Source organism: Phyllobates terribilis, unplaced genomic scaffold, assembly GCF_046119375.1.
Source record: "Phyllobates terribilis strain yellow unplaced genomic scaffold, ASM4611937v1 Scaffold_2__4_contigs__length_985480577, whole genome shotgun sequence".
Classification (NCBI taxonomy): Eukaryota; Metazoa; Chordata; class Amphibia; order Anura; family Dendrobatidae; genus Phyllobates; species Phyllobates terribilis.
Window position 1 is genome coordinate 850,417,222 of NW_027362762.1, and position 288,358 is coordinate 850,705,579.

General features: G+C 46.4%; 1 protein-coding gene across 2 annotated transcripts; it reads left to right on the forward strand.

Moving 5' to 3' along the window:
* Window positions 1-12,284: 12,284 nt before the first annotated feature.
* NEK8 (NIMA related kinase 8) lies at window positions 12,285-227,309 on the forward strand. Of its 2 annotated transcripts, XR_012299436.1 has the most exons (16): window positions 12,285-12,462; window positions 14,456-14,661; window positions 16,901-17,133; window positions 53,092-53,223; window positions 110,909-111,114; window positions 123,375-123,454; window positions 127,030-127,217; window positions 198,543-198,690; window positions 199,049-199,125; window positions 209,553-209,670; window positions 213,415-213,565; window positions 214,546-214,709; window positions 214,963-215,121; window positions 218,683-218,750; window positions 220,419-220,577; window positions 226,799-227,309. XR_012299436.1 is itself a non-coding variant. In XM_073667882.1 (15 exons), exons 1-15 carry the CDS (start codon window positions 12,398-12,400, stop codon window positions 226,822-226,824), a joined length of 2,112 nt encoding a protein of 703 aa, XP_073523983.1. In that variant the 5' UTR covers window positions 12,287-12,397; the 3' UTR covers window positions 226,825-227,309. The 2 variants fall into 2 exon arrangements, 1 of the variants encoding a protein (XP_073523983.1); XM_073667882.1 differs by lacking the exon at window positions 218,683-218,750 and having other exon boundaries at window positions 12,287-12,462.
* The last annotated feature ends 61,049 nt before the right edge of the window (window positions 227,310-288,358 follow it).

A 288,358-nucleotide genomic window follows, 5' to 3' on the forward strand; every position in this document is an offset into this window, starting at 1 on the left:
TCTTCCAAGAGTCCGAACTTTTTATTTTTCCATTGATATAGACATAAGAAGGCTTGTTTTTTGCTGGACAACTTGTACTTTTGAATGATACCATACATTTTATCATTACGATGTACTGGAAAACAGGAAAAAAAATTATGAAATCTAAAAATGGCAAAATTGTGATAAGAATTACGCAATTGTTTTTTTGCTTTTATGGCATTTATTATTTAAGTAGTAATTCTTAAGTCGGAAATTCTTAAAAAAAAAAATTGCATGTGTCACCATTTTCCCAGGCCCATAACGTTTTCACCTTTCCATTGATGGGGCTATGCGAGGGCTTCTTTTTTGTGTGGCAATCTGACATTATTATTGATACTATTTTTGGTTTCATATGACATTTCGATTGCTTCGTATTGCATTTTTTGCAATGTTGCAGCAGCCGAAAAACTGCAATTCTGGAGTTTCATTTTTTTTTTCACTTTATAATGTTTACTGATCAAATTAATACATTTTATTTTTTGATAGATCTGACTTTTATTGACGTGGTAATCCCACATATGTACAGGTGCATCTCGCTAAATTAGAATACCAAAAAGTTAATTTATTTCAGTTCTTCAATACAAAAAGTGAAACTCATATATTATATAGAGTCATTACAAACAGAGTGATCTGTTTCAAGTGTTTATTTCTGTTAATGTTGATGATTATGGCTTACAGCCAATGAAAACACAAGCCATTATCTCAGTAAATTAGAATAATTAACAAAAAACACCTGCAAAGGCTTCCTAAGCAATTAAAAAGGTCCCTTAGTCTGTTTCAGTAGGCTCCACAATCATGGGGAAGATTGCTGACTTGACAGATGTCCAGAAGGCAGTCATTGACACACTCCACAAGGTCCCAGAGTTCCAATTTTCATTTGGAAATCAAGGTCCCAGAGTCTGGAGGAAGAGTGGAGAGGCCACAATCCAAGCTGCTTGAGGTCTAGTGTGAAGTTTCCACAATCAGTGATGGTTTGGGGAGCCATGTCATCTGCTGGTGTAGGTCCACTCTGTTTTATCAAGACCAAAGTCAGCCCAGCCGTCTACCAGGAAACTTTAGAGCACTTCATGGTTCCCTCTGCCGACAAGCTTTGTGGAGATGGAAATTATATTCTCCAGCAGGACTTGGCCCCTGTCCACACTGCCAAAAGTACCAATACCTGGTTTACAAACCACAGTATCACTGTGCTTGATTGGCCAGCAAACTCGCCTGTCCTTAACCCCATCGAGAATCTATTATAGAGAATCTATGGGGTATTGTCAAGAGGAAGATGAGAGACACCAGACCCAACAATGCAGACGAGCTGAAGGCTGCTATCAAAGCAACCTGGGCTTCCATAACACCTCAGCAGTGCCACAGGCTGATCGCCTACATGCCACGCCGCATTGATGCAGTAATTGATGCAAAAGGAGCCCCGACCAAGTATTGAGTGCATTTACTGAACATACATTTCAGTAGGCCAACATTTCGTATTTTAAAAACATTTTAAAGCTGTGGTTATAAAGTATTCTAATTTACTGAGATAATGACTTTTGTGTTTTCATTGGCTGTAAGCCATAATCATCAACATTAACAGAAATAAACACTTGAAATAGATCACTCTGTAATGATTTTATATAATATATGAGTTTCACTTTTTGCATTGAAGAACTGAAATATTAACTTTTTGAGGATATTCTAATTTAGTGAGATGCACCTGTATATACTTTTTTATATGTCTCTAGTTTTCATGGAGGAAAAGAAGGATGATTCCAACTTTTATATTTTTCCCCAAAAATTTTTTCTGTTTTACTTTATTTTTTAGTCCCCTTAGGGGGCTTGAACCAGCGATTGTCCAACAGCATGTACTATATATAGCAATAGTTCAATATTGCTGTGTATATCAATAATTATGAGAAGACAGGGCTTTCCAGAGCCCATTTTTTAGGTTCCAGAGCCATGAACTCAGGTTGGCGGAACGTCCCAGAGGTCAATAAGTTATTCCTTATCCTATGAATAGAGGGTAACATTATATTTTTGGAATAACCCTTTAAAAGTCACAACACTAATGTGAATGGAAAAGTAGTGGCACACTAGATAATAGTTGCTGAATTTGTTGAATTTAATTATATCTTGATATCTGCAATCCAAGTCTTATTCCAGAGAAATCCATGTTTTTTTTCTTATAAGTAAATGAGCTGTTAAGTTCTATGGGCCGGACATAGATCTCCCTGAGAATCTGCCTTCAGAGCTTATTTTAAATGAAAGGAGGTGTTACCAGTGTGAGACATGTAATGACTGATAGTCTGCTCTCCTGAGCTACATGTCTCACACTGGTAATGCCCACCTTCATTTAACCCCATTCATGCTGCAGCCATTTTTAGTTTTTTCCTCCCCTTCTTCCAAGAGCCATAACTTTTTTAATCTTCCATCCACATAACCTTATGAGGGCTTGTGTTTTGTGGAACAAGTTGTAGTTTTAAATGACACCATTCATTTTATCATGTGATGCACTAGAAAGTGGGCAAAAAATTCCAGGTGCATTGAAATTGAAAAAAAAGTGCAATTTCACAATTGTTTTTTTTTTTTTTTAATTTACCATGTTCACTATAAGGTGAAACTGACCTGGCAATATGATTCTCCTGGTCAGTACGATTACACAGAAACCAAACATGCATAGTTTTTTTTATTTAAGTGTTGAAAAGAAATTCGGTAATTTGTAAAATAAATAAATAAATAAATAAATAAATAAATAAAAAGTGCTTGTGTTGCCATTTTCCGAGACCCATAAGACTATGTGCCCACGATGCAGAAATGCTCAGGATTTTTTCCTGAGCGTTTCTGCATCTCCCTGGCAGAAAAAACGCATGCGGATTGTACATGCGGATTGTACATGCGGATTGTACATGCGGATTGTACATGTGGATTGTACATGCGTTTTCCTGCCAGGGACATGCGGATGTGAAGCGTTCTTCACATGCATTTCCGCATGCGGGTTGACAAGCGCTTTCCAAGCAATTTTAGCATCACTTGGAAAGTGCTTGACAACTTGGTCACACTATATAAATCCATGTAACCGGCATGGATTTATATAGTGTGACCTAAAGAATGGTAAAAAATAAATATATACTTACCTTCTAATGGCGCCCGGTGTCTTGCTTCGCTCGGTCCCGGCTGCCGGCAGCGGTAGAGTGAAGGACCTGCCGACGTCAGCGTCGCATGACCCGTCACATGACTATGACGTCAGCGCAGGTCCTTCATTCCATCGCGAAGTGCCGGGAAGCAGGGAGGAGCGCAGCGCGGGCCGCCAGAAGGTAAGTATACATTTATTTTTTATTTTATTCTTTTTTTACAGCTTTTTTAATGGTACCTGGGTGTGGATGAGAGTCTCCTCTCCTCCACACCCGGGTACCATTCGCACATTAGAACGTGCCAATTACACAAGTACAGATGCAGTCTTGCGGAATTGGCGCGTTCTAATGCAAGTCAATGGCGGCGAAAACGCAGCACTTCCGCAAAATAATTGGTAGTGCTGCGTTTTTTTCCGAAATGATAATCCGCAGCGGAAATTTCCGCAGCATGTGCACAGCACATGAGGATTATCATTGGGGGACATGGCAGGCATTCTGCCATGCGATTTTTAAGCGTTTCTGCAGCGGTTTTGCCTATGCGGAAACGCTTAAAAAACGCATCATGGGCACACAGCCTAACACTTTCAAATTTCGGGATAGGGGGCTGTATGAGGGCTTAGTTTGTTCACCCTGAGCTGACGTTTTTTATTGATATCAATATGGGGTAGATATGATGTTTCGATTGCCTCTTATTGCAATCGTGTCGTGGCCAAAAAAAACGTAACTGTTGGGTTTTGATTTTTTTATCGTTACACTGTTTACTGATCGGACTAATTTATTTTATATTTTGATAGATCAGACATTTACAAACACAGTGATGCCAAACGTATATTTTTTTTATTGTTTTATTTTTAATGGGGCAAAAGGAGGGGTGACTTGAACATGTGTTTTTTTATTTTTTCATATTTTTAATTTTTTTTAAACTTTTTACTGTATTTAATAGTCCCTTTAAGTGACTTGAAGCTGCGATCATCCGATCGCTTGTGCTATATAAAGCAGTGCCTCAGCCCAGCTATGTATAGTGAAAATCATGATCCCCTATGAATGCCAGCCACATGACAAGCACGGGCATCTTCAGCAGACCCTCGGCTGACATGGCAACCCATCGGCACTCTGTGATCATGTTATGGGCGAGCCCGCATTAAAGGCAGGGGCACGACATATGACGTAAATGTACTTGATGTTGTGAAGGGGTTAAAATAAGCTCTGGAGGCAGATTCTCAGGGAGATCTATGTCCGGCCCATAGATCTTACCAGCTCATTTAAATATTAAGAAAAACATGGATTTCTCTGGAATAAGACATCAGATCGCAGATATCAAGGTATCATTTTATTTAGCTTCTTATGACCTGCATGCCCATATAGACGACTTAAGAGGGTCAATCCTACTGACAGATACTCCTTAAAGGGGTTGTTTGGTACTTTACCAGTGCTTGTCAATGGATCTACATCTCTCTATCCATTCAAGGTCACATTTAGACGTGCATGAAAAAAATGGACTGATCTCATTGAGGGTGTTGGATCAGATTTGGTTGGTGTGTCTTTTTTAACATTCTGTGACTCTGATCGGTCTGCAAAAAAACATGGATGTTTGAAAAGCCTTAGACTATAATAGTTAAATGTTCTATCAGTGAAAAGCATGGATACATCACATGTCTGCCTCATGGATGTCTGAATGAAGCCCAATGTGAATTCCAAAGTGCTGCAGCGCCATCTAATTCCCACAAGACAATGTGCAGAGCTGTGCCAGGTCTGGAGCAGTGGTCAGTGGTGACCCCAACAATCTGATAATAATGACCTATCCTAAAAATAGGTCATAAATATTTAAGTCCTGGAAAACATCTTTATGCTATGTTAGGTTCATGTCTAATGTACTGTAATATACTGTATTACCATGACGCCTCTCACCCAGCCAAACCAGAACACTTTGCACTGACGAAGGGCAGTACCCCGAAATACTGTGTCTGTAAATTGAGTTTCTGGTCTTGGCTTTTTATCCTAAGTCATGTGATAAGGCTCGTTAAAGAGTCACTATTGACTTTTAGGATTGCTACTTCCTGTAGGTGGCACTAGAGTTCTAGTCCTCTTCCTCTCCGAAGAGACAATTTGCGTATTACCATGACACAAAGTTTATTTTACATTTGGAGAACCACTAGGTGGCAGCAGAGTAATTTCCATGTGCACTTTTGCCTCTTGATTAGCGGTTAATGTTAGATAAATGCTGCTGTCAATCTTTGAGGATAAGCTGATCAGGAGGCATTATAGACGGCTATGTGAGGAATGTTTACAGGTTTCATAGGTGCTGGAGCTATGGCCACTGCTAGATAGAAAGAAACACACCTGAAGCATGACTCATTGATGATAAGGTGGTGCCAGGATTTATGTGGACAAAGTACCTTTGTTGTCAGTGCCTGGAAATTAACCCATTCACATGCTTGTCAATTCACGGTCAACAAAATCCCATATAATAATTTCATTATGTATCTACGTACTGTGACTTTTTTTGTGTAGGATACGTCATTAACCCTTTCCCAACATATATCGTAGAGTTACATCATATGCCGGGTCTCTGACTTTGATATGGGCTCAAAAGCCGAGCCCCCATCTTTCCCGGCAGATGATGGCTGTGTTATTCCGCCATCATTTGCTTCCAACAGCCGTGAATGGAGCAGAGCTCCTCCGGTGTCTGTTAATTGTCCGGTCTCTGACAGCGGCATTTAATGTGTGCCGGCAGGGGGAGCGCGTCATTCTATGCACCCATTGGCGCGCCCGTGACACTTTCGCAAGGTGCCAATGGGTTTCTATGACGGCCGGGGGTCTGCTGAAGACCCCTGTGCCTGTCATTATGGTACTCATGTGAAAGCCGGTGTAGCTGATGTTCAAAGGAGACCGCAACTTTCGCTGTACATAGCAATACTATGGTATTGCTACATATAGTACAAGCAATCAGACGATTGTAGGTTCAAGTCCCCTAAGGGGACTAATAAGCACTGTAGAGCAGAAAGTGAAAAATATGTTTTTATCAATATGAAAAAGAAAAAAAAACATGAAAGTTCAAATCACCCCCCTTTTCACCCATTTACTTAAACTGACAGGGTTAGTAATGGGGGTGTCTTATAGATGCCTCTCCATTCCTAACCCCTGGGCTTCATGTCAGCTGCCAATACAAGGCTGACATCAACCCCAATACTATTACCCCATTTGCCAATGCACCAGGGCAAGTGGGTAGAGCCGAGGCTAAGAGCCAGAATTGGCACATCTTATGGATGTGCCATTTCTGGGGCGGCTGTGGGCTGACGTTATTAGTCTGGGAGGGGGTCAATATCCATGGCCCCTTGCTAGGCTATTAATATCAGCCTGCAGCTGTCTGCCTAGCCTTTGCTGGTTATTAAAGATAGTGGGGACTCCACTTCATTTTTTTGAGGGGTCAAGCCTTATTAATAACCAGTAAAGGCTAAGTATACAGCTGTGAGCTGATAATCGCCTGCGAAGCTCCATGTTCATTACCCCCTTTCTAGACTATAAACATCAGCCCCCAGCTGTCGGCTTTCCCCCAGCTGGTTAAGAAAAATATGGGGGACCCCACACCATTTTTTTCTATATATCTATTCTATTCTGACAGGTCACACTGTGAATTTACTGTACTGTACTCGGCTGATGAACTGTTGGGTTTCCTGTGAGATGGGTACGTAAAAATTGCTTGTATTGTGTGAGGCCATGCCCCGTGTAGTGATGTGTCTGTCCAGCGGGTGTGGCCGACTAGAGGACAAAGCCTCACTCCTTAAAAGTGTATGGAAGTGAGACTGCGCCCACTGGCCGGGAGTATGTATAACTCATACATACCCGCCGGTTCCAGTGCAGAAACCGGCGTATCAACGCAGCGCACTGTGCGTTGGGGGGATTCATAGGTCTTATCGATTTGCACCAGACAACCCCTTCAAGTTTCACCCACTTTGGCAAAGGTGACCTGGACTAGCGTAAAAACTCTCAAAGTTGCAATATTTGTGTCAAAATTTTGCGACATTTCAAATGTTTTTAAGCCAGAAAACTGGTAAAAACACCTTGTTGGATTGGGCCCACCTTGATGAACTTGCAAATGATGAATTAAGCCCAGTATGTATGAAGAGGCCTCAGACTTTCCAATATGGGCGGTGTTTTTATAATAACAGACTTGGATTCTGCCAAGCCAAATATTTTGTGTTATAAGTCGTTCAAGTGCAATACCGCATATACAAAGCTGCATGGAGTATTGTGATCTTGGCAAGGTTAACTAAGGATAATGATTCATAGGATGTGGAATTTACCTTCTGTGATACTAATATAAATACCATTATCCCCCGCTAAATATTCTCATTGGCCATTGTCTTCTGGAGGTTCATCAGATATCATGTGGGGTCAGGTCAAAGTGGTGATTATTACTGGACTGCTGCTTTGATGATATACTGGAATGAAGGGTGACTACATAGTTTCTGCCCACCAGCCAGGATGAGTGTCTCCTGATTGAAGTGTTAGGGTCCCCAGCAGGCGAATTGGCTTGTATAGGATCAGGCGTCCACCAGCGTCTATTCCATGTACAAAGGGCCACTTTCTGTATTGTATATAGGACTCAGTGCTTCCCTCCCCCACCGGGGCACACATATATTGTAAATGCCTGAAAGCATCCTCCTGGCAAGAGCTAATTACTAAAAACTAGTCAAGGCAATTAATAAGTAGCCACATGTCACAGTCACAGTGTGCAGCTTTCACGGGTAATAAAATTGCTATAAGAATGAATAAAGATTCAGCATTGTGCTCTGTGCCGTGCTCGGCTTACCCCCTGTGTGGCCATTCACATCACTATGTTATCATGTCTGGAGCCTACAGTCCAGCTTAACCCCAAATCCTTTTAGCACTAAATTGCCAAACTCCTCTGATGAAAGTACTCGTCTAATATGCCACATCTATCACAGAGGCTCATGCTGGCGGATACATTTAGTGCATCATTGTACACTTTTCTCTACATTTACACCAGTTCTTTCTTGTGGTTATTTTTGACCATTTTGTTGCCCCAAATTTGGGTGCAGTTCGGTGCATCCTAAACCAATGTTCAGCTATATAAATGCAGCACATGCCGAATAATACAGAAGTGGCTGAGAAAAGGAGACAGAAATAGAAAGATGACAGAGAAAAGGTGCGAGCAAAGAGAAATGAAAGGTACCCATGAGAAATGGAAGATGTGAAAAGGTTCCAGGGACAAGGGTAAGGCCATGTGCACACATTCAGTATTTGGTGAGTTTTTTACCTCAGTATTTGTAAGATAAAACCAGGAGTGGAACAATCACAGGAAAAGTAGAATAGAAACACGTCACCACTTCTGTATTTATCACCGGCTCCTGGTTTTGGCTTACAAATACTGAGGTAAAAACCTCACCAAATACTGAATGTGTGAATGTGGCCTAAAAGGCCTTGGTTACATATTTTGGCTTCCATTGCACACTTTTTGTAAAAAAAAATTCAGCTTGTAAAAAATGCCATTAATTGCGTACATTTTGTTTGCCTTTTTTCTTTACATATTTTTTGGTGCGTTTTTCAAGGAGTTCCCGTGAAAAAACACTTTTAACCTGCAGATATGGGATTAAACTGTAGGTTAATAGCGTTCTGAATTTGCCCGGCGCCTGCACTTAGACCTCGCTGCCGGGAGGAAATTAGCTTTATTCCTGCCAGTAGCATCCCGTGTTTCAGTCACGGGAGCGGCGCCGCCGGTTCAGTCACAGCTCTGTGTATAGAGACCAGCAACTGTAACTGCGCCCCGTCACTGACTGGCTGCAGGCCCTAATGCTGAGCTGCTGTCAGTCAGTGAGGGAGGCACGGTTACAGCTGCTGCTCTCTGTACACAGAGCGGTGGCTGAACCTGCGCCATCGCTGCCCCCGTGGCTGAAACATGGATGCTACAGCAGGAATAAAACTAATTTGATCCCGGCAGCGAGGTCTAAGTGCAGGCACCGGGCAGATTCAGAACGCTATTAACCAGAACATAACCCCATATCTGCAGGTTAATAGCGTTGTTTTTTTGTTTTTTTTACATGAACAGCTCCCTTTAAGTGATGATATATCCTAGCCACATGCCACCACTTTATAAGCTGGAATATTGAAATACAAAATGCAATGCATACAGTGGGCCGAGATTACTAACAAAAATGCACCTGTATTCTCTCTAAAATTGAATCAAAGTCTGGAGCATACGCCATGTTGCACATTTATTAAAAGGGATGTCCAGACTTACTACACTGATGACCTTAGAAGTCATTAATATGTACCCGGGAATGGAGCTGTGCTGTTTGGCTGCACTACTGGTTTCCCTGCTCATATACATATGGCCGCTGTCAAAGCTGAAAACAGCTGACTGATGGGTGTCAGACCCCCACAAGAATAGGACATCAATATAGTAAGCCTCTACAACTTTTTAAAGAGGTTTTATCGGCTGGTGCTAATTTTTGACAGGCATTGAATCATGCCATATCCTAACTGTATGTAATATACACACTGTAAGGCCACGGCCCCACTATCAGTATTTGGTCAGTATCCGGTCAGTATTTTTTCTCAGGAGTGGAAGCCAAAACCAGGTGAGGAACAATCAGAGAAAAGGTATAATAGAAAGAGGTCACCAATTCTGCATTTATCACCCACTCCTGGTTTTGGCTCCCACTCCTGAGAAAAAATACTGACCAAATACTGATAGGGGGGCCGTGACCTTAGGATCCTGCTTTGATTGCTGGGTTGAGCGGTGATCACAGTAACATGGCGCGGGGCGATGGCAGTGGGCAAGGTACTCGTCCCTTGCTCCCCATCACGTTACATGAAGGTGGGGGTCCTGGCTGGGTGTATGGACTTGTGCTGTGAGGGCGCTATGCCCTTGCAGGCCACATGTTACTGATGACACTGGATTAACAGGACCAGATGTTTCACAGTTCAATGAGGGAGACCACCAGTCAAAAACAAAAATTTTACCGAACGGCAACTTGGTAGGGATTATGTACAGTAGGTAGCGGGCACACATCTTGATGAATGTTTCCTTTATAATACGGAGCATTTCCCAAACAGTTTCAGTTCCTTTCTCTTTACTCACATTTGCTCTCTCCAACGTTTCTCTCTACTTAACACAACTCAGCTCAGTACTAAAGTCCTGTATGAAAGATTGTTATTCTCAACAGGTATGTCAAACTCAAACACACAAAGGGCCAAAATGAAAAACTAAGACAAAGTTGTGGGCCAACTAGTATACAGTATAATGGGCCCCACAGAGTCCTGCATACATAATAATGGTCCCACATAGTCTTCCATACAGTACAATGGGCCCCACACAGTGCTCCATACAGTATAATGGGCCCCACACAGTCCTCCATACATTTTAATGGGCCCCACGTTGTCCTCCATACAGAATAATGGGCCCCACATAGTCCTCCATACAGAATAATGGGCCCCACATAGTCCTCCATACAGAATAATGGGCCCCACATAGTCCTCCATACAGAATAATGGGCCCCACATAGTCCTCCATACAGAATAATGGGCCCCACATAGTCCTCCATACAGAATAATGCGCCCCACATAGTCCTGCATACAGTATAATGGCCCCACATAGTCCTCCATACAGAATAATGCGCCCCACATAGTCCTCCATACAGAATAATAGACCCCATGTAGTCCTCCATACAGAATAATGGACCCCACACAGTCCTCCATACAGAATAATGGACCCCACACAGTCCTCCATACAGAATAATGGACCCCACACAGTCCTCCATACTGAATAATGGACCCCACATAGTCCTCCATACAGAATAATGGACCCCACACAGTCCTCCATACAGAATAATGGACCCCACATAGTCCTCCATACAGAATAATGGACCCCACATAGTCCTCCATACAGAATAATGGACCCCACATAGTCCTCCATACAGAATAATGGACCCCACATAGTCCTCCATACAGAATAATGGGCCCCACATAGGGGTAGTGGTTCTGGTGTCACGGGCCAAATATAACCATCCTGCTGGCCAGATTTGGCCCATGGGCCAGAGTTTGACATGTATGCTTTATGCCTGTGACGCTCTGTAACTCCCGCCGAGGGCACTCTCTTTGTTTTACGCACTATGTCCCGTCTTGGCCCATTACCTCTGTGAGTTATAAACTCCAGGCCGTACTGCTGGGCGTCCTGACCCAGGACCCGTCTCTGATCACTCTATTCCTTCAGTCACTTTTCTTCTGCTTCTCCGCTTAGGATCTCGCTATCCAGGTCGGATTGCTGGATCCAGCTTCAGCCTCACTGCGTTTCTACCATGCTGCAGGATAGGGATTTCTCAGTTTGGATGAGCAGTGCGACCAAGCTGCTGGTCTGAACTTTCAATCTTCTGCAGCTCCTGAAATTGCATCTTGAGAGAACCCCTTTAAGATGTGCCAGGTTGTTCAAACATTAGTGACACTTTGATAAACTATAAACTTGGTGCAAATAAGTCTTGCAGCCATCAGGAAAAAAAGGCTTAAAATAGTCCTCTCACAATAATTTCCCCCATGCCTTATAGGTATAGGCGAGATTAGTAAATCGGTCCCAATGTCTTTAGAGTCAGCGGTGTTTTTTTTTTTATAAATGCAGCATGATCTGGGGGGTACGATGCTTTTGTCTTTCCAGCAGGAGTTGAATTTTCTCTATAATATGTGAAACAAAAACCATGGAAAACAAGTATAAAAAATAATACTAAAAAAAATCACCAGAAACACTTGTTTAAAAATTAAAGAAAAAATAAATCTGCAGTAAAACGCTGTGGAACTAATGGCACTAATAAAATAAAATCTGCTGGCCCCTAAAATGTTGCAAAAGCAAAAACACTGGGTTCATCCTCATCAATATTTCACACTGGATTTCACAGGGACATGAAACCAGCGATAGCAGGAAAAAAAGGGGATTTCAGAGGGGTATGGAGGGTGCAAAGGGGCACCACAGCATTCGCAAAATGAAAATAGGACTATTAGGGAGTCACCTAGCATTTATATCACCCACAATCACATTTTACAAGTTGTACCCCCCTCTGGACTTTTTCTCGCACATCGCTGCCCCCCTCACTCCAGCGCTGGACGGCTAGATGCACTGCGCAGGCGCACGAGCTCACTGTCCTCAGCATTCTAGCCACATCAACTGGATAGTCGCGGTGTTGTTATTCGATTTGTCCCACGCAAGCTTCCGTACGGTTTCCCGGAAGTGTAACCATGGAGACTGTGGGAAGTTTATGCCGGGGGGTTACAAGATGGAGAAATACCAGAAAATCAGGGTGGTCGGCAGAGGAGCCTTCGGGTGAGATTGCTGAGATGCTGAAGCGATTTTGGTCTAGTCTATCCTTGTACTTGGATTGGACTCCTCCCTGCTCGTGTATCACGTGCTCCAGGACCCGTTATCTCCCGTGCTGCTCTGATCTTATACCGCTCATCTAACCTATTTCCGATGCATAACAATCTATGCACTTACAGGTCCACCCTATTCAGGACTCTTGTGACACATAAGAAATATACTCCTAATTAAAGGGGGTTTCCATTCCTGGGGATAATTCTTTGTTTTTATGTAAATGCATGTATTTACAGCTAAAAATCATTTTTGTAATTGGGTTTAATTAAAAATGTTGCATTGTTTGCCTCCTATAGCCTGTAGTAGTGTCTGTTGCTGGCTGCAGAATGAGTTAATGGGACATCAGTCAGTGAGCTCATTCTGATTGAGAGTTTGTGTGTGTTGTATCTTTTTTTTCTGCGCTCCTTCCAGTTGATTTATGACCACAGCAAACAAAGAGCTTGTAAAAGCGAAACGGTGCAACATTTTTTGTTGCAAAATTATTTTTAACTCTAAACACCTGTATTTAAAGAGAACTTGTCATCGCGATGTAACCTGTAAGGGTATGGCCATAAAGGCCCTGTTCTACTCATTTAACAGATACCTGTTGGGAAGAAATACGCCGTCTGGTTCTTGTTTTATTTACCTTAGAAGTTTTGGCACAATATCATCCTCATGCATCGGGAGCAGGACTGTGGGCAGGGTCTTTTGCTCTGCCATGGGCCCTGTGCATTTATATGAACCTCTTTTTTTAAATTTCGCACTAGCGCCGCCCTTGCCGCAGGCGACACTTGCATACATTCATGTCCCAGCGTTCTCCAGCAAAATGGCGGTGGAGGTGGCACATGCTCGGATTAACCTCCGACGGCCTTTAGCAAACTGGCACCAGTGGCTGGGCATGCGCAGATTGGGATCTTGGTTCAATGAAAATCCGAAATCCCAACCTGCACATACACTGCCAGCAGCGCCATTTTGCTGGGTCTGTAAGGTTAATCTGAACATGTGCTGACACATTCTCCTTAAGGACCACCCATAGTGTAGTGACGGCCTGCGGTTTGTATCCCAAATATGCTGCATTAACTGGTCAGGTCCTAAGATATCAGAGACAGCCAGGGATCTTGCGGGTCATCACTGCTTCTGTCTTCTCTCTTTCAGTCTTCATATCGCTCAGTGAAACTACAAACTAGATCCCCTATATAAACTCTCAGACCTTGAAAATAAATAAAGTCACCCCAAGAAAATATAGGCTTCAGACTAGATGCCACAATTACTTGTGAACCCAAGATCAGATGGTTATAATAGAAAGGTACCCCAAACCAGACCCCTGATCTGATCAGACATCTGATATGGGTATAGACCCTGAGACTATCCAAAAGAAATGCAGACCCCTTCCTTTCCTCTCTTAAAGAAACCGCAGGCCAGACATCAGAAATATAGACTCTGAGGTACCCTAAAGAAATTCAGGATACAAGTTCAACAGACCCAGGACCAGCCCCCCTCCATTTAAAATTACTTTTGGCCACGTTCCCATTGATGCACATCCCAGACAAAATCCCCTTTTAAATAAGCTCCCAATCATTGTATCCTCAGACCAGAAGCATTATACTAACTCCAGACCAGACCCCCCCCAGCTTTACAGATCCTATACTAGACTCCAAGTTATACAGACCCCAGACCAAACGTACAAATACTCCCTTTGCTTTTGCACTTCTCCTTATTCTCAGGCACCACATACCAGCATCAGGACATTACCTGCAGAAGCCCCCCGGAATGAAGAGAGTAGAAGCCGTAAGTGGGGATTATGATTGTAAGAAAGTGAATCACCTGAGATATTTTCCCCTTCCTCCAGGAGTCTCGGAAATCTCTCCTTTTTCTAGAAATTCAGATAGAGTTGATCAGTATGAATTACTGGCGCGTGTCTGTATGATTGAGAATCAGTATGTGACGTATTCTGGTCTTTCCACAGGATCGTGCACTTGTGCCTGAGAAAAGCCGACCAAAAATTAGTGATCATCAAGCAGATCCCTGTGGAGCAGATGACTAAAGATGAGCGCCTGGCCGCACAAAACGAATGTCAAGTACTAAAACTCTTAAATCACCCAAACATCATTGAATACTATGAGAACTTCCTGGAAGACAAGGCCCTTATGATTGCTATGGAGTACGCTCCAGGTCAGTACCATGATTGGCTGCAGTGGCCGCGGGACAGAATGATGGAAAATCACTGTAGGATTTCCTAAATCCTTCATTTATACATGAAATCCTTGTTATAACATACAGCAATGTCTCCGTTCATAAGTAATGAGCCCTCACCCTATGTACATACATATAGTACAGACCAAAAGTTTGGACACACCTTCTCTTTTAAAGATTTTTCTGCATTTTCATGACTTTGAAAATTGTACATTTACACTGAAGGCATCAAAACTATGAATTAACACATGTGGAATTATATACTTAACAAAACAGTGTGAAACAACTGAAAATATGTCTTATATTCTAGGTTTATCAAAATAGCCACCTTTTGCTTTGATGACTGGTTTGCACACTTTTGGTCTGTACTGTACGTATGCCTATGTATGAAAGATTACATCTACTTTGATAAAAATAATCCTCTAAAATGTAAAATATATAGTGCAGCTTCTGCCCTAGACAACCCCTTTAATTCTATATCTATGCAGGTGATTTTCACCTAAAATAAAATTATATTAAAGTTACCACTTCAAAGCACCTTGGTTAATAGGTGGAGATTCATTATAGACCTTACTGGTTTGTTATAAGGAAACAGAGGTTACCCGGGTTCTGAGCAAACCCCAAATCCTCACTGCTGCATGAAGCAACAATATCAGTGCAATAAATGGCAAAACAAGGTTAAGGGGGTGAGTCCAAATTCTGCATCTTTGCCCTCATGGCTTTCACCTCAGGCTTCATTCAGATATCTGTGGGGGTTTTTTAAGGAGGGATGAGAGGTGGGGTTTGCTTACCAAAAAAAAAACCATACCACTTTTTTATCAGTGTGCAGGAACCAACTTTCTTTCATTTTTGCTCCAGATGTCAGTTTTTAGCATCATTATGGCATCCATTTTCCTTGTAAGCAAAAATCAATTTCAAAGCTTTTCCTAGCCATTAGACACCAAGAAATGGACCTCACTCAGGTGTCACACAGATTCGGTCAGTAGCTATCTCGCCTGACTCTCCCATACACAGGAGCGCTCGCTCTGCCGACCACCTCTGTGTTCTCTAAGACAAAGCCACTTACAGACGGCTCTAACGGCAAAAGGATCGACAATCCAAAATCGAATATAGATGATGTCAGGGGAAATTCTGTGGCGGGGGACGCATGCACATTAGTCTGTCAATATCAGCGGGTCCTGCCCATGTTAATGTAATGTATATAGGGGACTTTAGTCTAATTTAACCCTTTAAACTTTTTATGGGCCAGACCTTTTCTGGAAGCAGAGAGTGTCATAACGCTTTCTGTTTTGCGTAGTTATTGCTTTGTAATCTGATAAAAGGACCGAAACCAGTTGCTTATGTAAATCCAGGTCAGAAACCAGAATGACTCAGATTATTGACAGAGGGAAGGACATTGTTTTGGAAGACAAATGCCGCAATAATTGCAGGAATGTGGCTTCATCTGGTCTCATAATGACAGCTCAGTATAAATGATCTTCTTTTTCTTATATACATTGTAACCAATGAAAGCCTATTCTTTTCTATACATTGCATCATAATGACCTTTTCACTCATCTATCCATTAATATAATGCATATAATACTACATACGTAGTAGACTTTCTGTATTTTATAGTGCAGTATTTCGCATGTTTATTATTGTTAACACATAGTTATGATTATTGCTTTTTTCCTAATCATGGAGTTGGCACCAGAGACGAGCTAGACGCTCAGCCATTGTCAGATGCCATAGGAAGCGCTCGATTCATCTAATAACGTTTTAATGTCTATTAGGATCTCAGTGGTGGCTCAGGAACGATGTCAAAAGTCCCCTGTAAGATAATTGCTGCCATAGATGTGCCAGTAAAGATGTGTTCTCATCCATTTTATGCATGTTGTGATACCTCTCTTATGTGTTTAGCTTCCTTTACATGTTAGATTATCAGCATATGTTACAATAAATTATGTTACGTGATCTCCTGGGCAGTAATGACCAGGAGTATGTGATATCGAAGGTGTAAGAAGTACCGCTATCTATGTCGGCGATATGTTCCTAATGGTGACACCTTGTGTAATTAAAGAACAGTAAAGACGGAAAAACAGAAAATGATTGACACTATTATATTATGTATCTTGTGCAGTTTGTAGGACAGTGCAGTCATCATTTCTTCGTTCTCCTGGATTTCACTGTATACGTCATAATATTTAGTATTTCTGATTTTTCTTCGTCCCTGTAGGCGGCACATTAGCTGAATACATCCAGAAACGCTGTAATTCTCTGCTGGATGAAGATACTATTCTCCACTTCTTTGTCCAAATTCTCCTAGCCTTGCATCACGTGCATAATAAACTCATCCTCCACCGAGACCTAAAAACACAGAACATCCTACTAGACAAACATCAGATGATTGTAAAGATTGGCGACTTTGGAATCTCAAAAATTCTCAGCAGTAAGAGTAAAGCCTACACGGTGAGTAGTCAGTGACAAAAGATTTATCTAAGAACCTAAAAAAAGAAGGCAATATACATTTTTAGTATACTAGAAGTGATGAAACATTCCTGCCTATGTGAAGATGCCCTGGTTCGCTGAAAGTTTAGCAAGATGTGCGCTGGATCTTAACGAAGTATATGAATCAACAGATTCTAAAAGTATCCACATCTTTTCTACACTAACCATGTCTGACACTTCGAGGGTTTGTCCCATCTTCATTTTTCAGGAAAGCTTTGTTCTCCTGGCTTCCCTCTTGATGGTGGACATTGCACTCCTTTTAATTGACAGTTCGGACCCGCAGCATGGTTATGCCGCTAGCCTGAAAGGGGCTGTCCAGTACTTTTAACTAAAAAGATGCCCATGTGCTTTAATGATAAATAGAAGCTTCTTTCTAATTATATCCTGGTGCTGTTTCTGCCTGTGAGCGGCGCTATCACTGGCCGCTCGCAGGAAGCACGTGACCCCCGGCTGCTGCCGGCTCTGACATCCGCTGACATCACGACACGGCTGTGGGCTGGGTTACGACGCGCGTCACACCCGGCATCCACCGTGCGCTCTCCCTGTCCTTATTCACTGGGAAAGCACGCAGTGGATGCTGGGTGTCTCACAGGGGAATAATCCCGCCCACAACCCAGCAGCCACCGTGGGGACCCAAGCATTGAGTCATGCCTCACTTGACGTGATTTCAGTGGGGGGTCGAGTGCTGCCTGTGAGCGGCCACCGCTCACATGCAGAAACAGCACCAGGAGGTAATTAAAAAGAAGCTTTTATTTATCATTAAAACACATTGGCATATTTTTAAAAGTACTGGACAACCCTTTGAACTATGCTGTCTACCATGCTGCTCGTAGAGGCAGCTTTGTCTGTGTGATTCGGCCAGCATCAGGACAGCTCTTGCAAGCTGTTTAGCAAAGAGTTTGTAAGCACTGCGCTCCTTGCATAAAAAGCTGGCCACCACTGATAGACTGCAGCAGTGGCCGGTAACACTGGCGATTGGCAATGAGCAGTCAGCTTTAAAATTAAAAATCCCTCCATTCTTTAGACTTTGAATAAGAGGTAAAATGCAAACATGCTTGTTTTTAACAATCATTTTGCAATTGTATCAGTTTAAGAAGATGAGACAACCCCCTTAAGGTACCCCTACACCTTGGTAACTGTCGACCCAAGGAGCGATCGCTCTCGACTCCCTGACTCATGAGTACTTGCCTTGGCTGAGTATTCTTGTGATCTGTACTGGAAAAGCAAAAAAGATCAGGCATGTAAAGGCAAACTGACCGATGCTTGTCTTCCTCAGTTAGATCCTTAGAGAGAGAGCAGTGAGACCACCATACACATCAGCTTGGAGGCCGGGCCCACCAAAATTGTCAGGTTCAGCCTACCTTAAAAGGGTTGTTCAGGCTTGGCATGAAAGTCTGCTGTCTCTCTATGTTACTGCAAATATTTGAATCCTTACAGCGTGCGCCATCAAGCATTTTCTGGCGCCGGGAGCGAGACCGTACATGTCTAGTTGGAATGTGGTCAAGAGTATGCATATCGCATACTTGCCGTCACTTGACCATCCGCTCTTGACACCAGAGAATCCTGACAGCGCGTGCTGTGCACATTGTGAGTATTTACAAGTCTGCATTCATGTACAGTGACTCCAGACTTTCTTACCAAGCCTTAACATCCCCTTTAATCCAATGTCTATATGGGCCATTACTCTCCCTGTGGTTGTCAAGGGCTTCTGCAAAAAGATTGTGGGACTCTCTGAAAATCAGTGTCGGATCAAATGATTTCTTCTCAGTGCAGCATTGCTGCTCTAATCATCTAATGCGGTAAGACCGAAAATTCCCAGCACTGCAATAAGATTATCAGGACTTATATTTTGGACTATTGTGACTATTTATCCATAAAGAAGACCTCCTTGCACAAATGTCAATAACATTTGCAAACATCTGTTTTAAGCATCACTTTCTTTCTAAGCATTGCCATTTTTAAGTTTGGATTTGGTCACAAGCCATGTAGGATTTGAAGCATCCAAACTTTTAGGATCACTGCTTCCAATAGGTGGCGCTAGAGTTCTGGTTCTCTTCCTCTCTGAAGAGACAATTTGCATATTTAATTTCCCATAGGAGCATACATGGCTTATAAGTCTCCTCACACTGACATACCAGGCTTGCCTTGTCACTCTCCACAAGGAGAAACATTACCCCTTAGACTCCAGCATCAAAAGAAAAGAGAACTTTGTTGTTTTTTTTCATTGTTTGTTTCTCCGTTTATTTTTTATTTTTTGTCCAAAAGATGTCTGGATGCAGGATGGACACGCTGGGTACCTGGCCAGCAGTTTCATGTAGGGTTTTGGTGAGCTCTCTTATTCTTTTCAGTGACTTTATACACTATTAAAAAAAAGTCATGAATTTGTCACTGCATTTTACAAGTTGTTTTTTTTTTGTTACATTTTTACCTTTTCTTTTTTGCTACTTTTCATGTTGTATAGATAGACTTATGGAGAACACCAGAAAAAAAACATAACTACAGCGGGCTGTGTTTTGAAAAAAAAGAAACAAACAGCTGACCTTAAAAACAACCAAAATGCTAAAAAACAAACACAAAAAAAATTGTACAGATTCAGTTATAAGGGTATTTCCATCTCCAAGATCCTATTCCAATATGTAGTGGGTGTAATAATATTAGCAAATACCTCCAATTAGAAATGTAGTATAGTTCTTCTGATTCACTGTGTCGCTTACCCCATGTGCTGTGCATTGCAGTAGCTTAGGCATCCATGATTAGACTATTCAAAGTGACAGCTGTTAGTGGTCATAACCATGGATACCTAAGCTACTGCAATGCACCGCACATGGGGTAAGTGACACGGCAAATCAGAAGAACTATACATTTCTGATTGGAGGTATTTGCTAATATTATTATTATTACACCTACTACTTATTGGAATAGGATCTTGGACATGGGAATACCCCTTTAAACTGTCCAATTTTAAACAGAGTTAACACGTTTCTCACATTGGTTCATGCTGGATGATGAATTTGTTGCGTCTTTGGACTGTTTAGTCTAGAGGGTCGGCAACATTTTTTGTACAGTGAGCAGATTTAAAGAAAAAAAAATAAGATGTACTCAGCGTGCCATGCTATTAAATGATATAACAAAACCGTTAGGGCACTTTACGAGATTTGGTTGGCTGACTTCTCATGCATTGCTTCTACATTTTATGTGGACACCTGAAAGTGGTGGCACCTTTGTGTAACTTAAAGGGGTTTTCTCACTAACAAAATACATTTTAATTAATAGATTTTGGAATAATAATAATTTCTACAATTGGATGTGTTAAAATAATGTTCCTGTGCTGAGATAACCTTATAAATGTGCCCCTGCTGTGTACGGTGTAATGGCTGTGTCTGACTGTACAGGAACATGGTCTGATCATACCACATCTCCTGGCAGGGGAGGACGCAAAAGAATATACAGATATTACAGCACAACCTACAAAAGACAAAAATATATCTCATACCCTACCATCATTATATATAAATGTAAAGCAAAGTTGCATAATAAATATAGGGTACTTAGTGAACTATTTTTGATCAAAAAAAGTATACAAGCCGTCCCACCAGCGGCAAGGTGACCCTAAATTGGGACGGTACCTATACTGCCTATATTAAAAACCTTACTGTATATCAAAGTTGAAGAAATGCATATAAAAGGGTAGACAAATAGGACCGGGTCCCAACTCCAGACCACCCAGGCCCGTGGTAAGCTACATATATACTAATCAGCTCAACAAAGGGGAAGCCACACCCTTAAATTGCACAGAATGCAAACAAGACAAAAAACCAAGCAATGTGAACTGAGGTCTAAGATGGTAGACATGCAAGAAATAGGAGCATGTTCACACTAGCAAAAAGAAGCAAAACCTACAAAAGACAAAAATATATCTCATACCCTACCATCATTATATATAAATGTAAAGCAAAGTTGCATAATAAATATAGGGTACTTAGTGAACTATTTTTGATCAAAAAAAGTATACAAGCCGTCCCACCAGCGGCAAGGTGACCCTAAATTGGGACGGTACCTATACTGCCTATATTAAAAACCTTACTGTATATCAAAGTTGAAGTAATGCATATAAAAGGGTAGACAAATAGGACCGGGTCCCAACTCCAGACCACCCAGGCCCGTGGTAAGCTACATATATACTAATCAGCTCAACAAAGGGGATGCCACACCCTTAAATTGCACAGAATGCAAACAAGACAAATAACCAAGCAATGTGAAATGAGGTCTAAGATGGTAGACATGCAAGAAATAGGAGCATGTTCACACTAGCAAAAAGAAGCAAAACCTACAAAAGACAAAAATATATCTCATACCCTACCATCATTATATGTAAATGTAAAGCAAAGTTGCATAATAAATATAGGGTACTTAGTGAACTATTTTTGATCAAAAAAAGTATACAAGCCGTCCCACCAGCGGCAAGGTGACCCTAAATTGGGACGGTACCTATACTGCCTATATTAAAAACCTTACTGTATATCAAAGTTGAAGTAATGCATATAAAAGGGTAGACAAATAGGACCGGGTCCCAACTCCAGACCACCCAGGCCCGTGGTAAGCTACATATATACTAATCAGCTCAACAAAGGGGAAGCCACACCCTTAAATTGCACAGAATGCAAACAAGACAAAAAACCAAGCAATGTGAACTGAGGTCTAAGATGGTAGACATGCAAGAAATAGGAGCATGTTCACACTAGCAAAAAGAAGCAAAACCTACAAAAGACAAAAATATATCTCATACCCTACCATCATTATATATAAATGTAAAGCAAAGTTGCATAATAAATATAGGGTACTTAGTGAACTATTTTTGATCAAAAAAAGTATACAAGCCGTCCCACCAGTGGCAAGGTGACCCTAAATTGGGACGGTACCTATACTGCCTATATTAAAAACCTTACTGTATATCAAAGTTGAAGTAATGCATATAAAAGGGTAGACAAATAGGACCGGGTCCCAACTCCAGACCACCCAGGCCCGTGGTAAGCTACATATATACTAATCAGCTCAACAAAGGGGAAGCCACACCCTTAAATTGCACAGAATGCAAACAAGACAAAAAACCAAGCAATGTGAACTGAGGTCTAAGATGGTAGACATGCAAGAAATAGGAGCATGTTCACACTAGCAAAAAGAAGCAAAACCTACAAAAGGCAAAAATATATCTCATACCCTACCATCATTATATATAAATGTAAAGCAAAGTTGCATAATAAATATAGGGTACTTAGTGAACTATTTTTGATCAAAAAAAGTATACAAGCCGTCCCACCAGCGGCAAGGTGACCCTAAATTGGGACGGTACCTATACTGCCTATATTAAAAACCTTACTGTATATCAAAGTTGAAGTAATGCATATAAAAGGGTAGACAAATAGGACCGGGTCCCAACTCCAGACCACCCAGGCCCGTGGTAAGCTACATATATACTAATCAGCTCAACAAAGGGGATGCCACACCCTTAAATTGCACAGAATGCAAACAAGACAAAAAACCAAGCAATGTGAACTGAGGTCTAAGATGGTAGACATGCAAGAAATAGGAGCATGTTCACACTAGCAAAAAGAAGCAAAACCTACAAAAGACAAAAATATATCTCATACCCTACCATCATTATATATAAATGTAAAGCAAAGTTTCTTAATAAATATAGGGTACTTAGTGAACTATTTTTGATCAAAAAAAGTATACAAGCCGTCCCACCAGCGGCAAGGTGACCCTAAATTGGGACGGTGCCTATATTAAAAACCTTACTGTATATCAAAGTTGAAGTAATGCATATAAAAGGGTAGACAAATAGGACCGGGTCCCAACTCCAGACCACCCAGGCCCGTGGTAAGCTACATATATACTAATCAGCTCAACAAAGGGGAAGCCACACCCTTAAATTGCACAGAATGCAAACAAGACAAAAAAACAAGCAATGTGAACTGAGGTCTAAGATGGTAGACATGCAAGAAATAGGAGCATGTTCACACTAGCAAAAAGATGCAAAACCTACAAAAGACAAAAAATATCTCATACCCTACCATCATTATATATAAATGTAAAGCAAAGTTGCATAATAAATATAGGGTACTTAGTGAACTATTTTTGATCAAAAAAAGTATACAAGCCGTCCCACCAGCGGCAAGGTGACCCTAAATGGGGACGGTGCCTATATTAAAAACCTTACTGTATATCAAAGTTGAAGTAATGCATATAAAAGGGTAGACAAATAGGACCGGGTCCCAACTACAGACCACCCAGGCCCGTGGTAAGCTACATATATACTAATCAGCTCAACAAAGGGGAAGCCACACCCTTAAATTGCACAGAATGCAAACAAGACAAAAAAACAAGCAATGTGAACTGAGGTCTAAGATGGTAGACATGCAAGAAATAGGAGCATGTTCACACTAGCAAAAAGATGCAAAACCTACAAAAGACAAAAAATATCTCATACCCTACCATCATTATATATAAATGTAAAGCAAAGTTGCATAATAAATATAGGGTACTTAGTGAACTATTTTTGATCAAAAAAAGTATACAAGCCGTCCCACCAGCGGCAAGGTGACCCTAAATTGGGACGGTACCTATACTGCCTATATTAAAAACCTTACTGTATATCAAAGTTGAAGTAATGCATATAAAAGGGTAGACAAATAGGACCGGGTCCCAACTCCAGACCACCCAGGCCCGTGGTAAGCTACATATATACTAATCAGCTCAACAAAGGGGAAGCCACACCCTTAAATTGCACAGAATGCAAACAAGACAAAAAACCAAGCAATGTGAACTGAGGTCTAAGATGGTAGACATGCAAGAAATAGGAGCATGTTCACACTAGCAAAAAGAAGCAAAACCTACAAAAGACAAAAATATATCTCATACCCTACCATCATTATATATAAATGTAAAGCAAAGTTGCATAATAAATATAGGGTACTTAGTGAACTATTTTTGATCAAAAAAAGTATACAAGCCGTCCCACCAGTGGCAAGGTGACCCTAAATTGGGACGGTACCTATACTGCCTATATTAAAAACCTTACTGTATATCAAAGTTGAAGTAATGCATATAAAAGGGTAGACAAATAGGACCGGGTCCCAACTCCAGACCACCCAGGCCCGTGGTAAGCTACATATATACTAATCAGCTCAACAAAGGGGAAGCCACACCCTTAAATTGCACAGAATGCAAACAAGACAAAAAACCAAGCAATGTGAACTGAGGTCTAAGATGGTAGACATGCAAGAAATAGGAGCATGTTCACACTAGCAAAAAGAAGCAAAACCTACAAAAGGCAAAAATATATCTCATACCCTACCATCATTATATATAAATGTAAAGCAAAGTTGCATAATAAATATAGGGTACTTAGTGAACTATTTTTGATCAAAAAAAGTATACAAGCCGTCCCACCAGCGGCAAGGTGACCCTAAATTGGGACGGTACCTATACTGCCTATATTAAAAACCTTACTGTATATCAAAGTTGAAGTAATGCATATAAAAGGGTAGACAAATAGGACCGGGTCCCAGCTCCAGACCACCCAGGCCCGTGGTAAGCTACATATATACTAATCAGCTCAACAAAGGGGATGCCACACCCTTAAATTGCACAGAATGCAAACAAGACAAAAAACCAAGCAATGTGAACTGAGGTCTAAGATGGTAGACATGCAAGAAATAGGAGCATGTTCACACTAGCAAAAAGAAGCAAAACCTACAAAAGACAAAAATATATCTCATACCCTACCATCATTATATATAAATGTAAAGCAAAGTTGCATAATAAATATAGGGTACTTAGTGAACTATTTTTGATCAAAAAAAGTATACAAGCCGTCCCACCAGCGGCAAGGTGACCCTAAATTGGGACGGTGCCTATATTAAAAACCTTACTGTATATCAAAGTTGAAGTAATGCATATTAAAGGGTAGACAAATAGGACCGGGTCCCAACTCCAGACCACCCAGGCCCGTGGTAAGCTACATATATACTAATCAGCTCAACAAAGGGGAAGCCACACCCTTAAATTGCACAGAATGCAAACAAGACAAAAAACCAAGCAATGTGAACTGAGGTCTAAGATGGTAGACATGCAAGAAATAGGAGCATGTTCACACTAGCAAAAAGATGCAAAACCTACAAAAGACAAAAAATATCTCATACCCTACCATCATTATATATAAATGTAAAGCAAAGTTGCAAAATAAATATAGGGTACTTAGTGAACTATTTTTGATCAAAAAAAGTATACAAGCCGTCCCACCAGCGGCAAGGTGACCCTAAATTGGGACGGTACCTATACTGCCTATATTAAAAACCTTACTGTATATCAAAGTTGAAGTAATGCATATAAAAGGGTAGACAAATAGGACTGGGTCCCAACTCCAGACCACCCAGGCCCGTGGTAAGCTACATATATACTAATCAGCTCAACAAAGGGGAAGCCACACCCTTAAATTGCACAGAATGCAAACAAGACAAAAAAACAAGCAATGTGAACTGAGGTCTAAGATGGTAGACATGCAAGAAATAGGAGCAGGTTCACACTAGCAAAAAGATGCAAAACCTACAAAAGACAAAAAATATCTCATACCCTACCATCATTATATATAAATGTAAAGCAAAGTTGCATAATAAATATAGGGTACTTAGTGAACTATTTTTGATCAAAAAAAGTATACAAGCCGTCCCACCAGCGGCAAGGTGACCCTAAATTGGGACGGTACCTATACTGCCTATATTAAAAACCTTACTGTATATCAAAGTTGAAGTAATGCATCCATGATTAGACTATTCAAAGTGACAGCTGTTAGTGGTCATAACCATGGATACCTAAGCTACTGCAATGCACCGCACATGGGGTAAGTGACACGGCAAATCAGAAGAACTATACATTTCTGATTGGAGGTATTTGCTAATATTATTATTATTACACCTACTACTTATTGGAATAGGATCTTGGACATGGGAATACCCCTTTAAACTGTCCAATTTTAAACTGAGTTAACACGTTTCTCACATTGGTTCATGCTGGATGATGAATTTGTTGCGTCTTTGGACTGTTTAGTCTAGAGGGTCGGCAACATTTTTTGTACAGTGAGCAGATTTAAAGAAAAAAAAATAAGATGTACTCAGCGTGCCATGCTATTAAATGATATAACAAAACCGTTAGGGCACTTTACGAGATTTGGTTGGCTGACTTCTCATGCATTGCTTCTACATTTTATGTGGACACCTGAAAGTGGTGGCACCTTTGTGTAACTTAAAGGGGTTTTCTCACTAACAAAATACATTTTAATTAATAGATTTTGGAATAATAATAATTTCTACAATTGGATGTGTTAAAATAATGTTCCTGTGCTGAGATAACCTTATAAATGTGCCCCTGCTGTGTACGGTGTAATGGCTGTGTCTGACTGTACAGGAACATGGTCTGATCATACCACATCTCCTGGCAGGGGAGGACGCAAAAGAATATACAGATATTACAGCACAACCTACAAAAGGCAAAAATATATCTCATACCCTACCATCATTATATATAAATGTAAAGCAAAGTTGCATAATAAATATAGGGTACTTAGTGAACTATTTTTGATCAAAAAAAGTATACAAGCCGTCCCACCAGCGGCAAGGTGACCCTAAATTGGGACGGTACCTATACTGCCTATATTAAAAACCTTACTGTATATCAAAGTTGAAGTAATGCATATAAAAGGGTAGACAAATAGGACCGGGTCCCAACTCCAGACCACCCAGGCCCGTGGTAAGCTACATATATACTAATCAGCTCAACAAAGGGGAAGCCACACCCTTAAATTGCACAGAATGCAAACAAGACAAATAACCAAGCAATGTGAAATGAGGTCTAAGATGGTAGACATGCAAGAAATAGGAGCATGTTCACACTAGCAAAAAGAAGCAAAACCTACAAAAGACAAAAATATATCTCATACCCTACCATCATTATATGTAAATGTAAAGCAAAGTTGCATAATAAATATAGGGTACTTAGTGAACTATTTTTGATCAAAAAAAGTATACAAGCCGTCCCACCAGCGGCAAGGTGACCCTAAATTGGGACGGTACCTATACTGCCTATATTAAAAACCTTACTGTATATCAAAGTTGAAGTAATGCATATAAAAGGGTAGACAAATAGGACCGGGTCCCAACTCCAGACCACCCAGGCCCGTGGTAAGCTACATATATACTAATCAGCTCAACAAAGGGGAAGCCACACCCTTAAATTGCACAGAATGCAAACAAGACAAAAAACCAAGCAATGTGAACTGAGGTCTAAGATGGTAGACATGCAAGAAATAGGAGCATGTTCACACTAGCAAAAAGAAGCAAAACCTACAAAAGACAAAAATATATCTCATACCCTACCATCATTATATATAAATGTAAAGCAAAGTTGCATAATAAATATAGGGTACTTAGTGAACTATTTTTGATCAAAAAAAGTATACAAGCCGTCCCACCAGTGGCAAGGTGACCCTAAATTGGGACGGTACCTATACTGCCTATATTAAAAACCTTACTGTATATCAAAGTTGAAGTAATGCATATAAAAGGGTAGACAAATAGGACCGGGTCCCAACTCCAGACCACCCAGGCCCGTGGTAAGCTACATATATACTAATCAGCTCAACAAAGGGGAAGCCACACCCTTAAATTGCACAGAATGCAAACAAGACAAAAAACCAAGCAATGTGAACTGAGGTCTAAGATGGTAGACATGCAAGAAATAGGAGCATGTTCACACTAGCAAAAAGAAGCAAAACCTACAAAAGGCAAAAATATATCTCATACCCTACCATCATTATATATAAATGTAAAGCAAAGTTGCATAATAAATATAGGGTACTTAGTGAACTATTTTTGATCAAAAAAAGTATACAAGCCGTCCCACCAGCGGCAAGGTGACCCTAAATTGGGACGGTACCTATACTGCCTATATTAAAAACCTTACTGTATATCAAAGTTGAAGTAATGCATATAAAAGGGTAGACAAATAGGACCGGGTCCCAACTCCAGACCACCCAGGCCCGTGGTAAGCTACATATATACTAATCAGCTCAACAAAGGGGATGCCACACCCTTAAATTGCACAGAATGCAAACAAGACAAAAAACCAAGCAATGTGAACTGAGGTCTAAGATGGTAGACATGCAAGAAATAGGAGCATGTTCACACTAGCAAAAAGAAGCAAAACCTACAAAAGACAAAAATATATCTCATACCCTACCATCATTATATATAAATGTAAAGCAAAGTTTCTTAATAAATATAGGGTACTTAGTGAACTATTTTTGATCAAAAAAAGTATACAAGCCGTCCAACCAGTGGCAAGGTGACCCTAAATTGGGACGGTGCCTATATTAAAAACCTTACTGTATATCAAAGTTGAAGTAATGCATATAAAAGGGTAGACAAATAGGACCGGGTCCCAACTCCAGACCACCCAGGCCCGTGGTAAGCTACATATATACTAATCAGCTCAACAAAGGGGAAGCCACACCCTTAAATTGCACAGAATGCAAACAAGACAAAAAAACAAGCAATGTGAACTGAGGTCTAAGATGGTAGACATGCAAGAAATAGGAGCATGTTCACACTAGCAAAAAGATGCAAAACCTACAAAAGACAAAAAATATCTCATACCCTACCATCATTATATATAAATGTAAAGCAAAGTTGCATAATAAATATAGGGTACTTAGTGAACTATTTTTGATCAAAAAAAGTATACAAGCCGTCCCACCAGCGGCAAGGTGACCCTAAATTGGGACGGTACCTATACTGCCTATATTAAAAACCTTACTGTATATCAAAGTTGAAGTAATGCATATAAAAGGGTAGACAAATAAGACCGGGTCCCAACTCCAGACCACCCAGGCCCGTGGTAAGCTACATATATACTAATCAGCTCAACAAAGGGGAAGCCACACCCTTAAATTGCACAGAATGCAAACAAGACAAAAAACCAAGCAATGTGAACTGAGGTCTAAGATGGTAGACATGCAAGAAATAGGAGCATGTTCACACTAGCAAAAAGAAGCAAAACCTACAAAAGACAAAAATATATCTCATACCCTACCATCATTATATATAAATGTAAAGCAAAGTTGCATAATAAATATAGGGTACTTAGTGAACTATTTTTGATCAAAAAAAGTATACAAGCCGTCCCACCAGTGGCAAGGTGACCCTAAATTGGGACGGTACCTATACTGCCTATATTAAAAACCTTACTGTATATCAAAGTTGAAGTAATGCATATAAAAGGGTAGACAAATAGGACCGGGTCCCAACTCCAGACCACCCAGGCCCGTGGTAAGCTACATATATACTAATCAGCTCAACAAAGGGGAAGCCACACCCTTAAATTGCACAGAATGCAAACAAGACAAAAAACCAAGCAATGTGAACTGAGGTCTAAGATGGTAGACATGCAAGAAATAGGAGCATGTTCACACTAGCAAAAAGAAGCAAAACCTACAAAAGGCAAAAATATATCTCATACCCTACCATCATTATATATAAATGTAAAGCAAAGTTGCATAATAAATATAGGGTACTTAGTGAACTATTTTTGATCAAAAAAAGTATACAAGCCGTCCCACCAGCGGCAAGGTGACCCTAAATTGGGACGGTACCTATACTGCCTATATTAAAAACCTTACTGTATATCAAAGTTGAAGTAATGCATATAAAAGGGTAGACAAATAGGACCGGGTCCCAACTCCAGACCACCCAGGCCCGTGGTAAGCTACATATATACTAATCAGCTCAACAAAGGGGATGCCACACCCTTAAATTGCACAGAATGCAAACAAGACAAAAAACCAAGCAATGTGAACTGAGGTCTAAGATGGTAGACATGCAAGAAATAGGAGCATGTTCACACTAGCAAAAAGAAGCAAAACCTACAAAAGACAAAAATATATCTCACACCCTACCATCATTATATATAAATGTAAAGCAAAGTTGCATAATAAATATAGGGTACTTAGTGAACTATTTTTGATCAAAAAAAGTATACAAGCCGTCCCACCAGCGGCAAGGTGACCCTAAATTGGGACGGTGCCTATATTAAAAACCTTACTGTATATCAAAGTTGAAGTAATGCATATAAAAGGGTAGACAAATAGGACCGGTCCCAACTCCAGACCACCCAGGCCCGTGGTAAGCTACATATATACTAATCAGCTCAACAAAGGGGAAGCCACACCCTTAAATTGCACAGAATGCAAACAAGACAAAAAACCAAGCAATGTGAACTGAGGTCTAAGATGGTAGACATGCAAGAAATAGGAGCATGTTCACACTAGCAAAAAGATGCAAAACCTACAAAAGACAAAAAATATCTCATACCCTACCATCATTATATATAAATGTAAAGCAAAGTTGCATAATAAATATAGGGTACTTAGTGAACTATTTTTGATCAAAAAAAGTATACAAGCCGTCCCACCAGCGGCAAGGTGACCCTAAATTGGGACTGTACCTATACTGCCTATATTAAAAACCTTACTGTATATCAAAGTTGAAGTAATGCATATAAAAGGGTAGACAAATAGGACCGGGTCCCAACTCCAGACCACCCAGGCCCGTGGTAAGCTACATATGTACTAATCAGCTCAACAAAGGGGATGCCACACCCTTAAATTGCACAGAATGCAAACAAGACAAAAAACCAAGCAATGTGAACTGAGGTCTAAGATGGTAGACATGCAAGAAATAGGAGCATGTTCACACTAGCAAAAAGAAGCAAAACCTACAAAAGACAAAAATATATCTCATACCCTACCATCATTATATATAAATGTAAAGCAAAGTTGCATAATAAATATAGGGTACTTAGTGAACTATTTTTGATCAAAAAAAGTATACAAGCCGTCCCACCAGCGGCAAGGTGACCCTAAATTGGGACGGTACCTATACTGCCTATATTAAAAACCTTACTGTATATCAAAGTTGAAGTAATGCATATAAAAGGGTAGACAAATAGGACCGGGTCCCAACTCCAGACCACCCAGGCCCGTGGTAAGCTACATATGTACTAATCAGCTCAACAAAGGGGAAGCCACACCCTTAAATTGCACAGAATGCAAACAAGACAAAAAACCAAGCAATGTGAACTGAGGTCTAAGATGGTAGACATGCAAGAAATAGGAGCATGTTCACACTAGCAAAAAGATGCAAAACCTACAAAAGACAAAAAATATCTCATACCCTACCATCATTATATATAAATGTAAAGCAAAGTTGCATAATAAATATAGGGTACTTAGTGAACTATTTTTGATCAAAAAAAGTATACAAGCCGTCCCACCAGCGGCAAGGTGACCCTAAATTGGGACGGTACCTATACTGCCTATATTAAAAACCTTACTGTATATCAAAGTTGAAGTAATGCATATAAAAGGGTAGACAAATAGGACCGGGTCCCAACTCCAGACCACCCAGGCCCGTGGTAAGCTACATATATACTAATCAGCTCAACAAAGGGGAAGCCACACCCTTAAATTGCACAGAATGCAAACAAGACAAAAAACCAAGCAATGTGAACTGAGGTCTAAGATGGTAGACATGCAAGAAATAGGAGCATGTTCACACTAGCAAAAAGATGCAAAACCTACAAAAGACAAAAAATATCTCATACCCTACCATCATTATATATAAATGTAAAGCAAAGTTGCATAATAAATATAGGGTACTTAGTGAACTATTTTTGATCAAAAAAAGTATACAAGCCGTCCCACCAGCGGCAAGGTGACCCTAAATTGGGACGGTACCTATACTGCCTATATTAAAAACCTTACTGTATATCAAAGTTGAAGTAATGCATATAAAAGGGTAGACAAATAGGACCGGGTCCCAACTCCAGACCACCCAGGCCCGTGGTAAGCTACATATGTACTAATCAGCTCAACAAAGGGGATGCCACACCCTTAAATTGCACAGAATGCAAACAAGACAAAAAACCAAGCAATGTGAACTGAGGTCTAAGATGGTAGACATGCAAGAAATAGGAGCATGTTCACACTAGCAAAAAGAAGCAAAACCTACAAAAGACAAAATATATATCTCATACCCTACCATCATTATATATAAATGTAAAGCAAAGTTGCATAATAAATATAGGGTACTTAGTGAACTATTTTTGATCAAAAAAAGTATACAAGCCGTCCCACCAGCGGCAAGGTGACCCTAAATTGGGACGGTGCCTATATTAAAAACCTTACTGTATATCAAAGTTGAAGTAATGCATATTAAAGGGTAGACAAATAGGACCGGGTCCCAACTCCAGACCACCCAGGCCCGTGGTAAGCTACATATATACTAATCAGCTCAACAAAGGGGAAGCCACACCCTTAAATTGCACAGAATGCAAACAAGACAAAAAACCAAGCAATGTGAACTGAGGTCTAAGATGGTAGACATGCAAGAAATAGGAGCATGTTCACACTAGCAAAAAGATGCAAAACCTACAAAAGACAAAAAATATCTCATACCCTACCATCATTATATATAAATGTAAAGCAAAGTTGCAAAATAAATATAGGGTACTTAGTGAACTATTTTTGATCAAAAAAAGTATACAAGCCGTCCCACCAGCGGCAAGGTGACCCTAAATTGGGACGGTACCTATACTGCCTATATTAAAAACCTTACTGTATATCAAAGTTGAAGTAATGCATATAAAAGGGTAGACAAATAGGACCGGGTCCCAACTCCAGACCACCCAGGCCCGTGGTAAGCTACATATATACTAATCAGCTCAACAAAGGGGAAGCCACACCCTTAAATTGCACAGAATGCAAACAAGACAAAAAAACAAGCAATGTGAACTGAGGTCTAAGATGGTAGACATGCAAGAAATAGGAGCAGGTTCACACTAGCAAAAAGATGCAAAACCTACAAAAGACAAAAAATATCTCATACCCTACCATCATTATATATAAATGTAAAGCAAAGTTGCATAATAAATATAGGGTACTTAGTGAACTATTTTTGATCAAAAAAAGTATACAAGCCGTCCCACCAGCGGCAAGGTGACCCTAAATTGGGACGGTACCTATACTGCCTATATTAAAAACCTTACTGTATATCAAAGTTGAAGTAATGCATCCATGATTAGACTATTCAAAGTGACAGCTGTTAGTGGTCATAACCATGGATACCTAAGCTACTGCAATGCACCGCACATGGGGTAAGTGACACGGCAAATCAGAAGAACTATACATTTCTGATTGGAGGTATTTGCTAATATTATTATTATTACACCTACTACTTATTGGAATAGGATCTTGGACATGGGAATACCCCTTTAAACTGTCCAATTTTAAACTGAGTTAACACGTTTCTCACATTGGTTCATGCTGGATGATGAATTTGTTGCGTCTTTGGACTGTTTAGTCTAGAGGGTCGGCAACATTTTTTGTACAGTGAGCAGATTTAAAGAAAAAAAAATAAGATGTACTCAGCGTGCCATGCTATTAAATGATATAACAAAACCGTTAGGGCACTTTACGAGATTTGGTTGGCTGACTTCTCATGCATTGCTTCTACATTTTATGTGGACACCTGAAAGTGGTGGCACCTTTGTGTAACTTAAAGGGGTTTTCTCACTAACAAAATACATTTTAATTAATAGATTTTGGAATAATAATAATTTCTACAATTGGATGTGTTAAAATAATGTTCCTGTGCTGAGATAACCTTATAAATGTGCCCCTGCTGTGTACGGTGTAATGGCTGTGTCTGACTGTACAGGAACATGGTCTGATCATACCACATCTCCTGGCAGGGGAGGACGCAAAAGAATATACAGATATTACAGCACAACCTACAAAAGGCAAAAATATATCTCATACCCTACCATCATTATATATAAATGTAAAGCAAAGTTGCATAATAAATATAGGGTACTTAGTGAACTATTTTTGATCAAAAAAAGTATACAAGCCGTCCCACCAGCGGCAAGGTGACCCTAAATTGGGACGGTACCTATACTGCCTATATTAAAAACCTTACTGTATATCAAAGTTGAAGTAATGCATATAAAAGGGTAGACAAATAGGACCGGGTCCCAACTCCAGACCACCCAGGCCCGTGGTAAGCTACATATATACTAATCAGCTCAACAAAGGGGAAGCCACACCCTTAAATTGCACAGAATGCAAACAAGACAAATAACCAAGCAATGTGAAATGAGGTCTAAGATGGTAGACATGCAAGAAATAGGAGCATGTTCACACTAGCAAAAAGAAGCAAAACCTACAAAAGACAAAAATATATCTCATACCCTACCATCATTATATGTAAATGTAAAGCAAAGTTGCATAATAAATATAGGGTACTTAGTGAACTATTTTTGATCAAAAAAAGTATACAAGCCGTCCCACCAGCGGCAAGGTGACCCTAAATTGGGACGGTACCTATACTGCCTATATTAAAAACCTTACTGTATATCAAAGTTGAAGTAATGCATATAAAAGGGTAGACAAATAGGACCGGGTCCCAACTCCAGACCACCCAGGCCCGTGGTAAGCTACATATATACTAATCAGCTCAACAAAGGGGAAGCCACACCCTTAAATTGCACAGAATGCAAACAAGACAAAAAACCAAGCAATGTGAACTGAGGTCTAAGATGGTAGACATGCAAGAAATAGGAGCATGTTCACACTAGCAAAAAGAAGCAAAACCTACAAAAGACAAAAATATATCTCATACCCTACCATCATTATATATAAATGTAAAGCAAAGTTGCATAATAAATATAGGGTACTTAGTGAACTATTTTTGATCAAAAAAAGTATACAAGCCGTCCCACCAGTGGCAAGGTGACCCTAAATTGGGACGGTACCTATACTGCCTATATTAAAAACCTTACTGTATATCAAAGTTGAAGTAATGCATATAAAAGGGTAGACAAATAGGACCGGGTCCCAACTCCAGACCACCCAGGCCCGTGGTAAGCTACATATATACTAATCAGCTCAACAAAGGGGAAGCCACACCCTTAAATTGCACAGAATGCAAACAAGACAAAAAACCAAGCAATGTGAACTGAGGTCTAAGATGGTAGACATGCAAGAAATAGGAGCATGTTCACACTAGCAAAAAGAAGCAAAACCTACAAAAGGCAAAAATATATCTCATACCCTACCATCATTATATATAAATGTAAAGCAAAGTTGCATAATAAATATAGGGTACTTAGTGAACTATTTTTGATCAAAAAAAGTATACAAGCCGTCCCACCAGCGGCAAGGTGACCCTAAATTGGGACGGTACCTATACTGCCTATATTAAAAACCTTACTGTATATCAAAGTTGAAGTAATGCATATAAAAGGGTAGACAAATAGGACCGGGTCCCAACTCCAGACCACCCAGGCCCGTGGTAAGCTACATATATACTAATCAGCTCAACAAAGGGGATGCCACACCCTTAAATTGCACAGAATGCAAACAAGACAAAAAACCAAGCAATGTGAACTGAGGTCTAAGATGGTAGACATGCAAGAAATAGGAGCATGTTCACACTAGCAAAAAGAAGCAAAACCTACAAAAGACAAAAATATATCTCATACCCTACCATCATTATATATAAATGTAAAGCAAAGTTTCTTAATAAATATAGGGTACTTAGTGAACTATTTTTGATCAAAAAAAGTATACAAGCCGTCCAACCAGTGGCAAGGTGACCCTAAATTGGGACGGTGCCTATATTAAAAACCTTACTGTATATCAAAGTTGAAGTAATGCATATAAAAGGGTAGACAAATAGGACCGGGTCCCAACTCCAGACCACCCAGGCCCGTGGTAAGCTACATATATACTAATCAGCTCAACAAAGGGGAAGCCACACCCTTAAATTGCACAGAATGCAAACAAGACAAAAAAACAAGCAATGTGAACTGAGGTCTAAGATGGTAGACATGCAAGAAATAGGAGCATGTTCACACTAGCAAAAAGATGCAAAACCTACAAAAGACAAAAAATATCTCATACCCTACCATCATTATATATAAATGTAAAGCAAAGTTGCATAATAAATATAGGGTACTTAGTGAACTATTTTTGATCAAAAAAAGTATACAAGCCGTCCCACCAGCGGCAAGGTGACCCTAAATTGGGACGGTACCTATACTGCCTATATTAAAAACCTTACTGTATATCAAAGTTGAAGTAATGCATATAAAAGGGTAGACAAATAAGACCGGGTCCCAACTCCAGACCACCCAGGCCCGTGGTAAGCTACATATATACTAATCAGCTCAACAAAGGGGAAGCCACACCCTTAAATTGCACAGAATGCAAACAAGACAAAAAACCAAGCAATGTGAACTGAGGTCTAAGATGGTAGACATGCAAGAAATAGGAGCATGTTCACACTAGCAAAAAGAAGCAAAACCTACAAAAGACAAAAATATATCTCATACCCTACCATCATTATATATAAATGTAAAGCAAAGTTGCATAATAAATATAGGGTACTTAGTGAACTATTTTTGATCAAAAAAAGTATACAAGCCGTCCCACCAGTGGCAAGGTGACCCTAAATTGGGACGGTACCTATACTGCCTATATTAAAAACCTTACTGTATATCAAAGTTGAAGTAATGCATATAAAAGGGTAGACAAATAGGACCGGGTCCCAACTCCAGACCACCCAGGCCCGTGGTAAGCTACATATATACTAATCAGCTCAACAAAGGGGAAGCCACACCCTTAAATTGCACAGAATGCAAACAAGACAAAAAACCAAGCAATGTGAACTGAGGTCTAAGATGGTAGACATGCAAGAAATAGGAGCATGTTCACACTAGCAAAAAGAAGCAAAACCTACAAAAGGCAAAAATATATCTCATACCCTACCATCATTATATATAAATGTAAAGCAAAGTTGCATAATAAATATAGGGTACTTAGTGAACTATTTTTGATCAAAAAAAGTATACAAGCCGTCCCACCAGCGGCAAGGTGACCCTAAATTGGGACGGTACCTATACTGCCTATATTAAAAACCTTACTGTATATCAAAGTTGAAGTAATGCATATAAAAGGGTAGACAAATAGGACCGGGTCCCAACTCCAGACCACCCAGGCCCGTGGTAAGCTACATATATACTAATCAGCTCAACAAAGGGGATGCCACACCCTTAAATTGCACAGAATGCAAACAAGACAAAAAACCAAGCAATGTGAACTGAGGTCTAAGATGGTAGACATGCAAGAAATAGGAGCATGTTCACACTAGCAAAAAGAAGCAAAACCTACAAAAGACAAAAATATATCTCACACCCTACCATCATTATATATAAATGTAAAGCAAAGTTGCATAATAAATATAGGGTACTTAGTGAACTATTTTTGATCAAAAAAAGTATACAAGCCGTCCCACCAGCGGCAAGGTGACCCTAAATTGGGACGGTGCCTATATTAAAAACCTTACTGTATATCAAAGTTGAAGTAATGCATATAAAAGGGTAGACAAATAGGACCGGTCCCAACTCCAGACCACCCAGGCCCGTGGTAAGCTACATATATACTAATCAGCTCAACAAAGGGGAAGCCACACCCTTAAATTGCACAGAATGCAAACAAGACAAAAAACCAAGCAATGTGAACTGAGGTCTAAGATGGTAGACATGCAAGAAATAGGAGCATGTTCACACTAGCAAAAAGATGCAAAACCTACAAAAGACAAAAAATATCTCATACCCTACCATCATTATATATAAATGTAAAGCAAAGTTGCATAATAAATATAGGGTACTTAGTGAACTATTTTTGATCAAAAAAAGTATACAAGCCGTCCCACCAGCGGCAAGGTGACCCTAAATTGGGACTGTACCTATACTGCCTATATTAAAAACCTTACTGTATATCAAAGTTGAAGTAATGCATATAAAAGGGTAGACAAATAGGACCGGGTCCCAACTCCAGACCACCCAGGCCCGTGGTAAGCTACATATGTACTAATCAGCTCAACAAAGGGGATGCCACACCCTTAAATTGCACAGAATGCAAACAAGACAAAAAACCAAGCAATGTGAACTGAGGTCTAAGATGGTAGACATGCAAGAAATAGGAGCATGTTCACACTAGCAAAAAGAAGCAAAACCTACAAAAGACAAAAATATATCTCATACCCTACCATCATTATATATAAATGTAAAGCAAAGTTGCATAATAAATATAGGGTACTTAGTGAACTATTTTTGATCAAAAAAAGTATACAAGCCGTCCCACCAGCGGCAAGGTGACCCTAAATTGGGACGGTACCTATACTGCCTATATTAAAAACCTTACTGTATATCAAAGTTGAAGTAATGCATATAAAAGGGTAGACAAATAGGACCGGGTCCCAACTCCAGACCACCCAGGCCCGTGGTAAGCTACATATGTACTAATCAGCTCAACAAAGGGGAAGCCACACCCTTAAATTGCACAGAATGCAAACAAGACAAAAAACCAAGCAATGTGAACTGAGGTCTAAGATGGTAGACATGCAAGAAATAGGAGCATGTTCACACTAGCAAAAAGATGCAAAACCTACAAAAGACAAAAAATATCTCATACCCTACCATCATTATATATAAATGTAAAGCAAAGTTGCATAATAAATATAGGGTACTTAGTGAACTATTTTTGATCAAAAAAAGTATACAAGCCGTCCCACCAGCGGCAAGGTGACCCTAAATTGGGACGGTACCTATACTGCCTATATTAAAAACCTTACTGTATATCAAAGTTGAAGTAATGCATATAAAAGGGTAGACAAATAGGACCGGGTCCCAACTCCAGACCACCCAGGCCCGTGGTAAGCTACATATATACTAATCAGCTCAACAAAGGGGAAGCCACACCCTTAAATTGCACAGAATGCAAACAAGACAAAAAACCAAGCAATGTGAACTGAGGTCTAAGATGGTAGACATGCAAGAAATAGGAGCATGTTCACACTAGCAAAAAGATGCAAAACCTACAAAAGACAAAAAATATCTCATACCCTACCATCATTATATATAAATGTAAAGCAAAGTTGCATAATAAATATAGGGTACTTAGTGAACTATTTTTGATCAAAAAAAGTATACAAGCCGTCCCACCAGCGGCAAGGTGACCCTAAATTGGGACGGTACCTATACTGCCTATATTAAAAACCTTACTGTATATCAAAGTTGAAGTAATGCATATAAAAGGGTAGACAAATAGGACCGGGTCCCAACTCCAGACCACCCAGGCCCGTGGTAAGCTACATATGTACTAATCAGCTCAACAAAGGGGATGCCACACCCTTAAATTGCACAGAATGCAAACAAGACAAAAAACCAAGCAATGTGAACTGAGGTCTAAGATGGTAGACATGCAAGAAATAGGAGCATGTTCACACTAGCAAAAAGAAGCAAAACCTACAAAAGACAAAATATATATCTCATACCCTACCATCATTATATATAAATGTAAAGCAAAGTTGCATAATAAATATAGGGTACTTAGTGAACTATTTTTGATCAAAAAAAGTATACAAGCCGTCCCACCAGCGGCAAGGTGACCCTAAATTGGGACGGTACCTATACTGCCTATATTAAAAACCTTACTGTATATCAAAGTTGAAGTAATGCATATAAAAGGGTAGACAAATAGGACCGAGTCCCAACTCCAGACCACCCAGGCCCGTGGTAAGCTACATATGTACTAATCAGCTCAACAAAGGGGAAGCCACACCCTTAAATTGCACAGAATGCAAACAAGACAAAAAACCAAGCAATGTGAACTGAGGTCTAAGATGGTAGACATGCAAGAAATAGGAGCATGTTCACACTAGCAAAAAGATGCAAAACCTACAAAAGACAAAAAATATCTCATACCCTACCATCATTATATATAAATGTAAAGCAAAGTTGCATAATAAATATAGGGTACTTTGTGAACTATTTTTGATCAAAAAAAGTATACAAGCGGTCCCACCAGCGGCAAGGTGACCCTAAATTGGGACGGTACCTATACTGCCTATATTAAAAACCTTACTGTATATCAAAGTTGAAGTAATGCATCCATGATTAGACTATTCAAAGTGACAGCTGTTAGTGGTCATAACCATAGATACCTAAGCTACTGCAATGCACCGCACATGGGGTAAGTGACACGGCAAATCAGAAGAACTATACATTTCTGATTGGAGGTATTTGCTAATATTATTATTATTACACCTACTACTTATTGGAATAGGATCTTGGACATGGGAATACCCCTTTAAACTGTCCAATTTTAAACAGAGTTAACACGTTTCTCACATTGGTTCATGCTGGATGATGAATTTGTTGCGTCTTTGGACTGTTTAGTCTAGAGGGTCGGCAACATTTTTTGTACAGTGAGCAGATTTAAAGAAAAAAAAATAAGATGTACTCAGCGTGCCATGCTATTAAATGATATAACAAAACCGTTAGGGCACTTTACGAGATTTGGTTGGCTGACTTCTCATGCATTGCTTCTACATTTTATGTGGACACCTGAAAGTGGTGGCACCTTTGTGTAACTTAAAGGGGTTTTCTCACTAACAAAATACATTTTAATTAATAGATTTTGGAATAATAATAATTTCTACAATTGGATGTGTTAAAATAATGTTCCTGTGCTGAGATAACCTTATAAATGTGCCCCTGCTGTGTACGGTGTAATGGCTGTGTCTGACTGTACAGGAACATGGTCTGATCATACCACATCTCCTGGCAGGGGAGGACGCAAAAGAATATACAGATATTACAGCACAGTATATAGTGACTTTTATTCTTGCAATTATAATATCAGCATACATCCTGATGATTATTATTATTGTGCTCATACTCACATCAATTTACTAACTAGTTATACATTATTGAGTCAATGCAATATTATATTTGATGCTATTTATTATTTATGCAACTCATATCATTGGTTCTTTTCTTATTTCTAGATGTTCATATCACATTAAATCTACTACTTGTGCTCCTTTTACTGCTTCCAAGCTTATTTATTTGTCCCAGCTTATTGTCATCTGGGATATATAGGTTTGGATTTTGACCATCCGTTTTTGGTTTGTTAATCTGGTTATAGTGAACTATTTAAACTGATCTGAAGTTTATTTCTATGTAATTGCAATCATTGTTCCATCTGATCCCTTCCTACCACAGTCATAATTAATTACGTCTATTGTAATGTATGATTTTAATTGTGGCCTTTGTTTAATTAAGCAGTCATCTTTGATTCATATCCTTCAAACCTTTTGCCTTTTCTGAATACTTTTTTTGGTGTTCAATATAATTTAGAACCTGATTGTAGATTTAGTGCCAGCTATGGGGCCAGACAGATTGTCCCTTAAAGGGAATTTGTCGCCCTTTTTTTTCTAGTCATCTGAGAGCAGCATGATGTAGGGATAGAGACCATGATTTCAGCGATGTATCACTTGCTGGGTTGCTTGCTGCAGTTTTGATAAAAATCCCTGGTTCCTCTGCTGCAGAGTTAGCAGCTCTCTGAATGCTGAGCTCTGTATTACCCCGCCCACATCACTGATTGGCAGATTTCTGCCAATCAGTGGTGGGGGGGTGGGGTTATATAAAGCTCATCTATATGAAGGACTACGTGGCAGTAGGTAGTAATAATCTCTTGCTGATAAAATGAAGATTTTGTCAAAACTACAAGTAGCCCAGTAAGTGACACATCACTGGAATCAGGGTCTCTGCTCATACATTATGCTACTCTCAGATTAGGTAGCAAAAACCTAGTGAAAAAAAAACCTCCTTTTAATGAATGGGCTCTGGCTACTTTACTAGCCCAGTCTTGGCCACACTTGATTTTGGAATTTTCAAATTAGACCTATTTTAGCAATATACATTTCGCAAATCTGGTATTATATCCATGTGGTTATTTTACTGATAAAGATTGCCACTGTAGTACACAGTCTGACTGTTGCTGCTGCCGAAAGCCCACCTACCTGCTCCTAGCCAATCTCTGCAATTATTCATGTGACCACTGCAGCCAGTCACAGTATGCAGCGTTCACATAGGATTGGACTTCAAGAGGCCAGTTAGCACAGAGACTGGCAGGGGACCAGTAAGGGAGCCACAGAAGTGCTAGTGTAGTTGAGTATAGTGTTTCTGTTTAATTTTACAAGCTTTGCTGCTTTCCAGATGGAAATCACAGCAAATGTTGCACAATTCATTGCGTATTTGCAGTAGAATTTTAAATATTTGCCAACATGCTTTTATTGGATAAAAAACAGAAAAAAGAATATACTTAATATGTGAAATCTGCTGTCCGTTCACATGTTCAGCACTTTCATATGTCATACACATGATGACTTTTCATACACATGAGGCGATGACATGTCCGTACTCATGTCACCACCATGATCACCTGTTGGCGAGTAAGACATCATATAGACAATGTAAATAGGATATAGTTGGGACTGACTTTTATAAAATCTCACATTACACGTATAGAATGAATGTAAGTTGGGGGCCGCATGCCCAGATGGGGAAGTAAAATCATTGCTTAAAATTCACGTCTGTTGTCAATTTAGGCTCGCACTCTAAATATAGAGTTGTATTTTTCCACTAAAGTTCGCTAAATCCTGTTTTTATACTATATTAAGCTGGTCACACACGGCGCAATACTGGGGCATGAACGGCAATCGGCTACATCACAGTCCAGATTCTCTGCACATTAAAAGGAACGTGTAGTCAGAGAAAGACCCTTTATTTTGCTCAAGTTTTTATGTTAAAGTAAACCTGCCAGCAAAAAAACAAAACGCAATTTACCTGTAGCCATAGTGGTAATCTGCAGCTAAATATTGTTTTAAACATCTTCTGCTGTCTAATTATTATAAGTGCAGCTGCAGGGTGAAAATGAAGTTATATTCTCCCTGCAGCCACTCGCTTCCTGTCATCGGGGTGGCACTGGGGCAGTGAGCACTTGCTCCTTGCTCACATCCTGCTCTCTGCAGCCTGTGTGTGGAGCTGGCTGTCATTCAAGGAGCAGAGTGAGTGATTGCAGCACATTCACTGTATAGAGAGCGCTGACTGATCACTGCCTCCTGCACCTCCTCGATAACAGGAAGTGAGCGGCTGCAGAGAGAATATAACTTCGTTTTCACCCTGCAGCTGCTCTTCCAATTTCATTGCTGAACTTGCTTAAAACGGTATTTAGCTCTAGATTTCCAGAGTGGCTGCAGGTAAATACTTTTTTTGTGCTGATAGGTTCCTTTTAAACATATTTTTGTTTGTAACTATTTTAAAAGATCCTAAAACTTGCAATTCACACTCAACTAACTTCCCCTTCCCCAGGGGAATAGAGCTGGAGTAACAGAGGCTTCAGATCTACCATAGCCCTTCAGCTTAATTTACATATCAGTTCAAACACTGATTTCTCGGTAATGGAGGAATGGACTAGCCATGTAAAGGTATTGCTGGAAAAAGCGTCACGCACACATAAATAGTTTGGGGGGTGAAATCCTTCAGACAGTTTCCCTTTAATGAATCTGGTGCATTTTATCAGTGGCATGCGTCGGGGATTGGAGTAACATCTCTGGTGTAAGTGACGCGCCCCCTGGGCCAGTGTTGTTTGGGGGATACCCGGAGCCGGATCAGATGGGGGTTGTAGTCTCCGAGTGGCGGTGACCCGGTCCGTGCCCAGGGTGTCAAGCTCAGTGTGTGGCAGTCCTACAGATGTTACTGGATGTTCTTTAGTGTCGACTACGCCACCCGTTGATTTGCGGTCACTACGGCCGCCGCTGCAGCAGGGTCCGCTGAGGCTGGTGGTGTGTGTGCAGCTCAGGTAGTATAACCCCCAACGGGAGGGGTATAGCCTCGGGGGGTCAGTTGTAGAGGGTGGTGGTTGTGGGGGTGCAGTGAGAGTGGTAATAAGACTCCGAGTCGGGCTGTGCAGTTCAGGGTTTTACTTACTGCTTTTGTGTTGGTCACTCCGGCCTTGAGTGACCACCCGAGCCGTGCTGCGTCCACCAGGTCCTGGACTCGGCCAACCCCCAGGTGATTCTGGAGCGTGGTCCTGAGCTCCCTTTCTGACTTGTCCTTCTCTCTGGCCTTCCCCACCAGGGATCCACCTAAGTCCGGCTCCCTCGGGCCTCTTGTTGGTAAAACCCTTGTCTCTGGGTTCCCTGACCCTATTCTTGGTTTGCCTTCCGGGTGGATTTAGTGGGTGGTCGTGGCAGATCCTGCCCACGACCTCCGGTCTCTGGCTAAGGATTAGGGCCCTCCACCAGCTTGGGATCCGGTACCCTTGTGCCAACTCTTCACCCTCTGCTCTAATTTTGGGTTCTTGGAGTTCCCTCTTCTCCCCCTCTGGGTCCTTCTTTCTCCTCTCTCTCTCTCTTGGCCTTGGAGCTGGCTGAGCTGCTCTGCTTCTCTGACTCAACTCTGACAGACTGACCCTGATCTAAGATGGTTCCCACCTTATATACTCCCTCTATGTGTGAGCTCAGGTGACCAGCACCCAATGAGCTCCTAGCATTACCCAGACTGCTCCCCCTATCTGCCCCTACACTACTGGGATGTTCCACCCCCCTCCCACTCCAGCCAGGGACAGACACTGTCGTACCTGCACATTTCTCTAGTGGGAGTACCATTGGTCTGTCCCTCGGAAATGGGATGTGTGTAGTGCATACAGCCTACTGAGCTCAGTTCCACACTCCATCCTTACCCGGGAGTGGAATACCACACCTCTGACTTGAGGCGTAATACCCCTGTAGCAGCCGAATCCTCAGGGTGCTACATTCCCCCCTGGTAAATCACAGCACGTCCTCGGGCTGTAAGATACAAAAACATCCAAAACATACAATTTTTTTTTTTTTTTCATAAACATAAACATATAAAACATCACATAAAACTTTTCATAAAAACTCTTCATAAATAACGTCCTTGTAAACACTCTTGCTCCTCCGGCCACGGTGCAACTTGTGACCGGGAAAAGCGCGACAGTCTCTTTAAGAAAAACAACAGTTTACTATAAAACCGGTAGGGGGCGCCTTAGGAAGCGCAACTATATCAAAGGGAATATGGCCGCTCTCAGTCCTCGGCCAGGTAATGGGAATAGGGACACACGGGTTAACAGTTCACTCTTGTCCCAACGGGGACTTATTTAAAGCAGCAACAGTTCACTGTACCCCGATGGGTAACTATTTACAGTCTCTTTACCGTACTTTAACGACGGCGTCCTCCTGCTCCTTCTTTGGATTTAGACCCGTCCGGGTCCTCCTGCTCCTCCTCACACCGCAGCTCCTCCTCCGTCAGGCGATGTACATGGAGGGCGTAGGGTCCTTTGGCACACTTGTGCCGGGTGAAGGTGACCTCGTCCCCTACGTACAGGTCACGACCTCTGTGTCCCTCCGGCAGATGGCTTTCTACGTCTCTGCGTGTGACAAAGACGTCGCCGGGGGTATGATGGTCTTTTATGAAGCCCCACCCATGCTGCTGGTTGAATTTAATCACAGTCCCGGTGGTACGGGGACCATGAGCTGCACGGGGTTTCCTCCTGGTCCGGCTCTTCTGCTCCGCGCTCCTTATCTGTGCTTGCTGTTCCCGAACCCGCCTCTCTTTCCGCTCCTTCTCGAAGACCTCGAGCTGCTGGCGGCAGCACTCTGCACGCTCCGCTGCGGCCGCCCGAGTCTCCTGAGTGAACCCCATGAGGTCTCCTCCGGTGGGGTCCCACTCAAACTGTGCCTCCTCTAGCGGGGGCTGGGTCCTCCTGACGGGCTTCGGAACCGGAATCAGGGGTTCATCTAGGGGTCTTTCTTTCCGGAGTCGGGGATGGTGAAACTCCGGTGGCCATATGAAGGGCTGCCCATCCGGGCACGTATGCTGGGCGAACAGGTCCTCACCCAGGTGCGGTACTTTAGGTGTTATGGGCGCTGTGGTGGTAGCGGCGCCCGGGTTGACCAGGCCTTGCGACCAGGCTTGGGGCATGCTAAAGGAAAAGGGCACCGTAAGAACGGCGGTGCCCGTGGTTACTCGGCCCTGCGACCAGGCTGGTGGCTCCGCGGAGGTAGGGGGCGCTGTTGGAATGGCGGCGCCCGGGGGTACTAGGCCTTGCGACCAGGCTGATGGTATTTCCTGCTTTGCCGCGCTCAGGGTCGAAGCGCGTGACGTCACAGGGGTCGCGGCCGCGGGTTCCGGTTGAGGCCTAGTCTGCGGCGGTGACGATGCAGCGACGGGCACGGCAGGGGGAATTTCGGGCTCTGCGACGGGGAGCTGGGGCAGGTACACGGTTTCCCGGCTCGGGGTAGTGACGTCCCCTTTACCTGCCTCCGTCCGTTCAGCTCCCTTCTCGGCGCCGTCTCCGGCCTTGAGTCCTCCTGCACCATCCTCAGAGGCGGTCTGTCTCCTCGTCTCGGGTGGCGTGCTCCGCTGACGGGTTTCGGTCCGCTGGGCCATCTCTCGGCTCCACTCCGCCAACGTCTCTCACTGCACCCGGGCCATCCTCCGTGCGAGGCCCTCCAGCGCAGTCTGTGCACACTCCCGGTCTCGGGGGAGCTGTGCCAGGACCTCCACTAGGCCTAGTGGGGTTGTTGCTTGCAGCAGGCTCCTGACCACTGGGTCGGTGCTGCCTGACTCTCCCTCCATCTCCGGGTAGGCTTTCTCTGGACTCCTCTCCAGACTTCTTGTCTCCGGGTGCGCTCTCTCCAGACTGCTCCAGGCGACACCCATCTTTGCTCTCTTGTTCTGTCTCCGCCCACATTGAGGGTGGTCCCGGGGCAACTTTGTGATTGTCAGTTCCAGGGGCAGTTCTCTCACGCTGATGGACACTTCCAGCATCACAGTCTCTGTTGGTGGGCGCGGTTTCCGCTTTTGGCGCCATTCTTCGACCTGGCCCACGATGGGAGGTGGCCTCTTGCCACCCTCTGGCACGCCCATAATGGCGTCCGCTCTTCCAAGGCGGGAAATCTTTGGAAATGGCGGGAATCGTCTCCCAGTGGCGGGAAACTCCATGGATGGCGGGAAAAAGCTGCAAATGGCGGACAACCGGCGGGAAACGACCTGTGATGGGGTCCGTTGGCGGGGACCCTCCGGAACCGGCGGGAGACTTCTTTTTGAGGTAACGGTGAACTTTTCTTCAGGCACGCAGTACCCGGTTGTTGCGGGCACGTAATCCTGCCGACTACGCCAAAGTTGACGCGCCCCCTGGGCCAGTGTTGTTTGGGGGATACCCGGAGCCGGATCAGATGGGGGTTGTAGTCTCCGAGTGGCGGTGACCCGGTCCATGCCCAGGGTGTCAAGCTCAGTGTGTGGCAGTCCTACAGATGTTACTGGATGTTCTTTAGTGTCGACTACGGCACCCGTTGATTTGCGGTCACTACGGCCGCCGCTGCAGCAGGGTCCGCTGAGGCTGGTGGTGTGTGTGCAGCTCAGGTAGTATAACCCCCAACGGGAGGGGTATAGCCTCGGGGGTCAGTTGTAGAGGGTGGTGGTTGTGGTGGTGCAGTGAGAGTGGTAATAAGACTCCGAGTCGGGCTGTGCAGTTCAGGGTTTTACTTACTGCTTTTGTGTTGGTCACTCCGGCCTTGAGTGACCACCCGAGCCGTGCTGCGTCCACCAGGTCCTGGACTCGGCCAACCCCCAGGTGATTCTGGAGCGTGGTCCTGAGCTCCCTTTCTGACTTGTCCTTCTCTCTGGCCTTCCCCACCAGGGATCCACCTAAGTCCGGCTCCCTCGGGCCTCTTGTTGGTAAAACCCTTGTCTCTGGGTTCCCTGACCCTATTCTTGGTTTGCCTTCCGGGTGGATTTAGTGGGTGGTCGTGGCAGATCCTGCCCACGACCTCCGGTCTCTGGCTAAGGATTAGGGCCCTCCACCAGCTTGGGATCCGGTACCCTTGTGCCAACTCTTCACCCTCTGGTCTAATTTTGGGTTCTTGGAGTTCCCTCTTCTCCCCCTCTGGGTCCTTCTTTCTCCTCTCTCTCTCTCTTGGCCTTGGAGCTGGCTGAGCTGCTCTGCTTCTCTGACTCAACTCTGACAGACTGACCCTGATCTAAGATGGTTCCCACCTTATATACTCCCTCTATGTGTGAGCTCAGGTGACCAGCACCCAATGAGCTCCTAGCATTACCCAGACTGCTCCCCCTATCTGCCCCACACTACTGGGATGTTCCACCCCCCTCCCACTCCAGCCAGGGACAGACACTGTCGTACCTGCACATTTCTCTAGTGGGAGTACCATTGGTCTGTCCCTCGGAAATGGGATGTGTGTAGTGCATGCAGCCTACTGAGCTCAGTTCCACACTCCATCCTTACCCGGGAGTGGAATACCACACCTCTGGCTTGAGGCGTAATACCCCTGTAGCAGCCGAATCCTCAGGGTGCTACATAAGAAATGCATTCAATTTCAATAGAATTTACAGGAAGGTGTAACCTCGCCACAGCTTCAGCCCCCAAAATGCCAAAAGTTGCAAAATTGATGAATCAGGACCCATGACTATTATAAGTAATTGGGGTCTGACAGGCGACTTTGATATCAGAGCTGTATCTTGGGGTCTTCAGTTTAAAAAAAATGTTTTCCATATGTGTATTGAAAAAAAATCTCTGCAGTTCTAGGGATTCGGTCCAAAATTTGTAAGATGTTGAGGATCTTAGAGTGTGGTTTGTCCTGTTGGCAGTGGAGGTGCATAGGTTTCCCGGCTCGGCCCAGATTATAGCGTGGCCGATGTACTGGACGTATGTGGTGTTTGCTGTATACTGTATACTCTCTTTCACCAGTAACCTGAGCTGTGCCTCCTCTTTCACATCAGTTGCCTCTTATACCACTGGGCTTGTTATTTCTTAGCATTCCACATATTTTTAGTATGATTTCTCTGTACAATTCTTACATTTCCATTCTTTAAATTTCTCATGGTTTCACCCAATACTGAAGAAACCTAATACTGCTGGGATGTATGACTGTCATATGCTAACTGAGAAGGTCATTACTATTTCATTCTAGAAGTAAACACGGTGACATGTAAGTGTAGTGACTATGTCTCCTAACACCCTGGCAAGGAAATTTGTATCTGGATGTGCCCCATTGCAGTCAGCCGAGACGCAGGGATCCACATACGGGTGCTGAATCAGACACGTGGAATCATATTGAGGACCCATCACCACAATAGAAAGCTGTGGGCCAAATGTATATTACCTATTCTATTGACTTTGGTGCACCCCAGTTGAAAAAAAATACTTTGGTCTATGTAAAAGATTACCAAAAATATGTAATATGCCCCATATTTATGATTATACTCTCTTAGGCCCCCTTCACACGTCCTGGTGAATCCAATACTGGAAACACATGTACTGGTGAGATCTGTGGTCCATGTCCATGTGCCATCCATGTGTACTTATGTGATATCCGTGTGATATCCGTCTGTCCGTGTGCTGTCAATGTGACATGTATGGAATGAAATGCAGTATAGGAATTCATTATGTTATGTATTAAAGATGTTCAAAGATAGAAATAGATAGCGATGAGGAACATGATAGATAGAAATATGTCAGTGTAATATATAATCAGAGCTTTGCTTGCTTATTTTTCTGTACTTGTATTTATTGATTAAATAAATTTAAAAAATAAACTGTGGTCCCCCTTAATTTTCCTAACCAGCTGAGGGAAAGCACACAGCTGGGGGTTGGTATTAATATTCTGGGAAGGGGCCAATAACCGTAAAGATTCTCAGCCTATCAATAACAGCTCACAGCTGTTTGCTTAGTCTTCACTGGTTAGTAAAAAGGGAGACCCCCCCCAAAAAAAATGATGTAGGGTTTCCCTATATATACTTACCAGCAAAGGCTAAACAGACAGCTGCAGGCAGATATTAATAGGCTGGGAAGGGGCCATGGATATTGGCCCTCTTCCAGACTAAGAACACCAGCCCTCAGCCGCACCAGAAATGGTGCATTCATTAGATGCACCAATTCTGGCGCTTAGCCTCTGCTCTTCCCACTTGCTCTGGGGTGTTGGTAAGCGGGGTAATGGTTTTGGGATTGCTAAGCTCAATGTTTTCCGGCTGGCGTTGAGAGGGGTCACATTGCTGATGTCTCCGCTCACCAAACCATTTGGATGTAGCAGAATTGGGGATCATCGTGGAACATCAACATTATGGATAATCAATGGACAGGTGAGGATTACTTTGATTTTTTGATTTTTCTTTTTTTTGATTAATAAATGGGTAAGAGGGTTATTGTGGGGGAGTGCATTTTCAATTAAAGGACTTTTCTCTGTGTGTGTCTTTATTAATTTTGACTACGGGGTTCGTAATGGGGATAGACACCTCTCCATCACTAACCTTTGGGCTTGATGTCAGCGGACATAAAACAGCTGACATCAACCCCAAAACAATTACTCCACTTGCCATTGCACCAGGGCAAATGGGAAGAGCCGAAGCTAAGCGCCAGAATTGGCCCAACTAATGGATGCGCCATTTCTGGGACGGTTGAGGGCTGATGTTCTTAGTCTGGGAGGGGTGCAATATCCATGGCCCCTTCCCAGCCTTTTAATATCATCACACAGTTGTCTGTTTAGCCTTTGCTGGCTAGTAAATATGGGGGGGGGGGCGCTATGTCATTTTTTTGGGGGAGTCCACCTTTTTACTAACCAGTAAAGGTTAAGCAAACAGCTGTTTTCTTTTTTAAATGTATTTATTTAATAAACACAATACACAGCTGGTGCTGACGACAAGTCTTATCAGCATTGCGTGGACGCGCTGATTGCAAGGAGACCAGGCGACAATGATGAGATTTGTAGTTAGCTCTACACCCAAGCGGCGTGTGCTAACTACATGTCTCATCAGCGTCACTCTCTGATCGCAGGGAGACAAAGGCCACAATAATGAGAGTTGGATTCAGCACCCGGCGCCCGGGAACAACGCTAACTGTAAAGCTTTTCCCAGACGCCGGTACGTGTCACAGTGATGACACATGGATGTTATCAGTGTGTCTTCTGTGTGTCATCAGTGTGCATTGTGCACGTGTGCGGCATGCATTTCCTATGTGCTGCCGGAAAAAAGGACATGTCTGCGGGTTTTTCACATGCACACGCAGTCCGCGTGAAAAACCTGACATGTGCGCACCACCATTGAATACAATCGGTGTGTGTGTGTCCGGTTTTGCGGTCCTTAAAAAATGTACCGCATACGGACCTAAAAAACGGACATGTGAGGGGGGTCTTATACAGTTACATTAATCTCCCCTGAATATAAAAAAAATGTGAAACATATTGTGCCAGAAATACAAAAAGATACACTGTGCCCTTGCATATAAAAATGTTACTACAGACGTGCGGCCCCCACACAGTTTGTATATTGTCGGTAGCGCGTCCCCTGTTAAATGGGAAGATCTGCTGTGGACAATTATTCTTTTCTAGGCCACCTAAAAGATCAGGCAGTGAACGAGCGCTGGCTCTTATGCAGGCATTACATTTATCTGTTCATGTCTGCAAGTAATCAGGAGCAAGCGTTCTTACAAACTCATGCTCTGCCAAGTATCAGCCGGTGTAAAAGGACCTAGCGTGTAAAAAGCAAGTCTGGATATTTTTCTGCCCAGTACTCAGTTTCAGTCAAGCTTTTTGTACTTTGCTCATGACGTCAGGACACATCTAGAGGCTGCCACTATTTCCCACTGATAAATACACATTCATATTTGTCTCATGCCGTCGTAATGACCTTTCGGTTGTAGTTTTAGCTTGTTTCACAGTTGAAGCTGAATTTGCAGTTTCAGATAGAGCTAGATAAGTAAATAGCCTCTTCAGAGAGGATAAGGCTGGCACTTATTGGAAGTCACAATCCCAAAAGTCAATATTGACCTTTAAAGAACCTTGCTACATCACTTCCGATAAGAAGCCAGACCAAAAACTTCATTTGCAGACATGTATGTTTCAGGGTATTTGCCCCTCATCAGTGCAAAGCTGGAGAACTGATTTGACTGGGTGAGTGGCCTATGAGAAGGAGGAGATGGGTAAAGTTTATCTTTATGGAGAGTGCCAAGTTGGCGTAAAGAAACTTAGAATCCATTGAGTGCTCCTCTTGGAATTTAAATATGTGAGGCTATTTTAAGAGTCATTATTGACTTTTAAGTTGCAGTCGAACAACAGAGACTGGATCAGCGGCGAAGACACAGCGCTGGACCCTGAGAGGGTAAATAAAGTTCAGTTTGTTTGTTTTTCCCAAGTAACTTGGCATATGGCCAAAAGTTTCTTAAAACGGGACAACCCCCTTAAAAGATGCTGCAAAGGATTCTGGTTATTGTACACATCAACTGAAAGTTTGGAAACTGTACAGATAGAAGTGAATCAAAAAGTTGACAGAAAAACACTTTTCAAATTGTGGATTTCAGGGATTTTTTTTTTTTTGCATTGTTGGACAGCCCCTTTAAAATTTAAAAATCCCACTACGAAAAGTCTTAATATCCTCAGAAAAAGGCCGGTTTCACATATCCAACATTCATGGTCCGAGAACAGGTTGGGATGTCCGGACTGGTCGCTGATCTCTTGACCCGAACTCAGAATCCTCTTAGGCTTATACGAGCTGATGAGTTTTGATCAGGAGACTTGTAGTTTATCAGGACATGGCGGTCCGCACTTAGACCGTGGACATCAGACATGTGAATCCAGCGTAATTGTGCCTGTGCGTTGTAGTTTCACAATCCAGTCCTAGTCAGTTCTTATTACTTCTCCACCTCTGTAATTACTTTATTTCTGTTCTGCAATTATGTAACCATCTATTATTGAAGACTGCACATAGGATCCATTAATTCGTGTCCTGTGGTCATGGCGAAGATTCATGTCTACCTGGTATTTGTACAGGGAACTAATCCTTTTTCTCTTGTGTATTTCCCAGGTTGTGGGAACCCCCTGTTACATCTCCCCAGAACTGTGTGAGGGAAAACCCTATAACCAGAAAAGTGACATTTGGGCTCTTGGCTGTGTCCTCTATGAACTTGCTAGCCTTAAGAGGGCATTTGAAGCTGCGGTAAGAATTATTTTAACCCTTGCATTTATCCCTCAGGTCTTTAGGTCCAGATCACAGCTTGAGCGAGTGACCATGTTATTAGTAAATGACTATTTAAGCAAGTTCTTATAACTTAAGCTAGGTAGATCTCAGTATTGATATCCTCCAGAATAAGATTAAGAGATTTTAGCAATTATCTGTGACCTTTAATATTAGATTTGTGGGGTTCAGCTCTCGACACCCCTGCCGGTCAGCTGTTTCAAGGTGCCGTTGTGTTCTCCCTCAGTGGTTTCCAGACAAAGCTCCATCCTTTTACTTTAGTAGCAGCTTTGCCTTGGTAGTAAAATGTTCTACAGCTTTATGTCATTCAAGTCTATAGAGCTGATGTGTAATACCAGACACAGGCTCTACTCAAAGTGTGGCGCTGTACCTCATAAACAGTTACCATCTTCATCAACTGGTCAGCGTGGGTTTCCCACCAATTTTATAGTTGTGGCCTATCTTGACACTGTAATATAGTTCACTGGATCAGTAGTGTGAAAAGAAAAAGCCATATTAGCCCCAGTCTTTCTAGGAATAGGTCAGGGTCTTTCTGGTCAGATGCCTCCAATCAGTAAGTTATGGCGTTCCCCATGGGATATGCTATTACTTTTTATACATGGAAAGTTGGGTTTATATTTGCTTGTTCAATCTTCTTTTAGGAGGCTCAGACACAAATTCTGTTAAAATTATTGACACCCAAACAAAAACCAAATGGACCCAATAAAAGTCAACAGGGTCTGGCATATTTTTTTAAAAAAAATTGGACTCCAAACACCAGTGTGAACCTAAACTGACTCTTGAAGATACCAGCACCATAGTGTCTGAAAGCTCAAGTCTTTTTTCAGGAACTATCTGCTAATATAAGTATTATTAGGGTAGTTTCCTAATACTAAAGGGTTTGTCCACTTCTTGGACAACACCTTCTGAATTCCTTTGTTTCCCCTCAGTAAAATAATAACACCTATACTCACTTCCGGTGCTGGTGCTGTTCCAGTGGTGTCGTTACTGGCTCTCCTGGGGCTCACGTGACATTATATCATAATACTCACTTCCGGTGCTGGTGGTGTTCCAGTGGTGTCGTTACTGGCTCTCCTGGGGCTCACGTGACATTATATCGTAATACTCACTTCCGGTGCTGGTGGTGTTCCACTGGTGTCGTTACTGGCTCTCCTGGGGCTCAGGTGACATTATATCGTAATACTCACTTCCGGTGCTGGTGGTGTTCCAGTGGTGTCGTTACTGGCTCTCCTGGGGCTCACGTGACATTATATCGTAATACTCACTTCCGGTGCTGGTGGTGTTCCAGTGGTGTCGTTACTGGCTCTCCTGGGGCTCACGTGACATTATATCGTAATACTCACTTCCGGTGCTGGTGGTGTTCCAGTGGTGTTGTTACTGGCTCTCCTGGGGCTCACGTGACATTATATCATGTGATCCCTGTGGCTAATCAGCAGCCGTTTCATTCTCCCCTCCTTTGAACAAATCAAGACATCCGGAGTAAGAGAGAGAAATGCCGCAGCTCTCACTTCCTCTGGAAGTCATTTACGTCTGTAGGAGAGGAGAGGGAAGCCAGCCTGCACTGATTGGCTGCAGGGATCATGTGACACAATGTCACTCAAGCCCCAGGGTAGCAACTGCAAACACAATTGGAACTTCACAGACACCGCAGGTGTTATTATTTTACTGGGGGAAAACAAAGGAATTCAGAAGGGGTTGTCAGAGTAGTGGATATCCCCTTTGAAGGCAGTCTGTCAGCACAAAATAACTGTTCAAATCAAGCCCAACACCTTGTGAGGAACAAAGCGCAAATATAAATCATTTCATTAATGTCCATATACTTTGCTGCATTTGCTAGAAATTGTTATTTTTATTCCAGTATGCTAATGAGGTGCTGGGTGTACCTTGGGCGTGGCCTAGCAGTTCAGTCATCTACTTGTTTTTTTACCTGTCTTCACCCTTTTCTGGCTTCTGTAAAGCAATAACTTTCAGTCAAGGAAGAGGAGGCAAAGACAGATGCAAAATAAGTAGCTCTGAAGGTGCACTGAACTGGTCGACCACACCAAGGGTGCACCAAGCACCTCATTAGCATCTTTGAAGAAAAATTATTTCTGGCAAACACCACGACCTATTTGGTTGCTAAGTGTCTAATATTTTTACTAGATCTATGTCTCTCACAAGGTGCTGTGCTTGGTTTAAACAGTCATTTTGTGATGTTACACTAAATGCACTGGAGATTTACAATAGTCCCGCTCTCTTTTTGTTATGATTTTGGAAAATTAAATAAAGAATGAAATGGGGAAACTTTTCCAAGTTTTTATTAATTCCCTTCAGTATTATGTCAGACATTTAAATGAAGAACAAGAATGACAAGAAATTTTTGAGAAACACAATTCCTGATCTAGGTCAATGTAACCTTTCTACCACTGACTTTTATTTTTGCTTGTGACATGAAACCTAAAACATCTACAAGGCTTATGACAAACACCCCTGTGGCAAACAAAGGAAATACCTTCACTTGAAACAACCACATACCTGATGTGTGAGCCATTTTTTTCTAGAGATGCTATCTGCCATTTACTGTCTGAGAACCAGGAGAAGCAGCTGTGATCTCAGCACCATCGTGGATCTTAGTTCCAGCGTTTGTCCAGGAGGTTTTAAAAAAAACAACATGACAGCTGGAAATATGTTAAAGAAAACCTTTCAGCTTGGAAACGCAGTGCAATGTATGGATTGCATGTTATAGAGCAGAAGCTGAACAGCTGGGTGTATCACATTATGGGATAAGATTCAGTATATCTTGTATTTTATGCACTGAAATCCCTGCCCGTTTGGGACTTAGGAGTCAAAGGGGCGGTCTCATCTGTGATTGACAGCTTTCCCTGTGTAAGTGTGTATAAAGAGACGGACATTAATAACTAATTAGGACTGCCTTCTTGACTCATAACCCAGAATGAGCAGGGATTTCAGCGCATAAACCACAGGTTATAGTGAATCTTTTCCTACAAACCTACCGTATATATCAGAGCTGGGCAAAGTGCGGCTTGCAGGCCACTTCCAGCTCTCTAGGTGTCCCAGTCCAGCTCGTGGACCGAGACAGCCAAGGTATCGAAAACAGTGGCCCACAGGCCATACCATGCCCTCCGGGAGCTGACACTGTATATAGTGGGCTATGTGGGGGATCACACTGTATATAGTGAGCTATGTGGGGGCTCACACTGTATATAGGGGCTATGTGAGGGCTCATACTGTATATAGGAGCCTATGTGGGCACTCAATGTATATAGAGAGGCTTGATGAGGGCTCATACTGTAAATAGAGAAGCTATGTGGGTGCTTACACTGTTTATAGGGGGCTCATGCTGAATATAGAGGTGCTGTGTGGGGGCTCATACTGTATGTATGAGGCAGTATGGTGGCTCAGTGGTTAGCACTGGGTCCTGGGTTCAAATCCCACCAAGCACAACATCTGCAAGGAGTTTGTATGTTCTCCCCGTGTTTGCGTGAGTTTCCTCCGGGTTCTCCGGTTTCCTCCAACACTCCAAAGATATACTGATAGGGAATCTAGATTGTGAGCCCCAATAGGGACAGTGTCCATAATGTCTGTAAAATTGTCTAAATTGCTGCGGAATATATTGGCGCTATATAAATAAAAAGATGATTATTATGTAAGGAGCTGTCTGGGGACTCATACTGTATGTAAGGAGCTGTGTGGGGCCTCATACTGTATGTAAGGAGTTGTGTGGGGCTCATACTGTATGTAAGGAGCTGTGTGGGGGCTCATACTGTATGTAAGGAGCTGTGTGGGGACTCATACTGTATGTAAGGAGCTGTGTGGGGCCTCATACTGTATGTAAGGAGTTGTGTGGGGCTCATACTGTATGTAAGGAGCTGTGTGGGGGCTCATACTGTATGTAAGGAGCTGTGTGGGGGCTCATACTGTATGTAAGGAGCTGTGTGGGGCTCATACTGTATGTAAGGAGCTGTGTGGGGGCTCATACTGTATGTAAGGAGCTGTGTGGGGGCTCATACTGTATGTAAGGAGCTGTGTGGGGCTCATACTGTATGTAAGAAGCTGTGTGGGGACTCTTACTTAATGTAAGGAGCTGTGTGGGGGCTCATACTGTATGTAAGGAGCTGTGTGGGGGCTCATACTGTATGTAAGGAGCTGTGTGGGGACTCATACTGTATGTAAGGAGCTGTGTGGGGCCTCATACTGTATGTAAGGAGTTGTGTGGGGCTCATACTGTATGTAAGGAGCTGTGTGGGGGCTCATACTGTATGTAAGGAGCTGTGTGGGGGCTCATACTGTATGTAAGGAGCTGTGTGGGGGCTCATACTGTATGTAAGGAGCTGTGTGGGGCTCATACTGTATGTAAGGAGCTGTGTGGGGGCTCATACTGTATGTAAGGAGCTGTGTGGGGGCTCATACTGTATGTAAGGAGCTGTGTGGGGCTCATACTGTATGTAAGGAGCTGTGTGGGGCTCATACTGTATGTAAGAAGCTGTGTGGGGACTCTTACTTAATGTAAGGAGCTGTGTGGGGGCTCATACTGTATGTAAGGAGCTGTGTGGAGACTCTTAGGCTATGTGCCCACGTTGCATTTATGAAGCAGAAAATTTCTGCTTCATTTCTGCAAGTCCTCTCCCGGAAAAACGCATGCAGAATTCCGCACGCGTTTTTCGCGCGTTTATCACGCGTTTTCCACATGCGGAATTGCCTTGCGTTTTTTATGCATTGGACAGAGGCAATTCTGCTTGCGGAAACGCAAAATTAAATGACATGCTGCGGATTTTTGAACGCAGCATAAACGCTGCGGAAAAATCCGCAGCATGTGCATAGAACTTGCGGAATCCCATTGGGGACCATGGGGTGCGGGTTACCAAGCGTTTTACAAGCGTTTCCGCTGCGGAAATTCCGCATCAAAAACGCTTGAAAAACGCTACGTGGGCACACTTCCTTACTGTATGTAAGGAGCTGTGTGGGGACTCATACTCTATGTAAGGAGCTCTGTGGGGACTCATACTCTATGTAAGGAGCTCTGTGGGGACTCATACTCTATGTAAGGAGCTCTGTGGGGACTCATACTGTATGTAAGGAGCTGTGTAGGACTCATACTGTATGTAAGGAGCTGTGTGGGGACTCATACTCTATGTAAGGAGCTGTGTGGGACTCATACTCTATGTAAGGAGCTGTGTGAGACTCATACTCTATGTAAGGAGCTGTGTGGGGACTCATATTCTATGTAAGGAGCTGTGTGGGGCTCATACTGTATGTAAGGAGCTGTGTGGGGCTCATACTGTATGTAAGGAGCTGTGTGGGGCTCATACTGTATGTAAGGAGCTGTGTGGGGACTCATACTGTATGTAAGGAGCTGTGTGGGACTCATACTGTATGTAAGGAGCTGTGTGGGGCTCATACTGTATGTAAGGAGCTGTGTGGGGGCTCATACTGTATGTAAGGAGCTGTGTGGGGGCTCATACTGTATGTAAGGAGCTGTGTGGGGGCTCATACTGTATGTAAGGAGCTGTGTGGGGGCTCATACTGTATGTAAGGAGCTGTGTGGGGGCTCATACTGTATGTAAGGAGCTGTGTGGGGGCTCATACTGTATGTAAGGAGCTGTGTGGGGGCTCATACTGTATGTAAGGAGCTGTGTGGGGGCTCATACTGTATGTAAGGAGCTGTGTGGGGGCTCATACTGTATGTAAGGAGCTGTGTGAGGGCTCATACTGTATGTAAGGAGCTGTGTGAGGGCTCATACTGTATGTAAGGAGCTGTGTGGGGGCTCATACTGTATGTAAGGAGCTGTGTGGGGCTCATACTGTATGTAAGGAGCTGTGTGGGGCTCATACTGTATGTAAGGAGCTGTGTGGGGACTCATACTGTATGTAAGGAGCTGTGTGGGGACTCATACTGTATGTAAGGAGCTGTGTGGGGACTCATACTCTATGTAAGGAGCTGTGTGGGGCTCATACTGTATGTAAGGAGCTGTGTGGGGGCTCATACTCTATGTAAGTGTTATGCACACGCCCGGGCTAAGCGGCGTGTGCGTGTGATTGGTAGTGATTCCACTGGACCGTGCCGGAGAGTGAATGCCTGGAGGGGCGTGACTAAGTATTCACCCGATCCGACCAGGGTCGCACGACGGCATACGACGCCAGTGCACCAAGGAGGAACCGAGCAGAGGGACCAGGTGCTACTCCAGGACAGACCCCGGACACGGCTGTTGACCCACACAGGGGAATACAGGAACAGGCTGGTAGGCTGGCACACAGACTGGAGGGTATAGGCAGGCACGACTGGTATGCAGGCAGGCGGGTATGCAGGCAGGGGGGTAAAGGCAAGCACAGCTAGAGTGCAGACAGGGAGGAACTAGCAGGTAGGAACACAGGCGGGATAGGACCCAGTACACACCGGGACTCAGAAACAATACAGGCAGAGGGTTACAGGCAAGCACAGCTAGAGTGCAGACAAGGCTGAGCAGGGAGGACAGGGCTCTGTTCACACGGAACAGACAGGAAGGGAAAGACAGAGCCAGATACTCACACAGTACTTGCAGAGACAACAAGCAGGAGTTAGGTACGAGTTCAGACTCTGCAGAAAAAGGAAGGGAACGGACATAGAGGCAAAACAGGTAAAGGACAGGAGAGAGTTCAGACTGGAACTGAGTGTACGGAGGAGACCGACACTGCAGAGGGATACAGGAGCGGGTCTGGGAATACGGCCCCCAGAGAGGCGGAACGAACAGGCAAGGAGCGTGTTCAGACAGGACAGACCAGACGCAGGAGCGGGTCTAGAAAATCGGCCACTAGAAGGCGGAACGAACAGGCAAGGAGCGTGTTCAGACAGGACAGACCAGACACAGGAGCGGGTCTAGGAAATCGGCCACTAGAAGGCGAGAGGAACAGGCTAGGAGCGTGTTCAGACAGGACAGACAAGAGAACACAGAAAGGAGTCAGTTCAGACACGGGAGCTGATACCGCAAAGCAGGAGACATACAGGACTCAGTTCAGACACGGGAGCTGATACCGCAAAGCAGGAGACATACAGGACTCAGTTCAGACACAGGAGCTGATACCGCAAAGCAGGAGACATACAGGACACAGTTCAGACACGGGAACTGATAACACAAAGCAGGAGACATACAGGACTCAGTTCAGACACGGGAACTGATACAAAAAGCAGGAGACAAGAGACGGGACCTGGCACCTTCAGAGTGCAAGCACACACTGAAGGAAACACTATGCTCAGGCAGGGATAGAAGGGAGCTGCTGAGCTATATACCAAGTGACAGACAGCAATAGGCTGAGGACGCACAAGGGGTGTGACCCACAGCAGGTACAAAAGGCAGGAAGTGATCGGGCGCCGCCCTTAAGCAGCAGAAACAGACACAAACAGACAGCATGTAGGGAAGCCAGAGAGACATTCTGGACAGGAGATCAAGTGCGCCCTCTTGCACAGTGGGAGATGGACCACCATGCAAGGACGCCGCCAGGTATGTTACAGTAAGGAGCTGTGTGGGACTCATACTCTATGTAAGGAGCTGTGTGGGGCTCATACTGTATGTAAGGAGCTGTGTGGGACTCATACTCTATGTAAGGAGCTGTGTGGGGACTCATACTCTATGTAAGGAGCTGTGTGGGGCTCATACTGTATGTAAGGAGCTGTGTGGGGGCTCATACTGTATGTAAGGAGTTGTGTGAGGACTCATACTGTATGTAAGGAGCTGTGTGGGGGCTCATACTGTATGTAAGGAGCTGTGTGGGGCTCATACTGTATGTAAGGAGCTGTGTGGGGACTCATACTGTATGTAAGGAGCTGTGTGGGGACTCATACTGTATGTAAGGAGCTGTGTGGGGGCTCATACTGTATGTAAGGAGCTGTGTGGGGCTCATACTGTATGTAAGGAGCTGTGTGGGGACTCATACTCTATGTAAGGAGCTGTGTGGGGCTCATACTGTATGTAAGGAGCTGTGTGGGGGCTCATACTGTATGTAAGGAGCTGTGTGGGGGCTCATACTGTATGTAAGGAGCTGTGTGGGGGCTCATACTGTATGTAAGGAGCTGTGTGGGGGCTCATACTGTATGTAAGGAGCTGTGTGGGGGCTCATACTGTATGTAAGGAGCTGTGTGGGGCTCATACTGTATGTAAGGAGTTGTGTGGGGGCTCATACTGTATGTAAGGAGCTGTGTGGGGCCTCATACTGTATGTAAGGAGCTGTGTGGGGACTCAGGCTGTATGTAAGGAGCTCTGTGGGGACTCATTGTATGTAAGGAGCTGTGTGGGGCTCATACTGTATGTAAGGAGCTGTGTGGGGACTCAGGCTGTATGTAAGGAGCTCTGTGGGGACTCATTGTATGTAAGGAGCTGTGTGGGGACTCATACTGTATGTAAGAAGCTGTGTGGGGGCTCATACTGTATGTAAGGAGCTGTGTGGGGGCTCATACTGTATGTAAGGAGCTGTGTGGGGCTCATGCTGTATGTAAGCAGCTGTGTGGGACTCATACTGTATGTAAGGAGCTGTGTGGGGCTCATACTGTATGTAAGGAGCTGTGTGGGGGCTCATACTGTATGTAAGGAGCTGTGTGGGGGCTCATACTGTATGTAAGGAGCTGTGTGGGGCTCATACTGTATGTAAGGAGCTGTGTGGGGGCTCATACTGTATGTAAGGAGCTGTGTGGGGGCTCATACTGTATGTAAGGAGCTGTGTGGGGCTCATACTGTATGTAAGGAGCTGTGTGGGGGCTCATACTGTATGTAAGGAGCTGTGTGGGGGCTCATACTGTATGTAAGGAGCTCTGTGGGGCTCATACTGTATGTAAGGAGCTGTGTGGGGGCTCATACTGTATGTAAGGAGCTGTGTGGGGGCTCATACTGTATGTAAGGAGCTGTGTGGGGCTCATACTGTATGTAAGGAGCTGTGTGGGGACTCATACTGTATGTAAGGAGCTGTGTGGGACTCATACTGTATGTAAGGAGCTGTGTGGGGCCTCATACTCTATGTAAGGAGCTGTGTGGGGCCTCATACTGTATGTAAGGAGCTGTGTGGGGCTCATACTGTATGTAAGGAGCTGTGTGGGGGCTCATACTGTATGTAAGGAGCTGTGTGGGGGCTCATACTCTATGTAAGGAGCTGTGTGGGGGCTCATACTGTATGTAAGGAGCTGTGTGGGGGCTCATACTGTATGTAAGGAGCTGTGTGGGGGCTCATACTCTATGTAAGGAGCTGTGTGGGGGCTCATACTCTATGTAAGGAGCTGTGTGGGGGCTCATACTGTATGTAAGGAGCTGTGTGGGGGCTCATACTCTATGTAAGGAGCTGTGTGGGGGCTCATACTGTATGTAAGGAGCTGTGTGGGGGCTCATACTGTATGTAAGGAGCTGTGTGGGACTCATACTGTATGTAAGGAGCTGTGTGTGGCTCATACTGTATGTAAGGAGCTGTGTGGGACTCATACTGTATGTAAGGAGCTGTGTGTGGCTCATACTGTATGTAAGGAGCAGTGTGGGAGCTCATACTGTATGTAAGGAGCTGTGTGGGGGCTCATACTGTATGTAAGGAGCTGTGTGTGGCTCATACTGTATGTAAGGAGCTGTGTGGGGACTCATACTGTATGTAAGGAGCTGTGTGGGGACTCATACTGTATGTAAGGAGCTGTGTGGGACTCATACTGTATGTAAGGAGCTGTGTGTGGCTCATACTGTATGTAAGGAGCTGTGTGGGACTCATACTGTATGTAAGGAGCTGTGTGGGGCTCATACTGTATGTAAGGAGCTGTGTGGGACTCATACTGTATGTAAGGAGCTGTGTGTGGCTCATACTGTATGTAAGGAGCAGTGTGGGGGCTCATACTGTATGTAAGGAGCTGTGTGGGGGCTCATACTGTATGTAAGGAGCAGTGTGGGGGCTCATACTGTATGTAAGGAGCTGTGTGGGGGCTCATACTGTATGTAAGGAGCTGTGTGGGGCTCATACTGTATGTAAGGAGCTGTGTGTGGCTCACTGTATGTAAGGAGCTGTGTGGGGGCTTATACTGTATGTAAGGAGTTGTGTGGTGGCTCATACTGTATGTAAGGAGCTATGTGGGGACTCATACTGTATGTAAGGAGCTGTGTGGGGCTCATACTGTATGTAAGGAGCTGTGTGGGGACTCATACTGTATGTCAGGAGCTGTGTGGGACTCATACTGTATGTAAGGAGCTGTGTGGGGGCTCATACTGTATGTAAGGAGCTGTGTGGGGACTCATACTGTATGTAAGGAGCTGTGTGGGGCTCATACTGTATGTAAGGAGCTGTGTGGGACTCATACTGTATGTAAGGAGCTGTGTGGGGACTCATACTGTATGTAATGAGCTGTGTGGGGCTCATACTGTATGTAAGGAGCTGTGTGGGGGCTCATACTGTATGTAAGGAGCTGTGTGGGGCTCATACTGTATGTAAGGAGCTGTGTGGGGCTCATACTGTATGTAAGGAGCTGTGTGGGGACTCATACTGTATGTAAGGAGCTGTGTGGGGGCTCATACTGTATGTAAGGAGCTGTGTGGGGACTCATACTGTATGTAAGGAGCTGTGTGGGGCTCATACTGTATGTAAGGAGCTGTGTGGGACTCATACTGTATGTAATGAGCTGTGTGGGGCTCATACTGTATGTAAGGAGCTGTGTGGGGGCTCATACTGTATGTAAGGAGCTGTGTGGGGCTCATACTGTATGTAAGGAGCTGTGTGGGGACTCATACTGTATGTAAGGAGCTGTGTGGGGCTCATACTGTATGTAAGGAGCTGTGTGGGGACTCATACTGTATGTAAGGAGCTGTGTGGGACTCATACTGTATGTAAGGAGCTGTGTGGGACTCATACTGTATGTAAGGAGCTGTGTGGAGACTCTTACTGTATGTAAGGAGCTGTGTGGGGCTCATACTGTATGTAAGGAGCTGTGTGGGGACTCATACTGTATGTAAGGAGCTGTGTGGGGCTCATACTATATGTAAGGAGCTGTGTGGAGACTCTTACTGTATGTAAGGAGCTGCGTGGGGACTCATACTGTATGTAAGGAGCTGTGTGGGGGCTCATACTGTATGTAAGGAGCTGTGTGGGGCTCATACTGTATGTAAGGAGCTGTGTGGGGGCTCATACTGTATGTAAGGAGCTGTGTGGGGACTCATACTGTATGTAAGGAGCTGTGTGGGGACTCATAATGTATGTAAGGAGCTGTGTGGGGACTCATAATGTATGTAAGGAGCTGTGTGGGGACTCATACTGTATGTAAGGAGCTGTCTGGAGGCTCTTACTGTATGTAAGGAGCTGCGTGGGACTCATACTGTATGTAAGGAGCTGTGTGGGGGCTCATACTGTATGTAAGGAGCTGTGTGGGGCTCATACTGTATGTAAGGAGCTGTGTGGGGACTCATACTGTATGTAAGGAGCTGTGTGGGGGCTCATACTGTATGTAAGGAGCTGTGTGGGGCTCATACTGTATGTAAGGAGCTGTGTGGGGGCTCATACTGTATGTAAGGAGCTGTGTGGGGGCTCATACTGTATGTAAGGAGCTGTGTGGGGCTCATACTGTATGTAAGGAGCTGTGTGGGGCTCATACTGTATGTAAGGAGCTGTGTGGGGACTCATACTGTATGTAAGGAGCTGTGTGGGGGCTCATACTGTATGTAAGGAGCTGTGTGGGGCTCATACTGTATGTAAGGAGCTGTGTGGGGGCTCATACTGTATGTAAGGAGCTGTGTGGGGGCTCATACTGTATGTAAGGAGCTGTGTGGGGCTCATACTGTATGTAAGGAGCTGTGTGGGGGCTCATACTGTATGTAAGGAGCTGTGTGGGGGCTCATACTGTATGTAAGGAGCTCTGTGGGGCTCATACTGTATGTAAGAAGCTGTGTGGGGGCTCATACTGTATGTAAGGAGCTGTGTGGGGGCTCATACTGTATGTAAGGAGCTGTGTGGGGCTCATACTGTATGTAAGGAGCTGTGTGGGGACTCATACTGTATGTAAGGAGCTGTGTGGGACTCATACTGTATGTAAGGAGCTGTGTGGGGCCTCATACTCTATGTAAGGAGCTGTGTGGGGCCTCATACTGTATGTAAGGAGCTGTGTGGGGCTCATACTGTATGTAAGGAGCTGTGTGGGGGCTCATACTGTATGTAAGGAGCTGTGTGGGGGCTCATACTCTATGTAAGGAGCTGTGTGGGGGCTCATACTGTATGTAAGGAGCTGTGTGGGGGCTCATACTGTATGTAAGGAGCTGTGTGGGGGCTCATACTCTATGTAAGGAGCTGTGTGGGGGCTCATACTCTATGTAAGGAGCTGTGTGGGGGCTCATACTCTATGTAAGGAGCTGTGTGGGGGCTCATACTCTATGTAAGGAGCTGTGTGGGGGCTCATACTGTATGTAAGGAGCTGTGTGGGGGCTCATACTGTATGTAAGGAGCTGTGTGGGACTCATACTGTATGTAAGGAGCTGTGTGGGACTCATACTGTATGTAAGGAGCTGTGTGTGGCTCATACTGTATGTAAGGAGCTGTGTGGGACTCATACTGTATGTAAGGAGCTGTGTGTGGCTCATACTGTATGTAAGGAGCAGTGTGGGAGCTCATACTGTATGTAAGGAGCTGTGTGGGGGCTCATACTGTATGTAAGGAGCTGTGTGTGGCTCATACTGTATGTAAGGAGCTGTGTGGGGACTCATACTGTATGTAAGGAGCTGTGTGGGGACTCATACTGTATGTAAGGAGCTGTGTGGGACTCATACTGTATGTAAGGAGCTGTGTGTGGCTCATACTGTATGTAAGGAGCTGTGTGGGACTCATACTGTATGTAAGGAGCTGTGTGGGGCTCATACTGTATGTAAGGAGCTGTGTGGGACTCATACTGTATGTAAGGAGCTGTGTGTGGCTCATACTGTATGTAAGGAGCAGTGTGGGGGCTCATACTGTATGTAAGGAGCTGTGTGGGGGCTCATACTGTATGTAAGGAGCAGTGTGGGGGCTCATACTGTATGTAAGGAGCTGTGTGGGGGCTCATACTGTATGTAAGGAGCTGTGTGGGGCTCATACTGTATGTAAGGAGCTGTGTGTGGCTCACTGTATGTAAGGAGCTGTGTGGGGGCTTATACTGTATGTAAGGAGTTGTGTGGTGGCTCATACTGTATGTAAGGAGCTATGTGGGGACTCATACTGTATGTAAGGAGCTGTGTGGGGCTCATACTGTATGTAAGGAGCTGTGTGGGGACTCATACTGTATGTCAGGAGCTGTGTGGGACTCATACTGTATGTAAGGAGCTGTGTGGGGGCTCATACTGTATGTAAGGAGCTGTGTGGGGACTCATACTGTATGTAAGGAGCTGTGTGGGGCTCATACTGTATGTAAGGAGCTGTGTGGGACTCATACTGTATGTAAGGAGCTGTGTGGGGACTCATACTGTATGTAATGAGCTGTGTGGGGCTCATACTGTATGTAAGGAGCTGTGTGGGGGCTCATACTGTATGTAAGGAGCTGTGTGGGGCTCATACTGTATGTAAGGAGCTGTGTGGGGCTCATACTGTATGTAAGGAGCTGTGTGGGGACTCATACTGTATGTAAGGAGCTGTGTGGGGGCTCATACTGTATGTAAGGAGCTGTGTGGGGACTCATACTGTATGTAAGGAGCTGTGTGGGGCTCATACTGTATGTAAGGAGCTGTGTGGGACTCATACTGTATGTAATGAGCTGTGTGGGGCTCATACTGTATGTAAGGAGCTGTGTGGGGGCTCATACTGTATGTAAGGAGCTGTGTGGGGCTCATACTGTATGTAAGGAGCTGTGTGGGGACTCATACTGTATGTAAGGAGCTGTGTGGGGCTCATACTGTATGTAAGGAGCTGTGTGGGGACTCATACTGTATGTAAGGAGCTGTGTGGGACTCATACTGTATGTAAGGAGTGTGTGGAGACTCTTACTGTATGTAAGGAGCTGTGTGGGGCTCATACTGTATGTAAGGAGCTGTGTGGGGACTCATACTGTATGTAAGGAGCTGTGTGGGGCTCATACTATATGTAAGGAGCTGTGTGGAGACTCTTACTGTATGTAAGGAGCTGCGTGGGGACTCATACTGTATGTAAGGAGCTGTGTGGGGCTCATACTGTATGTAAGGAGCTGTGTGGGGGCTCATACTGTATGTAAGGAGCTGTGTGGGGACTCATACTGTATGTAAGGAGCTGTGTGGGGACTCATAATGTATGTAAGGAGCTGTGTGGGGACTCATAATGTATGTAAGGAGCTGTGTGGGGACTCATACTGTATGTAAGGAGCTGTCTGGAGGCTCTTACTGTATGTAAGGAGCTGCGTGGGACTCATACTGTATGTAAGGAGCTGTGTGGGGGCTCATACTGTATGTAAGGAGCTGTGTGGGGCTCATACTGTATGTAAGGAGCTGTGTGGGACTCATACTGTATGTAAGGAGCTATGTGGGGCTCATACTGTATGTAAGGAGCTGTGTGGGGCTCATACTGTATGTAAGGAGTTGTGTGGGGCTCATACTGTATGTAAGGAGCTGTGTGGGGCTCATACTGTATGTAAGGAGCTGTGTGGGGCTCATACTGTATGTAAGGAGCTGTATGGGGCTCATACTGTATGTAAGGAGCTGTGTGGGGGCTCATACTGTATGTAAGGAGCTGTGTGGGGCTCATACTGTATGTAAGGAGTTGTGTGGGGCTCATACTGTATGTAAGGAGCTGTGTGGGGCTCATACTGTATGTAAGGAGCTGTGTGGGGCTCATACTGTATGTAAGGAGCTGTATGGGGCTCATACTGTATGTAAGGAGCTGTGTGGGGGCTCATACTGTATGTAAGGAGTTGTGTGGGGCTCATACTGTATGTAAGGAGCTGTGTGGGGCTCATACTGTATGTAAGGAGCTGTGTGGGGCTCATACTGTATGTAAGGAGCTGTATGGGGCTCATACTGTATGTAAGGAGCTGTGTGGGGGCTCATACTGTATGTAAGGAGCTGTGTGGGGCTCATACTGTATGTAAGGAGCTGTGTGGGGGCTCATACTGTATGTAAGGAGCTGTGTGGGGACTCATACTGTATGTAAGGAGCTGTGTGGGGCTCATACTGTATGTAAGGAGCTGTGTGGGACTCATACTGTATGTAAGGAGCTGTGTGGGGCCTCATACTGTATGTAATGAGCTGTGTGGGGCTCATACTGTATGTAAGGAGCTGTGTGGGGGCTCATACTGTATGTAAGGAGCTGTGTGGGGCTCATACTGTATGTAAGGAGCTGTGTGGGGACTCATACTGTATGTAAGGAGCTGTGTGGGGCTCATACTGTATGTAAGGAGCTGTGTGGGAGTCATACTGTATGTAAGGAGCTGTGTGGAGACTCTTACTGTATGTAAGGAGCTGCGTGGGGACTCATACTGTATGTAAGGAGCTGTGTGGGGCTCATACTGTATGTAAGGAGCTGTGTGGGGACTCATACTGTATGTAAGGAGCTGTGTGGGGCTCATACTATATGTAAGGAGCTGTGTGGAGACTCTTACTGTATGTAAGGAGCTGCGTGGGGACTCATACTGTATGTAAGGAGCTGTGTGGGGGCTCATACTGTATGTAAGGAGCTGTGTGGGGCTCATACTGTATGTAAGGAGCTGTGTGGGGGCTCATACTGTATGTAAGGAGCTGTGTGGGGACTCATACTGTATGTAAGGAGCTGTGTGGGGACTCATAATGTATGTAAGGAGCTGTGTGGGGACTCATAATGTATGTAAGGAGCTGTGTGGGGGCTCATACTGTATGTAAGAAGCTGTGTGGGGGCTCATACTGTATGTAAGGAGCTGTGTGGGGACTCATAATGTATGTAAGGAGCTGTGTGGGGCTCATACTGTATGTAAGGAGCTGTGTGGGGGCTCATACTGTATGTAAGAAGCTGTGTGGGGGCTCATACTGTATGTAAGAAGCTGTGTGGGGGCTCATACTGTATGTAAGGAGCTGTGTGGGGGCTTATACTGTATGTAAGGAGCTGTGTGGGGCTCATACTTTATGTAAGGAGCTGTGTGGGGGCTCATACTGTATGTAAGGAGCTTTGTGGGGCTCATACTGTATGTAAGGAGCTGTGTGGGGCTCATACTGTATGTAAGAAGCTGTGTGGGGGCTCATACTGTATGTAAGGAGCTGTGTGGGGGCTCATACTGTATGTAAGGAGCTGTGTGGGGCTCATACTGTATGTAAGGAGCTGTGTGGGGCTCATACTGTATGTAAGGAGCTGTGTGGGGACTCATACTGTATGTAAGGAGTTGTGTGGGGACTCATACTGTATGTAAGAAGCTGTGTGGGGACTCATACTGTATGTAAGGAGCTGTGTGGGGGCTCATACTCTATGTAAGGAGCTGTGTGGGACTCATACTGTATGTAAGGAGCTGTGTGGGGGCTCATACTGTATGTAAGGAGCTGTGTGGGGCTCATACTGTATGTAAGGAGCTGTGTGAGGGCTCATACTGTATGTAAGGAGCTGTGTGGGGGCTCATACTCTATGTAAGGAGTTGTGTGGGACTCATACTGTATGTAAGAAGCTGTGTGGGGACTCATACTGTATGTAAGGAGCTCTGTGGGGACTCATACTCTATGTAAGGAGCTGTGTGGGACTCATACTGTATGTAAGGAGCTGTGTGGGGGCTCATACTGTATGTAAGGAGCTGTGTGGGGCTCATACTGTATGTAAGGAGCTGTGTGGGGCTCATACTGTATGTAAGGAGCTGTGTAGGGCTCATACTTTATGTAAGGAGCTGTGTGGGGGCTCATACTGTATGTAAGGAGCTTTGTGGGGCTCATACTTTATGTAAGGAGCTGTGTGGGGCTCATACTGTATGTAAGGAGCTGTGTGGGGCTCATACTGTATGTAAGAAGCTATGTGGGGGCTCATACTGTATGTAAGGAGCTGTGTGGGGGCTCATACTGTATGTAAGGAGCTGTGTGGGGGCTCATACTGTATGTAAGAAGCTGTGTGGGGACTAATACTGTATGTAAGGAGCTGTGTGGGGGCTCATACTGTATGTAAGGAGCTGTGTGGGGGCTCATACTGTATGTAAGGAGCTGTGTGGGGCTCATACTGTATGTAAGGAGCTGTGTGGGGCTCATACTGTATGTAAGGAGCTGTGTGGGACTCATACTGTATGTAAGGAGCTGTGTGGTGGCTCATACTGTATGTAAGGAGCTGTGTGGGACTCATACTGTATGTAAGGAGCTGTGTGGGGGCTCATACTGTATGTAAGGAGCTGTGTGGGGACTCATACTCTATGTAAGGAGCTGTGTGGGGGCTCATACTGTATGTAAGGAGCTGTGTGGGGCTCATACTGTATGTAAGGAGCTGTGTGGGGCTCATACTGTATGTAAGGAGCTGTGTGGGACTCATACTGTATGTAAGGAGCTGTGTGGTGGCTCATACTGTATGTAAGGAGCTGTGTGGGACTCATACTGTATGTAAGGAGCTGTGTGGGGGCTCATACTGTATGTAAGGAGCTGTGTGGGGGCTCATACTGTATGTAAGGAGCTGTGTGGGGGCTCATACTGTATGTAAGGAGCTGTGTGGGGCTCATACTGTATGTAAGGAGCTGTATGGGGGCTCATACTGTATGTAAGGAGCTGTGTGGGGGCTCATACTGTATGTAAGGAGCTGTGTGGGGACTCATACTGTATGTAAGGAGCTGTGTGGGGACTCATACTGTATGTAAGGAGCTGTGTGGGGCTCATACTGTATGTAAGGAGCTGTGTGGGGCTCATACTGTATGTAAGGAGCTGTGTGGGGGCTCATACTGTATGTAAGGAGCTGTGTGGGGGCTCATACTGTATGTAAGGAGCTCTGTGGGGGCTCATACTGTATGTAAGGAGCTGTGTGGGGGCTCATACTGTCTGTAAGGAGCTGTGTGGGGCCTCATACTGTATGTAAGGAGCTGTGTGGGGACTCATGCTGTATGTAAGGAGCTCTGTGGGGGCTCATACTGTATGTAAGAAGCTGTGTGGGGGCTCATACTGTATGTAAGAAGCTGTGTGGGGGCTCATACTGTATGTAAGGAGCTGTGTGGGGGCTCATACTGTATGTAAGGAGCTGTGTGGGGCTCATACTGTATGTAAGAAGCTGTGTGGGGGCTCATACTGTATGTAAGGAGCTGTGTGGGGGCTCATACTGTATGTAAGAAGCTGTGTGAGGACTCATACTGTATGTAAGGAGCTGTGTGGGGACTCATACTGTATGTAAGGAGCTGTGTGGGGACTCATACTGTATGTAAGGAGCTGTGTGGGGCTCATACTGTATGTAAGAAGCTGTGTGGGGGCTCATACTGTATGTAAGGAGCTGTGTGGGGGCTCATACTGTATGTAAGAAGCTGTGTGGGGACTCATACTGTATGTAAGGAGCTCTGTGGGGACTCATACTCTATGTAAGGAGCTGTGTGGGACTCATAGTGTATGTAAGGAGCTCTGTGGGGACTCATACTCTATGTAAGGAGCTGTGTGGGGGCTCATACTGTATGTAAGAAGCTGTGTGGGGCTCATACTGTATGTAAGGAGCTCTGTGGGGGCTTATACTCTATGTAAGGAGCTGTGTGGGGGCTCATACTGTATGTAAGAAGCTGTGTGGGGTTCATACTGTATGTAAGGAGCTGTGTGGGGCTCATACTGTATGTAAGGAGCTGTGTGGGGCTCATAATTTATGTAAGGAGCTGTGTGGGGGCTCATACTGTATGTAAGGAGCTGTGTGGGGGCTCATACTTTATGTAAGGAGCTGTGTGGGGGCTCATACTGTATGTAAGGAGCTGTGTGGGGCTCATACTTTATGTAAGGAGCTGTGTGGGGGCTCATACTGTATGTAAGGAGCTGTGTGGGGGCTCATACTGTATGTAAGAAGCTGTGTGGGACTCATAGTGTATGTAAGGAGCTCTGTGGGGACTCATACTCTATGTAAGGAGCTGTGTGGGGGCTCATACTGTATGTAAGAAGCTGTGTGGGGTTCATACTGTATGTAAGGAGCTGTGTGGGGCTCATACTGTATGTAAGGAGCTGTGTGGGGCTCATACTTTATGTAAGGAGCTGTGTGGGGGCTCATACTGTATGTAAGGAGCTGTGTGGGGGCTCATACTTTATGTAAGGAGCTGTGTGGGGCTCATACTGTATGTAACGAGCTGTGTGGGGGCTTATACTGTATGTAAGAAGCTGTGTGGGGGCTCATACTGTATGTAAGGAGCTGTGTGGGGGCTCATACTGTATGTAAGAAGCTGTGTGGGGACTCATACTGTATGTAAGGAGCTGTGTGGGGACTCATACTCTATGTAAGGAGCTGTGTGGGGGCTCATACTGTATGTAAGGAGCTGTGTGGGGCTCATACTGTATGTAAGGAGCTGTGTGGGGGCTCATACTGTATGTAAGGAGCTGTGTGGGGCTCATACTGTATGTAAGGAGCTGTGTGGGGGCTCATACTGTATGTAAGGAGCTGTGTGGGGCTCATACTGTATGTAAGGAGCTGTGTGGGGCTCATACTGTATGTAAGGAGCTGTGTGGGGACTCATACTGTATGTAAGGAGCTGTGTGAGGGCTCATACTGTATGTAAGGAGCTGTGTGGGACTCATACTGTTTGTAAGGAGCTCTGTGGGGACTCATACTGTATGTCAGGAGCTGTGTGGGGGCTCATACTGTATGTAAGGAGCTGTGTGGGGACTCATACTGTATGTAAGGAGCTGTGTGGGGACTCATACTCTATGTAAGGAGCTGTGTGGGGGCTCATACTGTATGTAAGGAGCTGTGTGGGGACTCATACTCTATGTAAGGAGCTGTGTGGGGACTCATACTCTATGTAAGGAGCTGTGTGGGGGCTCATACTGTATGTAAGGAGCTGTGTGGGGCTCATACTGTATGTAAGGAGCTGTGTGGGGGCTCATACTGTATGTAAGGAGCTGTGTGGGGCTCATACTGTATGTAAGGAGCTGTGTGGGGACTCATACTGTATGTAAGGAGCTGTGTGAGGGCTCATACTGTATGTAAGGAGCTGTGTGGGACTCATACTGTATGTAAGGAGCTGTGTGGGGGCTCATACTGTATGTAAGGAGCTATGTGGGGGCTTATACTGTATGTAAGGAGCTGTGTGGGGCTCATACTGTATGTAATGAGCTGTGTGGGGCTCATACTGTATGTAAGGAGCTGTGTGGGACTCATACTGTATGTAAGGAGCTGTGTGGGGGCTCATACTGTATGTAAGGAGCTGTGTGGGGGCTCATACTGTATGTAAGGAGCTGTGTGGGGCTCATACTGTATGTAAGGAGCTGTGTGGGGGCTCATACTGTATGTAAGAAGCTGTGTGGGGGCTCATACTGTATGTAAGGAGCTGTGTGGGGCTCATACTGTATGTAAGGAGCTGTGTGGGGCTCATACTGTATGTAAGGAGCTGTGTGGGGCTCATACTGTATGTAAGGAGCTGTGTGGGGGCTCATACTGTATGTAAGAAGCTGTGTGGGGACTCATACTGTATGTAAGGAGCTCTGTGGGGGCTCATACTGTATGTAAGGAGTTGTGTGGGACTCATACTGTATGTAAGGAGCTGTGTGGGGGCTCATACTGTATGTAAGGAGCTGTGGGGGCTCATACTGTATGTAAAGAGCTGTGTGGGGGCTCATACTGTATGTAAGGAGCTGTGTGGGGCTCATACTGTATGTAAGGAGCTGTGTGGGGACTCATACTGTATGTAAGGAGCTGTGTGGGGCTCATACTGTATGTAAGGAGCTGTGTGGGGCTCATACTGTATGTAAGGAGCTGTGTGGCGCTCATACTGTATGTAAGGAGCTGTGTGGGGGCTCATACTGTATGTAAGGAGCTGTGTGGGGCTCATACTGTATGTAAGGAGCTGTGTGGGGGCTCATACTGTATGTAAGGAGCTGTGTGGGGGCTCATACTGTATGTAAGGAGCTGTGTGGAGGCTCATACTGTATGTAAGTAGCTGTGTGGGGGCTCATACTGTATGTAAGAAGCTGTGTGGGGGCTCATACTGTATGTAAGGAGCTGTGTGGAGGCTCATACTGTATGTAAGGAGCTGTGTGGGGGCTCATACTGTATGTAAGGAGCTGTGTGGGGGCTCATACTGTATGTAAGGAGCTGTGTGGGGGCTCATACTGTATGTAAGGAGCTGTGTGGGGCCTCATACTGTATGTAAGAAGCTGTTTGGGGGCTCATACTGTATGTAAGGAGCTGTGTGGGGCTCATACTGTATGTAAGGAGCTGTGTGGGGGCTCATACTGTATGTAATGAGCTGTGTGGGGGCTTATACTATATGTAAGGAGCTGTGTGGGGCTCATACTGTATGTAAGAAGCTGTGTGGGGGCTCATACTGTATGTAAGGAGCTGTGTGGGGCTCATACTGTATGTAAGGAGCTGTTTGGGGGCTCATACTGTATGTAAGGAGCTGTGTGGGGCTCATACTGTATGTAAGGAGCTGTGTGGGGCTCATACTGTATGTAAGGAGCTGTGTGGGGACTCATACTGTATGTAAGGAGCTGTGTGGGGCTCATACTGTATGTAAGGAGCTGTGTGGGGACTCATACTGTATGTAAGGAGCTGTGTGGGGCTCATACTGTATGTAAGGAGCTGTGTGGGGCTCATACTGTATGTAAGGAGCTGTGTGGGGGCTCATACTGTATGTAAGGAGCTGTGTGGGGGCTCATACTGTATGTAAGGAGCTGTGTGGGGCTCATACTGTATGTAAGGAGCTGTGTGGGGCTCATACTGTATGTAAGGAGCTGTGTGGGGGCTCATACTGTATGTAAGGAGCTGTGTGGGGGCTCATACTGTATGTAAGGAGCTGTGTGAGGGCTCATACTGTATGTAAGGAGCTGTGTGGGGGCTCATACTGTATGTAAGGAGCTGTGTGGGGGCTCATACTGTATGTAAGGAGCTGTGTGGGGCTCATACTGTATGTAAGGAGCTGTGTGGGGACTCATACTGTATGTAAGGAGCTGTGTGGGACTCATACTCTATGTAAGGAGCTGTGTGGGGCTCATACTGTATGTAAGGAGCTGTGTGGGGGCTCATACTCTATGTAAGGAGCTGTGTGGGACTCATACTCTATGTAAGGAGCTGTGTGGGGCTCATACTGTATGTAAGGAGCTGTGTGGGACTCATACTCTGTGTAAGGAGCTGTGTGGGGACTCATACTCTATGTAAGGAGCTGTGTGGGGCTCATACTGTATGTAAGGAGCTGTGTGGGGGCTCATACTGTATGTAAGGAGTTGTGTGGGGACTCATACTGTATGTAAGGAGCTGTGTGGGGGCTCATACTGTATGTAAGGAGCTGTGTGGGGCTCATACTGTATGTAAGGAGCTGTGTGGGGACTCATACTCTATGTAAGGAGCTGTGTGGGGCTCATACTGTATGTAAGGAGCTGTGTGGGGGCTCATACTGTATGTAAGGAGCTGTGTGGGGGCTCATACTGTATGTAAGGAGCTGTGTGGGGGCTCATACTGTATGTAAGGAGCTGTGTGGGGGCTCATACTGTATGTAAGGAGCTGTGTGGGGGCTCATACTGTATGTAAGGAGCTGTGTGGGGGCTCATACTGTATGTAAGGAGCTGTGTGGGGCTCATACTGTATGTAAGGAGTTGTGTGGGGGCTCATACTGTATGTAAGGAGCTGTGTGGGGCCTCATACTGTATGTAAGGAGCTGTGTGGGGACTCAGGCTGTATGTAAGGAGCTCTGTGGGGACTCATTGTATGTAAGTAGCTGTGTGGGGACTCATACTGTATGTAAGGAGCTGTGTGGGGACTCAGGCTGTATGTAAGGAGCTCTGTGGGGACTCATTGTATGTAAGGAGCTGTGTGGGGACTCATACTGTATGTAAGAAGCTGTGTGGGGGCTCATACTGTATGTAAGGAGCTGTGTGGGGGCTCATACTGTATGTAAGGAGCTGTGTGGGGCTCATGCTGTATGTAAGCAGCTGTGTGAGGGCTCATACTGTATGTAAGGAGCTGTGTGGGGGCTCATACTGTATGTAAGGAGCTGTGTGGGGGCTCATACTGTATGTAAGGAGCTGTGTGGGGCTCATACTGTATGTAAGGAGCTGTGTGGGGGCTCATACTGTATGTAAGGAGCTGTGTGGGGGCTCATACTGTATGTAAGGAGCTCTGTGGGGCTCATACTGTATGTAAGGAGCTGTGTGGGGGCTCATACTGTATGTAAGGAGCTGTGTGGGGGCTCATACTGTATGTAAGGAGCTGTGTGGGGCTCATACTGTATGTAAGGAGCTGTGTGGGGACTCATACTGTATGTAAGGAGCTGTGTGGGACTCATACTGTATGTAAGGAGCAGTGTGGGGCCTCATACTGTATGTAAGGAGCTGTGTGGGGCTCATACTGTATGTAAGGAGCTGTGTGGGGGCTCATACTCTATGTAAGGAGCTGTGTGGGGGCTCATACTGTATGTAAGGAGCTGTGTGGGGGCTCATACTCTATGTAAGGAGCTGTGTGGGGGCTCATACTGTATGTAAGGAGCTGTGTGGGGGCTCATACTGTATGTAAGGAGCTGTGTGGGGGCTCATACTCTATGTAAGGAGCTGTGTGGGGGCTCATACTGTATGTAAGGAGCTGTGTGGGGGCTCATACTGTATGTAAGGAGCTGTGTGGGGGCTCATACTCTATGTAAGGAGCTGTGTGGGGGCTCATACTGTATGTAAGGAGCTGTGTGGGGGCTCATACTGTATGTAAGGAGCTGTGTGTGGCTCATACTGTATGTAAGGAGCAGTGTGGGGGCTCATACTGTATGTAAGGAGCTGTGTGGGGCTCATACTGTATGTAAGGAGCTGTGTGTGGCTCACTGTATGTAAGGAGCTGTGTGGGGGCTTATACTGTATGTAAGGAGTTGTGTGGTGGCTCATACTGTATGTAAGGAGCTGTGTGGGGACTCATACTGTATGTAAGGAGCTGTGTGGGGCTCATACTGTATGTAAGGAGCTGTGTGGGGACTCATACTGTATGTCAGGAGCTGTGTGGGACTCATACTGTATGTAAGGAGCTGTGTGGGGGCTCATACTGTATGTAAGGAGCTGTGTGGGGACTCATACTGTATGTAAGGAGCTGTGTGGGGCTCATACTGTATGTAAGGAGCTGTGTGGGACTCATACTGTATGTAAGGAGCTGTGTGGGGACTCATACTGTATGTAATGAGCTGTGTGGGGCTCATACTGTATGTAAGGAGCTGTGTGGGGGCTCATACTGTATGTAAGGAGCTGTGTGGGGACTCATACTGTATGTAAGGAGTTGTGTGGGGGCTCATACTGTATGTAAGGAGCTGTGTGGGGCTCATACTGTATGTAAGGAGCTGTGTGGGGGCTCATACTGTATGTAAGGAGTTGTGTGGGGGCTCATACTGTATGTAAGGAGCTGTGTGGGGCTCATACTGTATGTAAGGAGCTGTGTGGGGGCTCATACTGTATGTAAGGAGCTGTGTGGGGGCTCATACTGTATGTAAGGAGTTGTGTGGGGGCTCATACTGTATGTAAGGAGCTGTGTGGGGCTCATACTGTATGTAAGGAGCTGTGTGGGGACTCATACTGTATGTAAGGAGCTGTGTGGGGGCTCATACTGTATGTAAGGAGCTGTCTGGATGCTCTTACTGTATGTAAGGAGCTGCGTGGGACTCATACTGTATGTAAGGAGCTGTGTGGGGTCTCATACTGTATGTAAGGAGCTGTGTGGGGCTCATACTGTATGTAAGGAGCTGTGTGGGGCTCATACTGTATGTAAGGAGCTGTATGGGGCTCATACTGTATGTAAGGAGCTGTGTGGGGGCTCATACTGTATGTAAGGAGCTGTGTGGGGACTCATACTGTATGTAAGGAGCTGTGTGGGGCTCATACTGTATGTAAGGAGCTGTGTGGGGCTCATACTGTATGTAAGGAGCTGTGTGGGACTCATACTGTATGTAAGGAGCTGTGTGGGGCTCATACTGTATGTAATGAGCTGTGTGGGGCTCATACTGTATGTAAGGAGCTGTGTGGGGGCTCATACTGTATGTAAGGAGCTGTGTGGGGCTCATACTGTATGTAAGGAGCTGTGTGGGGACTCATACTGTATGTAAGGAGCTGTGTGGGGCTCATACTGTATGTAAGGAGCTGTGTGGGGACTCATACTGTATGTAAGGAGCTGTGTGGGACTCATACTGTATGTAAGGAGCTGTGTGGAGACTCTTACTGTATGTAAGGAGCTGCGTGGGGACTCATACTGTATGTAAGGAGCTGTGTGGGGCTCATACTGTATGTAAGGAGCTGTGTGGGGACTCATACTGTATGTAAGGAGCTGTGTGGGGCTCATACTATATGTAAGGAGCTGTGTGGAGACTCTTACTGTATGTAAGGAGCTGCGTGGGGACTCATACTGTATGTAAGGAGCTGTGTGGGGGCTCATACTGTATGTAAGGAGCTGTGTGGGGCTCATACTGTATGTAAGGAGCTGTGTGGGGGCTCATACTGTATGTAAGGAGCTGTGTGGGGGCTCATACTGTATGTAAGGAGCTGTGTGGGGACTCATACTGTATGTAAGGAGCTGTGTGGGGACTCATAATGTATGTAAGGAGCTGTGTGGGGACTCATAATGTATGTAAGGAGCTGTGTGGGGGCTCATACTGTATGTAAGAAGCTGTGTGGGGGCTCATACTGTATGTAAGGAGCTGTGTGGGGACTCATAATGTATGTAAGGAGCTGTGTGGGGCTCATACTGTATGTAAGGAGCTGTGTGGGGGCTCATACTGTATGTAAGAAGCTGTGTGGGGGCTCATACTGTATGTAAGAAGCTGTGTGGGGGCTCATACTGTATGTAAGGAGCTGTGTGGGGGCTTATACTGTATGTAAGGAGCTGTGTGGGGCTCATACTTTATGTAAGGAGCTGTGTGGGGGCTCATACTGTATGTAAGGAGCTTTGTGGGGCTCATACTGTATGTAAGGAGCTGTGTGGGGCTCATACTGTATGTAAGAAGCTGTGTGGGGGCTCATACTGTATGTAAGGAGCTGTGTGGGGGCTCATACTGTATGTAAGGAGCTGTGTGGGGCTCATACTGTATGTAAGAAGCTGTGTGGGGACTCATACTGTATGTAAGGAGCTGTGTGGGGGCTCATACTCTATGTAAGGAGCTGTGTGGGGGCTCATACTGTATGTAAGAAGCTGTGTGGGGACTCATACTGTATGTAAGGAGCTCTGTGGGGACTCATACTCTATGTAAGGAGCTGTGTGGGACTCATACTGTATGTAAGGAGCTGTGTGGGGGCTCATACTGTATGTAAGGAGCTGTGTGGGGCTCATACTGTATGTAAGGAGCTGTGTGGGGCTCATACTGTATGTAAGGAGCTGTGTAGGGCTCATACTTTATGTAAGGAGCTGTGTGGGGGCTCATACTGTATGTAAGGAGCTTTGTGGGGCTCATACTTTATGTAAGGAGCTGTTTGGGGCTCATACTGTATGTAAGGAGCTGTGTGGGGGCTCATACTGTATGTAAGGAGCTGTGTGGGGGCTCATACTGTATGTAAGAAGCTGTGTGGGGACTCATACTGTATGTAAGGAGCTCTGTGGGGACTCATACTCTATGTAAGGAGCTGTGTGGGGGCTCATACTGTATGTAAGGAGCTGTGTGGGGCTCATACTGTATGTAAGGAGCTGTGTGGGGCTCATACTGTATGTAAGGAGCTGTGTGGGACTCATACTGTATGTAAGGAGCTGTGTGGTGGCTCATACTGTATGTAAGGAGCTGTGTGGGACTCATACTGTATGTAAGGAGCTGTGTGGGGGCTCATACTGTATGTAAGGAGCTGTGTGGGGGCTCATACTGTATGTAAGGAGCTGTGTGGGGCTCATACTGTATGTAAGGAGCTGTATGGGGGCTCATACTGTATGTAAGGAGCTGTGTGGGGGCTCATACTGTATGTAAGGAGCTGTGTGGGGACTCATACTGTATGTAAGGAGCTGTGTGGGGACTCATACTGTATGTAAGGAGCTGTGTGGGGCTCATACTGTATGTAAGGAGCTGTGTGGGGCTCATACTGTATGTAAGGAGCTGTGTGGGGGCTCATACTGTATGTAAGGAGCTGTGTGGGGGCTCATACTGTATGTAAGGAGCTCTGTGGGGGCTCATACTGTATGTAAGGAGCTGTGTGGGGGCTCATACTGTCTGTAAGGAGCTGTGTGGGGCCTCATACTGTATGTAAGGAGCTGTGTGGGGACTCATGCTGTATGTAAGGAGCTCTGTGGGGACTCATTGTATGTAAGGAGCTGTGTGGGGACTCATACTGTATGTAAGGAGCTGTGTGGGGGCTCATACTGTATGTAAGAAGCTGTGTGGGGGCTCATACTGTATGTAAGAAGCTGTGTGGGGCCTCATACTGTATATAAGGAGCTGTGTGGGGCCTCATACTGTATGTAATGAGCTCTGTGGGGACTCATACTGTATGTAAGGAGCTGTGTGGGGCTCATACTGTATGTAAGAAGCTGTGTGGGGGCTCATACTGTATGTAAGGAGCTGTGTGGGGGCTCATACTGTATGTAAGGAGCTGTGTGGGGCTCATACTGTATGTAAGGAGCTGTGTGGGGCTCATACTGTATGTAAGGAGCTGTGTGGGGCTCATACTGTATGTAAGAAGCTGTGTGGGGGCTCATACTGTATGTAAGGAGCTGTGTGGGGGCTCATACTGTATGTAAGAAGCTGTGTGGGGACTCATACTGTATGTAAGGAGCTCTGTGGGGACTCATACTCTATGTAAGGAGCTGTGTGGGACTCATACTCTATGTAAGGAGCTGTGTGGGGGCTCATACTGTATGTAAGAAGCTGTGTGGGGCTCATACTGTATGTAAGGAGCTCTGTGGGGACTCATACTGTATGTAAGAAGCTGTGTGGGGACTCATACTGTATGTAAGGAGCTCTGTGGGGACTCATACTCTATGTAAGGAGCTGTGTGGGGGCTCATACTGTATGTAAGAAGCTGTGTGGGGCTCATACTGTATGTAAGGAGCTCTGTGGGGACTCATACTGTATGTAAGAAGCTGTGTGGGGACTCATACTGTATGTAAGGAGCTCTGTGGGGACTCATACTCTATGTAAGGAGCTGTGTGGGGGCTCATACTGTATGTAAGAAGCTGTGTGGGGTTCATACTGTATGTAAGGAGCTGTGTGGGGCTCATACTTTATGTAAGGAGCTGTGTGGGGGCTCATACTGTATGTAAGGAGCTGTGTGGGGGCTCATACTTTATGTAAGGAGCTGTGTGGGGCTCATACTGTATGTAACGAGCTGTGTGGGGGCTTATACTGTATGTAAGAAGCTGTGTGGGGGCTCATACTGTATGTAAGGAGCTGTGTGGGGGCTCATACTGTATGTAAGAAGCTGTGTGGGGACTCATACTGTATGTAAGGAGCTGTGTGGGGACTCATACTCTATGTAAGGAGCTGTGTGGGGGCTCATACTGTATGTAAGGAGCTGTGTGGGGCTCATACTGTATGTAAGGAGCTGTGTGGGGGCTCATACTGTATGTAAGGAGCTGTGTGGGGCTCATACTGTATGTAAGGAGCTGTGTGGGGGCTCATACTGTATGTAAGGAGCTGTGTGGGGCTCATACTGTATGTAAGGAGCTGTGTGGGGCTCATACTGTATGTAAGGAGCTGTGTGGGGACTCATACTGTATGTAAGGAGCTGTGTGGGACTCATACTGTTTGTAAGGAGCTCTGTGGGGACTCATACTGTATGTCAGGAGCTGTGTGGGGCTCATACTGTATGTAAGGAGCTGTGTGGGGCTCATACTGTATGTAAGGAGCTGTGTGGGGACTCATACTCTATGTAAGAAGCTGTGTGGGGACTCATACTGTATGTAAGGAGCTGTGTGGGACTCATACTGTTTGTAAGGAGCTCTGTGGGGACTCATACTGTATGTCAGGAGCTGTGTGGGGGCTCATACTGTATGTAAGGAGCTGTGTGGGGACTCATACTCTATGTAAGGAGTTGTGTGGGGACTCATACTGTATGTAAGGAGCTGTGTGGGGACTCATACTCTATGTAAGGAGCTGTGTGGGGGCTCATACTGTATGTAAGGAGCTGTGTGGGGACTCATACTCTATGTAAGGAGTTGTGTGGGGGCTCATACTGTATGTAAGGAGCTGTGTGGGGACTCATACTCTATGTAAGGAGCTGTGTGGGGACTCATACTGTATGTAAGGAGCTGTGTGGGGACTCATACTCTATGTAAGGAGCTGTGTGGGGGCTCATACTGTATGTAAGGAGCTGTGTGGGGCTCATACTGTATGTAAGGAGCTGTGTGGGGGCTCATACTGTATGTAAGGAGCTGTGTGGGGCTCATACTGTATGTAAGGAGCTGTGTGGGGACTCATACTGTATGTAAGGAGCTGTGTGAGGCTCATACTGTATGTAAGGAGCTGTGTGGGGCTCATACTTTATGTAAGGAGCTGTGTGTGGCTCATACTGTATGTAAGGAGCTGTGTGGGGCTCATACTTTATGTAAGGAGCTGTGTGGGGCTCATACTTTATGTAAGGAGCTGTGTGTGGCTCATACTGTATGTAAGGAGCTGTGTGGGACTCATACTGTATGTAAGGAGCTGTGTGGGGGCTCATACTGTATGTAAGGAGCTATGTGGGGGCTTATACTGTATGTAAGGAGCTGTGTGGGGCTCATACTGTATGTAATGAGCTGTGTGGTGCTCATACTGTATGTAAGGAGCTGTGTGGGACTCATACTGTATGTAAGGAGCTGTGTGGGGGCTCATACTGTATGTAAGGAGCTGTGTGGGGGCTCATACTGTATGTAAGGAGCTGTGTGGGGCTCATACTGTATGTAAGGAGCTGTGTGGGGGCTCATACTGTATGTAAGAAGCTGTGTGGGGGCTCATACTGTATGTAAGGAGCTGTGTGGGGCTCATACTGTATGTAAGGAGCTGTGTGGGGCTCATACTGTATGTAAGAAGCTGTGTGGGGGCTCATACTGTATGTAAGGAGCTGTGTGGGGGCTCATACTGTATGTAAGAAGCTGTGTGGGGACTCATACTGTATGTAAGGAGCTCTGTGGGGGCTCATACTGTATGTAAGGAGTTGTGTGGGGACTCATACTGTATGTAAGGAGCTCTGTGGGGGCTCATACTGTATGTGAGGAGCTGTGTGGGGGCTCATACTGTATGTAAGGAGCTGTGGGGGCTCATACTGTATGTAAGAAGCTGTGTGGGGACTCATACTGTATGTAAGGAGCTCTGTGGGGGCTCATACTGTATGTAAGGAGCTGTGTGGGGGCTCATACTGTATGTAAGGAGCTGTGGGGGCTCATACTGTATGTAAGGAGCTGTGTGGGGGCTCATACTGTATGTAAGGAGCTGTGTGGGGCTCATACTGTATGTAAGGAGCTGTGTGGGGACTCATACTGTATGTAAGGAGCTGTGTGGGGCTCATACTGTATGTAAGGAGCTGTGTGGGGCTCATACTGTATGTAAGGAGCTGTGTGGCGCTCATACTGTATGTAAGGAGCTGTGTGGGGGCTCATACTGTATGTAAGGAGCTGTGTGGGGCTCATACTGTATGTAAGGAGCTGTGTGGGGGCTCATACTGTATGTAATGAGCTGTGTGGGGGCTCATACTGTATGTAAGGAGCTGTGTGGAGGCTCATACTGTATGTAAGTAGCTGTGTGGGGGCTCATACTGTATGTAAGAAGCTGTGTGGGGGCTCATACTGTATGTAAGGAGCTGTGTGGAGGCTCATACTGTACGTAAGGAGCTGTGTGGGGGCTCATACTGTATGTAAGGAGCTGTGTGGGGGCTCATACTGTATGTAAGGAGCTGTGTGGGGGCTCATACTGTATGTAAGGAGCTGTGTGGGGCCTCATACTGTATGTAAGAAGCTGTTTGGGGGCTCATACTGTATGTAAGGAGCTGTGTGGGGCTCATACTGTATGTAAGGAGCTGTGTGGGGGCTCATACTGTATGTAAGGAGCTGAGTGGGGGCTTATACTGTATGTAAGGAGCTGTGTGGGGCTCATACTGTATGTAAGAAGCTGTGTAGGGGCTCATACTGTATGTAAGGAGCTGTGTGGGGCTCATACTGTATGTAAGGAGCTGTTTGGGGGCTCATACTGTATGTAAGGAGCTGTGTGGGGCTCATACTGTATGTAAGGAGCTGTGTGGGGCTCATACTGTATGTAAGGAGCTGTGTGGGGACTCATACTGTATGTAAGGAGCTGTGTGGGGGCTCATACTGTATGTAAGGAGCTGTGTGGGGGCTCATACGGTATGTAAGGAGCTGTGTGGTGGCTCATACTGTATGTAAGGAGCTGTGTGGGGGCTCATACTGTATGTAAGGAGCTGTGTGGGGCTCATACGGTATGTAAGGAGCTGTGTGGGGGCTCATACGGTATGTAAGGAGCTGTGTGGTGGCTCATACTGTATGTAAGGAGCTGTGTGGGGGCTTATACTGTATGTAAGGAGCTGTGTGGGGCTCATACTGTATGTAAGGAGCTGTGTGGGGGGCTCATACTGTATGTAAGGAGCTGTGTGGGGGCTCATACGGTATGTAAGGAGCTGTGTGGTGGCTCATACTGTATGTAAGGAGCTGTGTGGGGGCTCATACTGTATGTAAGGAGCTGTGTGGGGCTCATACTGTATGTAAGGAGCTGTGTGGGGGCTCATACTGTATGTAAGGAGCTGTGTGGGGCTCATACTGTATGTAAGGAGCTGTGTGGGGACTCATACTGTATGTAAGGAGCTGTGTGAGGCTCATACTGTATGTAAGGAGCTGTGTGGGGCTCATACTTTATGTAAGGAGCTGTGTGTGGCTCATACTGTATGTAAGGAGCTGTGTGGGGCTCATACTTTATGTAAGGAGCTGTGTGGGGCTCATACTTTATGTAAGGAGCTGTGTGTGGCTCATACTGTATGTAAGGAGCTGTGTGGGACTCATACTGTATGTAAGGAGCTGTGTGGGGGCTCATACTGTATGTAAGGAGCTATGTGGGGGCTTATACTGTATGTAAGGAGCTGTGTGGGGCTCATACTGTATGTAATGAGCTGTGTGGTGCTCATACTGTATGTAAGGAGCTGTGTGGGACTCATACTGTATGTAAGGAGCTGTGTGGGGGCTCATACTGTATGTAAGGAGCTGTGTGGGGGCTCATACTGTATGTAAGGAGCTGTGTGGGGCTCATACTGTATGTAAGGAGCTGTGTGGGGGCTCATACTGTATGTAAGAAGCTGTGTGGGGGCTCATACTGTATGTAAGGAGCTGTGTGGGGCTCATACTGTATGTAAGGAGCTGTGTGGGGCTCATACTGTATGTAAGAAGCTGTGTGGGGGCTCATACTGTATGTAAGGAGCTGTGTGGGGGCTCATACTGTATGTAAGAAGCTGTGTGGGGACTCATACTGTATGTAAGGAGCTCTGTGGGGGCTCATACTGTATGTAAGGAGTTGTGTGGGGACTCATACTGTATGTAAGGAGCTCTGTGGGGGCTCATACTGTATGTGAGGAGCTGTGTGGGGGCTCATACTGTATGTAAGGAGCTGTGGGGGCTCATACTGTATGTAAGAAGCTGTGTGGGGACTCATACTGTATGTAAGGAGCTCTGTGGGGGCTCATACTGTATGTAAGGAGCTGTGTGGGGGCTCATACTGTATGTAAGGAGCTGTGGGGGCTCATACTGTATGTAAGGAGCTGTGTGGGGGCTCATACTGTATGTAAGGAGCTGTGTGGGGCTCATACTGTATGTAAGGAGCTGTGTGGGGACTCATACTGTATGTAAGGAGCTGTGTGGGGCTCATACTGTATGTAAGGAGCTGTGTGGGGCTCATACTGTATGTAAGGAGCTGTGTGGCGCTCATACTGTATGTAAGGAGCTGTGTGGGGGCTCATACTGTATGTAAGGAGCTGTGTGGGGGCTCATACTGTATGTAAGGAGCTGTGTGGGGCTCATACTGTATGTAAGGAGCTGTGTGGGGACTCATACTGTATGTAAGGAGCTGTGTGAGGCTCATACTGTATGTAAGGAGCTGTGTGGGGCTCATACTTTATGTAAGGAGCTGTGTGTGGCTCATACTGTATGTAAGGAGCTGTGTGGGGCTCATACTTTATGTAAGGAGCTGTGTGTGGCTCATACTGTATGTAAGGAGCTGTGTGGGACTCATACTGTATGTAAGGAGCTGTGTGGGGGCTCATACTGTATGTAAGGAGCTATGTGGGGGCTTATACTGTATGTAAGGAGCTGTGTGGGGCTCATACTGTATGTAATGAGCTGTGTGGTGCTCATACTGTATGTAAGGAGCTGTGTGGGACTCATACTGTATGTAAGGAGCTGTGTGGGGGCTCATACTGTATGTAAGGAGCTGTGTGGGGGCTCATACTGTATGTAAGGAGCTGTGTGGGGCTCATACTGTATGTAAGGAGCTGTGTGGGGGCTCATACTGTATGTAAGAAGCTGTGTGGGGGCTCATACTGTATGTAAGGAGCTGTGTGGGGCTCATACTGTATGTAAGGAGCTGTGTGGGGCTCATACTGTATGTAAGAAGCTGTGTGGGGGCTCATACTGTATGTAAGGAGCTGTGTGGGGGCTCATACTGTATGTAAGAAGCTGTGTGGGGACTCATACTGTATGTAAGGAGCTCTGTGGGGGCTCATACTGTATGTAAGGAGTTGTGTGGGGACTCATACTGTATGTAAGGAGCTCTGTGGGGGCTCATACTGTATGTGAGGAGCTGTGTGGGGGCTCATACTGTATGTAAGGAGCTGTGGGGGCTCATACTGTATGTAAGAAGCTGTGTGGGGACTCATACTGTATGTAAGGAGCTCTGTGGGGGCTCATACTGTATGTAAGGAGCTGTGTGGGGGCTCATACTGTATGTAAGGAGCTGTGGGGGCTCATACTGTATGTAAGGAGCTGTGTGGGGGCTCATACTGTATGTAAGGAGCTGTGTGGGGCTCATACTGTATGTAAGGAGCTGTGTGGGGACTCATACTGTATGTAAGGAGCTGTGTGGGGCTCATACTGTATGTAAGGAGCTGTGTGGGGCTCATACTGTATGTAAGGAGCTGTGTGGCGCTCATACTGTATGTAAGGAGCTGTGTGGGGGCTCATACTGTATGTAAGGAGCTGTGTGGGGCTCATACTGTATGTAAGGAGCTGTGTGGGGGCTCATACTGTATGTAATGAGCTGTGTGGGGGCTCATACTGTATGTAAGGAGCTGTGTGGAGGCTCATACTGTATGTAAGTAGCTGTGTGGGGGCTCATACTGTATGTAAGAAGCTGTGTGGGGGCTCATACTGTATGTAAGGAGCTGTGTGGAGGCTCATACTGTACGTAAGGAGCTGTGTGGGGGCTCATACTGTATGTAAGGAGCTGTGTGGGGGCTCATACTGTATGTAAGGAGCTGTGTGGGGGCTCATACTGTATGTAAGGAGCTGTGTGGGGCCTCATACTGTATGTAAGAAGCTGTTTGGGGGCTCATACTGTATGTAAGGAGCTGTGTGGGGCTCATACTGTATGTAAGGAGCTGTGTGGGGGCTCATACTGTATGTAAGGAGCTGAGTGGGGGCTTATACTGTATGTAAGGAGCTGTGTGGGGCTCATACTGTATGTAAGAAGCTGTGTAGGGGCTCATACTGTATGTAAGGAGCTGTGTGGGGCTCATACTGTATGTAAGGAGCTGTTTGGGGGCTCATACTGTATGTAAGGAGCTGTGTGGGGCTCATACTGTATGTAAGGAGCTGTGTGGGGCTCATACTGTATGTAAGGAGCTGTGTGGGGACTCATACTGTATGTAAGGAGCTGTGTGGGGGCTCATACTGTATGTAAGGAGCTGTGTGGGGGCTCATACGGTATGTAAGGAGCTGTGTGGTGGCTCATACTGTATGTAAGGAGCTGTGTGGGGGCTCATACTGTATGTAAGGAGCTGTGTGGGGCTCATACTGTATGTAAGGAGCTGTGTGGGGCTCATACGGTATGTAAGGAGCTGTGTGGGGGCTCATACGGTATGTAAGGAGCTGTGTGGTGGCTCATACTGTATGTAAGGAGCTGTGTGGGGGCTTATACTGTATGTAAGGAGCTGTGTGGGGCTCATACTGTATGTAAGGAGCTGTGTGGGGGGCTCATACTGTATGTAAGGAGCTGTGTGGGGGCTCATACGGTATGTAAGGAGCTGTGTGGTGGCTCATACTGTATGTAAGGAGCTGTGTGGGGGCTCATACTGTATGTAAGGAGCTGTGTGGGGACTCATACTGTATGTAAGGAGCTGTGTGGGGGCTCATACTGTATGTAAGGAGCTGTGTGGGGGCTCATACTGTATGTAAGAAGCTGTGTGGGGACTCATACTGTATGTAAGGAGCTGTGTGGGGGCTCATACTGTATGTAAGGAGCTGTGTGGGACTCATACTGTATGTAAGGAGCTGTGTGGGGGCTCATACAGTATGTAAGGAGCTGTGTGGTGGCTCATACTGTATGTAAGGAGCTGTGTGGGGGCTCATACTGTATGTAAGGAGCTGTGTGGGGACTCATACTGTATGTAAGGAGCTGTGTGGGGGCTCATACTGTATGTAAGGAGCTGTGTGGGGGCTCATACTGTATGTAAGAAGCTGTGTGGTGGCTCATACTGTATGTAAGGAGCTGTGTGGGGCCTCATACTGTATGTAAGGAGCTGTGTGGGGCTCATACTGTATGTAAGGAGCTGTGTGGGGCCTCATACTGTATGTAAGGAGCTGTGTGGGGGCTCATACTGTATGTAAGGAGTTGTGTGGGGCTCATACTGTATGTAAGGAGCTGTGTGGGGACTCATACTGTATGTAAGGAGCTGTGTGGGGACTCATACTGTATGTAAGGAGCTGTGTGGGGCTCATACTGTATGTAAGGAGCTGTGTGGGGCCTCATACTGTATGTAAGGAGCTGTGTGGGGGCTCATACTGTATGTAAGGAGTTGTGTGGGGCTCATACTGTATTTAAGGAGCTGTGTGGGGGCTCATACTGTATGTAAGGAGCTGTGTGGGGACTCATACTGTATGTAAGGAGCTGTGTGGGGGCTCATACTGTATGTAAGGAGCTGTGTGGGGGCTCATACTGTATGTAAGGAGCTGTGTGGGGCTCATACTGTATGTAAGGAGTTGTGTGGGGCTCATACTGTATGTAAGGAGCTGTGTGGGGGCTCATACTGTATGTAAGGAGCTGTGTGGGGGCTCATACTGTATGTAAGGAGCTGTGTGGGGGCTCATACTGTATGTATGGAGCTGTGTGGGGCTCATACTGTATGTAAGGAGCTGTGTGGGGGCTCATACTGTATGTAAGGAGCTGTGTGTGGGCTCATACTGTATGTAAGGAGCTGTGTGGGGCTCATACTGTATGTAAGGAGTTGTGTGGGGCTCATACTGTATGTAAGGAGTTGTGTGGGGCTCATACTGTATGTAAGGAGCTGTGTGGGGGCTCATACTGTATGTAAGGAGCTGTGTGGGGCTCATACTGTATGTAAGGAGCTGTGTGGGGCTCATACTGTATGTAAGGAGCTGTGTGGGACTCATACTGTATGTAAGGAGCTGTGTGGGACTCATACTGTATGTAAGGAGCTGTGTGGGGACTCATACTGTATGTAAGAAGCTGTGTGGGGGCTCATACTGTATGTAAGGAGCTGTGTGGGGGCTCATACTGTATGTAAGGAGTTGTGTGGGGGCTCATACTGTATGTAAGGAGCTGTGTGGGGGCTCATACTGTATGTAAGGAGCTGTGTGGGGGCTCATACTGTATGTAAGGAGTTGTGTGGGGACTCATACTGTATGTAAGAAGCTGTGTGGGGGCTCATACTGTATGTAAGGAGCTGTGTGGGGGCTCATACTGTATGTAAGGAGTTGTTTGGGGGCTTATACTGTATGTAAGGAGCTGTTTGGGGGCTTATACTGTATGTAAGGAGCTGTGTGGGACTCATACTGTATGTAAGGAGCTGTGTGGGGACACATACTGTATGTAAGGAGCTGTGTGGGGACTCATAATGTATGTAAGGAGCTGTTTGGGGGCTTATACTGTATGTAAGGAGCTGTGTGGGACTCATACTGTATGTAAGGAGCTGTGTGGGGACACATACTGTATGTAAGGAGCTGTGTGGGACTCATACTGTATGTAAGGAGCTGTGTGGGACTCATACTGTATGTAAGGAGCTGTGTGGGGACTCATACTGTATGTAAGGAGCTGTGTGGGACTCATACTGTATGTAAGGAGCTGTGTGGAGACTCTTACTGTATGTAAGGAGCTGTGTGGGGACTCATACTGTATGTAAGAAGCTGTGTGGGGGCTCATACTGTATGTAAGGAGCTGTGTGTGGCCTCATACTGTATGTAAGGAGCTGTGTGGGGGCTCATACTGTATGTAGGTGGCTGTGTGGGGCTCATACTGTATGTAAGGAGCTGTGTGGGGGCTCATATTGTATGTAAGGAGCTGTGTGGGGCTCATACTGTATGTAAGGAGCTGTGTGGGGCTCATACTGTATGTAAGGAGCTGTGTGGGGACTCATACTGTATGTAAGGAGCTGTGTGGGGACTCATACTGTATGTAAGGAGCTGTGTGGGGGCTCATACTGTATGTAAGGAGCTGTGTGGGACTCATACTGTATGTAAGAAGCTGTGTGGGGGCTCATACTGTATGTAAGGAGCTATGTGGGGCTCATACTGTATGTAAGGAGCTGTGTGGGGGCTCATACTGTATGTAAGGAGCTGTGTGGGGGCTCATACTGTATGTAAGGAGCTGTGTGGGACTCATACTATATGTAAGGAGCTGTGTGGGGGCTCATACTGTATGTAAGGAGCTGTGTGGGACTCATAATGTATGTAAGGAGCTGTGTGGGGACTCAAACTGTATGTAAGAAGCTGTGTGGGGGCTCATACTGTATGTAAGGAGCTCTGTGGGGGCTCATACTGTATGTAAGGAGCTGTGTGGGGGCTCATACTGTATGTAAGGAGCTCTGTGGGGACTCATACTGTATGTAAGGAGCTCTGTGGGGGCTCATACTGTATGTCAGGAGCTGTGTGGGGCTCATACTGTATGTAAGGAGCTGTTTGGGGGCTTATACTGTATGTATGTGGATGTGTGGGGCTTATACTGTATGTAACGAGTTGTGTGGGGACTCATACTGTATGTAAGGAGCTGTGTGGGGCTCATACTGTATGTAAGGAGCTGTGTGGGGGCTTATACTGTATGTAAGGAGCTCTGTGGGGGCTCATACTGTATGTAAGGAGCTGTGTGGGGCTTATACTGTATGTAAGGAGTTGTGTGGGGACTCATACTGTATGTAAGGAGCTGTGTGGGGCTCATACTGTATGTAAGGAGCTGTGTGGGGGCTTATACTGTATGTAAGGAGCTCTGTGGGGGCTCATACTGTATGTAAGGAGCTGTGTGGGGGCTCATACTGTATGTAGGTGGCTGTGTGGGGCTCATACTGTATGTAAGGAGCTGTGTGGGACTCATACTGTATGTAAGGAGCTGTGTGGGGGCTCATACTGTATGTAAGGAGCTGTGTGGGGCTCATACTGTATGTAAGGAGCTATGTGGGGCTCATACTGTATGTAAGGAGCTATGTGGGACTCATACTGTATGTAAGGAGCTGAGTGGGGGCTTATACTGTATGTAAGGAGCTGTGTGGGGCTCATACTGTATGTAAGAAGCTGTGTAGGGGCTCATACTGTATGTAAGGAGCTGTGTGGGGCTCATACTGTATGTAAGGAGCTGTTTGGGGGCTCATACTGTATGTAAGGAGCTGTGTGGGGCTCATACTGTATGTAAGGAGCTGTGTGGGGCTCATACTGTATGTAAGGAGCTGTGTGGGGACTCATACTGTATGTAAGGAGCTGTGTGGGGGCTCATACTGTATGTAAGGAGCTGTGTGGGGGCTCATACGGTATGTAAGGAGCTGTGTGGTGGCTCATACTGTATGTAAGGAGCTGTGTGGGGGCTCATACTGTATGTAAGGAGCTGTGTGGGGCTCATACTGTATGTAAGGAGCTGTGTGGGGCTCATACTGTATGTAAGGAGCTGTGTGGGGGCTCATACGGTATGTAAGGAGCTGTGTGGTGGCTCATACTGTATGTAAGGAGCTGTGTGGGGGCTTATACTGTATGTAAGGAGCTGTGTGGGGCTCATACTGTATGTAAGGAGCTGTGTGGGGGGCTCATACTGTATGTAAGGAGCTGTGTGGGGGCTCATACGGTATGTAAGGAGCTGTGTGGTGGCTCATACTGTATGTAAGGAGCTGTGTGGGGGCTCATACTGTATGTAAGGAGCTGTGTGGGGACTCATACTGTATGTAAGGAGCTGTGTGGGGGCTCATACTGTATGTAAGGAGCTGTGTGGGGGCTCATACTGTATGTAAGAAGCTGTGTGGGGACTCATACTGTATGTAAGGAGCTGTGTGGGGGCTCATACTGTATGTAAGGAGCTGTGTGGGACTCATACTGTATGTAAGGAGCTGTGTGGGGGCTCATACAGTATGTAAGGAGCTGTGTGGTGGCTCATACTGTATGTAAGGAGCTGTGTGGGGGCTCATACTGTATGTAAGGAGCTGTGTGGGGACTCATACTGTATGTAAGGAGCTGTGTGGGGGCTCATACTGTATGTAAGGAGCTGTGTGGGGGCTCATACTGTATGTAAGAAGCTGTGTGGTGGCTCATACTGTATGTAAGGAGCTGTGTGGGGCCTCATACTGTATGTAAGGAGCTGTGTGGGGCTCATACTGTATGTAAGGAGCTGTGTGGGGCCTCATACTGTATGTAAGGAGCTGTGTGGGGGCTCATACTGTATGTAAGGAGTTGTGTGGGGCTCATACTGTATGTAAGGAGCTGTGTGGGGACTCATACTGTATGTAAGGAGCTGTGTGGGGACTCATACTGTATGTAAGGAGCTGTGTGGGGCTCATACTGTATGTAAGGAGCTGTGTGGGGCCTCATACTGTATGTAAGGAGCTGTGTGGGGGCTCATACTGTATGTAAGGAGTTGTGTGGGGCTCATACTGTATTTAAGGAGCTGTGTGGGGGCTCATACTGTATGTAAGGAGCTGTGTGGGGACTCATACTGTATGTAAGGAGCTGTGTGGGGGCTCATACTGTATGTAAGGAGCTGTGTGGGGGCTCATACTGTATGTAAGGAGCTGTGTGGGGCTCATACTGTATGTAAGGAGTTGTGTGGGGCTCATACTGTATGTAAGGAGCTGTGTGGGGGCTCATACTGTATGTAAGGAGCTGTGTGGGGGCTCATACTGTATGTAAGGAGCTGTGTGGGGGCTCATACTGTATGTAAGGAGCTGTGTGGGGCTCATACTGTATGTAAGGAGCTGTGTGGGGGCTCATACTGTATGTAAGGAGCTGTGTGTGGGCTCATACTGTATGTAAGGAGCTGTGTGGGGCTCATACTGTATGTAAGGAGTTGTGTGGGGCTCATACTGTATGTAAGGAGTTGTGTGGGGCTCATACTGTATGTAAGGAGCTGTGTGGGGGCTCATACTGTATGTAAGGAGCTGTGTGGGGCTCATACTGTATGTAAGGAGCTGTGTGGGGCTCATACTGTATGTAAGGAGCTGTGTGGGACTCATACTGTATGTAAGGAGCTGTGTGGGACTCATACTGTATGTAAGGAGCTGTGTGGGGACTCATACTGTATGTAAGAAGCTGTGTGGGGGCTCATACTGTATGTAAGGAGCTGTGTGGGGGCTCATACTGTATGTAAGGAGTTGTGTGGGGGCTCATACTGTATGTAAGGAGCTGTGTGGGGGCTCATACTGTATGTAAGGAGCTGTGTGGGGGCTCATACTGTATGTAAGGAGTTGTGTGGGGACTCATACTGTATGTAAGAAGCTGTGTGGGGGCTCATACTGTATGTAAGGAGCTGTGTGGGGGCTCATACTGTATGTAAGGAGTTGTTTGGGGGCTTATACTGTATGTAAGGAGCTGTTTGGGGGCTTATACTGTATGTAAGGAGCTGTGTGGGACTCATACTGTATGTAAGGAGCTGTGTGGGGACACATACTGTATGTAAGGAGCTGTGTGGGGACTCATAATGTATGTAAGGAGCTGTTTGGGGGCTTATACTGTATGTAAGGAGCTGTGTGGGACTCATACTGTATGTAAGGAGCTGTGTGGGGACACATACTGTATGTAAGGAGCTGTGTGGGACTCATACTGTATGTAAGGAGCTGTGTGGGACTCATACTGTATGTAAGGAGCTGTGTGGGGACTCATACTGTATGTAAGGAGCTGTGTGGGGACTCATACTGTATGTAAGGAGCTGTGTGGGGGCTCATACTGTATGTAAGAAGCTGTGTGGGGCTCATACTGTATGTAAGGAGCTGTGTGGGGCTCATACTGTATGTAAGGAGCTGTGTGGGGACTCATACTGTATGTAAGGAGCTCTGTGGGGGCTCATACTGTATGTAAGGAGCTGTGTGGGGCCTCATACTGTATGTAAGTAGCTGTGTGGGGACTCACTGTATGTAAGGAGCTGTGTGGGACTCATACTGTATGTAAGGAGCTATGTGGGGCTCATACTGTATGTAAGGAGCTATGTGGGGCTCATACTGTATGTAAGGAGCTGTGTGGGGGCTCATACTGTATGTAGGTGGCTGTGTGGGGCTCATACTGTATGTAATTAGTTGTGGGGGCTCATACTGTATGTAAGGAGTTGTGTGGGGCTCATACTGTATGTAAGGAGCTGTGTGGGGACTCATACTGTATGTAAGGAGCTGTGTGGGGCTCATACTGTATGTAAGGAGCTGTGTGGGGCTCATACTGTATGTAAGGAGTTGTGTGGGACTCATACTGTATGTAAGGAGCTGTGTGGGGACTCATACTGTATGTAAGGAGCTGTGTGGGACTCATACTGTATGTAAGGAGCTGTGTGGAGACTCTTACTGTATGTAAGGAGCTGTGTGGGGACTCATACTGTATGTAAGAAGCTGTGTGGGGGCTCATACTGTATGTAAGGAGCTGTGTGTGGCCTCATACTGTATGTAAGGAGCTGTGTGGGGGCTCATACTGTATGTAGGTGGCTGTGTGGGGCTCATACTGTATGTAAGGAGCTGTGTGGGGGCTCATATTGTATGTAAGGAGCTGTGTGGGGCTCATACTGTATGTAAGGAGCTGTGTGGGGCTCATACTGTATGTAAGGAGCTGTGTGGGGACTCATACTGTATGTAAGGAGCTGTGTGGGGACTCATACTGTATGTAAGGAGCTGTGTGGGGGCTCATACTGTATGTAAGGAGCTGTGTGGGACTCATACTGTATGTAAGAAGCTGTGTGGGGGCTCATACTGTATGTAAGGAGCTATGTGGGGCTCATACTGTATGTAAGGAGCTGTGTGGGGGCTCATACTGTATGTAAGGAGCTGTGTGGGGGCTCATACTGTATGTAAGGAGCTGTGTGGGACTCATACTATATGTAAGGAGCTGTGTGGGGGCTCATACTGTATGTAAGGAGCTGTGTGGGACTCATAATGTATGTAAGAAGCTGTGTGGGGACTCAAACTGTATGTAAGAAGCTGTGTGGGGGCTCATACTGTATGTAAGGAGCTCTGTGGGGGCTCATACTGTATGTAAGGAGCTGTGTGGGGGCTCATACTGTATGTAAGGAGCTCTGTGGGGACTCATACTGTATGTAAGGAGCTCTGTGGGGGCTCATACTGTATGTCAGGAGCTGTGTGGGGCTCATACTGTATGTAAGGAGCTGTTTGGGGGCTTATACTGTATGTATGTGGATGTGTGGGGCTTATACTGTATGTAACGAGTTGTGTGGGGACTCATACTGTATGTAAGGAGCTGTGTGGGGCTCATACTGTATGTAAGGAGCTGTGTGGGGGCTTATACTGTATGTAAGGAGCTCTGTGGGGGCTCATACTGTATGTAAGGAGCTGTGTGGGGCTTATACTGTATGTAAGGAGTTGTGTGGGGACTCATACTGTATGTAAGGAGCTGTGTGGGGCTCATACTGTATGTAAGGAGCTGTGTGGGGGCTTATACTGTATGTAAGGAGCTCTGTGGGGGCTCATACTGTATGTAAGGAGCTGTGTGGGGGCTCATACTGTATGTAGGTGGCTGTGTGGGGCTCATACTGTATGTAAGGAGCTGTGTGGGACTCATACTGTATGTAAGGAGCTGTGTGGGGGCTCATACTGTATGTAAGGAGCTGTGTGGGGCTCATACTGTATGTAAGGAGCTATGTGGGGCTCATACTGTATGGAAGGAGCTATGTGGGACTCATACTGTATGTAAGGAGCTATGTGGGGCTCATACTGTATGTAAGGAGCTATGTGGGGCTCATACTGTATGTAAGGAGCTCTGTGGGGACTCATACTGTATGTAAGGAGCTGTGTGGGGGCTCATACTGTATGTAAGGAGCTCTGTGGGGACTCATACTGTATGTAAGGAGCTCTGTGGGGACTCATACTGTATGTAAGGAGCTCTGTGGGGGCTCATACTGTATGTAAGGAGCTGTGTGGGGGCTCATACTGTATGTAAGGAGCTGTGTGGGGCTCATACTGTATGTAAGGAGCTGTGTGGGGACTCATACTGTATGTCAGGAGCTGTGTGGGGGCTCATACTGTATGTAGGTGGATGTGTGGGGCTCATACTGTATGTAAGGAGCTGTGTGGGGCTCATACTGTATGTAAGGAGCTGTGTGGGGGCTTATACTGTATGTAAGGAGCTCTGTGGGGGCTCATACTGTATGTAAGGAGCTGTGTGGGGGCTCATACTGTATGTAGGTGGCTGTGTGGGGCTCATACTGTATGTAAGGAGCTGTGTGGGGGCTTATACTGTATGTAAGGAGCTGTGTGGGGGCTTATACTGTATGTAAGGAGCTGTGTGGGACTCATACTGTATGTAAGGAGCTGTGTGGGGGCTCATAGTGTATGTAAGGAGCTGTGTGGGGCTCATACTGTATGTAAGGAGCTATATGGGGCTCATACTGTATGTAAGGAGCTATGTGGGACTCATACTGTATGTAAGGAGCTATGTGGGGCTCATACTGTATGTAAGGAGCTATGTGGGACTCATACTGTATGTAAGGAGCTATGTTGGGCTCATACTGTATGTAAGGAGCTCTGTGGGGACTCATACTGTATGTAAGGAGCTGTGTGGGGTCTCATACTGTATGTAAGGAGCTGTGTGGGGACTCATACTGTATGTAAGGAGCTGTGTGGGGGCTCATACTGTATGTAGGTGGCTGTGTGGGGCTCATACTGTATGTAAGGAGTTGTGTGGGGCTCATACTGTATGTAAGGAGTTGTGTGGGGGCTCATACTGTATGTAAGGAGTTGTGTGGGTCTCATACTGTATGTAAGGAGCTGTGTGGGGACTCATACTGTATGTAAGGAGCTGTGTGGGGCTCATACTGTATGTAAGGAGCTGTGTGGGGGCTCATACTGTATGTAGGTGGCTGTGTGGGGCTCATACTGTATGTAAGGAGTTGTTTTGGGCTCATACTGTATGTAAGGAGTTGTGTGGGGGCTCATACTGTATGTAAGGAGTTGTGTGGGGCTCATACTGTATGTAAGGAGCTGTGTGGGGACTCATGCTGTATGTAAGGAGCTGTGTGGGGCTCATACTGTATGTACGGAGCTGTGTGGGGCTCATACTGTATGTAAGGAGTTGTGTGGGACTCATACTGTATGTAAGGAGTTGTGTGGGGCTCATACTGTATGTAAGGAGTTGTGTGGGGGCTCATACTGTATGTAAGGAGTTGTGTGGGGCTCATACTGTATGTAAGGAGCTGTGTGGGACTCATACTGTATGTAAGGAGTTGTGTGGGGGCTCATACTGTATGTAAGGAGCTGTGTGGGGACTCATACTGTATGTAAGGAGTTGTGTGGGGGCTCATACTGTATGTAAGGAGCTGTGTGGGACTCATACTGTATGTAAGGAGTTGTGTGGGGGCTCATACTGTATGTAAGGAGCTGTGTGGGGCCTCATACTGTATGTAAGGAGTTGTGTGGGGGCTCATACTGTATGTAAGGAGCTGTGTGGGGGCTCATACTGTATGTAAGGAGCTCTGTGGGGACTCATACTGTATGTCAGGAGCTGTGTGGGGCTCATACTGTATGTAAGGAGCTGTGTGGGGGCTTATACTGTATGTAAGGAGCTCTGTGGGGGCTCATACTGTATGTAAGGAGCTGTGTGGGGGCTCATACTGTATGTAGGTGGCTGTGTGGGGCTCATACTGTATGTAAGGAGCTGTGTGGGGGCTTATACTGTATGTAAGGAGCTGTGTGGGGGCTTATACTGTATGTAAGGAGCTGTGTGGGGGCTTATACTGTATGTAAGGAGCTGTGTGGGGGCTTATACTGTATGTAAGGAGCTGTGTGGGACTCATACTGTATGTAAGGAGCTGTGTGGGGGCTCATACTGTATGTAAGGAGCTGTGTGGTGCTCATACTGTATGTAAGGAGCTATGTGGGGCTCATACTGTATGTAAGGAGCTATGTGGGACTCATACTGTATGTAAGGAGCTATGTGGGGCTCATACTGTATGTAAGGAGCTATATGGGACTCATACTGTATGTAAGGAGCTATGTGGGGCTCATACTGTATGTAAGGAGCTCTGTGGGGACTCATACTGTATGTAAGGAGCTGTGTGGCGGCTCATACTGTATGTAAGGAGCTGTGTGGGGACTCATACTGTATGTAAGGAGCTGTGTGGGGGCTCATACTGTATGTAAGGAGCTGTGTGGGGGCTCATACTGTATGTAAGGAGCTGTGTGGGGGCTCATACTGTATGTAAGGAGCTGTGTGGGGGCTCATACTGTATGTAAGGAGCTGTGTGGGGGCTCATACTGTATGTAAGGAGCTGTGTGGGGACTCATACTGTATGTAGGTGGCTGTGTGGGGACTCATACTGTATGTAAGGAGCTGTGTGGGGGCTCATACTGTATGTAAGGAGCTGTGTGAGGGCTCATACTGTATGTAAGGAGCTGTGTGGGGGCTCATACTGTATGTAAGGAGCTGTGTGGGGGCTCATACTGTATGTAAGGAGCTGTGTGGGGCTCATACTGTATGTAAGGAGCTGTGTGGGGGCTCATACTGTATGTAAGGAGCTGTGTGGGGGCTCATACTGTATGTAAGGAGCTGTGTGGGGCTCATACTGTATGTAAGGAGCTGTGTGGGGGCTCATACTGTATGTAAGGAGCTGTGTGGGGGCTCATACTGTATGTAAGGAGCTGTGTGGGGCTCATACTGTATGTAAGGAGCTGTGTGGGGCTCATACTGTATGTAAGGAGCTGTGTGGGGACTCATACTGTATGTAAGGAGCTGTGTGGGGCTCATACTGTATGTAAGGAGCTCTGTTGGGACTCATACTGTATGTAGGTGGCTGTGTGGGGACTCATACTGTATGTAAGGAGCTGTGTGGGGGCTCATACTGTATGTAAGGAGCTGTGTGAGGGCTCATACTGTATGTAAGGAGCTGTGTGGGGGCTCATACTGTATGTAAGGAGCTGTGTGGGGGCTCATACTGTATGTAAGGAGCTGTGTGGGGGCTCATACTGTATGTAAGGAGCTGTGTGGGGGCTCATACTGTATGTAAGGAGCTGTGTGGGGCTCATACTGTATGTAAGGAGCTGTGTGGGGCTCATACTGTATGTAAGGAGCTGTGTGGGGGCTCATACTGTATGTAAGGAGCTGTGTGGGGCTCATACTGTATGTAAGGAGCTGTGTGGGGACTCATACTGTATGTAAGGAGCTGTGTGAGGGCTCATACTGTATGTAAGGAGCTGTGTGGGGCTCATACTGTATGTAAGAAGCTGTGTGGGGGCTCATACTGTATGTAAGGAGCTGTGTGAGGGCTCATACTGTATGTAAGGAGCTGTGTGGGGGCTCATACTGTATGTAAGGAGCTGTGTGGGGGCTCATACTGTATGTAAGGAGCTGTGTGGGGCTCATACTGTATGTAAGGAGCTGTGTGGGGGCTCATACTGTATGTAAGGAGCTGTGTGGGGGCTCATACTGTATGTCAGGAGCTGTGTGGGGACTCATACTGTATGTAAGGAGCTGTGTGAGGGCTCATACTATATGTAAGGAGCTGTGTGGGGGCTCATACTGTATGTAAGGAGCTGTGTGGGGACTCATACTGTATGTAAGGAGCTGTGTGGGGGCTCATACTGTATGTAAGGAGCTGTGTGAGGGCTCCTACTGTATGTAAGGAGCTGTGTGGGGGCTCATACTGTATGTAAGGAGCTGTGTGAGGGCTCATACTATATGTAAGGAGCTGTGTGGGGGCTCATACTGTATGTAAGGAGCTGTGTGGGGACTCATACTGTATGTAGGTGGCTGTGTGGGGACTCATACTGTATGTAAGGAGCTGTGTGGGGACTCATACTGTATGTAAGGAGCTGTGTGAGGGCTCATACTGTATGTAAGGAGCTGTGTGGGGGCTCATACTGTATGTAAGGAGCTGTGTGGGGGCTCATACTGTATGTAAGGAGCTGTGTGGGGCTCATACTGTATGTAAGGAGCTGTGTGGGGGCTCATACTGTATGTAAGGAGCTGTGTGGGGGCTCATACTGTATGTCAGGAGCTGTGTGGGGACTCATACTGTATGTAAGGAGCTGTGTGAGGGCTCATACTATATGTAAGGAGCTGTGTGGGGGCTCATACTGTATGTAAGGAGCTGTGTGGGGACTCATACTGTATGTAAGGAGCTGTGTGGGGGCTCATACTGTATGTAAGGAGCTGTGTGAGGGCTCCTACTGTATGTAAGGAGCTGTGTGGGGGCTCATACTGTATGTAAGGAGCTGTGTGAGGGCTCATACTATATGTAAGGAGCTGTGTGGGGGCTCATACTGTATGTAAGGAGCTGTGTGGGGACTCATACTGTATGTAGGTGGCTGTGTGGGGACTCATACTGTATGTAAGGAGCTGTGTGGGGACTCATACTGTATGTAAGGAGCTGTGTGGGGCTCATACTGTATGTAAGGAGCTGTGTGGGGACTCATACTGTATGTAAGGAGCTGTGTGGGGGCTCATACTGTATGTAAGGAGCTGTGTGGGGGCTCATACTGTATGTAAGGAGCTGTGTGGGGACTCATACTGTATGTAAGGAGCTGTGTGGGGGCTCATACTGTATGTAAGGAGCTGTGTGAGGGCTCATACTGTATGTAAGGAGCTGTGTGGGGGCTCATACTGTATGTAAGGAGCTGTGTGAGGGCTCATACTATATGTAAGGAGCTGTGTGGGGGCTCATACTGTATGTAAGGAGCTGTGTGGGGACTCATACTGTATGTAGGTGGCTGTGTGGGGACTCATACTGTATGTAAGGAGCTGTGTGGGGCTCATACTGTATGTAAGGAGCTGTGTGGGGGCTCATACTGTATGTAAGGAGCTGTGTGGGGACTCATACTGTATGTAAGGAGCTGTGTGGGGGCTCATACTGTATGTAAGGATCTGTGTGGGACTCATACTGTATGTAAGGAGCTGTGTGGGGACTCATACTGTATGTAAGGAGCTGTGTGGGGGCTCATACTGTATGTAAGGAGCTGTGTGGGGCTCATACTGTATGTAAGGAGCTGTGTGGGGCTCATACTGTATGTAAGGAGCTGTGTGGGGGCTCATACTGTATGTAAGGAGCTGTGTGGGGACTCATACTGTATGTAAGGAGCTGTGTGGGGACTCATACTGTATGTAGGTGGCTGTGTGGGGACTCATACTGTATGTAAGGAGCTGTGTGGGGACTCATACTGTATGTAGGTGGCTGTGTGGGGGCTCATACTGTATGTAAGAAGCTGTGTGGGGGCTCATACTGTATGTAAGGAGCTGTGTGGGGACTCATACTGTATGTAGGTGGCTGTGTGGGGGCTCATACTGTATGTAAGGAGCTGTGTGGGGACTCATACTGTATGTAGGTGGCTGTGTGGGGGCTCATACTGTATGTAAGGAGCTGTGTGGGGGCTCATACTGTATGTAAGGAGCTGTGCGGGGACTCATACTGTATGTAGGTGGCTGTGTGGGGCTCATACTGTATGTAAGGAGCTGTGTGGGGGCTCATACTGTATGTCAGGAGCTGTGTGGGGGCTCATACTGTATGTAAGGAGCTGTGTGGGGACTCATACTGTATGTAGGTGGCTGTGTATGGGCTCATACTGTATGTAAGGAGCTGTGTGGGGGCTCATACTGTATGTAAGGAGCTGTGTGGGACTCATACTGTATGTAAGGAGCTGTGTGGGGACTCATACTGTATGTAAGGAGCTGTGTGGGGGCTCATACTGTATGTAAGGAGCTGTGTGGGACTCATACTGTATGTAAGGAGCTGTGTGGGGCTCATACTGTATGTAAGGAGCTGTGTGGGGGCTCATACTGTATGTAAGGAGCTGTGTGGGACTCATACTGTATGTAAGGAGCTGTGTGGGGACTCATACTGTATGTAGGTGGCTGTGTGGGGACTCATACTGTATGTAGGTGGCTGTGTATGGGCTCATACTGTATGTAGGTGGCTGTGTATGGGCTCATACTGTATGTAAGGAGCTGTGTGGGGGCTCATACTGTATGTAAGGAGCTGTGTGGGACTCATACTGTATGTAAGGAGCTGTGTGGGGCTCATACTGTATGTAAGGAGCTGTGTGGGGGCTCATACTGTATGTCAGGAGCTGTGTGGGGGCTCATACTGTATGTCAGGAGCTGTGTGGGGGCTCATACTGTATGTAAGGAGCTGTGTGGGGACTCATACTGTATGTAGGTGGCTGTGTATGGGCTCATACTGTATGTAAGGAGCTGTGTGGGGGCTCATACTGTATGTAAGGAGCTGTGTGGGACTCATACTGTATGTAAGGAGCTGTGTGGGGACTCATACTGTATGTAAGGAGCTGTGTGGGGGCTCATACTGTATGTAAGGAGCTGTGTGGGACTCATACTGTATGTAAGGAGCTGTGTGGGGCTCATACTGTATGTAAGGAGCTGTGTGGGGGCTCATACTGTATGTAAGGAGCTGTGTGGGACTCATACTGTATGTAAGGAGCTGTGTGGGGACTCATACTGTATGTAGGTGGCTGTGTGGGGACTCATACTGTATGTAGGTGGCTGTGTATGGGCTCATACTGTATGTAGGTGGCTGTGTATGGGCTCATACTGTATGTAAGGAGCTGTGTGGGGGCTCATACTGTATGTAAGGAGCTGTGTGGGACTCATACTGTATGTAAGGAGCTGTGTGGGGCTCATACTGTATGTAAGGAGCTGTGTGGGGGCTCATACTGTATGTCAGGAGCTGTGTGGGGGCTCATACTGTATGTAAGGAGCTGTGTGGGGACTCATACTGTATGTAGGTGGCTGTGTATGGGCTCATACTGTATGTAAGGAGCTGTGTGGGGGCTCATACTGTATGTAAGGAGCTGTGTGGGACTCATACTGTATGTAAGGAGCTGTGTGGGGACTCATACTGTATGTAAGGAGCTGTGTGGGGGCTCATACTGTATGTAAGGAGCTGTGTGGGACTCATACTGTATGTAAGGAGCTGTGTGGGGCTCATACTGTATGTAAGGAGCTGTGTGGGGGCTCATACTGTATGTAAGGAGCTGTGTGGGACTCATACTGTATGTAAGGAGCTGTGTGGGGACTCATACTGTATGTAGGTGGCTGTGTGGGGACTCATACTGTATGTAGGTGGCTGTGTATGGGCTCATACTGTATGTAGGTGGCTGTGTATGGGCTCATACTGTATGTAAGGAGCTGTGTGGGGGCTCATACTGTATGTAAGGAGCTGTGTGGGACTCATACTGTATGTAAGGAGCTGTGTGGGGCTCATACTGTATGTAAGGAGCTGTGTGGGGGCTCATACTGTATGTAAGGAGCTGTGTGGGGACTCATACTGTATGTAGGTGGCTGTGTGGGGACTCATACTGTATGTAGGTGGCTGTGTATGGGCTCATGCGGTATATAGGGGGATGTCAGCCTAGTTAATTCTGCTCAATATTAAGTGATACAATTAATATTAATTTAAAATAATAATAATTAAGATGTTGCTATTAATATAAAGCAGAATTAATTTCAGCTTATTGGTTCGGCCTCAACAAGTCACGGTCTCTCTTGAGGCCCCTCGGGAAAATTAATTGCCCACCGCTGGTATATATCAATCTGTCTAGCTCCTCCGGCGTTATAACCTTCTGCCCACACATTGCACTATATTTCCAATATTTTAAAATAATAAAATATTACTTACCTGTTCAATACTCTTACATCAATGACGTCACTTCCATCATTCACGTGCTACAGTCCCAGTAACCTCACTGCGATGTGCTGCACATGCCAACTTGACCACTTTGGCCAGTGATTGGTTTCAATGGTGACATGGATGATAGATGTGACAGTACCAGTGAAGGACTAGCAGGCTAGCAGAGCAATGGCATTGTAAGAGCAGGTGATAAAATGTATATTTAAAGCTCCATTTATTATTTTCACTCATTTTCAGCTGTTGACCTGTTTTGACAAATTTCAGACAGATCCACTCAGGTCTGCTCATCTGGAACCGCACTTTAGCCCATCAGCAAGGTCCAGCATGTTGCCGTCCTAAGCCATTCTTACTAGCCAGTTTTACCTTTCAGCTTTATCTGCGGTTGCTACTTGACATCCTGCTACTCCCTGTGATGACAGCCATTGTACTCTATAAGTGGCCATGCTCATTAGACTAAAGTCAGCCAAACCCGCCAATTTCAGTAGGACCAGTCAACCGTATAATGTGGATTAGATGCTTGTCCCCCATTTGAGTAAGACCCACAGCAACACAGCAGACATTATTACAGCCTATCGGTTCATAAGGAAGCGAAGTAGCCAATACAAGATTTATTTTGTCACTGGCAAACCTTTTTTTAAACAGGTGAATTCTACCTTTGAGAAAATACTATAATAACCCTATAAAAATCCAGCACAGGACCCATAATAAAATATCAAAATAATCTTTATTGAAAACAAAGTGGATAAGAAACATTAATTAAAACCATATACAATAAGAAAGACCAGATAAAAAAAATGAAGGTGGACGAATACATTGCAAAAGTTATGATGTAAATATATAATAAGGAGTGACCCAGAGACTAGGACAAAATAATTAATCAAATAGGAAATCCTATAGATCTTGTAAATGATCAAAAAATTGTTAGTTCACGATATCCCTATCCATGAATGTAATAGTCAAAAAAATGCAGAGGGCAAAAGTATGAATATAAAAATACATCAAATAATGTGCTACTGTACAATAAAAAAATGCAGCTTTTCATTTATAATAGAATAAATAATATAGAGTTCAATTCATAATGAATGATGGAGTACCGAGATTAAATAACCTAAAAGTATACGAAGTTCATAGATAAAGGGTCACATCAATGAAAGAATAGAAGAGTGGGGGTGACTGAAGCCGGACTGGATTGCAGTTGGTGCGGTTGATGAGAGATGGGAGGAGAGTTCAAAGTGGACTTGCGGTTCAGGGAACCTATATATACACACAGTATTGGGGAGAAGTTTTTAGGCAGTTGTGGAAAGAAAATGCTGCAAAGTAAGAATGCTTTAAAGGGAATCTGTCACCCCCTGGGAGATATCTGCCTGTGCACTGTGCTGCAGGTTTCTATTGCGCAGGCGCGGGGAGGTCACTGTCACTTCCCGGCGCCTGTGAAATAGAAACCTGCAGCACAGTGCACAGGTAGAATGGCCGGGATGAAGCAAAGCGCGCTCTATGTGAGCTCTATGTGAGCGGCGCTTTGTGCATGCCCGGGAAGTAAGGGAGCACAGTGCTTGTCACAGGCCCTGTGACATGCAGGGGAGGGGGGATATGGTAGCTAAGCATATAGGCGGGGATTTCGGGGAATAATAAACAGTTAGGTGGGGCTTTCTTGGCGCCCAGGGGACACCAATCCTGTGCAAAACAGAGTTTATAAAAACACTTTTCTCTGTAATCAGACCTCTACAATGGACCATACAGGTATGTATATATTTACTTTTCTATCTCCTATATGCCCATATTAGAGGTCTGATATCTCCCAGGGGGTGACAGATTCCCTTTAAAAAATAGAAATATTAATAGTTTATTTTTACCAATTAAAAAATGCAAATTGAATGAACAAAAGAGAGATCTAAATCACATCAATATTTAGTGTGACGGCCCTTTGCCTTCAAAACAGCATCAGTTCTTCTAGACTTACCTGCACAACGTAAAGGATTTTGTAGGACTGTCAGGTGTGGGTGGAGCTGTGGTGGTACAGCGAAGCCCGCCCGTGTAATTCATCACAATTTACTTCACTGTATATCTGCCTTATTCTTCTCATTGTGTTTGCTAAAACTCAAGGTGGACAAAACTAAATTCATCATCTTTCCTCCATCTCATTCAACCCCTCTACCTAATCCATCGATCACAATAAATGACATCATGCTTTCCCCTGTCTCACAAGTTCAGTGCCTGAATGTAACCTTTGACTCTGCTTTGTCCTTCAAATCACACTTCAAAGCCTTTACGAATCCCTGCCTCCTCTAACTCAAAACCAATTCTGAAATGTGCACTTTCTCCCAGTTCCCTTTCTCCGACCCCCAGTCAACAAAAATGTTAGTACATGCCCTCATCATCTCCCGATTTGACTTCTGCAACAATCCCTTTTTTGGCAACCCATCTACCACTCTTGCACCCCTCCACTCTATCTTTAACTCTGCTGCCCGATCAATCCACCTCTCCCCTCACTACTCTTCCTCTTCTCCCTTCTGTTAATTCTTTTACTGGCTTCCAGTTACCCAGAGAATTCAGAATTCAGTGTAAAATCTTATCAGTGACATACAAGCCTGTCCATAATCTGTCTCATCTATATACACTCCTCAATATTGAAATTACATCACCAAGAAGGAAAACTATTGAATTATGGAAATCACAGGATGGATAGACATGTTAATGATATGCAAATGGTGAAACAATGGAAACAGCATTTTCAAATGCACACACTTACGCGCCTTGGCTGCTATCAATGAGGTTATTATTGATTATCTGAGGAATGCTCTGCCACGCTGAATGCACTTAAGCACACAAATCATCAAGATCCGCTGCTGGCAGCTCCCTTTGCAATTGTTTACTAATAATATACCAGATGTGCTCAATGGGAGACAAGTCAGTAGACACTGCATTCCATGGGAACATGTTTAGGCCACACAGGCTGCTCACAGTAGCATAAGCAACAGTAGCATAAGAGAGGCTGGGATAGGTAATGTAACTTAACATATAAAGAGGCTTCATGGATTTTAAAATTAAATTGTAGAATTCCAAATGGCATGAATATAAAGAATGATTTAATGTATATTTATTAGTGAGAAACAATTTTTTCAGATGTTTTTTCAAATGTTTATACATATTCATGAAGCTTGATTGATTTAATACGTCATATCCTATATTAATCACTATTTATTCAACCATCTTCACTACATCATGCTATACTATGAATAAGAACACGCGTCAGATAAGCATGCCACCTACAGTGCTTTTTTTAAAATATGGACTTTTTGTTAATCATGTCAAAATAAACTTTACATTTTAACCGACTTCCCTGGAATTTGTGCTGGATATACAGTCATATGAAAAAGTTTGGGCACCCCTATTAATCTTAAGCTTAATGTTTTATAAAAATTGGTGTTTTTGCAACAGCTATTTCAGTTTGATATATGTAATAACTGTTGGGCACAGTAATGTTTCTGCCTTGAAATGAGGTTTATTGTACTAACAGAAAATGTGCAATCTGCATTCAAACAAAATTTGACAGGTGCATAAGTATGGGCACCCCACCAGAAAAGTGACATTAATATTTAGTAGATCCTCCTTTTGCAAAAATAACAGCCTCTAGTCGCTTCCTGTAGCTTTTAATGAGTTCCTGGATGAAGGATGAAGGTATTTTTGACCATTCCTCTTTACAAAATAATTCCAGTTCAGTAAAGTTTGATGGTCGCCGAGCATGGACAGCCCTCTTCAAATGATCCCACAGATGTTCAATGATATTCAGGTCTGGGGACTGGGATGGCCATTCCAGAACATTGTAATTGTTCCTCTGCATGAATGCCTGAGTAGATTTGGAGCGGTGTTTTGGATCATTGTCTTGCTGAAAGATCCATCCCCTGCGTAACTTCAACTTTATCACTGATTCTTGAACATTATTGTCAAGAATCTGCTGATACTGAGTGGAATCCATGCGTCCCTCAACTTTAACAAGATTCCCAGTGCCGGCATTGGCCACACAGCCCCAAAGCATGATGGAACCTCCACCAAATTTTACTGTGGGTAGCAAGTGTTTTTCTTGGAATGTTGTATTTTTTTGCCGCCATGCATAACGCCTTTTTGTATGACCAAACAACTCAATCTTGGTTTCATCAGTCCACAGGACCTTCTTCCAAAAATAAATTGGCTTCTCCAAATGTGCTTTTGCATACCTCAGCCGACTCTGTTTGTGGCGTGCTTGCAGAAACGGCTTCTTTGGCATCACTCTCCCATACAGCTTCTCCTTGTGCAAAGTGCGTTGTATAGTTGACCGATGCACAGTGACACCATCTGCAGCAAGTTGATGCTACAGCTCTCTGGAGGTGGTCTGAGGATTGTCCTTGACTGATCTCACCATTCTTCTTCTCTGCCTTTCTGATGTTTTTCTTGGCCTGCCACTTCTGGCCTTAACAAGAACTGTCCCTGTGTTCTTCCATTTCCTTACTATGTTCCTCACAGTGGAAACTTACAGGTTAAATCTCAGAGACAGCTTTTTGTATCCTTCCCCTGAACAACTATGTTGAATAATCTTTGTTTTCAGATCATTTGACAGTTGTTTTGAGGAGCCCATCATGCCACTCTTCAGAGGAGATTCAAACAGGAGAACAACTTGCAAGTGGCCACTTTAAGTCATTAAGTCTTTTGTCATGATTGCATACACCTGGCTATGAAGTTCAAAGCTCAATGAGGTTACAAAACCAAAAAAAGTGCTTTAGTAAGTCAGTAAAAAGTAGGTAGGAGTATTTAAAACAAGAAAATGATAAGGGTGCCCATACTTATGCACCTGTCAAATTTTGTTTGAATGCAGATTGCATATTTTCTGTTAGCACAATAAACCTCATTTCAAGGCAGAAACATTACTGTGTCCAACAGTTATTACACACATCAAACTGAAATAGCTCTTGCAAAAACACCAATTTTTATAAAACATTAAGCTTAAGATTAATAGGGGTGCCCAAACTTTTTCATATGACTGTACCTTCTTCCTTTGCCCTCATATTAAGGATATGCTTACACTGGCGTATAACACGGCCGAGTGCTATCCGATGTTTTATTGGTTAGCACTCATGCCAGTGTTATACTATGGGGCAGTGCCGATCTGTGATTATTTTTTCATGCCAATTTGACATGAGAAAACAATCTCAGCATGCTACGAGTGGCTTCGATATTCAGATCACGTCTACCCATGGTTCTATGGGTGCATGTGAAACATCGAATTGCACTCTGATGTCATCCAAGTGCAGTCCGATGTGCGCTCAGAGACAATGGAGAAGATGGAGAAATTAAGTTCTTTATCTTCTCTACACCTGTGCTGCAATTCTCTCATGCTGGAGAATCGGATCACACTCAGATGACACTTGGCTCAAACTCTGACAGAGTCATTAGCATAATCGGCCGATTCTCTCGCATGAGAGAACATACGCATGAGCGTACCCTTCAGCTGAGAGTCTGCACGTTAAGGCCATATTGATTATATAACAGTATCTTGAATATGTTTTGGTAAACAGCTAAAATGTCAAAACTTGTCACTGTCCAAATATTTCTGCACCTATTTGTATAATGTCATTTTAATCTTCCTTTTCTTAACGCTTTACAAAACTGCACCATAAATATTATACAGAAAAATAAAAATCACTGTACGGACCAAGAAACGGGCATATTGGCATTTTCACCTGGGCGTGTGATAGGGCATAAAAGTTCCTCTGCCACGTAAGATGACAAATGTACTATAAATTATAGGTAGGTGGCCCTGTTACAAGTTTGTCTTGGGTCAATGCTTCTGCTGTGATTTTATGATTCAGCCGCCTTCTCCACTTCTTTATACTCAGGAATGGAGGTGCTGGTGCTATCTGTGATTGGTGACACGGGATCTATATTACAGCATGGTGATCCAGAGCGTTACCTTCGGTTTTATCTCCTATTACTAAACAACTGGTAGTCAAGCAAAGCAGCTGAAAGGATAATAATTGGGATCCTTCGCTTCCTTTTGTACCATTGACTCAGATATTATGTTACCAATGGCTATTTAGTGACTGGTTATACCACAATGTGCTACAAAATAATGGAAATGGCAGACAAAGATGGCACTAAATGAGGGAAATAATCAGATCGGTGGACGTCCTACACCCGTCACCTCCACCAAATGCCAACAGCCTGATGCCAAGAGTGAACAGAGCAGGACACCATAGGATTATCACACTATAGAGGCCTGTTACCGTGTCCTGTAGATCTGTTACTATTTTTTAGTAGGAGCTGATTGGTGGAGAGTGCCGGTGTTGGTCCCTCACCAATTTGATATTGATATATCAAAGTTGTGGAAAATCCCTTTAAGTAACTATGTGATGTATTGTGGCTAAACTAGTTGCTGGATTCGCCTCCGCTGTTTTCTTTGTAAATATTCTCTAATATGTATTATAATGCATTGTACAGAATTTACCTGCTTTAGTGCTGAAGATCATGAGTGGGACATTCGCCCCAATATCGGACAGATATAGCCCTGAACTTCGGCAGCTCATACTTAGCATGCTCAACTTGGACCCTTCCAAACGGCCGCAGCTGAATGAGATCATGGCTCACCCGATCTGTATACCCGCGCTTCTCAACCTGTACAGTGACATTGGCAGCGTCAAAATGAGGTTAGTATCTTGCACCGCAAGTAGGTGGGCATTTATTGTAATACTAAAGCTAAGGTGTAGAAACATTTCTGTAGGCTATAATTGAAAGGTGTAGGTCTACTGTTGTGAATTGGGAGTACCGAACTGTCACAGGATTATGTGGAGGAATGATGACAGGGCTGTTGTGAAGGCCTTAAAAGACAATGGGCCTCATTTATCAAAACTGTCTAAAAGAAAATCTGTCATTGTTGCCCAAAGTAACCAATCACTAATCATTTATTAGTCAGCTCTGGTAAAATGAAAACTGTGAGGTGATTGGTTGCCACAAGCAGCAAAACAGAAGCAGACTTTCTTTTAGACAGTTTTGATAAATCTGTCCCATTAATGTCCTTGTATATGGCTTTCTACAGAACATACAGGAGAATACATCACTGATCAGGCTAAGGATAAATACACAACAATTACATTTAGCGAATCAGGTAATGATTTCTAGAATTAGAGTCGTTCTCGTTCTTTATCTTCTCCATTGGGCCCAGACCACCATGGCGCTTTCTACAGCCTTGATTCGTCTCTGCAAAGTTTGCTGCCCTGACATCTTAAGATTCTTATTTTTTTCCAATATCCTCCCAACTTTTTAGCACAAACTCCTCAAACTGGTGTCCAAGTATATTCATCCTGCTGTTAAACCTAATACTAAATCATCCATGAGTTAGGACTATGTTTTTCTCCGAAACACGTAGTGAAAGCTCAAATATATTTTCTAGTACTGGAAATGTCCTGCTTTATCTGAATTTACAATGAAGTTTTTGTACATTTTTTATCCCAAAAAAATGGCTGGATTCTCCATATAACCCTAATACTATGCTTGCTTTGCCGCTGAGTGCCCCCATCTTCTTTAATGTAGACCTATTAATGAGAATACTATATTTCCTCCACCAATAGTGGTGCCAAACAGATAGTTCCCTGACAGTAATGGTGTTTATTAAACATGTTGTCTTTGTGACAAACAGAGGGCTCCCCATGGTAATAGTGCCAACTGTGCGCCAACTGTTTCATAAAGTGCTCCCTAAAGTAATGGGAATTACTAACAAAGCCGATGGCATGCAAACTCTGCCGCAGCATTCACTTTCATCCATCTCCAGAGGACACAGATAAAGTTGAAAGTGTGCCTGAACTATTTAAGAAAATTAAGATAATTCACAACAAATAACTGAAAGAATGCCTGACTTATCAAATGCATGGTTAAAATAGCACTGCAAGATGTAGACATAAAGGTCACACAGGTACAGAATACTGATGAACATACATTCCTGACATCCATGGACTGTGGGGATGGATGTTCAGTATTATATATGCACGCAGATAAAGCTTGTATAGGGTGTCAGTCACACTGTTACGTGGAGTGCACCATACTGGTAAAAGCTTATTAGTGGCACCCGTGCTGCCTCCACCATATACCATCCTACTCCACCATATATCCTGTCTACATCCTACTGCAAACTGGTATTTTGACCATTTGTTGGTAAGTGTGGCTTATTTTCTTCGTGGTACGTTTAACTATTAAGGACCTGGACTTTAGATAGCTATGGGCCATTTCAAACAAGTGGCTGTTTTTGTGCATAGGAATAAAGGATCGGACATATTGATATCCTACATGCCCTGTCATTCTTAATCCTGGCATTTACCATATGGGGCACAAAAGAAACGATATAAATCGTTGTTGGCTGGTCCTGACAAAATCAGATACGTGCACTTTCCTGCTCTGACTATGGGCTCATGCAGACGATTGTATTATCTGTCCGAATGCGATTGAACAAAACATCGATTCTCACTCAGACCAATGTTAGTCTATGGGGCTGAGCACATATATGATTTTTGTTCCTCAAATAGAGTCTGTCTGAGGAAAATAAATCGCTGCATGCCCAAGTTTGATCCAATATTCAGATCTCAATCTTCCATGCAAGTCACTGAGTCTGTGGGAAAAATTGGAGTGCACTCAGATGATATCTGAATGCAGTTCAATTTCCGCAGCCTCACAGAATGGAAAAGATGGAGATTATTTTTTTCTCCATCTTCTCTTCATCCGAGAGAATCAGACTACACTTGAATCACTCTCTGATCACTCTCTCTGATTACACACTCTGATCACACACACTCTGATCACACACACTCTGATCACACACACTCTCTGATCACACACACTCTCTGATTACACTCTCTGATCACACTCTCTGATCACACACACACTGTGATCACACACTCTGATCACACACTCTTGATTACACTCTCTGATTATACTCTGATCACACTCTCTGATCACACACACACTCTGATCACACACTCTGATCACACACTCTTGATTACACTCTCTGATTACACTCTGATCACACACACTCTGATCACACACACACTATGATCACACACACTCTCTGATCACACACACTCTGATCACACACACTCTGATCACTCTCTGATTACACACTCTGATTACATACTCTGATCACACACACTCTGATCACACACTCTTGATTACACTCTCTGATTACACTCTCTGATCACACTCTCTGATCACACACACTCTGATCACACACTCTTGATTACACTCTCTGATTACACTCTCTGATCACACTCTATGATCACACACACTCTGATCACACACTCTGATCACACACACTCTGATCACACACACTCTGATCACACACTCTTGATTACACTCTCTGATTACACTCTCTGATCACACACACACTCTGATCACACACACTCTGATCACACACTCTTGATTACACACTCTGATCACACACACTCTGATCACACACACTCTGATCACACACTCTTGATTACACTCTCTGATTACACTCTCTCTGATTACACTCTCTGATTACACTCTCTGATCACACACACTCTGATCACACACACTCTGATCACACACACTCTGATCACACACTCTTGATTACACTCTCTGATTACACTCTCTGATCACACTCTCTGATCACACTCTCTGATCACACACACACTCTGATCACACACTCTTGATTACACTCTCTGATTACACTCTGATCACACTCTCTGATTACACACACACTCTGATCACACACTCTTGATTACACTCTCTGATTACACTCTGATCACACACACTCTGATCACACACACACTCTGATCACACACACTCTCTGATCACACACACTCTGATCACTCTCTGATTACACACTCTGATTACATACTCTGATCACACACACTCTGATTACACACATTCTGATCACACACTCTTGATTACACTCTCTGATCACACTCTCTGATCACACACACTCTGATCACACACACTCTGATCACACACTCTGATCACACACTCTTGATTACACTCTCTGATCACACTGTCACGGGTGTGTCGCCACGAAGATCGTCACGATTACACAGCCTGACTTCTCGCAGCTGACTTTTTGGTGCTTTGTGTTTTTCGGCAGTGAGGGAGTTAATTCTCTCTCTCTCTGTGCTAGACGAGGTCCAGCCTCGCCCAGCTGCAATCAATGCTGCTGTAGTGAGACTCCTTCAAATGCCTGCTGGTCTGTTAGGGAAGTGTCAGTGAAAGCATTTCATGCAGACTAACAGAGCGGATCGTGGTATTTGGAGTTTCAGAGATAAGTGTATTTGGAGTGTTTTTTCCCTTCCTCGCTTTATCATTTATCTCCTTTCCCGTTGGTGTTCCCTCTGTTGTAGTTGTGTAGTTTTTGTATGCAAGGTGGTTTTGGTTTTTCCCTTGTACTGTCTCGTTCGTCTAAGTACTGTGTGTGGGCATATTATTACTTGTCCCCTTTTGTTGTGATCGGGGTCCTTCTCAGGACTAGATTACTTAGGTGCAGGGATCCTCAGGAGGTAGGGGTTACGCTGGCGGCCTGGACCTCTGTACCTTTAACAGTACCTCCAGGTTGAGGGATTAGTCAGGGCCCCAGCTTAGGGTCATCTTAGGCCCCCTACCTCCAGTATACAGAGACAGCGTGACATTTTCACCGACCACTTAGTTTTTCTCCAGCTACCATGGATCCAGTAGCCGGTCTAGCTCGGCAGTTGCAGAGTTTGTCCATGGAGCTGGCGGACGTTAGGTCCAAGGTTTTGTATCCTCAGGAGCAAGCCGGACCAGAACCTAAAGTAGCTCTCCCTGACAGGTTCACTGGGGGGGCGGGACAAGTTTTTTGTTTTCCGGGAGGCATGCAAGTTGTACTTTCGGCTGCGGCCTCGGTCATCGGGGAGTGAAGAACAAAGGGTGGGAATTGTCATCTCGCTCCTACAAGGGGACCCACAATCTTGGGCGTTCTCTCTTCCCCCGGGCTCCCCGGCTCTCCAGTCAGTGGATAGGTTTTTCGCTGCTCTGGGACTCGTATATGATGACCCAGATCGGATCTCCCTTGCTGAGTCTAAGTTACGTAGGATCCAGCAGGGAGATCGTCCGGCGGAGGAATTCTGTTCGGAGTTCCGTAGGTGGGCCACGGACACCCAGTGGAATGACCCGGCTCTTAGGAGCCAGTTTTGTCAAGGTTTATCCGACAAATTACAGGATGTGTTGGCACAGTATGACTCTCCCGCGTCACTGGAAGCCGCTATGGCCCTTGCTATTCGCGTTGACAGACGGCTTCGGGAGAGGTGCGGGATAACTCTACCCCCTGTGATGACTCCACCTCCTACAAGGTCCCCTCATATGGTTGTTCCCCTGGTCAGTCCAGAGGAGCCTATGCAATTAGGAGGGACATCATTTCGGGGGAGGGGACCAGTGGTGCGCCATAAGACAGGAAGGTGTTTCTTCTGCGGGAGAAAGGGACATTTTATTGGGGGGTGTCCATCCCGTCCCTTGCAGAGTGAAGAGTCGTCGGAAAACTGTTGATCCCCGGTTGTGTGGTGGACGGCAATCTGGGAGTAGGTATTTCGTCCCTAGGTTCGTCTCAGTTTCTCGTACCGGCGGAGGTGGTGGTGGGTACGAGAACTGAGAGGATATCTGTTCTTCTGGATAGTGGGGCCGGGGCTAATCTGGTTGATGCTCGGTTTGCCCGGGTTCAAGGTATGCGATTGAGTGAGTTGGCTAAACCCATCCCCATATTCTCGATCGATGCCAGGCCTCTCGGTCAGGGAATTTTTTTGCAAGCTGTGCATGACGTAAAACTTCAATTGGCTGCGATACATAAAGAACTGTTGTCTTGCTACGTGTTGGAGGGTCTTCCCACCCCTATAGTGTTGGGCCTTCCTTGGTTAACTAAGCATAACCCGGTTATTAATTGGCAAACCAGAGAGATAAGCCAATGGAGTAAATTCTGTAATAAAAACTGCATGAACACGGTCATCGGTGCGGTTACTCCTTGGGTCTTACCTCCATTTCTGGCGGACTTTGAGGATGTATTCTCGGAGAAAGGGTGTCAGGAACTACCTCCTCATCGCGAGTATGACTGTTCTGTAAAACTGCTCCCTGAGGCCAAGTTACCTAAAGCTAGGTTGTATAACCTTTCTGGTCCTGAGAGGCAGGCCATGAAGGATTATATTTCAGAAAGTCTGGCTAAGGGGCATATTAGACCTTCATCTTCACCGGTGGCTGCGGGGTTCTTCTTTGTTAAGAAGAAAGATGGAGGCCTACGCCCTTGCCTGGATTTCCGTGAACTTAATCGGATTACGGTCCGAGATCCGTATCTGCTCCCACTTATTCCCGATCTCTTTAATCAGATCGTGGGCGCCAAATGGTTCTCTAAGTTGGATCTCAGGGGGGCGTACAATCTGATTAGGATGAAGGAGGGGGATGAGTGGAAGACGGCGTTTAACACTCCGGAGGGGCATTATGAGAACCTTGTCATGCCATTCGGTCTGACTAATGCCCCGGCGGTGTTCCAACACTTTGTTAATGACATTTTTCGCCGCCTGGTGGGACAGTTTGTTGTCATATATCTGGATGATATCTTAATTTACTCGCCGGATCTGGTGTCTCATCAGGAGCACGTTAGGCAGGTGTTACAGATCTTGCGGGATAATAAACTGTATGCCAAATGGGAAAAGTGTGTGTTCGCCGTACAGGAACTCCAGTTTTTAGGCTTCCTGGTTTCAGCGTCCGGTTTTCGTATGGACCCTGGGAAAGTGCGGGCAGTTCTTGAGTGGGATCGGCCAGAGAATCTTAAGGCACTACAACGTTTCCTGGGGTTTGCTAATTATTACCGGAAGTTCATTCGTAATTTCTCGTCTATGGTTAAGCCTCTCACAGACATGACTAAAAAGGGGACGGATTTTTCTAGGTGGTCTGACAAGGCTTGTCAAGCATTCTCCTCCTTGAAAAAATGTTTTGCCTCGGCACCCATACTCATTCAACCTGATGCGTCACAGCCATTCATTGTAGAGGTAGACGCTTCCGAGGTAGGGGTGGGAGCAGTATTGTCACAAGGTTCGTCCCCTGGTAAGTGGCATCCGTGCGCCTTTTTCTCTAAAAAATTGTCGTCCGCTGAGAGGAATTACGATGTCGGCAATAGGGAACTCTTGGCCATTAAGTTAGCTTTTGAGGAGTGGCGCCATTTTTTGGAGGGGGCAGTCCATCCGGTCACCGTCATCACCGATCACAAGAGCCTGCTATATCTGGAGTCCGCGAAACGTCTGAATCCCAGACAAGCTAGGTGGTCATTGTTTTTTACCAGGTTTAATTTTGTCGTTACATATCGTCCTGGGTCAAAAAATGTAAAGGCGGATGCCTTATCTCGTAGTTTCCCTGGGGCCGGGAATACGGACGACCCGATTCCTATCCTTCAGGAGGGGGTGGTGGTTTCGGCAGTATGCTCTGAGCTGGAGGAGGAGGTATTGGAGGCTCAGGGGGACGCCCCTGTTGGACCTCCGGGGAGACTGTTTGTTCCAGATCAGTTGCGACAAAAGTTGATCGAGGCACACCATAACTCAGTTTTCGCAGGACACCCGGGGAGTAGAGCAACTGTGGATCTCCTCTCGCGTCGGTTTTGGTGGCCTAACTTACATAAGGAGGTGGTAACTTTTGTCGCGTCCTGTGGGGTTTGTGCGCGCTCTAAGACCTCACATACCCGTCCGTCTGGGGCCCTCTTACCTTTGAAGATCCCGGAGCGTCCTTGGACTCATCTGTCTATGGACTTTATTACGGACCTCCCTCCGTCTTCGGGTAAAACGGTCATACTCGTTGTAGTGGACAGGTTCAGCAAGATGGCACATTTTATCGCTCTTCCGGCTCTCCCTAATGCTAAAACTCTTGCGCAGGTGTTCATTGGGGAGATTGTGAGGCTTCACGGGGTACCCTCCGAGGTGGTGTCTGATCGGGGGTCTCAGTTTGTGTCCAAGTTCTGGAAGGCGTTTTGTGCACGGCGGGGGATGCATTTGTCGTTCTCATCGGCTTTTCATCCTCAGACCAATGGTCAGACGGAACGTATGAACCAGAGCTTGGAGACATATCTCCGGTGTTTTGTGTCAGAGAACCAGGAGGACTGGGCTTCGTTCTTACCTCTGGCAGAGTTTGCTCTTAATAATAGGCGGAGCGAGTCCACTGGTAAGTCCCCGTTTTTTGGGGCATATGGTTTTCACCCCCAGTTTTGTACTTTCAGTAGGGGGGGCTCTTCGGGGGTTCCTGAGGAGGAACGATTTTCCTCATCACTCGCTTCAGTATGGAGAGGGGTGCTGAAGAATCTGAATACTATGGGGAACCGATACAAACGTATGGCTGATAGGAGGAGAGTGTCTGGTCCGGACCTAAGTGTGAACGATCGGGTATGGTTGTCTACCAGGAATATAAAACTTAAGGTTCCCTCCTGGAAACTGGGTCCCAGGTTCATCGGGCCGTACAGAATCAGTTCTATTATTAATCCGGTGGCATTCCGTCTTGACCTCCCCCCTACGTTTAAAATTCACAACGTGTTCCACAGATCGTTGCTTAAGAGGTATGTGGCGCCGGTGGTACCGTCACCTTTACCTCCCCCTCCAGTGGTGGTCAAGGGTAACTTGGAGTTCCAGGTATCGAGGGTCATCGATTCACGCTTTAATCGCCGGTCCCTTCAGTACCTGGTTCATTGGAAAGGGTATGGTCCTGAGGAGAGGATGTGGGTTCCTGCGTCGGATATTAACGCAGACCGATTAGTTCGGGCCTTCCACACGACTCACCCGGATAAACCTGGCCCTGAGGGTCCGGAGGCCCCTCGTAGAAGGGGGGGTACTGTCACGGGTGTGTCGCCACGAAGATCGTCACGATTACACAGCCTGACTTCTCGCAGCTGACTTTTTGGTGCTTTGTGTTTTTCGGCAGTGAGGGAGTTAATTCTCTCTCTCTCTGTGCTAGACGAGGTCCAGCCTCGCCCAGCTGCAATCAATGCTGCTGTAGTGAGACTCCTTCAAATGCCTGCTGGTCTGTTAGGGAAGTGTTGGTGAAAGCATTTCATGCAGACTAACAGAGCGGATCGTGGTATTTGGAGTTTCAGAGATAAGTGTATTTGGAGTGTTTTTTCCCTTCCTCGCTTTATCATTTATCTCCTTTCCCGTTGGTGTTCCCTCTGTTGTAGTTGTGTAGTTTTTGTATGCAAGGTGGTTTTGGTTTTTCCCTTGTACTGTCTCGTTCGTCTAAGTACTGTGTGTGGGCATATTATTACTTGTCCCCTTTTGTTGTAATCGGGGTCCTTCTCAGGACTAGATTACTTAGGTGCAGGGATCCTCAGGAGGTAGGGGTTACGCTGGCGGCCTGGACCTCTGTACCTTTAACAGTACCTCCAGGTTGAGGGATTAGTCAGGGCCCCAGCTTAGGGTCAGCTTAGGCCCCCTACCTCCAGTATACAGAGACAGCGTGACACACACACACTCTGATCACACACACTCTGATCACACACACTCTGATCACACTCTCTGATTACACTCTCTCTGATTACACTCTCTGATCACACACACTCTGATCACACACTCTTGATTACACTCTCTGATTACACTCTCTGATTACACTCTCTGATTACACTCTCTGATCACACACACACTCTGATCACACACTCTGATCACACACTCTGATCACACACTCTTGATTACACTCTCTGATTACACTCTGATTACACTCTCTGATCACACACTCTGATCACACACTCTGATCACACACTCTTGATTACACTCTCTGATTACACTCTGATCACACACACTCTGATCACACACACACTCTGATCACACACACTCTCTGATCACACACACTCTGATCACTCTCTGATTACACACTCTGATTACATACTCTGATCACACACACTCTGATCACACACACTCTGATTACACACATTCTGATCACACACTCTTGATTACACTCTCTGATTACACTCTCTGATCACACTCTCTGATCACACACACTCTGATCACACACACTCTGATCACACACTCTGATCACACACTCTTGATTACACTCTCTGATTACACTCTCTGATCACACACACACTCTGATCACACACTCTTGATTGCACTCTCTGATTACACTCTGATCACACACACTCTGATCACACACACACTCTGATCACACACACTCTCTGATCACACACACTCTCTGATCACACACACTCTGATCACTCTCTGATTACACACTTTGATTACATACTCTGATCACACACACTCTGATCACACACACTCTGATTACACACATTCTGATCACACACTCTTGATTACACTCTCTGATTACACTCTCTGATCACACACACTCTGATCACACACACTCTGATCACACACTCTTGATTACACTCTGATTACACTCTCTGATCACACTCTCTGATCACATACACACTCTGATCACACACTCTGATCACACACTCTTGATTACACTCTCTGATTACACTCTGATCACACTCTCTGATCATACACACACTCTGATCACACACTCTTGATTACACTCTGATCACACACACTCTGATCACACACACACTCTGATCACACACTCTTGATTACACTCTCTGATTACACTCTCTGATCACACTCTCTGATCACACACACACTCTGATTACACGCTCTGATCACACACTCTTGATTACACTCTCTGATTACACTCTGATCACACTCTCTGATCACACACACACTCTGATCACACACTCTGATCACACACTCTTGATTACACTCTCTGATTACACTCTGATCACACACACTCTGATCACACACACACTCTGATCACACACACTCTCTGATCACACACACTCTGATCACACACACACTCTGATCACACACACTCTGATCACACACACTCTGATCACACACACTCTGATCACACACTCTTGATTACACTCTCTGATTACACTCTCTGATCACACTCTCTGATCACACACACTCTGATCACACACTCTTGATTACACTCTCTGATTACACTCTCTGATTACACTCTCTGATCACACACACTCTGATCACACACACTCTGATCAAACTCTGGTCTCAGATGAGAGAATCTATGTCCGCCTTCACCTAGTTTAACAGAGGATAGACTGCAGTCCTGACTGCTGCAGGGACATGCACCTCATCAGAGAATGACAGAGTTTGATGTTTTGCTCTTGGAATACATTTTATGGTTTTGCGTCTATAGAAGTAACACTAGTTGTGATCTGGCTATGACTGATTGCATCCTCCCACAGTTTAGTGTGTGTTGGTGTGGGGAGTGGGATGTGTAGGTGGTGCTTCCCGTCTTTATATGTCACGGCTATTAGGACTGCTGTGATGATAATTGCCGGTAAGAAATCCTGCACCTAGTTATATAACCTTACATTTCTATGATTCATGTGAAATGACTTTTACTCATACACGCTGCATTCATTACATGACTCTGCAATCTGATAGCTGACATTACATTATCTAAACTGTGCCTGCTGAATTCATGACAACGCTGCACCACCTACCTAGCACAGTCACAGCGATATTGCTTTTTCTCCACAAGTATGTCACCCACCAATATCCCACATTCACGGATTATGAGATCACAAAATATACCCATTATGGTCATTTTTCTTCTACTGTATATAGAAGACATAAATATATAATGACAATCTGTGCAGAGATTGTCATTAAAATTGTTGCACCCGCTCTGCATAATAGTTGTTTTAAAGGGAAAAAAAAAACAGAAAATCACATACTTTAAAGAATAAGATGTATTGTAGTAAAAAGAGGTTACTGTAACTCTGAGATCAGTGGAATCCAACCGCCGAGACCTCCATGATCATCGAAAAGTGGGACTTCTGTCCTCTGAATGGAGGGGCTGTGTGCATGCTCGGACGCTGCTTATTCATTCTCTATGGGTCTGCAGGAGATAACCCAGTACATGTGCACAGTCACTCCATTCAAATGGGTGGGGGGCAGAGGACTCCCCATAGGGGGGTGAGCTAATTCTTTCACAATAAAGCTAAATTATGAACATACTGACAGTGATAATTTTAGATGTCAGACATCAATAATGATTATGAAATGACTTCTACACTTATAGGAGGTGTGCAGTCATACATAGCTGCCCAATCTGGTGCACTGATCTTATTCTAATAAATAGGACACGTTCCTGGTGCTCGCTGAGCGTCTGAAGGTCCTTTCCCAGTGTCCGGTTGCATCCCTCTGCTCCGGATATCAGTTGGAAGAGAATTTCTGCTCAACCCCTTGACATGGGCTTTATAGAAGAGATGTTTTCATCCTAGTAAGTCATGGTGTATCACTAGGATATGCAATCACTTAGGGTCTGACCTCTAAGACCCCACCAAACCTGATACTAAAAGGGCTGCTGGCGCTGCTTTATCTTGGCGACTTCATGTTTTTTTTCCTGCACAGCGATGCTTTAGGACAACTCTTTGTACAGGAACTGCATCCGGCTCCATTCGCTCAGATACAACTGCATAGCTTTGGTTTGCCAGGCATGGTCCCATACAGAGAAAAAACTGAGTCGGGAACACTGTGCTGAAGCAGCGCCACAGCCTCTTTATTCTCACAGTTGTTGGGGTGTGGGTGTCCTAGAGGTTGGATTCTCAGCGATCATCCTATCCATATACCATCACTTATCTAAATAGGAATATCCCTTTAATCTTGTTGCTGAGGTGTAGAACAACACACTTCTTGGTCCCTTTTTAGTAATGGCATTGTGCTGGTATTGTGTATCAATATTCACATTTTATTTAAATGTAGGTGAGGAGTCTGTGCCCTGCCTCAGTGGCCTGTGCTACCAAACCAAAGCCCGGACATTCAATTTCTGCAGAGCCGAGTAACTATTCATTACGGAGTCTGAAGGGGTTTCTCTTTATAACGTCTTTAAACTTAATGAATGAGCCTTTTTTCCCCTGTAGACTGGAGAAGCCTGTGGCATCAATGCCTGCGGTAACTCGTGGACGGCCAGCTGGCCGGATCCCCAGCGCCAGATCCCGCGGTGAGGATTTCCAAGCTTGACCTGAATTATATTACATTGCTTACAAATGTTATTTTGTAATAATGATGTGTAGATGGGTTTGTTATCTGGTGTAAAATGCCATGCGGGCAGCTCTACTGTTCTACCGATATTTGGTAGAAAGTACAGAGGGTTCATCCCAGAAGGTAATAAAGGAGATAGAAATATGCTATCTTAGCATTGTGTTGTGCAGATCCTATGAAAGACCATATTAATAGAGATTACTATTTGTCATCTGCCAACCACATGAACCAGCATATGACTAGTTTAACTTCTTCCTGACATATATGATATACAGTCATGGCCAAAAGTATTGAGAATGAGACAAATAGTAATTTTTCCAAAGTTTACTGCTTCATTTTTTGTAATGGCAATTTGCATATACTCCTGAATGTCAAAGAGTGATCAGCTTAACAGCAATTACTGTACTTGCAAAGTCAATATTTGCCCAGAAAATGAACTTTAACCCCCAAAACACATTTCAACATCATTGCAGTCCTGCCTTAAAAGGAGCAGCTAACATCGTTTTAGTGATTGATCCATTAACACAGGTGTGGGTGTTGATGAGGACAGGGCTGGCGATCAATCCGTCATGATTAAGTAAGAATGACATCACTGGACACTTTAAAAGGAGGCTGGTTCTTGGTATCATTGTTTCTCTTCAGTTAACCATGGTTACCTCTAAAGAAACACGTGCAACCATCATTGCACTGCACAAAAATGGCCTAACAGGGAAGAGTATCGCAGCTACAAAGATTGCACCTCAGTCAACAATCTATCGCATCATCAAGAACTTCAAGGAGAGAGCTTCCATTGTTGTCAAAAAGGCTCCAGGGCGCCCAAGAAAGACCAGCAAGCGCCAGGACCGTATCTTAAAACTGTTTCAGCTGCGGGATCGGACTACCAGCAGTGCCGAGCTTGCTCAGGAATGGCAGCAGGCTGGTGTGAGTGCTTCTGCATGCACTGTGAGGCGGAGACTCTTTGAGCAAGGGCTGGTTTCAAGGAGGGCAGCAAAGAAGCCACTTCTCTCCAGAAAAAACATCAGGGACCGACTGATATTTTGCAAAAGGTACAGGGAGTGGACTGCTGAGGACTGGGGCAAAGTCATTTTCTCTGATGAATCCCTTTTTCGATTGTTTGGGACATCTGGAAAACAGCTTATTCGGAGAAGAAGAGGTGAGCGCTACCACCAGTCTTGTCTCATGCCAACTGTAAAGCATCCTGAAACCATTCATGTGTGGGGTTGCTTCTCAGCCAAGGGAATCGGCTCACTCACAGTCTTGCCTAAAAACACAGCCATGAATAAAGAATGGTACCAGAATGTCCTCCAAGAGCAACTTCTCCCAACCGTCCAAGAGCAGTTTGGCGCCCAACAATGCCTTTTCCAGCATGATGGAGCACCTTGCCATAAAACAAAGGTGATAACTAAATGGCTCATGGAACAAAACATAGAGATTTTGAGTCCATGGCCTGGAAACTCCCCAGATCTTAATCCCATTGAGAACTTGTGGTCAATCATCAAGAGATGGATGGACAAACAAAAACCAACAAATTCTGGCAAAATGCAAGCATTGATTATGCAAGAATGGACTGCTATCAGTCAGGATTTGGTCCAAAAGTTGATTGAGAGCATGCCAGGGAGAATTACAGAGGTCTTGAAGAAGAAGGGGCAACACTGCAAATATTGACTTGCTGCATTAACTCATTCTAACTGTCAATATAACCTATTGGTACTCATAATATGATTGCAATTATATTTCTGTATGTGATATAAACATCAGACAAACACTAATAAAAACCAGAGGCCAACAGATCATGTGAAAATATAATTTTGGTGTCATTCTCAAAACTTTTGGCCATGACTGTACTATTACATTTTATGTCTGGTCCCTGTCTTTGATGCAGGTTCAGGAGCTGAACCTGCATCTTTCCCAGCAGATACTGACTGAGATACACCACCATTATTTGCCTCTGACAGCAGCATGTGAAGCTGAGCTGCTTTTAACCACTATCAATCAACTAATATCAATCTATGACAGAGGGATTTAAATCACGTGAACTAAGGGGCACACCGTTCTGATTGCCCATCCCGCCATGACACATTCACGGCGTGCTGATTTATTGCAATGTCAGTCTTGAGGCTGCCGAAGGCCTCTGTAACTGAGATGACAGTGCTCCTAATGTTCATATGAGACCATGATTTTTACTATATACTGTAATACTATGGTATTGAAATATATATAGTATGAGTAATCAGACAATCACAGATTTAAGTCCCCAAAGGGCACTAACAAATAAAGTGAAATGTGGGAAAAAAAGGTTTCTCAAGATATTACACATCATCTAAAAATTTGAATCGCCCACTTTTTTCCCATTTAGAATTAAAGAAATAAAAAAACATGTTTATTATCACTGCATCCTTAAAAGCCCGGTCTATCAAATTCTAAAATTAATTAGCCCAAACGGTAAACAGCATAACGAGAAAAGTGATTGAAATGCAGAACTGTGGATCTTTTTCATTTCCACAACTTCACAAAAAAGCAATAAGAAACAATCAGAAAGTTGTAGCTACCCCAAAATGGTATCAATAAGAATGTTAGCTTGCCATGCAAAAAACATGGTCTCATAAAATGGTGACCCGAACAGAATTTTATTTCCAAATTTGTTTTCACCATTTAATAAAAAAAATATATACATACAAATTTGGCATTGCTGTAATCGTACTGACTTTGGAGAATTATATTGACAGGTCATTTTTACCATACAATGTATACTGTTAAAACAAGACCCAAAAAAACTGTTGTGGAATTGCATTATTTATTTTTTTTGCAATTTGACCGCACTCTCATACAGCCAAATCAGATCTCTTGCTTTGCACTGAGGAGGGGCAACACCCTGAAACACGTGTCTGCAAATTGAGATTCTGGTTTGGCTTTAAGTCATGTGGCGAGGATTGTTGAAGGGCCGATATTGACTCTTAGAATTTAGTGCGACCTATTGGAAGTAGCAATCCTAAGTCCTCTTCCTCTCTAAAGAAGCTATTTGCATATGAAATTTTGCCAGAATGACACGTTGTAAATATACTGAGAAATAATCATTATTGTTAAAATTAATTTTCTACATGACGTCTACACGCAATCTCTCTGAAGTGGAGGGTGGCTCTCTGCACTACAGGTAGTGATTTATACATGTTATGCGCGGTCTCAGCAGTAGAATATGACCATCTGGGTGCCCATAATTCAGCCTTGTACCATCCGCTGCTTGTTTCTTTGTAGTGTTCTTCTTATTCTGAATTTATTTATTTCCTGGAAACTACTTAGATATCATTTGTCATTCCTGTGAACATCCTAACGTCTGTCTCTGTGGACTAATGAAATGCTGCTACAGATTGGCCGCTCTTTATTTAACATGACAGGTGCCTATTACTGAGCCAAAGGCAGATCTGTGCAGCACATTCCATTATTTCCCATTAGTACCGGGTTTTGCCAGGACTTGTTGTGCTGGAGTAGAATATTCGGAAGTTAATGGTCATGTTTGTGTTGATTTCTTCTGATCAGGTGGCCGTGTGGGGTATTCTCCTGCAAAGCTAGGTATTCCTCCCCCTCTGTCCTCTGTGTACACTTGGGGTAGTGGGATCACCACTCCTCTCCGCCTGCCAATGCTGAATACAGAGGTGGTCCAGGTGTCAGCGGGCAGAACACAGAAAGCCGGAGTCACCAAATCTGGGAGGATTATCATGTGGGAGGTGAGCATCATGAACGCTGACCCATGGTACACGCAAGAGACATGTCCGTCATATAGTAATAACAATGCACATGGAGCATATGTAGTTATGGAGAAGGGTAAAAGAAGGGATGAGATTCAGATTCATGGAGTGGCCATAGTAATACCCCTAAAAAATGGGCATGGCTATATATTCAGTGCAATGGCTGAGATGATGACCACTCCCAGGACCTACAGTGGGGAATGATTTTATTACCTTCTTTGGGGCACATATAAGTTTTGTGAACTTTTGCAGTTTTTTTTTTCTCTGTTAGACAACTTTGCAAAAATCTACTGCAGTTTTGTGTAAGTAGCTCTTATGCTGCTTGAAGTCTTTTTGTTAGGTGAGTTATGTAAAAAAGAGGCAGATGGGAGGGAGTAAGGCTCTGTTCATGGCTCATATTTGGAGGTATAGGGGGCAGATGGGAGGGAGTAAGGCTCTGTTCATGGCTCATATTTGGAGGTATAGGGGGCAGATGGGAGGGAGTAAGGCTCTGTTCATGGCTCATATTTGGAGGTATAGGGGGCAGATGGGAGGGAGTAAGGCTCTGTTCATGGCTCATATTTGGAGGTATAGGGGGCAGATGGGAGGGAGTAAGGCTCTGTTCATGGCTCATATTTGGAGGTATAGGGGGCAGATGGGAGGGAGTAAGGCTCTGTTCATGGCTCATATTTGGAGGTATAGGGGGCAGATGGGAGGGAGTAAGGCTCTGTTCATGGCTCATATTTGGAGCTATAGGAGGCAGATGGGAGGCAGTAAGGCTCTGTTCATGGCTCATATTTGGAGGTATAGGGTGCAGATGGGAGGGAGTAAGGCTCTGTTCATGGCTCATATTTGGAGGTATAGGGGGCAGATGGGATGGAGTAAGGCTCTGTTCATGGCTCATATTTGGAGGTATAGGGCAGCAGATGGGAGGCAGTAAGGCTCTGTTCATGGCTCATATTTGGAGATATAGGGCTCAGATGGGAGGCAGTAAGGCTCTGTTCATGGCTCATATTTGGAGGTATAGGGGGCAGATGGGAGGGAGTAAGGCTCTGTTCATGGCTCATATTTGGAGATATAGGGGGCAGATGGGATGGAGTAAGGCTCTGTTCATGGCTCATATTTGGAGGTATAGGGCAGCAGATGGGAGGCAGTAAGGCTCTGTTCATGGCTCATATTTGGAGATATAGGGCTCAGATGGGAGGCAGTAAGGCTCTGTTCATGGCTCATATTTGGAGGTATAGGGCAGCAGATGGGAGGCAGTAAGGCTCTGTTCATGGCTCATATTTGGAGATATAGGGCTCAGATGGGAGGCAGTAAGGCTCTGTTCATGGCTCATATTTGGAGGTATAGGGCAGCAGATGGGAGGGAGTAAGGCTCTGTTCATGGCTCATATTTGGAGATATAGGGGGCAGATGGGATGGAGTAAGGCTCTGTTCATGGCTCATATTTGGAGGTATAGGGGGCGGATGGGAGGGAGTAAGGCTCTGTTCATGGCTCATATTTGGAGGTATAGGGGGCGGATGGGAGGGAGTAAGGCTCTGTTCATGGCTCATATTTGGAGGTATAGGGGGCAGATGGGAGGCAGTAAGGCTCTGTTCATGGCTCATATTTGGAGGTATAGGGGGGCAGATGGGAGTCAGTAAGGCTCTGTTCATGGCTCATATTTGGAAGTATAGGGGGCAGATGGGAGGGAGTAAGGCTCTGTTCATGGCTCATATTTGGAGGTATAGGGGGGCAGATGGGAGTCAGTAAGGCTCTGTTCATGGCTCATATTTGGAGGTATAGGGGGGCAGATGGGAGTCAGTAAGGCTCTGTTCATGGCTCATCTTTGGAGGTATAGGGGGGCAGATGGGAGTCAGTAAGGCTCTGTTCATGGCTCATCTTTGGAGGTATAGGGGGGCAGATGGGAGTCAGTAAGGCTCTGTTCATGGCTCATATTTGGAGGTATAGGGGGGCAGATGGGAGGGAGTAAGGCTCTGTTCATGGCTCATATTTGGAGGTATAGGGGGCAGATGGGAGGGAGTAAGGCTCTGTTCATGGCTCATATTTGGAGGTATAGGGGGGCAGATGGGAGGGAGTAAGGCTCTGTTCATGGCTCATATTTGGAGGTATAGGGGGCGGATGGGAGGGAGTAAGGCTCTGTTCATGGCTCATATTTGGAGGTATAGGGGGCAGATGGGAGGCAGTAAGACTCTGTTCATGGCTCATATTTGGAGGTATAAGGGGCAGATGGGAGGCAGTAACGCTCTGTTCATGGCTCATATTTGGAGGTATAAGGGGGCAGATGGGAGGGAGTAAGGCTCTGTTCATGGCTCATATTTGGAGGTATAGGGGGCAGATGGGAGGGAGTAAGGCTCTGTTCGTGGCTCATATTTGGAGGTATAGGGGGGTAGATGGGAGGCAGTAAGGCTCTGTTCATGGCTCATATTTGGAGGTATAGGGGGCAGATGGGAGGGAGTAAGGCTCTGTTCATGGCTCAGATTTGGAGGTATAGGGGGCAGATGGGAGTCAGTAAGGCTCTGTTCATGGCTCATATTTGGAGGTATAGGGGGTGGATGGGAGGGAGTAAGGCTCTGTTCATGGCTCATATTTGGAGGTATAGGGGGCAGATGGGAGGGAGTAAGGCTCTGTTCATGGCTCATATTTGGAGGTATAGGGGGGCAGATGGGAGTCAGTAAGGCTCTGTTCATGGCTCATATTTGGAGGTATAGGGGGGCAGATGGGAGGGAGTAAGGCTCTGTTCATGGCTCATATTTGGAGGTATAGGGGACAGATGGGAGGGAGTAAGGCTCTGTTCATGGCTCATATTTGGAGGTATAGGGCAGCAGATGGGAGGCAGTAAGGCTCTGTTCATGGCTCATATTTGGAGGTATAGGGGGCAGATGGGAGGGAGTAAGGCTCTGTTCATGGCTCATATTTGGAGGTATAGTGGGCAGATGGGAGGCAGTAAGGCTCTGTTCATGGCTCATATTTGGAGGTATAAGGGGGCAGATGGGAGGGAGTAAGGCTCTGTTCATGGCTCATATTTGGAGGTATAGGGGGCAGATGGGAGGGAGTAAGGCTCTGTTCATGGCTCATATTTGGAGGTATAGGGGGCAGATGGGAGGCAGTAAGGCTCTGTTCATGGCTCATATTTGGAGGTATAGGGGGCAGATGGGAGGCAGTAAGGCTCTGTTCATGGCTCATATTTGGAGGTATAGGGGGGTAGATGGGAGGCAGTAAGGCTCTGTTCATGGCTCATATTTGGAGGTATAGGGGGGTAGATGGGAGGCAGTAAGGCTCTGTTCATGGCTCATATTTGGAGGTATAGGGGGCAGATGGGAGGGAGTAAGGCTCTGTTCATGGCTCATATTTGGAGGTATAGGGGGCAGATGGGAGGGAGTAAGGCTCTGTTCATGGCTCATATTTGGAGATATAGGGGGCAGATGGGATGGAGTAAGGCTCTGTTCATGGCTCATATTTGGAGGTATAGGGCAGCAGATGGGAGGCAGTAAGGCTCTGTTCATGGCTCATATTTGGAGATATAGGGCTCAGATGGGAGGCAGTAAGGCTCTGTTCATGGCTCATATTTGGAGGTATAGGGCAGCAGATGGGAGGCAGTAAGGCTCTGTTCATGGCTCATATTTGGAGATATAGGGCTCAGATGGGAGGCAGTAAGGCTCTGTTCATGGCTCATATTTGGAGGTATAGGGGGCAGATGGGAGGGAGTAAGGCTCTGTTCATGGCTCATATTTGGAGGTATAGGGGGGCAGATGGGAGGCAGTAAGGCTCTGTTCATGGCTCATATTTGGAGGTATAGGGCAGCAGATGGGAGGGAGTAAGGCTCTGTTCATGGCTCATATTTGGAGATATAGGGGGCAGATGGGATGGAGTAAGGCTCTGTTCATGGCTCATATTTGGAGGTATAGGGGGCGGATGGGAGGGAGTAAGGCTCTGTTCATGGCTCATATTTGGAGGTATAGGGGGGCAGATGGGAGTCAGTAAGGCTCTGTTCATGGCTCATATTTGGAGGTATAGGGGGCAGATGGGAGGGAGTAAGGCTCTGTTCATGGCTCATATTTGGAGGTATAGGGGGGCAGATGGGAGTCAGTAAGGCTCTGTTCATGGCTCATATTTGGAGGTATAGGGGGGCAGATGGGAGTCAGTAAGGCTCTGTTCATGGCTCATCTTTGGAGGTATAGGGGGGCAGATGGGAGTCAGTAAGGCTCTGTTCATGGCTCATATTTGGAGGTATAGGGGGGCAGATGGGAGGGAGTAAGGCTCTGTTCATGGCTCATATTTGGAGGTATAGGGGGCGGATGGGAGGGAGTAAGGCTCTGTTCATGGCTCATATTTGGAGGTATAGGGGGCAGATGGGAGGCAGTAAGGCTCTGTTCATGGCTCATATTTGGAGGTATAAGGGGGCAGATGGGATGGAGTAAGGCTCTGTTCATGGCTCATATTTGGAGATATAGGGGGCAGATGGGAGGCAGTAACGCTCTGTTCATGGCTCATATTTGGAGGTATAAGGGGGCAGATGGGAGGGAGTAAGGCTCTGTTCATGGCTCATATTTGGAGGTATAGGGGGCAGATGGGAGGGAGTAAGGCTCTGTTCGTGGCTCATATTTGGAGGTATAGGGGGGTAGATGGGAGGCAGTAAGGCTCTGTTCATGGCTCATATTTGGAGGTATAGGGGGCAGATGGGAGGGAGTAAGGCTCTGTTCATGGCTCAGATTTGGAGGTATAGGGGGGCAGATGGGAGTCAGTAAGGCTCTGTTCATGGCTCATATTTGGAGGTATAGGGGGCGGATGGGAGGGAGTAAGGCTCTGTTCATGGCTCATATTTGGAGGTATAGGGGGCAGATGGGAGGGAGTAAGGCTCTGTTCATGGCTCATATTTGGAGGTATAGGGGGGCAGATGGGAGTCAGTAAGGCTCTGTTCATGGCTCATATTTGGAGGTATAGGGGGGCAGATGGGAGGGAGTAAGGCTCTGTTCATGGCTCATATTTGGAGGTATAGGGGACAGATGGGAGGGAGTAAGGCTCTGTTCATGGCTCATATTTGGAGGTATAGGGCAGCAGATGGGAGGCAGTAAGGCTCTGTTCATGGCTCATATTTGGAGGTATAGGGGGCAGATGGGAGGGAGTAAGGCTCTGTTCATGGCTCATATTTGGAGGTATAGGGGGCAGATGGGAGGCAGTAAGGCTCTGTTCATGGCTCATATTTGGAGGTATAAGGGGGCAGATGGGAGGGAGTAAGGCTCTGTTCATGGCTCATATTTGGAGGTATAGGGGGCAGATGGGAGGGAGTAAGGCTCTGTTCATGGCTCATATTTGGAGGTATAGGGGGCAGATGGGAGGCAGTAAGGCTCTGTTCATGGCTCATATTTGGAGGTATAGGGGGCAGATGGGAGGCAGTAAGGCTCTGTTCATGGCTCATATTTGGAGGTATAGGGGGGTAGATGGGAGGCAGTAAGGCTCTGTTCATGGCTCATATTTGGAGGTATAGGGGGGTAGATGGGAGGCAGTAAGGCTCTGTTCATGGCTCATATTTGGAGGTATAGGGGGCGGATGGGAGGGAGTAAGGCTCTGTTCATGGCTCATATTTGGAGGTATAGGGGGCGGATGGGAGGGAGTAAGGCTCTGTTCATGGCTCATATTTGGAGGTATAGGGGGCGGATGGGAGGGAGTAAGGCTCTGTTCATGGCTCATATTTAGAGGTATAGGGGCAGATGGGATGGAGTAAGGCTCTGTTCATGGCTCATATTTGGAGGTATAGGGGGCAGATGGGAGGGAGTAAGGCTATGTTCATGGCTCATATTTGGAGGTATAGGGGGCGGATGGGAGGGAGTAAGGCTCTGTTCATGGCTCATATTTGGAGGTATAGGGGGCAGATGGGAGGGAGTAAGGCTCTGTTCATGGCTCATATTTGGAGGTATAGGGGGCAGATGGGATGGAGTAAGGCTCTGTTCATGGCTCATATTTGGAGGTATAGGGCAGCAGATGGGAGGCAGTAAGGCTCTGTTCGTGGCTCATATTTGGAGGTATAGGGGGCAGATGGGAGGGAGTAAGGCTCTGTTCATGGCTCATATTTGGAGGTATAGGGGGCGGATGGGAGGGAGTAAGGCTCTGTTCATGGCTCATATTTGGAGGTATAGGGGGGCAGATGGGAGGGAGTAAGGCTCTGTTCATGGCTCATATTTGGAGGTATAGGGGGCAGATGGGAGGGAGTAAGGCTCTGTTCATAGCTCATATTTGGAGGTATAGGGGGCGGATGGGAGGCAGTAAGGCTCTGTTCATGGCTCATATTTGGAGGTATAGGGGTCGGATGGGAGGGAGTAAGGCTCTGTTCATGGCTCATATTTGGAGGTATAGGGGGCAGATGGGAGGGAGTAAGGGTCTGTTCATGGCTCATATTTTAGGTATGGGGCAGATGGCAGGCTGTAAGGCTCTGTTCATGGCTCATATTTGGTGGTATAGGGGGCAGATGGGAGGCAGTAAGGCTCTGATCATTGCTCATATTTGGAGGTATAGGGGGCAGATGGGAGGCAGTAAGGCTCTGTTCATGGCTCATATTTGGAGGTATAGGGGGCAGATGGGATGGAGTAAGGCTCTGTTCATGGCTCATATTTGGAGGTATAGGGGGCAGATGGGAGGGAGTAAGACTCTGTTCATGGCTCATATTTGGAGGTATAGGGCAGCAGATGGGAGGGAGTAAGGCTCTGTTCATGGCTCTTATTTGGAGGTATAGGGGGCAGATGGGAGCGAGTAAGGCTCTGTTCATGGCTCATATTTGGAGGTATAGGGGGCGGATGGGAGGCAGTAAGGCTCTGTTCATGGCTCATATTTGGAGGTATAGGGGGGCAGATGGGAAGGAGTAAGGCTCTGTTCATGGCTCATATTTGGAGGTATAGGGGGCAGATGGGAGGGAGTAAGACTCTGTTCATGGCTCATATTTGGAGGTATAGGGCAGCAGATGGGAGGGAGTAAGGCTCTGTTCATGGCTCTTATTTGGAGGTATAGGGGGCAGATGGGAGCGAGTAAGGCTCTGTTCATGGCTCTTATTTGGAGGTATAGGGGGCAGATGGGAGCGAGTAAGGCTCTGTTCATGGCTCTTATTTGGAGGTATAGGGGGGCAGATGGGAGGGAGTAAGGCTCTGTTCATGGCTCTTATTTGGAGGTATAGGGGGCAGATGGGAGGGAGTAAGGCTCTGTTCATGGCTCATATTTGGAGGTATAGGGGGCGGATGGGAGGCAGTAAGGCTCTGTTCATGGCTCATATTTGGAGGTATAGGGGGGTAGATGGGAGGCAGTAAGGCTCTGTTCATGGCTCATATTTGAAGGTGTAGGGTGCAGATGGGATGGAGTAAGGCTCTGTTCATGGCTCATATTTGGAGGTATAGGGCAGCAGATGGGAGGCAGTAAGGCTCTGTTCATAGCTCTTATTTGGAGGTATAGGGGGCAGATGGGAGGGAGTAAGGCTCTGTTCATAGCTCATATTTGGAGGTATAGGGGGCAGATGGGAGGCAGTAAGGCTCTGTTCATGGCTCATATTTGGAGGTATAGGGGGCAGATGGGAGGCAGTAAGGCTCTGTTCATGGCTCATATTTGGAGATATAGGGGGCAGATGGGAGGGAGTAAGGCTCTGTTCATGGCTCATATTTGGAGGTATAGGGCAGCAGATGGGAGGCAGTAAGGCTCTGTTCATGGCTCATATTTGGAGGTATAGGGGGCGGATGGGAGGGAGTAAGGCTCTGTTCATGGCTCATATTTGGAGGTATAGGACAGCAGATGGGAGGCAGTGAGGCTCTGTTCATTGCTCATATTTGGAGGTATAGGGGGCGGATGGGAGGGAGTAAGGCTCTGTTCATGGCTCATATTTGGAGGTATAGGGGGCAGATGGGAGGGAGTAAGGCTCTGTTCATGGCTCATATTTGGAGGTATAGGGGGCAGATGGGATGGAGTAAGGCTCTGTTCATGGCTCATATTTGGAGGTATAGGAGGCAGATGGGAGGCAGTAAGGCTCTGTTCATGGTTCATATTTGGAGGTATAGGGGGGCAGATGGGAGGCAGTAAGGCTCTGTTCATGGCTCATATTTGGAGGTATAGGGGGCGGATGGGAGGGAGTAAGGCTCTGTTCATGGCTCATATTTGGAGGTATAGGGGGCAGATGGGAGGCAGTAAGGCTCTGTTCATTGCTCATATTTGGAGGTATAGGGGGCAGATGGGAGGCAGTAAGGCTCTGTTCATGGCTCATATTTGGAGGTATAGGGGGCGGATGGGAGGGAGTAAGGCTCTGTTCATGGCTCATATTTGGAGGTATAGGGGGCGGATGGGAGGGAGTAAGGCTCTGTTCATGGCTCATATTTGGAGGTTTAGGGGTCGGATGGGAGGGAGTAAGGCTCTGTTCATGGCTCTTATTTGGAGGTATAGGGCAGCAGATGGGAGGCAGTAAGGCTCTGTTCATGGCTCATATTTGGAGGTATAGGGGGCAGATGGGAGGCAGTAAGGCTCTGTTCATGGCTCATATTTGGAGATATAGGGAGCGGATGGGAGGGAGTAAGGCTCTGTTCATAGCTCATATTTGGAGGTTTAGGGGTCGGATGGGAGGGAGTAAGGCTCTGTTCATTGCTCATATTTGGAGGTATAGGGGGTAGATGGGAGGCAGTAAGGCTCTGTTCATGGCTCATATTTGGAGGTATAGGGGGCGGATGGGAGGGAGTAAGGCTCTGTTCATGGCTCATATTTGGAGGTATAGGGGGCGGATGGGAAGGAGTAAGGCTCTGTTAATGGCTCATATTTGGAGGTATAGGGGGCAGATGGGATGGAGTAAGGCTCTGTTCATGGCTCTTATTTGGAGGTATAGGGCAGCAGATGGGAGGGAGTAAGGCTCTGTTCATGGCTGATATTTGGAGGTATAGGGGGCGGATGGGAGGCAGTAAGGCTCTGTTCATGGCTCTTATTTGGAGGTATAGGGGACAGATGGGAGGCAGTAAGGCTCTGTTCATGGCTCATATTTGGAGGTATAGGGGTCGGATGGGAGGGAGTAAGGCTCTGTTCATGGCTCATATTTGGAGTTATAGGGGGCAGATGGGAGGGAGTAAGGCTCTGTTCATGGCTCATATTTTAGGTATGGGGCAGATGGGAGGCTGTAAGGCTCTGTTCATGGCTCATATTTGGAGGTATAGGGGGCGGATGGGAGGGAGTAAGGCTCTGTTCATGGCTCTTATTTTGAGGTATAGGGGGCAGATGGGAGCGAGTAATGCTATGTTCATGGCTCATATTTGGAGGTATAGGGGGCAGATGGGAGGGAGTAAGGCTCTGTTCATGGCTCATATTTGGAGGTATAGGGGGCAGATGGGATGGAGTAAGGCTCTGTTCATGGCTCATATTTGGAGGTATAGGGGGCAGATGGGAGCGAGTAAGGCTATGTTCATGGCTCATATTTGGAGGTATAGGGGGCAGATGGGAGGGAGTAAGGCTCTGTTCATGGCTCATATTTGGAGGTATAGGGGGCAGATGGGAGCGAGAAAGGCTCTGTTCATGGCTCATATTTGGAGGTATAGGGGGCAGATGGGAGGGAGTAAGGCTCTGTTCATGGCTCATATTTGGAGGTATAGGGGGGCAGATGGGAGTCAGTAAGGCTCTGTTCATGGCTCATATTTGGAGGTATAGGGGGGCAGATGGGAGGGAGTAAGGCTCTGTTCATGGCTCATATTTGGAGGTATAGGGGACAGATGGGAGGGAGTAAGGCTCTGTTCATGGCTCATATTTGGAGGTATAGGGCAGCAGATGGGAGGCAGTAAGGCTCTGTTCATGGCTCATATTTGGAGGTATAGGGGGCAGATGGGAGGGAGTAAGGCTCTGTTCATGGCTCATATTTGGAGGTATAGGGGGCAGATGGGAGGCAGTAAGGCTCTGTTCATGGCTCATATTTGGAGGTATAAGGGGGCAGATGGGAGGGAGTAAGGCTCTGTTCATGGCTCATATTTGGAGGTATAGGGGGCAGATGGGAGGGAGTAAGGCTCTGTTCATGGCTCATATTTGGAGGTATAGGGGGCAGATGGGAGGCAGTAAGGCTCTGTTCATGGCTCATATTTGGAGGTATAGGGGGCAGATGGGAGGCAGTAAGGCTCTGTTCATGGCTCATATTTGGAGGTATAGGGGGGTAGATGGGAGGCAGTAAGGCTCTGTTCATGGCTCATATTTGGAGGTATAGGGGGGTAGATGGGAGGCAGTAAGGCTCTGTTCATGGCTCATATTTGGAGGTATAGGGGGCGGATGGGAGGGAGTAAGGCTCTGTTCATGGCTCATATTTGGAGGTATAGGGGGCGGATGGGAGGGAGTAAGGCTCTGTTCATGGCTCATATTTGGAGGTATAGGGGGCGGATGGGAGGGAGTAAGGCTCTGTTCATGGCTCATATTTAGAGGTATAGGGGCAGATGGGATGGAGTAAGGCTCTGTTCATGGCTCATATTTGGAGGTATAGGGGGCAGATGGGAGGGAGTAAGGCTATGTTCATGGCTCATATTTGGAGGTATAGGGGGTGGATGGGAGGGAGTAAGGCTCTGTTCATGGCTCATATTTGGAGGTATAGGGGGCAGATGGGAGGGAGTAAGGCTCTGTTCATGGCTCATATTTGGAGGTATAGGGGGCAGATGGGATGGAGTAAGGCTCTGTTCATGGCTCATATTTGGAGGTATAGGGCAGCAGATGGGAGGCAGTAAGGCTCTGTTCGTGGCTCATATTTGGAGGTATAGGGGGCAGATGGGAGGGAGTAAGGCTCTGTTCATGGCTCATATTTGGAGGTATAGGGGGCGGATGGGAGGGAGTAAGGCTCTGTTCATGGCTCATATTTGGAGGTATAGGGGGGCAGATGGGAGGGAGTAAGGCTCTGTTCATGGCTCATATTTGGAGGTATAGGGGGCAGATGGGAGGGAGTAAGGCTCTGTTCATAGCTCATATTTGGAGGTATAGGGGGCGGATGGGAGGCAGTAAGGCTCTGTTCATGGCTCATATTTGGAGGTATAGGGGTCGGATGGGAGGGAGTAAGGCTCTGTTCATGGCTCATATTTGGAGGTATAGGGGGCAGATGGGAGGGAGTAAGGGTCTGTTCATGGCTCATATTTTAGGTATGGGGCAGATGGCAGGCTGTAAGGCTCTGTTCATGGCTCATATTTGGTGGTATAGGGGGCAGATGGGAGGCAGTAAGGCTCTGATCATTGCTCATATTTGGAGGTATAGGGGGCAGATGGGAGGCAGTAAGGCTCTGTTCATGGCTCATATTTGGAGGTATAGGGGGCAGATGGGATGGAGTAAGGCTCTGTTCATGGCTCATATTTGGAGGTATAGGGGGCAGATGGGAGGGAGTAAGACTCTGTTCATGGCTCATATTTGGAGGTATAGGGCAGCAGATGGGAGGGAGTAAGGCTCTGTTCATGGCTCTTATTTGGAGGTATAGGGGGCAGATGGGAGCGAGTAAGGCTCTGTTCATGGCTCATATTTGGAGGTATAGGGGGCGGATGGGAGGCAGTAAGGCTCTGTTCATGGCTCATATTTGGAGGTATAGGGGGGCAGATGGGAAGGAGTAAGGCTCTGTTCATGGCTCATATTTGGAGGTATAGGGGGCAGATGGGAGGGAGTAAGACTCTGTTCATGGCTCATATTTGGAGGTATAGGGCAGCAGATGGGAGGGAGTAAGGCTCTGTTCATGGCTCTTATTTGGAGGTATAGGGGGCAGATGGGAGCGAGTAAGGCTCTGTTCATGGCTCTTATTTGGAGGTATAGGGGGCAGATGGGAGCGAGTAAGGCTCTGTTCATGGCTCTTATTTGGAGGTATAGGGGGGCAGATGGGAGGGAGTAAGGCTCTGTTCATGGCTCTTATTTGGAGGTATAGGGGGCAGATGGGAGGGAGTAAGGCTCTGTTCATGGCTCATATTTGGAGGTATAGGGGGCGGATGGGAGGCAGTAAGGCTCTGTTCATGGCTCATATTTGGAGGTATAGGGGGGTAGATGGGAGGCAGTAAGGCTCTGTTCATGGCTCATATTTGAAGGTGTAGGGTGCAGATGGGATGGAGTAAGGCTCTGTTCATGGCTCATATTTGGAGGTATAGGGCAGCAGATGGGAGGCAGTAAGGCTCTGTTCATAGCTCTTATTTGGAGGTATAGGGGGCAGATGGGAGGGAGTAAGGCTCTGTTCATAGCTCATATTTGGAGGTATAGGGGGCAGATGGGAGGCAGTAAGGCTCTGTTCATGGCTCATATTTGGAGGTATAGGGGGCAGATGGGAGGCAGTAAGGCTCTGTTCATGGCTCATATTTGGAGATATAGGGGGCAGATGGGAGGGAGTAAGGCTCTGTTCATGGCTCATATTTGGAGGTATAGGGCAGCAGATGGGAGGCAGTAAGGCTCTGTTCATGGCTCATATTTGGAGGTATAGGGGGCGGATGGGAGGGAGTAAGGCTCTGTTCATGGCTCATATTTGGAGGTATAGGACAGCAGATGGGAGGCAGTGAGGCTCTGTTCATTGCTCATATTTGGAGGTATAGGGGGCGGATGGGAGGGAGTAAGGCTCTGTTCATGGCTCATATTTGGAGGTATAGGGGGCAGATGGGAGGGAGTAAGGCTCTGTTCATGGCTCATATTTGGAGGTATAGGGGGCAGATGGGATGGAGTAAGGCTCTGTTCATGGCTCATATTTGGAGGTATAGGAGGCAGATGGGAGGCAGTAAGGCTCTGTTCATGGTTCATATTTGGAGGTATAGGGGGGCAGATGGGAGGCAGTAAGGCTCTGTTCATGGCTCATATTTGGAGGTATAGGGGGCGGATGGGAGGGAGTAAGGCTCTGTTCATGGCTCATATTTGGAGGTATAGGGGGCAGATGGGAGGCAGTAAGGCTCTGTTCATTGCTCATATTTGGAGGTATAGGGGGCAGATGGGAGGCAGTAAGGCTCTGTTCATGGCTCATATTTGGAGGTATAGGGGGCGGATGGGAGGGAGTAAGGCTCTGTTCATGGCTCATATTTGGAGGTATAGGGGGCGGATGGGAGGGAGTAAGGCTCTGTTCATGGCTCATATTTGGAGGTTTAGGGGTCGGATGGGAGGGAGTAAGGCTCTGTTCATGGCTCTTATTTGGAGGTATAGGGCAGCAGATGGGAGGCAGTAAGGCTCTGTTCATGGCTCATATTTGGAGGTATAGGGGGCAGATGGGAGGCAGTAAGGCTCTGTTCATGGCTCATATTTGGAGATATAGGGAGCGGATGGGAGGGAGTAAGGCTCTGTTCATAGCTCATATTTGGAGGTTTAGGGGTCGGATGGGAGGGAGTAAGGCTCTGTTCATTGCTCATATTTGGAGGTATAGGGGGTAGATGGGAGGCAGTAAGGCTCTGTTCATGGCTCATATTTGGAGGTATAGGGGGCGGATGGGAGGGAGTAAGGCTCTGTTCATGGCTCATATTTGGAGGTATAGGGGGCGGATGGGAAGGAGTAAGGCTCTGTTAATGGCTCATATTTGGAGGTATAGGGGGCAGATGGGATGGAGTAAGGCTCTGTTCATGGCTCTTATTTGGAGGTATAGGGCAGCAGATGGGAGGGAGTAAGGCTCTGTTCATGGCTGATATTTGGAGGTATAGGGGGCGGATGGGAGGCAGTAAGGCTCTGTTCATGGCTCTTATTTGGAGGTATAGGGGACAGATGGGAGGCAGTAAGGCTCTGTTCATGGCTCATATTTGGAGGTATAGGGGTCGGATGGGAGGGAGTAAGGCTCTGTTCATGGCTCATATTTGGAGTTATAGGGGGCAGATGGGAGGGAGTAAGGCTCTGTTCATGGCTCATATTTTAGGTATGGGGCAGATGGGAGGCTGTAAGGCTCTGTTCATGGCTCATATTTGGAGGTATAGGGGGCGGATGGGAGGGAGTAAGGCTCTGTTCATGGCTCTTATTTTGAGGTATAGGGGGCAGATGGGAGCGAGTAAGGCTATGTTCATGGCTCATATTTGGAGGTATAGGGGGCAGATGGGAGGGAGTAAGGCTCTGTTCATGGCTCATATTTGGAGGTATAGGGGGCAGATGGGATGGAGTAAGGCTCTGTTCATGGCTCATATTTGGAGGTATAGGGGGCAGATGGGAGCGAGTAAGGCTATGTTCATGGCTCATATTTGGAGGTATAGGGGGCAGATGGGAGGGAGTAAGGCTCTGTTCATGGCTCATATTTGGAGGTATAGGGGGCAGATGGGAGCGAGAAAGGCTCTGTTCATGGCTCATATTTGGAGGTATAGGGGGCTGATGGGAGGCAGTAAGGCTCTGTTCATGGCTCTTATTTTGAGGTATAGGGGGCAGATGGGAGCGAGTAAGGCTCTGTTCATGGCTCATATTTGGAGGTATAGGGGGGCAGATGGGAGGGAGTAAGGCTCTGTTCATCGCTCATATTTGGAGGTATAGGGGGCAGATGGGAGAGAGTAAGGCTCTGTTCATGGCTCATATTTGGAGGTATAGGGGGCAGATGGGAGGGAGTTAGACTCTGTTCATGGCTCATATTTGGAGGTATAGGGCAGCAGATGGGAGGGAGTAAGGCTCTGTTCATGGCTCTTATTTGGAGGTATAGGGGGCAGATGGGAGGGAGTAAGTCTCTGTTCATGGCTCATATTTGGAGGTATAGGGGGCAGATGGGAGGGAGTAAGGCTCTGTTCATGGCTCTTATTTGGAGGTATAGGGGGCAGATGGGAGCGAGTAAGGCTATGTTCATGGCTCATATTTGGAGGTATAGGGGGCAGATGGGAGGGAGTAAGACTCTGTTCATGGCTCATATTTGGAGGTATAGGGCAGCAGATGGGAGGGAGTAAGGCTCTGTTCATGGCTCATATTTGGAGGTATAGGGCAGCAGATGGGAGCGAGTAAGGCTCTGTTCATGGCTCATATTTGGAGGTATAGGGCAGCAGATGAGAGGGAGTAAGGCTCTGATCATTGCTCATATTTGGAGGTATAGGGCAGCAGATGGGAGGGAGTAAGACTCTGTACATGGCTCATATTTTAAGGTATAGGGGGCAGATGGGAGGGAGTAAGGCTCTGTTCATGGCTCATATTTGGAGGTATAGGGCAGCAGATGGGAGCGAGTAAGGCTCTGTTCATGGCTCATATTTGGAGGTATAGGGCAGCAGATGGGAGGGAGTAAGACTCTGTTCATGGCTCATATTTGGAGGTATAGGGCAGCAGATGGGAGCGAGTAAGGCTCTGTTCATGGCTCATATTTGGAGGTATAGGGCAGCAGATGAGAGGGAGTAAGGCTCTGATCATTGCTCATATTTGGAGGTATAGGGCAGCAGATGGGAGGGAGTAAGACTCTGTACATGGCTCATATTTTAAGGTATAGGGGGCAGATGGGAGGGAGTAAGGCTCTGTTCATGGCTCATATCTGGAGGTATAGGGCAGCAGATGGGAGGCAGTAAGGCTCTGTTCATGGCTCATATTTGGAGGTATAGGGCAGCAGATGGGAGGCAGTAAGGCTCTGTTCATGGCTCATATTTGGAGGTATAGGGGGCAGATGGGAGGGAGTAAGACTCTGTTCATGGCTCATATTTGGAGGTATAGGGCAGCAGATGGGAGGCAGTAAGGCTCTGTTCATGGCTCATATTTGGAGGTATAGGGGGCAGATGGGAGGGAGTAAGACTCTGTTCATGGCTCATATTTGGAGGTATAGGGCAGCAGATGGGAGGGAGTAAGGCTCTGTACATGGCTCATATTTGGAGGTATAGGGGGCAGATGGGAGGGAGTAAGGCTCTGTTCATGGCTCATATTTGGAGGTATAGGGCAGCAGATGGGAGGCAGTAAGGCTCTGTTCATGGCTCATATTTGGAGGTATAGGGGGCAGATGGGAGGGAGTAAGGCTCTGTTCATGGCTCATATTTGGAGGTATAGGGGGCAGATGGGAGGCAGTAAGGCTCTGTTCATGGCTCTTATTTGGAGGTATAGGGGGCAGATGGGAGCAAGTAAGGCTCTGTTCATGGCTCATATTTGGAGGTTTAGGGGGCAGATGGGAGGCAGTAAGGCTCTGTTCATGGCTCATATTTGGAGGTATAGGGGGCAGATGGGAGGCAGTAAGGCTCTGTTCATGGCTCATATTTGGAGGTATAGGGCAGCAGATGGGAGGCAGTAAGGCTCTGTTCATGGCTCATATTTGGAGGTATAGGGGGCAGATGGGAGGGAGTAAGGCTCTGTTCATGGCTCTTATTTGGAGGTATAGGGGGGCAGATGGGAGGGAGTAAGGCTCTGTTCATGGCTCATATTTGGAGGTATAGGGCAGCAGATGGGAGGCAGTAAGGCTCTGTTCATGGCTCATATTTGGAGGTATAGGGGGGCAGATGCGAGGGGGTAAGGCTCTGTTCATGGCTCATATTTGGAGGTATAGGGGGCAGATGCGAGGGGGTAAGGCTCTGTTCATGGCTCATATTTGGAGGTATAGGGGGGCAGATGCGAGGGGGTAAGGCTCTGTTCATGGCTCATATTTGGAGGTATAGGGCAGCAGATGGGAGGGAGTAAGGCTCTGTTCATGGCTCATATTTGGAGGTATAGGGGGGCAGATGCGAGGGGGTAAGGCTCTGTTCATGGCTCATATTTGGAGGTATAGGGGGCAGATGCGAGGGGGTAAGGCTCTGTTTATGGCTCATATTTGGAGGTATAGGGGGGCAGATGCGAGGGGGTAAGGCTCTGTTCTTGGCTCATATTTGGAGGTATAGGGGGGCAGATGGGAGGGAGTAAGGCTCTGTTCATGGCTCATATTTGGAGGTGTAGGGTGCAGATGGGAGACAGTAACGCTCTGTTCATGGCTCATGTTTGGAGGTATAGGGGGCAGATGGGTGGCAGTAAGGCTCTGTTCATGGCTCATATTTGGAGATATAGGGGGCAGATGGGAGGGAGTAAGGCTCTATTCATGGCTCATATTTGGAGGTATAGGGGGAAGATGGGAGGCAGTAAGGCTCTGTTCATGGCTCATATTTGGAGGTATAGGGGGAAGATGGGAGGGAGTAAGGCTCTGTTCATGGCTCATATTTGGAGGTATAGGGGGCGGATGGGAGGGAGTAAGGCTCTGTTCATGGCTCATATTTGGAGGTATAGGGGGTAGATGCGAGGGGGTAAGGCTCTGTTCATGGCTCATATTTGGAGGTATTGGGGTCGGATGGGAGGGAGTAAGGCTCTGTTCATGGCTCATATTTGGAGGTATAGGGGGCAGATGGGAGGGAGTAAGGCTCTGTTCATGGCTCATATTTGGAGGTATAGGGGGCGGATGGGAGGGAGTAAGGCTCTGTTCATGGCTCATATTTGGAGGTATAGGGGGCAGATGGGAGGAAGTAAGGCTCTGTTCATGGCTCATATTTGGAGGTATAGGGGGCAGATGGGAGGCAGTAAGGCTCTGTTCATGGCTCATATTTGGAGGTATAGGGGGCAGATGGGAGGCAGTAAGGCTCTGTTCATGGCTCATATTTGGAGGTATAGGGCAGCAGATGGGAGGCAGTAAGGCTCTGTTCATGGCTCATATTTGGAGGTATAGGGGGCAGATGGGAGGGAGTAAGACTCTGTTCATGGCTCATATTTGGAGGTATAGGGCAGCAGATGGGAGGCAGTAAGGCTCTGTTCATGGCTCATATTTGGAGGTATAGGGGGCAGATGGGAGGGAGTAAGGCTCTGTTCATGGCTCATATTTGGAGGTATAGGGGGCAGATTGGAGGGAGTAAGACTCTGTTCATGGCTCATATTTGGAGGTATAGGGCAGCAGATGGGAGGCAGTAAGGCTCTGTTCATGGCTCATATTTGGAGGTATAGGGGGCAGATGGGAGGGAGTAAGACTCTGTTCATGGCTCATATTTGGAGGTATAGGGCAGCAGATGGGAGGCAGTAAGGCTCTGTTCATGGCTCATATTTGGAGGTATAGGGGGCAGATTGGAGGGAGTAAGACTGTTCGTGGCTCATATTTGGAGGTATAGGGCAGCAGATGGGAGGCAGTAAGGCTCTGTTCATGGCTCATATTTGGAGGTATAGGGCAGCAGATGGGATGGAGTAAGGCTCTGTTCATGGCTCATATTTGGAGGTATAGGGGGCGGATGGGAGGGAGTAAGGCTCTGTTCATGGCTCATATTTGGAGGTATAGGGGGGCAGATGCGAGGGAGTAAGGCTCTGTTCATGGCTCATATTTGGAGGTATAGGGGGCGGATGGGAGGGAGTAAGGCTCTGTTCATGGCTCATATTTGGAGGTATAGGGGGGCAGATGCGAGGGGGTAAGGCTCTGTTCATGGCTCATATTTTGAGGTATTGGGGTCGGATGGGAGGGAGTAAGGCTCTGTTCATGGCTCATATTTGGAGGTATAGGGGGTAGATGGGAGGCAGTAAGGCTCTGTTCATGGCTCATATTTGGAGGTATAGGGGGCAGATGGGAGGCAGTAAGGCTCTGTTCATGGCTCATGTTTGGAGGTATAGGGCAGCAGATGGGAGGCAGTAAGGCTCTGTTCATGGCTCATATTTGGAGGTATAGGGGGCAGATGGGAGGGAGTAAGACTCTGTTCATGGCTCATATTTGGAGGTATAGGGCAGCAGATGGGAGGCAGTAAGGCTCTGTTCATGGCTCATATTTGGAGATATAGGGGGCAGATGGGAGGGAGTAAGGCTCTGTTCATGGCTCATATTTGGAGGTATAGGGGGCAGATTGGAGGGAGTAAGACTCTGTTCATGGCTCATATTTGGAGGTATAGGGCAGCAGATGGGAGGCAGTAAGGCTCTGTTCATGGCTCATATTTGGAGGTATAGGGGGCAGATGGGAGGGAGTAAGACTCTGTTCATGGCTCATATTTGGAGGTATAGGGCAGCAGATGGGAGGCAGTAAGGCTCTGTTCATGGCTCATATTTGGAGGTATAGGGGGGCAGATTGGAGGGAGTAAGTCTCTGTTCATGGCTCATATTTGGAGGTATAGCGCAGCAGATGGGAGGCAGAAAGGATCTGTTCATGGCTCATATTTGGAGGTATAGGGGGCAGATGGGATGGAGTAAGGCTCTGTTCATGGCTCATATTTGGAGGTATAGGGGGCGGATGGGAGGGAGTAAGGCTCTGTTCATGGCTCATATTTGGAGGTATAGGGGGGCAGATGCGAGGGGGTAAGGCTCTGTTCATGGCTCATATTTGGAGGTATAGGGGGCAGATGGGAGGGAGTAAGGCTCTGTTCATGGCTCATATTTGGAGGTATAGGGGTCGGATGGGAGGGAGTAAGGCTCTGTTCATGGCTCATATTTGGAGGTATAGGGGGCAGATGGGAGGGAGTAAGGCTCTGTTCATGGCTCATATTTGGAGGTATAGGGCAGCAGATGGGAGGCAGTAAGGCTCTGTTCATGGCTCATATTTGGAGGTATAGGGGTCGGATGGGAGGGAGTAAGGCTCTGTTCATGGCTCATATTTGGAGGTATAGGGGGCAGATGGGAGGGAGTAAGGCTCTGTTCATGGCTCATATTTTAGGTATGGGGCAGATGGGAGGGAGTAAGGCTCTGTTCATGGCTCATATTTGGAGGTATAGGGCAGCAGATGAGAGGGAGTAAGGCTCTGTTCATGGCTCATATTTGGAGATATAGGGCAGCAGATGGGAGGCAGTAAGGCTCTGTTCATGGCTCATATTTGGAGATATAGGGCAGCAGATGGGAGGGAGTAAGGCTCTGTTCATGGCTCATATTTGGAGGTATAGGGCAGCAGATGAGAGGGAGTAAGGCTCTGTTCATGGCTCATATTTGGAGATATAGTGCAGCAGATGGGAGGCAGTAAGGCTCTGTTCATGGCTCATATTTGGAGGTATAGGGGGCAGATGGGAGGGAGTAAGGCTCTGTTCATGGCTCATATTTGGAGATATAGGGCAGCAGATGGGAGGGAGTAAGGTTCTGTTCATGGCTCATATTTGGAGATATAGGGGGCAGATGGGAGGGAGTAAGGCTCTGTTCATGGCTCATATTTGGAGGTATAGGGGGCAGATGGGAAGCAGTAAGGCTCTGTTCATGGCTCATATTTGGAGGTATAGGGGACAGATGGGAGGGAGTAAGGCTCTGTTCATGGCTCATATTTGGAGGTATAGGGGGCAGATGGGAGGCAGTAAGGCTCTGTTCATGGCTCATATTTGGAGGTATAGGGGGCAGATGGGAAGCAGTAAGGCTCTGTTCATGGCTCTTATTTGGAGGTATAGGGGGCAGATGGGAGCAAGTAAGGCTCTGTTCATGGCTCATATTTGGAGGTATAGGGGGGCAGATGGGAGGGAGTAAGGCTCTGTTCATGGCTCATATTTGGAGGTATAGGGGGGCAGATGGGAAGCAGTAAGGCTCTGTTCATGGCTCTTATTTGGAGGTATAGGGGGCAGATGGGAAGCAGTAAGGCTCTGTTCATGGCTCATATTTGGAGGTATAGGGGGGCAGATGGGAGGGAGTAAGGCTCTGTTCATGGCTCATATTTGGAGGTATAGGGGGCAGATGGGAGGCAGTAAGGCTCTGTTCATGGCTCATATTTGGAGGTATAGGGCAGCAGATGGGAGGCAGTAAGGCTCTGTTCATGGCTCATATTTGGAGGTATAGGGGGCGGATGGGAGGGAGTAAAGCTCTGTTCATGGCTCATATTTGGAGGTATAGGGGCAGATGAGAGGCAGTAAGGCTCTGTTCATTGCTCATATTTGGAGGTATAGGGGGCGGATGGGAGGGAGTAAGGCTCTGTTCATGGCTCATATTTGGAGGTATAGGGGGGCAGATGGGAGGGAGTAAGGCTCTGTTCATGGCTCATATTTGGAGGTATAGGGGGCAGATGGGATGGAGTAAGGCTCTGTTCATGGCTCATATTTGGAGGTATAGGGGGCAGATGGGAGGCAGTAAGGCTCTGTTCATGGCTCATATTTGGAGGTATAGGGGGCAGATGGGAGGCAGTAAGGCTCTGTTCATGGCTCATATTTGGAGGTATAGGGGCAGATGGGAGGCAGTAAGGCTCTGTTCATTGCTCATATTTGGAGGTATAGGGGGCGGATGGGAGGCAGTAAGGCTCTGTTCATGGCTCATATTTGGAGGTATAGGGGGCAGATGGGAGGCAGTAAGGCTCTGTTCATGGCTCATATTTGGAGGTATAGGGGCAGATGGGAGGCAGTAAGGCTCTGTTCATTGCTCATATTTGGAGGTATAGGGGGCAGATGGGAGGCATTAAGGCTCTGTTCATGGCTCATATTTGGAGGTATAGGGGGCAGATGGGAGGCAGTAAGGCTCTGTTCATGGCTCATATTTGGAGGTATAGGGGGCAGATGGGAGGCAGTAAGGCTCTGTTCATGGCTCATATTTGGAGGTATAGGGGCAGATGGGAGGCAGTAAGGCTCTGTTCATGGCTCATATTTGGAGGTATAGGGGGGCAGATGGGAGGGAGTAAGGCTCTGTTCATGGCTCATATTTGGAGGTATAGGGGGCGGATGGGAGGGAGTAAGGCTCTGTTCATGGCTCATATTTGGAGGTATAGGGGGGCAGATGCGAGGGGGTAAGGCTCTGTTCATGGCTCATATTTGGAGGTATAGGGGTCGGATGAGAGGGAGTAAGGCTCTGTTCATGGCTCATATTTGGAGGTATAGGGGTCGGATGGGAGGGAGTAAGGCTCTGTTCATGGCTCATATTTGGAGGTATAGGGGGTGGATGGGAGGGAGTAAGGCTCTGTTCATGGCTCATATTTGGAGGTATAGGGGGCGGATGGGAGGGAGTAAGGCTCTGTTCATGGCTCATATTTGGAGGTATAGGGGGCAGATGGGAGGCAGTAAGGCTCTGTTCATGGCTCATATTTGGAGGTATAGGGGGCAGATGGGAGGCACTAAGGCTTTGTTCATGGCTCATATTTGGAGGTATAGGGGGCAGATGGGAGGCAGTAAGGCTCTGTTCATGGCTCATATTTGGAGGTATAGGGGGCAGATGGGAGGGAGTAAGACTCTGTTCATGGCTCATATTTGGAGGTATAGGGCAGCAGATGGGAGGCAGTAAGGCTCTGTTCATGGCTCATATTTGGAGGTATAGGGCAGCAGATGGGAGGCAGTAAGGCTCTGTTCATGGCTCATATTTGGAGGTATAGGGGGCAGATGGGATGGAGTAAGGCTCTGTTCATGGCTCATATTTGGAGGTATAGGGCAGCAGATGGGACGCAGTAAGGCTCTGTTCATGGCTCATATTTGGAGGTATAGGGCAGCAGATGGGAGGCAGTAAGGCTCTGTTCATGGCTCATATTTGGAGGTATAGGGGGCAGATGGGATGGAGTAAGGCTCTGTTCATGGCTCATATTTGGAGGTATAGGGGGCGGATGGGAGGGAGTAAGGCTCTGTTCATGGCTCATATTTGGAGGTATAGGGGGGCAGATGCGAGGGGGTAAGGCTCTGTTCATGGCTCATATTTGGAGGTATAGGGGTCGAATGGGAAGGAGTAAGGCTCTGTTCATGGCTCATATTTGGAGGTATAGGGGGCGGATGGGAGGCAGTAAGGCTCTGTTCATGGCTCATATTTGGAGGTATAGGGGTCGGATGGGAGGGAGTAAGGCTCTGTTCATGGCTCATATTTGGAGGTATAGGGAGCAGATGGGAGGGAGTAAGGCTCTGTTCATGGCTCATATTTTAGGTATGGGGCAGATGGGAGGCAGTAAGGCTCTGTTCATGGCTCATATTTGGAGGTATAGGGCAGCAGATGAGAGGGAGTAAGGCTCTGATCATTGCTCATATTTGGAGGTATAGGGCAGCAGATGGGAGGCAGTAAAGCTCTGTTCATGGCTCATATTTGGAGGTATAGGGCAGCAGATGGGAGGCAGTAAGGCTCTGTTCATGGCTCATATTTGGAGGTATAGGGGGCAGATGGGAGGGAGTAAGGCTCTGTTCATGGCTCATATTTGGAGGTATAGGGGGCGGATGGGAGGGAGTAAGGCTCTGTTCATGGCTCATATTTGGAGGTATAGGGGGCGGATGGGAGGGAGTAAGGCTCTGTTCATGGCTCATATTTGGAGGTATAGGGGGCAGATGGGAGGGAGTAAGGCTCTGTTCATGGCTCATATTTGGAGGTATAGGGGCAGATGGGAGGCAGTAAGGCTCTGTTCATGGCTCATATTTGGAGATATAGGGGGCAGATGGGAGGCAGTAAGGCTCTGTTCATGGCTCATATTTTGAGGTATAGGGCAGCAGATGGGAGGCAGTAAGGCTCTGTTCATGGCTCATATTTGGAGGTTTAGGGGGCAGATGGGAGGCAGTAAGGCTCTGTTCATGGCTCATATTTGGAGGTATAGGGGGCAGATGGGAGGCAGTAAGGCTCTGTTCATGGCTCATATTTGGAGGTATAGGGCAGCAGATGGGAGGCAGTAAGGCTCTGTTCATGGCTCATATTTGGAGGTATAGGGGGCAGATGGGAGGGAGTAAGGCTCTGTTCATGGCTCTTATTTGGAGGTATAGGGGGCAGATGGGAGGGAGTAAGACTCTGTTCATGGCTCATATTTGGAGGTATAGGGCAGCAGATGGGAGGCAGTAAGGCTCTGTTCATGGCTCATATTTGGAGGTATAGGGGGCAGATTGGAGGGAGTAAGGCTCTGTTCATGGCTCATATTTGGTGGTATAGGGGCCAGATGGGAGGCAGTAAGGCTCTGTTCATGGCTCATATTTGGAGGTATAGGGCAGCAGATGGGAGGCAGTAAGGCTCTGTTCATGGCTCATATTTGGAGGTATAGGGGGGCAGATGGGAGGGAGTAAGGCTCTGTTCATGGCTCATATTTGGAGGTATAGGGGGCAGATGGGAGGGAGTAAGGCTCTGTTCATGGCTCATATTTGAAGGTATAGGGGGCTGATGGGAGGGAGTAAGGCTCTGTTCATGGCTCATATCTGGAGGTATAGGGGGCGGATGGGAGGGAGTAAGGCTCTGTTCATGGCTCATATTTGGAGGTATAGGGGGGCAGATGGGAGGGAGTAAGGCTCTGTTCATGGCTCATATTTGGAGGTATAGGGGGCGGATGGGAGGGAGTAAGGCTCTGTTCATGGCTCATATTTGAAGGTATAGGGGGCTGATGGGAGGGAGTAAGGCTCTGTTCATGGCTCATATCTGGAGGTATAGGGGGGCAGATGGGAGGGAGTAAGGCTCTGTTCATGGCTCATATTTGGAGGTATAGGGGGCGGATGGGAGGGAGTAAGGCTCTGTTCATGGCTCATATTTGGAGGTATAGGGGGCGGATGGGAGGGAGTAAGGCTCTGTTCATGGCTCATATTTGGAGGTATAGGGGCAGATGGGAGGCAGTAAGGCTCTGTTCATGGCTCATATTTGGAGGTATAGGGCAGCAGATGGGAGGCAGTAAGGCTCTGTTCATGGCTCATATTTGGAGGTATAGGGGGCAGATGGGAGGGAGTAAGGCTCTGTTCATGGCTCTTATTTGGAGGTATAGGGGGCAGATGGGAGGGAGTAAGACTCTGTTCATGGCTCATATTTGAAGGTATAGGGCAGCAGATGGGAGGCAGTAAGGCTCTGTTCATGGCTCATATTTGGAGGTATAGGGGGCAGATTGGAGGGAGTAAGGCTCTGTTCATGGCTCATATTTGGAGATATAGGGGGGCAGATGGGAGGCAGTAAGGCTCTGTTCATGGCTCATATTTGGAGATATAGGGGGGCAGATGGGAGGCAGTAAGGCTCTGTTCATGGCTCATATTTGGAGATATAGGGGGGCAGATGGGAGGCAGTAAGGCTCTGTTCATGGCTCATATTTGGAGGTTTAGGGGGGCAGATGGGAGGCAGTAAGGCTCTGTTCATGGCTCATATTTGGAGGTTTAGGGGGCAGATGGGAGGCAGTAAGGCTCTGTTCATGGCTCATATTTGGAGGTATAGGGGGCAGATGGGAGGCAGTAAGGCTCTGTTCATGGCTCATATTTGGAGGTATAGGGGGCAGATGGGAGGCAGTAAGGCTCTGTTCATGGCTCATATTTGGAGGTATAGGGGGCAGATGGGAGGCAGCAAGGCTCTGTTCATGGCTCATATTTGGAGGTATAGGGGGCAGATGGGAAGGAGTAAGGCTCTGTTCATGGCTCTTATTTGGATGTATAGGGGGCAGATGGGAGGGAGTAAGACTCTGTTCATAGCTCATATTTGGAGGTATAGGGCAGCAGATGGGAGGCAGTAAGGCTCTGTTCATGGCTCATATTTCGAGGTATAGGGGGCAGATTGGAGGGAGTAAGGCTCTGTTCATGGCTCATATTTGGAGGTATAGGGGCCAGATGGGAGGCAGTAAGGCTCTGTTCATGGCTCATATTTGGAGGTATAGGGGGGCAGATGGGAGGGAGTAAGGCTCTGTTCATGGCTCATATTTGGAGGTATAGGGGGCGGATGGGAGGGAGTAAGGCTCTGTTCATGGCTCATATTTGAAGGTATAGGGGGCTGATGGGAGGGAGTAAGGCTCTGTTCATGGCTCATATCTGGAGGTATAGGGGGCGGATGGGAGGGAGTAAGGCTCTGTTCATGGCTCATATTTGGAGGTATAGGGGCAGATGGGAGGCAGTAAGGCTCTGTTCATGGCTCATATTTGGTGGTATAGGGGGCGGATGGGAGGGAGTAAGGCTCTGTTCATGGCTCATATTTGGAGGTATAGGGGCAGATCGGAGGCAGTAAGGCTCTGTTCGTGGCTCATATTTAGAGGTGTAGGGGGCAGATGGGAGGGAGTAAGGCTCTGTTCATGGCTCATATTTGGAGGTATAGGGGGCGGATGGGAGGGAGTAAGGCTCTGTTCATGGCTCATATTTGGAGGTGTAGGGTGCAGATGGGAGGGAGTAAGGCTCTGTTCATGGCTCATATTTGGAGATATAGGGGGCAGATGGGAGGCAGTAAGGCTCTGTTCATGGCTCATATTTGGAGGTATAGGGGGGCAGATGCGAGGGGGTAAGGCTCTGTTCATGGCTCATATTTGAAGGTATAGGGGGCAGATGGGAGGCAGTAAGGCTCTGTTCATGGCTCATATTTGGAGGTATAGGGGTCGGATGGGAGGGAGTAAGGCTCTGTTCATGGCTCATATTTGGAGGTATAGGGGGCAGATGGGAGGGAGTAAGGCTCTGTTCATGGCTCATATTTTAGGTATGGGGCAGATGGGAGGGAGTAAGGCTCTGTTCATGGCTCATATTTGGAGGTATAGGGCATCAGATGAGAGGGAGTAAGGCTCTGTTCATGGCTCATATTTGGAGATATAGGCAGCAGATGGGAGGCAGTAAGGCTCTGTTCATAGCTCATATTTGGAGATATAGGGCAACAGATGGGAGGGAGTAAGGCTCTGTTCATGGCTCATATTTGGAGATATAGTGCAGCAGATGGGAGGCAGTAAGGCTCTGTTCATGGCTCATATTTGGAGGTATAGGGCAGCAGATGGGAGGCAGTAAGGCTCTGTTCATGGCTCATATTTGGAGGTATAGGCGGGCAGATGCGAGGGGGTAAGGCTCTGTTCATGGCTCATATTTGGAGGTATAGGGGGCAGATGCGAGGGGGTAAGGCTCTGTTCATGGCTCATATTTGGAGGTATAGGGGGGCAGATGCGAGGGGGTAAGGCTCTGTTCATGGCTCATATTTGGAGGTATAGGGCAGCAGATGGGAGGGAGTAAGGCTCTGTTCATGGCTCATATTTGGAGGTATAGGGGGGCAGATGCGAGGGGGTAAGGCTCTGTTCATGGCTCATATTTGGAGGTATAGGGGGCAGATGCGAGGGGGTAAGGCTCTGTTCATGGCTCATATTTGGAGGTATAGGGGGGCAGATGCGAGGGGGTAAGGCTCTGTTCATGGCTCATATTTGGAGGTATAGGGGGGCAGATGGGAGGCAGTAAGGCTCTGTTCATGGCTCATATTTGGAGGTATAGGGGGCAGATGGGAGGGAGTAAGGCTCTGTTCATGGCTCATATTTGGAGGTATAGGGGGCAGATGGGAGGGAGTAAGGCTCTGTTCATGGCTCATATTTGGAGGTATAGTGGGAAGATAGGAGGGAGTAAGGCTCTGTTCATGGCTCATATTTGGAGGTATAGGGGGGCAGATGGGAGGCAGTAAGGCTCTGTTCATGGCTCATGTTTGGAGGTATAGGGGGCAGATGGGAGGCAGTAAGGCTCTGTTCATGGCTCATATTTGGAGATATAGGGGGCAGATGGGAGGGAGTAAGGCTATGTTCATGGCTCATATTTGGAGGTATAGGGGGCAGATGGGAGGCAGTAAGGCTCTGTTCATGGCTCTTATTTGGAGGTATAGGGGGCAGATGGGAGCAAGTAAGGCTCTGTTCATGGCTCATATTTGGAGGTATAGGGGGCAGATGGGAGGGAGTAAGGCTCTGTTCATGGCTCATATTTGGAGGTATAGGGGGCAGATGGGAGGGAGTAAGGCTCTGTTCATGGCTCATATTTGGAGGTATAGGGGGCAGATGGGAGGCAGTAAGGCTCTGTTCATGGCTCTTATTTGGAGGTATAGGGGGCAGATGGGAGCAAGTAAGGCTCTGTTCATGGCTCATATTTGGAGGTATAGGGGGCAGATGGGAGGCAGTAAGGCTCTGTTCATGGCTCATATTTGGAGGTATAGGGGGCAGATGGGAGGCAGTAAGGCTCTGTTCATGGCTCATATTTGGAGGTATAGGGCAGCAGATGGGAGGCAGTAAGGCTCTGTTCATGGCTCATATTTGGAGGTATAGGGGGCAGATGGGAGCAAGTAAGGCTCTGTTCATGGCTCTTATTTGGAGGTATAGGGGGCAGATGGGAGGGAGTAAGGCTCTGTTCATGGCTCTTATTTGGAGGTATAGGGGGCAGATGGGAGGGAGTAAGACTCTGTTCATGGCTCATATTTGGAGGTATAGGGCAGCAGATGGGAGGCAGTAAGGCTCTGTTCATGGCTCATATTTGGAGGTTTAGGGGGCAGATTGGAGGGAGTAAGACTCTGTTCATGGCTCATATTTGGAGGTATAGGGCAGCAGATGGGAGGCAGTAAGGCTCTGTTCATGGCTCATATTTTGAGGTATAGGGGGCAGATGGGAGGCAGTAAGGCTCTGTTCATGGCTCATATTTGGAGGTATAGGGGGAAGATGGGAGGGAGTAAGGCTCTGTTCATGGCTCATATTTGGAGGTATAGGGGGGCAGATGGGAGGCAGTAAGGCTCTCTTCATGGCTCATATTTGGAGGTATAGGGGGCAGATGGTAGGGAGTAAGGCTCTGTTCATGGCTCATATTTTGAGGTATAGGGGGCAGATGGGAGGCAGTAAGGCTCTGTTCATGGCTCATATTTGGAGGTATAGGGGGAAGATGGGAGGGAGTAAGGCTCTGTTCATGGCTCATATTTTGAGGTATAGGGGGCAGATGGGAGGCAGTAAGGCTCTGTTCATGGCTCATATTTGGAGGTATAGGGGGAAGATGGGAGGGAGTAAGGCTCTGTTCATGGCTCATATTTGGAGGTATAGGGGGGCAGATGGGAGGCAGTAAGGCTCTGTTCATGGCTCAAATTTGGAGGTATAGGGGGGCAGATGGGAGGCAGTAAGGCTCTGTTCATGGCTCATATTTGGAGGTATAGGGGGCGGATGGGAGGCAGTAAGGCTCTGTTCATGGCTCATATTTGGAGGTATAGGGGGCAGATGGGATGGAGTAAGGCTCTGTTCATGGCTCATATTTGGAGATATAGGGGGCAGATGGGAGGGAGTAAGGCTCTGTTCATGGCTCATATTTGGAGGTATAGGGGGCAGATGGGAGGCAGTAAGGCTCTGTTCATGGCTCATATTTGGAGGTATAGGGGGCAGAAGGGAGGGAGTAAGGCTCTGTTCATGGCTCATATTTGGAGGTATAGGGGGCAGATGGGAGGGAGTAAGGCTGTGTTCATGGCTCATATTTGGAGGTATAGGGGGCGGATGGGAGGCAGTAAGGCTCTATTCATGGCTCATATTTGGAGGTTTTGGGGGGCAGATGGGAGGGAGTAAGGCTCTGTTCATGGCTCATATTTGGAGGTATAGGGGGCGGATGGGAGGGAGTAAGGCTCTGTTCATGGCTCATATTTGGAGGTATAGGGGGCGGATGGGAGGCAGTAAGGCTCTGTTCATGGCTCATATTTGGAGGTATAGGGGTCGGATGGGAGGGAGTAAGGCTCTGTTCATGGCTCATATTTGGAGGTATAGGGGGCAGATGGGAGGGAGTAAGGCTCTGTTCATGGCTCATATTTTAGGTATGGGGCAGATGGGAAGCTGTAAGGCTCTGTTCATGGCTCATATTTGGAGGTATAGGGGGCAGATGGGAGGCAGTAAGGCTCTGATCATTGCTCATATTTGGAGGTATAGGGGGCAGATGGGAGGGAGTAAGGCTCTGTTCATGGCTCTTCTTTGGAGGTATAGGGGGCAGATGGGAGCGAGTAAGGCTATGTTCATGGCTCATATTTGGAGGTATAGGGCAGCAGATGGGAGGCAGTAAGGCTCTGTTCATGGCTCATATTTGGAGGTATAGGGGGCAGATGGGAGGGAGTAAGACTCTGTTCATGGCTCATATTTGGAGGTATAGGGCAGCAGATGGGAGGCAGTAAGGCTCTGTTCATGGCTCATATTTGGAGGTATAGGGGGCGGATGGGAGGGAGTAAGGCTCTGTTCATGGCTCATATTTGGAGGTATAGGGAGCAGATGGGAGGCAGTAAGGCTCTGTTCATTGCTCATATTTGGAGGTATAGGGGGCGGATGGGAGGGAGTAAGGCTCTGTTCATGGCTCATATTTGGAGGTATAGGGGGGCAGATGGGAGGGAGTAAGGCTCTGTTCATGGCTCATATTTGGAGGTATAGGGGGCAGATGGGATGGAGTAAGGCTCTGTTCATGGCTCATATTTGGAGGTATAGGGGGCAGATGGGAGGCAGTAAGGCTCTGTTCATGGCTCATATTTGGAGGTATAGGGGGCAGATGGGAGGCAGTAAGGCTCTGTTCATGGCTCATATTTGGAGGTATAGGGGGCGGATGGGAGGGAGTAAGGCTCTGTTCATGGCTCATATTTGGAGGTATAGGGGGCAGATGGGAGGCAGTAAGGCTCTGTTCATGGCTCATATTTGGAGGTATAGGGGGCGGATGGGAGGCAGTAAGGCTCTGTTCATGGCTCATATTTGGAGGTATAGGGGTCGGATGGGAGGGAGTAAGGCTCTGTTCATGGCTCATATTTGGAGGTATAGGGGGCAGATGGTAGGGAGTAAGGCTCTGTTCATGGCTCATATTTTAGGTATGGGGCAGATGGGAGGCTGTAAGGCTCTGTTCATGGCTCATATTTGGAGGTATAGGGGGCAGATGGGAGGCAGTAAGGCTCTGATCATTGCTCATATTTGGAGGTTTAGGGGGCAGATGGGAGGGAGTAAGGCTCTGTTCATGGCTCTTATTTGGAGGTATAGGGGGCAGATGGGAGCGAGTAAGGCTATGTTCATGGCTCATATTTGGAGGTATAGGGGGCAGATGGGAGGGAGTAAGGCTCTGTTCATGGCTCATATTTGGAGGTATAGGGGGCAGATGGGAGGCAGTAAGGCTCTGTTCATGGCTCATATTTGGAGGTATAGGGGGCGGATGGGAGGGAGTAAGGCTCTGTTCATGGCTCATATTTGGAGGTATAGGGCAGCAGATGGGAGGCAGTGAGGCTCTGTTCATTGCTCATATTTGGAGGTATAGGGGGCAGATGGGAGGGAGTAAGGCTCTGTTCATGGCTCATATTTGGAGGTATAGGGGGACAGATGGGAGGGAGTAAGGCTCTGTTCATGGCTCATATTTGGAGGTATAGGGGGCGGATGGGAGGGAGTAAGGCTCTGTTCATGGCTCATATTTGGAGGTATAGGGGGCGGATGGGAGGGAGTAAGGCTCTGTTCATGGCTCATATTTGGAGGTATAGGGGGCGGATGGGAGGGAGTAAGGCTCTGTTCATGGCTCATATTTGGAGGTATAGGGGGCAGATGGGAGGCAGTAAGGCTCTGTTCATGGCTCATATTTGGAGGTATAGGGGGCAGATGGGAGGCACGAAGGCTCTGTTCATGGCTCATATTTGGAGGTATAGGGGGCAGGTTGGAGGGAGTAAGACTCTGTTCATGGCTCATATTTGGAGGTATAGGGCAGCAGATGGGAGGCAGTAAGGCTCTGTTCATGGCTCATATTTGGAGGTATAGGGGGCAGATGGGATGGAGTAAGGCTCTGTTCATGGCTCATATTTGGAGGTATAGGGGGCGGATGGGAGGGAGTAAGGCTCTGTTCATGGCTCATATTTGGAGGTATAGGGGGCAGATGCGAGGGGGTAAGGCTCTGTTCATGGCTCATATTTGGAGGTATAGGGGTCGGTTGGGAGGGAGTAAGGCTCTATTCATGGCTCATATTTGGAGGTATAGGGGGCAGATGGGAGGCAGTAAGGCTCTGTTCATGGCTCATATTTGGAGGTATAGGGGGCAGATGGGAGGCAGTAAGGCTCTATTCATGGCTCATATTTGGAGGTATAGGGGGCGGATGGGAGGGAGTAAGGCTCTGTTCATGGCTCATATTTGGAGGTATAGGGGGCAGATGGGATGGAGTAAGGCTCTGTTCATGGCTCATATTTGGAGGTATAGGGGGCAGATGGGAGGGAGTAAGACTCTGTTCATGGCTCATATTTGGAGGTATAGGGGGCAGATGCGAGGGGGTAAGGCTCTGTTCATGGCTCATATTTGGAGGTATAGGGGTCGGTTGGGAGGGAGTAAGGCTCTATTCATGGCTCATATTTGGAGGTATAGGGGGCAGATGGGAGGCAGTAAGGCTCTGTTCATGGCTCATATTTGGAGGTATAGGGGGCAGATGGGAGGGAGTAAGACTCTGTTCATGGCTCATATTTGGAGGTATAGGGCAGCAGATGGGAGGCAGTAAGGCTCTGTTCATGGCTCTTATTTGGAGGTATAGGGGGCAGATGGGAGCGAGTAAGGCTCTGTTCATGGCTCATATTTGGAGTTATAGGGGGCAGATGGGAGGGAGTAAGGCTCTGTTCATGGCTCTTATTTGGAGGTATAGGGGGCAGATGGGAGCGAGTAAGGCTCTGTTCATGGCTCATATTTGGAGGTATAGGGGGCAGATGGGAGCAAGTAAGGCTCTGTTCATGGCTCATATTTGGAGGTATAGGGCAGCAGATGGGAGGCAGTGAGGCTCTGTTCATGGCTCTTATTTGGAGGTATAGGGGGCAGATGGGAGGGAGTAAGGCTCTGTTCATGGCTCATATTTGGAGGTATAGGGGGGTAGATGGGAGGCAGTAAGGCTCTGTTCATGGCTCATATTTGGAGGTATAGGGCAGCAGATGGGAGGCAGTAAGGCTCTGTTCATGGCTCTTATTTGGAGGTATAGGGGGCAGATGGGAGGGAGTAAGGCTCTGTTCATAGCTCATATTTGGAGGTATAGGGGGCAGATGGGAGGCAGTAAGGCTCTGTTCATGGCTCATATTTGGAGGTATAGGGGGCAGATGGGAGGCAGTAAGGCTCTGTTCATAGCTCATATTTGGAGGTATAGGGGGCAGATGGGAGGCAGTAAGGCTCTGTTCATGGCTCATATTTGGAGGTATAGGGCAGCAGATGGGAGGCAGTAAGGCTCTGTTCATGGCTCATATTTGGAGGTATAGGGGGCAGATGGGAGGCAGTAAGGCTCTGTTCATGGCTCATATTTGGAGATATAGGGGGCAGATGGGAGGGAGTAAGGCTCTGTTCATGGCTCATATTTGGAGGTATAGGGGGCAGATGGGATGGAGTAAGGCTCTGTTCATGGCTCATATTTGGAGGTATAGGGGGCAGATGGGAGGCAGTAAGGCTCTGTTCATGGCTCATATTTGGAGGTATAGGGGGCGGATGGGAGGGAGTAAGGCTCTGTTCATGGCTCATATTTGGAGGTATTGGGGGCAGATGGGATGGAGTAAGGCTCTGTTCATGGCTCTTATTTGGAGGTATAGGGCAGCAGATGGGAGGCAGTAAGGCTCTGTTCATGGCTCATATTTGGAGGTATAGGGGGCGGATGGGAGGCAGTAAGGCTCTGTTCATGGCTCTTATTTGGAGGTATAGGGGGCAGATGGGAGGCAGTAAGGCTCTGTTCATGGCTCATATTTGGAGGTATAGGGGTCGGATGGGAGGGAGTAAGGCTCTGTTCATGGCTCATATTTGGAGGTATAGGGGGCAGATGGGAGGGAGTAAGGCTCTGTTCTTGGCTCATATTTTAGGTATGGGGCAGATGGGAGGCTGTAAGGCTCTGTTCATGGCTCATATTTGGAGGTATAGGGGGCGGATGGGAGGGAGTAAGGCTCTGTTCATGGCTCATATTTGGAGGTATAGGGGGCTGATGGGAGGCAGTAAGGCTCTGTTCATGGCTCTTATTTGGAGGTATAGGGGGCAGATGGGAGGCAGTAAGGCTCTGTTCATGGCTCTTATTTGGAGGTATAGGGGGCAGATGGGAGGCAGTAAGGCTCTGTTCATGGCTCATATTTGGAGGTATAGGTGTCGATGGGAGGGAGTAAGGCTCTGTTCATGGCTCATATTTGGAGGTATAGGGGGCAGATGGGAGGGAGTAAGGCTCTGTTCATGGCTCATATTTTAGGTATGGGGCAGATGGGAGGCTGTAAGGCTCTGTTCATGGCTCATATTTGGAGGTATAGGGGGCGGATGGGAGGGAGTAAGGCTCTGTTCATGGCTCATATTTGGAGGTATAGGGGTCGGATGGGAGGGAGTAAGGCTCTGTTCATGGCTCATATTTGGAGGTATAGGGGGCAGATGGGAGGGAGTAAGGCTCTGTTCTTGGCTCATATTTTAGGTATGGGGCAGATGGGAGGGAGTAAGGCTCTGTTCATGGCTCATATTTGGAGGTATAGGGCAGCAGATCAGAGGGAGTAAGGCTCTGATCATTGCTCATATTTGGAGGTATAGGGCAGCAGATGGGAGGGAGTAAGGCTCTGTTCATGGCTCATATTTGGAGGTATAGGGCAGCAGATGGGAGGCAGTAAGGCTCTGTTCATGGCTCATATTTGGAGGTATAGGGGGCAGATGGGAGGGAGTAAGACTCTGTTCATGGCTCATATTTGGAGGTATAGGGGGCAGATGGGAGGGAGTAAGGCTCTGTTCATGGCTCATATTTGGAGGTATAGGGGGCAGATGGGAGGCAGTAAGGCTCTGTTCATGGCTCTTATTTGGAGGTATAGGGGGCAGATGGGAGCAAGTAAGGCTCTGTTCATGGCTCATATTTGGAGGTAAAGGGGGCAGATGGGAGGCAGTAAGGCTCTGTTCATGGCTCATATTTGGAGGTATAGGGGCAGATGGGAGGGAGTAAGGCTCTGTTCATGGCTCATATTTGGAGGTATAGGGCAGCAGATGGGAGGCAGTAAGGCTCTGTTCATGGCTCTTATTTGGAGGTATAGGGGGCAGATGGGAGGCAGTAAGGCTCTGTTCATGGCTCATATTTGGAGGTATAGGGGTCGGATGGGAGGGAGTAAGGCTCTGTTCATGGCTCATATTTGGAGGTATAGGGGGCGGATGGGAGGGAGTAAGGCTCTGTTCATGGCTCATATTTGGAGGTATAGGGGGCAGATGGGAGGGAGTAAGGCTCTGTTCTTGGCTCATATTTTAGGTATGGGGCAGATGGGAGGGAGTAAGGCTCTGTTCATGGCTCATATTTGGAGGTATAGGGCAACAGATCAGAGGGAGTAAGGCTCTGATCATTGCTCATATTTGGAGGTATAGGGCAGCAGATGGGAGGCAGTAAGGCTCTGTTCATGGCTCATATTTGGAGGTATAGGGGGCAGATGGGAGGGAGTAAGGCTCTGTTCATGGCTCATATTTGGAGGTATAGGGCAGCAGATGGGAGGCAGTAAGGCTCTGTTCATGGCTCATATTTGGAGGTATAGGGGGCAGATGGGAGGCAGTAAGGCTCTGTTCATGGCTCATATTTGGAGGTATAGGGGGCAGATGGGAGGCAGTAAGGCTCTGTTCATGGCTCATATTTGGAGGTATAGGGGGCAGATGGGAGGCAGTAAGGCTCTGTTCATGGCTCATATTTGGAGGTATAGGGCAGCAGATGGGAGGCAGTAAGGCTCTGTTCATGGCTCATATTTGGAGGTATAGGGGGCAGATGGGAGGGAGTAAGGCTCTGTTCATGGCTCTTATTTGGAGGTATAGGGGGCAGATGGGAGGGAGTAAGACTCTGTTCATGGCTCATATTTGGAGGTATAGGGCAGCAGATGGGAGACAGTAAGGCTTTGTTCATGGCTCATATTTGGAGGTATAGGGGGCAGATTGGAGGGAGTAAGACTCTGTTCATGGCTCATATTTGGAGGTATAGGGCAGCAGATGGGAGGCAGTGAGGCTCTGTTCATGGCTCATATTTGGAGGTATAGGGGCACAGATGGGAGGCAGTAAGGCTCTGTTCATGGCTCATATTTGGAGGTATAGGGGGCAGATGGGATGGAGTAAGGCTCTGTTCATGGCTCATATTTGGAGGTATAGGGTGGTAGATGGGAGGCAGTAAGGCTCTGGTCATGGCTCATATTTGGAGGTATAGGGGGCAGATGGGAGGCAGTAAGGCTCTGGTCATAGCTCATATTTGGAGCTATAGGAGGCAGATGGGAGGGAGTAAGGCTCTGTTCATGGCTCATATTTGGAAGAATAGGGGGCAGATGGGAGGGAGTAAGGCTCTGTTCATGGCTCATATTTGGAGGTATAGGGGGCAGATGGGAGGCAGTAACGCTCTGTTCATGGCTCATATTTGGAGGTATAGGGGGGCAGATGGGAGGGAGTAAGGCTCTGTTCATGGCTCATATTTGGAGGTATAGGGGGCGGATGGGAGGGAGTAAGGCTCTGTTCATGGCTCATATTTGGAGGTATAGGGGGCAGATGGGAGCAAGTAAGGCTCTGTTCATGGCTCATATTTGGAGGTATAGGGGGCAGATGGGAGGCAGTAAGGCTCTGTTCATGGCTCATATTTGGAGGTATAGGGCAGCAGATGGGAGGCAGTAAGGCTCTGTTCATGGCTCATATTTGGAGGTATAGGGGGCAGATTGGAGGGAGTAAGACTCTGTTCATGGCTCATATTTGGAGGTATAGGGCAGCAGATGGGAGGCAGTAAGGCTCTGTTCATGGCTCATATTTGGAGGTATAGGGGGCAGATGGGATGGAGTAAGGCTCTGTTCATGGCTCATATTTGGAGGTATAGGGGGGTAGATGGGAGGCAGTAAGGCTCTGGTCATGGCTCATATTTGGAGGTATAGGGGGCAGATGGGAGGCAGTAAGGCTCTGGTCATGGCTCATATTTGGAGCTATAGGAGGCAGATGGGAGGGAGTAAGGCTCTGTTCATGGCTCATATTTGGAAGAATAGGGGGCAGATGGGAGGGAGTAAGGCTCTGTTCATGGCTCATATTTGGAGGTATAGGGGGCAGATGGGAGGCAGTAACGCTCTGTTCATGGCTCATATTTGGAGGTATAGGGGGGCAGATGGGAGGGAGTAAGGCTCTGTTCATGGCTCATATTTGGAGGTATAGGGGGCGGATGGGAGGGAGTAAGGCTCTGTTCATGGCTCATATTTGGAGGTATAGGGGGCAGATGGGAGCAAGTAAGGCTCTGTTCATGGCTCATATTTGGAGGTATAGGGGGCAGATGGGAGGCAGTAAGGCTCTGTTCATGGCTCATATTTGGAGGTATAGGGCAGCAGATGGGAGGCAGTAAGGCTCTGTTCATGGCTCATATTTGGAGGTATAGGGGGCAGATTGGAGGGAGTAAGACTCTGTTCATGGCTCATATTTGGAGGTATAGGGCAGCAGATGGGAGGCAGTAAGGCTCTGTTCATGGCTCATATTTGGAAGAATAGGGGGCAAATGGGAGGGAGTAAGGCTCTGTTCATGGCTCATATTTGAAGGTATAGGGGGCAGATGGGAGGCAGTAAGGCTCTGTTCATGGCTCATATTTGGAGGTATAGGGGGCGGATGGGAGGGAGTAAGGCTCTGTTCATGGCTCATATTTGAAGGTATAGGGGGCGGATGGGAGGGAGTAAGGCTCTGTTCATGGCTCATATTTGGAGGTATAGGGGGCGGATGGGAGGGAGTAAGGCTCTGTTCATGGCTCATATTTGGAGGTATAGGGGCAGATGGGAGGCAGTAAGGCTCTGTTCATGGCTCATATTTGGAGGTGTAGGGTGCAGATGGGAGGGAGTAAGGCTCTGTTCATGGCTCATATTTGGAGGTATAGGGGGCAGATGGGAGGCAGTAAGGCTCTGTTCATGGCTCATATTTGGAGGTATAGGGGGGCAGATGCGAGGGGGTAAGGCTCTGTTCATGGCTCATATTTGGAGGTATAGGGGGCAGATGCGAGGGGGTAAGGCTCTGTTCATGGCTCCTCATGGCTCATATTTGGAGGTATAGGGGGGCAGATGCGAGGGGGTAAGGCTCTGTTCATGGCTCATATTTGGAGATATAGGGCAGCAGATGGGAGGGAGTAAGGCTCTGTTTATGGCTCATATTTGGAGGTATAGGGGGGCAGATGCGAGGGGGTAAGGCTCTGTTCATGGCTCATATTTGGAGGTATAGGGGGCAGATGCGAGGGGGTAAGGCTCTGTTCATGGCTCATATTTGGAGGTATAGGGGGAAGATGGGAGGGAGTAAGGCTCTGTTCATGGCTCATATTTGGAGGTATAGGGGGGCAGATGGGAGGCAGTAAGGCTCTGTTCATGGCTCATATTTGGAGGTATAGGGGGCAGATGGGAGGGAGTAAGGCTCTGTTCATGGCTCATATTTGGAGGTATAGGGGGAAGATGGGAGGCAGTAAGGCTCTGTTCATGGCTCATATTTGGAGGTATAGGGGGGCAGATGGGAGGCAGTAAGGCTCTGTTCATGGCTCATATTTGGAGGTATAGGGGGCGGATGGGAGGGAGTAAGGCTCTGTTCATGGCTCATATTTGGAGGTATAGGGGGCAGATGGGAGGCAGTAAGGCTCTGTTCATGGCTCATATTTGGAGGTATAGGGGGCGGATGGGAGGGAGTAAGGCTCTGTTCATGGCTCATATTTGGAGGTATAGGGGGCAGATTGGAGGGAGTAAGACTCTGTTCATGGCTCATATTTGGAGGTATAGGGCAGCAGATGGGAGGCAGTAAGGCTCTGTTCATGGCTCATATTTGGAAGAATAGGGGGCAAATGGGAGGGAGTAAGGCTCTGTTCATGGCTCATATTTGGAGGTATAGGGGGCAGATGGGAGGCAGTAAGGCTCTGTCCATGGCTCATATTTGGAGGTATAGGGGGGCAGATGGGAGGGAGTAAGGCTCTGTTCATGGCTCATATTTGGAGGTATAGGGGGCGGATGGGAGGGAGTAAGGCTCTGTTCATGGCTCATATTTGAAGGTATAGGGGGCGGATGGGAGGGAGTAAGGCTCTGTTCATGGCTCATATTTGGAGGTATAGGGGGCGGATGGGAGGGAGTAAGGCTCTGTTCATGGCTCATATTTGGAGGTATAGGGGCAGATGGGAGGCAGTAAGGCTCTGTTCATGGCTCATATTTGGAGGTGTAGGGTGCAGATGGGAGGGAGTAAGGCTCTGTTCATGGCTCATATTTGGAGGTATAGGGGGCAGATGGGAGGCAGTAAGGCTCTGTTCATGGCTCATATTTGGAGGTATAGGGGGGCAGATGCGAGGGGGTAAGGCTCTGTTCATGGCTCATATTTGGAGGTATAGGGGGCAGATGCGAGGGGGTAAGGCTCTGTTCATGGCTCCTCATGGCTCATATTTGGAGGTATAGGGGGGCAGATGCGAGGGGGTAAGGCTCTGTTCATGGCTCATATTTGGAGATATAGGGCAGCAGATGGGAGGGAGTAAGGCTCTGTTTATGGCTCATATTTGGAGGTATAGGGGGGCAGATGCGAGGGGGTAAGGCTCTGTTCATGGCTCATATTTGGAGGTATAGGGGGCAGATGCGAGGGGGTAAGGCTCTGTTCATGGCTCATATTTGGAGGTATAGGGGGAAGATGGGAGGGAGTAAGGCTCTGTTCATGGCTCATATTTGGAGGTATAGGGGGAAGATGGGAGGCAGTAAGGCTCTGTTCATGGCTCATATTTGGAGGTATAGGGGGAAGATGGGAGGCAGTGAGGCTCTGTTCATGGCTCATATTTGGAGGTATAGGGGGAAGATGGGAGGCAGTAAGGCTCTGTTCATGGCTCTTATTTGGAGGTATAGGGCAGCAGATGGGAGGCAGTAAGTCTCTGTTCATGGCTCATATTTGGAGGTATAGGGGGCAGATGGGAGGGAGTAAGGCTCTGTTCATGGCTCATATTTGGAGGTATAGGGGGCGGATGGGAGGCAGTAAGGCTCTGTTCATGGCTCATATTTGGAGGTATAGGGGGCAGATGGGATGGAGTAAGGCTCTGTTCATGGCTCATATTTGGAGGTATAGGGGGAAGATGGGAGGCAGTGAGGCTCTGTTCATGGCTCATATTTGGAGGTATAGGGGGAAGATGGGAGGCAGTAAGGCTCTGTTCATGGCTCATATTTGGAGGTATAGGGGGGCAGATGGGAGGCAGTAAGGCTCTGTTCATGGCTCATATTTGGAGGTATAGGGGGCGGATGGGAGGCAGTAAGGCTCTGTTCATGGCTCATATTTGGAGGTATAGGGGCAGATGGGATGGAGTAAGGCTCTGTTCATGGCTCATATTTGGAGGTATAGGGGGCAGATGGGAGGGAGTAAGGCTCTGTTCATGGCTCATATTTGGAGGTATAGGGGGAAGATGGGAGGCAGTAAGGCTCTGTTCATGGCTCATATTTGGAGGTATAGGGGGGCAGATGGGAAGCAGTAAGGCTCTGTTCATGGCTCATATTTGGAGGTATAGGGGGGCAGATGGGAGGCAGTAAGGCTCTGTTCATGGCTCATATTTGGAGGTATAGGGGGCAGATGGGAGGGAGTAAGGCTCTGTTCATGGCTCATATTTGGAGGTATAGGGGGAAGATGGGAGGCAGTAAGGCTCTGTTCATGGCTCATATTTGGAGGTATAGGGGGGCAGATGGGAGGCAGTAAGGCTCTGTTCATGGCTCATATTTGGAGGTATAGGGGGCGGATGGGAGGCAGTAAGGCTCTGTTCATGGCTCATATTTGTAGGTATAGGGGGCAGATGGGATGGAGTAAGGCTCTGTTCATGGCTCATATTTGGAGGTATAGGGGGCAGATGGGAGGGAGTAAGGCTCTGTTCATGGCTCATATTTGGAGGTATAGGGGGCAGATGGGAGGCAGTAAGGCTCTGTTCATGGCTCATATTTGGAGGTATAGGGGGCGGATGGGAGGGAGTAAGGCTCTGTTCATGACTCATATTTGGAGGTATAGGGGGCAGATGGGAGGGAGTAAGGCTGTGTTCATGGCTCATATTTGGAGGTATAGGGGGCGGATGGGAGGCAGTAAGGCTCTGTTCATGGCTCATATTTGGAGGTATAGGGGGGCAGATGGGAGGGAGTAAGGCTCTGTTCATGGCTCATATTTGGAGGTATAGGGGTCGGATGGGAGGGAGTAAGGCTCTGTTCATGGCTCATATTTGGAGGTATAGGGGGCAGATGGGAGGGAGTAAGGCTCTGTTCATGGCTCATATTTGGAGGTATAGGGGGGCAGATGGGAGGGAGTAAGGCTCTGTTCATGGCTCATATTTGGAGGTATAGGGGGCGGATGGGAGGGAGTAAGGCTCTGTTCATGGCTCATATTTGGAGGTATAGGGGGCGGATGGGAGGCAGTAAGGCTCTGTTCATGGCTCATATTTGGAGGTATAGGGGTCGGATGGGAGGGAGTAAGGCTCTGTTCATGGCTCATATTTGGAGGTATAGGGGCAGATGGGAGGGAGTAAGGCTCTGTTCATGGCTCATATTTTAGGTATGGGGCAGATGGGAAGCTGTAAGGCTCTGTTCATGGCTCATATTTGGAGGTATAGGGGGCAGATGGGAGGCAGTAAGGCTCTGATCATTGCTCATATTTGGAGGTATAGGGGGCAGATGAGAGGCAGTAAGGCTCTGTTCATGGCTCTTATTTGGAGGTATAGGGGGCAGATGGGAGCGAGTAAGGCTCTGTTCATGGCTCATATTTGGAGGTATAGGGCAGCAGATGGGAGGCAGTAAGGCTCTGTTCATGGCTCATATTTGGAGGTATAGGGGGCAGATGGGAGGGAGTAAGACTCTGTTCATGGCTCATATTTGGAGGTATAGGGCAGCAGATGGGAGGCAGTAAGGCTCTGTTCATGGCTCATATTTGGAGGTATAGGGGGCGGATGGGAGGGAGTAAGGCTCTGTTCATGGCTCATATTTGGAGGTATAGGGCAGCAGATGGGAGGGAGTAAGGCTCTGTTCATAGCTCATATTTGGAGGTATAGGGGGCAGATGGGAGGCAGTAAGGCTCTGTTCATGGCTCATATTTGGAGGTATAGGGCAGCAGATCAGAGGGAGTAAGGCTCTGATCATTGCTCATATTTGGAGGTATAGGTCAGCAGATGGGAGGGAGTAAGGCTCTGTTCATGGCTCATATTTGGAGGTATAGGGCAGCAGATGGGAGGCAGTAAGGCTCTGTTCATGGCTCATATTTGGAGGTATAGGGGGCAGATGGGAGGCAGTAAGGCTCTGATCATTGCTCATATTTGGAGGTATAGGGGGCAGATGGGAGGGAGTAAGGCTCTGTTCATGGCTCTTATTTGGAGGTATAGGGGGCAGATGGGAGCGAGTAAGGCTCTGTTCATGGCTCATATTTGGAGGTATAGGGCAGCAGATGGGAGGCAGTAAGGCTCTGTTCATGGCTCATATTTGGAGGTATAGGGGGCAGATGGGAGGGAGTAAGACTCTGTTCATGGCTCATATTTGGAGGTATAGGGCAGCAGATGGGAGGCAGTAAGGCTCTGTTCATGGCTCATATTTGGAGGTATAGGGGGCGGATGGGAGGGAGTAAGGCTCTGTTCATGGCTCATATTTGGAGGTATAGGGCAGCAGATGGGAGGGAGTAAGGCTCTGTTCATAGCTCATATTTGGAGGTATAGGGGGCAGATGGGAGGGAGTAAGGCTCTGTTCATGGCTCATATTTGGAGGTATAGGGCAGCAGATCAGAGGGAGTAAGGCTCTGTTCATGGCTCATATTTGGAGGTATAGGGCAGCAGATGGGAGGCAGTAAGGCTCTGTTCATGGCTCATATTTGGAGGTATAGGGGGCAGATGGGAGGGAGTAAGGCTCTGTTCATGGCTCATATTTGGAGGTATAGGGGGCAGATGGGAGGCAGTAAGGCTCTGTTCATGGCTCTTATTTGGAGGTATAGGGGGCAGATGGGAGCAAGTAAGGCTCTGTTCATGGCTCATATTTGGAGGTAAAGGGGGCAGATGGTAGGCAGTAAGGCTCTGTTCATGGCTCATATTTGGAGGTATAGGGGGCAGATGGGAGGGAGTAAGGCTCTGTTCATGGCTCATATTTTAGGTATGGGGCAGATGGGAGGCTGTAAGGCTCTGTTCATGGCTCATATTTGGAGGTATAGGGGGCGGATGGGAGGGAGTAAGGCTCTGTTCATGGCTCATATTTGGAGGTATAGGGGTCGGATGGGAGGGAGTAAGGCTCTGTTCATGGCTCATATTTGGAGGTATAGGGGGCAGATGGGAGGGAGTAAGGCTCTGTTCTTGGCTCATATTTTAGGTATGGGGCAGATGGGAGGGAGTAAGGCTCTGTTCATGGCTCATATTTGGAGGTATAGGGCAGCAGATGGGAGGCAGTAAGGCTCTGTTCATGGCTCATATTTGGAGGTATAGGGGGCAGATGGGAGGGAGTAAGGCTCTGTTCATGGCTCATATTTGGAGGTATAGGGGGCAGATGGGAGGCAGTAAGGCTCTGTTCATGGCTCTTATTTGGAGGTATAGGGGGCAGATGGGAGCAAGTAAGGCTCTGTTCATGGCTCATATTTGGAGGTTTAGGGGGCAGATGGGAGGCAGTAAGGCTCTGTTCATGGCTCATATTTGGAGGTATAGGGGGCAGATGGGAGGGAGTAAGGCTCTGTTCATGGCTCATATTTGGAGGTATAGGGCAGCAGATGGGAGGCAGTAAGGCTCTGTTCATGGCTCTTATTTGGAGGTATAGGGGGCAGATGGGAGGGAGTAAGACTCTGTTCATGGCTCATATTTGGAGGTATAGGGGGCAGATGGGAGGCAGTAAGGCTCTGTTCATGGCTCTTATTTGGAGGTATAGGGGGCAGATGGGAGGCAGTAAGGCTCTGTTCATGGCTCATATTTGGAGGTATAGGGGGCAGATTGGAGGGAGTAAGACTCTGTTCATGGCTCATATTTGGAGGTATAGGGCAGCAGATGGGAGGCAGTAAGGCTCTGTTCATGGCTCATATTTGGAGGTATAGGGGGCAGATGGGAGGCAGTAAGGCTCTGTTCATGGCTCATATTTGGAGGTATAGGGGGCGGATGGGAGGCAGTAAGGCTCTGTTCATGGCTCATATTTGGAGGTATAGGGGGGCAGATGGGAGGGAGTAAGACTCTGTTCATGGCTCATATTTGGAGGTATAGGGGCCAGATGGGAGGCAGTAAGGCTCTGTTCATGGCTCATATTTGGAGGTATAGGGGGGCAGATGGGAGGGAGTAAGGCTCTGTTCATGGCTCATATTTGGAGGTATAGGGGGCGGATGGGAGGGAGTAAGTCTCTGTTCATGGCTCATATTTGGAGGTATAGGGGGCGGATGGGAGGGAGTAAGGCTCTGTTCATGGCTCATATTATGAGGTATAGGGGGCAGATGGGAGGCAGTAAGGCTCTGTTCATGGCTCATATTTGGAGGTGTAGGGGGCAGATGGGAGGGAGTAAGGCTCTGATCATGGCTCATATTTGGAGGTATAGGGGGCGGATGGGAGGGGGTAAGGCTCTGTTCATGGCTCATATTTGAAGGTATAGGGGGCGGATGGGAGGGAGTAAGGCTCTGTTCATGGCTCATATTTGGAGGTATAGGGGGCAGATGGGAGGGAGTAAGGCTCTGTTCATGGCTCATATTTGGAGGTGTAGGGGGGCAGATGCGAGGGGGGTAAGGCTCTGTTCATGGCTCATATTTGGAGGTATAGGGGGCAGATGCGAGGGGGGTAAGGCTCTGTTCATGGCTCATATTTGGAGGTATAGGGGGGCAGATGCGAGGGGGTAAGGCTCTGTTCATGGCTCATATTTGGAGGTATAGGGCAGCAGATGGGAGGGAGTAAGGCTCTGTTCATGGCTCATATTTGGAGGTATAGGGGGGCAGATGCGAGGGGGTAAGGCTCTGTTCATGGCTCATATTTGGAGGTATAGGGGGCAGATGCGAGGGGGTAAGGCTCTGTTCATGGCTCATATTTGGAGGTATAGGGGGGCAGATGCGAGGGGGTAAGGCTCTGTTCATGGCTCATATTTGGAGGTATAGGGGGGTAGATGGGAGGGAGTAAGGCTCTGTTCATGGCTCATATTTGGAGCTATAGGAGTCAGATGGGAGGGAGTAAGGCTCTGTTCATGGCTCATATTTGGAGGTATAGGGGGCAGATAGGAGGCAGTAAGGCTCTGTTCATGGCTCATATTTGGAGGTATAGAGGGCAGATTGGAGGGAGTAAGGCTCTGTTCATGGCTCATATTTGGAGGTATAGGGGGCAGATGGGAGGCAGTAAGGCTCTATTCATGGCTCATATTTGGAGGTATAGGGGGCAGATGGGAGGCAGTAAGGCTCTGTTCATGGCTCATATTTGGAGGTATAGGGGCGGATGGGAGGGAGTAAGGCTCTGTTCATGGCTCATATTTGGAGGTATAGGGGGCAGATGGGAGGCAGTAAGGCTCTGTTCATGGCTCATATTTGGAGGTATAGGGGGCAGATGGGAGGCAGTAAGGCTCTATTCATGGCTCATACAGTCATATGAAAAAGTTTGGGCACCCCTATTAATCTTAAGCTTAATGTTCTATAAAAATTGGTGTTTTTGCAACAGCTATTTCAGTTTGATATATGTAATAACTGTTGGATACAGTAATGTTTCTTCCTTGAAATGAGGTTCATTGTACTAACAGAAAATGTGCAATCTGCATTCAAACAAAATTTGACAGGTGCATAAGTATGGGCACCTCACCAGAAAAGTGACATTAATAGTTAGTAGATCCTCCTTTTGCAAAAATAACAGCCTCTAGTCGCTTCCTGTAGCTTTTAATGAGTTCCTGGATCCTGGATGAAGGTATTTTTGACCATTCCTCTTTACAAAACAATTCCAGTTCAGTTAAGTTTGATGGTCGCCGAGCATGGACAGCCCTCTTCAAATGATCCCACAGATGTTCAATGATATTCAGGTCTGGGGACTGGGATGGCCATTCCAGAACATTGTAGTTGTTCCTCTGCATGAATGCCTGAGTAGATTTGGAGCGGTGTTTTGGATCATTGTCTTGCTGAAAGATCCATCCACTTTGTAACTTCATATTTATCACTGATTCTTGAACACTATTGTCAAGAATCTGCTGATACTGAGTGGAATCCATGCGTCCCTCAACTTTAACAAGATTCCCAGTGCCAGCATTGACCACACAGCCCCAAAGCATGATGGAACCTCGACCAAATTTTACTGTGGGTAGCAAGTGTTTTTCTTGGAATGCTGTGTTTTTTTGCCACCATGCATAACGCCTTTTTGTATGACCAAATAACTCAATCTTGATTTCATCAGTCCACAGGACCTTCTTCCAAAAAGAAATTGGCTTCTCCAAATGTGCTTTTGCATACCTCAGCCAACTCTGTTTGTGGCGTGCTTGCAGAAACGGCTTCTTTCGCATCACTCTCCCATACAGCTTCTCCTTGTGCAAAGTGCCTTGTATAGTGGACCGATGCACAGTGACACCATCTGCAGCAAGTTGATGCTGCAGCTCTCTGGAGGTGGTCTGAGGATTGTCCTTGACTGATCTCACCATTCTTCTTCTCTGCCTTTCTGATGTTTTTCTTGGCCTGCCACTTCTGGCCTTAACAAGAACTGTCCCTGTGTTCTTCCATTTCCTTACTATGTTCCTCACAGTGGAAACTGACAGGTTAAATCTCTGAGACAGCTTTTTGTATGCTTTCCCTGAACAACTATGTTGAATAATCTTTGTTTTCAGATCATTTGACAGTTGTTTTGAGGAGCACATGATGCCACTCTTCAGAGGAGATTCAAACAGGAGAACAACTTGCAAGTGGCCACTTTAAGTAGCTTTTCTCATGATTGCATACACCTGGCTATAAAGTTCAAAGCTCCATGAGGTTACAAAACCAAAAAAAGTGCTTTAGTAAGTCAGTAAAAAGTAGGTAGGAGTATTTAAAACAAGAAAATGATAAGGGTGCCCATACTTATGCACCTTTCAAATTTTGTTTGCATGCAGATTGCACATTTTCTGTTAGTACAATAAACCTCATTTCAAGGCAGAAACATTACTGTGTCCAACAGTTATTACATATATCAAACTGAAATAGCTGTTGCAAAAACACCAATTTTTATAAAACATTAAGCTTAAGATTAATAGGGGTGCCCAGACTTTTTCATATGACTGTATTTGGAGGTATAGGGGGCAGATGGGAGGCAGTAAGGCTCTGTTCATGGCTCATATTTGGAGGTATAGGGGGCAGATGGGAGGCAGTAAGGCTCTATTCATGGCTCATATTTGGAGGTATAGGGGGCAGATGGGAGGGAGTAAGGCTCTGTTCATGGCTCATATTTGGAGGTATAGGGGGCGGATGGGAGGGAGTAAGGCTCTGTTCATGGCTCATATTTGGAGGTATAGGGGGCGGATGGGAGGGAGTAAGGCTCTGTTCATGGCTCATATTTGGAGGTATAGGGGGGCAGATGCGAGGGGGTAAGGCTCTGTTCATGGCTCATATTTGGAGGTATAGGGGGGCAGATGGGAGGCAGTGAGGCTCTGTTCATGGCTCATATTTGGAGCTATAGGAGGCAGATGGGAGGGAGTAAGGCTCTGTTCATGGCTCATATTTGGAGGTATAGGGTGCAGATGGGAGGCAGTAACGCTCTGTTCATGGCTCATATTTGGAGGTATAGGGGGCGGATGGGAGGGAGTAAGGCTCTGTTCATGGCTCATATTTGGAGGTATAGGGGGGCAGATGCGAGGGGGTAAGGCTCTGTTCATGGCTCATATTTGGAGGTATAGGGGGGCAGATGGGAGGCAGTGAGGCTCTGTTCATGGCTCATATTTGGAGCTATAGGAGGCAGATGGGAGGGAGTAAGGCTCTGTTCATGGCTCATATTTGGAGGTATAGGGTGCAGATGGGAGGCAGTAACGCTCTGTTCATGGCTCATATTTGGAGGTATAGGGGGCGGATGGGAGGGAGTAAGGCTCTGTTCATGGCTCATATTTGGAGGTATAGGGGGGCAGATGCGAGGGGGTAAGGCTCTGTTCATGGCTCATATTTGGAGGTATAGGGGGGCAGATGGGAGGCAGTGAGGCTCTGTTCATGGCTCATATTTGGAGCTATAGGAGGCAGATGGGAGGCAGTAAGGCTCTGTTCATGGCTCATATTTGGAGGTATAGGGTGCAGATGGGAGGGAGTAAGGCTCTGTTCATGGCTCATATTTGGAGGTATAGGGGGAAGATGGGAGGGAGTAAGGCTCTGTTCATGGCTCATATTTGGAGGTATAGGGCAGCAGATGGGAGGCAGTAAGGCTCTGTTCATGGCTCTTATTTGGAGGTATAGGGGGCAGATGGGAGGCAGTAAGGCTCTGTTCATGGCTCATATTTGGAGGTATAGGGCTCAGATGGGAGGGAGTAAGGCTCTGTTCATGGCTCATATTTGGAGGTATAGGGGGCAGATGGGAGGCAGTAAGGCTCTATTCATGGCTCATATTTGGAGGTATAGGGGGCAGATGGGAGGCAGTAAGGCTCTGTTCATGGCTCATATTTGGAGGTATAGGGGGCGGATGGGAGGGAGTAAGGCTCTGTTCATGGCTCATATTTGGAGGTATAGGGGGGCAGATGCGAGGGGGTAAGGCTCTGTTCATGGCTCATATTTGGAGGTATAGGGGGGCAGATGGGAGGCAGTGAGGCTCTGTTCATGGCTCATATTTGGAGCTATAGGAGGCAGATGGGAGGGAGTAAGGCTCTGTTCATGGCTCATATTTGGAAGTATAGGGGCCAGATGGGAGGCAGTAAGGCTCTGTTCATGGCTCATATTTGGAGGTATAGGGCAGCAGATGGGAGGCAGTAAGTCTCTGTTCATGGCTCATATTTGGAGGTATAGGGGGCAGATGGGAGGCAGTAAGGCTCTGTTCATGGCTCATATTTGGAGGTGTAGGGGGCAGATGGGAGGGAGTAAGGCTCTGATCATGGCTCATATTTGGAGGTATAGGGGGCGGATGGGAGGGAGTAAGGCTCTGTTCATGGCTCATATTTGAAGGTATAGGGGGCGGATGGGAGGGCGTAAGGCTCTGTTCATGGCTCATATTTGGAGGTATAGGGGGCAGATGGGAGGGAGTAAGTCTCTGTTCATGGCTCATATTTGGAGGTATAGGGGGCAGATGGGAGGCAGTAAGGCTCTGTTCATGGCTCATATTTGGAGGTATAGGGGGCGGATGCGAGGGGGTAAGGCTCTGTTCATGGCTCATATTTGAAGGTATAGGGGGCGGATGGGAGGGAGTAAGGCTCTGTTCATGGCTCATATTTGGAGGTATAGGGGGCAGATGGGAGGGAGTAAGGCTCTGTTCATGGCTCATATTTGGAGGTATAGGGGGCAGATGGGAGGCAGTAAGGCTCTGTTCATGGCTCATATTTGGAGGTATAGGGGGGCAGATGCGAGGGGGTAAGGCTCTGTTCATGGCTCATATTTGGAGGTATAGGGGGCAGATGCGAGGGGGGTAAGGCTCTGTTCATGGCTCATATTTGGAGGTATAGGGGGGCAGATGCGAGTGGGTAAGGCTCTGTTCATGGCTCATATTTGGAGGTATAGGGCAGCAGATGGGAGGGAGTAAGGCTCTGTTCATGGCTCATATTTGGAGGTATAGGGGGCAGATGCGAGGGGGTAAGGCTCTGTTCATGGCTCATATTTGGAGGTATAGGGGGGCAGATGCGAGGGGGTAAGGCTCTGTTCATGGCTCATATTTGGAGGTATAGGGGGGTAGATGGGAGGGAGTAAGGCTCTGTTCATGGCTCATATTTGGAGCTATAGGAGGCAGATGGGAGGGAGTAAGGCTCTGTTCATGGCTCATATTTGGAGGTATAGGGGGCAGATAGGAGGCAGTAAGGCTCTGTTCATGGCTCATATTTGGAGGTATAGGGGGCAGATTGGAGGGAGTAAGGCTCTGTTCATGGTTCATATTTGGAGGTATAGGGGGCAGATGGGAGGCAGTAAGGCTCTGTTCATGGCTCATATTTGGAGGTATAGGGGGCAGATGGGAGGCAGTAAGGCTCTATTCATGGCTCATACAGTCATATGAAAAAGTTTGGGCACCCCTATTAATCTTAAGCTTAATGTTCTATAAAAATTGGTGTTTTTGCAACAGCTATTTCAGTTTGATATATGTAATAACTGTTGGATACAGTAATGTTTCTGCCTTGAAATGAGGTTCATTGTACTAACAGAAAATGTGCAATCTGCATTCAAACAAAATTTGACAGGTGCATAAGTATGGGCACCTCACCAGAAAAGTGACATTAATAGTTAGTAGATCCTCCTTTTGCAAAAATAACAGCCTCTAGTCGCTTCCTGTAGCTTTTAATGAGTTCCTGGATCTTGGATGAAGGTATTTTTGACCATTCCTCTTTACAAAACAATTCCAGTTCAGTAAAGTTTGATGGTCGCCGAGCATGGACAGCCCTCTTCAAATGATCCCACAGATGTTCAATGATATTCAGGTCTGGGGACTGGGATGGCCATTCCAGAACATTGTAATTGTTCCTCTGCATGAATGCCTGAGTAGATTTGGAGCGGTGTTTTGGATCATTGTCTTGCTGAAAGATCCATCCACTTTGTAACTTCATATTTATCACTGATTCTTGAACACTATTGTCAAGAATCTGCTGATACTGAGTGGAATCCATGCGTCCCTCAACTTTAACAAGATTCCCAGTGCCAGCATTGACCACACAGCCCCAAAGCATGATGGAACCTCGACCAAATTTTACTGTGGGTAGCAAGTGTTTTTCTTGGAATGCTGTGTTTTTTTGCCACCATGCATAACGCCTTTTTGTATGACCAAATAACTCAATCTTGATTTCATCAGTCCACAGGACCTTCTTCCAAAAAGAAATTGGCTTCTCCAAATGTGCTTTTGCATACCTCAGCCAACTCTGTTTGTGGCGTGCTTGCAGAAACGGCTTCTTTCGCATCACTCTCCCATACAGCTTCTCCTTGTGCAAAGTGCCTTGTATAGTTGACCGATGCACAGTGACACCATCTGCAGCAAGTTGATGCTGCAGCTCTCTGGAGGTGGTCTGAGGATTGTCCTTGACTGATCTCACCATTCTTCTTCTCTGCCTTTCTGATGTTTTTCTTGGCCTGCCACTTCTGGCCTTAACAAGAACTGTCCCTGTGTTCTTCCATTTCCTTACTATGTTCCTCACAGTGGAAACTGACAGGTTAAATCTCTGAGACAGCTTTTTGTATGCTTTCCCTGAACAACTATGTTGAGTAATCTTTGTTTTCAGATCATTTGACAGTTGTTTTGAGGAGCACATGATGCCACTCTTCAGAGGAGATTCAAACAGGAGAACAACTTGCAAGTGGCCACTTTAAGTAGCTTTTCTCATGATTGCATACACCTGGCTATAAAGTTCAAAGCTCCATGAGGTTACAAAACCAAAAAAAGTGCTTTAGTAAGTCAGTAAAAAGTAGGTAGGAGTATTTAAAACAAGAAAATGATAAGGGTGCCCATACTTATGCACCTTTCAAATTTTGTTTGCATGCAGATTGCACATTTTCTGTTAGTACAATAAACCTCATTTCAAGGCAGAAACATTACTGTGTCCAACAGTTATTACATATATCAAACTGAAATAGCTGTTGCAAAAACACCAATTTTTATAAAACATTAAGCTTAAGATTAATATGGGTGCCCAGACTTTTTCATATGACTGTATTTGGAGGTATAGGGGGCAGATGGGAGGCAGTAAGGCTCTATTCATGGCTCATATTTGGAGGTATAGGGGGCAGATGGGAGGCAGTAAGGCTCTATTCATGGCTCATATTTGGAGGTATAGGGGGCAGATGGGAGGCAGTAAGGCTCTGTTCATGGCTCATATTTGGAGGTGTAGGGGGCGGATGGGAGGGAGTAAGGCTCTGTTCATGGCTCATATTTGGAGGTATAGGGGGGCAGATGCGAGGGGGTAAGGCTCTGTTCATGGCTCATATTTGGAGGTATAGGGGGGCAGATGGGAGGCAGTGAGGCTCTGTTCATGGCTCATATTTGGAGCTATAGGAGGCAGATGGGAGGGAGTAAGGCTCTGTTCATGGCTCATATTTGGAGGTATAGGGTGCAGATGGGAGGGAGTAAGGCTCTGTTCATGGCTCATATTTGGAGGTATAGGGGGAAGATGGGAGGGAGTAAGGCTCTGTTCATGGCTCATATTTGGAGGTATAGGGGGCAGATGGGAGGCAGTAAGGCTCTATTCATGGCTCATATTTGGAGGTATAGGGGGCAGATGGGAGGCAGTAAGGCTCTGTTCATGGCTCATATTTGGAGGTATAGGGGGCGGATGGGAGGGAGTAAGGCTCTGTTCATAGCTCATATTTGGAGGTATAGGGGGGCAGATGCGAGGGGGTAAGGCTCTGTTCATGGCTCATATTTGGAGGTATAGGGGGGCAGATGGGAGGCAGTGAGGCTCTGTTCATGGCTCATATTTGGAGCTATAGGAGACAGATGGGAGGGAGTAAGGCTCTGTTCATGGCTCATATTTGGAGGTATAGGGCAGCAGATGGGAGTCAGTAAGGCTCTGTTCATGGCTCATATTTGGAGGTATAGGGGGCAGATGGGAGGCAGTAAGGCTCTGTTCATGGCTCATATTTGGAGGTATAGGGGGCAGATGGGACGGAGTAAGGCTCTGTTCATGGCTCATATTTGGAGGTATAGGGCAGCAGATGGGAGGCAGTAAGGCTCTGTTCATGGCTCTTATTTGGAGGTATAGGGGGCGAATGGGAGGGAGTAAGGCTCTGTTCATGGCTCATATTTGGAGGTATAGGGGGCAGATGGGAGGCAGTAAGGCTCTGTTCATGGCTCATATTTGGATGTATAGGGGGCGGATGGGAGGCAGTAAGGCTCTGTTCATGGCTCTTATTTGGAGGTATAGGGGGCGGATGGGAGGGAGTAAGGCTCTGTTCATGGCTCATATTTGGAGGTATAGGGGGCAGATGGGAGGCAGTAAGGCTCTGTTCATGGCTCTTATTTGGAGGTATAGGGAGCAGATGGGAGACAGTAAGGCTCTGTTCATGGCTCATATTTGGAGGTATAGGGGGCAGATGGGAGACAGTAACGCTCTGTTCATGGCTCATATTTGGAGGTATAGGGGGCAGATGGGAGGCAGTAAGGCTCTGTTCATGGCTCATATTTGGAGGTATAGGGGGCAGATGGGAAGGGAGTAAGGCTCTGTTCATGGCTCATATTTGGAGGTATAGGGGGCAGATGGGAGGGAGTAAGGCTCTGTTCATGGCTCATATTTGGAGGTATAGGGGGCAGATGGGAAGGGAGTAAGGCTCTGTTCATGGCTCATATTTGGAGGTATAGGGGGGCAGATGGGAGGCAGTAAGGCTCTGTTCATGGCTCATATTTGGAGGTATAGGGGGCAGATGGGAGACAGTAACGCTCTGTTCATGGCTCATATTTGGAGGTATAGGGGGCAGATGGGAGGCAGTAAGGCTCTGTTCATGGCTCATATTTGGAGGTATAGGGGGCAGATGGGAAGGGAGTAAGGCTCTGTTCATGGCTCATATTTGGAGGTATAGGGGGCAGATGGGAGGGAGTAAGGCTCTGTTCATGGCTCATATTTGGAGGTATAGGGGGTAGATGGGAGGCAGTAAGGCTCTGTTCATGGCTCATATTTGGAGGTATAGGGGACAGATGGGAGCGAGTAAGGCTCTGTTCATGGCTCATATTTGGAGGTATAGGGGGGTAGATGGGATGGAGTAAGGCTCTGTTCATGGCTCATATTTGGAGGTATAGGGCAGCAGATGGGAGGGAGTAAGGCTCTGTTCATGGCTCATATTTGGAGGTATAGGGGGCAGATGGGAGGGAGTAAGGCTCTGTTCATGGCTCATATTTGGAGGTATAGGGGGGTAGATGGGAGGCAGTAAGGCTCTGTTCATGGCTCATATTTGGAGGTATAGGGGACAGATGGGAGCGAGTAAGGCTCTGTTCATGGCTCATATTTGGAGGTATAGGGGGGCAGATGGGAAGGAGTAAGGCTCTGTTCATGGCTCATATTTGGAGGTATAGGGGGCGGATGGGAGGGAGTAAGGCTCTGTTCATGGCTCATATTTGAAGGTATAGGGGGCTGATGGGAGGGAGTAAGGCTCTGTTCATGGCTCATATCTGGAGGTATAGGGGGCGGATGGGAGGGAGTAAGGCTCTGTTCATGGCTCATATTTGGAGGTATAGGGGCAGATGGGAGGCAGTAAGGCTCTGTTCATGGCTCATATTTGGTGGTATAGGGGGCGGATGGGAGGGAGTAAGGCTCTGTTCATGGCTCATATTTGGAGGTATAGGGGCAGATCGGAGGCAGTAAGGCTCTGTTCGTGGCTCATATTTGGAGGTGTAGGGGGCAGATGGGAGGGAGTAAGGCTCTGTTCATGGCTCATATTTGGAGGTATAGGGGGCGGATGGGAGGGAGTAAGGCTCTGTTCATGGCTCATATTTGGAGGTGTAGGGTGCAGATGGGAGGGAGTAAGGCTCTGTTCATGGCTCATATTTGGAGATATAGGGGGCAGATGGGAGGCAGTAAGGCTCTGTTCATGGCTCATATTTGGAGGTATAGGGGGGCAGATGCGAGGGGGTAAGGCTCTGTTCATGGCTCATATTTGGAGGTATAGGGGGCAGATGGGAGGCAGTAAGGCTCTGTTCATGGCTCATATTTGGAGGTATAGGGGTCGGATGGGAGGGAGTAAGGCTCTGTTCATGGCTCATATTTGGAGGTATAGGGGGCAGATGGGAGGGAGTAAGGCTCTGTTCATGGCTCATATTTTAGGTATGGGGCAGATGGGAGGGAGTAAGGCTCTGTTCATGGCTCATATTTGGAGGTATAGGGCATCAGATGAGAGGGAGTAAGGCTCTGTTCATGGCTCATATTTGGAGATATAGGCAGCAGATGGGAGGCAGTAAGGCTCTGTTCATAGCTCATATTTGGAGATATAGGGCAACAGATGGGAGGGAGTAAGGCTCTGTTCATGGCTCATATTTGGAGATATAGTGCAGCAGATGGGAGGCAGTAAGGCTCTGTTCATGGCTCATATTTGGAGGTATAGGGCAGCAGATGGGAGGCAGTAAGGCTCTGTTCATGGCTCATATTTGGAGGTATAGGCGGGCAGATGCGAGGGGGTAAGGCTCTGTTCATGGCTCATATTTGGAGGTATAGGGGGCAGATGCGAGGGGGTAAGGCTCTGTTCATGGCTCATATTTGGAGGTATAGGGGGGCAGATGCGAGGGGGTAAGGCTCTGTTCATGGCTCATATTTGGAGGTATAGGGCAGCAGATGGGAGGGAGTAAGGCTCTGTTCATGGCTCATATTTGGAGGTATAGGGGGGCAGATGCGAGGGGGTAAGGCTCTGTTCATGGCTCATATTTGGAGGTATAGGGGGCAGATGCGAGGGGGTAAGGCTCTGTTCATGGCTCATATTTGGAGGTATAGGGGGGCAGATGCGAGGGGGTAAGGCTCTGTTCATGGCTCATATTTGGAGGTATAGGGGGGCAGATGGGAGGCAGTAAGGCTCTGTTCATGGCTCATATTTGGAGGTATAGGGGGCAGATGGGAGGGAGTAAGGCTCTGTTCATGGCTCATATTTGGAGGTATAGGGGGCAGATGGGAGGGAGTAAGGCTCTGTTCATGGCTCATATTTGGAGGTATAGTGGGAAGATAGGAGGGAGTAAGGCTCTGTTCATGGCTCATATTTGGAGGTATAGGGGGGCAGATGGGAGGCAGTAAGGCTCTGTTCATGGCTCATGTTTGGAGGTATAGGGGGCAGATGGGAGGCAGTAAGGCTCTGTTCATGGCTCATATTTGGAGATATAGGGGGCAGATGGGAGGGAGTAAGGCTCTGTTCATGGCTCATATTTGGAGGTATAGGGCAGCACATGGGAGGCAGTAAGGCTCTGTTCATGGCTCATATTATGAGGTATAGGGGGCGGATGGGAGGGAGTAAGGCTCTGTTCATGACTCATATTTGGAGGTATAGGGGGCAGATGGGAGGGAGTAAGGCTCTGTTCATGGCTCATATTTGGAGGTATAGGGGGCAGATGGGATGGAGTAAGGCTCTGTTCATGGCTCATATTTGGAGGTATAGGGGGAAGATGGGAGGCAGTAAGGCTCTGTTCATGGCTCATATTTGGAGGTATAGGGCAGCAGATGGGATGGAGTAAGGCTCTGTTCATGGCTCATATTTGGAGGTATAGGGGGCAGATGGGAGGCAGTAAGGCTCTGTTCATGGCTCATATTTGGAGATATAGGGGGAAGATGGGAGGGAGTAAGGCTCTGTTCATGGCTCATATTTGGAGGTATAGGGGGCGGATGGGAGGGATTAAGGCTCTGTTCATGGCTCATATTTGGAGGTATAGGGGGCGGATGGGAGGGAGTAAGGCTCTGTTCATGGCTCATATTTGGAGGTATAGGGGGGCAGATGCGAGGGGGTAAGGCTCTGTTCATGGCTCATATTTGGAGGTATAGGGGTCGGATGGGAGGGAGTAAGGCTCTGTTCATGGCTCATATTTGGAGGTATAGGGGGGCGGATGGGAGGGAGTAAGGCTCTGTTCATGGCTCATATTTGGAGGTATAGGGGGGCAGATGCGAGGGGGTAAGGCTCTGTTCATGGCTCATATTTGGAGGTATAGGGGTCGGATGGGAGGGAGTAAGGCTCTGTTCATGGCTCATATTTGGAGGTATAGGGGGCAGATGGGAGGGAGTAAGGCTCTGTTCATGGCTCATATTTGGAGGTATAGGGGGCAGATGGGAGGGAGTAAGGCTCTGTTCATGGCTCATATTTGGAGGTATAGGGGGCAGATGGGAGGGAGTAAGGCTCTGTTCATGGCTCATATTTGCAGATATAGGGCAGCAGATGGGAGGCAGTAAGGCTCTGTTCATGGCTCATATTTGGAGGTATAGTGCAGCAGATGGGAGGCAGTAAGGCTCTGTTCATGGCTCATATTTGGAGGTATAGGGGGCAGATGGGAGGGAGTAAGGCTCTGTTCATGGCTCATATTTGGAGGTATAGGGGGCAGATGGGAGGCAGTAAGGCTCTGTTCATGGCTCTTATTTGGAGGTATAGGGGGCAGATGGGAGCAAGTAAGGCTCTGTTCATGGCTCATATTTGGAGGTATAGGGGGCAGATGGGAGGGAGTAAGGCTCTGTTCATGGCTCATATTTGGAGGTATAGGGGGCAGATGGGAGGGAGTAAGGCTCTGTTCATGGCTCATATTTGGAGGTATAGGGGGCAGATGGGAGGCAGTAAGGCTCTGTTCATGGCTCTTATTTGGAGGTATAGGGGGCAGATGGGAGCAAGTAAGGCTCTGTTCATGGCTCATATTTGGAGGTATAGGGGGCAGATGGGAGGCAGTAAGGCTCTGTTCATGGCTCATATTTGGAGGTATAGGGGGCAGATGGGAGGCAGTAAGGCTCTGTTCATGGCTCATATTTGGAGGTATAGGGCAGCAGATGGGAGGCAGTAAGGCTCTGTTCATGGCTCATATTTGGAGGTATAGGGGGCAGATGGGAGCAAGTAAGGCTCTGTTCATGGCTCTTATTTGGAGGTATAGGGGGCAGATGGGAGGGAGTAAGGCTCTGTTCATGGCTCTTATTTGGAGGTATAGGGGGCAGATGGGAGGGAGTAAGACTCTGTTCATGGCTCATATTTGGAGGTATAGGGCAGCAGATGGGAGGCAGTAAGGCTCTGTTCATGGCTCATATTTGGAGGTTTAGGGGGCAGATTGGAGGGAGTAAGACTCTGTTCATGGCTCATATTTGGAGGTATAGGGCAGCAGATGGGAGGCAGTGAGGCTCTGTTCATGGCTCATATTTTGAGGTATAGGGGGCAGATGGGAGGCAGTAAGGCTCTGTTCATGGCTCATATTTGGAGGTATAGGGGGAAGATGGGAGGGAGTAAGGCTCTGTTCATGGCTCATATTTGGAGGTATAGGGGGGCAGATGGGAGGCAGTAAGGCTCTGTTCATGGCTCAAATTTGGAGGTATAGGGGGGCAGATGGGAGGCAGTAAGGCTCTGTTCATGGCTCATATTTGGAGGTATAGGGGGCGGATGGGAGGCAGTAAGGCTCTGTTCATGGCTCATATTTGGAGGTATAGGGGGCAGATGGGATGGAGTAAGGCTCTGTTCATGGCTCATATTTGGAGATATAGGGGGCAGATGGGAGGGAGTAAGGCTCTGTTCATGGCTCATATTTGGAGGTATAGGGGGCAGATGGGAGGCAGTAAGGCTCTGTTCATGGCTCATATTTGGAGGTATAGGGGGCAGAAGGGAGGGAGTAAGGCTCTGTTCATGGCTCATATTTGGAGGTATAGGGGGCAGATGGGAGGGAGTAAGGCTGTGTTCATGGCTCATATTTGGAGGTATAGGGGGCGGATGGGAGGCAGTAAGGCTCTATTCATGGCTCATATTTGGAGGTTTTGGGGGGCAGATGGGAGGGAGTAAGGCTCTGTTCATGGCTCATATTTGGAGGTATAGGGGGCGGATGGGAGGGAGTAAGGCTCTGTTCATGGCTCATATTTGGAGGTATAGGGGGCGGATGGGAGGCAGTAAGGCTCTGTTCATGGCTCATATTTGGAGGTATAGGGGTCGGATGGGAGGGAGTAAGGCTCTGTTCATGGCTCATATTTGGAGGTATAGGGGGCAGATGGGAGGGAGTAAGGCTCTGTTCATGGCTCATATTTTAGGTATGGGGCAGATGGGAAGCTGTAAGGCTCTGTTCATGGCTCATATTTGGAGGTATAGGGGGCAGATGGGAGGCAGTAAGGCTCTGATCATTGCTCATATTTGGAGGTATAGGGGGCAGATGGGAGGGAGTAAGGCTCTGTTCATGGCTCTTATTTGGAGGTATAGGGGTCAGATGGGAGCGAGTAAGGCTATGTTCATGGCTCATATTTGGAGGTATAGGGCAGCAGATGGGAGGCAGTAAGGCTGTTCATGGCTCATATTTGGAGGTATAGGGGGCAGATGGGAGGGAGTAAGACTCTGTTCATGGCTCATATTTGGAGGTATAGGGCAGCAGATGGGAGGCAGTAAGGCTCTGTTCATGGCTCATATTTGGAGGTATAGGGGGCGGATGGGAGGGAGTAAGGCTCTGTTCATGGCTCATATTTGGAGGTATAGGGGGCAGATGGGAGGCAGTAAGGCTCTGTTCATTGCTCATATTTGGAGGTATAGGGGGCGGATGGGAGGGAGTAAGGCTCTGTTCATGGCTCATATTTGGAGGTATAGGGGGGCAGATGGGAGGGAGTAAGGCTCTGTTCATGGCTCATATTTGGAGGTATAGGGGGCAGATGGGATGGAGTAAGGCTCTGTTCATGGCTCATATTTGGAGGTATAGGGGGCAGATGGGAGGCAGTAAGGCTCTGTTCATGGCTCATATTTGGAGGTATAGGGGGCAGATGGGAGGCAGTAAGGCTCTGTTCATGGCTCATATTTGGAGGTATAGGGGGCGGATGGGAGGGAGTAAGGCTCTGTTCATGGCTCATATTTGGAGGTATAGGGGGCAGATGGGAGGCAGTAAGGCTCTGTTCATGGCTCATATTTGGAGGTATAGGGGGCGGATGGGAGGCAGTAAGGCTCTGTTCATGGCTCATATTTGGAGGTATAGGGGTCGGATGGGAGGGAGTAAGGCTCTGTTCATGGCTCATATTTGGAGGTATAGGGGGCAGATGGTAGGGAGTAAGGCTCTGTTCATGGCTCATATTTTAGGTATGGGGCAGATGGGAGGCTGTAAGGCTCTGTTCATGGCTCATATTTGGAGGTATAGGGGGCAGATGGGAGGCAGTAAGGCTCTGATCATTGCTCATATTTGGAGGTTTAGGGGGCAGATGGGAGGGAGTAAGGCTCTGTTCATGGCTCTTATTTGGAGGTATAGGGGGCAGATGGGAGCGAGTAAGGCTATGTTCATGGCTCATATTTGGAGGTATAGGGGGCAGATGGGAGGGAGTAAGGCTCTGTTCATGGCTCATATTTGGAGGTATAGGGGGCAGATGGGAGGCAGTAAGGCTCTGTTCATGGCTCATATTTGGAGGTATAGGGGGCGGATGGGAGGGAGTAAGGCTCTGTTCATGGCTCATATTTGGAGGTATAGGGCAGCAGATGGGAGGCAGTGAGGCTCTGTTCATTGCTCATATTTGGAGGTATAGGGGGCAGATGGGAGGGAGTAAGGCTCTGTTCATGGCTCATATTTGGAGGTATAGGGGGACAGATGGGAGGGAGTAAGGCTCTGTTCATGGCTCATATTTGGAGGTATAGGGGGCGGATGGGAGGGAGTAAGGCTCTGTTCATGGCTCATATTTGGAGGTATAGGGGGCGGATGGGAGGGAGTAAGGCTCTGTTCATGGCTCATATTTGGAGGTATAGGGGGGCAGATGCGAGGGGGTAAGGCTCTGTTCATGGCTCATATTTGGAGGTATAGGGGTCGGATGGGAGGGAGTAAGGCTCTGTTCATGGCTCATATTTGGAGGTATAGGGGGCGGATGGGAGGGAGTAAGGCTCTGTTTATGGCTCATATTTGGAGGTATAGGGGGCGGATGGGAGGGAGTAAGGCTCTGTTCATGGCTCATATTTGGAGGTATAGGGGGCAGATGGGAGGCAGTAAGGCTCTGTTCATGGCTCATATTTGGAGGTATAGGGGGCAGATGGGAGGGAGTAAGGCTCTGTTCATGGCTCATATTTGGAGGTATAGGGGGCAGATGGGATGGAGTAAGGCTCTGTTCATGGCTCATATTTGGAGGTATAGGGGGCGGATGGGAGGGAGTAAGGCTCTGTTCATGGCTCATATTTGGAGGTATAGGGGGCAGATGCGAGGGGGTAAGGCTCTGTTCATGGCTCATATTTGGAGGTATAGGGGTCGGTTGGGAGGGAGTAAGGCTCTATTCATGGCTCATATTTGGAGGTATAGGGGGCAGATGGGAGGCAGTAAGGCTCTGTTCATGGCTCATATTTGGAGGTATAGGGGGCAGATGGGAGGCAGTAAGGCTCTATTCATGGCTCATATTTGGAGGTATTGGGGGCGGATGGGAGGGAGTAAGGCTCTGTTCATGGCTCATATTTGGAGGTATAGGGGGCAGATGGGAGGGAGTAAGGCTCTGTTCATGGCTCATATTTGGAGGTATAGGGGGCAGATGGGAGGCAGTAAGGCTCTGTTCATGGCTCATATTTGGAGGTATAGGGGGCGGATGGGAGGGAGTAAGGCTCTGTTCATGGCTCATATTTGGAGGTATAGGGCAGCAGATGGGAGGCAGTGAGGCTCTGTTCATTGCTCATATTTGGAGGTATAGGGGGCAGATGGGAGGGAGTAAGGCTCTGTTCATGGCTCATATTTGGAGGTATAGGGGGACAGATGGGAGGGAGTAAGGCTCTGTTCATGGCTCATATTTGGAGGTATAGGGGGCGGATGGGAGGGAGTAAGGCTCTGTTCATGGCTCATATTTGGAGGTATAGGGGGCGGATGGGAGGGAGTAAGGCTCTGTTCATGGCTCATATTTGGAGGTATAGGGGGGCAGATGCGAGGGGGTAAGGCTCTGTTCATGGCTCATATTTGGAGGTATAGGGGTCGGATGGGAGGGAGTAAGGCTCTGTTCATGGCTCATATTTGGAGGTATAGGGGGCGGATGGGAGGGAGTAAGGCTCTGTTCATGGCTCATATTTGGAGGTATAGGGGGCGGATGGGAGGGAGTAAGGCTCTGTTCATGGCTCATATTTGGAGGTATAGGGGGCAGATGGGAGGCAGTAAGGCTCTGTTCATGGCTCATATTTGGAGGTATAGGGGGCAGATGGGAGGCACGAAGGCTCTGTTCATGGCTCATATTTGGAGGTATAGGGGGCAGGTTGGAGGGAGTAAGACTCTGTTCATGGCTCATATTTGGAGGTATAGGGCAGCAGATGGGAGGCAGTAAGGCTCTGTTCATGGCTCATATTTGGAGGTATAGGGGGCAGATGGGATGGAGTAAGGCTCTGTTCATGGCTCATATTTGGAGGTATAGGGGGCGGATGGGAGGGAGTAAGGCTCTGTTCATGGCTCATATTTGGAGGTATAGGGGGCAGATGCGAGGGGGTAAGGCTCTGTTCATGGCTCATATTTGGAGGTATAGGGGTCGGTTGGGAGGGAGTAAGGCTCTATTCATGGCTCATATTTGGAGGTATAGGGGGCAGATGGGAGGCAGTAAGGCTCTGTTCATGGCTCATATTTGGAGGTATAGTGGGCAGATGGGAGGCAGTAAGGCTCTATTCATGGCTCATATTTGGAGGTATAGGGGGCGGATGGGAGGGAGTAAGGCTCTGTTCATGGCTCATATTTGGAGGTATAGGGGGCAGATGGGATGGAGTAAGGCTCTGTTCATGGCTCATATTTGGAGGTATAGGGGGCAGATGGGAGGCAGTAAGGCTCTGTTCATGGCTCATATTTGGAGGTATAGGGCAGCAGATGGGAGGCAGTAAGTCTCTGTTCATGGCTCATATTTGGAGGTATAGGGGGCAGATGGGAGGCAGTAAGGCTCTGTTCATGGCTCATATTTGGAGGTGTAGGGGGCAGATGGGAGGGAGTAAGGCTCTGATCATGGCTCATATTTGGAGGTATAGGGGGCGGATGGGAGGGAGTAAGGCTCTGTTCATGGCTCATATTTGAAGGTATAGGGGGCGGATGGGAGGGCGTAAGGCTCTGTTCATGGCTCATATTTGGAGGTATAGGGGGCAGATGGGAGGGAGTAAGTCTCTGTTCATGGCTCATATTTGGAGGTATAGGGGGCAGATGGGAGGCAGTAAGGCTCTGTTCATGGCTCATATTTGGAGGTATAGGGGGCGGATGCGAGGGGGTAAGGCTCTGTTCATGGCTCATATTTGAAGGTATAGGGGGCGGATGGGAGGGAGTAAGGCTCTGTTCATGGCTCATATTTGGAGGTATAGGGGGCAGATGGGAGGGAGTAAGGCTCTGTTCATGGCTCATATTTGGAGGTATAGGGGGCAGATGGGAGGCAGTAAGGCTCTGTTCATGGCTCATATTTGGAGGTATAGGGGGGCAGATGCGAGGGGGTAAGGCTCTGTTCATGGCTCATATTTGGAGGTATAGGGGGCAGATGCGAGGGGGGTAAGGCTCTGTTCATGGCTCATATTTGGAGGTATAGGGGGGCAGATGCGAGTGGGTAAGGCTCTGTTCATGGCTCATATTTGGAGGTATAGGGCAGCAGATGGGAGGGAGTAAGGCTCTGTTCATGGCTCATATTTGGAGGTATAGGGGGCAGATGCGAGGGGGTAAGGCTCTGTTCATGGCTCATATTTGGAGGTATAGGGGGGCAGATGCGAGGGGGTAAGGCTCTGTTCATGGCTCATATTTGGAGGTATAGGGGGGTAGATGGGAGGGAGTAAGGCTCTGTTCATGGCTCATATTTGGAGCTATAGGAGGCAGATGGGAGGGAGTAAGGCTCTGTTCATGGCTCATATTTGGAGGTATAGGGGGCAGATAGGAGGCAGTAAGGCTCTGTTCATGGCTCATATTTGGAGGTATAGGGGGCAGATTGGAGGGAGTAAGGCTCTGTTCATGGTTCATATTTGGAGGTATAGGGGGCAGATGGGAGGCAGTAAGGCTCTGTTCATGGCTCATATTTGGAGGTATAGGGGGCAGATGGGAGGCAGTAAGGCTCTATTCATGGCTCATACAGTCATATGAAAACGTTTGGGCACCCCTATTAATCTTAAGCTTAATGTTCTATAAAAATTGGTGTTTTTGCAACAGCTATTTCAGTTTGATATATGTAATAACTGTTGGATACAGTAATGTTTCTGCCTTGAAATGAGGTTCATTGTACTAACAGAAAATGTGCAATCTGCATTCAAACAAAATTTGACAGGTGCATAAGTATGGGCACCTCACCAGAAAAGTGACATTAATAGTTAGTAGATCCTCCTTTTGCAAAAATAACAGCCTCTAGTCGCTTCCTGTAGCTTTTAATGAGTTCCTGGATCTTGGATGAAGGTATTTTTGACCATTCCTCTTTACAAAACAATTCCAGTTCAGTAAAGTTTGATGGTCGCCGAGCATGGACAGCCCTCTTCAAATGATCCCACAGATGTTCAATGATATTCAGGTCTGGGGACTGGGATGGCCATTCCAGAACATTGTAATTGTTCCTCTGCATGAATGCCTGAGTAGATTTGGAGCGGTGTTTTGGATCATTGTCTTGCTGAAAGATCCATCCACTTTGTAACTTCATATTTATCACTGATTCTTGAACACTATTGTCAAGAATCTGCTGATACTGAGTGGAATCCATGCGTCCCTCAACTTTAACAAGATTCCCAGTGCCAGCATTGACCACACAGCCCCAAAGCATGATGGAACCTCGACCAAATTTTACTGTGGGTAGCAAGTGTTTTTCTTGGAATGCTGTGTTTTTTTGCCACCATGCATAACGCCTTTTTGTATGACCAAATAACTCAATCTTGATTTCATCAGTCCACAGGACCTTCTTCCAAAAAGAAATTGGCTTCTCCAAATGTGCTTTTGCATACCTCAGCCAACTCTGTTTGTGGCGTGCTTGCAGAAACGGCTTCTTTCGCATCACTCTCCCATACAGCTTCTCCTTGTGCAAAGTGCCTTGTATAGTTGACCGATGCACAGTGACACCATCTGCAGCAAGTTGATGCTGCAGCTCTCTGGAGGTGGTCTGAGGATTGTCCTTGACTGATCTCACCATTCTTCTTCTCTGCCTTTCTGATGTTTTTCTTGGCCTGCCACTTCTGGCCTTAACAAGAACTGTCCCTGTGTTCTTCCATTTCCTTACTATGTTCCTCACAGTGGAAACTGACAGGTTAAATCTCTGAGACAGCTTTTTGTATGCTTTCCCTGAACAACTATGTTGAGTAATCTTTGTTTTCAGATCATTTGACAGTTGTTTTGAGGAGCACATGATGCCACTCTTCAGAGGAGATTCAAACAGGAGAACAACTTGCAAGTGGCCACTTTAAGTAGCTTTTCTCATGATTGCATACACCTGGCTATAAAGTTCAAAGCTCCATGAGGTTACAAAACCAAAAAAAGTGCTTTAGTAAGTCAGTAAAAAGTAGGTAGGAGTATTTAAAACAAGAAAATGATAAGGGTGCCCATACTTATGCACCTTTCAAATTTTGTTTGCATGCAGATTGCACATTTTCTGTTAGTACAATAAACCTCATTTCAAGGCAGAAACATTACTGTGTCCAACAGTTATTACATATATCAAACTGAAATAGCTGTTGCAAAAACACCAATTTTTATAAAACATTAAGCTTAAGATTAATATGGGTGCCCAGACTTTTTCATATGACTGTATTTGGAGGTATAGGGGGCAGATGGGAGGCAGTAAGGCTCTATTCATGGCTCATATTTGGAGGTATAGGGGGCAGATGGGAGGCAGTAAGGCTCTATTCATGGCTCATATTTGGAGGTATAGGGGGCAGATGGGAGGCAGTAAGGCTCTGTTCATGGCTCATATTTGGAGGTGTAGGGGGCGGATGGGAGGGAGTAAGGCTCTGTTCATGGCTCATATTTGGAGGTATAGGGGGGCAGATGCGAGGGGGTAAGGCTCTGTTCATGGCTCATATTTGGAGGTATAGGGGGGCAGATGGGAGGCAGTGAGGCTCTGTTCATGGCTCATATTTGGAGCTATAGGAGGCAGATGGGAGGGAGTAAGGCTCTGTTCATGGCTCATATTTGGAGGTATAGGGTGCAGATGGGAGGGAGTAAGGCTCTGTTCATGGCTCATATTTGGAGGTATAGGGCAGCAGATGGGATGGAGTAAGGCTCTGTTCATGGCTCATATTTGGAGGTATAGGGGGCAGATGGGAGGCAGTAAGGCTCTGTTCATGGCTCATATTTGGAGGTATAGGGGGAAGATGGGAGGGAGTAAGGCTCTGTTCATGGCTCATATTTGGAGGTATAGGGGGCAGATGGGAGGCAGTAAGGCTCTATTCATGGCTCATATTTGGAGGTATAGGGGGCAGATGGGAGGCAGTAAGGCTCTGTTCATGGCTCATATTTGGAGGTATAGGGGGCGGATGGGAGGGAGTAAGGCTCTGTTCATGGCTCATATTTGGAGGTATAGGGGGGCAGATGCGAGGGGGTAAGGCTCTGTTCATGGCTCATATTTGGAGGTATAGGGGGGCAGATGGGAGGCAGTGAGGCTCTGTTCATGGCTCATATTTGGAGCTATAGGAGACAGATGGGAGGGAGTAAGGCTCTGTTCATGGCTCATATTTGGAGGTATAGGGCAGCAGATGGGAGTCAGTAAGGCTCTGTTCATGGCTCATATTTGGAGGTATAGGGGGCAGATGGGAGGCAGTAAGGCTCTGTTCATGGCTCATATTTGGAGGTATAGGGGGCAGATGGGACGGAGTAAGGCTCTGTTCATGGCTCATATTTGGAGGTATAGGGCAGCAGATGGGAGGCAGTAAGGCTCTGTTCATGGCTCTTATTTGGAGGTATAGGGGGCGAATGGGAGGGAGTAAGGCTCTGTTCATGGCTCATATTTGGAGGTATAGGGGGCAGATGGGAGGCAGTAAGGCTCTGTTCATGGCTCATATTTGGATGTATAGGGGGCGGATGGGAGGCAGTAAGGCTCTGTTCATGGCTCTTATTTGGAGGTATAGGGGGCGGATGGGAGGGAGTAAGGCTCTGTTCATGGCTCATATTTGGAGGTATAGGGGGCAGATGGGAGGCAGTAAGGCTCTGTTCATGGCTCTTATTTGGAGGTATAGGGAGCAGATGGGAGACAGTAAGGCTCTGTTCATGGCTCATATTTGGAGGTATAGGGGGCAGATGGGAGACAGTAACGCTCTGTTCATGGCTCATATTTGGAGGTATAGGGGGCAGATGGGAGGCAGTAAGGCTCTGTTCATGGCTCATATTTGGAGGTATAGGGGGCAGATGGGAAGGGAGTAAGGCTCTGTTCATGGCTCATATTTGGAGGTATAGGGGGCAGATGGGAGGGAGTAAGGCTCTGTTCATGGCTCATATTTGGAGGTATAGGGGGCAGATGGGAAGGGAGTAAGGCTCTGTTCATGGCTCATATTTGGAGGTATAGGGGGGCAGATGGGAGGCAGTAAGGCTCTGTTCATGGCTCATATTTGGAGGTATAGGGGGCAGATGGGAGACAGTAACGCTCTGTTCATGGCTCATATTTGGAGGTATAGGGGGCAGATGGGAGGCAGTAAGGCTCTGTTCATGGCTCATATTTGGAGGTATAGGGGGCAGATGGGAAGGGAGTAAGGCTCTGTTCATGGCTCATATTTGGAGGTATAGGGGGCAGATGGGAGGGAGTAAGGCTCTGTTCATGGCTCATATTTGGAGGTATAGGGGGTAGATGGGAGGCAGTAAGGCTCTGTTCATGGCTCATATTTGGAGGTATAGGGGACAGATGGGAGCGAGTAAGGCTCTGTTCATGGCTCATATTTGGAGGTATAGGGGGGTAGATGGGATGGAGTAAGGCTCTGTTCATGGCTCATATTTGGAGGTATAGGGGGGTAGATGGGAGGCAGTAAGGCTCTGTTCATGGCTCATATTTGGAGGTATAGGGGACAGATGGGAGCGAGTAAGGCTCTGTTCATGGCTCATATTTGGAGGTATAGGGGGGCAGATGGGAGGCAGTAAGGCTCTGTCCATGGCTCATATTTGGAGGTATAGGGGGCAGATGGGAGGCAGTAAGGCTCTGTTCATGGCTCATATTTGGAGGTATAGGGGGCAGATGGGAGGGAGTAAGACTCTGTTCATGGCTCATATTTGGAGGTATAGGGCAGCAGATGGGAGGCAGTAAGGCTCTGTTCATGGCTCATATTTGGAGGTATAGGGCTCAGATGGGAGGGAGTAAGTCTCTGTTCATGGCTCATATTTGGAGGTATAGGGGGGCAGATGGGAGGCAGTGAGGCTCTGTTCATGGCTCATATTTGGAGGGATAGGGGGCAGATGGGAGGCAGTAAGGCTCTGTTCATGGCTCATATTTGGAGGTATAGGGGGCAGATGGGAGACAGTAAGGCTCTGTTCATGGCTCATATTTGGAGGTATAGGGGGCGGAAGGGAGGGAGTAAGGCTCTGTTCATGGCTCATATTTGGAGGTATAGGGGGCAGATGGGAGGCAGTAAGGCTCTGTTCATGGCTCATATTTGGAGGTATAGGGGGCGGATTGGAGGGAGTAAGGCTCTGTCCATAGCTCATATTTGGAGGTATAGGGCAGCAGATGGGAAGGAGTAAGGCTCTGTTCATGTCTCTTATTTGGAGGTATAGGGGGCAGATGGGAGACAGTAACGCTTTGTTCATGGCTCATATTTGGAGGTATAGGGGGGCAGATGGGAGACAGTAAGGCTCTTTTCATGGCTCATATTTGGAGGTATAGGGGGCGGATGGGAGGGAGTAAGGCTCTGTTCATGGCTCATATTTGGAGGTATAGGGGGCAGATGGGAGGGAGTAAGGCTCTGTCCATCGCTCATATTTGGAGGTATAGGGCAGCAGATGGGAAAGAGTAAGGCTCTGTTCATGGCTCTTATTTGGAGGTATAGGGGTAGATGGGAGACAGTAACGCTCTCTGTTCATGGCTCATATTTGGAGGTATAGGGGGGCAGATGGGAGACAGTAACGCTCTGTTCATGGCTTATATTTGGAGGTATAGGGAGCATCTGGGAGACAGTAAGGCTCTGTTCATGGCTCATATTTGGAGGTATAGGGGGCAGATGGGAGGCAGTAAGGCTCTGTTCATGGCTCATATTTGGAGGTATAGGGGGCAGATGGGAGGGAGTAAGGCTCTGTTCATGGCTCATATTTGGAGGTATAGGGGGCAGATGGGAGGCAGTAAGGCTCTGTTCATGGCTCATATTTGGAGGTATAGGGGGGGTAGATGGGAGGCAGTAAGGCTCTGTTCATGGCTCATATTTGGAGGTATAGGGGACAGATGGGAGCGAGTAAGGCTCTGTTCATGGCTCATATTTGGAGGTGTAGGGTGCAGATGGGAGGGAGTAAGGCTCTGTTCATGGCTCATATTTGGAGGTATAGGGGGGGTAGATGGGAGGCAGTAAGGCTCTGTTCATGGCTCATATTTGGAGGTATAGGGGACAGATGGGAGCGAGTAAGGCTCTGTTCATGGCTCATATTTGGAGGTATAAGGGGGCAGATGGGAGGCAGTGAGGCTCTGTCCATGGCTCATATTTGGAGGTATAGGGGGCGGAAGGGAGGGAGTAAGGCTCTGTTCATGGCTCATATTTGGAGGTATAGGGGGCAGATGGGAGGCAGTAAGGCTCTGTTCATGGCTCATATTTGGAGGTATAGGGGGCGGATTGGAGGGAGTAAGGCTCTGTCCATAGCTCATATTTGGAGGTATAGGGCAGCAGATGGGAAGGAGTAAGGCTCTGTTCATGTCTCTTATTTGGAGGTATAGGGGGCAGATGGGAGACAGTAACGCTTTGTTCATGGCTCATATTTGGAGGTATAGGGGGGCAGATGGGAGACAGTAAGGCTCTTTTCATGGCTCATATTTGGAGGTATAGGGGGCGGATGGGAGGGAGTAAGGCTCTGTTCATGGCTCATATTTGGAGGTATAGGGGGCAGATGGGAGGGAGTAAGGCTCTGTCCATCGCTCATATTTGGAGGTATAGGGCAGCAGATGGGAAAGAGTAAGGCTCTGTTCATGGCTCTTATTTGGAGGTATAGGGGTAGATGGGAGACAGTAACGCTCTCTGTTCATGGCTCATATTTGGAGGTATAGGGGGGCAGATGGGAGACAGTAACGCTCTGTTCATGGCTTATATTTGGAGGTATAGGGAGCATCTGGGAGACAGTAAGGCTCTGTTCATGGCTCATATTTGGAGGTATAGGGGGCAGATGGGAGGCAGTAAGGCTCTGTTCATGGCTCATATTTGGAGGTATAGGGGGCAGATGGGAGGGAGTAAGGCTCTGTTCATGGCTCATATTTGGAGGTATAGGGGGCAGATGGGAGGCAGTAAGGCTCTGTTCATGGCTCATATTTGGAGGTATAGGGGGGGTAGATGGGAGGCAGTAAGGCTCTGTTCATGGCTCATATTTGGAGGTATAGGGGACAGATGGGAGCGAGTAAGGCTCTGTTCATGGCTCATATTTGGAGGTGTAGGGTGCAGATGGGAGGGAGTAAGGCTCTGTTCATGGCTCATATTTGGAGGTATAGGGGGGGTAGATGGGAGGCAGTAAGGCTCTGTTCATGGCTCATATTTGGAGGTATAGGGGACAGATGGGAGCGAGTAAGGCTCTGTTCATGGCTCATATTTGGAGGTATAAGGGGGCAGATGGGAGGCAGTGAGGCTCTGTCCATGGCTCATATTTGGAGGTATAGGGGGCGGATGGGAGGGAGTAAGACTCTGTTCATGGCTCATATTTGGAGGTTTAGGGGGCGGATGGGAGGGAGTAAGGCTCTGTTCATGGCTCATTTGGCAGTATAAGGGGGCAGATGGGAGGCAGTAAAGCTCTCTTCATGGCTCATATTTGGAGGTATAGGGGGCCGATGGGAGGCAGTAAGGCTCTGTTCATGGCTCATATTTGGAGGTATAGGGGGCAGATGGGAGGCACTAAGGCTCTGTTCATGGCTCATATTTGGAGGTATAGGGGGCAGATGCGATGGAATAAGGCTCTGTTCATGGCTCATATTTGGAAGAATAGGGGGCAGATGGGAGGGAGTAAGGCTTTGTTCATGGCTCATATTTGAAGGTATAGGGGGCAGATGGGAGGCAGTAAGGCTCTTTTCATGGCTCCTATTTGGAGCTATAGGGGGCAGATTGGAGGGAGTATGCCTCTTTGTATCTCTTTTGTGGTTACTTGGAGGGATGGGAGGGAGCTAGGCTATGCTCCTAGCTCATTTTTGGTTAGGGTGCTTTCACACTGCGTTCTGGCATCCGTTCTGTGGCCCCGTCGGGGCTTACATTGGTGGTATACCTCAGGAGCCTTCCCTAAAGTTTACAGCCAAAGAGTCTCAGATGTAGTCTACACCATACATCAACCAGTGACTTCCTTTCTTAAAAAACAAAACCTGTGCCCCTCTGCATAGTAAAGTGTAGTAGGCAATGCTTTCCCATACATTAGAAAAAAAAATTATGTTACTCATGCCCCAAACCGGTGCCCAAAGGACTCTCGTTGGTCATATACTGGGTGTATGATTGCCAATAATCCCAAACAAAGTTGAGCAAAATAACTGACAGGAGCATGGTCCAGTGGCCACATCAGTAATATGTGGTCACCGGACCAAAGCCCGGCAAACCTCTTATTACTTGCTTCCATCTCCGGCACCTCATGTGATTAGTAGGCCCAACACAAGGTCATGCGTGCGTCACACCAGAACGTAATGGCATTGCAGGGCATACTAATCAGAAGGTGCACCCGGGATGCCGGTAGGTAGTAAGAGGTTTGCAGGACTTTGATCCAGGGGCTACAGGGCTACAGACTACCGACGTGACCGCTGTGCCAGGGGCATGCTAATCTTTTTACACAATGTATACTGCTGACATAAAGTGAGATGAGAACATACATGAGATGATTATCAACATTCATGTGAATTACTGATGTAATGAAGAATTATAGAGAAAGTAGGAATCATCCCCATTAGCTGTTCTGGGTTATCTAGAAATACATTCCAGGGTAATCTCTTCTTTTATCCATATTTCATATTACTAATAGAAAATTACACAGTGATTGATGCCACACAGAAGTGATAATGAGTGCTGCACATAGCACGTTGTAATAATGCTCATTATATAACTTATACCGTCATGAATGTTATGAGCTTCATCATAGAAACATAGACCTTGAGACTCCCCTCCATCATCAATTACAGAGCAGTTATTTTAATACCTTTATGATCAAGCCTATCTACATTCAATTGATTTTGCAGAATACTAAGTAATCATATTAATTGGTTTCTGCTTCTTTCCGCTCTCTGTACTTCATGTCTTTACAACTTACATTTCACTTGTCTACAGATCTTTCTTCATTATCCTTTTAGGCCCCTCCAATAGGTGCTGGAGCGCCTTCCCTCCCCGGCTCTATGGAGCATGCACAGCCTCAATTCATTTCCCGCTTCCTGGAGGGCCAATCTGGAGTTACCATAAAGCATGTGTCCTGTGGCGACCTGTTTACTGCCTGTTTGACAGGTGTGATAGAACCAATATGTTATATATTGCTTTTGCTTCCACCAAGAGACTTCATTTCTGACTGTCTAATGGTCTTCATAGATGTTAGGCAGAATTCAGACGTCCATATAACACAGTCTGGACCGCGACTTCAGGACTGACTGCAGGTCTTTTGACCCGAACTCTTATGCCTATGACGCTGTTGAGTTTGGGCCAGGAGACCTCCGTTCAGTTCGGAAATCGTGGACTGCACTCGGACTGTGACATACGGACATCTGAATTCGGCCTTATACAGAGTTTGTCATTAATTTTTGAGTATAGAAATGAGAAAATAAAATGTAAATGATTGTTTTCAATTAGGCTTTCATCTTTTTCCCAGACAGGGGTATCATCATGACATTTGGCAGCGGGAGCAATGGTTGCTTAGGACATGCCAATTTTAACGATGTCACTCAGGTAAGGTTTATTAACTTTATTATACTGTTGATTTAGCTAAAGACCTGAAAGGTCACTTACTGGTGAGCTCCTTCCAGCATCCACTTTGAAAGAAAAGACTGTGACTTTGGCTACAGATAATCTTTATCTTTGGAACACAATGAGGGAAATGTATCAATACTAGTGCAAAGAAAGTAAAGCTGAAGGAATCAAACCCATTCCACCTCTGTTTGGAGAATCAAGGTGGCAACCCAGTGGGCAACTACTCCACTTTTCCTTGCCATCAATTTTGAGAAATTCGCCCACATATCCCCTGCCAGCCCTCCCATTTCCAGCTCCCTTTTATTTTGCAATTGTAACACAATTCTGCCTTTGTCCACCATCTTTTTCTCGCTGGCCTTTACACATAAGCACCATTGCAACTTATATGTTCTGTTAAGTTCAAGAACAGGTGCTGTCACTGTCACACTTTTCATGGCACAGATAGTACTGCTGCCCTGTCTCTGTGTGCTGAATCCTACTGCACTCTCTCTCGATCATTTGTTCCGTGCTGAATAAAGAAAGCTGGTCCACCCTGATAGAGAAGCCAGGGAGTATAGGCAGGACTGCCGGGTTAAGTCAATGAAAGCTGGATAAGTGGATTTTTGTGTCCTAAGTAACAGCAGCTCCGTTTACCTCTGTGAGGTTCCCTCATATGGTACCTTACTAGAGAGGTATAAACTAGAGTTGGTGCAAATCGATTTGCAGGACCTAGACCATCGGCCATGTTGGTCATCTGTGTCCAGTGAGTGGGAGCATTGATAACCACCTCTTAGGTGGCGGCATCCACAGCTCTTCTTTTGATTAGCTGGCCTGGTGCGATGTCACATGTTTATCATGCCGTAACGATGACGTGAAGCCAGGCCAGCTAATCAAAAGAATAGCCCCAGATGCCGTCAGGTAAGAGGCGATTCCAAGGGCTCCCATCCAACTGCCACAGAGTGACTGGTGTGGTCCATGGTATGGATCCTACAAATCAATTCGCACCAACTCTAGTATTATTATTTTGCATTGCTTATATAGCGCTATCATATTCTGCAGCGCTTTACATTCATATACATCACAGTATGTCTTCAGGAGGAAACCGGAGCACCTGAAGGAAACCCACGCAAACGTGGAGAGAACATACAAACCCTTGCAGATGTTGTCCTTGGTGGGATTTTAACCCAGGACCGCAGCACTGCAAAGAAGCACTGCTAACCACTGAGCCAAAGTGCTTACATCCGACTGTGCCCTTTTCTCTAGTTGAGGTACAGTATGGTCATATGGAAAACTATAGACTCTATATCAGGCCTCTGTGCTACTTAGTGTTTTACTGAGCAGTAATGCGGTTGTGTGCATGATACCTAATTATGTATCAATGTATCTAATATATATAATCGTCTTATCCCGTCTGTCTGTCTGTCCAGGAAATTCCTCGTCGCTGATTGGTCCGGCCGCGGCCAATCAGCGACGCGGGATTTCAGAAAAAGATGGCGGCCGTTAGCGGCTCATCTGCCGCACGGAGGTCAGCGGCGATGCAGCCGGGAGATGACCGGCGCTAGCCGGTCATCTCCCGGCTGCTCGCAACAGAACTACCCCGACCGGCGGCGCCGCTAACCTCCATGCGGCTACCGTCGGGAGATCAGCGGCTAGGGCCGCTGATCTCCCGACGGCAAGTATGAAGGGAGGACCAGGGAGCGGCGCCGCCGGTCGGGATACTTCTGCTGCGAGCAGCTGGTCATCTCCCGGCTGCTCGCAACGGAAGAACCCGCACAGGCAGCGCCGCTCCCCGGTCCTCACTAATACGATTGGCTGATTGGTCACGGCCGCCGGCTGCGACCAATCAGCGATATTGGCGCCAAATTTAAACACCGCTCTGCTGATTGGTCGCGACCGCCGGCCGCGACCAATCAGCGATTTTGGCGCCAAATTTAAACACGCTCTCCGGTCCTCACTAACAGGGTTCGCTGATTGGTCGCGGCCGCAGACCTCGACCAATCAGCGATATTGGCGCCAAATTTAAAAACCGCTCTGCTGATTGCGCCCGGTCGGCTGCATACATATTCTAGAATACCCGATACGTTAGAATCGTGCCACCATCTAGTATTCATATATTTAGTAAAGGGCTAAATGCTGTATTTCTACCTACTTGCTTGGCAGGCACCATATTGCTAAAATAACAACATATGTTAGATATTGCTAAACAAGGACAGGAAAGTTTGCAAACCAGAAACAACTAATTAATAAATGCTTCTGTTGGAGCACATTCACAATGACAGCTTGTTTAGGGGAATGATAACGGCACAGTTACATATTGCTACATTTAGATTCAATATATTACTAAGCTTGCCAATGGATTTTCTGGCTGCAGTTCATCAGATGAATAATAACAAACTTTAACATTTATAATTGACACACCACATTGTAACGGGTTGTACACATGTTGACTACTGTATGTTAACAGCAAATCCCTAATCTCATGGGGTCACAAGAAGAGATGAGCAGATCGGTTCGTGGGATTCCAATCCATCATCCAGGTAAGTGATAATTGGCGGCTAGACGGGAGTCTTGCCAACCTCTTACCTTCCGGGGTGGCATTTCATTTGTCAGGGCTGGCGCAACTTCATCTGTGCCATAGATGACATAACGCCAGCCCTGGCTAATGAAAAGCCGCGCAAGGGACGCTGGAAGGTATGAGATTTGTGGGCATCCCATCCAGCCGCCAGGTACCACTGACCTAGAATCTGGACCGGAGTCCCACAAACCCATCCTCTTGTCTCTAATTATGAAACCGAAGGAATTACCAGAACTTTTGTGATTTTGTTTAGTGAGTTTTATTTTTTTAGACTCAATTGAATAATTTCATTACATTAAACACATAAGAAAAAAGAACATTTGCTTTACCATTCACATTACAAAGTGAACAGTCCCAAATAATGATTTACAAATACAGTAGCGGCCAAAAGTTTTGAGTGTGACACAAATTTTGGTGTTCACAAACTTTGCTTCTTGTTATCATAGTGGCCTTAATTCTAGATTGTTATGAAGAGTGATCAGATGAATTGCAAAAAATTATAAAGTCATTCCTTGCCATGAAAAGTAGGTTAATCACAAAAACTCCATTTTTACTGAGTTTCAACCCTGCCACAAAATGACCTGCTTACATCATTTCAGTGATCTTCTTTTTAACTCAGGAGAAAGTGTGAATGAGGATGAGGCAGCTGATATCACTCTCTCATGCTGACAGACTACTTGCTTTGATTGGGGGCTGGTGTTTGAAATCATTGTCTTCTTTTGTTAACCATGGTTACTTGGAAGGAAACACAAGCAGTCTTCATTGCTTTGCATCAAAGAGGTTTACAGGCAAGGACATTGCTGCTTGTAAGATTGCCTTTAAAATCAACCATTTATTGGATCCTTACGAACTTCAAAAAAAGGTGTTCAATAGCTGTGGAGAAGGCTTCCAGTGTACCCAAAAAAAGTCCAGCAAGTATTAGGATCGTCTCCTAAAGAGGATTCAGCTACAAATTGGTTCAACACCAGTGCAGCGCTTGCCCAGGAATGTCAGCGGGGAGGTGTCAGTCATCTGCATACACATTAAGGCAAAGGCTTTTAGAGGCTGGTCTTGTGTCAAGGAGGGCAACAAAGATGCCACTTCTCTTCCAAGAGAAACATCAATGACAGACTGACATTCTGCAGGAAGTACAGGGACTATAGAGGAGTGGGGTAAAGTTATTTTCTCTGATGAAGCCCCCTTCATACTGTTTGGAACATTGAAATATGATTGTTCGGAGAAGAAAAGATGAGCGCTACCATGAGTCCTGTGTCATGCCAACAGTAAACCATCCTAGGACCATTCATGTGTTGGTTCGCTTTTCATCTAAAGGAGTGGGCTCACTCACACATTTACATAAGACCACTGTCATAAATAAATAATAGTATCTAAACATCCTCCAAGAGCAACTTCTCCCAACAATCCAGGAGAAATTTGGTGATGAACAATGCTTTTTCCAGCATTGTGGAGCATCACTCAAGGCAACTTCTCAGATCTCAATCCCAATGAGAACCTGTGGTCAATCCTCAAAAAGCTGATGGACAAAAAAGCACAGAAATTGTTATAAACTCCAAGCTCTGATTACACAAGAATGGGTTGTCATCAGTCAGGATTTGGCACAGAAGCTGATATCCAGCAAGCTAGGGGGGTGAATTGCGAAAGTCTTGGAAAATAAGGGACAACACTGTAAGTCTTTGAATAAACTTGATGTATTTGCCAGCTACTGGAGAACAGCCAGGTACTGTAGAGCAGCCAGTTACTTGAGAACTGCCGGGTACTGCAGAGCAGCCAGCTACTGGAGAACAGCCAGATACTGGAGAACAACTGGTTACTGCAGAGCAGCCAGCTACTGGAGAACAGCCGGATACTAGAGAACAACTGGTTACTGCAGAGCAGCCAGATACTGTAGAACAGCCGGTTACAGGAGAACAGCTGGTTACTGCAGAGCAGCCAGCTACTTGAGAACAGCCGGGTACTGTAGAGCAGCCAGCTACTGGAGAACAGCCGGATACTGGAGAGCTGGTTACTGCAGAGCAGCCAGATACTGTAGAACAGCCGGATACTGGAGAACAGCCAGGTACTGCAGAGCAGCCGGATACTGGAGAACAGCCGGTTACTGCAGAGCAGCCAGCTACTGGAGAACAGCCGGATACTGGAGAACAGCTGGATGCTGGAGAACAGCCAGCTACTGGAGAACAGCCGGGTACTGCAGAGCAGCCAGCTACTGGAGAACAGCCGGATACTGGAGAACAGCCGGTTACTGCAGAGCAGCCGGATACTGGAGAACAGCCGAGTGCTGCAGAGCAGCCAGCTACTGGAGAACAGCCGGATACTGGAGAACAGCCGAGTGCTGCAGAGCAGCCAGCTACTGGAGAACAGCCGGGTACTGCAGAGCAGCCAGCTACTGGAGAACAGCTGGTTACTGCAGAGCAGCCAGATACTGTAGAACAGCCGGATACTGGAGAACAGCTGGTTACTGCAGAGCAGCCAGCTACTGGAGAACAGCCAGTTACTGCAGAGCAGCCAGCTACTGGAGAACAGCTGGTTACTGCAGAGCAGCCAGATACTGTAGAACAGCCGGATACTGTACAACAGCCGGTTACTAGAGAACAGCCAGGTACTGCGGAGCAGCCAGCTACTGGAGAACAGCCGGTTACTGCAGAGCAGCCAGCTACTGGAGAACAGCCGGGTACTGCAGAGCAGCCGGATACTGGAGAACAGCCGGTTACTGCAGAGCAGCCAGCTACTGGAGAACAGCCGGATACTGGAGAACAGCCGGTTACTGCAGAGCAGCCAGCTACTGGAGAACAGCCGGATACTGGAGAACAGCCGGGTGCTGCAGAACAGCCAGCTACTGGAGAACAGCCGGGTACTGCAGAGCAGCCAGCTACTGGAGAACAGCCAGGTACTGCACAGCAGCCAGCTACTGGAGAACAGCCGGGTACTGCAGAGCAGCCAGCTACTGGAGAACAGCTGGTTACTGCAGAGCAGCCAGCTACTGGAGAACAGCTGGATACTGGAGAACAGCTGGATACTGGATAACAGCCGGTTACTGCAGAGCAGCCAGCTACTGGAGAACAGCCGGGTACAGCGGAGCATCCTGCTACTGGAGAACAGCCGGGTACTGCAAAGCAGCCAGCTACTGGAGAACAGCCGGGTACTGCAGAGCAGCCAGCTACTGAAGAACAGCCGGTTACTGCAGAGCAGCCAGCTACTGGAGAACAGCCGGGTACTGCAGGTTTCTTTCTGTTCTACATCCATTTGCCGACAGAGCTTTTAATAACTGATCTGAAGGTAGAACATAAGTCATTTCCACTGCTTCAGGGATGTCAAACTCAAACACACAGAGCGCCAAAATGAAATACTTGGACAAAGTCGCGGGCCAACCAGTATACAGTATAATGGGCCCCACATAGTCCTCCTTACAGAATAATGGGCCCCACATAGTCCTCCATACAGAATATTTGTCCCCACATAGTCCTCCATACAGAATAATGGGCCCAACATAGTCCTCCATACAGAATAATGAGCCCCACATAGTCCTCCATACAGAATAAGGCCCCCATTTAGTCCTCGATATAGAATAATGGGCCCCACATAGGGGTGGTGGATCTGGTGTTGCGGGCCAAATATAATCACCCTGCGGGACAGATTTGGCCCACGGGCCTGAGTTTGACATGTATGTCTTCTTGATCTTGCATTGTTCACTGGTCAGGCAGTATTACTTGATCTGACCATCCGATGGAGAATCCTAAAAATCTATGTTGTGACATTCTGAGATTTGAATTATAGAGGAAATTTGAACTGAAAATGTATGAGACGCTCTTTCTGAAATAACATGTCAGGCAGAGATGCCATTAGTTTTGGCATTAATATGGATAGGATGTAGCAAATCAGAAGATTATACTGTTTCAGAAGATGTTTTTACTAAATGGATGTGAGACAAGTAAGACAGGAATGGAGGAGTGTTAATCTACAAGGCAAATGTAAACAGTTACTCTGGCGTCAAAAGTCCATTTTAGTGAGTGTATCATTTGTGGCCACCAAAAGTCCATTAAAATGCATCTAAATTCACAACAACAAAAAAAAAACACCAGTTCATCTGTCAGATATTCATTTTACGGCCCAATGCATCTTTCACGGTGTAATCAGCAAAAACAAAGGCGCTTACTGATAAGTCAGCATGACTACTACACTGGACTGTTGTGTGCCCTGAACCAGGCCAGTTACTAGGTCCTGTTAGAGCACTGCTGTGGGTAAAAGGTAGGCCATCTTTTGGTTCTCCACCTACATGTATCTAAAGGTTACAGGTGTTTTTGCATTATTCATTTGCTTAAATGCAAAATTAGGCAACTTTGTTAAATAGTCTTAATTAAAAATATTCTACCATATTGCTGCTGCAGTGTGTCTGTAAGTCCTCCTTCTCGTGGAGTGATCTTATAAAAAAGATGCAACTCCATGAAAGCTTCTGGTTCTAATGGCTCTTTCTTCAGTGGAGAAGGGGTATCAGTAGTAGAGACAAGGGAAGGTATCTAAGGTTTTATAGAGACCAGAGAAATTAAGCTATGGACTGGAAATATGTTCAGTCCTGGAGCTGTGCTTATACATGATTGCAAGTGAAGACAGCAGCACCCTTAATGCATACAGAGCTCACATCCAGCCTGTATTACAGGGAGAGACACTCCCACAAAAGAAAAATCTGAAATTTAGTTCAGGCTTCAAACTTTTTATCAGAAGTAAGAAATGAAGATTGCAGCTTGATAATTAGTAGTTACTTTTAGTTAGTAAAATTGCACTAACATGTAATATAATTTTTTCCACTTCAAAGTTGTCCATAGACTCTAATGCAATAAAAGGATTACTCCTGCAGCTTTTCTCAGTACAGCATTACTTAACAGCTAAGACATGTTTGACAATCTGGTGGCTAAGGATACTTGGTTTAACAACCTTAGCCTATCCAATAAGATCTGTTACATGGTGGTTCTTCACTTAACCAGTCTCCGACTACTTATGTCTTCTAGAAACATTGATATACAAAAGTGTCAATGCTTTCATCTTGCCTTATAAGCTGTGGAATCATCCTATATACATAAAAAATAAAATCATGTCAGAAACTTTCATATGCTTTTACTGTAGTTTTACTTTAATTAGTGCAAGGACAATCCCAAAATGGTTGTTTTTTGGCACATTAAACCTCCAAATCAGAAGATGTTTGGCTAGCTGAGCAGTTTTAGTTAGGGGGTCACAAGCTGGCTCAGTGGTTAGCACTATCGCTTTGCAGCGCAGGAAATCTGGGTTTAAATCTAGAACATCAGTTTGTATGTTCCCTCTGTGTTTCCATGCCTCTCTTCTCGGTAATACAATCGCCCCAGCTGAAAAAAAAATGTCGATAGGTAAACTCTTTTCTATTGTGTATATGTAAGTTTGATTGTGAGCCCCAGTTGGGGCAAAGAATGAGGTGAATGATGACAACCTCTGTACAGCGCTGCAGAATATGTCAGCGATATAGTAGCAACAGAAATAAATGCTAATTTTAATATTATCTTCCAACATGTCTAAAATATCTTACACCTCTCTCCAAACTTGACATCCTTTATGTGCTTACATGCTTCAATTGTCTTCTTTTTCTATTTTTTCCTTTAAAGCTTCACAATTTGCTCTTCTTGGTATCTCATGGTAAGCTTGTGTGTTGACGTTATACTAGTTATGGACAATATGTTGACTTTTTATTAATATATTTTGCATGCAAAGTTTTGCTTGGCACAAATAATCGTGTTACAGTTGTCACTTTCTGCTGGACTATAAAAGCAGAGGTCCGGTGTTGGCTGCACACTTTGACCTCACAGTCTGCTACGCCTGAGTGTTTGCCTCCAGTAGGGGTATATGCCTGAAAATGATGCACAACAGAGCGCACATTCGCTCTGTCGGCACCATTATAGTCTATAGCCCTGTCGGCGCATACACCCTAATCCCGTTTTGCGGAGGGTTCAGACGTGAGCCCCAATGGGACCAACGAACGGGTGACAAAGCATAATGTGAAAGCACCCTTAGACTTGTTGGATTAATATTGAGTACTGAAGCTCCTGTGCATAGCAGAGCACTGTCGTTACTGAGCAATGCTGTGTTACATGTAAGCAAGTAAGCGGTCATATCCAAATCCTGGATAGCAGAGCACCGCCATTACTGAGCAATGCTGTGTTGCATGTATCAAGTAAGCAGTCATATCAAAATCCTGGATAGCAAACACCACAGTTACTGAGCAATGCTGTGTTACATGTAAGCAAGTAAGTGGTCATAACAAAATCCTGGATAGCAGAGCACCGCCATTACTGAGCAATGCTGTGTTACATGTATCAAGTAACCGATCATATAAAAATCCGGGATAGCAGAGCGCCGTTACTGAGCAATGCTGTGTTACATGTAAGCAAGTAAGTTGTCATATCAAAATCCTGGATAGCAGAGCACCGCCATTACTGAGCAATGCTGTGTTCTATGTAAGCAAGTAAGCGGTCATATCAAAATCCTGGATAGCAGAGCACCGCCATTACTGAGCAATGCTGTGTTACATGTAAGAAAGTAAGCGGTTATATCCAAATCCTGGATAGCAGAGCACAGCCATTACTGAGCAATGCTGTGTTACATGTAAGCAAATAAGCGGTCATATCCTAATCCTGGATAGCAGAGCACCGCCATTACTGAGCAATGCTGTGTTACATGTAAGCAAGTAAGCAGTCATATCCTAATCCTGGATAGCAGAGCACCGCCATTACTAAGCAATGCTGTGTTACATGTAAGCCAGTAAGCGGTCATTACAAAATCATGGATAGCAGAGCACCACCGTTACTGAGCAATGCTGTGTTGTATTTAAGTAAGCAAGTGGTCATATCAAAATCCTGGATAGCAGAGCACCGCCATTACTGAGCAATGCTGTGTTACATGTAAGCAAGTAAGCGGTCATATCCTAATCCTGGATAGCAGAGCACCGCCATTACTGAGCAATGCTGTGTTACATGTAAGCAAGTAAGCGGTCATATCCTAATCCTGGATAGCAGAGCACCGCCATTACTGAGCAATGCTGTGTTACATGTAAGCAAGTAAGCGGTCATATCCTAATCCTGGATAGTTGAGCACCGCCATTACTGAGCAATGCTGTGTTACATGTAAGCCAGTAAGCGGTCATTACAAAATCATGGATAGCAGAGCACCGCCGTTACTGAGCAATGCTGTGTTGCATGTATCAAGTAAGCGGTGATATCAAAATCCTGGATAGCAGAGCACCGCCATTACTGAGCAATGCTGTGTTACATGTAAGCAAGTAAGCAAGTGATATAAAAACCTGGATTGTTCCAAGTGACCACATAGCTGAAGTGTTGCTGCTATACTGACTTATAGAGTAGCTATCTCTCCTATGTGGTATTTTGAGATAACTTTAAAATCCCCATTAGCATTTGGACTTTTGTGCCTTACTTGTCTGCTAACCGCAATCAGATGTACAGGGGCAGGTTGTACTTGGTGGCTGAACTTATGTTGCAATGGCTGCAACCAGAGAAACCTTGAATCCTTGCCGTCTAACACTTTATATGTTGTAGTGACAACGTCATTCCCATCCATCAGCGCTCCACGATCACTGTGGTCATAATCACTTGACTCATATTTGCAATATTTTTGGAATATTATTCCACATTTTGCAGATACCTTTGTTGGGCCTGTATAGTGACCAGTGAGGCAGCTCTTACATCTATGTAAGGAATGAATATAAAAGTTACTATGCCAGAATCAATGGTGAAATATTCAGGGAACTGAGCAAACTATTGCTGTGGTTCTATGATAAGATGAGATCCTTGCATTCGACTTCCTCTGCTTTCTCCCACAGCCCAAGATAGTAGAAGCTCTCCTGGGTTATGAGATAGTTCACGTGTCCTGCGGGGCTTCACATGTTCTTGCTGTTTCGAATGAGAAAGAAGTGTTTTCCTGGGGCCGCGGGGACAATGGTAAGGCTTGTCGTGACCTCTTCGACATAAATCTGTGTAAATAGCTTATTTGACTGTCTGACACTGCGATTACATACAGGTCCCGTACTTACTCCTGCTCACACCACTGTGCGCAGTGCTGAAGCTCTAACCTTTGTACAGGTAGAACGAGATCTTGGTTTAGTTTACAAAGCACCGAAGGTTTTTGTCATAAGCTCTAATGATGCTAATCAGTTTTTACATTACAACTTATTAGCGCATTTTTCGTACAACAGCTGAGCCCTTGTAATGGGATATATTTTAATTTAGCAAAAATTTAGAAATCCAAAAGAAATAAACGAATCGCTCTCTGATGCAGTGTTATCTATTGCTCCTTTGGTAGCATTATTTTTTCATTGTTACCACAAACTTAATAATTCTACAAGTTACTATATAAATCAAAACCCAAAAATAAATGTCATAGGGGGCCAAAATATGACAAACGAGACCAAAACCCCTCTAAAATGATAAATATATATTAGATATACTGTAAAAAAAAAACACTAAATACTTAAAATCGTATTATTTGGATGTAAAACACACCAATGAGAAATAAACACTCGATAGAATGGAAGTGTCATGCTAGGTATGGGAAGAACCAAGCGTACGGCGAAAAGGGGGGAAGCCCATCAACTAGGGAGAGGGGGAGTTGAGACCCCTAAGCAGATCTAACAACACCCTGACTCCTCTATCGTCCCTAAATAGGTTCCGCACCTATCGCCGAGCAGGATACCTTAGCCGTGGCTGACCCTAGAGCTAGGCCCTAGGTAGGGAGGGGGAGGAGTGAGCACCAGTCAGTCCCACTGCAACTAAAGACAAACCAGGGAAACAGACAAGGGGATACACTTAGTTTTGAGAAGACACCAGGTAGATCATGACTACAATCTACCAAGGAACTCCAAGGAGAATCCATCCGACTGCTAGAATTTGAGACCTGAACAGAGGAATTGACGCTATCACCAGCAACTCTCTGGAGAAACTGAGTGTATTTAAGGATCCAGCAAGGGTGTGTCAATTAGCAGCAGAAGGTGGAGATCACTGCTGGGTCTTAGAGAGGGAGGGATGATGAAAGGATGAAGAAGGTTTCTACAAGGCCAAGCGCAGCGACCTTCTACAGCTGGATCCAGAATGATTGTCTGTCAAACCTGGCACACCCATGACAGGAAATGGATAAGGTGGCAAAGATTTAAATCTATATATGTAGAGATAGAGGGAGGTAGCCAGATATTGGTATCTCCTATCCCTAGTCTGCCCTAGTAGGCTCATACTAACCGCGGACGTTGGCACCCTACTGTAGACTATATGGACCTTTTGCAAGCCCTACCAGTAACCCACAAAGATATTATCCAGAGAAGAAAGTGTGTGCGGGCATAGCATTAATATACTATACTAGTAATAAAAAAATGCAATCAATCCATTTTGCATAAATACATCAAATCCATGCTCTTATCTCTGGTTTGTTACAATGTACTATCTGCAAGAATGGAGAAATGCTTAGAAAGAGCATCTCTCACCGATGGACCTGGTGTTTCTACCATTCCTTTGCTGTAATTATACAAGTACAGCCAGACATGACTTCGCCCATTGATAACAGCCGGAGTGTAAAGACCTTCAGCTATATCAGCTGATGGATGGGTCGCTATATACCCTATAAGCCCTGTGTATCTCTGTCTTTGATAATGGTGATAATGGTGAATATTGTCTGTACGTGTCAGGGTTATGCTTTTTGTATTCCCTGGTTGTTTTAGAGTATAAATCTACAATATACAGATTTGATTTTGCTCTTTTAACCTGTTTTAGTTCTAGTCCTCTTAAAGGGGCTGTCCACAACTTTGATATTGATGACATATCCTTAGGACTGGTGTGCTGCTCAACTCTGTACATGCAACCGCCGCCGGTCGGACCCTCCCCGATCTTATATTGATGACCTAAGGATGCTATTCATTGTCTCAAACAGATTGCTTTTTGTAGTAAAAAAAAAAAAGTGACGCGACTTCATGGAATCTTTTCTTTAGGATTTATGGTACAATGCATCACATAAATACAATTGACATTTTGCAGTAGCTTGAGGCAAAGTAGAATAATTGTGCATAGGCTCACATTAACCATGTGGGTGCATTTATTTGATTTATATAGTTTTTTTAATTAATTTTAGTACTGATTGTGACTGGATATTCTGCACCTGACATTAGCTTTGTGGCCGCTTGCCTCGCCACTTGAGAATATTTTCTCTGTAGCATTCAGCCCTTTTCTTACACAACCATTCAAAAGGATAACTCACTGTGTCCCACAAGATCAACTCCTCAAATCCTTTAAGCAGCTTTCAGCATTTTAGTCATCTGATTACCTCCAAATTTTTTAGTTTACTTCAAAATGATGTTAAGATGTAGTATCTTAGTGCCTTTTTATCTGGCAGGATGCAGCTAGATTTATCTTTTTTTTACCAAATTCCGATGATCCATGTGCTGTTATAGTTAATCATACACTCAGAATAGTTGGATCCATTGGGTCACATGAACAATTCTCCAAATGGCACTGACTCCGTTCTGTGGATGAGTGTTGAATGGCTTGAATTGTACCAAATGACACACACTGGCACACTTGCAAAGACACACAGAATTGCACACCTCAATTTCTCCGGATGTAGCAAGGCTGATGATTAAAGAAGTTTTCCATAAATAAAAAATATATAAAAATCTATCTGGCTGTTCATGTAATGAGTCCCCAATCCCTCCTGTTACCTTTATTTTAGTTTTAGCTCTCCTTCAGCCCTCTGCAGAAATCATTGTGGTTTGTTATTATTTATGTCCTGAACGTCCTGCAAGCTGTCCCTCTGTGCCTCTAGATCACATTTCCCAAGTAGCATAGCTGTATCTATCCCACTTCTCTCACACTCCCATTCTCCATGCCCGCCCACTCCACTGAAAAGCACCATCCTGAGACTCCTATACAGTCTCAAGATGGATAAATTCCTGCACACACAGTTTCTCTTTCCAAACACTCTTCCCACGTTATCTCATATTTCCTGACATTTTCCTGCAGTCAGTAATGTTCCATCTGCTGACACTGGTGTATGTATACAAGCTCAGTGTACTATAGGGGAGCAATAAATCATATAATATAGTCATTTATTCTAATGTAATCTAGCACTCTGGAATCTCCAACTCTATTCTCTGATAAGATTATTTGTTTTGTGTGGAGCCTGCAATGTGCTTTCCCTCCCTGTGCACATCACCAGTCACTCTAAACTTGCAGATGATCACAGACTACACCCCCCATGACATCACCATCCAGCGTACGCTGCAGAGTTGTGCTATGAATGGACTGTAGCAGGAATTGAGGAGCTGGGGGTTACATCACCACATGTCACAGTCCAGGAATATGAGCTGGGGGTCACATCACCACATGTCACAGGCCAGGAATATGAGCTGGGGGTCACATCACCACATGCCACAGATCCGGAACACAACAGAATTTTAACAGCAAGTTAGTTTGAAGTTGCTTAATTCTGATAGGGTTTACAATGTTTTAATAACCTGTGTGTCCAGAAAGCTCCTTCAGCGCGGTCGTGTGAATTTGGCCTTAGACTAACAAACATGGGTTAATTTAAGACAAAGGAACAGGGGCTGATGAGAGTACTTTATGTATACAACACAGTGAAATATGTAATAATTCGAGAGAGAATTGATATTTTCTCCAGTAAATTTCTTACTCTTCTTACCACAGGACGGCTTGGTCTTGGGAACCAAGAATCTTATAATTCTCCTCAGCAGGTAGTCATCCCACAGGAATACGAACCACAAAAGGTTGTATGTGGCATTGACAGTTCGATGATTCTGACAGTGGGCAACCAGATCCTGGCCTGTGGCAGTAACAGGTTAGTGAATCATAGAACAAAAAAACCCAACTTGTAAATAATGATACTAACAATGGACTAGCGCTAACAAAAGATGGCCGTAGGACAATAAATGCTCTGCCAGCTGACGCTTTCCACCATTAACAGGAACTGTTATAACTTCTGAGATTTTTTTTGTAAAAAACTGAAGGACAGGCTAGAATATCAGAAGAAGAGGGTTGAGGTGGATTGTGTTTATTCACAAATGATGGACAGGATTCCAAGGTGAGGAATAAATGCATTATGAATGATATATGAACCAACAAACTTAGTCCTGATATATGATACCAAAGCTTAGTCCTGCGCCAATGACAAAAAATTCACATCAGGATTTATAAAGGGTGAATATGCTATACCCATTTCACCCCCACTACAATAACTCTACTTTTACACATCTTTAGCTAAAGAATTGCGTCACATCTTCATAGCATTTAAAATTGTAGCATAAATCATGATACTTCCCCCAAAGTTCATCCAGTCCCTAATTCCTCCTACCATTTTGACTACTACCATAACATGACCCCCTCATTTACGTTCCTTTAACCTATGAGAGGCTGCGTGTGGGACAGTCAAAACCAATCTGATGTCTCCTTACCTGACTGCTTTTTTTATACACCCTAAACGTCTCTTTTTGCTCACCTTTACGCTTAAATACTATTCTCTGTTGTGTCCCCAGAAACCATATGTTTGTTTACACCCCCAACACTGGCTTCCAACTCCATCTCAACCCTCATTTCCTAATTTTCCTATTTAAACTGCCTATTTCTCAGATTTAACCCCCTAAATGAATCTAACTAAGTATGGCCCATAAGTGACCCCTTTGACTTTTCATTTGGAACTGGCTCTGTATTTGTCACTCTGTATATGTTGGCGACCCTTCAGATCTCCCGGAAGTGTCACAAATTGATCATTGATCGGTGGCTTTTTACAAACTGTTGACATAGATTGCTTGGTTTTGCCAGATTTAACAAGCTGGGCTTAGATCAGATCGTATCTAGTGATGAGCCCACTCCAGAGGGTCAAGTGGAGGAGGCCTACACCTTCACTGCTGTGCAGTCAGCACCTCTGCACCAAGAAGCCATCGTCTATGCTGATGTGGGTACTTCCCACTCTGCGGCAGTAACTGGTAAGTAACATTTACACTACCGAGTGTGTAGGAAAAGTGAGAGCGAGGCATGTTTACAGGGGGATTTAGTGTCTGTAATCACTCAAATGACCAACACTCTTCTTTTGTGAATGGCAAGGAAAGTTTTTTCCAAAGCTAACATTAGTGTTGACTTACTATTGTATAAGCAAACACACAGAGACATGTGAGATGTGTGGGGGGGCTTGGTGAAAATCCCTCTTATTTAGCTGATTTTCTTTTTTCTGTCTTTCAGCCTTGGGTCAGTGTTACACCTTTGGTAGCAATCAGCATGGACAGCTGGGCACTAGCTCCTACCGGTATAGCAGAGTGCCCTATCTCGTGAGTGCGCCGCAGGGAATAAAAGTCACAATGGTGGCATGTGGTGATGCCTTCACTGTAGCTGTATGCACAGGTGAAATTATTAGTTTATTAAGTCAATTAACTTTAGTTTAGTCATTTTCCTGTATAGACCTACATGTCCATGGCACAATTGTCCCCACAGCTTTTCTCCCGGTATACCCGGCCATGCGCCATTACCTAACAGAGGACATGACCTAGTTTAGCTTATATATACGTTCTCCTCCCAGAGTTCCTGTTTTTGGACTTGCAGGTCATGCTTAAAGGGGTTGTCCACTAACTTGTTCACTAAAATAGTCACCTTTTAATAATATAACACCATATACTACCTTCACAGACCAGGGCTCGAATGACATTGTTATGCTATGTGAGCCCTGCAGCCAATCAGCAGACACTATTAGGCTGCTGTGCTCTCCCTTCCCTTGGATGAACCTCACATTAACAGAAGAAGTGAGAGAGCCACAGCCCAATAACAGACTCTGCTTGGCTTCAGGGAAAACGTGGAAGACCCGGCACCTACATAGCTGGAATGGCGCTAGTATAGGAGTTGAGTATATGGTGTTTTTATTTTACAAGGAGGACTACTTTATTTAAAAAGTTATTGGCTGGGTAATGGACAAACCCTTTAATTTCACCATTAATACAATAACTCTTGTAGTACACAGTCACAGTATATGAGAAAGGGATCATCTCCTGGTTACAATGTAGCTTCCATAGGGTTCACCATGTGGTATTTTTGGTACATTTTTATGTCACCTGAAAAAAACATGACTTATGGAGATTGTGAGGTCTTTAATTTTCATAACATTACTCAAGAATACCATTGTCAATCAGAAAAGGTTCCAGACTTGACCACATAGCTGGAATTAAAGGCATTGTCCAGTTTAGAAAACTAATTTCCATATAGCTTTAATAAAACGGGGACCAGGGGGATTCTCCTTCTTTTAATCCTAAACATAGATTTAAATGGGCATTGTGTAATGCTTATTTTACCCTATGGGGGCACTGCAGGGAAACTGAACGCTTACTATCAGGTTTCCCTACAAATTACAGTAAATTGCTGGAGGTACCAATAACATTTTGTCATCTGCTTATTGTTGTCAGCAGAAAGTAGTAAGTTTTTATTGTTCAGAGCCGTGAACCGTGGCTCAGGCAAGTGACTCGAGTCTCCTGATGAGGACTAACAGAACAGTCATGAAAACAATATCCCGACACTGCGCCAGCAACTCAATCCACTGATGTGGTGGCGAAATATTAACTGGGCCTGATTTAGATATCGCTGTTAGGGTATGTGCACTAATTCTGTATTTTCAGAAGAAAAATCTTCTGCAAATAATGGAGTGTTAGCAGGAAAAACGCTATGCACAATACACGTCTTTTGCCACCTTTTTGCGTGTGTTTTTTAATGAATTTTTTCCCCATCCATTTGAATGAGTGAAAAACACTGCAAAATACTGAAAGAATTTACATGTTGCAGATTTGAAATTGCTTAAAAGCTGCATGGAAAAAATGTGGCAGAAACGCAATGTGTGAACGTACCCTATTTTTAGTTTTTTTCTTTATCACAAATTTTTCGATAACATTAAAAAGATTTTAAAAGAAATGACTTTTCAATCCTGTGGAGACGTCAGTAGTAGTAGTGTTTCCATTCTCTGTATTGCTCACCTCAGTAAATAAACACATTTATTCCACTTCAGACGCATTCACATTTCATGTTGTGTGTAGCCGATGACGTATGACATGCTTGTGGACCAGAATAACATATGACATGCTTGTGGACCATCCTCCCATCAGGAAATCATGGAGGAGTATTGCATATATTCTGATCAGTTTTTTTTATAGGGAGCTGTAAACGTCAAAAATACATTTTAAAGAGTTTTCAAGTATTTACTGCTATTTTTTTCAAGGGTTTTTCCATCTCATAAAGTAAAGACATATCAATAGAATCTGACATCATTTAATGATCATTGGGGTCTGACCTCTGGGCCCCTCAGTTATTTTGAGAATGAAGAGAAGCCATGCTGGTGTAGCCTTGTCCCCTTCCCTGTTACACACAAGGAACAGTATTACAGCCCCATGCGAGTTAATGATGGTGTACTGCACTTTCCAGCGAAGCCGGGTACTCAGGAACACTACTGTGCAAAAAAAATTAAAAGGATACTGTAACGCTGCTGCTGCCGGCACCCCCTTGCATGGTGTCCCCTTCTCCCTCCATGCAAGAACGCCAGATTACTCACCGCCCCGGCCCTCGGCGCGGTTCCCGGAGCGCTGCTGTTCCTGCTTTGTAAGTCCTGTCCGTGCGCCACAGTTCCCAGCGGCGTCTGGTGTGTGCGTTCCCCTGCTCTTAAAGGGGCAATGGGCGCATATGCTAAATGCTCTCAATAGTACACCTGCAAGATAGCTCCCATCCAATAGCTGGGAGGCGACTTGTATAAAAGATTCCCTCTCCCCTAGAGAGTAGCCAAGCTACGAGTTAAATCATTAGTTAATAAGGTGTACTGCTAGTGAGTTGTGAGGTCCCCTGGTCCTGAAATGGCCAGTCCTTTGTCTGGTGTCCCCTGGTGCTGGAGCAGCCCGTGCCTGAACCCTCATCCCCTGGTCCTGGGGCGGCCAGTGCCTATACCTTCATCCCCCTGATCCTGGATCGGCCAGTGCCTGTACCCTCGTCCCCTGGTTCTGGAGCGGCCTGTGTCTGAACCCTCATTCCCTGGTACCGCAGTGGCCAGTTCCTGAACATTGTCCCCTGGTCCTGGTGCGGCCCGCCCTGCTCCCAAAGTTCTCTGGTCCCAGAGTGGCCAGTATCTGAACATTCCCCTAAGTCTCCGTGTCAGTGATATTGAACTGTTTCTACGGAGTCTGAACGGACCCCTATTCAGTGTCAGCTAACCTGACTCCTGGGGATCTCCTTACTTCCCAGACATACACAGGGGGATGTTACACAATGGTAGACATAGCCATGTCCCTACTTTTTTGAGATGTGCTGCTGCCGTCAGTTTCTAAATGAGTTCATTTTTTCAAATGAAATGGAAAAATGTCTAACTTTCACCTTCTGTTCTGTGTTCTATGTATTGTTATATATAAAATATGCTATAAGAGATTTCCAAATCATTGCATTCTAATTTTCTTTATGTTACGCAGCGTCCCATCCTGTTTGGGATTGGGGGTGTACTATACTTTATCTGGGTACAGTCCGCTTTATATTAAATTAAAGTTTGTTTTCATTTATATTCGAAAAAGTCACTGTGAACACTCAGGGCTGGTGTCTGGAATATACAGGGGTTTCCAGGGCCATGATGGCAATACAGATATCTATAACATAGATATATCTGTCTCAAGTATGAAGTCCAGTTTCTTACTTTAGGACACACTGCATTGGCCTTCAAGTTATCTTGCAGTCCATGTACAGCGGAAATAATCCAGTCCCCCAAGCAGACCTTCAGCTAACCAGAAATATAAGGGTTCTTTTCAAGTGTCAGGAATCCTGAGTGGGGGCAATATGTGATATGACGAAAGAGCTTCTTATCTTAATCAGCCAGACATCTAGATTTGTTAAGCAAAGAGAAATACACTACTGTGTTTGTGTTGACTTGTGAATGTATGTGTTTTTCTTTGGCAGGTCAAGAAGGACATACTATTATTTGTATAAACCTGAATGTTGATTTAAAGAGCCCCCTGCTATACCACGTATGTAAATTGATTAAATGCTCAAACAATGAGACCTGAGAGTGTAGAAAAATACCCTCCCTAGTCCTTGACCTGTGGATGTGTGCTTGAAAGAACAATTGTAACTATTTAAGGGACATATGCCTTTGTAGCAGACAGAATTGAAAGAGAGAATCAGAAATCAGCCAGACTCTTCAGGACTTCAGGTTTGACACAGATTTGGATTCTACATGATTCCAGGCCTAAGGGTACACAGCCCAGACTGGAAGGATATGGATCTGCTCCATTGACCATCAGAGAACCCATGGATACATTTGGGGAGACCAGGTTGGGACAATAAAGTCACCTGCCCCATGGATATGTTGTTTGGGGTTGCCAGGTGGGACCCTCCGGTCGCCTGGAACCCATGGAGACATTCGGAGAAGCCAGATTGGGAGCCGGCAGTCATCTGGCCCCATGGAAACTCTCGGTGAGGCCAGAGTATGACCCTCGGGTCTCCTGGCCTTGTACCTCGATGGACTGTCAGCTTCCTAAGCTTGCCACTATCTCCTCTCTGTGTGGGCACGCCAAAAGCGGGGGGCCACTGGTTGAGGTAGCTGGCCCTGGAAATCCCAAAGTCACAGCTGCTCTATTCCCAAGCGGGCCAGTGGAAGGGTGAGATTGTGTAATTTTGCACAATCTTGGATATATCTGCTGGGACTGTTCTATAAGTTTATTGTCCGTTTGGTGGTTCAATAAAGTATTGCCACACTGCTTTACCATCACCCTGTGTTGTCTTGAGTAGTGTTCTGCCCACGGAAGACCCTGGGTCTTCACATGTGGTATTTATGTTCTGTTGACCAACAAGGGGCAATCCTTGGGTGCTGGTGGACTGTTGTTTTACCCTGACAATGTTAAATTAGCAGGTACACCCTCAATGACTTTCATTAGAAAGTTAGTGTATTCTTTATAAAGGAGTCTGAGCTGCAGGGTGGACTGTGTTTTGACCCATCTTGACTGCTGGATGGCTATGTGGCTGCCTATCCAGTGATGATAAGAAATTGGGCACGGGGTGATATTATTATTCTTTTAAGATTATTTAAGATTATTCTCAGCTTTTATTTGTTTCATTGGTTCTGAAGTACCCAAATGTTTGTTCCTTGTGGTCTTTGGTGTGACTCATTCTTCATTAAAGGGGCATTCCTGCAGGTAGTACATATCATCTATCTACAAGATATGGGATAACCTCTAGATCTTTGGGTGTCTGACCATTGGGACCTCCACCATTCTGCAGTACGGGGCACTTTTATCTCCGTTAGAGCTTGTGTGCCACGTTCTAGTCATTCCCTATGGGACTATCATCCGGAGTATAGTGGCTTGTCCAGTCTCATAGAGCGTGACTAGCGGAGCGGTTGCACATGCGCACTACCGCTTCATCCTGATGGGGATAAAAGTGCCCTGTTCTGATGATTTGTGAGGGTCCCAGCAGTCAGATTTACAAGATATGACCTGACCTGTGGATAGGTGATAACTTCTACCTTCAGGCACTGGATGTGTAATGAATATGTATAGAAATAACGTTTTCCAAAAAGAAGTGTACTGCATTCATATATGAGAGCAAGTTGTTTTCAGCTGCGAGACGTCCGGGAAGAAAAGAAACTAAACCGTACTTTAATCCCTGAATAACACAAGCAGATGTTTTCTTTGCAGATGGCCAAGTCTTCACCTGGGGAAAAGGAGCCAGAGGACGACTAGGACGCAGGGATGAGGGAATTGGTGTCCCCAAAATGGTCCAACTTGAAGAGAGTCACCCCTACACTGTGACATCCGTGGCCTGTTGCCATGGCAACACGCTTTTAGCTGTAAAACGTAAGTATGCCACAAGTGTCTAAGCTGATATCAGTATGCATGAGCGCGGTCCTGCAGGGACGTTCTGCTGTGCCAGGCTTCCTGTCATTGACGCTGATTGCAATGAGCCCAGAAAACCATTATATATGGATTCCTCCTCAAATCCTGTAATCATAATCCGGTGCCATTCTCTGAGTAAGAAGCCAGCCATGAATAGAAGTGCTGGCAAAAGTCCAAGCGAGGATGTCAAAAACTATGTGAAGAATGGAGGGCTTTTCCACTGACATTTCAGATATTCGAGCACTCTGGAGCCTCTGGTAGGAGCGTATACCTTTGGGTATTTTAAACTGTGTGAGAGATCAGTCCCCGCTCGTTACACAAGGACCTCTCAGGCTGTGATTTATATTCCCTGTTTGAGTGTTGAAAGGTGCATTGATTCTCATAAGCCATGTCAATTTAGCACATATGTCCAAGACTAAACGTTCCCATCTCTGCCCCGTCCACAACGTCTGTTTTTCATCCAATTCTATTGACACGTTTCTATGGTTAATTATTTGTGAGCAGCTAAATGAGTTCTTTTTTAAGTTTGTCGGCCTTCAGTACAGACAACCAAGGAAGATCATACAATATCAATCAATCACAAATGAAGGTATGAGGCTCATAGACCTTCTGACCTCAGTCATGTCAATAATTCTTATTAAAGGAGTTTTTTTCTTTTTTTTGTGTTCTAATACTGTAAAGCATTTGTCACATAGTGACTAGGGACAGTGGGTACCTACCTGATCCCTCGAACTAGGGGGCGCCCTAGTCTATCACTGTCCCCCGGATTACCCCAGAAGGTGGAGATGCTGGAGTCACGTACCTCGGTATGCTCCCATCTTAAACCTTTTCTGGTCCTTCCCCCACCCAAGGAGGTGTGAGGCTGAAGTACAGTACAGACCAAAAGTTTGGACACACCTTCTCATTTAAAGATTTTTCTGTATTTTCATGACTATGAAAATTGTACATTCACACTGAAGGCATCACAACTATGAATTAACACATGTGGAATTATATATTTAACAAAAAAGTGTGAAACAACTGAAAATATGTCTTATATTCTAGGTTCTTCAAAGTAGCCACCTTTCTTTACTTAGAATTTGTATTATGGCAAGAAAAAAGCAGCTAACATTCTATTCAGTAGGACTATCAGCTGTGTATCCACCTGGCTTCTGCACAACACAACTGATGGTCCCAACCCCATTTATAAGGCAAGAAATCCCACTTATTAAACCTAACAGGGCACACCTGTGAAGTGAAAACCATTTCCGGTGACTACCTCTTGAAGCTTAACAAGAGAATGCCAAGAGTGTGCAAAGCAGTCATCAAAGCAAAAGGTGGCTACTTTGAAGAACCTAGAATATAAGACATATTTTCAGTTGTTTCACACTTTTTTGTTAAGTATATAATTCCACATGTGTTAATTCATAGTTTTGATGCCTTCAGTGTGAATGTACAATTTTCATAGGCATGAAAATACAGGAAAATCTTTAAATGAGAAGGTGTGTCCAAACTTTTGGTCTGTACTGTATATAGGATTCCACTAACCAGACAGACAGGGATGAAAGAAAACTACAATCATACAAATATACACACAAAACAACAGAGTGGTACACAGGGGAGGTATAGGAAGGTGAAACATAATAGGAGAAGATGAGGATAAGCATGCAAACCAACTCCAAGCCGAAATCTCCTGAATAAATCTCCAACTGCCTACTCCAAATGCTGAATTTCTCCTCCAACATCTACCAGGAAGTAAAAACTATCACTGGCAACAACCACGTGCCATTGGCAGGCATATATACCAGAGGGGAGTGGCCAACACAGAACAGCTGAGGCAATTCAGGATGGAGAGCAGAAGATCAACTGAACTGATTAACCCTTTCAATGACAGAGCAAGGAAATCCTGCACTGTTTTTGGGGGTGCGCCCTTCATGAAGAATACAGCCCCGAACGACTAATCCAAAAAAATCCTTAGCGGGAGATAAAACAGCTAGGTATTGTCCTGCCTTAATCAGGCTCGACATTTCCCACCCAGTACACCTACAGAATTTTAACCACCCAGTAAACCCTGGAACTCCATGTGTAATGGTGCAAGAGCAGTGGGAGTCTTCGGCATGCGCGATCACAAACGGCACCAGACTTTGCCAATGTATGCGCCTTTACTATGAGGCCACAAACTGAATTCATATATTTATACCTATATAATTCCCACGATAAATATATAAAGTCAAAAGAAAAAGGAACCATAATAAATTGTTAAAAACAAAAGTAAATGTCTAAAAAATACAAATCCAGAAAAATAATAGTGGTGAGAACCAGACCAATACTACACTCCAAAGACCATACCAAATGTTGTTGGGGTTAGTAGGACTCATAATAAAGCATATGATAATTGTTTAAGAGATGACTTGCAAAAATATACTGCAAAGAATAATAAAATAATGGACAAGCAAGTCATGTCTGACCAACATGTTGGGTTTCTATGAAGAGGTAAGTATAAATCTGGATGTTGGTAATGTTGCTGATGTGATTTATCTGGACTTTGCAAAGGCATTTGATACTGTACCATATAACAGCCTTATACTGAACTCCAGAAGCAAGGACTGGGGGAATCTTTATGCAGATGGGTAAAAAACTGGTCAAGGTACAGGAAAGAAAGAGTTATTGTTAATGGTACATTGTCTAAATAGGATAAATTTAGCAGTGGGGACCACAATGATCTGTACTGGGGTCAGTGGGGACCACAAGGATCTGTACAGGAAGCAGTGGGGATCACAAGGATCTGTACTGGGTGCAGTGGGGACCACAAGGATCTGTACTGGGTGCAGTGGGGACCACAAGGATCTGTATTGGGTGCAGGGGAGACCACAAGGAACTGTACTGTGGGCAGTGGGGACCACAAGGATCTGTACAGAGAGCAGTGGCGACCACAAGGATCTGTACAGGGAGCAGTGGGGACCACAAGGATCTGTACAGGGAGCAGTGGGGACCACAAGGATCTGTACTGGGTGCAGTGCGAAGCACAATGATCTGTACAGGGAGCAGTGGGGAGCACAAGGATCTGTACAGGGAGCAGTGGGAAGCACAATGATCTGTACAGGGAGCAGTGGGGAGCACAATTATCTGTACTGGGAGCAGTGGGGAGCACAAAGATGTGTACTGGGGGCAGTGGGGAGCACAATGATTTGTACTGGGGGCAGTGGGGACCACAAGGATCTGTACTGGGTGCAGTGCGAAGCACAATGATCTGTACAGGGAGCAGTGGGGAGCACAATGATCTGTACAGGGAGCAGTGGGGAGCACAATTATCTGTACTGGGAGCAGTGGGGAGCACAAAGATGTGTACTGGGGGCAGTGGGGAGCACAGTGATCTGTACTGGGGGCAGTGGGAACCACAAGGATCTGTACAGGAAGCAGTGGGGATCACAAGGATCTGTACTGGGTGCAGTGGGGACCACAAGGATCTGTACTGGGTGCAGTGGGGACCACAAGGATCTGTATTGGGTGCAGGGGAGACCACAAGGAACTGTACTGTGGGCAGTGGGGACCACAAGGATCTGTACAGAGAGCAGTGGCGACCACAAGGATCTGTACAGGGAGCAGTGGGGACCACAAGGATCTGTACTGGGTGCAGTGCGAAGCACAATGATCTGTACAGGGAGCAGTGGGGAGCACAATGATCTGTACAGGGAGCAGTGGGGAGCACAATGATCTGTACAGGGAGCAGTGGGGAGCACAATGATCTGTACAGGGAGCAGTGGGGAGCACAATTATCTGTACTGGGAGCAGTGGGGAGCACACAGATGTGTACTGGGGGCAGTGGGGAGCACAATGATCTGTACTGGGGGCAGTGGGGAGCACAATGATCTGTACTGGGGGCAGTGGGGAGCACAATGATCTGTACTGGGGGCAGTGGGGAGCACAATTATCTGTACTGGGGGAAGTGGGGAGCACAATTATCTGTACTGGGGGCAGTGGGGAGCACAATGATCTGTACTGGGGGCAGTGGGGAGCACAATGATCTGTACTGGGGGCAGTGGGAAGCACAATGATCTGTACAGGGAGCAGTGGGGAGCACAATTATCTGTACTGGGAGCAGTGGGGAGCACAATGATCTGTACTGGGAGCAGTGGGGACCACAAGGATCTGTACAGGGAGCAGTGGGAAGCACAATGATCTGTACAGGGAGAAGTGGGGAGCACAAGGATCTGTACAGGGAGCAGTGGGGAGCACAAGGATCTGTACAGGGAGCAGTGGGGAGCACAAGGATCTGTACAGGGAGCAGTGGGGAGCACAAGGATCTGTACAGGGAGCAGTGGGGAGCACAGTTATCTGTACTGGGAGCAGTGGGGAGCACAAAGATGTGTACTGGGGGAAGTGGGGAGCACAATTATCTGTACTGGGGGCAGTGGGGAGCACAAGGATCTGTACTGGGGGCAGTGGGGAGCACAATGATCTGTACTGGGAGCAGCGGGAAGCACAAGGATCTCTACTGGGGGCAGTGGGGAGCACAAGGATCTGTACTGGGAGCAGTGGGAAGCACAAGGATCTGTATTAGGCCCAAGTCTTTTTAATCTTGGTATTAATGAACTTGTGGATGGGATTGAGAGTAAAGTGTCAGTCGTTGCTGATGACACAAAACTTTGTAAGATAAAAAAAAATGAGCTTGGCAGTACAATATTACCGAACGATCTAGATAAGAAGGCTGCTTGTGCAAACACATGACAGATGAGGTTTAATGTTGATCAATGTAGAGTAATGCACTGCGGTGAGAGTAATCCTAGTGCTGCATATACATTAAATGGGAATATACTAAGGAGTAGGAGAAGGATTTGGGTTTTCTGGTTACAAGTAAGCTGAGCAGAAGAATTCAATGTCTAGCAGCAGCTACAAAGCAAACAAGATTTTAGTGTGTATGAAAAGAGATAAAATCCTGTGATCCCAATGTATTGTTATCCCTCTATAAATTACTTGTAAGGCCACATCTAGAATATGGGATCCAGTCTTGGGCTCCACTTTTTAACAAGTTTATTTAGACATTAGAGTCAGTCCAAAGCTGAGTTAGATTATAGGAGAGGTCTTCCATCCCATGCAATATTGCGTTTTTGTCCACGTTTTTTGGTCCCGTCAGTGCTTGCTTCTGAACCCCCCCACAAAACGGGGTTCGGACGTATGCACAGACGGGCCAAAGGTTATAATGGTGCTGACAGAGTCAACGTGTGCTCTGTCGTGCATCATTTTCGGGCGTTTGCGCTTACTGGAGACGGACACCCAGTTGTAGTCTACTATGGCTGGGTATCCACCTCAAGTAGGCGTATACGCCTGAAAATGATGCACGACAGAGCACACGTTGACTCTGTCGGCACCATTATAGTCTATGGCCCCGTTGTTGCATACGTCCGAATCTTGTTTTGCCGGAGGGGTTGGACGTAAGCCCGGCAGGACCAACGGATGTGGATAAAACCACTGTGTGAAAGGGCCCTAAGTCACTCAGCCAAAGATCACAGCATAATGCAAGTGAATGGGATGGTATTGCAATCTAAAACGTACCGAACCACCATTGATAATCAGAATGATAGTCATATTTATTGAGTACCATCTTTTGTCGGTAATATTTTTCTTATTTTTTTAAGGAAAATAAATACAAAGAAAAAATGTCTGCATATTGATTTTCCTCTTTTTTTTGAGAAGGCATTATTCAGTTTATGTATCTAAACTTACAACTTTGTCAAGTCCAGTAGGAAAAGGTCACACGAGCAATGAATCTCTGACCCATAGGTAATATAGACGCCTGTATGGGCAGTTATTTAGCGACTCTCCCCTTAAACAATGGTCCGGAGAGGTGATTTCTTCATCTCAAATTGTAGGTGCTAGTTTTGAGGACATATTTTAAGTGTAATCATTTTTTTCCGAATAAATTCTGAATTTTATGCATTCATGTACTAATACATCTAGTGAAGGGCTCTATTCTTATTATTTCCTTTTTTTGCTGTGTTTTGTTGGTGAGACTTTTAATAATCCGTCTTGTATAGAATCAGCGCTGGTTTATCTCTCCCAGAGACAAGCGGTCGATACAGGGAATCATGAACCTTTCAGTCTACTTGTTAGTGATACAATGTCCCATGACTTAAAGCCACAGTGGGTAATATCTCCTCCTCGTGTCCTCCTCAAATAACAGCTTGTTTCCATTATTCTTACAGCCGGCATTGAAGATGTTTCTGTGTGAGAGAAGAACGTCAAGAGAGATCAGATCATTTGTCCATGAGTCAAATTCTGTATATCCCAATTATTTGTTATGCAACTATCCAACCAAAATCTATGGCTGGAACAATAAGCCAGGCCAAGATGCAGAAAATTCTCAAGATTACCATAAAATAACCAGCGGTTATGAGGTTGGTTGCTTTGTGCACTTTGAAAAGAGGTTCAACCGACTATAAGGCCATGTTCTCACGTAGCATAAACGCTGCATCTTTCCATGCATTTTTTTGTGTTTAACAGTTAATGCAAAGTGGATATGATTTTATGAAAGCTCCCACCCTGTGTATATTTAAAGCAACTTTGGAACTACGCATTTTTTTTCTTTTAGGTGCTTTTTTTCTCTGGAAACTTCTATTGGGCGCCTGAAAAAAATGTTTGTGAAACCGCAGTTGTGTTTTTAAGTGCAGGCTTTCTGATGTGTAAAAATAAAAAAAAAAAGTATTAATAACCATTGCTTCAAATCCAGGGAAAAAATGCATCAAAAAAGGAAAAAAAAATGCAATAACTGGGGAAGATTGTTATTGTGGATTTTAGCGCAACCACCTGCAGAAAATAATGCAGCGGCAAACGCATTGCATTTCCGTGCATGAGAGCCTGGCCTTGCTATACAAGAAATTTTGAAGGCAGACAAAAACAAGCAAAGAAATATTGTGTTGTTAGAATAATATCACACACTGTGTGCATAAAATGCATTAGTGGGATTGTACATTGTAGTTAGGCAATTACTATTCTATTTATCTCTATCCTCAAAGAAAGCAGCACAGTACAAAACTGAATTAGCAAAAGGGTACAGGCCTCAGGGCACCAACCCATTACACATGAATGGCAACACTCCAGAGGTGAAAGAGTGAAAAAACTGTAGTCTTTATTCACCCACTTATTTGCCCATAGGTATATATTTCACATCTGGAGTGCTGACATTTTTGCCGTATACCTATTGATCTATCAAAACGAAAATGTAAAGCATCTCTGGATGCCAAGCCTCCCAGGCAATTACCCAAACTCCTTAAAGTGCACCTGTCAGCAGGATTGTGCTTAGTAAACCACATACACTGTCAGGTGGGCGCCATTACACTGAGTAAAATGATACCTTTGATGATGAAATACGTCCAGTGATTCTTGTATAAGCTTTATTTTCAGTTCTGCCATAATGATATGCATGTGCTCTGGTGCTCTCATTATTTCCTATCTCTGCCTTGTTACAGGTCACTGTACTTTCAGTCACCTGCCTACTGTTTTAAATATTGCCTGTATAATTTCTGTTCAAAAGTGAACATTTTCATCCCCCAATATCGCCGCCGCGGCCCGCGCATGCGCAGTAGCATCTTTTGGTTGCCGAGAGATGCTACTGCGCAGGCGCAATTTTGCTTCAGGAAAAAGAATTTGGGTGCAGCAATATGGCGCTGCGCATGCGTAGTAGCATCTCTCGCGATCGAGAAATGCTACTACACCAGCGCGGGCGGCAGGAGCCATATTGCTGCAGACAAATGTATTTTTCCTCTAGCAAAATGGGGCCCGAGCTTGCGCAGTAGCATTTCAGGAACCAAAAGATGCTACTGCGCATGCGCGGGCCGCGGCGGCGATATTGGGGGATGTAAATTTTCACTTTTGAACAGAAATTACACAGGCAATATTTAAAACAGTAGGCAGGTCACTGAAAGCACAGTGACCTGTCACAAGGCACAGATAGGAATACATGAATACATAATGAGAGCACCAGAGCACATGCATATCATTATGGCAGAACTGAAAATAAATTATAAAAGAATCACTGGACGGATTTCATCATCAAATGTATCATTTTACTCAGTGTAATGGCGCCCACCTGACAGTGTATGTAGTTTACTAAGCACAATCCTGCTGTCAGGTGCACTTTAAAGTAGATCTGTCAATAAAATGAACCCTCCTAAGCCGTCTATATGGGCATGCATAGAAAGTTGAATAAAATGATACCTTGATATCTGCAATCCGATGTTTTATGCCTGAGAAATCCAAATTTCTTATATGTAAATGAGCTGTTAAGATCTATGGGCCGGACATAGATCTCCCTGAGAATCTGCCTCCAGAGATTATTTTAAATGAAAGGGGAGTTACCAGTGTGAGACGTGAAGATCAGGAGAGCAGACTGTCAGTCATTACATGTCCAACACTGGTAACGCCCCCTTTCATCTAAAATAATCTCTGGAGGCAGATTCTCAGGGAGATCTATGTCCGGCCCATAGATCTTAACAACTTTTTTACATAATAAGAAAAAAAATGTGGATTTCTTTGGACTAAGACATTGGATCGCTGATATCTAGGTATCATTTTATTCAACTTTGCATTGCACTGCATGCCCATATAGACGGCTTAGGAGGGTTGATCCTACTGACAGATTCCCTTTAATAAAGTGAAATAAAATGGAGACATCACTCCAAAAGTACAGTGCAAAATTATAGGACTTTATTAGCTCATGTGGCCATTGCTGGGTTTAAAGTCTGAAACTTTCTGTTATTGTTCTTATTATTCATACTAGAGATGTATAAATAATTTAACAACTGAGCGTTACCGTATCCCTTGTTAAAAAGATGTATCTGCACAGTCAGCAATGATTGGACAGTGACAGATTAAGGACACACCCACAACTAGTAACACCCACTTGTCAATTTATTCATACATTTCTAGGAGGAATAACAGAGGAACGGCATAATGTAAAGTTAAAAGAAAAGTTGCTCCAGAATTGTTGTATTTCAGGGAATACAGGTATTTGTTAAAGCAGATATATCCGACTGAGGAAATGGATTATATGAGGTGGTGATAATTCATGTTCACATTACATTTCCGCATCTTTGTAATAGATGTATATAAAGTCGTGTCTTGTCCTGTTATCTTATTGTAAATACCGGTATTTATTTTATGAAGAATACAGTGATTGTATCCATGCTCATGCTTGGTTTTTCATTAGTTAACCTTTTTCTTGTTTCGCCTCCTGGGATGTTGTTCCGGAGTCCTGGTTATTCAGCCATACAGACCATTTTATAACAAGAATATAGAACTTACAAGTCAGTGGGAAGCAGGTGTCAGGCCACGACGAGCACTGAAGTGGCATCAGATGAATGGGATGCTCTGCTCATCGCAGCTGAGATCTCTGCATCATGAAATCTGTACATTCCTATAGGTTACTGTTATGTAATGCACATTGCAGAATTTGACCCCTGGAGAAGTCACTGATGGCCATGTCTTGCTGAAGATGCTAGCCACGGATACGACAATAAAACAGAAATGCAGGTCAGAATATACATCATAACCAAGGTGAACAGAGTTGGGACAAAATACCAGGAAAGATCAATGATGGAATGAGGTCAAAACCAGATATAAAAAAAGAAAGAATAATACTGCAGTTTCACATTGGCCACTGCAGCACAGAAGAGGAGACCCTTCCTTTTTTCTGCATTTCTCTTGGTAGCTTTGCTGTGTAAATGTGGAGCAGAGGGTGAAGGGTTTGATAACCGCTCTTTTGTAGTACCTAAATAAGGGGGGATAGGAAAGGCCTCCATACACATTTCATGGTGCACACAATTATTAGGCAATTTGTATTTCTGATGATTCATTTTATTATTGAATAGCTACAGAGCTCTCCGTAAATCTAAAAGGTTAATAATCCTAAACTCTGAATATTTAAGAAAGTAAAAGTGAGGTTGTGTCTCTCTTAGGAGAATATCTATGTGTGCAGAATTATTCTGCAAGTAAATGAAAAATGTAAATTTTCCCATCTCAATTGTTTATTTTCATCTGTTAAACCAGGGATGTCAAACTCAAATACACAGAGGGCCAAAATTAAAAACTTGGACAAAGTTGTGGGCCAACCTTGATTATTTATAAAAAAAAATGTCTCCAAGTGAAGAAGTTTTTTCTTATCAAATATAACGATGAACCTTTTCATATGGAAGCAAACTTAAAGGGAACCTGTCACCAGAAAAAACTCTATTAACCTGCAGATATACAGTTATCCTGCATGTTAATAGCCTTATAATGCAGCCCAGCACCTGCACGTAGCCTAACTCTGCGGGAAGAAAATTAACTTTATTCTCCTCAGCAGCGTTCCCGTTTCAGTCACGGGGGCGGCTCCGGCACTGGTTCGGCTGTAACCGCTCCCCCGGCCCTGACTGACAGTCAACTCCAATGCAGAGGGAGTGTCAGTCAGAGGCGCAGTTACAGCCGCTGCTCTGTATTCGCAGAGCTTTGACTGAACCAGCGCTGCCCCCGTGACCAAAACTGGAACACTGCTGGGAGAATAAAATTCATTTTCTCACCGCAGCATTGGGCTATGTGCAGGCACCGGGTAGCATTATAACACTATTAACCTGCAGATTAACTGCATATCTGCAGGTTAATAGCTTTTTTTTCTGGTGACAGGTTCCCTTCAAAGAATTTTAATTAATAGATCTAAAAGAGTCAGATCACCTGACTGGAGCATTGGGTATTTCTTTGCGGGCAGTGGCGTTCATAGAAATCATGGGGCCCCATAGCAGAAGTTCTAATTGAGGGCCCCCCCCCCAAAAAAAAACTTAATATTTAGTGAGGTCACAGAAGAGAATATCTCACAACTTCACAGCCCTTACAAAGTAGTTTTCATCCTATTGAAGCCCCTAGATTGCCCTTTCATTGCCCCCATAAAGTATGACGCTAATAAAACTGCCCCCCAAACACATTATGATACCCTCATAGTGAATTCCTCTACAGTATCCTACACACGCACGTGATGATGACCCTACTGTACCACCCCACTCATCACCCTCAGCAAAGTATGGTGACCCCCAATATAGTATGATGCCCCAACTGTGAACCCCCTACAGCCCTCCACACAGTATAATGTAATGGGCCCCATATTGTCCTCCATACAGTATAATAGGCCCCTTATAGTCCTCCAAACAGTATAATGGGCCCCACATAGTCCTCCATACAGAATAATGGGCCCACATAGTCCTCCATACGGAATAATGGGCCCCACGTAGTCCTCCATACAGTATAATGAGCCTCACATAGTCCTCCATACAGAATAATGGCCTCATATAGTCCTCCATACAGTATAATGGGCCCCACATAGTCCTCCATACAGAATAATGGGCCCACATAGTCCTCCATACAGAATAATGGGCCCCACGTAGTCCTCCATACAGTATAATGAGCCCCACGTAGTCCTCCATACAGAATAATGTCCTCATATAGTCCTCCATACAGTATAATGGTCCCCACATAGTCCTCCATACAGAATAATGGCCTCACATAGTCCACCATACAGTATAATGGTCTCCACATAGTCCCCCATACAGAATAATGGCCTCACATAGTCCTCCATACAGTATAATGGTCTCCACATAGTCCTCCATACAGAATAATGGCCTCACATAGTCCTCCATACAGTATAATGGCCCCACATAGTCCTCCATACAGTATAATGGCCCCTGCATAAAAAAAGAACACCTCTCCTCGCTCCCCCGCTGCTCCGGTCTCGCCAACGATCGCTCTGAAGCTCTTCACTGCTCGGCACAGCGGGTACGAAATAGTGACGTCATTGCGCAGTGGGAGAATGATGGGGGAGGAAGCAGATGGCTTCCATCATTGCTTTCAACTTTATCAGCATTCCGGTACAGTTGAAAGTGCAATGCTGGGCAGGGGCTTGACCAGTGCCAGCATTATGGGACAAATAAAATCACCCTGCAGGCCAGATTTGGCCCGCGGGCCAGAGCTTGACAGGTGTGTTAAAGTGAGAATGATAACCAAACAGCTCAAAATGTACAAAAATACATTTCTGACATTTCACAAAAAAGATCAGTGACCAATATAGCCCCTGTTATTTTTAAAACAATCATAAACTCCATCCATGGTGTCTGTTAGTTTCTTAATCTCTTGACGTTCACCTTTTTGTTCAACACCAACCACAGTCCCAGACACTGACCAGAGAGGTGACTGTTTTCCTTCACTGTAAATTTCCCGTTCAAGAAGGGCCCACAAGTTCTCAATAGAGTTTAGGTCAGCTGAGGAAGGGGCCATGTCATTATTCTTTCATCTTTAAGGCCTTTACTGGTAGCCAGGCATTGGAGACTTCGATGCTTCCATGGAGCATTGTCTTGCATAAAAATTATTATTTTCTTGAGAGGTGCAGATTTTCTCCTGTACCACTGCTTGAAGAAAGTGTCATTTAAAATCTGGCAGTAGGTTTGGGAGTTTATTTTGAGTCCATCTTCAGCCCAAAAAGGGACAACAAGCTAATCTTTAATAATACCAGCCAATAGCTGTACCCCACCTCCACCTTGCTGGCATCTGAGTAAAAGTAGAAGTCTGTGCCCGTTACTGACCCATCCATGGGCCCATCTTTCTGGTCCATGAAGTGTCACTCTCATCTCCTCAGTCCATAAAACCTTTGAAAAATCTGTCTTCAGATATTTCTTGGTCCTGTCTTGATGTTTCGCCTTATGTGTCTTGGTCAGTGGTGGTCAGGTTTCAGCCCTTCTTACCTTGGCCATGTCTACGACCACTGAATATCTTGTACTTCTGGGCCTCCAGGGAGGTTGCAGTTCTGGAATATGGCAGCACTGGAGGATAATGGCTTCCTGGTCTCTCCTCGTTTGATTCTTTTCAAATCTTTGGCACTAATTCTGGGCCTTTTATTCTCAACACGTTTTTTGCGAACCTGTTCAATATTTACAACAAAACTTTTGATGGTTTTCAAGAATGCTGCATCCCTCTGTAAGACTTGTAACAATGTTTGAGCTTTAAAGTCAGATAATTACCATTTTTTGCCTTGTTGAAGGGTGTTGATATCCTTAAGCCAGTAGTACGGCATGTAAGCACTGAGACCAATGATTGGCTGCAGCAGTCACATTTTGGTCATTTGTAAACCGTCACAGTTTCTGCACTGGATCGGGAAGGGGGCATTAGGTGAGTATTGTTTATTTTCATTGTTTTCCGTCATTTGCACTTTTCATTTATTTTTTTTACTGGGGTAAGCTCTTTACATGTAACATTTAATACACCATTTTATAGTTTTTTACATATAAAAATAAATGTACATAAAAAAGTAATTTTGTAAATGTATGGTATTACTTGTCTTGTTCCGATCCAGTGCTAGAGTCCAGGACCTGCATTCTGAATTATGCTGGCTTCAGAGCAGAAATCTCACAACATTTCTTGCTCTTTCAGGATCTGCATAGAAGATTCTCTTGCAATTTGCTTTCTGGAAAGTGTTCTCTTTACACTGAGCATTGTGCATCCATCTGATGCAGGAAAAACTGTCACATTGCATTATAGGAACTGAATGAAACTTTTAGGGGAAAAGTCTAACTTTTTTTCAATGAAGATCCTAAGGACTGTCAGTCTGTATTGAAACCTTTAGGCCTCATTCAGACGTCCATTTTTCACTTACGTGTTCTATTCTTGGTTTTCATGGATCGAATATGTACCCATTATAGTCTATGGGGCTGTTCACATGGCCGTGTTTCTTTATAGACTATATGTCCGGAAAAAAAAACACAGACATGTCTGTTTTTTATTTGTATCGTGGATGAAAATCACCCATACAAGTCTATAGGTCTGTGAAAATCGAACAATCGGACATTGTAATAAAAAGGAAAAGCTTTACAATATATGTATTTATTTTTCCATGGTAAAAATTGATCAAACACTGGTGCTCAGACCATATTTTTGTGTACGTGAAAAAAAACTATGTCTAAATGAGACCTAAGGGGTAGTTGTACTGACCTGAATCTTGTTCAGTGCTAGACCCCCCTTATGTTGTATCAGAATGTACATCCACCAAAACATTATACCAAGGGGTTATAACGCTGTGGTCTGTTGTCCTAGCATGGCTTAAAAAATATTCTTCTGACTAGCAAATGTCCCTGGCATGTGACCAGAACGATTCTGCTTGCTGGGTAGAGGATGGATGTAAATGATGATTGGTCTTTCACTGTCAATCCTTACTATTTAACAGTATACAGGCTTTGCAGTTTTTGCTCCTTCTCCATGCCCAAGGTTATATAAGCTGCCTCCTCACTAGTTTCATCAGTATAAATGCACATGACATGTCTCTGGATGATGCCTGATCCGAACTCCCACTGGAGACAGCAGAGGACGGAGGGAGAGGTAACTCGCCGTGCCAGCATTCTAAGACGCAGCCCAGAGGAACTATGGAGAAATATAGAAAGGGCTTTTATTTTATAAAAGGTCATCACGCAGCATTAGAAAATTGAATTGTTTTATAATCCCAAGATGAAAGAAGCAAATAATAGAAAAAACTAGGTCAGTGAATTTTGGCAGATGAGTGCAATGTTCAGTTGAAGGATCTGCCCTCCGGGAAAGGGTGGGTACGATACTAACAGAGGGTTAACCCTCTATCTCTTGTAGGGGGAACCGCACTTGAACTTTGAATGAGTAGATTCAGTTAAAAATGTCTTCCTGATGTGATGACTACACATTCCTGATATTTGTGTCCACTTCATAATATACGTAGAATATTATACACATTCATACATGCAATTAATAGCATCTTATTTATTTATTTTACTTACTTATATAGCATTAAAGAAGTTGTCCACTACTTTATATGATCCCCCAATGTATCCCCCCGGGGCCCAGAATTGTTTTTATAAATACCTTGAGGTGCCTTTTCTGCCTCTGAGTGGCGCTATCGGTGGCTGCTCAGAAGCATCACGTGACCCGTCACTGATGTCACATCAAGTGAGGCGTGACATCAGTGACGCGCTCCCCGCGGTGGCTGATGGGCTGTGGGCGGGGTTACCCCGTGCGTCACACCCAGCATCCACCGCGTACTTTCCCAGTGAACGAGGAAAGGGAGAACACGCGGTGGATGCCGGCTGTGACGCGCCCACAACCCAGCGTCCACCGTGGAACGCAGAAGTGAGTACGCCTTGCTGCAGCCGGAACTTGACATGACATCAGCGGATGTCAGAGCCGGCAACAGCCGGGGGTCACGTGATGCCTGTGAGCAGCCACCAGTAGCGCCGCTCACAGGCTGAAAAGGCACCACAAGGTATTTAGAGAAACACTTATGGACCCTAGGGGGGATACATTGAGGGAACATATAAAGTAGTGGACAATACCTTTAATTCCACAGCGCTTTACAGATATTATTTTATCCTAAATACTGTATAGAGCATGGTATGAGATATATGATGGGCAAAAGTGTTCAATGTAGATGCAATATACATGCACCCACATAATGATACATGTGATTATCATGGTTGATGTATACAACTGCACTCTAAATATTTTTCTGATATTATCTATGATATCTACACTTGCAGTCAAAATTATTCAACCTCAATTGCAAATTAGATTTATTAGCAAAATTTGCAAACTTTCTTCTTTTTTTCAATAAAGCAATCAAGCAAGAACAATGTAAATAGTTCAACAATAACTAATCTAACAAGTGGTTTCTCAAAGTTGATCACAAAATGCCGCTGTTAACAACTACTGCAGTCTCAGAATTATTAAATCACTCCATGACAAGTGTGTTTAGTACTTTGTAAAGCACTCTTTGGCTGTTATGACCAGCTGCATATGATGCATAGCCAGACACCAACTTCCGGCAGCTTTCTACAGGAATCTTAGCAAAGGCCAGTTTTAGAAAAAGTGGGGTCCTGGGCAAAAGTTTAAAGTGAGGTCCCAATTGCGAACATATTGCACCATCACACAGAAACATTTTGTTTGTATTTACATGTGCTGAGTTCAGGCCGTTAATCGAGCGTGATTGACAATATTCAAGTCATTCGTTGCTTGTTTCCCGGCCTCTTTACACCGGCCGGGGAAGAATGATGGGGACAGAACGATCACTAATAGATCAGTCCGTCCACATACACTATCATGTTATCAGCAGGATATCTGCAATTTACACCGGGCGATGTGCTGCTGAGAACAATGATTTTTGTTCTGGCATAAAAAATCCAAGCACTCAATGAATAGGCAGCATTTTGCTCATTTATTATAATACACCCCATAGTCCTTGTAAGGCGGCGGTGTTCACACCGTGCAGTAACTGAGGCAGTGACCTAAGCAAGTCAAACATAAACAGCTTTTATTTCAGCAACTCACGGGTTAACAGAAAGTCCTCCGGTTCGCAGCCAGGTTAACAGAAAGTCCTCCGGTTCGCAGCCAGGTTAACAGAAAGTCTTCCGGTTCGCAACCGGGTTAACAGAAAGTCCACAATGGTTGCCGTGGGTAACGGCCACGCCGGGCCGCTCAGAGCCTAACGGGTGCATAGCCTTCCCAGGCGTGGGTTCAGCTATACACAGTCCTGCCGAGTTTTCCTGCTATGCTCCTAGCAGGTCACAACACTGAACAACACTAATCCTTAGTGCAGGGTTTTTAAAGGACCTGTGGCAAGAGCCACTGGAAAACCCGGGTTGGAGGGAGGAGGCCGCCCCACTACCTTCCTGTAGCCTCCCCCAAGAAATGAAGGCCCTGTCGGGTTTTACTTAATCTGCCTTAGCCAGATAGCCTGACCAGGTCCATGCTTATCTTCATTCCTGCATTGCAGCCGCAGGTGAGTTTGTGACTGCAATGCACTCCAATGGATTTAATAGGTCTCTGTACACATTCTGGGGGATATAAAACGTCCCTCGTATACGATCCCGGAGACTGCCTCACATATCCCCCCCCTTTGTTCAAACTTGTGGGGTTGAACATTTGACACCATACAGGGTGCCCGGGACAGGGCATCCGCGCTTGCCTGCGACTTCCCAGGGCGATGTTCTACAGAGAAACTGTAGGCGCATTCCTCTCCTTGGCATTTCTCATCCATTCCAAGGGTGAGTGGACTGTCACCAAGCGGAACTGGCGACCGAGTAAATAATAACGTAGCGATTCCAAGGCCCACTTAATAGCCAAACACTCTTTCTCTACCACGCTATAGTTTTTCTCTGCCGGGACAAGTTTTCTACTCAAGTAGGTGACCGGGTGCTCTTCACCATTCACTTTTTGTGACAATACCGCCCCTAGGGCCTACCTCCGAGGCATCTGTCTGTACAATGAAGTTTTCCTTGAAGTTGGGGCTGATGAGGACCGGCTGTCCACACAGGGCCAACTTCATGGACTGAAAGGCTTCTGCCTGTTGGTTCCACCGAACCATTACCGATTTTTTTTTTCCTTTCAAGATTTTTTTTCCTTTCAGGGCCGCCGTTCTCCCAGCAAAATTAGGTATAAACCGGCGGTAATAGGTCAAGGATGCCAAGGAACGCCCTCACCTGCTTTGTACTTGACGGTTTAGGCCAATTTTTTATGGCCTCAACTTTATTGATTTGGGGCTTGATAACTCCTCGGCCAATCACATACCCCAAATATCGGGCTTCCTCTAGCCCTATCGCACATTTTTTGGGCTTTGCCGTTAACCCCGCGGCTCTGAGAGAATCCAGCACCGCTTGAACCTGGGATAGATGCGTATGCCAGTCGGTGCTAAAGATGATAATATCATCTAGATACGCGGACGCGTACTCCTGATGAGGCTTGAGCACTATGTCCATCAACCTCTGGAATGTAGCCGGGGCCCCATGTAACCAAAAAGGTAAGACCACATAGTGATATAGACCCTCCGGAGTTATGAAGGCGGTCTTTTCGCCGATTTCGTGAGAGGTACCTGCCAGTAACCCTTGGTGAGATCAAGCGTGAAAAAGTACTGGGCCTGCCCCAGTCTCTCAATCAGCTCATCCACCCTGGGCATTGGATAAAGGTCAAACTTCGACACTTCATTTAATTTCCGGAAATTGTTACAGAAACGAAACGATCCGTCTGGTTTCGGAATCAGTACGATGGGGCTAGCCCACTCACTCCATGATTTCTCGATGACGCCTAACTGGAGCATCTGTTTTACCTCAGCCATGATGGCTTGCCTCCTGGCGTCGGGTACCCGGTACGGTCTCATTCGCACCCTTACCCCAGGTTCGGTGACAATGTCATGTTGGAGAACTGTAGTCCTACCCGGTAGCTCTGAGAACACGTCGGTATTCTGCTGCACCAGTGAGCGAGCCTCCCGTCGCTTCTGTTTAGTGAGAGCATCACTTATCCTGACCTCTCCCCCAGACGCGTCCCTGGCTGAAGGTGGAGAACTCTCTGATGATAAGCCCGGAGTAACGTCTGTATCTAAACACTCTCAATCTTTCCAAGGTTTTAGCAGGTTTACATGATAAAGCTGCTCAGGTTTCCTCCTTCCAGGCTGATACACCCGGTAATTTACCCCCCACACACACACACCTTTTCTCGAGCCTCATATGGCCCTTGCTACTTGGCCATGAGTTTACTCTCGGCTGTGGGTACCAGTACTAACACTCGATCGCCCTTGTTAAAAGACCTGACTCTGGCTCTTTTATTATATGTGCGCCTCTGGGCTGCTTGGGCATCTAACAGATGTTCTTTCATGATGGGCATGACCGCCGCGATCCGGTCCTGCATACTAGCCACGTGTTCAATTATACTCCTATGTGGAGTCGGCTCTTGTTCCCACGTCTCTTTGGCTATGTCCAACAGACCTCTAGGGTGTCTGCCGTACAATAACTCAAAGGGAGAGAACCCTGTGGAAGCCTGGGGTACCTCACGGATGGCGAACATCAAATAGGGTAGCAACATGTCCCAATCCCTTCTGTCCTTAGAAACCACCTTTTTTAACATGGAATTGAGGGTTTTATTGAACTGTTCTACTAGCCCGTCGGTTTGAGGGTGGTACACCGAGGTGCACAATTGTTTAATTTTTAGCCGTTTGCACAGTTCCCTTGTCACTTTGGACATAAAAGGGGTCCCCTGATCTGTCAGGATCTCCTTAAGTAGTCCAAGGCGAAAGAACAGGACAAACAACTCCCGTGCAATCAGTTTTGCCGAGGTGTGGCGTAGCGGTATAGCCTCCGGTTACCGGGTGGCATAGTCGACGACCACCAGTATTTGTTGGTGGCCAAGAGCGGATTTTACAATGGGCCCTACCAAGTCCATTGCAATCCGTTCAAAAGGTACCTCTATCACTGACAGGGGTACCAATGGGCTACGGAAACTTGCGGTGGGTGTGGTTAACTGACATTCGGGGCAGGATTTGCAGTACTTTTGGACCTCCGCGTAAATCCCCGGCCAAAAGAACCGCTGCAAGATACGCTCTTGAGTATTTTTAACCCCTAAGTGACCACACAGCAGGTGTGTGTGTGCCAACTCCAGAACCAACCGACGGTACGACTGAGGTACCACTAACTGTTCCACGACCTGGTCCCTGATTTTGTCTACCCTATAGAGCAACTCACCGTTGACTACCATGCGTGGAAATACAGTATCTGCACCGGGCTGTTGAGCTACGCCATTTACCTCTAACACCCATTCCGGCGCCCTAGTCAGAGTGGGATCCTGTACCTGAGCTGTCCCAAACATGCCCTGGGACACTTCCAGCTCAGGGATCGATGGGGTCTCCTCAACCTCTCCTGCCAGCACCTCTAGGGGAAACCTATCGGGGTCACACTCTGTCCCTAGGTTGGACACCCCTACGGCAGGTACCCCTGACTCGAGTTCGTCGGGTACAGCGCCTGTAATACATTTTACCGGGGTAGAGTGGATTTTGTTTTTCTAGAGTCCAGAACAGGGGCAAGTCTCTTCCCAACACAGTCCCATAGGGAAGAGTTTTTACCACCCCTACCACATGTTTTATGTCTCCATATGGCGTGGACAAAACTACCTCCGCGGTTGGGTACTCTCGGAGGTCCCCATGGATACACACAACCCCGACAGTCCGTCCACTGGGGTTGTCTCCTGCCACCAGGGACCCATGCACCAAAGTCACTAGGCTCCCCAAGTCTAGGAGGGCCTCTGTGGGGTACCCATTAACCAGTACCTGGTTCACTGTCCGGGGGGTCGGCACTCGCAGTGCAGACAGTCTGGGCGTACATTGAGACCCGGCGGATAAACCCGCAGTCCATGGGTTACGTAGTCAGGGGGCAGTTCGCAACCACATGTCCCGGCCTCTGACACCGCCAGCACCTAATGGTGGAGGTACTGTTAGGTCTTATGACTGTTTGGGAGGGAACCGGTCTGCTGCCACTCTCATTCCGGGGTACCCCTTCAGCACGTGTATGGTGCTGACTGTCCTCAGCAGAGGGACGCGACCCCTTTCCCAGTTCCTGGGTTGGCAGGGATCAACGTGACAGCCGTGAGGGGGCAGAGTCCCGGATAAAGTCCTGAGTGGCCGAGTAGCACTCGATCAGGCTGACCACCTGGTCGAGTATGCCAGGGTCCCCTTGCCCCACCCAACGTTGGATAGCAGCTGGCAGAGCCCTCACCAGCCGGTCAACCACCACCCTCTCCACCATCTGGGCTGGAGACAAAGTCTCAGGCTGGAGCCACCTCTTTACCAGCTGCAAGAGGTCATAAGCCTGAGACCGGGCGGGTCGGGTCTCCACATAGGCCCATGAAAATAGGTGCTGAGCCCTCACGTATGTATTGACCCTCAGTCGGACAAGGATCTCAGGACCTCAGATCTGAGGTCGAAGTAGGCCTTTTGGGCATCGCCGACCAGAAACGGAGCCACCACTTCTGCCCACTGGTAGGTTTGTTTTTTGCTGCTGCTGGTAAAGTAGCTGCTGCTGCTGATTATGCTGCTGTTCCCGCTCCTGCTGTTGCCGATGGAGACTCTGGTGCTGCTCCTGCTGTTGCCGTTGAGACTGCAGCTGCTGCTGCTGGATAAGTACCAGCTGCTTTAACAGCTCCTCCATTTTGTGTACGGGGGTGGGGTTGAAAGGTGGCCGGCCGGATTGTGGTCATGCCTCTGCCAGTGGGGTATGCCCCAGTCACTATGCCCGCATTCTCCACCAAGCTGTAAGGTGGCGGTGCTCACACCGTGCAGTAACTGAGGCAGTGACCCAAGCAAGTCCAACATAAACAGCTTTTATTTCAGCAACTCACGGGATAACAGAAAGTCCTCCAGTTCGCAGCCGGGTTAACAGAAAGTCCTCTGGTTCGCAGCCGGGTTAACAGAAAGTCCATACACAATGGTTGCCATGGGTAACGGCCGCGCCGGGCCGCTCAGAGCCTGGCGGGTGCAGAGCCTTCCCAGGCGTGGGTTCAGCTATACACAGTCCTGCCAAGTTTTCCTGCTATGCTCCTAGCAGGTCCCAACACTGAACAACACTAATCCTTAGTGCAGGGTTTTTAAAGGACCTGTGGCAAGAGCCACTGGAAAACCCGGGTTGGAGGGAGGAGGCCGCCCCACTGCCTTCCTGTAGCCTCCCCCAAGAAATGAAGGCCCTGCTGGTTTTTACTTAATCTGCCTTAGCTAAATAGCCTGACCAGGTCCATGCTCACCTTCATTCCTGCAGGTGAGTTTGTGACTGCAATGCACTCCAATGGATTTAATAGGTCTCTGTACACATTCTGGGGGATATATAACGTCCCTCGTATACAATCCCGGTCTCTGCCTCACATCCTCCATATTGTATACTGCACCCCCCATAGTCCTCTATATAGCATAATATGCCCCATAGTCCTCCATATAGTATAATGCACTCCCCATAGTCCTCCATATAGTATAATGTGCCCCATAGTCTTCCATATAATATAATGCACTCCCCATAGTTCTCCATATAATATAATACACTCCCATAGTCCTCCATATAGTATAATGCACACCCCATAGTCCTCCATACAGTATAATGCACCCCATAGTCCTCCATATTGTATAATGCACCCCCATAGTTCTCCATATAGTACAATGTACTCCCCATAGTATAATGCACCCCATATAGTACACATAGTATAATGAACACCCCATTGCCTCTCGCTGTTCCGGTCGGCAGCGCATTTCCCCAGCAACTCTACTGCCTAACACAGCGTGGCGAGATTAATTTACGTCATCGCACCCGCTGGCTGAGACGTCAGACGCAGAGGGGGAATGATGGGAGAGGAAATGTCACCTGATGCTCCCTCCTCCATCATTGCTTTCAACTGTATCGCCATCTAGGATGCTGATACAGGTGAAGATGCAATGCCGGGCTCACCTGACTCACAGGCCCTATAGCGGCCGTGTGGTCTGCTACTATTTATGGCACGTCCCTGGGGGGAGTGGAGACCCTAGGCAAATGCCTAGTTTGCCCTGACCCTAATGCCAGCTCTGATCTTAGCCCATTCATCATGAGTGACCTGCAGGTCACTAATCTTGTATTTTTGTGCTGCAACTGACTTATCCAAATCCCATCAAATATTTTCTATGGAGTTCAAGTCAGATTACTTTGACAACCACTCCAAAATCTTCCAAGATTTCTTCTAAAACTAAGCCTTGGTAGACTTTGATTTGTGCTTGGGATTGTTGTTCTGTTTGAAGGTTCAAGGACGACCAAGCTTCAGCTTCCTCACAGAAGGCATGATGTTTTCTCCTAGGATTTCACAAGGCTTGATTGAATTCAATTTGCATTCCACAATCTGCAGGTTTCCAATGCAGGAGTAAGCAAAGCTGCCCCAGAGCATCACTGAGCCACCACCATGCTTCACTGTAGCAGGGTGTTCTTTTCAGCCAAACATACTGCTAATTTATAGGCACCAAAAGTCCCAATTTCATTTTATCAATACAAAGATCAGAAGCCAAAAAACTCTCATATTTATTTTTTCTAATTCTATTTTTCTAGGGTATTGGTACTTTGGGGTCAGTATGTCTTAGTGTTCGGGCATGGAGATCTTCAGTGATTAGCAGGTGCCTTACTGTGCAAACTGAAATCTCAGTGCCTGCTGCCACCAAATCTTACTTTTTGTAGCCACTTGAGAGTTTTTGACTACCAGCTTCCTCAGGTACCTGGTAGCATCCGGTGATGGCTTCCTCTTTCGGCCATGTGCAGGTATTGTCACTGGAGTTCCTTTAACTATGAACTTGGGAATTCTGCTTCCCACTGAAATTCTGGGAACATTTAATGTCGTTGCTGGTTTTTACCTTCTCTTAACTTTTTGGACCACTTTATTGACTTACAGTTAGGTCCATATATATTTGGACAGAGACAACATTTTTCTAATTTTGGTTCTATATATTACCACAATGAATTTTAAACAAAACAATTCAGATGCAGTTGAAGTTCAGACTTTCAGCTTTTATTTGAGGGTAGCAACAGCTACTGCTAGTACATGTTACAATAGGGATTATTCTTACATGTATTCATACATACATATAGCATCTAATCAAAACCATTTAATTTACTGCTTTTTATAAATCAAATTGCTCCTGTTATTCAGCCTTAAAGAGAACCATCTGGATTTTATACCGTAAACTAATGGCTTTATGGCTGGGGTAACACGGCCATGGATTTTCTCATGCGAGAAGATCGGCACGATTATGCTAATGTCACTCGGATCACACTCTCTGTGTCCACGATAATCGGACAGCACTCGGGTGACATCCGAGTGCAGCCTGATGTTTCACACGCACCTATAGATTTGTATGAGTGTGCGTGGTCCGATCATCGGATGCACCCGCAGCATGCTGCCATTGTTTTCTCTTGCCAAATTGTCAATAGAAACAAAATTCGCAGATTTGTACTGCCCCATAGTATAACATTGGGCCGAGTGCTATCGGATAAAACATCGGCTAGCACTTGGCCGTATTATAAGCTAGTGTGTGCGAGCCCTAATGCTGAGCAAATCTTTAACTTTCTTGTATGAATCCGTTTTGCTGTTTTAGAGAAATTCATATTTGATATTCTATGCTAATGAGTAACAAGTGTAGGGTGTACTGAATCTCTGCGCAGCAGGCACTATCTTGTGGCATCATTGCGCCCACTGAGCAGAGAGAGGCACACAGACAGAATGATGGGACAGGGAACAGATAGCTCCCTGCTCCATCGTTGTATTCACTGGTATCTCCATCCACAGAATGAGACACCGGATAGGGGGCAGCCGCATGTTGTGGGACGCCACTGTATTAAAGTGGTTGTCTACTACTAGGACAGCCTCTTCTCATTCTGAATGTTTGCCCCCGTTAAAAATAAAAACTCCTATACTCATCTCCTGTGCCGGCGCCGTTCCAGCGGTGTCTTCACTTGTGTTCCTGGGGCTTACTTAACGTTTTACGTCACGTGAGCCCTGCGCTCAATCACCACTGTTCCCACCTTCGCATGTTCAAGTAATCAACAGGAAGTCAGGGCTGCGGATGGCTGCACACTCCCTCTTCATTACTTATACATCCGAAGGCAGGGCTAGTGATGCCGGTGCTGATTGGGAGCAGGGCTCACATGATGTAACAACCTCACGTGAGCCACGAGAACACGAGTGCCGACACCGCTGGAATGGCGCCAGCACAGGAGATGAGTGTAGGTGTTTTTATTTTAATGGGGCAAACATTCAGGATGAGACAGCCCCTTTAAGCATTTTAGCTGTCCCAGTCCACGGGCCGCACTTTGCCCAGGTCTGCCATACAGGACCATATCTGTCAATCCCTTTTTCCCCAGTGTTTAGTGTAAATTTGCTTTTAGTGCCTTAGAACAGTGTACATGTTAACAAGAGATAGTACCATGTTTGCTATAAGTGTAGATGGACAAATAGCAGAAATTTTGCGCTGGTAATCCACATATGGTACATAGCTGTGTGCTGTGAAGTCACTGCACATTTCACCCCTCCTACATTAAGGGCTCACTCACACTAGTGAAGAAATGATCAGTCCATTCTCATCCAGGAGAGTGGGACGATTTTTCCTCCCTTGTCATCCATGTACAATCCGTTTTTTTACTCAGCAGCTATTAATCTTTTACAGAACCATTTATAGTTTCCTATGTTACAGAATTGTAATGTATCCGTAATAATCAGATGCCAAACTGATGGTCTGTATGGCATGTGATTTTTTTTTCTCCCGCTGTCCTATTTCGGAGTGAAATCGCAGCATGCCGAATACTGCTGAGAAAAATGCGCAGATCTGCACTGCCTCATTGAATAACATTGGTCCGAGCGCAATCCGATTTTTTTATCGGATTGAACTCGTCCGATCTATACAGTAGGGTGAGCGAACCCTAAAAGTGGTAGATATCCACTAAGAAAATCCACAACAAATCCACAACAGGATGAGCATAATGTAGATTAGAAAATCCTCGTAGAAAATATCCACAGTATGTAAATGAAGATATGCAGGTAAAATCCGCAGCGAATCTGCCACATGTGAGTTCTTCTTCCAAACGTCTCGGAAGCCATGTGATTACTACGGGCTACGCTAGGTCTGTCTGTCTCTGGACGTTTTCTTAACAGGAGCACTCAAGAATCATAAACACTTTTCTGTCTGGATTTTTATCTCCTAATGCTATAACGACAAATGTTCAGATCAGCCATGAGCTATGACACCACTATACAATAGCCCAGACTGAGTGTCTGTGTCCGTCACATAAATGTTCTAATTACTTTCTTACTCTGTTATGTCCCAGCTCTCCATTTCCAGCTCTTTATACGTCATGGTGAAGAGACGATCTGATTAAGTTGTATCAGCTTTCAATGTACATTGTAGGATGCGGATACCAGCTCATATTATATCAGGTATATATCAGCAGCCATCGTGTCATGCATCTGCTCTACAGCGTATATACAGTTCATCCATTATCAGAGCTATTTTCTACTAAGTTGTGTAACCAGAGTCGTGTACAGTCAAATTGCTATAAGATGGACAAATAAAAAATAGGTTCATAAATTTGTCATTATATTGATTAGAGGATAATTGGAGTTGCATTTTGGGGCAATGTAGAGGGCCTTTTGCCCAGGGTGATGATCAACAGAACAGTCTTCTTCCCCAGTCATTGGACAGGTGGCTCAGTGGTTAGCACTGTTTCTTTGCAGAGCTGGGATCCTGGGTTATTCCACTATCTTCTGGAAGGAGTTTGTATGTTCTCCCCATGTTTGCATGGGTTTCCTCCCGGTTCTCCATTTTTCTCCCACTCTCCAAAGACATAGTGATAGGGAATTTAAATTGTGAGCCCCAATGGGGACAGCAATGATGATGTTTGTAACATGGAATATGACGATGCTATATAAGCGAGTAAAATAAGTTGCCCAGTTCAAACATTTTAAGCAAGTGAATGATTAGACATAATTTGCTTGATTGTCATAGATCTCTTTTTTTATGCTGATCCAAAATCTATGTTGGTAGCTGTTGTGCACAAATAATAATCAAAGTGAATCAGGCACTACCAAAGTAATGGGGAGTGCACATTGCAGAGTAAGGGAAAGGGAGCATAATCATTTACAGAAGAGAAAAAAAACTATGCTTGCACAGGCACATCCCAAAAATAAATTCAATATCTTTTTGGATATTTACTGATATTTCATGTGGGGGAGCCCATTGTCTCAGTATTCGAGCTTAGACTGACATTACTATTGTATCTATGAAGAACTTGGCACTCAATTGATGTAGAAAAAGATGATTTATTTGCAAGCCACAGTGAACATATATGACGTTTCGGTCTCAGTTTGGACCTTCTTCAGATATACGGATTGCCATTGAAGAAAATAGGACTCAATGCTGATACTAAACAGGATATGGTGTGTCTGGAAAGTGGGAATACCACTAAAGTTATGGCACCTATAGAAGTCAAGTTCTTCGTAGACATCATACTACGGATTGGGCTCCTACTTGTGCACCTGCTGTCAGGAGTGCCATGCTCTGCTACTACATGTCATTGCTATTGTGGCACATTGTTTTGGGCAGGTTTTGAATTGGTTTTCATTTGTATATATTTGGTGTTTTTTGTATACAGTACAGACCAAAAGTTTGGACACACCTTCTCATTTAACGATTTTTCTGTATTTTCATAACTATGAAAATTGTACATTCACACTGAAGGCATCAAAACTATGAATTAACACATGTGGAATTATATACTTATCAAAAAAGTGTGAAACAACTGAAAATATGTCTTATATTCTAGGTTCTTCAAAGTAGCCACCTTTTGCTTTGATGACAGCTTTGCACACTCTTGCAATTCTCTTGATGAGCTTCAAGAGTTAGTCACCGGAAATGGTCTTCCAACAATCTTGAAGGAGTTCCCAGAGATGCTTAGCACTTGTTGGCCCCTTTGCCTTCACTCTGCTGTCCAGCTCACCTCAAACCATCTCGATTGGGTTCAGGTCTGGTGACTGTGGAGGCCAGGTCATCTGGCGTAGCACCCCATCACTCTCCTTCTTGGTCAAATAGCCCTTACACAGCCTGGAGGTGTGTTTGGGGTCATTGTCCTGTTGAAAAATAAATTATGGTCCAACTAAACGCAAACCAGATGAAATAACATGCCGCTGCAAGATGCTGTGGTAGCCATGCTGGTTCAGTATGTCTTCAATTTTGAATAAATCCCCAACAGTGTCACCAGCAAAGCACCCCCACACCATCACACCTCCTCCTCCATGCTTCACTGTGGGAACCAGGCATGTAGAGTCCATCCGTTCACCTTTTCTGCGTGGCACAAACACACGGTGGTTGGAACCAAAGATCTCAAATTTGGACTCATCAGACCAAAGCACAGATTTCCACTGGTCTAATGTCCAATCCTTGTGTTCTTTAGCCCAAACAAGTCTCTTCTGCTTGTTGCCTGTCCTTAGCAGTGGTTTCCTAGCAGCTATTTTACCATGAAGGCCTGCTTCACAAAGTCTCCTCTTAACAGTTGTTGAAGAGATGTGTCTGCTGCTAGAACTCTGTGTGGCATTGACCTGTTCTCATATCTGAGCTGTTAACCTGCGATTTCTGAGGCTGGTGACTCGGATAAACTTATCCTCAGAAGCAGAGGTGACTCTTGGTCTTCCTTTCCTGGGGCGGTCCTCATGTGAGCCAGTTTCTTTGTAGCGCTTGATGGCTTTTGCAACTGCACTTGGGGACACTTCCAAAGCTTTCCCAATTTTTCACACTGACTGACCTTCATTTCTTAAAGTAATGATGGCCACTCGTTTTTCTTCACTTAGCTGCTTTTTTCTTGCCATAATACAAATTCTTACAGTCTATTCAGTAGGACTATCAGCTGTGTATCCACCAGACTTCTGCACAACACAACTGATGGTCCCAACCCCATTTATAAGGCAAGAAATCCCACTTATTAAACCTGACAGGGCACACCTGTGAAGTGAAAACCATTTCCGGTGACTACCTCTTGAAGCTCATCAAGAGAATGCCAAGAGTGTGCAAAGCAGTCATCAAAGCAAAAGGTGGCTGCTTTGAAGAACCTAGAATATAAGACATATTTTCAGTTGTTTCACACTTTTTTGTTAAGTATATAATTCCACATGTGTTAATTCATAGTTTTGATGCCTTCAGTGCGAATGTACAATTTTCATAGTCATGAAAATACAGAAATTTCTTTAAATGAGAAGGTGTGTCCAAACTTTTGGTCTGTATTGTATTTGAATAAAAATGTTGAATTTAATTTTGGGATGTGCTTGCTCTTCTCTCTTATCTAAATTGGCAGGGGTTGTGTTGTTGGCAATAATGTTGAGGGTTTGTACAATCATAGCGGGTGCAATGTGACCGAGATTCAGTTGTGACGCGGCACAGTGTGGCAGAACACCAATCAAGCGAACATACCTTTGCACTTTTAAAAAACGAAGGACTCTAAAAATTCATTGTTAACGAAGTGTTGATTGGTAATAATTGTCAGCCATCATCAATCGACACTCCATTAACAATGAATCTTAAAGCAGCCAATTTACCATACCTGTGTGGTGCTTTGATGTGCATCTCAGCCATGCAGCGGCCACCACACAGCACCCTGCGCTCACTACGATTTCACTCACTTGTTCATGCAAGTACCTGTCGTCATACAAGTATTGCGCTAAATGCTATTTTCTAATTATTAATTAGCAGAGATGAACATGTAAGTTTGGGATACGCTGGGAATTATTATTATTAGTTCTTCCTAGAGCACCATTGATTTCATGGTGCTGTGCATGAGAAGGCGTTACATACAAAATACAGATATAAATTACCGACAGAGGGAAGAGGACCCTGCTCTTGAGGGCTTACAGTCTACCGGTAATGGGGAGGAGACAGTAGGTTGGGGGGATTGCGGCAGCTTCGGTGGTGTTGAGGTGGCAGTGGGGTCATTGCAGTCTGTAAGCTTAGAGATGCGTTTTCACGTCCCGTCTTAAAGTTCCGAAACTGGTGGATAATTGGACCTGTTGGGGCACAGAATTCCAGAGTATGGGGGATATTCAGGAGAAGTCTTGGAAGCGATTAAGTGAGGAACATATAAGTGTGGAGGAGAGAAGAAGGTCTTGAGAAGACCGGAGATTATGTGCTGGAAGGGAAGGGGAGGTTAGTTTGGAAATATATGGAAGAGACAGATTATGGACGGCTTTGTAATCAATGTTAATAGAATGAAATTAGAGTTCATTTATTATAATACCTGTTTACAACACTGTACCATTTCCAAAACATATAGAAATGTAATAAAAAAACAGACGAGGAGTCTATGAGAGTCCATATGGAAAAACTACGCCCCCTAGGACTCAATAAAGTGCGGCTAATACAGTGTTTATAGGGAAGACTATCTCTGTAATACGGTGCTGTACAGCGGCATTATACAGTGACATAAGAAATGCCTACAGAGTTTGGGTAGGTTCACACAAGCGCATAAAAAATTGTTCAGAATTTCATCCAGAAAAGAGGAACGCTTTTTTTTATGACTTGTCATCTGTATATAATCCATTTTTTAAAGCAGCAGCTATTAATAATTTACAGACCATAATCTGCTGCCTCAGTTGTGTGTTGCCGCTTCATCTATGAAACTCATTTTTAATTTATGTCACATCCCTTTAAGAATTTGTATCATCATCTAGTTATTACCAAACTGTTGTTTTCCCATCCATCAGTGGTCAGATTCAGTAAAGAAGCGTAACCATCCACTGTGAAGTGACAGCAGCATTACCTACTGTCCACCTATAGTGGGGTCATTATGAAGGACCAGTGGTTGAGTTCCAGCCCTTAGGTTCTCGGAGTAAGGGCTAATGCAGACGTCCATGGATTTCGGTCCAATCTCGATGCCCTTGGGTCTCCCAACCCGATCTTGACAGCCTCATATAAATATATGAAGCTTTAACACTCGGGTTGGGAGAGTCGCAGCCAGTGTTCGAACCAATTGGCACGGACATCTGCATAAGCCTTAGTAGAGGACTCATGATTAAATATGCCATTGTGACTAGAGGAGGGTTTATATGGGAAGCTATCGATAATATAACAGGTTGATCCTGATTTAAAGGCCCTTTCATACAGAGTGATAACAACTGTATGTGGACAGAACGAACATTAATTCAATCATTGTGTCCATGCATATTGTCGGCAGCACAGTGATTTATAGGGCCTCATAAGCGATTGAGTCTGCGGACAAACGTTTTGCTCATTCTTCAGCTGATCGGTGGCATGCTGATAAAGGGAAAGACTCTTGTATGATACAGGTGCATCTCACTAAATTAGAATATCATCAAAAAGTTGGCTGTAAGGCTGAGTTCACACGATGCGTTTTTAATGCGTTTCCGCGGCGTTTTTACAGTTGCGGAAACGCATGAAAAACGCATGGTAGAAGGGCAGCAATGTTCCCCAATTGAAATCCGCATGTGCTGTGCGCATGATGCGGATTTTTCCGCAGCGTGAACGCTGCGCTCAAAAATCCGTAGCATGTCAATTAATTTTGCGGAAACGCTGCTTTTTTGGCGCCATTGACTTGCATTAGACCGCATGGAATCCGCATCACTGTATATGTTGATGCGCATTCCGTGCGGTCTAATGTGCGGATGGTACCCGGGTGTGGATGAGAGGACTCTCATCCAGACCCAGGTACCATTAAAAAAAAAAGAATAAAATAAAAAATATATATATACTCGCCTTCTGACGGCCCGCGCAGCGCTCCTGCTTGGTTCCCGGCACTTCGCGGTTGAATGAAGAAGGACCTTCGCTGACGTCAGAGTCATGTGACGGGTAACGTGACGCTGACGTCGGCAGGTCCTTCAGTCTTCACTGCCGGCAGCCGGGACCGATGAAGCAGGACACCGGGGGCCATCAGAGGGTAACGTATATATTTATTTTTTATTTTTTGACATTCACACACTATATAAATCCATGCCGGTTGCATGTATTTATATAGTGTGAAGTTGACAAGCACTTTCCAAGTGATGCTAAAATCGCTTGGGAAGCGCTTGTCAACCCGCATGCGGAAATGAAAGTGAAGAACGCTTCACATCCGCATGTCCCTGGCAGGAAAACGCATGTACAATCCGCATGTACAATCCGCATGCGTATTTTCCTGCCAGGGAGATGCAGAAATGCTCAGGAAAAATTCCTGAGCATTTCTGCATCGTGTGCACATACCCTAACAGAAATAAACACTTGAAATAGATCACTCTGTCTGTAATGACTCTATAGAATACATGAGTTTCACTTTTTGTATTGAAGAACTGAAATAAATTAACTTTTTGATGATATTCTAATTTAGTGAGATGTTCCTGTATATTATTGTTGCAATTGATTGTCCTGTCTGCTATTATTACTGCTACTAATAATAATAAACTATTGCATCAATAGTTTTTATTTCTAGTAAATTCCTATTTGTATTTTTTGGAAAAAGCTGATGCTCTTCAGCTCAGTTTGACTTTTTACTCCCTTTGTGAGATATTTTTTATTTTCGTAGCTTTGGAACTACAACAATGTTTTGTTTTGTCTATAGACCCACATTCGTATACAGCAAAACAGGCCGGCTCCAACTGGGGAACAGTTCACATATAAACTCCAAGAAACAGTTACTGCGTCCAAAATGCCAATTTCCTGACAACTGTGCCCTAAACAGATCAGCTCCAGTTGTTTTGGCTGCTTAAGTGTAAATGTGAGTTTATGTAACATGGCAGCTGCGACATTTCCAGAGGAAGCATTCCCTGCACATAGCGGAGGCCGCTGTGTAAGGACTGAGTTACTGGTTGGGCATCATCCTCATCTTAATTCCTGGTCTGCTCCACATCTAAATAAATAGAGGCGAAATGGGGGAAGTACTGGTCAGAAAATCACCTATTGTTAAATCAGGTTTGTGTTACATGCATTTAAAAAATAAAATAAAATTAGTAATCTTGCAATTTTTCACACTGGCCACTAGGACTTTTTTTTAGACCAATGCCACGGTCACATGTTCAGTATTTGTAAGCCAAAACCAGGAGTGGGTGATAAATACAGAAGTGGTGACGTGTTTCTATTATACTTTTCCTCTGATTGTTCCTCAGCTGCTTTTGGATTACAAATACTGAGGTAAAATACTGACCAAATACTGAACGTGTAAACCTGGCCTAAGGCTATGTGCCCACGATGCAGAAATGCTGCAGATTTTTTCCGCTACGTACAGTACAGACCAAAAGTTTGGACACACCTCATTTAAAGATTTTTCTGTATTTTCATGACTATGAAAATTGTACATTCACACTGAAGGCATCAAAACTATGAATTAACACATGTGGAATTATATACTTAACAAAAAAGTGTGAAACAACTGAAAATATGTCTTATATTCTAGGTTCCTCAAAGTAGCCACGTTTTGCTTTGATGACTGCTTTGCACACTCTTGGCATTCTCTTGATGAGCTTCAAGAGGTAGTCACCGGAAATGGTCTTCCAACAATCTTGAAGGAGTTCCCAGAGATGCTTAGCACTTGTTGGCCCTTTTGCCTTCACTCTGCGGTCCAGCTCACCCCAAACCATCTCGATTGGGTTCAGGTCTGGTGACTGTGGAGGCCAGGTCATCTGGCGTAGCACCCCATCACTCATTTTACAGAAAAATCTTTAAATGAGAAGGTGTATCCAAACTTTTGGTCTGTACTGTATTACCAAGCGTTTTTTAAGCGTTTTCACTGCGGAAATTCCGCGGCAAAAATGCTTGAAAAACGCATAGTGGGCACACAGCCTTAAAGAGACCTGCTGAGTAAGGAGCCTAAGGCAACGTTCCCATGATGAGCTTTTGATGAGTTTTTGATGTTGCTGATTTTCTGCACCATTTCTGCACCCATTAAGTAAAATAGGTTACTTGCATTTTTTCAAAACTATGCAGCGTCAAAAACTCATCATGTGAATGTAGCCTTATAGGCAGTGCTACATGGGAGAAAAGTATGCAAAGCAGCATAGAATTAATAAACTGTCTCATAACTCATAAGTACCTTTTTTATGATTGGGAAGACCCTTTCTGCAAAAGAAATGCTACGCCAGTGCTCTCTCAGCAATAATTTTTTGGGCCACGGCCCCACTGACCCACTATCAGTATTTGGTCAGTATCCGGTCAGTATTTTTTCTCAGGAGTGGGAGCCAAAACCAGATGAGGTAACAATCTGAGAAAAGATATAATACAAACAAGTCACCAATTCTGCATTTATCACCCACTTCTGTTTTTTTCTCTCACTCCTGAGAAAAAATACTGACTGAATACTGACCAGATACTGATAGTGGGTCCGTGGCCTTAGGGCTCATACTCACTTGCGAGTAAAACGGACTGCATCTGATCGGATTGCACTCAGACCAATGTTAATCAATGAGTAACATCTCATCTGCGATTTTTTTCTCAGCTGAAATTGGGCTGAGAAAAAATCTCAGCATGCTGCGATTTGCCACGTAAATCGGACGAGACTTACCAATGCAAGTCAATGGGTGTGTGAAAAAAAATCGCACAGCACTCGGACCATGTGAGTGCCATCTGATTTTCACGCACCCATCTATTTAAAAAACCCGGCATTTCATCAGCCCTGTACAGTTACAATACATCGGTACCCGACAATTTAGAATAGAAAGAATAGATCTACACACATAAAATAGTTATGTCAGTCACATATATCATTAGTGCAGTGACTGTGCTGGTTACTTGTCATTTATTGTTAAATTAAAGAATTTATAGAAAAAAAATAATTTTATACTCTAGCAAAGGTTAAGCAGACAGCTGGGGTAGATGTTTTTAGCCTGGGAAGAGGGTAATACCCACGGAGCTTCTTAGGCTACTAATATCAGCCCCCAGCCGAATACTTAGCCATTACTGACTATTAAAATGGGCGACCCCAAAAAAAAATGACGTGGAGCCCCCCTATTTTAACAGCTAGCAAATGCTAGGCATACAACTGAGAGCTGATATTAATAGCCTAGGAAGGGGCCATGAATATTGGCCTCCTCCCAGGCTAGAAACACCAGCCCTCAGCCGCCCCAGAAATGGCGCATCATAGGATGTTAAAATTGCATGACACTCGGCCGTTTTTTCAGTCCAGAAAACTGAACTTTTTTTTTTCCACACATATGGGTATGAGCCCTTAGGCAAATTTGCTTAAACTGTATGATGAGGAGATGTGCTAAAGTCAGACTCTCCATACCTCTTCATGAATCTGGAGCCCCAGACGAGTGTTGTAGATGTACAACTCTGAGTGCACCTCACCCCAACTCCTGCCCCTACTGGAGTTAGATTTGTGGCATAGCGAAAATCACTGCTCATCATAAATTGGACAAGTGGCAGTCGCCATGCTGGGTGAAAATGGAGTGAGAATGCCAAAAGTCGCATGAGTTGAGGGCAGCTGGCAGTTGCACCAAAATTATGCGACTTTTCAGAGCCTTTTACATCCGAATACTGGCCTAAAAGCTTTGCTGAATCAGGCCCTTTGTCTCTGCCGCTCACGTAAATTCTTGTAAAGTGCTAAGCATTAATTTCTAGGTTAGTGTTCCTAATAATACTGGGAAATGCAGCTGACTAGGACATGCAGATCTTTGGTTTCCATGTGTAGCATTGTGTTTCAGTTATGTTACTGGTTGCAGCAAATTATATGGATTCCTGCTCTGTGCATGTGACCATGCCACAAGTGACCAAATAAAGGTGAAAAATTGCAAAAGGATCTGGAATTCTTAGCCAATACTAAAAGTGTCCTTGGCCAAGGCAGGAGGACTACAACTTTATGTAAATGGACATTCAACAATGAATCTGCCATGCTGTTATTTTTCTGTGCATCAGCTTAAATTGAGGAACCCTTTTACTATGTATTTAATATGGTAACTCCATCTGAATCCATAATGTACATATTTTTATTTTTTTTAAAGCACAAGAACATTTTGCAAAATAAAAGTAAAAGTAGAACAGAGCTTGAGTGAAGATGTTAGGCCACGGCCCCACTGACCCACTATTATTTGGAGTGGGAGCCAAAACCAGGTGAGGAACAATCAGAGAGAAGGTATAATAGAAACAAGTCACCAATTCTGTATTTATCACCAACTCCTGGTTTTGTCTCCCACTCCTGAGAAAAAATACTGACTGAATATTGACCAAATACGGATAGTGGGGCCGTGGCCTTATGAGGAAAGACTGCACACGAGTAACTTGTATATAAAAGGCCCTTGCAAAAAATATGATGAAAAGCTGTTTCTGGGTAAAACCCCCTCAAAAGATAAGAGGACCCTCCCTCCGTCTGCATAAAAAAATGTGCAATACAATAAAAGTCTTTTTTATCATGAGAACGATTAATCTATGGCTGACCTCAGGAGCTGGTCAGTGGTTTAAAAAAAGGTTTATATGATTTATTCGAGGAAAATAACATAAATACTCATACATGTGTAAAAAAATTTATGAATATTGATCCAGTCAATTGACACTCCGGATCCAGGGGGAAATTTAAAAGGAACCTGTGATGTGCCAAAACACAACAATCTAAAACCGTGTGGCTGCCGCACTGAAAGCCCAGCTGCTGGGAGAAAACTAGCTTTTTTTATCCCGGCAACCTCCGTCTGTCAGTCATGCAGGCGTGGCCGGCACTACTGCACTGCTGAGCTGGCTGTCAGTGCTGTGGTGTGGTTACAGCTGCCGCTCACTATATACTGAGCAGTGACTGAAGATATGACGGCCGTGCCTCTATGACTGAAAGCCGGAGGCTGCTGGGAGGAATCAAGTTGCTTGCCATTCAGTATCCAGGCCTTTAATGCGGTGGCCGCACGGCTTTAGAGTGCTAGTAACCTGCATATTAACCCCATATCTGCTGGTTAATAGCATGTTTTGACATGACAGGTTCCCTTTAAGAGAAGATTGGTTCATTCATTATAGTTGTGCCTATATCCCTTCTGTATTTCTCTCCCATCTCTCAGTGATACTTGATGGACATGTCTCTTTGTTTCATCTGTACTGTACAATAAACAAAGATCTGTCATTATTCAAGCACCGGTTAGACAATGATGCATATTTCCTAAATGTTTTGTCTACATTTTTCTTCATACGTTCCTATGGCGGTAGGGATTGGGAGTAAGCATACATTTTTATTTTTAGAAATAAATGTCAGTTCTAGAGAAGAATGTACAGACCATATATTTCATATTAAATATTCTCTTCTCGAAATGTCAAAATGTGTTGGAATAACATGATACATTATTAGTTTTTAAAATGAAGTACTTTATGTCCCTTTGCTTTCAGAGATAAAGGGAAGTGACAAATTATTGTAGGTCAGCCAACTGCAGTATACACGTTTGATGACATTTGCATTAAAGGCAATCTGTTAGTAAATTTTTTCTACCCCATCTGGGAGCAGCATGATATAGGGGAAGAGACCCTGATTCCAGTGATGTATCACTTACTGGGCTACTTGCTGCAATTTTGCAAGAATCCCTGTTTTCTCTGCTACAGGTCTACCAGTTCTCTGAAAGGTGAGCTCTATATAACCCCGCCCACACCACTGATTGGCAGCTTTCTGTATACACTGTGCATAGGCAGAAAGCTGCCAATCAGTGTTGGGGCAAGGTTACACAGAGTTTATGAATATGGAGGACTACCTGGAAGCAGGTTTACTAGTCCTCTAGGGATAATCTCCGGTGATTTTAAGCTGCCCAGTAAGTGATACTTCGCTAGAAGTAGGGTTACCATCTCTGCATTATGCTGCTCTCAGATTAGGTGGCATAAACCGGGTGACAAATTTCCTATAGTATAACATAGTCCACTAATAACACTGTACATTTCATGTAGAGACAGAAAACACAAGAAATAGGCTGAACTGGATGGACGCTTGTCTTTTTTCGGCCTTATAAACTATGTAACACTTTAAAGGTAACCTGTCACCATGAGAAAGCCGTCCAATCTGCAAACCCCATGTTATAGAGCAGGGGGAGCTGAGTAGATTGATATATAGTTTTGTGAGATTATAATCAGTATAACCCGTGTTTTAATTACTTAATCCGCTGGGATTTTTGCTCCAGTGGGCGTTCCTATTAGTGACAGCTTTCTTTGTATAAGTGTACATACAGCAGGTGAAATAAGTATTGAACACGTCACCAATTTTCTAAAAGTGTTATTGACATACAATTCTCAGCAGATGTCGGTAACAACCCATCCAATCCACACAGGCAAAGAAATCAAACAATAGATGTCCATAAATTAAGTTGTGTAATAATGGTGAGAATTTCATGTCAATAGCACCTTTAGAAATATAGTTACATAGAAAATTGGTAACGTTTTCAATACTTATTTCACCCGCTATATATCAATTTACTCAGCTCTCCCTGCACTGCATTTTCATGGTGACAGGTTCCCGTTTAAAGCACCACTCCAGTGAGGCTTTTTTCATCCCTTTGTTAGGTATTAGGTCTGTAAGTGTAATGTAGTTACATACTCACTGGTTGGCGTCTTCATCTGGTTTCATCTCCCCTCCGGTCGCTCCAGCACCACGTAACGGCTTTTGTAACCGGCCAGATTGCTGTGTGTTCTGGAAATCCCTTTTACCAATATCAGTCTACGGGATTCAGAGCAAGGCTACCATCAAATCACCCTGCTGTACATCTGATTTTTTATTACATTTTTTCAGCCTGTTTATTTTTTTTTTTTTTTACATCTGTTTACTGCCATTTTCTGGACATTTTTTTTTTAATCCATTATAAATGAAAAAAAGGGAACAGAGGCCCAAGCATCTTTTCAGGCCTTCCCATCGAATGCATTGTAAAGTACTAAACATTACTTTTTTTTAAAACGCTTGGCACCTGGAGCGTTTAAAAGACGCCTAAATGCCTGAACATGTGAACAGCAAGTAATTTTCCCATATGAATATATGAATTAATAGACCAATATTTTTGTTAATGCTTTTTTTGCCACTTTTTTTGAGTGGACACCCACTCAAATAATGATGGAAAAAGATATGGTGTGAACATAGCCTTAGAATTAGAACAGAGGAAATGTTCCGTGTTTTGTGGAATGCTTCAGATCACTGAGGTGAAGAGTAGGGAGGATGATCTTCCCTTTGAATTTCAATGATTCTAGCCAATGTCAATACTTCATAAGAAAGGACATTGGAAGTCGAAAACAATGGCACCTTCAGAGGGCACGGAAAGAAACAAGTTATGACATGTTCAGGCCACAACTCGCTGGGAGCAAAGAAACGCACAATGCCGGCCTCTGGGCACGCTGGTTTCACTGAGAGAGACACAGCCAGTTTGCCTCTATGTAGAATGTGTGATATGTAGGAAGACAATAGACATGTTGTGCACTGATCACCGCCCCTATATCTCAGACACACACATAAACAATGAGGAAATGGTTATTTCAAAGCTCCTTGAGGCTGCAGATTATTTTTTACTGGTTCCCCGTGAGTCTTCAGTCTGTAACCACTGGGTGCAGTGCACACATTTTTACTGGTATCGTCTCGCCGCTCACTAAAACTTATGTGCATTTCCTACACTGAATATGTAATGTGGCTTTAACGTAAGTTGGCGAATGCTACATCTGTATATCCAGCATAAAAAAATCTACAACCATACTTTATTGAAGCATTTGTAGTTTTTTTGGAGCTGACATATGTGTCGTCGTCCCCCCCCAGACACACACACACAATACCTTCAGAGTGTATACACCCCTTTAGGGATGAGTACATATGTTTTACCAAATTTCCCAAGGGGTAAATAAATCCTGATTAAGGGATATATTAAAACATGACTTTTATTAATAATTTTTTTAAAAATGGTAATTAAATGTAAAATTACATCAGGTTGTGAGTGTTATTTCTAAAGTATTCTATCTCTAAGACCCATCTGGTTTATTAGTCAATCTGAGTATATTCCTGAAATTTCAATCTCTGGAGTTCATATAGTTCATTGATCAATCTGGTTATTTTACTATGTCTGTACTAACTCCTCTATGCTGCGGTACATAGGTTAATTCATCAGGTAGATTGTTTACTATGATACACACAGATTCCCTGATTCTCACTAAGACAAACATACAGCCACTAGTGTTGAGCGAGCATGCTCGGGTGCTCGGCATCTCTGTTTGAGCTGCCACGGTTGCATGTGTCACGGCTGTTAGACAGCTGTGACACAAGCAGGGATTGACTAACAAACAGGCCATCCCTGCATGTATCACAGCTGTCTAACAGCCACGACACATGCAACCGCGGCGGCTGAAACAGCGATGCCGAGTACACCGAAACTACTCAGCGAGTATCCGAGCATGCTCGTTTAAAAGGTTAAACGAGCACGCTCGCTCAACACTAATAGCCACCCCAATAAGTTTCGCCATTACTGGCTTCCTCAGGGGGCTGGGGCTATAATGCAGTAAGAAATGAGGTTACTGACCTTTTAAAGACTTTGCTTTGTTGTCATAGGTCCATTCAGTGTCAATGGGTAACCTGCTTCTATATATCCAATTAGACCCACCATTCTATTTGCCAATCATAGTTCATAACTCAGATGCAACCTATCACAGTCACAAACACTAAATGTGTTTACCTTATTTTCAAACCACATGTTCATTAAACTGGTTCCCGAACCAATTCAGATCTACCGCAACACAAGCAGACAGCGTTATCACTACGTGTTAGAATATGATATGTTACCGTGCTGCTGCTGCTCATAGGTCACAGATCTCCTCCCACGTCACCCACCGACAGCATTATAACTAAGTATTATAATATGATACATTACCGCATTGTCAATGAGCATAGATCGCAAACAACCCAGTCTGCGCAGGCACGAACACGTGATATGTTTACCTCCTCGCTTATTGGTTAACTGAATTGACCAATAGTGACTCACTACATGAGAGTTTCCTATCGGTCAATATACCGGCATCACTCGATTACATCACTGGTATCTCTGCGCTTGCGTTTTATTGATAAACTATAATGCGCAGGCGTTCAGACTTAGTTTAATACAAATCCGCATCTGTCAGCAGGGTTTTGCTACCTCATCTGAGAGCAGCCTGATGGAGGCAAAGAGGAGCTGAATCCAACAATATATCACTTAGTTTACTGGGGGCTGCCGTTCTCACATAGAGACCATATTGTAATTTTATTGTAAATAAAAGGGGGCGTTACCAGGGTGAAGCATGTAATGACTGACAGTCTGCTCTCCTGATCTACATGTCTCACACTGGTAATGCCTCATCTCATTTAAAATAATCTCTGGAGGCGGATTCTCAGGGAGATCAGTGTCCGGCCCATAGATCTTAACAGCTCATTTACATATTAAGAAAAAGGTGGATTTCTCTTGAATTAGAGATCAGATCGCAGATATCCAGGGATCATTTTATTCAGCTTCCTATGACCTACATGCTCATATAGACGGCTTAAGAGGATTGATCTACTGACAGATTCCCTTTAAGAAACAGTTTTTATTTGTTTTTATTTGCATATGAAAAACACTGATGAAACGATGATGGTAAAAAACTGGTACACTGACCCAACTCTGATGAAAAACACTAAGGAAACAGACCGGTTTTTGCATACGAGAAAAATTACTCACATCTGAATGTAGGGTTGATCCTGCTGACGGATTCCCTTTAGGCTTCTCTTAGGAAACAGTCTGTGAAAAACAGACAGCACATAGATGGCATCTGAGTGCTGCTCGATTTTTTCATGAATCTATAGACTTGCGTTGGCGAATGATCCATAACTCGGATCAAAATCAGATATGTCTGTGTTTTTGTGAGGACTAGTCGTTCCGCAAAAAAATACAGACATGTGAAGAGCTCTATAGATTATAATAGGTACGAGTTCTAACCATGAAAAGCAATAGATCATGTACAGTGGTGGCCAAAAGTATTGGCACCCCTGCAATTCTGTCAGATAATACTCAGTTTCTTCCTGAAAATGATTGCTATCACAAATTCTTTGGTATTATTATCTTCATTTAATTTGCTTGCAAGGAAAAAACACAAAACAGAGTGAAGCAAAAATCAAATCATTGATCATTTCACACAAAACTCCAAAAATGGGCCAGACAAAAGTATTGGCACCCTCAGCCTAATACTTGGTTGCACAACCTTTAGCCAAAATAACTGCGAACAACCGCTTCCGGTAACCATCAATGAGTTTCTTACAATGCTCTGCTGGAATTGTAGACCATTCTTCTTTGGCAAACTGCTCCAGGTCCCTGCTATTTGAAGGGTGCCTTCTCCAAACTGCCATTTTGAGATCTCTCCACAGGTGTTCTATGGGATTCAGGTCTGGACTCATTGCTGGCCACCTTAGAAGTCTCCAGTGCTTTCTCTCAAACCATTTTATAGTGCTTTTGGAAGTGTGTTTTGGGTCATTGTCCTGCTGGAAGACCCATGACCTCTGAGGGAGACCCAGCTTTCTCACACTGGGCCCTACATTATGCTGCAAAATTTGTTGGTAGTCTTCAGACTTCATAATGCCATGCACACGGTCAAGCAGTCCAGTGCCAGAGGCAGCAAAGCAACCCCAAAACATCAGGGAACCTCCGCCATGTTTGACTGTAGGGACCGTGTTCTTTTCTTTGAATGCCTCTTTTTTTTTCCTGTACACTCTATGTTGATGCTTTTTCCCAAAAAGCTCTACTTTTGTCTCATCTGACCAGAGAACATTCTTCCAAAACGTTTTAGGCTTTCTCAGGTAAGTTTTGGCAAACTCCAGCCTGGCTTTTTTATGTCTCGGGGTAAGAAGTGGGGTCTTCCTGGGTATCCTACCATACAGTCCCTTTTCATTCAGACGCCGACGGATAGTACGGGTTGACACTGTTGTACCCTTGGACTGCAGGGCAGTTTGAACTTGTTTGGATGTTAGTCGAGGTTCTTTATCCACCATCCGCACAATCTTGCGTTGAAATCTCTCGTCAATTTTTATTTTCCGTCCACATCTAGGGAGGTTAGCCACAGTGCCATGGGCTTTACACTTCTTGATGACACTGCGCACGGAAGACACAGGAACATTCAGGTCTTTGGAGATGGACTTGTAGCCTTGAGATTGCTCATGCTTCCTCACAATTTGGTTTCTCAAGTCCTCAGACAGTTCATTGGTCTTCTTTCTTTTCTCCATGCTCAATGTGGTACACACAAGGACACAGGACAGAGGTTGAGTCAATTTAATCCATGTTAACTGGCTGCAAGTGTGATTTAGTTATTGCCAACACCTGTTAGGTGCCACAGGTAAGTTACAGGTGCTGTTAATTACACGAATTAGAGAAGCATCACATGATTTTTCAAACAGTGCCAATACTTTTGTCCACCCCCTTTTTTAGGTTTGGTGTGGAATTATATCCAATTTGGCTTTAGGACAATTCTTTTTGTGTTTTTTCATTGAAGACAAATTAAATGAAGATAATAATACCAAAGAATTTGTGATTGCAATCATTTTCAGGAAGAAACTGAGTATTATCTGACAGAATTGCTGGGGTGCCAATACTTTTGGCCACTACTGTACATGAAAAACTGATGTCTACATGAGCCGTTGCTGATAGTGAACTCATAACTCACCGATACCATTTTGATTCATTTTAAGCTTTGTTCACTGTTAAGTCTCCATCGCAGATTCTGTAGAGTGATGCGCCATAGCCGAAAGCAAACAGACCCCACTAAAGTCAATAGGATCTTCTGTTGCCATTTGCTTCCATTATGTAACTGCTTCTTGTATTGTTCCATGAAATTTGTTATCTAGATATACTGGAGCATTTACCCTTCATTTAACAATGTATTGTCGTGTGATTGAAGCTGTCCAGCGTCCACTTTGGGGTTGAGCTGGAAGTTCTTACACATCAGAGTCACGTTATAATTTAGTTTGCACCATTATTAATTACATTGGTCCATGTAAGCCAAAATGTTAGAACTCTATTATGCTGTGACAGACCTGTAATTAGTCAGCAGTGTGACCGCTGAATACTTCTTATATACGCTTGGCTGTTTCTTTTTATATTAATGCTATGGTATAGTGGCAGGAGACATTAATATTTATAATATCTGTATTTATGAAGAATATATAGGTTAGTCCTGTTAAACAGATGGTTCCGTAGGGAATATGTCTCAAACCAGTTTTTGTGGCTGTCAGCTGTTTTGAGATAATTGGAGGAAGATCTTCTATGTCATAGGAGCTTAAATAAATTATACGTACATTATTTATTTGTGACATATATACAGTACATGTATCTCATAGGCTCACACCCTTGAGACAGCAATGCTACACCATAATGACCGGGGCTAATGTGCATCGTACATAGGGGAGGAAGAGGGAAGACATCATAGTAGTATTTGGTGCATTGGTTGAACAGTTACATTTTTTTGTTGCTGTGGTTATATAATAATAATAATAATAATTTTTATTTCTATAGCGCCAACATATTCCGCAGCACTTTACATTTTAGAGGGGACTTGAACAGACTATAAATGACATTACAGAATAACAATAATCACATAAATCAACAGATACCAGGGGGAGTGAGGACCCTGCTCGCAAACTTACAATCTATGAGATATGATGACTGCACATAAGTCACAAAACAGTATACGTGTTTGTTGGGAAAGTATTATTCTAGCTTGAGGCTGTATTTGTTTTCTGTAACGGACTGGGTGGTGGAATCACTGTGCTGTGATCCGAGGAAAGCCTGGAGGGGAGTGACTAGGTTCCTCACCAAGTCCGACCTCTGGTGCACGGCAGCTGACGATACCGCGATCCGAGGAGAGACTAGGGAGGCGGGACCCGGTGCTACACCAGGACTGACCTCGGGTGGATGGCAATGGCAGCTGACCCCCAAGGGACAGGAGGCAGGAACAACCAGGAATGGTAGACTTGGCAAGCACAGGCGGACACGGCTGATAGACAGGCAGGCAGGCACGGCTGAAAGACAGGCAGGCAGGCACGGCTGAAAGACAGGCAGGCGGGCACGGCTGATAGACAGGCGGGCATGGCTGAAAGACAGGCAGGCACGGCTGATAGGCAGACAGACAGGCATTGCTAGTAGGCAGGCAGATGGGCACGGCTCAGGTACAGGCTGAGCGGGGGGGGGGGGGGGGGGGAATGCCCCCCAGGCCGCTCACCTAGTTGCTGTTAGGGCCCAATCACCTGCGGCCGCGGGAATAAAAAAAAATCACTGAACGAATGTCTACGGCCGCCGGACTTCCGGCGGCTGCAGACATTCAGAGCAGCGACGGCCGGAGCCCAGGCACGGAGCGAGGTGGTGAGCGATGTAAGTCACTGACACCGCTCACCCCTCTCTCTGTCCTGCGCTCCAGTAGTCGCTCCTTTCCTGCACTCACCGCCCGGGACAGGAGCACTTCCGGGAGCTCCTGCAAGATGCCGGCCTGTGTGTGCACGCAGGAGACACTGGATGGCGTGACGTGATTGCGCCGTTCAATGTCCACTGCTGCACTTCACAGAAGATGAGACTTCGGACAGGAGCCTGGATCATGTGAGTTTGACCTTTTTTTTTTCTTTTTTTTAAATTCTCACATTACTATGGGGAGAGGGGCCTGTGCTGATGGGGGGAGGTAGATACACTGAGGGCCTGTGCAGATGGGGGGAGAGGATAGATACACTGAGGGCCTGTGCTGATGGGGGAGATACGCTGATGGGGCTGTGCTGATGGGGGGTACGCTGATGGGGCTGTGCTGATGGGGGGTACGCTGATGGGGGGTACGCTGATGGGGCCCTCCTGATGGGGGGGTACGCTGAAGGGGCTGTGCTGATGGAGGGGATACGCTGCGGGGCTGTGCTGATGGAGGGGATACGCTGCTGGGGCTGTGCTGATGGAGGGGATACGCTGCTGGGGCTGTGCTGATGGAGGGCATATGCTGCTGGGGCTGTGCTGATGGGGGGATGCTCTGCTGGGGCTGTGCTGATGGAGGGGATACGCTGCTGGGGCTGTGCTGATGGAGGGATGCTCTGCTGGGGCTGTGCTGATGGAGGGATGCTCTGATGGGGCTGTGCTGATGGAGGGATACGCTGCTGGGGCTGTGCTGATGGAGGGGATATGCTGCTGGGGCTGTGCTGATGGAGGGGATACGCTGCTGGGGCTGTGCTGATGGAGGGGATACGCTGCTGGGGCTGTTCTGATGGAGGGGATACGCAGCTGGGGCTGTGCTGATGGAGGGGATACGCTGCTGGGGCTGTGCTGATGGAGGGGATACGCTGCTGGGGCTGTGCTGATGGAGGGGATACGCTGCTGGGGCTGTGCTGATGGAGGGCATATGCTGCTGGGGCTGTGCTGATGGGGGGATGCTCTGCTGGGGCTGTGCTGATGGAGGGGATACGCTGCTGGGGCTGTGCTGATGGAGGGATGCTCTGCTGGGGCTGTGCTGATGGAGGGATGCTCTGATGGGGCTGTGCTGATGGAGGGATACGCTGCTGGGGCTGTGCTGATGGAGGGGATATGCTGCTGGGGCTGTGCTGATGGAGGGGATACGCTGCTGGGGCTGTGCTGATGGAGGGGATACGCTGCTGGGGCTGTTCTGATGGAGGGGATACGCAGCTGGGGCTGTGCTGATGGAGGGGATACGCTGCTGGGGCTGTGCTGATGGAGGGGATACGCTGCTGGGGCTGTGCTGATGGAGGGGATACGCTGATGGGGCCCTCCTGATGGGGGGGTACGCTGATGGGGCTGTGCTGATGGGGGTACGCTGATGGGGCTGTGCTGATGGGGGGTACGCTGATGGGACCCTCCTGATGGGGGGGTACGCTGATGGGGCTGTGCTGATGGAAGGGATACGCTGCGGGGCTGTGCTGATGGAGGGGATACGCTGCTGGGGCTGTGCTGATGGAGGGGATACGCTGCTGGGGCTGTGCTGATGGAGGGGATACGCTGCTGGGGCTGTGCTGATGGAGGGCATATGCTGCTTGGGCTGTGCTGATGGGGGGATGCTCTGCTGGGGCTGTGCTGATGGAGGGGATACGCTGCTGGGGCTGTGCTGATGGAGGGGATATGCTGGTGGGTCTGTGCTGATGGAGGGGATACGCTGCTGGGGCTGTGCTGATGGAGGGGATGCTCTGCTGGGGCTGTGCTGATGGAGGGGATACGCTGCTGGGGCTGTGCTGATGGAGGGGATATGCTGCTGGGGCTGTGCTGATGGAGGGGATACACTGCTGGGGCTGTGCTGATGGAGGGGATACGCTGCTGGGGCTGTTCTGATGGAGGGGATGCGCAGCTGGGGCTGTGCTGATGGAGGGGATACGCTGCTGGGGCTGTGCTGATGGAGGGGATACGCTGCTGGGGCTGTGCTGATGGAGGGGATACGCTGATGGGGCCCTCCTGATGGGGGGGTACGCTGATGGGGCTGTGCTGATGGAGGGGATACGCTGCGGGGCTGTGCTGATGGAGGGGATACGCTGTTGGGGCTGTGCTGATGGAGGGGATACGCTGCTGGGGCTGTGCTGATGGAGGGCATATGCTGCTGGGGCTGTGCTGATGGAGGGATGCTCTGCTGGGGCTGTGCTGATGGAGGGGATACGCTGCTGGGTCTGTGCTGATGGAGGGGATATGCTGCTGGGGCTGTGCTGATGGAGGGGATACGCTGCTGGGGCTGTGCTGATGGAGGGGATACGCTGCTGGGGCTGTGCTGATGGAGGGGATACGCTGCTGGGGCTGTGCTGATGGAGGGGATACGCTGCTGGGGCTGTGCTGATGGAGGGGATATGCTGCTGGGGCTGTGCTGATGGAAGGGATACGCTGCTGGGGCTGTGCTGATGGAGGGGATACGCTGCTGGGGCTGTGCTGATGGAAGGGATACGCTGCTGGGGCTGTGCTGATGGAGGGGATACGCTGCTGCGGCTGTGCTGATGGAGGGGATACGCTGCTGGGGCTGTTCTGATGGAGGGGATACGCAGCTGGGGCTGTGCTGATGGAGGGGATACGCTGCTGGGGCTGTTCTGATGGAGGGGATACGCAGCTGGGGCTGTGCTGATGGAGGGGATACGCTGCTGGGGCTGTGCTGATGGAGGGATGCTTTGCTGGGGCTGTGCTGATGGGGGGATGCTCTGCTGGGGCTGTGCTGATGGAGTGATGCTCTGCTGGGGCTGTGCTGATGGAGGGATGCTCTGCTGAGGCTGTGCTGATGGAGGGATGCTCTGCTGGGGCTGGGCTGATGGGGGGATGCTCTGCTGGGGCTGTGCCGATGGAGGGACGCTCTGCTGGGGCTGTGCTGATGGAGGGGATACGCTGCTGGGGCTGTGCTGATGGAGGGGATACGCTACATGGGCTATGCTGATGGAGGGATGCTCTGCTGGGGCTGTGCTGATGGAGGGATGCTCTGCTGGGGCTGTGCTGATGGGGGGATGCTCTGTTGGGGCTGTGCTGATGGAGGGATGGTCTGCTGGGGCTGTGCTGATGGGGGAATGCTCTGCTGGGGCTGTGCTGATGGGGGATACGCTGATGGGCCTGTGCTGATGGGGAATACGCTGATGGGGCTGTGGTGATGGGGGATACGCTGATGGGGCTGTGCTGATGGGGGATATGCTGATGGGGCTGTGCTGATGGGGGACACGCTGATGGGGCTGTGCTGATGGGGGGCATACGCTGATGGGGCTGTGTGGGGGGATACGCTGATGGGGCTGTGCTGATGGGGGGCTACGCTGATGGGGCTGTGCTGATGGGGGCTACGCTGATGGGGCTGTGCTGATGTGGGGCATACGCTGATGGGGCTGTGCTGATGGGGGCATACGCTGATGGGGCTGTGCTGATGGGAGACATACGCTGATGGGGCTGTGCTGATGGGGGGCATACGCTGATGGGGCTGTGCTGATGGAGGGGATATGCTGGTGGGGCTGTGCTGATGGAGGGGATACGCTGCTGGGGCTGTGCTGATGGAGGGGATACGCTGCTGGGGCTGTGCTGATGGAGGGCATACGCTGCTGGGGCTGTGCTGATGGAGGGGATATGCTGCTGGGGCTGTGCTGATGGAAGGGATACGCTGCTGGGGCTGTGCTGATGGAGGGGATACGCTGCTGGGGCTGTGCTGATGGAGGAGATGCGCAGCTGGGGCTGTGCTGATGGAGGGGATACGCTGCTGGGGCTGTGCTGATGGAGGGGATACGCTGCTGGGGCTGTGCTGATGGAGGGGATACGCTGATGGGGCCCTCCTGATGGGGGGGGTACGCTGATGGGGCTGTGCTGATGGAGGGGATACGCTGCGGGGCTGTGCTGATGGAGGGGATACGCTGCTGGGGCTGTGCTGATGGAGGGGATACGCTGCTGGGGCTGTGCTGATGGAGGGGATACGCTGCAGGGGCTGTGCTGATGGAGGGGATACGCTGCTGGGGCTGTGCTGATGGAGGGCATATGCTGCTGGGGCTGTGCTGATGGAAGGGATACGCTGCTGGGGCTGTGCTGATGGAGGGGATACGCTGCTGGGGCTGTGCTGATGGAGGGGATACGCTGCTGGGGCTGTGATGATGGAGGGGATACGCTGCTGGGGCTGTGCTGATGGAGGGGATATGCTGCTGGGGCTATGCTGATGGAAGGGATACGCTGCTGGGGCTGTGCTGATGGAGGGGATACGCTGCTGGGGCTGTGCTGATGGAGGGGATACGCTGCTGGGGCTGTGCTGATGGAGGGGATACGCTGCTGGGGCTGTGCTGATGGAGGGCATATGCTGCTGGGGCTGTGCTGATGGAGGGATGCTCTGCTGGGGCTGTGCTGATGGAGGGGATACGCTGCTGGGGCTGTGCTGATGGAGGGGATATGCTGCTGGGGCTGTGCTGATGGAGGGGATACGCTGCTGGGGCTGTGCTGATGGAGGGGATACGCTGCTGGGGCTGTGATGATGGAGGGGATACGCTGCTGGGGCTGTGCTGATGGAGGGGATATGCTGCTGGGGCTATGCTGATGGAAGGGATACGCTGCTGGGGCTGTGCTGATGGAGGGGATACGCTGCTGGGGCTGTGCTGATGGAGGGAATACGCTGCTGGGGCTGTTCTGATGGAGGGGATACGCAGCTGGGGCTGTGCTGATGGAGGGGATATGCTGCTGGGGCTGTTCTGATGGAGGGGATACGCAGCTGGGGCTGTGCTGATGGAGGGGATACGCTGCTGGGGCTGTGCTGATGGCGGGGATACGCTGCTGGGGCTGTGCTGATGGAGGGGATACGCTGCTGGGGCTGTGCTGATGGAGGGGATACGCTGCTGGGGCTGTGCTGATGGAGGGGATACGCTGCTGGGGCTGTGCTGATGGAGGGATGCTCTGCTGGGGCTGTGCTGATAGAGGGATGCTCTGCTGGGGCTGTGCTGATGGGGGATGCTCTGCTGGGGCTGTGCTGATGGAGGGATGCTCTGCTGGGGCTGTGCTGATGGAGGGATGCTCTGCTGGGGCTGTGCTGATGGAGAGGATACGCTGCTGGGGCTGTGTTGATGAAGGGGATACGCTACATGGGCTATGCTGATGGAGGGATGCTCTGCTGGGGCTGTGCTGATGGAGGGATGCTCTGCTGGGGCTGTGCTGTTTGGGGGATGCTCTGTTGGCGCTGTGCTGATGGAGGGATGATCTGCTGGGGCTGTGCTGATTGGGGGATGCTCTGATGGGGCTGTGCTGATGGGGGATACGCTGATGGGGCTGTGCTGATGGGGGATACGCTGATGGGGCTGTGCTGATGGAGGAGATACGCTGATGAGGGTTTATAAGCTGAGGGGCTGTGCAGATTGGGGAAATAAAATGAGCTGCTGTGAAAATGTAGGGATAAACTGAGGAGCTGTGCAGAGGGGCATGAAATGAAGGGTTCTGTGTTTGGGCCATGAAATGAGGGGCTTTGCAGGGGGACAGTAAAGTATATGAGGAGGTGTGGTGGACATCATACTATATATGGGGTCTGTGTTGGTGACAATACCATATATTGGCGGCTTGTGGATATAATACCGTATGGGCGGCTGTGGTGACCATCATACTGTGTAGGGGGACAGATGGAGGAGTGATTACAGTTTGAAGAGGGCAGCATGGTGGGTAATATGAGGGCATAGTGTGGAGAGGGTGCACAGAATGAATATGGAGAGGAGACAGCAGGAAATGGAGGAACAATATGGAGATGGTTTAGCATGATGGTGGCACAGTGTGGATATATAGATGGTGTAATGGAAAATTAGAGAGGAGGCAGCCATGTTATAGGCTGTGGTTCATAAGAGCGAGTGGTTATAGCGGATAATGGTGGACAGTGTGGAGGTCATGTACCATAGGAGGCTTTTTTAGGTCATAATATAAACAGATATTATTCTCCAGAGGGCGTTTTAATAACACTCCTATTTTTAAGGGTTTGAGGTTTGCGGAGACGAGCTGTGGATGTGAAAAGTCACCATGTCATCTAGACCAGAGGTCCCCAACCTTTTTTGCACCAGGGACCGGCTTTAAGCAAGACCAGTTTTCCATGGCCCGGTGGGGGTGGGGGCGGGGCTTTGGTCATATGGGGGTGGGGTTATGGAGGGGTGGAGCTGTATGGGGAGGATGCTGGCGGGACCTCGGTGTACAGCGCTGCTAAGTAGCAGCATTGTACATTGAGCGTCAGTGTATACAGCGCTGCTGCTTAGCAGCGCTACACACTGAACACCGGTACCGGGAGCCGCGTCACTGAAGCCAGTCTGCTGCCCCAGCACGCCCCACATAACATGTTCTGCCGGGGGCGTGTCAGTGAGGAGAGCCTTCCGCCCCACCCCGTCAGGAACACACCATGCTGTGCAGGAGGGCCGCGTCACTAAGACCCGCCCCGTGACGTACAACAGGTACCATGCTGTGCTGTGGAGGGCTGCGTCACTAAGACCCGCCCGACGCCCCACCCCGTCCTGCATAATGTTCTCTGCCGGGAGCTGCGAGCTGTCACGGCTATGGCAGAAAACATTATAAATCCACACAGAGCGAGCTCTGACCAGGCGCAGGGCCGCGGAGCTAGCTGTCAGCGGCGCCGCGGACCGGCTGAAAAACCCCAACGGCCCGGTCCTGGTCCGTGGACCGGCGGTTGGGGACCTCTGATCTAGACAACATAGAAATGAAAAGAAAGAGATGACTACAGAGAAGATGTAATCTATAAAGGTACCTGGATGTAAATGTTTATTTGTGATACTGTCTGCGTCTCATCTGTGCTGTGGTTCTTGTATGGTCTGCATTCTGATGATGGCTGTTAATCACAATTCCCAGTATCACCTTACCATTGTTAAGGATATACTGGGAGTTGTAGGTTCATGCAATACAATTGTTTATGGGGCTAACTTGATATTACAATTGATCGTTGTACTAAACTTAGTTCTTGTATTCAAGTAGTCTTGGTTCTGGTCATGTATTCATGTACTTATGGTGGTTCTGGTGACGTAGTCAAGTACTGATGGGTGGGTCTGTTGATGTATTCATGTACTGATGGTGGATCTAGTAATCCATTCATGTACTTATGGTGGTTCTGGTGATGTATTCATTTACTGATGATGGTTCTGGTGACGTAGTCAAGTACTAATGGTGGGTCTGCTGATGTATTCATGTACTGATGGTGAATCTAGTGATACATTCATGTACTGATTGTGGTTCTGGTGATGTATTCATGTACTGATGGTGGTTCTGGCAATGTATTCATGTATTGATGATGGCTCTAGTGATGAAAATATCACCAGAATCATCATCACTACAATACAGCATCAGAACAACCATCACTACATGAATATGTCACTAGAACCACCATCCGTTGTAAATGTGTATGTAAAACGCAGTAATATCAAATGTGTATTTTTTTAATTTTTTCTAATTTCTTAATTTTTAATTGGGGGGAAAGGAGTATTATTTGAACTTTTATATATATATATATATATATATATATATATATATATATATATATATATATATAGTACAGACCTCTTGAAGCTCATCAAGAGAATGCCAAGAGTGTGCAAAGCAGTCATCAAAGCAAAAGGTGGCTACTTTGAAGAACCTAGAATATGACATATTTTCAGTTGTTTCACACTTTTTTGTTAAGTATATAATTTCACATGTGTTAACTCATAGTTTTGATGGGTTCAGTGTGAATGTACAATTTTCAAAGTCATGAAAATATGGAAAAATCTTTAAATTAGAAGGTGTGTCCAAACTTTTGGTCTGTACTGTATATTTTTTCAGGTTGTTTAAAACATTTTTTTTTCGCTTTTTACTATATTTGTTATTCCCATTAGGGGACTTGAATCTGCGATGAGCCGATTGCTTGTGCTGTTTACAGCAATGCCACAGACTTGCTGTATATAGAAGAAATCACAGTCTCCTGTGAACGCCAGCCAAGGGCTGATTTTCACAGGAATACCGTCATGACAGGTACAAGAGTTTTTTTATGTACTAAAATCGGTAATTCGATCACAGTTTTTTTTTTGTTTAAAAAAAAAAAAAAGGAATTCCTTAACGCTGTTTCCGCATCTAGGTAGTAATCTCGGCTCTGCTTCCGTATCTAGGTAGTAAGCTCGGTTCTGCTCCAGTATCTAGGTAGTAAGCTCGGTTCTGCTCTCGTATCTAGCTAGTAAGCTCGGTTCTGTTCCCGAATCTAGGTAGTAAGCTCGGTTTTGCTCCCGCATCTAGGTAGTAAGCTCAGTTCTGCTCCCATATCTAGGTAGTAAGCTCAGTTCTGCTGCCGTATCTGGGTAGTAAGCTCGGTTCTGCTCTCGTATCTAGCTAGTAAGCTCGGTTCTGTTCCCGCATCTAGGTAGTAAGCTCGGTTTTGCTCCCTCATCTAGGTAGTAAGCTCGGTTCTGCTCCCATATCTAGGTAGTAAGCTCAGTTCTGCTGCCGTATCTAGGTAGCAAGCTCGGTTCTGCTCCAGTATCTAGGTAGTAAGCTCGGTTCTGCTCCCGCATCTAGGCAGTAAGCTCAGTTCTGCTCCAGTATCTAGGCAGTAAGCTCGGTTCTGCTGCCGTATATAGGTAGTAAGCTCCGTTCTGCTCCCGCATCTAGGTAGTAAGCTCAGTTCTGCTCCCGTATCTAGGTAGTAAGCTCAGTTCTGCTCCAGTATCTAGGTAGTAAGCTCGGTTCTGCTCCCGTATCTATGTACCAGTCACCATTATTTTTAAAACCTGCTATCTCTGCTGCTTTATTGCAGCAGCCAGAGAAAAGCAGACTAAAGATAGGCCACCGCAAGTCGTGCCCTACAGGCTAAAATTTGCCAGCCAGCCCCTGGCACGGCTGATAGACAAGCAGGTGGGTACGGCTGATAGGCAGGTTGGCACGGCTGATGTACAGGACTGGTATACTGGATACGAGCACTGGGACCTGAGAACTAGTAAGCGTGTTAGTAACAGACAAACAACGTTGCACAGGCACCTCCCATCAGGTGCTGGTGCCTTAAATAATAAGTGTCTCCCACAGGACCGCGCGCACCCTAAGCACAGTGCCCGGGGCTCTGCGCGCATGGCACATACACCAGGCAGCAGCAGAGCAGAAAGAGGAAGGAGGAGCGGGACGGGGGCCGCCGCGGTGAGTTGGTCAGTATCCCTGGCAGGGATAAAGCGGCAGCGTGCAGGGACGCCGGCGCTACATTTTCCATCCTCATAAAAATCCTATTGGATAAATACTATGTCTACCTTAACAAGATTTATTATCCATTTCCAAAATAGGTGATAAATGTGTTATCAGTGGGGGTCCAACTGGGACTGGAGTGGAATGGAGAAATAGTGCTCATGATTTAAGCCACTCAATTCAGACATGAACCTTGTGCTCGTAAATGGTGGGGACCCTCAATTGTTGGGACCCAGAGGGATCATACAAATATCACCTATCCTTTAAATAGGTGATATGTGTTGTTCAAGGCCCAACCTCTATGATACAAACCTCAAAGGTTATGTCCATCTTTGCAACCAGTTTTTATTGTCACAAACCATCTGAAATAAAAAACTTACTTTGCAATAAGTCTTAAACATTTGTTTTTGTCAATATTTCCTACTAAAGCGTGAACCTCTGCATTATTCATTTACGTCTTTTTCTATTAATATAGTCCATATTACTGATACATATAGGAATCCTGCGCTCAAAAGAGCCTAAACGTGCCTATACACATCAGATGTTAGTCAGCCGAATGCACAAATGTCAGAAAAAAGATCGGTTGGGCATGTGGGATTTCAAGGGGTATGGCCCCCATAAGACACTAGGTCAATATTTAATGGATATCAAAATTACAAAGGTAATTTTGAACTATTATTGATCAGGTCATTAGATGTTTGATGCACAACAAGGGACCATATGATAACCAAACCATTGATTGCTACACAGAGAATGAGGAACCAGGAAGATCCAGCTGAACAAATCTTCTAAAATCCATATTTTATTGGGTCATGCAAAAAATATTAAAAGTCCACCTTGGAGAGGAACAGCAGAGAATGGCTGGTTGCTGCACCACTGGCCACGGGAAATCAAAAATATACATGCCTATAAACCCTCAATAGCGGTCAGAAAACCCCCTTTCCCCATCCAACTCTTCCAGCCAAGCCTGCTTGTATTCTTAGTGGGTAGAGGATAAAGGATCTGAAATGTTGAAACACAACATGCCCTATCCTTTTGGCCAGTCTCTATAGACCAGGGACTGGACATCGACTGTTCTATTGATTTCCTTTGAGTTCATGTTACTAATCATACATTTTGGTGTTGGTGAGGGAATATAGTCCTCATTCATTTATTAGGCTCTATAAGTTCTAATTAGTACAGTCATAAGAAAAAGACATTACATTCTCTTTGAATTCTATGGTTTTACATATCAGGACATAATAAAAAAAAATCTGGTCCTTAGAAGATCTTAAAGCTAGATGAATACAACCTCAGATCAGCAACAACAAATAAATTACAGTGATATTTTTATTTTTTTTTACAAAAACTAAGACAAAATGCAAAAGCGGTGTTTGAAAAATTAAGCAGACCCTTACTGCTTCCATAGGAATTAGAAGAGGAAATAGTAGCTCTTGATTAATTATTCATGAGGAAGTGAGACCACCTCTATAAAAGCAGAAGTTTTGGCAGTTTGCTGGTCTGGAGCATTCAGACATACAGTTAACACAGTATGGAGAAGGAAGGACGCCATCAATGATCGAAGAGAAACAATTATTGCTGCCCATCATTTTGGGAATTGTTACAAGACTATTTCCAAATAAATTGGAGTCCATCATTCTGAAATGAGATACAATATTCACAAGTGTTTAAACATTGAAGATAGTTGACAATCTTCCCAGGAATGGACCCCAAAGTCAGACTGTGAAATGCTCAAATCAATTAAAAAAAAATACAAGAGCTACAGCTCAGACTCTAAAGGCCTCAGTTAACATGTTAAATGTTGAAGTACATGAGTACAATTAGAAAAAAAATGAAAAATTATGGCTTGTTTGGAAGGGTTGCCAGAAGGAAGTTTATTTTTCCTAAAAGGAATATGGCAGCACAGCTAAAGTTTGCAAAGTTGCATTTGAGCAAACCATGAGACAAGAGGAGAGAAGAACGAATCCAAGTTGGCAGGAAAGGGGAAGAATAATATATTAGACTTCAGTGTGCCAATAGTAAAATTGATATAATCACTGTTAAATACAAGTATACAGTGGGAATTTTTCTTCAGAAATTCTTAGAAGTGAGTGACTTGCTCAGAAGATATGACATTTATGACATATTATTCAATAAACAGGAAGGTGCAGCAGACCGGTGCATTCTTACAATAGCATCTACAAAAGCTGTCTGTTACCAGACATCATATCTAACCTCCGTGGGAAATGGACTAATAACGACACCTTGAGAACTGGTAATCAGAGACAGTACAGAGAATTGTGTCTATATCTACACTGAATAATCCTCTAAGCATGCACTTTACAAAGCAAACAGGACAAAACAAATAGCCGGATATGTTTAATTAGAAACTCTGACGTGATTGTAAATGTCACTGTTACTTACTGCATTGAAGCTCAAGCTATCATGACAGATTATTTTTGTCTTCAGGTTCAGTTGTCAACAATCTTGTAACTAAATTGTATATGTGAAGCTAAGCGACAATGATGGCTGAAGGAAATCAAATGTCAAATCAAAGTCGGCTTCGGACAATCCATGTTTGTGAGTGGGTCACTGATCAGTATCTGTAGATAGGGTACTCAGCTCCTGGGACCCCCAGCAATCAGCTCAACTCTAAAAGCAGGTGCAGACAGCCATAGATTCTCACATCCGAGAGAATTGGGTCTATTATGCAAATGACACTGATCAAACTCTGATCAGAGTGTCAGCATAGTGTGCTATGTTTCTCGGATTAGGAGAAAATGGAGAGAAAAAATTCTCCATCTTCTCCACGTGCACGAAAATTGGACTGCACTCAGATGTCATCCGAGTGCAGTCCAATGTTTCCCATTCACTTGTATGGCCGAGTGCGATCTGAATATCGGATCAAACTCGGGCATGCACTGATTTTTTTCCTCAAATCGGCTCGGTCCAAGGAAAAAATTAGACATGTGCATGGCCCCATAGACTAACATCGGTCCAAGTGTGATCCGATGTTTTGTTGGACTGCACTCGGACCAATAATACAAGCCCTAAGGCAAACTAGGCATCAACTTTCCTGCAGCAGCACTAAAAGGATAATGAAGCATCAAACAGTCTCCATTGAAATAAATAGGCTGTCTGGGTAATGCACAGACTTGCTTGGTCGTCCAGAACATGAATCGCTTTTTGTCGCCTCCCTCTCTCCCAGGACTCATATATGAGAGTCCTAAACGGGTGACCCCCCTATAGTAACTCAGAATTTTATTGTAAGGTATAATAGTTTTCTAAACCAGAAAACTTCTTATCTGCTATAAGTGCATGACATTCCTACCAAGCTTTGAAAATCTGAAATTCAGAGAGACTTTTAAATGTGGAATTCCCCTTTAAACCGACATATTTATTTATTTATTTTTCACATATATATACAGTACAGACCAAAAGTTTGGACACACCTTCTCATTTAAAGATTTTTCTGTATTTTCATGACTATGAAAATTGTACATTCACACTGAAGGCATCAAAACTATGAATTAACACATGTGGAATTATATACTTAACAAAAAAGTGTGAAACAACTGAAAATATGTCTTATATTCTAGGTTCTTCAAAGTAGCCACCTTTTGCTTTGATGACTGCTTTGCACACCGTTGGCATTCTCTTGATTTTTCCTTTTTCCTTATGCTTGGTCTGAAAAAAATTACCCTTACTGAGTACCATCTTTTTAATCTTGATTTCTTTTAGTGTTTCTTAAAGCCATAAAGTTGCCATTTGAAATGACTTTAGTTTTGTGCCATGTCTGTGATCTGCTTTTTTTCAACAACATTAAACAACTGAATGAACATCCTCCGAGCCCGGTGATTCCATAATTTTTGCCAGGGGTTGTATTAGACTTTTGGCCATTAGGTGATGATGACCGCAAATACGGACATTTGTTTTCTGCTTGTGATTGGTGTTAGGTGATTACATGCCTTCTGATTGTAACTTATGAGATACTAGATGGTGGCCCGATTCTAGTGCATCGGGTATTCTAGAATATGCTTGCGGCCGACTGGGCTTCAATCAGCAGAGCGGTGTTTAAATTTGGCGCCAAAATCGCTGATTGGTCGCGGCCGGCATCCGCGACCAATCAGCAAAGCGGTGTTTAAATTTGGCGGCAATATCAGTGATTGGTCGCGGGCGGCGGCCGCGACCAATTAGCGAACCGTGTTGGTGAGGACTGGAGAGCGTGTTTAAATTTGGCGACAAAATCGCTGATTGGTCGCGGCCGGCGATCGCGACCAATCAGCAGAGCGAGGTTTAAATTTGGCGCCAATATCGCTGATTGGTCGCAGCCGGCGAACGTGACCAATCAGCAGAGGGGTGTTTAAATTTGACGCCAATATCGCTGATTGGTCGCGGCCGGCGGTCGCGACCAATCAGCAGAGCGGTGTTTACATTTGGCGCCAATACTGCTGATTGGTCACGGCCGGCGACCGCGACCAATCAGCAGAGCGGTGTTTAAATTTGGCGCCAATAATGCCGATTAGTCACGGCCAGCAACCGCGACCAATCAGCAGAGCGGTGTTTAAATTTGGCGCCAATAATGCCGATTAGTCGCGGGCGGCAACCATGACCAATCAACAGAGCGGTGTTTAAATTTGGCGCCAATAATGCCGATTAATTGCGGCCGGAAACCGTGTCCAATCATCAGAGCGGTGTTTAAATTTGGCGCCAATATCGCTGATTGGTCGCGGCCGGCCACCACGACCAATCAGCAAAGCGGTGTTTAAATTTGGCGCCAATAGCGCTGATTGGTCGCGGCCGGCGGTCGCAACCAATCAGCAGAGCGGTGTTTAAATTTGGCGCCAATATCGCTGATTGGTCGCGACTGCCGGCCGATCAGCAGAGCGGTGTTTAAATTTGGCGCCAAAATCGGTGATTGGTCGCGGCCGGCGGTCGCGACCAATCAGCAGAGCGGGGTTTAAATTTGGCGCCAATAATGCTGATTGGTCGCTGCCGGCGACCGCGACCAATCAGCAGAGCGGTGTTTAAATTTGGCGCCAATAATGCCGATTAGTCGCGGCCGGCAACCGCGACCAATCAGCAGAGCAGTGTTTAAATTTGGCGCCAATAATGCCGATTAGTCGCGGCCGGCAACCGTGACCAATCAACAGAGCGGTGTTTAAATTTGGCGCCAATAATGCAGATTAGTTGCGGCCGGCAACCGTGTCCAATCATCAGAGCGGTGTTTAAATTTGGCGCCAATATCGCTGATTGGTCGCGGCCGGCGGTCGCAACCAATCAGCAGAGCGGTGTTTAAATTTGGCGCCAATATCGCTGATTGGTCGCGACCGCCGGCCGATCGGCAGAGCGGTGTTTAAATTTGGCGCCAAAATCGGTGATTGGTCGCGGCCGGCGGTCGCGACCAATCAGCAGAGCGGGGTTTAAATTTGGTGCCAATAATGTTGATTGGTCGCTGCCGGCGACCGCTACCAATTAGCAGAGCGGGGTTTAAATTTGGCGCCAATACTGCTGATTGGTCGCGGCCGGCGACCGCGACCAATCAGCAGAGCGGTGTTTAAATTTGGCGCCAATACTGCTGATTGGTCGCGGCCGGCCACCGCGACCAATCAGCAAAGCGGTGTTTAAATTTGGCGCCAATATAGCTGATTGGTCGCGGCCGGCGGTCGCGACCAATCAGCAAAGTGGGGTTTAAATTTGCCGCCAATACTTCTGATTGGTCGCGGCCGGCGACCGCGACCAATCAGCAGAGCGGGGTTTAAATTTGGCGCCAAAATCGCTGATTGGTTGTGGCCGGCGGTCGCGACCAATCAGCAGAGTAAGGTTTAAATTTGGCGCCAAAATCGCTGATTCGTCGCAGCCGGCCACCGCGACCAATGAGCAGAGCGGGGTTTAAATTTGGCTCCAATACTGCTGATTGGTCGCGGTCGCCGGCCGGGACTAATCAGCAGAGCGGTGTTTAAATTTGGCGCCAAAATGGCTGATTCGTCGCGGCCGGCGGTCACGACTAGTGTTGAGCGAACATGCTCGACACTGCTCGGTACTCGCCCGAGCATCACGCTACTCGGGATGTTCGGCGAGCACCGAGCATTTCCGAGTTACTCGGGCGGGAGCTCGGGTCTCCGCCCTGCATGTTTGGCGCTCTTTACAGAGCCAATGAACATGCAGGGATTGCCAGCCAGTCGCTGTAATGCTGCAGCCATGTTGGTTGTGGGCATTACAGTGATTGGCTGGCCTCACAGCGTCACTTCGAGTATTTAAAACGGGGCGCCGCCATCTTGGACACAGTCGCTCCGGATTAGACAGTGTAGGGACAGCGCTGCTGATTTAGGGAGAGATATAAACTGCGAAATAGTGTAGGGTCTGTAAAAGCTGCCAGAACAAACAAACAGTCCTTTTCAGGACTAATATCCATCCCAGATAGAGGCAGGCAGGCTGTAAAGGAGACACAGTGGTTATACCAGCAAACGCTGCATTACAGTCCTGTGTGCTCCTGTTGCTGAAATTGCTGGACTTAGCACCAGGTGTCGGGGGCCAGGAAAAATCCTTTTTTTTTAATCTAAATCCTCCTTTTTTTTCCTCCTTCACACTGTACAAATACCCGTCTTATTAACCTTTTGGTGTGTCCCCCCCCCCCCCAAAAAAAAGCGTGTCTCTGATTTTTCAGACACAAATATAACTGTTGAAAATAGTCTGCTGTAGGCTAGAGAAACAGAAATGTTGTTTTGCACTTCCACGGTTCAAACCTCTGTATTATCCATTTTGGGCCATTTGTATCTAAAAAAAAAAAGCAGTTTGAGTGTGTCGCTCACTGTTCAGCCGCAAATATCTCTATTTAAAAAAGTGTGGTATACCCCAGTAAACAATAACTGTGGTTTTGCCATCCCACGGTAAAAAATCTCTATTATTCAGGTTTTGGTAGTTTTTTCCGTAAAGAAAAACAGTAGTGTCTCCTGATTGTTGTGACACAAAAATATATCTGTTGAAAATAGTCTTGTGCAGGCCCGACATCCCAGTGTGGTTTCGCAGTTCCACGGGTCAAATCGCTGTACTATCCAGTTTTGGGCCTTTGGTATCTAAAAAAAAAGCAGTTTGAGTGTGTCGCTCACTGTTCAGCCGCAAATATCTCTATTTAAAAAAGTGTGGTATACCCCAGTAAACAATAACTGTGGTTTTGCCATCCCACGGTAAAAAATCTCTATTATTCAGGTTTTGGTAGTTTTTTCCGTAAAGAAAAACAGTAGTGTCTCCTGACTGTTGTGACACAAAAATATATCTGTTGAAAATAGTCTTGTGTAGGCCCGACATCCCAGTGTGGTTTCGCAGTTCCACCAGCCAAATCGCTGTACTATCCAGTTTTGGGCCTTTGGTATCTAAAAAAAAAGCAGTTTGAGTGTGTCGCTCACTGTTCAGCCGCAAATATCTCTATTTAAAAAAGTGTGGTATACCCCAGTAAACAATAACTGTAGTTTTGCCATCCCACGGTAAAAAATCTCTATTAGGCTGAGTTCACACGATGCGTTTTTCATGCGTTTCCGCGGCGTTTTTGCAGTTGCGTAAACGCCGCAGAAACGCATGAAAAACGCATGGTAGAAGGGCAGCAATGTTCCCCAATGGAAATCCGCATGTGCTGTGCCCATGATGCGGATTTTTCCGCAGCGTAAACGCTGCGGTCAAAAATCCGCAGCATGTCAATTAATTTTGCGGAAACGCTGCTCTTTTGCCGCCATTGACTTGCATTAGACCGCATGGAATCCGCATCACTGTATATGTTGATGCGCTTTTCATGCGGTCTAATGTGCGGATGGTACCCGGGTGTGGATGAGAGGACTCTCATCCAGACCCAGGTACCAAAAGAATAAAATAAAAAATATATATATTCTCACCTTCTGACGGCCCGCGCTGCGTCCTGCCGGCTTCCCGGGCACTTCGCGTTTGAATGAAGAAGGACCTTCGCTGACGTCAGAGTCATGTGACGGGTCACGTGACGCTGACGTCGGAAGGTCCTAAAGTCTTCACTGCCGGCAGCCGGGACCGATGAAGCAGGACACCGGGGGCCATCAGAGGGTAAAGTATAGATTTATTTTTTGACATCACACACTATATAAATCCATGCCGGTTGCATGGATTTATATAGTGTGAAGTTGACAAGCACTTTCCAAGTGATGCTAAAATCGCTTGGGAAGCGCTTGTCAACCCGCATGCGGAAATGAAAGTGAAGACCGCTTCATTTCCGCATGTCCCTGGCAGGAAACCGCATGTACAATCCGCATGCGTTTTTTCCTGCCAGAGAGATGCAGAAACGCTCAGGAAAAAATCCTGAGCATTTCTGCATCGTGTGCACATACCCTTATTCAGGTTTTGGTAGTTTTTTCCGTAAAGAAAAACAGTAGTGTCTCCTGACTGTTGTGACACAAAAATATATCTGTTGAAAATAGTCTTGTGTAGGCCCGACATCCCAGTGTGGTTTCGCAGTTCCACGGGTCAAATCGCTGTACTATCCAGTTTTGGGCCTTTGGTATCTAAAAAAAAAGCAGTTTGAGTGTGTCGCTCACTGTTCAGCCGCAAATATCTCTATTTAAAAAAGTGTGGTATACACCAGTAAACAATAACTGTGGTTTTGCCATCCCACGGTAAAAATCTCTATTATTCAGGTTTTGGTAGTTTTTTCCGTAAAGAAAAACAGTAGTGTCTCCTGACTGTTGTGACACAAAAATATATCTGTTGAAAATAGTCTTGTGTAGGCCCGACTTCCCAGTGTGGTTTCGCAGTTCCACGGGTCAAATCGCTGTACTATCCAGTTTTGGGCCTTTGGTATCTAAAAAAAAAGCAGTTTGAGTGTGTCGCTCACTGTTCAGCCGCAAATATCTCTATTTAAAAAAGTTTGGTATACCCCAGTAAACAATAACTGTGGTTTTGCCATCCCACGGTAAAAAATCTCTATTATTCAGGTTTTGGTAGTTTTTTCCGTAAAGAAAAACAGTAGTGTCTCCTGACTGTTGTGACACAAAAATATATCTGTTGAAAATAGTCTTGTGTAGGCCCGACATCCCAGTGTGGTTACGCAGTTCCACGGGTCAAATCGCTGTACTATCCAGTTTTGGGCCTTTGGTATCTAAAAAAAAAGCAGTTTGAGTGTGTCGCTCAATGTTCAGCCGCAAATATCTCTATTTAAAAAAGTGTGGTATACCCCAGTTAACAATAACTGTGGTTTTCCTCTTCCACGGTTCTAATCTACTCTTTATTACCCTTTTCCATTGATAGTGTAAGCTATTTTACTTCATTTACAATGGGCAAGGTGCGTGGCAAGGGACGTGGAAGTGGACGTTCTGGTGATGGTTCGTGCAGAGGACGGGGCCGTGGCCAAGGTGAAAATGTGCCACAACCAACAGCCACATCTTCTCGCTCCCACTTCTTGACCGAATTACTAGGGAAGCACAGAACAACACCAGTATTGAGAACTGATCAGTGTGAACAGGTTATTAATTGGATAGCAGATAATACTTCCAGTTACCTGGGCACCACCACCTCCGGTCTGTCTTCCACACGGTCAACTCTTAGTAGCCGTGAGTCTCGACCGCATACTCCTCCTCACCCTGATGCTCCTTACTCCCACCATGCCGAGTGTCGTCAGACAGTAAGTGATCCCACACTTGGACACTCTGAAGAGATGTTCACTGGTCCATTTCCATATTTGGGCCCCTCGCCTGATATACTTGAAGTGGTGGAAGAGGAGATCCCATGTTGCGATGCCCAAATATTTGAACAGCCACGGCCACAGGAAGTCGACGTTGGCAATCTGTCACAAGAGGTGGACGATGACGAGACACAATTGCCAGGAAGTGAGGAGGAAGATCGTGGTGCGCAAGTGGAAGAGGAGGAGGTGGTGGATGATCTAGTAACTGACCCAACGTGGAAGGAGGACATGCAGAGTGAGGCCAGCAGCACACAGGGGGAGGGAGGCAGAGTACCCCAACAGGCAGGAAGAAGCAGTGTGGTGGCCGCAGACAGAAGGCAGGCAACAGTTCCCTGTAACACCAACACGAGGGACGTTGCCAGTACAAGCGGTAGGTCTTCCAGAGTCTGGAATTTTTTTAAAGACTCTGCTGATAACCCCAAAAAGGCCATATGTTCCACCTGCCATGCCAGCATCAGCAGGGGTGACAAAACTACCAGCCTGACCACCACCAGCATGATCAGGCACATGGCAGCAAAGCACCCGACTTTGTGGGGCGAAACCCAGGGTCCACGACCAGTGTCAGTGGGTGTCACCACTGCTTCTTCCACTGTTGTGCGTGCAATAGAACCCCCTGTTGTGTGTGCAAGGCAATCCCCTGTCCATACTGCATGTAAAGATGCCCCCTCCTCTCAGTCTTCACTTGTTATGGCAGTTTCTCAAGAAACAGCATCAACGTCCACGTCCACGTCCCACCGCAGCGTTCAATTGTCCATATCCCAGACCTTTGAACGACAGCGGAAATTCGCAGCTAACGCCCCACAGGCCACAGTCCTAAATTCGCACATTTCACGACTGCTTGCATTGGAAATGCTGCCTTTTAGGCTGGTGGAGACGGAATCCTTCCGCAATCTTATGGCGGTGGCCGTCCCTCGGTACTCGGTCCCCAGCCGACACTATTTTGCCCGGTGTGCCATCCCCGCACTACACAAGCACGTGTCCCAAAGCATCTGCCGTGCCCTCAACAACGCAGTTACTGGGAGAGTCCACCTGACAACGGACACGTGGACAAGTGCTTGTGGCCAGGGACGGTACATCTCTCTGACAGCACACTGGGTAAACATAGTGGAAGCCGGGACCCAGTCGGACCTTGGGACGGAACACATCCTCCCCACACCGAGGATTGCGGGCCCTATGTCAGTCAGAGTTGCCCCCACAGTGTACAGCTCCTGCGCATCCTCCTCCTGCTCCTCCTCCTCATGTTCAGCCTCCATCTCAGATATCACCACATCAGTTACAAGCTGGAAGCATTGCAGTACTGCCTCCGCCAAGCGGCAACAGGCTGTGCTGAAACTCATAAGCTTAGGTGATAAACCTCACACTGCTTGTGAGTTGTGGACAGCTGTGAAAGAGCAGGCAAATCTGTGGCTGAGACCGCTGAACCTACATCCCGGCATGGTCGTGTGTGACAATGGCCGTAACCTGGTGGCGGCTCTGAGGCGAGGTGAGATCACACACGTACCATGCCTGGCTCATGTGCTTAACCTCGTGGTTCAGCGGTTTCTTAAATCGTACCCCGAGTTGCCAGATCTGCTCGTGAAAGTGCACCGCCTGTTAGCTCATTTTCGCAAGTCGGCTACAGCTTCCGCCGCCCTTGCTGTGTTGCAGCAGCGTTTGCAGCTTCCGGCACACCGACTGGTGTGTGATGTCCCCACACGTTGGAACTCTACCCTCCACATGTTGCAAAGGATTTGTGAGCAGAAGAGAGCAGTTGTCGAGTACCAGCTGCAACAAGGCCGTCGATATTCAGGTCAGACTCCACATATAAGACTTCAGGAGTGGACCTGGTTGTCTGACATATGTACCATCCTGACAAACTTTGAGGAGGCCACCAAGATGGTGAGTGGCGATGACGCCATCATTAGAGTCAGCATCCCACTTGTCTGTCTTTTGCAACGCTCTCTGCAGAGAATTAAAGAGGAGGCATTGCAGCCAGAGTATGATGAGATGGATCAAGAAGCCGTAGCGGGCGATTACACACAGCCCAGCCTCATCTCATCACAACGTGCATTGGGGGACAATGAGGGAGAGGAGGAGGAGGAGGAGGAAGAACAGGAGCTGCTATCATGCGTTGTAGACGGTAGTACCTGTACAAGTGTCATACCGTCGGTTCAGCATGGGTGGCCTGAGGACAGGGGGGAGGAGGAAGAGGAGGAGGAGGAGAGCATGGTCAGTCGTCATCTTGGTGAGGACACGGAAATCTTGCCCGTTACCAGTCTGGCACGCATGGCTTACTTTATGTTACGCTGCCTTAACCGTGACCCTCGCGTTGTCAGAATGTTGGGTGACAGTCATTACTGGTTGATGACACTTGTAGATCCCCGCTACAAGGAGAACTTTCACTCTCTTATTCCTGAGGTGGAGAGGTCTACAAAAATGGGGCAATACCAGAAGGCCCTTGCTGCAGAACTCTTAAAAAATTCCCATCTGAACACGCTAGCGGCAGAGGTCACAGTTCGTTGCCCAACCAAGGCGTACAGGCGAGAGAGATGCATGGCTGACTTTATGTTACGCTGCCTTAACCGTGACCCTCGCGTTGTCAAAATGTTGGGTGACAGTCATTACTGGTTGATGACACTTGTAGACCCCCGCTACAAGGAGAACTTTCACTCTCTTATTCCTGAGGTGGAGAGGTCTACAAAAATGGGGCAATACCAGAAGGCCCTTGCTGCAGAACTCTTAAAAAAATTCCCATCTGAACACGCTGGCGGCAGAGGTCACAGTTCGTTGCCCAACCAAGGCGTACAGGCGAGAGAGATGCAACTCCAATCCAGCAGAGACAGGGGAACACTGTCAACGTTCTGGGACAGTTTTCTGACACCCGCCCAGCTTACAGGCCCTGAGGCGCGGGGTACTCTCACAAGGAGTGGAAAGTTTCAAAAGATGGTGAGGGAGTACCTTGCCGATCGTACCAGCGTCCTCCGTGATTCCTCTGTGCCTTTTAATTATTGGGTATCCAAGCTGGACACTTGGAATGAACTCGCTCTGTACGCCTTGGAGGTCCTGGCCTGCCCTGCCGCTAGCGTGTTATCGGAGCGTGTTTTTAGTGCCGCTGGGGGAATTATAACTGATAAGCGCACTCGCCTGTCAACTGACAATGCTGACAAGCTGACCCTTATCAAAATGAACAAGGGCTGGATTGGGCCAGACTTCTCATCACCACCAAATGACAGCAGAGTAACATAAAGTCAAATCCACTGTGTTATTTCGGGAGGTGTATTCACATGCACCGCTTCACACCCACACATGGGTATACGCTTCCTCGTTTCGGCTGTTTAATCTTCTTCTCCTTATCCTCAGCCTCCACCACCACTATACCACCAGGGTGCCAGCATTGCAAGTTCCTCCGTCCTTATTTTTAGCAGCTTTTGCTTGCAAGGCATAAGCAAATACTATGGGACACCCACTCCCCAATAATGGGACTTATGTTTGTAATATGCTGTACTGCATGGCTCTTGTAAGGGGCATTGCAAGTTGCTCCGTCCTAATTTTTGGCAGCTTTTGCTGGGAAAGCATAAGCAAATACTATGGGACACCCACTCCCCATTAATGGGACTTATGTTTGTAATATGCTGTACTGCATGGCTCTTGTAAGGGGCATTGCAAGTTGCTCCGTCCTAATTTTTGGTAGCTTTTGCTTGGAAAGCTTAAGCAAATACTATGGGACACCCACTCCCCAATAATGGGACTTATGTTTGTAATATGCTGTACTGCATGTGACGCGCCCCCTGGGCCATGTGTACACGTGTGTGGGATACCCGGTGCCGGGTCTCTGGGGTCTGTAGTCTCCGTGGCGGTGACCCGGTCCCGTGGCTCAGGCTGGTCAAACCAGTGGCAGTCTTTCTTAGGTTTTGAGGTTAATTGTCCGACTGCGCCACCCGTGGATTGCGGTCAGGGAGTACCACCGCTGCGAGGCTGACCGCGGAGGCTGGTGTTGTGTGCGCAGCAGAGAATGGGATAACTCCCCACGGGAGGAGTATAGCCTCAGGGCAGTGAGTGTGGATGATGGGGGTGATGTTGCACGAGCGCAGCAGGAATGACTCAGAGTCTTTGCAGTGCAGTTCAGGGTCTTTACTGATGATTATAAGGTAGACCCTCCCGGGAGTACTGGCTAGCATAAGAGGCCTGGTCAGTCTGTGAGCAAGCA

Bases quoted from the DNA above. Each gene is read 5' to 3' on its own strand.
- NEK8 (XM_073667882.1), top strand. From the start codon at position 12,398: ATGCCGGGGGGTTACAAGATGGAGAAATACCAGAAAATCAGGGTGGTC. The intron at 14,662-16,900 runs GTCAGTACCATG...TCGTCCCTGTAG, and splicing joins TGCTATGGAGTACGCTCCAG to GCGGCACATTAGCTGAATAC. The intron at 209,671-213,414 runs GTAAGGCTTGTC...TTCTTACCACAG, and splicing joins CTGGGGCCGCGGGGACAATG to GACGGCTTGGTCTTGGGAAC.